The following is a 288,358-nucleotide window of genomic DNA, read 5'->3' on the forward strand; positions in this document are numbered from 1 at the left end:
AGTGTTCTGCACAAGTTGGCGCCTTTGCTGCCATCCTAAAACTCAGGGTAACTGCACTGGGCAGTGTTTGTGAGTTTCAAGAGGAAACATGAGTGTGGCAATTCCTGATACTAATTCCCGAAACCTCTGGTGTTGGCTGCATTATAAACACAAACCCACTGTCAAATTTGCATTTTATCCTGCTAAGTACACTATCACACATGTATACAACACCATTAAAGCAGCAAGAGCCTTTCCAGACACAGGATTGGTAAGAACTTGGCAACCTTTCTCTGTTTTATATGAGTATCATAACTCCACTGCTTTATTTTCCATGTAGACTAGGGTTTCTTATGTCTCTAGATACAGAATGTGAGTGTGTTAAGATATTGGTTTAAATGTGGGTGTGGTTTTATGTTTATGCTACACTCTGTTAGCCAACTTCTGGCTAATTTATTTGTCATCCATAATAAATGGATGCTTCTCTTGGCTGCCCAAAAAATCCCCATGTAACAAAGTGCCTGGTTTGGCTTCTGTAAAGGTTCCCACCTCTCATAAGTGTGTTCTGGGGTCACGCACATGCTCCTAAACACACATTTTATTATCATTTTAATTTTAATTTTCTTTACTGATGTTGTAATGGTTTCGCTCCCTCCATGCCCCCATCCCTAGTATCAGTTATCACTTTTATAGCTTCAAATAATTTCTGGGTAGGGTTTTTTTTGGGGGGGGGGATATATTAAATGGGGATAAGATCAAGTCAAATCATGATATTGAAAGGTCAGCCCCAACTTTTTTTTTTAAGGATTCATTGATTACTTTCCTGTATTTGGAAACCACAGTGACATATCCTTTTAGATTCATAGTTTCTCTATGCCCCTGTCAAATAGTTTAATCAGATTGCTGTGGCGTTGAGACCCAAGCATTCCTGTGCCAAGGTTCCATCAAGGGTGTTGATTCACAAGCCTTCAAATGTGCTGCTTTGATCTATGTTTACAGTTCGGCCCAAGAATCTTAGGAAATATGATTCATCTCTGTTGATTTCAGTGGAGATCTGCCACATTACACCAGCTGTAGATCTGGCTTGGATTATTTCCACTTTATGCATTCTGTCAGAGAGCTTCTCTAATCAGTCAGCTTTTTCTGGGTGTTCCATACAGAGAAGTATCGCAAATAGTCATTCAGATATCACAAATGGGTTATTGCCAACAGATTTTTTTAAAAAAAACAACTTATAGGCTTTTCCATAGAAAGAGTACACCCTTATTCAACTGGGGGAGGGGGATATGGACTGCCATTTTCTTTATTTTGTTTATAAAAGTATTTATATACTCCCATATCATATAATATCAGGGAGGTGTACAGTATTAAAACATAAAACACAATTAAAAATTAAAATGATCATTAAGGTGACTGGCTAATTAAAAATAAAAATTAAACAGCTTGGGGACCAGGGCCAAGAGAGTTCATTGCAGTAATGCAGTCTCTAGGTTACTAGTGCATGGATAACAGGGGCCAAGTGATCCCGATACAGACACAGATACAGCTGGTGTAGGAAACAAAGCTGGTAAGAGACACTGCTAGCTGCAGAGAGGTCATCTGGGCCTCTAATGACAAAGATGTAGGTGTGCCTCCAAGCTACGTACCGTATTTTTCCGTGTATAAGACAATGCTTTTTGCTAAAAATATATATATATATAGGCAAATATTGGGTTCTGTCTTATACACGGTAAATCTAGAGGGGGGGCATGCGATTAATGGCAGCAGCAAGCAGGAGGTTGGCAGCAGTGATTGGGCGGGTGATTGGTGGCTGCAGCAAGGCCTGCTGGCAATTGGCTGTTGGTGACAGCGAGTGGGCTGACCATTGGTGGCTGCGGTGAGGTGTGCAATCAGCAGTGGCTGTGGCAAGTAATCGGCAGTGGCGGGCAGGCAGGTGAGCGATTGGCGGAAGTGACCTCCCCCGCCCAAAAGCTAAACAACTTAATTTCTTAATTTTGGGTTTAAAAAAACCCAGGAGTCGTCTTATACATGGGGGCGTCCTATACGCTGAAAAATACGGTATTTTTATGCCAATAGTGTTGCGTGGATGCTGCAAAAGACTAAAATATCCAAGGGGCATCAGCCCTACCGTAAGTACCAGCCTAGAAACATCCTAAGCAATATGCTTGTCTCTGAAAAATGAAACATACCATTTGAGTTCTGTGGAATAATTCACCACCACTGCACAAATTTTGGAAAAACAGTGGTACCTCGGGTTACATAACTTCAGGTTACATACGCTTCAGGTTACAGACTCCGCTAACCAAGAAATTGTGCTTCAGGTTAAGAACTTTGCTTCAGGATGAGAACAGAAATTGTAATCCGGCGGCGCGGCGGAAGCAGGAGGCCCCATTAGCTAAAGTGGTGCTTCAGGTTAAGAACAGTTTCAGGTTAAGAACGGACCTCCGGAATGAATTAAGTACTTAACCCGAGGTACCACTGTACTTGCATGTGGAAACTAGGAGGTTTCTCATAATGTGCAAGAGAATCTATTGTCATGTATAGAAAGTGGTCCTGAGCTGAAGGCGGAGCCTTCAGCCTGAAGGCAAGGGTTTATTTGAGCTTCACACTTTTAACATAGTTCAAGGACTCTTACAAAAGGGAACAATCTTTGTGAATTCCAACGGGTCATGCAGCTGGTCCAGGACCCTGATCTGAATCATGGAGATCCTAATTTTAAGTGGAGCTGTACTTTATGTAGAATTCTGTGTCAAACCCCACCAGGGCCTTCAGATTTTATTTTAAAGTAGCATTCACTGCAATGTTTTTGGAAGGGAGAAAAAAAAGAAGTGAGGGGTGGAGGGAGAAGATCTGGAGCATATCTGTGGTCTAAAATTAAAGATATTTCAGCATTAGCCTGACAGCAAATCAAAGTTAACTCCGGCTTTCTTACAAATTAGTGCACCAAGCTATGCTGGTTGCAGAGAATAAGGAGCGCAAATGAGCAGCACTTGAATTCCTTTCCAGCAAGCGCTGCTGTCGTATGCCTCACCATCTGTGTCATTGTGGTCCACGCTGTAGGCCCTGATAAGTAAACCGGCTCATATTAATAGCTTGAGAATGACCATGAACTGAGGCGAACACTGCTTTAATTAATGTCGCTCTTCATGTTTGCAGCTGAGATCAATAATAGCCTTGCAAATTGTCTTGAATAATAGGCTGCTCTTTGAACCCTTAGCAAGAAGGTGCCTACGTTTTCCAACACTTTTCCTATTAATGCGGGAACTTGAGCTCCACTGAAGAGCCAGTGCAAATGCAGATAACCTCCAGTCACTTCCACCCCAGCCTTTAGCTCTGGAATCCTGTTACAGAGCATTTTCCTGAGAGTGAAATATGGGGAAGCTGTCATCTTGTCATAGCATGCTCCTTCTCATTATTAACCATTCCGACATTATGTGTCAAGAAATGTCGGGGCTATATTATTATTATTGTTATTATTAAAATAATAGCTTGCAGAGCGGCTCTCTTAATTTAAGACGTTTAACAACATGGCACCCAATCTGAATTCCTCGCCATGCTATCTTAATTGATTGTCGGTGAGCAAGAGGGAGAGTTTATGATGACACTTTATTACCATCACATTTCAACTTCAGTTAAAGGTAGCTGGTATCTGATTAAGTGTGCCAGTCAATAAAGGTCAGGTTTGTTGGCAGACATCAGAATGGACAGGGGACCAGGGATGCAATACATCCAAGGGAGGAGAAGGAAGCTGCTTGCTGTGCTGTTATTCTTTGAAAGAGAACTACCTGAAAATGATTTGTAGATGGTATTTAACTCCTAGCAGATCTGCTAAACTGTATTTGACCGAATCAGACAAGATGCTAGAGATGAGGTTGAGGGTACGTTTTATCACGTGTTTTGGACATGTAAAAGGGTAAAAGAAATGGTATATAATGAATTGAAAAAAATTCATTTTGGACCTTTCGAAAAAAAACCCCAAAAAAGTCCTCTTTGTTGGGGATAATTCAGAGGGAAATTCCCAGGTGTCAAAAAAAGGCTATTTATGTACGCTACTACTGCAGCCCACGTTTTGTTAGCCCAAAAATGGAAACTTAGTGAGGTCCAAACCATAGAAGAATGGCTACTTAAACTGATGGAATACATGCAGCTTGCAGATTTAACATATAGAATAAGAGAACAAGAAGACTGTATGTTTAAAGACGACTGGAAAATGTTTACTGAATATATGGGTGAAAATTGTGTTCATTAAAAAATGCTGGTAGCATTAAGATAAATTCAACAGTGTAAATAAGTTTTGATGGATGTAACAATGGATTACTGAATGGTTTAGCTCATGTAAAATATGCAGGGATATGTGATGTGCGAAATGAACCATGGAAAGAGAAAATTCATTGATATAAGGTTGTTTAAATGAATATTTTGAAATGTAAATTAGAAAATTTAATAAAAATTAGAGAGAGAGAGAGAGAGAACGAAAATTCCTTTTTAAAAAAAATCTTGTTCCAGTGTTAACAGCTAGCTTTTTTGATAGCTTCCCCTGCTGCAAGTGTCATGGCAACCCACACTTGGCAAAGGATAGGCAGAGAAAAGGTTTGCCAAACAAGCCTTTTCTAGCATTCAAGACAGGTGCAGATCACGTGAATACTCCCTACTGCCAACATGTCATGGAATGCCATATAAGTGGGCACAGGAGGCAGACTTCTGCTGGTGCTGAGATCCTGGTGCTCAGTTCTATGCATTGCTGGGCCCCTAGCGGCTTCTTGTACAAAAGATCATTGTTAGGGCCGCACCAAAGTCTTGAAAAATCTTCACTAGCACTCTGAGAATAACGCACCAGGGCTCAGATTTAAAAATAGGCAGGTGTACAACAGGGAACAATGGATGACAATAGATTCTCCGTCAAAACTGAATAGTCCAAGGGTGGCAATTCCAGACAAAACTGCTAGTGTAGAAGCAACCCTTTGAGCCCACAATTTATAAAACATTATGTACAGTTCCGGATAGAGGTGCAGTGTAGGCTATCACCGCACAACCAGGACACTGATTTTTTCATAACTAGCACAAACTCCCTGCAGAGTTGGAGACACATTGCTGGTATCCTCCATGGGGAGGAATCTGTAGAGAAATTCTGTGCTACAGGAGAGCACATCTCTTGGTTGCTTTCTAAAACAGTAAGGAACATCTGTGCCCCTGCGACAAATTTCCCCAGCACCTATTACATGCTTTTTGATTCATGTTTTTGAATTAAGCATCTGTAAAAGCACTTAAAAGAACAAATGATTTCATTCCTGGCTGCTTTCTTCTGCAGAGGGAGGGATGAAAACTTCTCTGATATACACTTGCCTTTCCTGGCTTTCCCTGAAGCATGTTAGCTAACAACACCTGCTCAGGAGGATATTGCTATAGCTCCAGCTCCAGTTCTGCAATAGACACCCATATCCCAAAGACAGACAGATGTATGAGCAACAAACGAGGACAGCTCTTTCCAGGCAAAAGAAAAACAACTTCTACTATGATTACCTTGTAACAGCCCTATGCAGTATTGTGTATGTACACAGAATGGCAGAGGGTGTTGTGGTACCTTTTGGTATTCATTTTAGCATAAATTACAAAGGATGAAAGTCCACCTGACCAAATGAATACAAAATATAATCTATTTATGGTCCACGAAGCACAGGATAAAAAGTTACAGAATGTAAAATGCAGAAGACTCTTAAGAGAGAGGGGAGGGGGAATCAGAAAGCAATCATAGATGGTCTATGGGGAATGGCAAAGTTTAGAAATTTTGCAACTTGTAATTAAAAAATGACAGCCCTCTCAAGAAAACAATCAACAGAGACTCTGAAGATTCATCACTGGAAGGACTGTGTAACCAGAGTTTCTCTAGCCCCATTATAAATATTACATTAAAAAAAAAGGACATGTGACACTGACTTCAGCACCAAGGGCAGTATCTGTTATTTTGGATGAAATAACACTGGACAAAAGAGGGGAGGATGACTTGATTTCAGTCTTAAAATGTATACAAAGCAAAAAAACTGGATCATCTTCACTGAGGCTGGGGTTCATGGCTTTTATTTTTTATAATTTGATTTATTAAAGATATTGTTCCTATCATGCATCTTCTCTTCCTTGATTGGGTCAGATCTGCAGCCCTCACAGTAGTATTTATTAAACCATATTTTGTTTAACCTTGTCTCCTCTTCATTTGATGCAATACATTTTCTGTTAACCTAACCAATTGCATGTCAGATAACACTGCACAACAGCGTGACTGTTCCCTACTCTTGAAGACACTTGAAGAACATGTAACAATTCTTGAATAATAAGTAACAACAGATGCTACAGCATAGAACCATGAAAATCTCAAGAATGAGACAGGTGTAAGTAAGGTTTGTTTCATAAGGATTCAGTGTTGCATGGCTAATTCTGCTTTTTGGAAGTTGAACAAAAGAGAAAATAACATGGTTGTGTCTATCAAGAGCTTCATGTTGCATTACAATAGCCCAGTGAAACATCACAAGCTGCAGAATCAAAATAAATAAAAATACATCATTCAGGGATGAGTCAAATAGTGTATTTTGAAAAATATTTTTTTTAAAAAAATAAAAATCATAATATTAAAATGTTCCTTATAAAAGCTGCAAGTCAGACTGGGTTTCTTCCAAACTATTGTAAACCTAGAGAGTAAATGCTTCCTTATAAAACTGGACCATTTCCTGCAGGATCAAAAGAGCCATTGTAATTTAAGCTTAACCTCCCCCTTTTGGATCTTCCCAGAAATGATGAGAAAATGAAAGACCCGGGGAATCAAGGAAATTACAGACTTGGCAGCTAGCATCCACACCAGGTAAATTGGTGAATAGCATTATTAAAGATACGAATATACAAGTATACTGAAGAAAAAGTCCTACTGAAGTATTAGCATGGCTTCTGCAAAGGTAAGTCCTGTCTCATTAACCTTCTAGAATTCTTCAGGAGTTTCAACAGGCAGTTAGATAGGAATGATTTGATAGACATGGTGTAGTTTTGGCAGTCGAAAGAATTTTACAAAGTCCCTCACCAAAGAGTACTGAGCAGACTTAGCACTCATGGAATAACAAGTAGCAGAGAAAAGGAACAAATGGGTAGTATAATAATAGATGTTGTTGTTGCTATTACTCTATTTATTACTATCCCGGCTCTCCCCCTGACCATCAGTTGCACATTAGATAAGACATGGACAATGCGCCTCTCAGAGCAGCATGGGGACAACCACAAAGGTAAAGCAACACATAAAGCAAAGCATAGAAGGAAGTTCCCATCAACAAGGCAATGACTTTCTATAGAATGTCAATGCACAAACTTGTGGTTGCATCCAGCCAAGTCGGCCTGTTAGCGTAAAGACCTCTGCCTGCTCATGCTCCCTGTGTGGCCCCACTAATTGGTTCTGGGGTCTCCAAAGCCCCCTGGAGCTGATTTGTGGGGCGTGGGGCATGCAGGGAAAGGAGAGGGAGAGGAAGTTTATGATGACTTTGTCAGGTGCAACCGAGAGCTAGATCAAGCTCACACACCAAGCTACTTTGTCAACTTCTTCTAAACGATTCGGAACAAGGCCAGACCTTACAGAACCAAACATGGTAAAAGGTGCTGTTGAGTGGCTTCGAAAGGCAAGGATTTTCTTGTCATTAGCACATTTTATCCGAAGCCATGAGAATATACAAATAATTGACTAGGACCCCTCACTCCCCTCATAGCTTTTTTCCCCCTCTCATTGTGAGGTAACTTGTTTTGCCTCGGCCTGCTTCCCAACTACACCACACTAAACCCCCCTCCCCATTTAGCTAGATTGAAAAATTAATAGAAAAGCACTCACACAGAAAATTGCGCGGCAACAGTATTAAGTCCAACTAATTGATTTGTTAATCCATGCCTCCAGGAACAAAATGGATTTCCCATTTGTCTCCCCAGTTGCGTCCTGCATAGGCAAAAGGCTTTCATTTACAACAAGCACAGGGTGAAAATAAGGTGTGTTGCTCAGGTACTAAGCTTTGGTTAACCTACACAACAGGCAATGCTTAGAATTTCAAAGCTTGCTCTGTGGATGACTAATTTGTTTCATAAGCAGTTTTGCAATTTAGTGTGTGAAAATTTGTTTTAAAACATAGCTTGACTTCTAGCAAACATGAGGGCATGGACTTTACAGCACATGGTATTTCCCCCCCTATATTTTTGGCAGTTCTTATTTTATGTAAGCAGCCTTGTGTCTCATCAGGGGAAGTGGTATGAAAAAATGATTAATGATAATTATGATGAATATAATATGATGGTATAGCTAAAATAAACTAACCCTCAATTTAAAATGTTACACTTTGGAAGCAAATGGGAAATGTTGGTGAGCTAAAAGCAGGATCCAGACATGTGAAGATGCCATTTGTAAAAACCAGCACCTTCTCGTAGGGGCTAAATGAATTATGGCACAAATTATGCCAGGCATTTGGGGAGTCCTCGGATTGTGATGCTAATTCTGGCAAGCTCCCTGCTTGGGAAAAGCTCTTATGCATTCCCACAGAACATGCATGCCAGTGCTGCAAGTCAGACCTGGGCTCTTAAAATCATGGAATCATATAACTGTAGAGTTGGAAGGAAGCCTGAGGGACATCTAGTCCAACCCTCTGCAGTGCAGGAAATGTTTGCCCAACATGGGGCTCAAACCCACGACCCTGAGATTAAGATTCTTATGCTCTACCAACTGAGCTAGCAGCCAGGGTAATATACACCTCATAGAATCAGTGCTTTTTCTGGTGGTACTCAAGGGCACATGGTACTGCCGCCGCCACCACCCCATGTTAAAAATGTGGCACTTACTGTAACAACTTCATGGTGAGTTCTGGCACCTTTTTTTCTCTTAAAAAAGCACTGCATAGAACCATAGAATTGTCTCTAGTTATTGTCATCATCATTAGAGGTGCTTGTCTCTTTCCACAAAAAGTATTGAAGCAACTCATAAAAGTAAAGTGAATAGTAATAATAATATTTGTAACATTTTGTCAAAGCAAAAACGTACGACACTGGGATGAACAGCCAAGAATATCCAAAATGGCCACAAAAACCTCAGTTGTTGCCCAACCACCTGGAAGAATAAATCTCTTTTCAGCTGGTGACAAAAAGATGTCAAACACGGTGCCAGTGCTCAGCCCTGTTCTACTCCAAACTTCTGTTTTTGGGCTTCCCACAAGCTTCTGGTAGGTCACTGCAAGAACCGAGAGTGGCCTAGATGGGCCTTTGTCCTGATCCAGCAGGACTCTTCTGACGTTCTTTTGTTATGCTTCCTTAGGAGAGCATCCCACAGAATGTGGGGCAGCCCCTGAACAGACCCATTCTATCACTGCTGCCCTGTGGAGGAGGGTATGCAGAGAAGGGAGTCAAAAGATGATCTTAGGATCTGGATAGGCTCCTGTGGAGACAGGGAATCCAAGAGGTATTTGTATGCTGAGCCATATGAGGTTTCATAGATTAAAACCAGCATGTTGATTTGGGCTTGGAAACGAATTCTCATTCAGTGCAGCTGAGACAAAAGGGAAGTTATATGTTTGTTTGTTTGTTTGCCCCCCCCCCCCCGTGCTCATCAGTATCTGGCTGCTGAATTCTGCACTAGCTGCAGCTTCCAAACTGTCCTCAATCACATGAAACGCACTGCAGCGATCTAATCCAAAAATAAAAGTTTAGACCAATGAAACCAGGCAATGCCTGTCCAGATAGGGTCATAGTTGAACCAACAGCTGAAGCTGATCGGGAGGGAACAGCTGCAGTCACCTGCGGTTCCTGCGCAATGTTTGCCATCTTGCCAAAGGTTGCAGGCAGCTTTACCTGCAGCAATTGCATGTTGATTGCCCTCTTAGAAGACAAAGTCTTTTCTTGTTAATGATGTGGGACGGTGTAAGATTTGTACAATTCAATTTGGATAGTGGGTTAAACAAATTAAGCTTCAAATTGGGAGTGAGAGCTTGTAGAACCAAATTAAGGAAAGGGGAATACAGTTGGGGGGGGGAGGGGGGGAGTCCAAGAAAGCAGGCAATGAAAGTAAGGTTTTAAATATCTTTTTTTTTCTTTTTTTTTCCTTTTCTTTTTTCTTTGTATTTCTATATCTTTGGAAACTTTAATAAATATGATTTAAAAAAGGGGGGGGGGGGAGAAGACAAAGTCCAGCAACTGGAGGAGCGTGTAGCTACGCTCCAAAGAATTAGAGAGCTGGAGCTCTTCTTGGAAGCAACAGAGCACACCGTCTCCAACAAGGAGGAGACAGGGGACTCCCCTGAGAAGGAGGCTAGTTCACCAACACAGAAGCCAGATATATGGAGAAACGTGACTCAAAGAAGTAGGAGGCCCAGGGTTCGCTCTGATTGTTTAGAAATACACAATCGCTTTGAGGTCCTCTCCCCTAGCATGAAAGACGAAGAGCAGACTCCATTTGAGGATCTCTCCCTCATTACAGTCTATCAGGTATATGAAGACAAGCAGCAAAGTCAGTCCTCAGGGAATGTGCAGGCGACCTTGGAACGGACAGCTCACGGAAGAACCCCGACCAGACCTAAGAGGAGGCATGTAGTGGTGATAGGGGATTCCCTACTGAGGGGAACAGAAGCAGTGATCTGTGGGCCTGACAAGATGTCTCGGGAAGTGTGCTGTCTCCCCGGGGCTAAGATCCAAGATGTAACTGAACGACTGCAAGGAATCATAAAACCCACTGACAAATACCCCCTCCTCTTGGTTCATGTGGGAACCAATGACACTGCAAGCAAAAGCCTCCAGAAGATCAAAAGAGACTACGAGGCTCTGGGCAGGAAATTGAAGCAATTAAATGCACAAATTGTCATCTCATCTGTCCTCCCAGTTGAACGACGTGGCCTAGGGAGAGAGGGAAAAATAGTGGAAGTGAACAGCTGGCTTCGCAAATGGTGTAAACAGGAACGGTTTGGATTCTTAGATCACGGACTGCAGTTTCTTGAAGATGGACTTCTGGCAAGCGATGGGCTGCACCTCACAACGGTTGGGAGAAATGTTTTTGCCAAAAATCTCAGAAACCTCTTCAGAGGGCTTTAAACTGACTAACGTGGGGGAGGGAGACAGTGCTCCTGAAGGTAGGAGTCTATCAGTTGATGAAGATGATCATCCAAATGTCAAAGACCAAATGGAGCAAACAGCACGCAGACCTGCTGGTGGGAGGAAAAAATCCTTAAATAAGAGTCACAGGGGAATGATTAATGGACTTCAATGTCTGTACACTAATGCGCAAAGCATGGGAAATAAACAAGATGAGCTTGAGCTCTTGGTACAGCAAACTAAATATGACATAATAGGCATCACTGAAACCTGGTGGGATAAGTCCCATGATTGGAATGTAATAATGGAGGGATACAATCTATTTCAGAGAAACAGACCAGACAAGAAAGGAGGAGGAGTGGCGTTATATGTCAGGGATGTGTATATCTGTGAAGAGATCCAAGATTTAGAACCTCAAAGCCAAAGTGAGAGCATTTGGGTCAAAATTAAGGGAGAGAAGAATAACAGTGACCTCATTGTGGGAGTTTACTATAGATCCCCAAGCCAAACGGAGGACATAGATGATGCCTTCCTGGAACAGATGGCCAAGCATGCAAAAGGAAGGGAGATAGTAGTAATGGGGGACTTCAATTACCCGGATATTTGTTGGATGTCAAACTCAGCCAAGAGCATCAGGTCAAACAGATTCCTCACTGGCCTTGCAGACAACTTCATTGTCCAGAAAGTGGGAGAAGCAACAAGAGGAACAGCCATTTTAGATCTGGTCCTAACCAATGTTGATGACCTGGTTAGTGGGGTAGAAGTGGAAGGATCATTAGGCGCGAGTGATCATGCTCTTCTGAAGTTTACTATACAGCGGAAAGGAGCAGCCAAGCATACTAGGACTCAATTTCTTGTCTTTAAGAAAGCTGACTTCATAAAACTTAAGGAAGTGCTGGGTGAGATCCCATGGACAGTAATACTAAAAGGAAAGGGAGTTCATGATGGCTGGGAGTTTGTTAAGAGGGAGATAGTAAAAGCACAACTTCAGGCAATACCAATGGGACGGAAACATGGAAGGTGCCTAAAGAAGCCAGGGTGGCTATCTAAAGAACTTTTAACTGAGTTAAGATTAAAAAAGGATGTGTACAAAAAATGGAAAAGGGGGGAAACCACCAAAGAGGAATTCAAACAAATAGCCAGCATGTGTAGACACAAAGTCAGAAAAGCTAAAGCACAGAATGAACTCAGGCTTGCTAGAGAGGTTAAAAGCAACAAAAAAGGCTTTTATGTTCATAGCAAAAGGAAGAACAAAGAAACAGTGGGGTCACTCAGAGGAGAAGATGGTGAAATGCAAACAGGGGACACAGAAAGGGCTGAACTCCTCAATGCCTTCTTTGCCTCAGTCTTCTCCGATAAAGAAAACAATGCCCGACCTGAAGAATTTGGAGCAAATGATTCAGCAGAGGAAACACAGCCCAGAATAACTAAGGAGATAGTGCAAGAATACTTGGCTAGTTTAGATGTATTCAAGTCTCCATGGCCAGATGAACTGCATCCAAGAGTATTAAAAGAACTGGCAGATGTGATCTCAGAACCACTGGCAGTCATCTTTGAGAATTCCTGGAGAACAGGCGAAGTCTCGGCAGACTGGAGGAGGGCAAATGTTGTCCCTATTTTCAAAAAGGGGAAAAGAGAGGACCCAAATAATTACCGCCCAGTCAGTCTGACATCAATACCAGGGAAGATTCTGGAGCAGATCATTAAGCAAACAGTCTGTGAGCACCTAGAAAGGAATGCTGTGATCACCAATAGTCAGCATGGATTTCTGAAAAATAAGTCATGTCAGACTAACCTGATCTCGTTTTTTGACAGAATTACAAACCTGGCAGATGAAGGGAACGCAGTGGATGTAGCCTACCTTGATTTCAGCAAGGCATTTGACAAGGTGCCCCATGATATTCTTGTAAAGAAGCTGGTAAAATGCGGTCTTGACTATGCTACCACTCAGTGGATTTGTAACTGGCTGACTGACCGAACCCAAAGGGTGCTCATCAATGGTTCCTCTTCATCCTGGAGAAGAGTGACTAGTGGGGTGCCACAGGGTTCTGTCTTGGGCCCGGTCTTATTCAACATCTTTATCAACGACTTGGATGATGGACTCAAGGGCATCCTGATCAAATTTGCAGATGACACCAAACTGGGAGGGGTGACTAACACCCCAGAGGACAGGATCACACTTCAAAATGACCTTGACAGATTAGAGAACTGGGCCAAAACAAACAAGATGAATTTTAACAGGGAGAAATGTAAAGTATTGCACTTGGGCAAAAAAAATGAGAGGCACAAATACAAGATGGGGGACACCTGGCTTGAGAGCAGTACATGTGAAAAGGATCTAGGAGTCTTGGTTGACCACAAACTTGACATGCGCCAACAGTGTGACGCGGCAGCTAAAAAAGCCAATGCAATTCTGGGCTGCATCAATAGGAGTATAGCATCTAGATCAAGGGAAATAATAGTGCCACTGTATTCTGCTCTGGTCAGACCTCACCTGGAGTACTGTGTCCAGTTCTGGGCACCACAGTTCAAGAAGGATACTGACAAACTGGAACGTGTCCAGAGGAGGGCAACCAAAATGGTCAAAGGCCTGGAAACGATGCCTTATGAGGAACGGCTAAGGGAGCTGGGCATGTTTAGCCTGGAGAAGAGGAGGTTAAGGGGTGATATGATAGCCATGTTCAAATATATAAAAGGATGTCACATAGAAGAGGGAGAAAGGTTGTTTTCTGCTGCTCCAGAGAAGCAGACACAGAGCAATGGATCCAAACTACAAGAAAGAAGATTCCACCTAAACATTAGGAAGAACTTCCTGACAGTAAGAGCTGTTTGACAGTGGAATTTGGTGCCAAGGAGTGTGGTGGAGTCTCCTTCTTTGGAGGTCTTTAAGCAGAGGCTTGACAACCATATGTCAAGAGTGCTCTGATGGTGTTTCCTGCTTGGCAGGGGGTTGGACTCGATGGCCCTTGTGGTCTCTTCCAACTCTATGATTCTATGATTCTATGAAGGCACTCCATACCTTGGAGCTCATTAGAGCTTCCAGTCACAGTGATGGATCCAGGAAAGGATAGATTATATTAAAGTTGTTGTTGTTGTTGTTGTTGTTGTTGTTGTTGTTGTTGTTGTTGTTGTTCTTCTTCTTCTTCTTCTTCTTCTTCTTCTTCTTCTTCTTCTTCTTCTTCTTCCTTAAAAAAGGAATTTTGATACTCCTTCTCCATTACTACTACATCACTCAGATATTCTTTTTGATTAGACACATTCCTCTTGATTTATTTAGCAAGTCTCTTAGTGACAGATTAATAAAGTTGTAGCAATTGAGAGTCAGGCCTCATGTTACACTCCTTGATGTGCTCAACATATTTCTACTGACACCATTCCAGAAATAAAACATCCAGGCAAAAACTGTTCTAAGACGAACTAGGTTGTACCCACTTGTAGCATGTCGTCACAGCTGCCAGCAAATGACATTTTTTAGTGGGTGGGAAGGAAGTGGAGAGGGAATTGACTTGTTTTTTTAAAAAGTTCTCTCAAGACTTGTTTGCACACCAAACTGATTTGATTTGCAGATCTTCATTACAAACCCAATGTCTACAGAGCTAAGGTCTTGTTTTACTGACAGGGATCAATTTCAATCAGTCTTTGCAAGGAAATTTGCAGGTTTTTTTCAACTGTACAGGCAGGGCATGTTGAACAAATTTATTATTTGCATTACAGTGGTAATCTATATTGTAATGCATAAATTGATTTTGTGGTTGTGGGGCTCTAATGTCACCAGAGAACAGGACAGGCCTGCCTGCTCATTCATTCTTCAGATGCTTTATTCTTTCTTTGCAACTGAGCTACTGAAGAACTTATAAAAGGTTAGCGTGACAACGATTGACATTGTCTACTGTGCTGTCTCATTAAAAACCAGCACGGCAGAATGCGTGCGTTGGAACCTGCATATTTCCTAAGATATTCTAAATGATTTTTTTTACAACTCATTTCTCACTTTTCCAAAATCTAATAGCAATCCAAGGAAGCAAAATAAACAATTTACCTAACATGATTTGCAGTGCCACTTCTTAGTTAATCTCACTGCTTAATGTGCAATGTCTGTTGCTTGTGTTTTAAGATTATTTACTGTTTATCCACTCCTGATTTTGAGGGGGAAGGACCATAACGCAGAGCATCTGCTTTGTATGCAAAGGTCTCAGGGGCTGAAATGTGACTCTGCAAGCCTGTCTGTGTGGCCCCCAGGACTCTCCCTGGGCCACATACCCTCCCTAGCCACCTGCTTATAGCAAATCCCTCAACTGTCCCAATTTAATTGGGACATTCAGTTTTGTGGAGCTGAGCTCTTGTTTGTGATCGTGGCCCCAAAAAACACGCATTTTGGGGCACCATGTTCTCATGTGGGTCTCATGACTCACATGTGAGCTTGGTCCCAAAAGACGCACTTCCTGGTTTTCCTCTGGGGTATGTTGGCTCTGCTTTGCACTTTCCCTGAGTGTTTTTGCCTGACTGGAACATGTCCTTCAACTCTGACAATGCAAGTGTATGTGGAACCAAGACTCTGCCCCCTTTTGCCTCTGGCCCTACCAGAGGGCACATACCTCCTGGAAGGCTATCCAGAAGGCAATGCAGCCCTCAGGTTGAAAAAGGTTTCCAACCCATACTGGAAAGTTAAATCAGCACCTCATATGAATTCTATGTGATCAATATGTATGTCCGTTTACAAAGTAAAAGAGGAGAAGCTCCTCCACAAAGGGTCTTTTGGGCTACAATTTAACACTGGGAAAAAGGAGGGGAAAGGAGGCAGGTGGGAGCTGGGGGTAGAATTTTCCTTTATTTCAGTCACAGAGCGATAATGGGGTTGAGAGGTTAGGCCAAAAGCTTTCCAGAAAAAGGAGGTTTAGAGGAAGGACTGAGAGAAATCACACAAATGCTCTGGGAGATCAGTTTGGGTACGGGGCAGTTTTCCAAAGAGAACAAATGTCTTCTTTTAATACATCATCAATGTTCAGTCTCTAACTTCTCTGCAAGGTAAAGGGGGGGAAATGAGAAGAAAATTGAATTGTTAGTTCTTTCCTCAGATTTTATGTCCATGGCAATAGCAGATCAGTCACTGAAAGGCATCAGATGGAGGGAGAGTTAAGTGTACATTTCATCAATTTCAGTTTGCCACATCCTCAAATCATAGGCTGTAAATCCTACTCCAATTCTGTGTGGGCTTCTGTATGAAATAGACAGCTTGCTTAATTCAGTGGAAAGATAGAGAGACCCAATGTTTAGTCAGGAAGAAAAATGATTTGGGGCAGTACATCTGAAAGGTTGCAAAGTGCCCTACAGAGACTGTCGCTGGAATGTGTTGATCTAAAGAGTTTCCTTTCCATTACCCTCAGCTAATGGGAGAAATGGTTCTTCTCCCAGACCCAGCTTTATTAATATGTGTAAATGAGGCATGATGCATATTTTGACCTGCAAGTAATTATAACACTGTTTAATGTGGGAGCTAAGTCATGGAAACTTTTTGGAAGCTTTACTTATATAGACAGTCCCAAGGAATTTGCCCGATTTTATTTTATTTTTTACTCAGCTGCCCTGGCACCCACAATCCATCGTGACTGTTGTATTTGATCCACATCCATTTCTTCTGAGCATAGTGTTGAAAAATGCCCATAACTGATTCTGAATGGTTATATCCTGTATCATTCAAAGAGGTGTTGACACATCATTATGAAGACTACGCTCCTGAGAAAGTTGACCACTACAGAGATTTTGTCCATTTGCCATGATTGCCAAACTCAGTTAAACTCTCCTGCACACTCAGAGTTCTTGCATGACCCATTGGTGCCCTCCATTCACTTCTGTGATAGCATAGCTGAACATCTGTGTTCCCTTTTTGCACATGGGCCTGGCATTTCTGTGGCTGGGTTCTGTGCTGCAGGGGCTGCATTCTGCCGTAACTTTAGATATTAACATGTTAAAAAGCCATGAGGGATCTTGAACATGATTGCTTATGACAGCCAGCACACACAACAAATACTACAAATGAACAGCTATCATGGAACACCCAGACTGGAAAGCAATAAGATGAACCAAACTGCATATGACATTCAGGACTTAGTAGAGAGACAAAACAATAAGCAGCATGATGGCTCTGGTATCCCATTCTAGCCATACCATAACCCTTGGCATGACTAGGGATGGGGGAGGAATCCAGTTTGGCTTCATTTTAATGTGAACCTACCTAATTCACATTTTCAAAAACACATGAAGTGATGCAGATATGCATCAAAAATCATCATTCTCCAAATTTGGGAGTGCAGCTCTCCAACCAAATTACATGTACAAAAATGTATAAAAAGGTAAAGGTAAAGGTACCCCTGCCCGTCCGGGCCAGTCGTGTCCAACTCTAGGGTTGTGCGCTCATCTCACTCTAGAGGCCGGGAGCCGTCGCCGTCCGCAGACACTTCCGGGTCATGTGGCCAGCGTGACAAAGCTGCTCTGGCGAGCCAGCACCAGCGCAGCACATGGAACGCCGTTTACCTTCCCGCTATAAAGCGGTCCCTATTTATCTACTTGCACCTAGGGGTGCTTTCGAACTGCTAGGTGGGCAGGAGCTGGGACCGAAAGATGGGAGCTCACCCTGCTGCGGGGATTCGAACCGCCGACCATGCGATCAGCAAGTCCTAGGCGCTGAGGTTTTTTTATATATATATATAATATTTATTGGAGTTTACAATAAAAATAAATGTAACAGGCAATATAACAAATATCTTAACATACTTTCACATTTTTTTTGGGACTTCCTCACATCTCCCGCTCCCACTTTCATCGTTATAACTTTTTACCAGCAATTTGTTATCTTATTTGCATTCTTATATCCCTTCTATATATTCATAATCTTATAATTCTCAAAAGGAGTTATGTTTTCTCAATCTCACTTATTTTCTTAAATCAACTAAGTTAGTGGTGCTCAATTTATTTATGATCTAGCATCCTGCTTAGCATTCACTCAAATTGCAATGTTTTTGTAAATAGTTCTTAAATTTCTTCCAATCCTCCTCCATCTTCTCTTCTCCCAGGTCACGAATTCTGCCGGTCATCTCAGCCAGTTCCATGTAGTCTATCAGTTGCATCTGCCATTCTTCCAGTGTGGGTAGATCTTGAGCTTTCCAGTGCTTTGCAAGTAGTATCCTTGCTGCTGTTGTTGCATACCTAAAAAATGTCCGGTCCTTCTTTACCACCCCTTGGCCGACAATACCCAAAAGAAAGGCCTCTGGTTTCTTTGTGAAGGTATACTTAAATACCTTTTTCAATTCATTATAAATCATTTCCCAGAACGCCTTCACTTTAGGGCAGGTCCACCAGAGGTGGAAGAATGTTCCTTCACTCTCTTTACATTTCCAACACTTATTATCAGACAGGTGGTAAATTTTTGCAAGTTTGACTGGGGTCATATACCATCTATATATCATTTTCATTACATTTTCTTTCAAAGCATTACATGCAGTAAAGTTCAATCCAGTACTCCACAACCTTTCCCAGTCCTCAAACATGATATTATAGCCAATGTCCTGTGCCCACCTTATCATAGCCGATTTGACCATTTCATCTTGTGTATTCCATTTTAACAGCAAGTTATACATCCTTGAAAGTACCTTAGTCTTTGGTTCTAACAATTCTGTTTCTAGTTTCGATTTCTCCACCTGGAACCCTAGTTTCTTGTCATTTTTAAAGACTTCTTTAATCTGAGCGTAATGTAACCAGTCTCGCACCTTATCCTTCATTTTCTCCAAACTCTGCAATTTCCAGTTGTCTCCATCTTTTTCTAATATTTCCCAATATTTTGGCCATTTAGCCTCCATATTGGGTCTTTTTCGGGCCTTGGCTTCCAAAGGTGAAAGCCACCTTGGAGTTTTATTTTCCAACAAGTCTTTATATTTTGTCCAGACATTAAAGAGTGATTTTCTGACAATATGGTTCTTAAAGGCCTTATTTGCTTTAACCTTGTCATACCATAAGTATGCATGCCATCCAAAAGCATTGTTAAACCCTTCCAAATCCAACACGTCAGTGTCTTCAAGAAGTAGCCAGTCTTTTAGCCAGCAGAACGCTGCGGCCTCGTAATACAACTTTAAATCTGGCAGGGCAAAGCCCCCTCTTTCTTTCGTATCAGTTAAAATCTTAAACTTAATTCTGGGCTTTTTGCCCTGCCAGATAAATTTAGAAATGTCTCTCTGCCACTTCTGAAAGCACTCCGTTCTGTCCAATACCTGAAGCGTTTGGAACAAAAACAACATCTTTGGCAATACATTCATCTTGATAGCAGCAATTCGGCCTAACAAAGAAAGTTTCAATTTTGACCAACTGTCTAAGTCTCTCTTGATTTCTGCCCAGCATTTTTCATAATTATCCTTAAATAGTCTTAGATTTTTTGCTGTTATGTTTACCCCTAGGTATTTTACTTTTTTAACCACATTAAGTTCTGTCTCTTTCTGAAACCGTTCTGACTCTGTATCTGTCAAGTTTTTCCCCAAAACCTTAGTTTTCTGTTTATTTAATTTAAATCCAGCCACCCGACCAAAATCATTAATCAGTTGTAATACTCTTTTCGTACTAGACTCTGGCTCCTGCAGGGTCAAAACCAGGTCATCTGCAAAAGCTTTTAATTTATATTGTTTCTGACCAACCTGGATTCCTTCCACCAACCGGTCCCCTCTGATCATATTCAATAGCACTTCCAGAACCGAAATGAATAACAAAGGGGAGATAGGGCAACCTTGTCGTGTTCCTTTTTCAATTTTAAACTCCTCTGTAACCACATTATTAACTATCAGTTTAGCTTTCTGCTCTGAATATATCGCCTCAATCCCATTCTCAAAACCCCGTCCCACTCCCATTTCTTTTAAATTTCCCATCATAAATTTCCAGGAGATGTTGTCAAAGGCCTTCTCCGCGTCTATAAAAATTAAAACTGCTTTTGTGTTTATATCTGTTTGCAAAAGTTCCAAAATGTCAATAATGTTCCTTGTATTAGCAAACAAATGTCTACCTGGGAGAAAGCCTGCCTGGTCCTTATGGATTACTTCATTTAAAACTTTTTTAAGTCTACTTGCCAAAATGTCTGCAAATATTTTGTAATCCACATTTAAAAGAGAGATGGGACGATAGTTCTTAAGTTGTGTCTTTTCAGCTTCCGTCTTTGGTATTAATGTGATAAACGCTTCCTTCCACGACTCCGGTGCCCTCTTCCCCTCCAAAATTTCATTGCTGACCTCCATCAAAGGTTGTATCAAGTAGTCTTTTAATGTCTTGTAGTACTTGGAGGTCAGCCCATCTGGCCCTGGAGATTTGCCCAATTGCATGTTCTGAATGGCTTGTTCAATCTCTTGTCGTGTTATTTTGCAATTCAGGATTGTCCTATTTTCTTGTGACAATTTTGATAATCCATTTTTTGCCAAAAATTGTTTAATCTCGGCCTCGTCTTGCGGCCCTTGGGTGTATAGTTTTTTAAAGTATCTCTGGAAACACTTTCTAATGTCCACAGGATTCTGAATGTTTTTTCCTTCAATCTCTAAATTTGTAACCGTGTTTAATCTTTGTCTTCTCTTCAACTGCCAAGCTAGCAGTTTTCCACATTTATTCGCCGACTCAAACGTTTTTTGTTTCATTAATTTGACCTTCCATTCTATTTCCTGATTTATCAGTTTAGAATATTGTGTTTGATAAAGTTTAATTTCTCTCAGAGTTGGCTGTGACTTCGGGTTTAATCTTAACTTCTTCTCTAATTCTTTTATTTTATCCAGGATCTTGTCTTTTTTCTCATTTTGTGTCCTTTTCTTTACGGCATTCTGTTGTATCAAGAATCCCCTCATTACAGCTTTACTTGCGTCCCAGACGATTCTTTTTTCCACCGTAGTATTCATGTTTATCTCAAAATAGTCCTTCAAAGCTTTTTGGGCCTTCTTGGTAATTTCCTGATCTCTAAACAAATTGTCATTCATCTTCCATCTAAAAGAGCCGGTTGGTAGTAGTGTCATATCCATCTTTACTGCATTATGGTCGGAACAGGTCTTTGGGCAGATTTCCACTTTTCTGGCCTTAGGTGCCAGGCCTCTAGATATCCATATTTGGTCGATTCTTGTCCAGGTCAGTTGGGCTTCAGAAAAGAATGTTCCCTCTCTTCCTAGTGGGTTCTTTGTCCTCCAAATGTCAATCAAATCCATATTGTCTGTCATTTCAAAAAAAGTTTTAGGTAGTCTGCCGTCTTTTGTAACATTTTGACTTTGTGACTTGTCCATGTTAGTTGATACGACCCCATTCATGTCTCCCATCATTATGATGTTGTTGTAGTCCAGATAATCCAGCATAGTCTCATGCAACTTCTTGTAGAATTCCGATTTCCCTTCGTTAGGTGCATAAATTCCTAATATCAAAAGTTTCTCTCCTTGGTGTTGTATCTCAATTGCCAAAATTCTTCCATGTTCATCTTTAAATAAGAATTTGGGTGACAGGCTCTCTTTCGCATATATCACCACACCTCTCTTCTTCACTTTGTCCGAAGATATAAATTCCTGGCCCAATCTTTTATTTATTAACACTTTTCTGTGGAGCCTTGTCACATGTGTTTCCTGTAAGCAAATAATGTCCAATTGTTCTTTTTTTAATATATGAAATATTTTCTTCCTTTTTTCCGGAATGTTACAGCCATTTATATTCCAGCTCAACAGTTGCAGAGACATCCTGAATAGATCTGATTATTTTTCAAGGGGTGGTATCTTATTCACAGGATCTTCAGGTTCCACAGGTGCCGGTACTGCCGTTGCTCCAGGCCCAGAAGGTAGTTCAATTCCTTTTTGAAGGTCCTCTCCGTATGTAGACAGAAATTTGTCTCTCTCTTCCGGTGTTCTAATTTTGACCTTCTTCCCTCTAAAGGTAAAGGATATTCCTTGGGGAAATTCCCACCTAAAAGCAATTGCGTTGCTCCTTAATAGTTTGGCAAGTTCAGAATAGGCGGCTCTAAGGTCCAACAGTTGTCTCGGAATATCTTTGTAGATTTCGATTCTTCTGTCCAAAATGTCCAGTGACTTTCCGTAGTGTAGGCCCAGAATCTTGTCCCTTTCCTCCTTTGATCTCAATGTTATCAGGCAGTCTCTGGGCCTCTCCTTTTTTATAAATCTTCCAAGCCTGAAAGCTGACACAATTTGAAAATCCTTTTCCTCTAAATTCCAAAACTTGGAGAATTCTTTGGTTAAAAACTCAGCTAGGTTTCCTTCTTCTGCTTCTTGTAGCGACCTAATCCTTAAATTATTCTCACGATTTCGCAGTTCTATCATAAAAAGATAAATCTGATGTTCCCCTACTTGTTTGGTGAGTGGTCTTACCTCTTGTTCTAAGTTTTCTAATTTTTGTCTGGTATCCTCAGCCAATTTCCGATTTTCTGCTGTGGCCTCCGTCAACTGTCCAATTGCCTGTGTGTTCTGTGCCACTTGTCCAGTTAATTTATTTAGGCATTCTGTATTTTGATCAATCTTAGCTGTTTGCTCATCTGCTTTCTTGTCCAAAGCTTCCAATTTTTCATAAATTTTCTCTAAAATAGAAGCAGATGATCCTGAGGCCATATCTTCCAATTGTAACTGCTCTATTTCTCCCTCTTTTGCCTGTAACAAGGCAACTTCTTCTGCTTCTGAAGGCAGAGTAGGTACAGATGATCTACGTGTCTGTGAGGCTGAGGTTAGAGTTGTCAAAGTTGTTTGTCTAGCTCTTCCTCTTCTTCTTGTGCCACTCATTCCAACGTTATCTATCAGTCAAAGTCACACTGAGTTATTCCCATGGGAATAGAGAGGCCCAGAGACAGCAAGCAGCCGGGAAATCGAAAGTTGTAAAGTCACTGTTTTAAATCTCCAATCCTCTAGAGGGAGCTTAAAATGTCTTTCAGAGTCTGATTTAATGTCCAAGAACCTTCAAATACAAGTATTTAGCAGAGTTGATACTAATAGTCACTTTGTTTCAAACAGTGCTTACTGGTCTCCAAAAGATGTTTCAAATTAGGAGGTCTAAATACCCTCAGATTGTTGCAAGTTCTAATACACAGTAGCCAAGTCTGCAAAACTGACAGCTCAGTCTCTCAAAGAGCTCAGGCAGCTCCGGACCCTGGGTTTCACCTTTCAATTGTAATCCAATGAAAGAAGGATAAGTCAAATGCAAATAATAATTCCAAGTCATAAACTTAAAGTCTTTACTTTATATAGCAGGTTCAGTGGGTGCTTAGATCAATAAAGTTAAAAGTTCTTTTTTCAGCCTCCACTCCTCCAGCTCTTTGCTTTTTAAAGTTCAATGGCAGCGGAAGACGGACTTCCTGTTTCCACGTCTCTCCGCTTTCAGCCAAGTTCAATCTTTTAGTTCAGCATTTAGTCTCAAATTTAAAGTGTTTCAGTCTTTACTCACAAATAGGTTGATGTTTTGTTCCGGATCCAGAATTTGCAGGAAAAGGGATCAGCGCTCACCGGCAGCAGCAGCGCAGCTTCGCTCCGCAGATTGCGAAACGGCTCACAGCGCCGCAACCCCCCTCCACGTTCCGGAGCCCCTTACGGGGTTCCTTTGACGCTAAGAGGGTCGCTTCTGGCGCCCACCGAGCCTCAGGACCACAGGCTCTTACTGTCTGTGGGTTTCCGACGTGGGTCTCCGCTTCGCCGTAACGGACGACCCTTTTCTGCGGAGCCTCCTCCTCGCTAATGGAAGAGGACCGCCATTGCCGTTCGCGCCGCCCCCGGAAGTCCTAGGCGCTGAGGTTTTACCCACAGCGCCACCCGCGTCCCTGTACAAAAATGTATAGTTTAGTGTAATGTGTACATAAAAATGCATATATTAACATACAAAATTCATTACAGCAGTACCTCTGGTTATGAACTTAATTCATTTTGGAGGTCCGTTCTTAACCTGAAACCGGTCTTAACCCGAGGTACCACTTTAGCTAATTGGGCCTCCTGCTGCCGCCGCACAATTTCTGTTCTCATCCTGAGGTAAAGTTCTTAACCCGAGGTACTACCTCTAGGTTGTGGAGTCTGTAACCTGAGGTGTTTGTAACGTGAGGTACCACTGTACAGTCAGAGAAACTGCTTGCAAAAATGTGCATATTCAGTAGAATTGCATACAAAAATGTGTAGGGCTGGGAGAAATGTATACTAAAATGCTGGTCAATTTTCATGAGGATTTAAAATCATATATCACAAACTGATGTGGAAATGCAGAGTACTGAATTTATAACTGGAAAAATGAGTAATGCAGCCTATGGTCATGACATATCTAGGGTTGAATTTAACAGAGTTATTGCAGAATGACTTCCACTTGCACAATAGAAATTCCCTTCCCTTCCCTCCCTTCGGTGCTCTCTGTCACACACCCCCAGATCTGCTCTGGAGGAGTGTAGGAACCGCAGAGCAGATTTGATGGGTGCTGGCTATGCATGGGGAGAAAAGAGGGAAGTGAGGTTTGGCTCATACAATATCACGATACAACCCCTAGTTATGAGTTTGAGTTTCCAGTCCACAAGTCATAGGGAACAATCCAAACGATGCCAGGTTTGTATACACTGACTTTGGGAAATTAAAATTTCAACTTCACATTGGGGGGTGGGGGACCAAACAAGCAAAGCTGCACACTTGCTGGAAGTTTACAAAAAGAAAGACTCATTGTGAATTTGTGAGCCAATAAGCAAAAGTTTGAGTTTTTCATTTTGTTCCATGGACTAGATTTAAAGCATACCATTTAAATTCTTCATAGACATGCTTATTTTTTAGTATATCCCATTGATTTCATTGGGACTTAGTGTCTAGTAAACACACATTGGAATGTGGTCTAAACTTTACAATGAATATAATATTTATTCATATGAATGGCTTTACTTGAATATATCAAACAGACCGCCTGCAGCATTATCAGGATGCATTTGGAGTAAGGATAGATGTGATTTCAGCAGTTTTAACAGCTCCCCCCCCCCCCCCAGTTTACTGGAACTCAGTGAAATAACCTTGAAAAACAAAGCAAGGCTTGAGGGTGAGATTCATAGGATGAGCAAAAGCACAAAATATTCATAAAACTTTTGAAATCAGTTTGAACTGCTTTTCATCTCAGAGCATGATGAAAGGCTGCTTCATTTATTCAATCCAACTTAAAAAAACACACAAACTTTATCACATACAAAATAAGTACACAATTTGTGATAAGTACATAGAAAAGACAATGCAAAACAAAGCTAAATGCCTTAATTCTACGTAGTATTGTGGAATCCTACTTCTTTGTAATCATGCTTAGAAACTCCGATGGAAAGCTAACTACAATACCTAAAACTTAGCGTAGTCGGAAGTTTCCAGAAATTGCCATCTTGATTATACAGTAATTCCTATTATTTTGTACTGCATTACACTCATGTATTATTTTGAACAATGTACTCAAAAAGCAGAGAACTACAAGGAGTTCAGGATATGAGAGCACACAGTAATCTTATCCCTAAGTGCCAGCTTCCACAGCTACTGCTCAGAAGTAATTTTGAATTACTGCCTTTTACTTCACTTCCCATTGGTTTCAACACAGTTGACATGGATAGATGACAGCAAGATTAGATTACTTCCATGTTTTAAAATAAAGCTAAGTAGGATCTGGCTATGCATCTTGCAAATTTAGCAAACGGTGCAGATACCTAATTTTCTAGATAATAGATGAGGAACAGTTGGCCCTTCAGACATTGTTGAGACTCCAGTTCCCATTAGCTCCAGTCAGCAAGGCCAATGATCAGGAATTATGGGAGTTGCAGTCAAGCTGCATGTGTAGCATCACACGTTTCCCATCCCTGTACTAGATGGAACATCTCAAGTGCAAATGATAAGGAACATATGATTTAACAACAGGAAGAATACCACCTTATACATTTTACTTTGCCTACCCAACATCCACCCAAAACAATAGGCAAATTTTGAGGGCTTTTTAATTTCAGAAGGAGATCCACAGATATCTTCCAGACCAAACTGCATGTCTGAAGAAGTGCTGTAGTGCAGGGGTAAGAGCATCTGTCGTACAGACCTATGGTCCCAGGTTCAGTTCCCAGCATCTTTAGGTAGGACTAGGAATGTCCCTGGCTTGAAACCTTGTAGAGCTGTTGGCAGTCAGTGTAGAGAAGAAGAGTTCGGGTTTGATATCCCGCTTTATCACTACCCGAAGGAGTCTCAAAATGGATAACATTCTCCTTTCCCTTCCTCCCCCACAACAAACACTCTGTGAGGTGAGTGGGGCTGAGAGACTTCAGAGAAGTGTGACTAGCCCAAGGTCACCCAGCAGCCGCATGTGGAGGAGCGGGGAAGCAAACCCAGTTCCCCAGATTACGAGACTACCGCTCTTAACCACTACACCACACTGGCTCTACATTGGTGTAGACAGAACTGAACTACCGTATTTTTCGCCCTATAGGATGCACTTTTTCCCCTCCAAAAATGAAGGGGAAATCTGTGTGCGTCCTATGGGGCGAATGCAGGCTTTCGCTGAAGCTTGGAGAGCGAGAGGGGTCGGTGCGCACCGACCCCTCTCGCTCTCCAGGCTTCAGGAAGCTATCAGCAAGCCTGGGGAGCCCGCGGGAGTTCCCGCAGGGCTCCCTAGGCTGCGGATAGCAGCCTGCTGGCCGGAGAGTGGGGCGCGCTGAAGCCGGGGTTGGGGGGGGATAATTTTTTTTCCTTTATTTCCCCCCCCCCCCAAAAAAAACCTAGGTGCGTCCTATGGGCCGGTGCGTCCTATAGGGCGAAAAATACGGTAGATAAACCAATTATCTGACTCAGTATAAAGAAGCTCAAATGTTCATGTGCTGCAGATAGAATGTTAGCCGCTTTGAGACTCCTTAAAGGGAGTGAAAGGCAGGATATCAAATCCAAACTCCTCTTCTTCTTCTTCTAATAACAAGCTGGTATCAGCTTTTAGGACTGTAATGTAAACACTGGAATAGCCACCAATAAGAGTCTCTAAGGCCTCTGTAGAGTTAAAACAGTCTGCAGTTGAGTTTAACTGTACATTAAAAAAAATACTGTGCCTCATAAACACACCAAGATTGTTTCATTTTCAATATGGAATTGTGGAGAGGCTGAGGGTTGAGGCAGAAGCAAAGGGACTTTAAGTATAGGAAAATGATTTATTTTCAAGCTTGAGCAAGAGTTATGGCCCAGGTCACTGTTGATGCTACCAACTATGCCAATAAACTACCTTTTCGATCACAGACATCCTGTTATTTCATTATCCACCAACATCTAGCCCCTGCAGAATAAATCTGGATTCCAGAATAAGATTAGGTTTTGAGTGAAGACACAGGTATTTGAGGTTATCAAATATTTGAAACCAAAGCTCCTAACTTTAGTATATTAAAAAAGTATCCATAACTCTGCCTCCCTTGTTGTCAACAGAAACATGCACTGCTGGATTTAAAATGTTCTTTTTTTTCTTTTTCTTTTTTGAAAGAAAAAGATATGAAGCAAAAGTCACAAAATCAGCGTAAAATCCACTTCTTTCATGATCTGTAAAAGCAACAGGCAGAGAGGGAGGCACTAATGGGTTCACCTATTTACAAGTCCCAGTTATGAATCCATATAAGTACACACACAATTTCCATCCACTGCATGTCGTGAGGAAAATGCAGACTGGGGAAGAGCTGAAATGACTTTTTGGATAAGAAAGAAACCCTAAGGATTTTTTTTCTACTGCAGGTGCAGAGAGAAGAAATAATGGCAATGGGGAGAGGAGTGGAAGGAGGGAACATTCTCAATAATTCACACATCTTTTAAAAATATACTTTGGTTCCCAGAAAGCTCTACTTGAGATATGAAAATCAAAATTGATGGCATACCCTCCAATATGCCTCACTATCGTTTCAGGACTGACAAGGGTTATTCCTTTTGATCGGCCAGTCCTAGTTAGCAATTGTGCCACTGTATTTTGAATCGGCTAGCTGTATGGTTCATTGGAATCTGGTCAATAGTCAGATCTGCTTTAAGAAAAAACTAATGCTAGTTTTTTAATGCTTATTCTCCCCCAATCCTCTGCCAGTATCCCTTTCATCTTCTGTTCCCTTTAGCACAACACATCCAGACTTTTAGGCCTTGCATGCCAGGCCATGATAAAAACAGACTGAATCAAAAGTTCATCACATACCCATCAACTGTTCCTATTTCAGTGGGACATCCTGGAATTACAGAGGTCATCCTGGCTTCTGATTGGATCCCAGGATGTCCCGTTTTGGCTCCTGCAAGAGTGTGGCCCCAAAAGACACCCATTTTGAGGGGCTATGCTCTTGCATGAGCCATCTGGCTCCTGCGAAAGCATGGCCCCGAAACATTTTTTTTTGGGGGGGTGCTCTCATGTGAGTCATGCAACTTGTGCGGGAGCGCAACTCTGAAAGACGCACATCCCTGGATGGCTATGGCATGCACTCTTCCAGGCAGCCTGGCATCATTTTGCCACCAGATTGCTGACTGCTCTGGAACTCTTATTTGACTGAAAAGGATAATAAAACATAATAATAAATAAATGTTCCCAAGATGGTACAAATGCTCCTAAGCGGGCTTTCAAAAGCAGCATACAATGTGGAATTGTGGATTGAAAAGTCAATATCTCACTGGGCATGCTAAAGTAGCTTGCTGGATCCCAGCCACTGCATGTAAGCAAATATTTAGGACTACACGTACTGTACACAGTGAAAGGAATGAAGGCAGAAGGAACGACAGCGGGACAGGGCTATTGCTGCCCTGGTCCTTCTCGTGGGCATCCCACAGGCATCTGGTCAGACCCTGTGGATGCTAGATAAGCACTATAGATGTATGTCAGGAAACTCAGGAAAGTTACATCCATGTAACTTCACTGTAATAAACTAGTGCAGGAAAGCCAAGGCCAAGAATGGAAAGGGAATTTGTCACAGGAGTTTAACATGACTAACACTATCCAGTTTAAAGAGACCTTGTAATGGATTAGGAGACGATCCATTTAGAATCTACAATTGAAGACCTCTAATATTGTTTACCATATTTAGATATTTAGATGTGGACTGCTGTTAGACAGTCATCTTAAAACTATTCCTCATGCTAGCCTTTGGCTTCTCCTCTTCCCAGCTACAATCATTTAGTAAGTGTAATAGCATCTACTCACATTTCTGCCTCTCTCCCTTGTTTCCCCATTGACTCTTCTATTTTTTATATTCTAAAATAATCATGTTTCACAGCTACTTTACCTGTAAGTTACCGGTAACTTTCCTTTCTTGCTTAGTCTGAGTGCATGTAGGTCTGCCCTTCAGCAGATGCCTTATTTGTTATTTATAAGTTTGCAGTTCTCCCCTGGCCACCCCCATTCTTCCTCCCAGAAACTCATAGCGCTGTGTTAGCCACAGAACCACGGCACTTTCGGAAGAGAAACTGCAGCTTGCCCCAAGGCTAAGCAGGAAGCTTCGGAAACCAAACATGGATTTGATTCTGGGCTTCAGATGACTAACTGAACTAGGAATCTTTCTGGCAGTGGTGGGAATACAAGAACAGCTCTGGCTTCCTTTCCCCATGGGGAGAGGCTTGCCTTATCTGTTCTGTACATGACTACAAAAAAAGTAGTCTGTTTCAATAGCTGTTTGCAACCCAGATCGGGAGAAACATGTCTGTGAGAAGACAAACCAAAAAGAAAAGTCTGTCATCGGATTGTGAGCCTTTTTTATAGAGTGATGCACATAAAAACATACTTTGTCTACTCAAGGAGGCAGATAGCAGTAGACGCTGTAACTGTCTGAAACCTGTCTTTCTTGGACCAATAGGCTCATTTTATATTTTGAGAAAGTTGTTGGTGGCGGCAGCGGCGTCCATCTGCCTCAGGAGACAATGGAAGTGTGTGTCTTCAGGGGTAAGGACAAACTGTTGGAGAATGACTGAGCCTGCTGTGTCTGCAGAGACCGATCCAGGAGAGAAATGTTTTATTGCAGGTGGGGCAGGTGAAGGGGTATTTGATTTGCTGCTGCAGAAACCATGGTGTGCTTCTCCTAGTGGCCATTCCTCTTCTGGTCACTGCTGTGGATACATGACCTGCTGTGGGCACTACTTACAAAATGGCTATGGAGCCATGGCATGTCACAAAATTAGAAAGAGTACATTCATTGCCCCTCTCCTTGGACAACCTAAGGCTTACTCTGGGAAGTAAGCTATGTCCTGCTGGTCCCAATTGTGTGATTTCTCTCTCTCCCCCCTCTCCCCCCACAGAGTGCTCTTGCCGCCTAAGAAAAACAGGGAGCCTTCCCAGTAACAAGAAAAAATATATAAAATATGCATAAGGTGACAGAAGAAGAGGAGTTTGGATTTGATATCCCACTTTATCACTACCCAAAGGAGTCTCAAAGCGGCTAACATTCTCCTTTCCCTTCCTCCCCCACAACAAACACTCTGTGAAGTGAGTGGGGCTGAGAGACTTCAGAGAAGTGTGACTGGCCCAAGGTCACCCAGAGCAGCTGCATGTGGAGGAGCGGAGACACGAACCCGGTTTCCCAGATTACGAGACTATCGCTCTTAACCACTACACCACACTGACATCACCCTCTTGCGCATGTGCAATCACCAGACATACAGATCACAGATGCAAATGCTTCTCTCACACAAACTCACACCCCCCCCCTTCACATAGGCACCTCTCCCTGCCTTGCAGGCCATACATTCATGCATATCCCTTCCCCTTCCACTCACATCTCACCTTTGTAGAGCATGCACATATACAAGCACACATACCCTTTCTCACACACCTGCCACTGTCCTCCAAGTGTGTCTCTCACTCTCATACACATGGGCATCAGCCGGATTTTTCTTTCAAGGGGTGTGTGTGGATGTTTCAAAGGGGCAGGCAAGTACGTATAACAGTGAAAGAGTGGCACGAGATAATTTCTCACCCAAAAATGAAAACAATGATGTGTGTACATTTTGCCTCCTATCTCAGGTTATAAAAAATGCTGGAAACTTCAACTCCTTCTTGATATCTCAAGGGAGGGCTGAGAAAGGCCCTGGTCTGAAACCCCAGATTTCATAAACTGGAGTCACTGCTTTGTTTGGCAATGCTAATTGTAGAACTGTTTTACTCACTTTCTTAGTCTGTTGCTCCTTACCGTATTGCGTTTCAGATGAGATAAGCCCACTGTTATATGCTCACAAGAATCTTCTCCCGTGTATAAGCAATCAGCAGCTATCTCCCTTGCTCATCATGCGTATATCCCCCTCCTATCCTGTTTTCCCTTTTAATACCAAGCTCAGCTACTGTTAGATTGCATCATTTCAGCAGGAAGCATGAGGAGACATTTTAAAATGAATATTTCGATCTACTTGTCAAAAGCAATGAATTTCCAAATCTATTTCTTCTATGAATTCCTATGGGGTGGATGGATCTGATTAGGAAGACTAGCCCAAACAGCCTTATGAAGGGAACAAAACGTTTAAAAGATCCCACGCAGCAACAAGAGTGCACGCGGTTAAACAATGCTTTGGTCTAGCTCATTCTAGATGTTGTTTACATTGACAAAAAGCTTTGACTCCACCAACAACCAGCCCAACACTCCTCAGCAACTGAGAAAGGAACCCGTTCCTTCCCACCACTTCTGCCATGGCCCACTTCCTGGTCTTGGGCACTGCAGGAAGGGAGAGCACTTTTAATCCATTTAGCCAAAGCAATCCCTTGCACCAGGATTCCCCCTTTAAAAAATAAATTTAAATTGTATCTGTGCAAGCTGCTTTGCTTTTTCATACAGCCATGGCTATGTGCGCTACTTATGTTCTTCAGTTGACTAGGATTGATGGGAGTCCCACACCTGCCACCTCCCTCCCTGTCATGCCCCGTTCATTTAACCCAGGTGGCTGATGGGACGAGTCTGGCTTGCGACCAGGTTTGTAGTAGCTACTGAGGAGGAGGAATGAGGGCAGAGAAGAATCAAAGGCTGATCAACACATCGCCTCCAGCAGCAATTCCTCACCTACTCAGACAAGTGCCCTAGCTCCACTTTTCCTGTAGTGCCTCAACATGCTGCTTCCTTTCTTTTACTTCTGTCTGGTTGGTAGAAAGGGCGTGTGGTCTCATTCTCTTATGGTATCGTGTTGCAAAAGGAGCCCATGGGCTGCACGATGAAGTCCTGGCCTGCATACTGAGAACATTGGAATGGAGAGGTGTGGCAAGCTGCATAGGACATGGTCATGGAAGCCATGATGAGGTGGAAACCAGAGGATTCACGGACCAGAAGAGCCACGTGACGCAAGTGACTGAATCCAAGAACGCTGGTTTTACCTCTTGGGTGATACCCACCTAAAATTTCTACGTTGAGTACCTGGCTCAGGAATCAATGGCATGGGTTTTTATTTGCATACATAAATATTTTTGCAAACAAAAGTACACAGGAAACAAATTACAAATTCAATTTATACAAGTGTCTTAACTGACAGACTAAGTTTCAGTTAGATCACTTTTGTAAAAAAAAAAAGAGAAGAAGCTTAACATGTGGTATTTACAAATTATATAAATAAATCATTGATTACTCAAAAAAGTTAATCGTCCTAAAAAAGGTCACCTTTACTGGGTGTACTAAAACTGTCCATTTATTGGGAACATCCCAGTTTGCAGTGTAAAACATTTGATTGCATACATTAAAAAGGAGGTTGTATAAAGAAATAAGAAAAGTGTGGGTAAAAGTAAAAAACAAAAACAAAAATATTTATATTTATATATATATATATATATATATATATATATAGGAATACTTGATATTTGAGATTTCAAGGTGTCTTCCACAATGCCTTTCAGAAAACTCTACAAACGTATTCTACAGTATCTGTCTAGTGAAAAAAGTCATTGTAAGAAAGGACAGAGTTACCAAAAGAAACTGATTCATCACGTTGTTCTTACAGCACAGAGGAGACCATTATTTTTTTTTAAAAAATCCCAAAACAGAAGACGGAAAACAGCATGTCAGTGGCCAGCCACAAGCCTTGTACAACATTTAACTTAAAGGCAGCACTTTTGTAACGCACGAACTATACATATCCTTCACTCAAACAGCAATTGAAAGGAACAAAAATACAGGGTGAGGGAGTGGAGTAAGAGAATCAAAGAACTGTAGAGTTGGAAGGGATCCCAAGCGTCATCTAGTCCAACCCCCTGGAATGCAGGAATCACAACGAGATCATACATCAACCTCTGCTTAAAAACCTCCAAGGAAGGAGAGTCCACCACGTCTCGTGGGAGTCTGCTTCACTGTCAAACAGCTCTTGCTGTCAGAAAGTTCTTCCTGATGTTTAGACGGAATCTCCTTTCTTGTAACTTGAAGCCATTGGTTCGGGTCCTACCTTCCGGAGCAGGAGAAAACAAGCTTGCTCCATCTTCCATGTGACAGCCCTTTAGGTGTTTGAAGATGGCTAACTTGAATTATGATTTTTTTTCGCAGTTACTTTCAATAAAATTAATGCTTGCTCCTTTTCTTTTCCATCAATGTCAACAAGAACACCATTAATTACTACACTTACTTTTCCCATCTAACATATATGCCAGACAATCGGTACTGTATGTAATGAATGTACAATAATAAGAGGGGGTGGGAGGAAAACCATACAGATTTTGAAAGTGCCATGATTATTGAGTTCAGCCCCCTGCTCCCGAAATATATCTTAGACCACAGAAAAAGGCTTTAGGGCTCACTGGCTCCTTCACTTGGATCATAAATCTCCCCTTTAGCTGCTTTGGTGAGAATATCCATCCATTTTATTTGCAACTCTTCATCGTCTGCACTGAAATACATAGTCTGTTGGGACTGGCAGAGTTTGAAAACATGTTTTGAGTCAAACTTCTCACCAGAATGCGGAAATTCAACTTCATATCCTGGTAGGGGTATGCTTCGTGGAATCCGTCCATCCTAAACGCACACAAAAGAAAAGCAGGAGTCAAAACCAAAAACTGGCTGGAAATAAAAAGAAAGCAGGTGACAGGTAAACTGGTGAAAAAAATTCAAGAGGATAGCCATTATTTCCCGATTTTTCTAGGATTGAGTAGTACTTGAAGATAAAACATTGTATAAAACACATGCATTTATCAGGATGTATTTTAAAGAAATTATTAGTGAGGGTCATCTTATCATGACGACTGAATTATTGTGTTGTAGACCAGGGCTGGGATGGTTCTGAAACCAAAAAGCCCTGGAATGCTAGTGACACAGAGGTCAAGGAAGAGACTCTCCCCAAACTGTATCAAGAACCAGCTGTGAGGAATCTTCCTCTTTGCAGAAACCTCCTGGGATGTTGAAGAGCTGCCCTGAGGGGATGCCTCCCTCCCCATGTTCTCAGACATCAGTGATTTTTCCTTGTGAAATTCCACAGATCATCGCAGTCTGCATTCAGAATGATGCCTTGCCTGCCCCTAATCACTGAACCACCTACAGTTGTGGTGGCAAGTGGTCTCTATAGACTTCACTATGCAGTGGCCTCTTTGCACTCCTTGGTCTTGAACAGTATTAACTTGTAAACTGCCTTGGGTTTTTAGAAAAAGGGGGGGGGGGAAGAATCTAGAATCTAGTTCATGGTTTTCATTTTGTTTTTTAACAGAACTAAACAAACACAAAAATAGTTGACTCGTGTATTTGTTTTGCCTTGAGGGGTTTTTAAAAGAAAACCACAACAAATGTTACAAAGTTTGGATTCAAGAGTTATGAGGCCCAGATTGCCTTCTCTCAATAACAACCTCTCTAGTGATTCTATGCGCACATTCCACCAGCATTCTGCAAAGAGGCATATTTCAAAGAAAGCAACATTCTCTTCACTTTATTACAAGAGCAGATACTGTTAAGACTGGATTAGCTGACGTGCCCTGCAGTTCCCTCACAAATCCATGTGGGAATGCAGGAATGATAACTGGAGAAGAACCACCACCACTTTGCACCAGGGAGCATTCGTGCACAGAGATGCACCAAGCTGCTGGGCTTTTTAAGGCATCCACTCTGATTCTTTTTTTCATAACAATATTCGCAAATTACTACTATTCGCTCTCACTGGCTCCTGGGGCTACTGTTGATGTGCGTATGTTGACACTGCACACGTAGTGATTTTCAACCCAATTGGGATAGGAAAGCAATTTTTCTACATATTCTGTCAGTCAACATATTGCTCCTCTTTATCATCCCAGTATAAACGCCAGGGAGAGATCTGAAGATTGCTTCTATTACTGTATTAATCCTGTATGTATCTGGTGAATTTGATTTAGTTGTAAGTATGCCCGAGCTGAGGAAATCTACTTGTTTCATGCATTATCAAAACACATTCTCAGCACTTCTGCAAGTGCACAGATCTAATACTGTCAGAACGCTGAGCTTCATAAATCAAATGATGATTTAAAGGCATGCAGTCTTACTGCCTCTGCCTTGTGATTTTTATCTTTGGGGAGGATCAATGCTTTTCAAAGCTCAATAAACCCTTTGAGATCTTCATTTTTTGGTGGGGGGAAATGCATCTCTTAAAAACGGGGGTGGGGGCAGGATAAATAATTATCATAGTTGTACACCTTTTTGATGAAAGCAAAAAGTTCATTTATCATTTTCAAAAGACGAGAATGCTTTCTCTGAATGCCTGCAAGACATTCGGTTGTTGAAAGGAAGCCAAATCCTTCTAGCCAAATCATTTGATCTCAGAGCACACTTTCCCCTGCAAATTAAAATTGGGGGTACTTGCTCTGCTGAAGAAGTGTAAGAGTTATCTGCGCTTACAGTAAAAGGTGCAATGAGCTGCCTCCCTAGAGGGCAGCTAATTCTCCCCAGAGGAAGCTGACTGAAGAAAGGAAAAGGGCAGAGTACTGGATCAGCCGTGGCAGGCAGCCTCAGTGGGATGTACAGTGGATGCACAAAAACCTACAAATTAATCCATTAGTTTCCTGAACCTGTACGGTTCTCACACAGCATGCTCACAAGCCCTGGCACATAGCTTAGGAATAACTGTTCCAGACCATTTCTCAGTATGACTTGTTTAATATATATTTTTAACAGCTATGTAAGATGCTCTGCTTTTTACCTGACTGCCTCCTTGTAGATATAAGACGAGAGGTTCAGCCTTAGGGATGGTGACCCAAACTTTACACCAAGTCTTTCCTTTTTCTTGGAACAGGAGGTGACTGCTGAAAAGGCTGCTTTCTGCTCCCAAAACGCTTTGCTTCTATATATAACAAATAAACCAAGCAGTGTTTATTCATGCGCTTGTGCTGAAGGCATTTACAATTTATTATGCACCTTAATGGTTTATTGGTTTATGTTCAAATATTTGTTCATGAATGGTCCATGGGAGCAGAAGTGTGATTACCAAGGTATTAATCCTTAAGCATACAGAGGTTTAATCATCATTACATATAACCAGGATTAAAAGACTCGCACGTAGGTGCTGAACTGTTTTTAGAGAACGTTAAGCTGAAAACCCCACCTCCACAGTCAAAGTTGAGAACAGCAATTAAGATGATACAGCTACTTTCATACGTAAAGTAGGTTGGAAGGAGAATGAAAATTAATTAGGAAGCTGCTTCAGCACAAGTGAATAGAGTCACAGCGCAGTGCTGCTGCAAGGATAAATAAAATCTCCAGGGTTTTAAAATTATTATTTAGGGAGGGGATTTTTTTTTTTTAAAAATCCACTCCAAATCTGTGAGAACAGCTAAATCCAATGTATATTTATTAAGAAGTAAGACTCATAGTGTTCAGTGGGACTTCCTTCCAGGCAAGTATTCATAGGATTGCTGCTAGGAAGAGCATAACCCTGCTGTTTCAGAGATGCCAGACATCTTTGAAGTCTGTAATGCTGGGATTTCCATACGTCTCCTCTCTCCATAATATATGACTTTCATTAATTTGTGAGCAAACAAAACCTAGTATTGTTAAGACCATGGGCGTGTAAAAGGGTAAAACAGTATTGGGAAATCATTTATAATGAATTGAGAAAAAAAATGTTTAAAAACATTTTCCAAAAAAACCCAGAGTCCTTTCTGTTGGGGATAATTCAGACTGAAATTCCCATGTGTCAAAAAATAGGTGCCGGAGTGGTACCTATTCATCTACTTGAACTTTGACGTGCTTTTGAACTGCTAGGTTGGCAGGAGGAGGGACCAAGATCACCCTATCTCGGGGATTCGAACTGCTGACCTTCTGATCGGCAAGCCCTAGGCTCAGTGGTTTAGACCACAGCGCCACCCGCATCCTGATTCCATTATTACATCCATCAAAACTTATTTACACTGTTGAATTTATCTTAATGCTGCCAGGGTTTTCAAGTGTACACAATTTCCTCCAATATATTCAATAAACATTTTCCAATCTTCTTTAAACGTATTTTATTCTTGTTCTCTTATTCTGTATATTAGGTCCGCAAGCTGCGCATATTCCATTAGTTTAAGTTCCCATTCTTCTTTAGTTGGGACCTCGCTTGTTTGCCATTTTGGGCCTAACAAAACACGGCCTGCATAAATAACCTTTTTTTGACACATGGGAATTTCAGTCTGAATTATCCCCAACAGAAAGGACTCTGGGTTTTTTTGGAAAATGTTTTGGAAAAACATTTTGGAAAAAGTAGATGAATAGGTACTGCTCCGGCGGGAAGGTAAATGGTGTTTCTGTGCGCTTCTCTGGTTCGCCAGAAGCGGCTGAGTCATGCTGACCACATGACCTGGAAAAACAGTCTGTGGACAAACGTCGGCTCCCTCGGCCAGTAAAGCGAGATGAGCGCCACAATCCCAGAGTTGTTCACGACTGGACTTAACTGTCAGGTGTCCTTTACCTTTAATAATGGAATACTGAATGGTTTAGTTAATATGCAGGGATTTATGTTATGCAAAATGAACCATGGAAAGAGAAGAAGGGAAGTTTTGTTATTTTAAGGTTGTTTAAATGAACATTCTAAACTGTAAAACAGAAAATTTAATTAATTAATTAGTGTGTGTGTGTGTGTGTGTGTGTGTGTATGAGACCATCATGACAAAATGCAAGGACACAACTTCGTTTCAATAGGTCTTGCACAGGGATGGTCTTTGTGAGACTGCATCACCTAATAGCAGCATTTGCCTGAGTGTCAGGTGCTGACAACTCTCAATTTGCAGCTTGGCATGCAAACAGAACTGTGAGGAGTTGGATATACTCTGCTCCCCTTAGTAAGATGTACTTTCAAATTTTTTTTAAAGCTTAAACTGTGGCATCTCCTGTGTGAAATTTACAGTCTACAAATCCTTGCATTGGTTATGTGAACAGGCAGGAGACAAGGGTGGGCTGAATGAGCACACTTGAGATGGAAAAATACCTCTGAAGAAAAACCATTAGAAATAATAGCGACGCTATGTTCTGCAAACTGCAAATGGCAAGAGGGTTTGGTGTCCTGCCACTGACTTCACTGGAGTCTTTAGAAAAAAGAAAATCCTATTCTGTGATATGCAAATGGTGGTGGTGGTGAATTAAATCAATAATTTGCCCAGAACCACATATCAAAAAAGCAGAAGAGCCTCTAGGAATGGAAACACTGTACCTATTATGTTTTGTATAACAAATCTCCAGAGAAACTACACATCTGCTAATAGATCGGGGGGAAAGGCAAATCCTTGAAGAGCCACTGAGTTCATGAAATATTAATTTGGGGAAAACACTTGAACCCCTAATCCTAGGAGCATTTCCTTGGATGTAACCCAAAGACGTCCATCCGTTACTTCATAGTACAAGGCAGCAGCCCAGATTAGGCTGCATTCTGTGCTATTCCCTTGTGTGTTTTACCTGAATCTCTAAGACTTAGCACAGAGCTAAATGCCTAACCCTATTAAGGAGATGAGCTTCCTTTCTCCTGAATGTGAACAGTATGCTGCCCTACTTGAGAGAGCAGGTCATATTTCACTGTACTGTATTTTAAGCAGTTGCATGGCTTTTAGGATTATCCAAAAACTTGGATTTGGGGCAACGATTCCCCCATTACAGTTCCTCTGCAACAGCTTTCATCTGCAGTACAAGGAACTGCTTATAGTGTTACGAGGAGCATATTTCCAAGTAGAAGAGTAAGAAAGGTAATTAAAGCCATTTGGTGGGTCCATATATTCTCTGTACCCTAACCCTAACCCCCAGGCAATTCCAGTAAGCAGAAGTGAAGCTGCTGCTGGGAGGGTGGGGCAGTGGGTCTTCCCTCCATGCCAGGTTGCTTTTGGCTGGTGGATTGCCAAGACTTTTATTCTTTCTCCATGGCAGGTTAAGTCATTTGATAGAAGCAAAGGGAGGTCTGATCTGCAGTGAAAGCTATGGATGGGGATTCCTAACAGCAGAGTTTGGAGCGAGGCAAATATAAGTCAGTAGTAGTCAATATAAGGTTATCTCTCACTTGGACTACTGCAATGAGCTCTATGTGGGGCTACCTTTGAAGGTGACCCAGAAACTACAACTAATCCAGAATGCGGCAGCTAGACTGGTGACTGGGAGCAGCCGCTGAGACCACATAACACCGGTCTTGAAAGACCTACATTGGGTCCCAGTACATTTCTGGGCACAATTCAAAGTGTTGTTAAAAGGTAAAGGGACCCATGACCGTTAGGTCCAGTCGCAGATGACTCTGGGGTTGCGGTGCTCATCCCGCTTTACTGGCTGAGGGAGCCGGCGTACAGCTTCCGGGTCATGTGACCAGCATGACTAAGCCGCTTTTGGCGAACCAGAGCAGCGCACGGAAATGCCGTTTACCTTCTTGCCAGAGCAGTACCTATTTATCAATTTGCACTTTGACAGGCTTTCGAACTGCTAGGTTTGCAGGAGCAGGGACTGAGTGACAGGCGCTCACCCTGTTGCAGGGATTCGAACTGCCGACCTTCTGATCGGTAAGCCCTAGCCCTAAATGGCCTCGGTCCAGTATACCTGAAGGAGTGTCTCCACCCCCATCGTTCTACCCGGACACTGAGGTCCAGCTCCGAGGGCCTTCTGGCGGTTCCCTCACTGCGAGAAGCCAAGTTACAGGGAACCAGGCAGAGGGCCTTCTCGGTAGTGGCGTCCGCCATTTGGAATGCTGAGAATGACAACTACCAGACTTTTAGAAGACATCTGAAGGCAGATTCCTGTTTAGGGAAGCTTTTAATGTTTGATGGACTACTGTATTTTAATGTTTTGTTGGAAGCCACCCAGAGTGGCTGGGGAAACCCAGCCAGATGGCTGGGTATAAATAATAATTTATGATGATGATGATGATGATGATGATGGTTAGAGAACACAAGGCACCTCTGGGGTGAAGTCAAGCACCTGTGTTAGCAGCACTGAAGTGACCCCCTCCCACTGGGTGCAAGCCTGGGCAGTGTGTATGGAAGTCCTGAGCTGCCCAGACGACAAGCCCCCTCTCTCAGCCTTGCTGATGTGGTCCAAAGTAAAACAGAGCAATATTTTTGGCACCAGCTTAGCCGCCGGAGTTGCTGGAAGGAGGCATACAACGTGCCAGCCAACTGTCTCAGGGACTCCACAGTATATAAAAGAACTACAATAGAACAGAACAACAGAACAGAAAAAACCTAATATACAGCCACAGCTTTAATTCTGGAGGGAGAAGAAGAAGAAGCACTACAAATTATACAATCAGTGTAGCTGGTACACTCATCAGGTTTACGTTCCTTGCATCTATTAAAACCTTGTGTACCTCCTTGCACTGATAATTTATTCTAAACTTTTGCCGCACAACTTTATATTATCAATGACTTGCATGCTTAGCGTTTACAGTCTTTATCCTTGATGCATGCTGACACACATCCCTCCCTGTGTATGGCCATACAGCTAAAAGTGAAAGGGCAACCGCCACACACAGAACAAGCCTTGGCACTGGTTTAACTGCTTAGCTTGGATCTAAATCTTCAAGTTCCACATCCTAACGCAACACTTCGTCTGCTGTGCCAAACCAATTCTCAATATAGCAGCTGCTATTGCCTTTTTTTTGTTACTATCAGATATCCACACAATCCACATTTTAAAGGAAATGAAGATTTCAGAAGGCAGAATTCTCTAATGTACAAGTGTCAGTACATAATTGCTCTAACATAAAACAATTTCATTATACATCTACAGCTCTGCTCCTGAGAATTGGGCTTCATTCCATAATGTGCAACCCCTCTGTTCATGCTGAAAGCACCAATGGCTGAAAATTACGTGCATGGGGGTGGCTTCTGTGCAGGGAGAGAAAAAGGTGCATATAAAATAAAATTGAAAGGACTGAAAAGACATAATGCAGCAGCAACCATGAAACTGGCCCTCTAGTAGGTCTATGTAATAAATGATGGATTTCTGAATGTTTAAGTATTGTGAGGCAAGACCATGAAATGATTTTAACAATGAAAAGTATGCTTCTGCTGAGTAACTAGTCGTTTTAGGTGTTAATATGACAAAAGATACCTCCGTTGCCATTTTTTTCTTTTGTTCTCCTGCACCTTCATTGCCCAAGACACACAGAGTTGCTGACGGCAGTTGAAAACATTCTTTACACACTCGGTTGTGGCGGCTGTTGTCAGCAAGTGTTTTAAATTCAGAGCATTTTGCACAGATAACCTGGATGAAAAAGCACAGGACTTTATTCTTAAGTCATTATTGGAAACAAAAAAAACCAAAAAAACTGATTTATAATTAGAACCACTTTGGTTCCTGTTCCCAAAAGGAATGATCTTGAGTGATAATAACACAGGAATTTCAGGTATTATGTCCAAGTTATGATTACTTCCCACCTGCTTGGCACTAGAGAATGATTTTGCTATTCCATGCTATTTGTTAAAACTCTACCTACAATGGGGGGGGGGGGGACAAGGCCACCCTATATGGGTTTGCCTTCCTGTTCAGTGTTATAAAAAGCATTTTCAGTTACACTGGATTAAAATTTTATCAGGTTTCCTAGAAGCCCATCTAAATATAAATTTATAAGAACCCCATTAATGAAAGCATACCAATTGGTGCTTCATAAACATGACATCTTGTTTACACCAGCTAAAGTTCTGCATCGTGCAAGGAAGAGGTGGAAATTCAGCACTTCAATCATTTTGGCCACGCTGAACTTGAACAAGTAAGGGCATCAATATTTATTTGTTGGAAATTTTTCCAAACAGCAGAGCAACAATTTAACAAATCATTCTTTTCAAAGCAACAAAAATTCAACAATGCAGGAAACCGTGAGAGAGAAGGTACTTCGACATAAGAATTTACACCAGCAAATTGATGGGTGAATAACGAGCTGCTTTTTCACAGGATTCTTCCGAACATTACTTGAAACAGGAGCAGCAGCAAGGAACAGGAAGCACCCCAGAGAGATATTTCTGTTGTGGGTTTTTTAGAACTATTATTGCTGTAGAGACACGATGACAGTTGTACCAACCATTCTGATACTGCTATTTTAGATGCAGTAACAGCAGTCTATTTTGTGCAGGACCGTGAGTGACTGGAGCACTGATAATACACAAGACAGTACGTCTTGACACACTTAACTGACTCTCATACTGGTAAGGCATTAACTGAAAGCATCTTTTTAGGTAATGGCCTTTCATGTCTGGAAAGCAGGCTTGCAGCTATATCCAAAACATAATGCTTGATAAAACAGAAGATTACAATTAATGCACTGACCTAGCATATGGCTGCAGGATGCAGGGCAAGATTATACCTCAATAATTTTAAAGCATAGAATGCATGAAAAATGTGATACGTATATTATTTGTGAAAGCTCATAATACCCTATTTGACTCCTATAACAAGGGTGGAGCTAAACTTTCCCAAAGCATGTTCTCTTATCAATTAGAACGTCTAGAATGAATTGAAGTTAGTACAGTATTTTTAAATGAGTGAAGGCGAAAGGCTGAAATCAAGTCTAAATATGATTTTGGATAGGAATCTGGCATATCAGCTGAATAACACTTTACCTTGTAAAAAATATATATGTGGATACTGGCAATAAGGGGGTTTCTTCCCCAGGTCATAAAAGTCTCTATATATTCAGCCTATATATGTGCTTGAAAATCAAACCTCATCAGACCTTGTGAATTTTCTGGAGAATCTTCAGGGAGAAATGCAGGATGTCATTCATTAGAGGGGAATATGCCAGGGGTGGAGAATATTCTGGGAGCCATGTCAGTGATGGGCAGGGGCAGAGAGAGAAAAGGTGGAGCACTGGGTGTGACTCCTGCCTTTGTACAGCTGGCTACATGCAGATATCAGATGTTTCTATCTACACATACACATCTCTGCTCTCCATCCAGACAAGCAAGAGGCATCATTGCAGTTTAGGGACCCAATCCAGCCAGGGAAAAGCATCCAAGGGGGTCAAGTGAGCAGGGTGAGCAACGAGGGGTGTGGCCTGTGTACGAGGAATGGCCATAGGGGAGTTCCAAGGCCCAAAAACAGATTAGGCTCCTCGCCCTTGGTATAGGCTAACAAATTGCCTCAGTGAGTTTTGATTAACAAAAGAGAAAGGCAAATCTACCATCTTTTAGCTGCAGTAGTTGGTAATTAGAAACGCATTTAGCTGGCTTATATCTGGGAGGAAGACCATGCAATGTACACTGGTGGCATGGTCTTTTGGAAAAAGTGTATTTCTGAGGTTTGATGGCTCATAACACCACTTTTTTGGGGAGCAATACCATAAAATTATATATCAGTGGCAAGATAATTTAATGAAGAATGTAATGCAACAAAGTTTGTTCAATTATCTGTATTCTATCAAAAGCTATAGCCAAATAACCAGAAAAACGAAGCACAACTGGCTTAGGTTGACATGTAGTAGTTTTCCTTCATTTGAATGTAGCCATGAGTGTTTAGAGAGCCAATCAGGTGTTATGAGCCATCAAACCTCGGAAATACACTTTTCCCAAAAGGTTTCCACAATTTTGGCCACTAGTTAACTCAACATGTTGGGGGTTTCCTATTTAGTAAGATCAGTTTCCTAGCAATTTTCTCTAGAGTACTCTTCCTAAAGAGATGGCCCATAAGTCTCATGAGATCCACGGACTCTATGACTCTTTCCCTTCCATCACCATTGCCCCTGAATTAGTCTCTGCTTCTCTTGGGCACTGCCAGCACCTCAAGCCTATTTGCTTCAATTCTGCACCACTATTGGTAATTCATACTGAAGAGGGATAGCTCAGCGGTTGAGCAAATGGCTTGCACCTATATTCAATTCAATTAATCTAGTCATCAAGGAAGTGTGACATAACGTTTGCTTTGTAATTGCAGGTACTCCTGAGGACAAATAGTATGTAAGAAAATGAAATGCTCATCAGGAGAATGGTGAATTGATAACGTCTCTATTACACAATGAACCAAACAAATAGAAGCAATAAGATGGAGAGGTTTTGATTTCAAAACAAAAGAATGAAAATAAAGATGGTCACCATCCAAAATGAGATATATAAATGGTGTCTGGGGAACTCTCTATTTTAAGAATCTCTGTTGTTCTGCAAATCAAGGGACAGAACAACAGATTCCGAATTATTCAAAGTTGCTTGAGAAGTATTGTGCTCTTTCAATAAGCAAGGCCTGAAAAGAGGAATATGAAATATATGCATTTTCTTTTTCTACAAGCATGCACGTTGCTAATCTTTGAACTGCATATCAAGCAAGTAGGGTTTTTTAATAATAAAAAGGAAAAGGAAAAAGGAAAATATCTATACAGCAAAGCTGGCAACATAGTTCTGATTCAAAATGTATGAGATTTTAAACTCTGTCTGAAATAGGCATGGAAACTGCTGATATTTCAAACATTATCAGCTAAAACTGTTACAAAGCTGTTCATTTTTTTCCTGTCAATAGGTATGTTTCACTCATCCACCCCTGACCTCCACGAATCCGCTACACAGAGATGGGGTGGTCTATGATGAAGTCTTTGCTATAAAAATCTGGAAAATGAGGGTATGCACTTTCTGCGGCATGCATTTTATCTTAAAACCTTTCTAATGGATTCCCAGTTCCATGGCATTCTTTGTAAAGCATGTGTTGCAGCAAATTATACATTAAGATTACTATAACTATTTCTTAACAGTGTGTAGTTCCTAGATGAAAGGAAAGAGGTACTAAAAGAGGCAGATGTTGCAAAACATTTCCTGGCTTCACCTCTTAGGCCATGTCTGCGTCTCACTTCCTAATGCCTGAAGTGTTGCACATACTTTTTTGACTCAGCATTTTGCTGTTTTTTATTTATTTATAATTAAATAAAACAACTCACTGATAAATAAAATAGATTCTTCAAAAGTGGCTCTGAAATTCTTGTTAGATTAATACCAACAAGTCATTCAACGGATATTAGATGTCTTGATAGGTTCAGGTTTACTGAGGTAATTTGAAGGAAACCAAACAGCCTAGTAAACACCAGTGTAATTTAACAAGAGTATCTAGCCTCATTAGCTTGCTTTATATTACTCTACTGAGCTCAGAAAATTCAAACATCCTTCATTTGCACAATTACCAGAATAAGTGTTGGTGCTGACCTTTAAAGCCGTAAACAGACTTAGCCCTGTATACCTGAAGGAGTGCCTCTATCCCCATTGTTTAACCCGAACACTGAGATCTAGCTTCAATGGCCTTCTGGCGGTTCCCTCCCTGTGAGGTGAGGTTACAGGGAACCAGGCAGAGGGTCTTCTCGGTAGTGGCGCCCTGTGGAATGCCCTCTCATCAGATGACAAGTACATAGGTAACTATTATAAGACATCTGAAGGCAGCTCTGTATAGGGAATGTCTTTAATATTTAATGATTTACTATGTTTTATATATGTTGCAAGCTGCCCAGAGTGGTTGGAGCAACCCAGTCAGATGGGTGGGGTAAAAATATTAAAATTATTCAAACTATTGTTGTTGTTATATTAGAATGTAAGTGGTTAAGGAACAAAGCTATCTAAAAGTTGGGGTTGATTATTTATCAATGAGAGGTACATCTGACACTGGCTTTAAATAATGGCAAGTTTTAATCTTTGATGATTCATGTTAAATTAAGCAAAACATGGGCAAAATGGCTGTGACTGGCAAAAATTGAAATCAAATTCCAATGAAATCAATAAACCTTGGATTAAAGTTTCACTGGATTTCAACAGAATTTAATTCGAAGTATCTGTGTTTAAAAAGAAAAAAACTTTTTTCTTATTTAGAAATGGTATGAAATTTGTCCTAAGAGCTCTATCCAAATACTTTTTGATCCTGATTTTCCCATTGTTAAGGAGCATGGCACACCAGAAGATAAAAACGTGGAAAGGGGTAAATCAGTCTACTTATGCAGACAGTCTTGGGAACTGAAGGACAGTATAATACTTGAGAAGATGATATTATTATTATTTTCTTTTTTTGCAGAATTTTATAAAGAAAAACCAGCTTGTTCCAAATGAGTAACAATGCACATACATATAAACAGTAATTTTCACTCCAATACTCACTGCCCCACATTGCTTGCAATGGTGACGTCTTTTTGTAATGGAGTTGAAGCTTTCACTGCAGCTTTTGCAAGCTTGCTTCTCCTTTTCTCTCTTTGATTTGGAGGATTTTCTGCAACACTCAGGCTGGGATGAAAAAATAAAATTTTAATGTTAAACAATGTGACTTTGAACCAGTGAAGGGCAGCTTGAGCCCCACAAGTGTATTATCATTATTATTTTAAAGTTTGGTATGTATAATGTTGTGATTTTAACACACGTGGTTAGCATTTAGAGTGCCAGATATACCTTAACTCAAATTTTGCCAGTTGTTACGGGCCAACTTTCACAGCCAAACAGCTCTAGACATTTGGAATGATGGCTAGACCAGCTATTTTAAAAGCCTCTAACAAGGGGTGAACTAGCACTGTTTAGTTAAGAATTATAGATTTTCTAAGAAGTCTATTATTTGCATGCTCAAGGTCTCTTTACCCTTCCTGATATGTGAGCTGCCTTCTCCCTCAGAAAGTATTTCCTGCTGTGCAAGCAACATGCAAGCAAACTACCTGCAAGGATGTATATTTTGAGCGAGACTTCTTTGTCTGAAGAATTTGAGACAACTACTCAAAAGGAAGAATGCAGGCCTTCCCAGGCAGTTACAGGCAGACATCAGGAGAACTTCAAGCATACAGTGGTACCTTGGGTTAAGTACTTAATTCGTTCCGGAGGTCCGTACTTAACCTGAAACTGTTCTTAACCTGAAGCACCACTTTAGCTAATGGGGCCTCCTGCTGCTGCCTTGCCGCCGGAACACGATTTCTGTTCTCATCCTGAAACAAAGTTCTTAACCCGAGGTACTATTTCTGGGTTAGTGGAGTCTGTAACCTGAAGCGTATGTAACCTGAAGTGTATGTAACTCGAGGTACCACTGTACTGGAAAGCCAACAACTGGTCATGGTTTCAGAATGGCTATAAATCATAATCTGTTAGGATGAAACCAATTACGATCCTGCATTTGGACATAACATTCAGGAATTCCTTCTTTCCTGGTTTGTTTACCTGCTCTCACTGGGAAGGAGCAAAGTGGAAACAGCTAGGCTGCATGTGCAGCCAAGAACCTTAGTCTGCCAAGTATGTATGCATGAGCAGTAAAGATTTTAATCATTCAATCCCATCGCTATAAGCAAAGCAGCAACTGCAACACTACCCAGTTCAGGACCAAGCATATGGTTCATTTCAGAGAAGTTGTTTAATTTATATTAGCATTCATTTCTTGCTCCAAAGAGCACAAAGATCGTTTTTTAAAGGTAGAGGTATGGCCTGTAATTAAACTTTATGGAGTGCGTTATAGGTTTGCTAACAGTCTTCCATGCACTGCCTTTTCTGCTCACATTACAAACCACACACTCAGAGGCTGCTTCAATATGTAAAGAAGCTCTCAATTACTATAGCAACTAACAAATACAAGTGTCCGGAATATTAACTACCGAAGACATTTATTTCAGGTGTACACAAAAGCTTTAGAAATAAGTAAATTAAAGGGCCATTCCACACCAAGCTAGCATTGTGTTGCCGATCATACCGGCTCAGACTACAACACCACCACCACCAATTTGCACCTTTGCTGTCACTGCGGCCTGTGATTTGCCTCAGCCTTAGCGCTAGGGATTTCCACCAAGCTGTACTTTATCAGGTGCAACATCTATTAGGTAAAGATAAAGGGACCCCTGACCATTAGGCCCAGTTGCAGACGACTCTGGGGTTGCGGCGCTCATCTCGCTTTACTGGCCGAGGGAGCTGGCGTACAGCTTCTGGGTCATGTGGCCAGCATGACTAAGCCACTTCTGGCGAACCAGAGCAGAGCACGGAAATGCTCTTTACCTTCCCGCCGGAGTGGTACCTGTTTATCTACTTGCACTTTGATGTGCTTTCGAACTGCTAGGTTGGCAGGAGCAGGGACTGAGCAACGGGAGCTCACCCCGTTGCGGGGATTCGAACCGCCGACCTTCTGATCGGCAAGCCCTAGGCTCTGTGGTTTAACCCACAGTGCCACCCACGTCCCTTTTAACATCTATTAGTGAGCCCTGCAAATAACACTGAGCGAAAGAAATGCCTTGCTAGCTCCTACATTCCCCAACAACCCTGTATGCAGTGAACGGGTCTCAGCCCTCCTGAACCACCAAAAGGATCCGACAGAAAGGAATTGGGCAATGTCGTCAGAACCCAATTCAGCTCCCCCCAGGATATTTCAGTGGTGGTGGTGGAGCACTTCCCATCCATCACCAAAAAGAGTCTTGTTGCATGGTAACTTCAGGGAAGTGGAAAAATAAAGGATGCAAGGGTTATCGATCCCAGTGCCTTGGAACTCTTGGGATATGAGTATTGCCTCCCCTGAATCCTCCTGCCTTGTGGATGTGCACTGGTGCCTTTAGGAAATGGTACAGTGGTACCTTGGGTTAAGTACTTAATTCGTTCCGGAGGTCCTTTCTTAACCTGAAACTGTTCTTACCCTGAAGCACCACTTTAGCTAATGGGGCCTTCTGCTGCCGCCGCGCCGCCGGAGCAAGATTTCTGTTCTCATCTGAAGCAAAGTTCTTAACGTGAAGCACTATTTCTGGGTTAGCGGAGTCTGTAACCTGAAGCGTATGTAACCTGAAGTGTATGTAACCTGAGGTACCACTGTACATGTGCAACCTGCATTGAGTGCACTTTGGGGTTCTGCGTAGGTTAAGAGTTTATTCCCACAGCCCCACTACTTTTCTACAAGAAAACATAAGAATAGCCTGCTTGATCAGGTCAATGGCCCCTGTGGTCCTGCATCCAGTACCCACAGTGGCCAACCAGATGACGATAACAACAACAACAATTTATTATTATTTGTACCCCACCCATCTGGCTGGGTTTCCCCAGCCACTCTGGGCGGCTTCCAACAAAGATTTAAAAATACATTAAAATGTCACACATTAAAAACTTCCCTAAAGAATAATAATTTATTTCCCACAGGTGCCTGTGGGAAACCAGCAAGCAGGACCTGAGCACAAGAGTCCTCTCTCCTCCTGTGATTTCCAGCAACAGGTATTCAGAAGCATTGCTGCCTCCAACTGCAACAGCAGAGCGTAGCCATCAATATCCCTCTCCTCCATGGATTTGTCTGAGTCTCCAAGCTGGTGAGCATCACGGCCTTCTGGGGGAGTGAGTTCCATAGACCCCTTTCCAGCACAGCAGAATCCCTAGTGTTCTGCCTTCAGCATTTACATGCCGGCATGGAAACTCACTCAACAGGCAAACAGGCACGATTTCACAATGATGGGCGTGAAACTCACGGAATGCTCAGTTACTCAACTCCGTGTAATGCTACATGCTTTGCAGTTTACTTCCATTTATATTTTAGAGAGTGACCGTATGATGTAAATAACACAACCTATATAAAAATGGCAGTGAGGACATGGTCATTCCTCAATGAGAATTCTGAAAAGAATACCAACCAGCAAATAAAAAAAAGCAACAGAAACTTCTGTGTATTTGGGATGCAAAACCACTATGCAGTATTTACTAATGTATTTTACATCATTTGAATACCGTACCCCACAATTTTAACTATCTGATATAGCTTTCTTAATTAATACTGGCCATATCGCAATGTCTTAAGCATTCCTTTAGGAAGCTGGACAGAATAAAGAAGGCAGCTTCTAGTTTGCTGCCTATCACCACCACCAAGTGGTTCAGCTGTATAAAGACTTAAAGAGAGAGAAAAGAGGCTGTGCTTAACACAGGAGCTCTTGGATGGCACAATCCAGCTAGCCGTTGACAGGTGCTTTTCAAACGCTAGGAGAAAGATTCACACACAAATGTATAAATATGAACCTTGATTTCAACTTTTACTGCGAGCTTTAAGTGGCATTCCTATTAAACAGAGAAGCCATTTGGCTTTTTATTAAAAAGTAGCATGTCTACTGTAAGCAAAATACACAATTTATTTTTTAAAACAACAACAACGATTTAAATAGGTAACACAATTGAGATTAAGTACAGAAATGTCATAATGCAAAATATATAAAGCTGCTATCTTCTTTAATGTTTTTTATAGTTCAAAAAACCTAATAGATGCTTATAATACTATTGTACATTAATATAAAAAGTAACCATAACCACTGTTCACAGCAAGACCCAAAGAATTCCCTACGGCAAAAAGCTCCCCATGGCATTTATGCATTTCCTCCTCTCCCATACCAGAGCAAGCAGCCAAGCCCTGGCAAACATCAGATGTAACAGCGATTTACCATCGCCGCCAGCTGCCATTCAAGAGCTGCTGGGATTGCTGTGACTATTTAGAGCAGTTCTAACAAATCCCAACCAAGAAATTAAGTTGCCGTATCCCTACAGTTGTCCTCCAAGCCTTTTATGAAAATGCCAGGCAGTTGCGCAGCATCTCAAATTGCTGAATGGCAAACAGAGTATGCTGTTTCCCAGCCCAATTTTTTTATATATATGGGTAGCATAGAGAAGTTCTAAGCAGGTGTTTAAAGGTTGAAACAGAAGGCACCTGCTGATGCTCTATTAGCAGAGCATTTCACAGGACTGGATCAACAATACTAAAGGCTCGGTTTCTTGTTGTCAGATGATCACCGCCCCAACTTGGGGGAACGACCAATGATGCTTCTGCAGATGATCTCAATGACTGAGTTAGGTTATAAGGGTTTAGGCAATCCAGGACCCAGGTTTTTCAGGGCTCTGTTAAGTAATGCAAGGATCTAGAACCTGGTTTGGTACTAGATGGACAGCAAGTGCAGATTTTCTAGCATGTTGGGTTTACTGAAGGGCCGGGGACTATGTCTCCAGGTGTTGCTAGACTACAACTCCCATTAGCCATGCTGACTGAGGATAATAGGAGATAGAGTTCTGGAGGGTACCCACAATGACTACCCCTTCCATTGAGTTACATAGCATAATGGTCTTGTGGACTCTGGCAGGGGACCCCCCCCCCCCCCATTTCAGCCACAAGATCTCTTTTTTCAAAATCTCATAGGAAATCATTCTGGCAGCACACATTGCAGATAACCCACACACTTTATTATGGGTGGTATTTAACTCAGTTTCACTCAGGGTAGACCACTGAAATTAGTGGGCCTAACTTAGTCAAATGGCCTGAATGAATCCCCGGAGTGCACGCTTGTTTACAACAAGACATTTTGAGCTTGAGAATACTATGGTGTGACTGAAACTGTAAGAAGGGCTGCAATACTTAATCAGTGAATATACCTAATTACCGTTTGAGTGACAAAAAATGTGCCCTTCATTTAAGCAGGCAGCAGATTTTTAAAATGGAAAGTGGTTTAAATGCAAGTGTTTCAAAAAAACTGTAGGTGACAGGCACTATCTCAGAAAGGGGACTCCGCCTCCTGCTCTCTCTCAAAGGATGCCTTTTCTAAGATGATGCCTGCTGGGACATATGAGTGTGACATCGGAAGAACAAGAGGGATACAGTGGTACCTCGGGTTACATACGCTTCAGGTTACAGACTCTGCTAACCCAGAAATAGTGCTTCAGGTTAAGAACTTTGCTTCAGGATGAGAACAGAAATCGTGCTCCAGCAGCGTGGCAGCAGCAGGAGGCCCCATTAGCTAAAGTGGTGCTTCAGGTTAAGAACAGTTTCAGGTTAAGAACGGACCTCCAGAACGAATTAAGTACTTAACCTGAGGTACCACTGTATGTCGCCCCCCCCAGCATTACTATTCATATGCAAATTTACACAGATGTAATCAACCAATCTTACTAGACTGAAACTCATCTGATTAATTGGCTACAATTTCTTTCATCAGGTGAAAGCCCTAATTATAAAGAATGCCAAGTACAGCACGCTGAATTAAAGCAGTTTAGCCTAGAGCGGCAGCTTTTCATGTAAGAAGCACCATCTGATACCTTAACTGGTGAACATCCAAACCAGACCTAAGACTCTAGTTTCCTAATAAAAGACATCTGTGGCATATTATGGATGTGAGCCACGATTTGCAGTGCTTACATTGAAAACCATCATTAGGAGGGAAATTACTGTGCCTTTCCCAGCTGCCGAAAGTAAAGCGTTTCTGCTGATAATTCAAAGACTTCTAGTGAAACACAGAACGGACGAGCTTATCTTTCTAGTCTTCAGCTCAGACTTAAGGAAACATATATGTCAAGTAACAATGGCTTATTTTGTACTGGCTTCAGGAGTCCTACTCGCTCGTAAATAGAAGACAATGATTTCTTTTCCAACAGTATTCAAAGGAAGCTAATTCAGTCTGCATATGGACTTCAGAAGTGAGGTAAGTGTTGAAAGATTTACATTAGAAAAGGTCAGGAGTAATTTTCACTAATAGTGAAAAGGCACAGTTCAAGTAAATAAAATTTGAATAGAGAATATAGGCTAATGCATGACCATGTCTGGAACGGGCCTGTTCTCCCCCTCTCTCCCCTCTCATTAAAACAAAACATTTGAACATTTGATTTAATGTGGCATCCTCCTCACAATCGCTTACCCCTCCAGATGTGCTGCTACCATCTGTTCCTGGCATGGATTCCACAGAACTGGTGCTCGCTATCTGTTGTGGGAAAGCCATCAGAAAGCACATGAATACTAATAAAACACCTAGCTCTTTAATAGCTCAATACTATGAGCTCTTGCACTCGTCAAGGAGTGTTTGGGAAGGGTCACTATGACTGCTGTTACACCGTTCTTGTGGTTGCGAGGTGACCCAGAGGTGCAATGAAGGTCTGCACTGTTACATGGACACCAGACCGTAATGGTATATGACACCACTGATGAAAGAGCTGTTGTGAAATATACACAGAACAGCTAAAGACAATGGGCGGCGACACAAAATACCTGAGAGGCATTTCATCCACTATGGATACAGTTCTACCCAACATTGTAATTTGACATTGTGGAATAATAAATGAGGCATCAGAATAGACCTTCTCTGTCTAATGTACACAGGATATCAGTAGTTATACTTTATTATAATCTATCTACCTTTTGTCCAGGGTGTTCCCATTTCAGCATTTCCCAGCAAAGCACCTGCATGTTAGGACTGCTCAAGGACCCAATGAACTTCATATCTGAGTGGCGATTTGAACCTGGATTCAAAAGGCTCATACAAACATAGCATAGGCTATACCCACTGGCTCTTTTTGTGCACACCAACATATATCTGCCCATGATATGATAACATTTTGTTCTAATAGAACATAAAATCTTCATATTTAAAATTCTTGAAAGCTAGCAACACTGGAAGGGGTGTCACTCTGCACATCAACGGGTACAGTGTCCAACAAGTTAGAAATCCCCAAAGGGGCTCATCCACATAACTGTTGTGGGTGGTAATACTGGCTTCCAAGAGCAGTTTAGTACTGGGGGTGTACTATCATCACCCTGACCAAAATGCTGAGAGAAGCTTGAGATGGAGAATAAAATCCAGGAGACATCCAAAGGAGAACTGCTGTAGTAATGGGTGACTTTAATTACCCTCATACAGACAGGCTATATGCTCCAAACATAACAAACTGGTAACATCTATTTCTAGATATCCTAAATGATGATGTTCTATGGGAATCAACTAGAGGGGTAGAACTCAGAACCTGGTGTGAGATATAAGTACTGTTGATCCAACTGGGAACAGTGATCCATAATACTATCAAATTTAACATATATGTAAGCGGACAATTGCCCAGAAAGTTCTACACAGTCACATTTGATTTCAAAAGAGAAAAGCTCCCCAGAATGAAGGAACTGGTAAAAAGGAAGCTAAGAGGCAAAGTAAAGAGGACCCAATTTCTCCAGAATGCTTGGGGGTTTTCAAAACCACAATGAAAGCTCGACTAGAATGTATACTACAGTTCAAGAAATGTACCACCAGGGCCAAGAGGATGTCATCATGGTTAGCAAGCAGAGAAAAGGAAGCTCTTAGAGGCTATTAGAGACCATTTTCTTGAGAAAATTGCAGCTTTGTTGAAAGGAAAGGGAGAGGAATTCAAGGAGCACATTGTTAAAAACATAAAGACCACCAACAAAAAACTCTTTAAATACATGAATAGCAGGAGACCAGCTCGGAAAGCAGCTGGATCTTTGAATGACATGGGTATCAAAAGACTGTTAAAGGATAGAAGAGAAAGTTCAGAGAAGCTGAATGAATTATTATGCCTGCCTTCACAGAAGATGTGGGATAAATCCCTGTGTTTGAACTTTCTTAGAGATGGATTATGAGAATAGCAGTGATAAGTGACTACGTTCTAGGTCTTATGGGCAAATTGAAAACTGACAAAACACTGGGTCCAGATGAGAGTTCTTAAAGAGTTCAAATGTGAAATTGTTGATCTTCTAAGAAAAATATGTAACATGTGCCTACTATCAATCCCCATACCTGAGGAGTGGAAAGTAGCCAACTTAACATGAATGTCTTTTAAAGGGATCCAGCAAATTACAGACCAGCTTACTTATTCCTGGAAAACTGGTGAAAAGCTTTATTAAAGGTAGAACTCCCAAGCATATAGAAGAACAAGTTTCAGCAAAGGTAGGTCCTGTCTCACTAACCTTTCTTAGTACTTTGAGAGTGCCAACAAGTATATAGATAAAAGTACATCATCAAATATTCCTGAGTAAGTTTACCAGTCGCAGAATAAGAGGAGAGGTCCTCTTAAGAATCAGTAACTGGGTAAGAAACAGGATGCAGAGAGAAGGAATAAATGGATAGTTCTAATGGATGGAAGCAGAAAGTGGAGTCCACCAAGCAAGAGAGCCAACCTTGCATAATCAATCAAACACACAGCACACACATGCTATTTGAATGGTAATGCCCATCTACTTTAGGTGGGGGGCCCCTCAAATATTTTATGGGGGGCGTGAAAGGACCTTGACCCGTAGGAGTTGATTCCTATGCCACCAAGGATTGGTACTAGAACCTGTGCTTTTAAGCATGTTCATAAAGTGAGTAATGTAACTCAATATAAGCAAGTGTCAAGAGATAGAGAAAATTGCCTCCCTTTGTCCAGTTCCCCAATGGAAAGTCCCAGGAGTGAAGCTCCACTTATGGGAACTCTGGATCAAAACCACAGGCTACAAATTAAAAACAAAAAAAAATTGCAAGTTTAAGTGCAATATATATGACAGCAAAGACCCACAGGAATAATGATCACTAAATGCTTACTGATGAATCTGGGAGATGCTCATCTTCTTGAGAAAAAGAGCTGTTATAAGCTCTAAACGTTTCACTGTTCTGTTTATGTTTTTCAATTGTTGCTTGAATGACCTGCAATAAAATTCCAAGAAATGCAGTAAGTAAAAGTAAGCTGCAAAATCTTATTTAGAACACAAAACCAAAAACCTTTTTAAAAACAAAACAAAACAAAACTGTTTGCTGATGTCATTACCTAAGAGTGTTGTTTCTACAAGATGAAGAATTTCCAAGTATGACTTACAAAAGTAGAGCCTCAAATTAAGAATGTATTCTGTAAAAACTGAAAGGTCACTTCAGTTAACTAACTATAAGGAACAAAAGCACTACCAGAATTATATAAATGTAATGGGAAAGGAAAGGGTCTTCTGCTAAAACACCAATAAGATTTCAATGTAGAAGTCATCAGTTCCTCACCCCGAAGCAATATTTTCCATTACTGTAATAGAGTACATGTGAGGCTGCCTTTGAAGACGCAGTTATTGTAAAATACTATTGTGGAAATGCTAACTGGGACTCTGCATTAGGAATCCATCTTGCTTGTTCTGAAGCATCTGCATTGGCTATTTGTCTACGTTCAGGCTCACATTAAAGTGATTATGCTCACTTTTAAAGTTATTTCTTCATGGCTTGGGACATATGTGACCATTTTCTTAAGGCACATGAGTGCCTTAAGATAATTCTCAGAGACTTTGGATACCCATCACAAATACAGGGCTGTATCCGACCAAGCTGCGTAATGCCTTCTGCTTGCATAACGGGACTTCCTCTCCCTCTACTCCCTCACCAATCTGCTGTGGAGGGTTGGAGGAAACCCCAGGATAGATCTGGGTGGAGTGCAGCGTCACATGGGGCAGAGAGGCTGTTCTGTTATTCAGGCATAAGTCCCTGCACTGATAGGATGGCTTTGCTAGATACAACCCTTGGTGGAGTATGATTAGGGAGTAGCCTTTTCTGTTACAGTCCTAGTTATGGAATACCATCGGGAGGTTCACATTTGCCTACTCTGACATCATCTTAGCACCAAAGTCTTTTTTTACTGTCTCAGGCATGTTAAAGGCATGCTTTCATCTCCAGTGTCTGGTTTTTTTATAATGCTTTTTTTAAAAAAAACTTTTGCTAGCTTTATTGTTATTTTACTAAGCTTTACTTATCTTTGTATAGCTGTATTTTATTGTTTTATTGTAAGTTGCTCAGGGAAAGGTGTCTTTTTGGCAGGGTGGGGTATAACAGCTTGGAAATAATGAAATGGAGGAAAAAGTTCCTATATGCAGCTTAATGTACTTAGCAAAGAAGAACACCGAAAATGAAATGGGATGGCATAAAGGCTAAGTAAAATATGCTTATATTGACCTGGATCCATTCTTTCTTCTCTTCTTCTGTCCTATAAAATGCAGAAAAGACATACATGTTGTATACATGTAGCATATTCAGTAGCTGTTTTAATATCTGCAGTCTTATAAGCAGATAATAGTCTTATTCATCTCTACAGTAAATTCATGTTTTGTTGCTGGAATCTGATATGCCACCTATTCTAAACTCGGCAGCATATAATTGAAAACTACCCTTTGCTTCCCCTTTACCTTATTTATGATTCAAAACAATAGAATTTACTAGAATGAATTATTTTACCAATTGCTTCCACAGCCTAACATTCCTTGCTCAAAACATGCAGAATGAATGAACAAAATTCTGTACCTAGCTTGTAGCTCCAATGATCTCTTCTTTCCTGTTATTGAGAATGTATGAGCCACGTTTTGCTTGCTGATTTCCTGGACCTAGGAAACCAAGTATATTTTGCTATACTTTAAAATATAATTTTCCAAACACTTTTAAGATTACCAAACAAACCTCTACTCTCTCTAAACAGCAGCAACTATTAATAATAATGAACTGTTTGTTTAAAAATAACATCTAGTGTCTACTTTTTAATGACAATGCTTTCAGAGGCATTATTTACACAAGGGTTTTTCTGAGATACAAACAAGGTTTGCCAGCTGTAAGGTGCAGAAGCAGTTGGTGGAAGAGACTTGAACTCTAACCTAGATTGTATCTGCGACTTGTCTAGGCACGGAGAAATGTATGGGTCCACATCCACTATGTTTTAAGCTCAGCGGCTTTCAAGTGGCACTGATGGTACTGCAATGCCAAAGGAGAAACTGACTGTGGCTTTGTTGTTGTTATTGTTTGCACAGTCCCCCTGTTGAAGTCTGCAATACTGCATACTCATTTCCTGCAGTTCCATCTTCAATATCAGCATGTCATGTTCCGCCTTCCATGTTGCCTGTGTTTTACTTTGCTTATGCATTTGGGGATGGCCGAAGTGCTTGTTTCTCAACAAGTGACAAATCCTGAATCACAGAATCATAGAGTTGGAAGGGAACCTGAGGATCAACTAGTCCAATCTTCTGCAATGCAGGACTAAGCAGCTGTCCCTTATGGGGATTGAACCTGCAACCTTGGCATTATCGGCAGCACGCTACAACCAACTCAGTAAGCACTGTTACAAAAGTATATTATAAATGCAAACAAGCAAGATACAAACCTGCAATCCTGCAATATCGATCTTTTCTCGCACACTGAATTTCTGGCCTATTAATCTCAGTTTGGGCACACAGTACAACACCATGCTGTTAAACTGCAATTGATGGAAAATTCTTGTTATGGTATGTGGAAATCACTTTAATATTCAGCCACATCCTTCATTATAAAATCAGTAAGCATAGCCACACCCTTAATTGCAAAATCAGTTGTTATAGTTCATTTCTCCAATAAAGGTTAAAATTTCTAGCACTGTGGTGTGTGAAATTTATCCGGAATTCATTTTTATAGCAACAGCTCATGGGGGGATTGAGGAAAGCTTGATTTTGACTGTGAATCATCTACCTTCTATGAATTGTGATTTTTTATTATTATTATTATTATTATTATTATTATTAAATTTCTTGGTCGCTTCATCTTGCCCAGGGCAACCCAAAGCAACTTACAACCAAACAGACAAACAAACAACACCCCACAATAAATACATTAAAAGCAAAAGGAAAAAGAAACACATTAAAAACATCCTGGCCATGTACAAAAGGCCACAGATCTAGTTAAAGACCAAAGGCCTGGTTACAGAGTGGGGGAAATTGCCTGGCAATAACTATGAGTGAAATTCAATGCCACTGCCAGACAGAATGACACCCCCCACCGCCCTCTTCTCCACACACACTATATTGGTTGTTCTCCTACTCACCCACCCCAGAGCCAATTTCCGGGGAGGGGAAATACCCCTTGTACAAGCAGACGTCCTCATGCAGGGCTTGTGACAACAGGAGTCAGCTGAATCCTGCCCTATACCTGCAATGTACAATATACCTGTGCAAAACCAACCCACAACATGCTGGAAAGATGCCAGAGTGTTTTCCAGCAGATATTTCAGCAGTATTCTCTGCAGAACTATAAAAATAAGAAAAGCCTTCTATGTCACATGTGGACTCACACAGAGAGAAACTATGTGTGGATATTATATTCAGAGAGCCATGTCAGAAGATCAACATCTAATGGCTGGCCGGGCCTGACCTCAGATTTCCAAAGTGCTGCTCCTGTTTTTTGCACAAAATGGTTGACACTGTCCATAGGAGCCTGTGATTGTTAATGATAATTTAAAAGATTATACTTAAGTCTGGTGGAAATGGGTTTGTCAGGTTAATGTCTGTGGACTATTTAATATTCAGCAGCACTCTGGGGTAAACTAATAAAAGTGCCAATTACACAAAACCCAAAGCATCATCAAATACTGGTATGACAACAGAAAGAACATTTTCTTTAAAACAGAACAGAACCTGCTTTTGTGAAAGGAAAATACATGTGCAATACAGAGCAGACTCCACCAGCCAGACCTGACCAATCAGATCAAAGGAGACTTTGTGTCTACAAAGTAGGTGAACACTTTACTCCTGAGAAATGAAGTAACTCACCAGAAATAGATACCTATCCTGAGCGGTGCCATTCTTTGCTGACAGTTTCTGAATATGCCCTTCTTTAATCAATTCATTGGCTGGATTAACTATATCCTCTTCTCCTCCAAGGCGCTCATACACTTCTAACAGCTTGTGCATCTTTTCCTACAAGCACAAAAAGGAAATGCCAACTCAGCTAACAGCTAGTCTTTGTCTATTGCTTTACGATACACACACTAGAAGAAAAAAAATAATTCAATTAATTAACAGGGGAAATGCTACCTACTGAAGAATTACTAAATATTGGTATTAAAAAATAAAAAACAATGAACCAACAAAAAAATACATGAAAGAAGAAATAAACAGTGCAAGTCCATGGTTTTTCACAGCCTTAAAAAAGCAACCATGAAAACAGAATGCACTCTAGCAACATAAAGCATTTAATCCTCTCTATTTTAATCATCTCTTGGTACTTCATTGCAGAATCCCAAATAGCTCTTCTGTCAAAGTAGTCAGGAAATTGATTCCCAAGATCATAAAGAAGATAAAATTCTAGCCCTCATAACAGCAGTAATAGGAGCTGGAAACTAGAGAAAGACACTTTCACGGGGATCTGATGCCCACATACGAATTTTAGCAAGCAGGAGCTGCCTTATATGTATCACAAAGGTCTGTACACCAATTTTCAGTGCAGCCATTAATTTTTTCCTGACAACCAAATTCTTCTCAGGGTAGACCCATTGGCATTGGAGGACGTGAGGTAGTAATGTTTATTGATTCCAACAGATCTATTATGAGTACAACGAGTACAGTGGTACCTCAGGTTAAGTACTTAATTCGTTCCGGAGGTCCTTTCTTAACCTGAAACTATTCTTAACCTGAAGCACCACTTTAGCTAATGGGGCTTCCTGCTGCTGCTGCACGGCCTTATCCTGAAGCAAAGTTCTTAACCTGAAGCACTATTTCTGGGTTAGTGGAGTCTGTAACCTGAAGCGTATGTAACCTGAAGCGTATGTAACCCGAGGTACCACTGTATGTTGTTGTTGTGGTTAATCCCCCACCCCATTTTCCCTGACATAGTTCAAGGTGGCTTACAAGAACATTAAAAACCACTAAAAACAATAATTAAAAAACAATTAAACATTGATAGGATTAAGACTACACACACTTCAGCTTCCTCAGCAACTGTTCCCCATGCCTTGCTATATGTGTGTGTTGCAAGCTGCATGGTTTCTTCATTATTGCCAGCCTTTGATCCCATCCACTTGGCACTCGGAGCACTGGCAAGATAAGAGACCCTTTGAATGCAAATGTTCCCTACTCCTGTGCAAGAATAATGGTGTCTCAATAAGGAAGATGAAAACACCTCTAACTTGTGAATCTGAGAAAGAGAAGAAGCCACAACTACTTCCTGTAAAGTACGCCCAGAGTGAGAAACAAGTGGGTTCATTTAAAAACACTGCCTATAATTATTTCTTACAAAAACAGAAATGTTGCTGGGAGGTAAATTAGACAAGTAAATATGTAACATCTAAAACAAATATTGCATTTTCTTTAAAATGTTTTCAAGAGAAGGCAGGATGATTTTATTAAATAAACACATACACAATGCTTGGATCTTATAGAAATTGTCTCAGTATTGTGTATACGCGCGCGCGTGCACACACACAGAGTTTTATGGATTTTCAGTGTTTCAACACGATTACAAAGAAGTATTGCTAATCTTTGTAAATGTTCTTATTGCAGTTAGTGCATACATTGCCATTTTGGAAACCAGACTAAGCCTGCCTTTCAGAGTTTTACTAACTGAGATGTCATCTGCTCAACCACATGAACTTAGAGAAGCTCTGCAGGTATTGAAACCAGAAACTTCTGTAGGCAAAGCATATGCTCTGCTGCTTATTCCATCATTGTTACATTTCCTATAGTATTTTCACTTATAAACAACTGTCTTTATATATGTCTTCTTAATGACAGAAGCATGGTCTTTAATCTGGGTTTGGCTTATTTTTCACTTGGCAGAGCGGGAATATACCTTAGGAACATGTTCACTTGCCACACTATAAATAAGCTCATTGTGAGCCATGCATTCATTTGCCCAATGACGAGAATACCTCCTGCCCCCAAAATAGTATTAGGGTCACAGGCAATTGCAATTTCACACAACACCTATCTCATATATGTTCATATTCATATATGGGTAAAAAAGGTAAATATATGGACCTGATCTCTGCCATATATAGGGTTAAACCCCCTAACTGGCCTGTTTCATTTGCAAGAACAATGGCTGAATATTTAAAACTTATGAACATTTTTAGAATACACAGGAAAGAAACTACAACAAAAGATGAGTTTTTGAAAATGGCTACATAAATTAGTATCAGTCACAAGAGAGAAAATGCCGGGGGGGACGGACCTCATATACATAAATAATAGATAATAACTATAGAAAGGCACTAATTTATACTTCAGTTTGATCTAGAAAGTTTGAATAAGTATGAAAAACCAACATTAAGTCTTCATGGAGTAATGAGAAAACCACTGGTTCAAATAGGAAGCTCAGTTAATGGCTCAGGTGATGATTCAGTTACACAATTTCTACTCACCATCTTTCGGATGGCTGCGTTTGAATGGTTTGCCGCAGTAGAAATGAGCTCCAGTGATTCTGCAATAAAGCAGCAGCAGTTACACATTCTCGAGATCATTATCAGTTAATAGTGCAGTTTTTTATTTCCCTGATGTGTACAGCATTTCTGCAAAAATGCGGCTGCACATAAATGACAGGTTTGTAAGGACAAATCCATTGAATCATATTCCTGTGCTTGTGAGGGTCAAGTGTGTATGCAAGAGTATTAACATAGGACACATTTATAATATCTGAAATAAGTAGCACAGCAACTTGTGTGCATTCAGATTTACATGCTTGGCAAAAGAATTAAAAAAGTAAATAAAAAGGGGAATGAGGGAGGGTGTTCCAGGAAAAATGACTTTGGCAATCCTACCTGCCATTGAACCCAATGTGTTTTGACTATATGTGAATTTGGTTTTATGTGTGATACCCAGAATGTAACTCCCGCGTAAGTCGAGAGTCCCCTGTATACAGTGCGCAACAGTAAATTACCCAGTAAATTACCAAGAGAGGAAAGCATGCAATATATGAAGAGTTATTTTGCTTAGGCACAGCCCTATTTCTACAACTTCCTGTGCAGGAACAGGAATTTCTTTTCCTTAATTTATGGTTGGTGTTAATGTAGGTTCTTAATGTTCAAGCCCAGCCTCAAACACCTCTCTGAAGGTGTTTCACATCTGGAACATAATTTGTGCCTTTTCTGGTTGTGTGCTTCCAAGGCACATATTCATTATATAGAAGGAAGCTGTCTTTAGCAAATGCTTCTCTTCAGTTGCCCAGAATCCGCATAAGGCACTGCAAGTCCCCTTTTGTCTGTACTTTTCTTTGTGGAAGGAAACCTGCAGGGGAACTGATATCACATTAGACTTTCAGCCAGTTAAGCATACAAAGCAGATCAAGCAAGACTGAGCGTATGGCAAGCTATTAGGAGGAAGGCTTGCTTCTCTGTCCCAGCACATGCTGAGTGTGGGTGGGAGGATTGCATGAACTGGCCTGGATACTTTTGAACAGGAAGAATCCTACATCCAACTCATAGCACCTAGGGGGGAAATGGCCAAAGATATGTTCTTTACATGTAACACATAGAATAATGTATTAGGGCATTTAAAAGATATAGATCAGCAGATGGGGAACCTATCTATTTCTGTCCCTGTGTAAAGTTGAAATCCTACCCAATCGGAAATTCAATTTCTCTCTCAAAAAAGTTGGCTGGCAAACAGTTGAAATGTCAGGAAACATTATGCGCCATCATGACACTTCAGCCAACTGATGTCAGAAGCTTCACTACCACAGAATAAGTTGATTGGAACTATCATTATCATGCAATAGGTATGTATCAGGTGCTGTGCACTAAGTAAAAAAGAAATGTCATGTTTGGTTTAACAGGTCCACAATAGAAATCCATCAGTCAAAGAGTGTTGTTGTCAGATTCTGACAAAAGAGGAAAAGGTTTAATTTTGAAAAGCTATAACATGATGCATATTTATGCCCCCACACAGAATATGATGCCGAACCATGTGGATGAAAACTGTACATACTTTCAGCATCTTTTCGGTCTAGTGACTCTTCAGGAAGTTTTTTAAGGTAATCCTTTAGGAGAAGCTCATAGCGTGGAATTCTCTGTACAGGTTCCAGCATGTGATGCTGTAAAGTCAAGTTTCCACATATTTCTTCTTTCTGTAATTGAAGGAAAGCAGGCTGATTTTCTGAACATTTTTTTATTTTTATTTTGCCATATCCATATACTTAAACCATTTAATGATGTAGGACTGTAGAAAGATGTTCATATGCTTAATTAGTCAGTTTTTTAAATTATCATAAAGATGCTGGTGGTCATGGCAAGGTAAATACAGAATCAAGCAAAGTGTTTCAGATGTACAAATTATCATCATAATAAAAAGGGGAAGGAGAGGAAAGGACATTTAGTTACTATGTCATGCTGGATCCAGGCCCAAAGGCATCTCTTACTGATACCTTGGGTTTCAACCTAGGCTCAGTCCAGTACAGCAGTACATCTCCATATCTACTACCCAATTCATGTTCCTTTCCTGTAACAGTATTATTTATTTCATTATTTCTCAGTGGTATATTCATCACAAAACAAACAAGTACGAAGTGTCGTATACAGAATAGACCCAATGGAAGGAAGTCAACATCAAGCTCTTCTGATCATTCCACCAGTGCAAGTATTTCACCTTACTGGGCAGAACCTTACTGTCTCCTCCCACCATGCACTGTTCTGGGAGTTCTCGGGACCACCCTACCACCACCACCAGTCACTTTAGGGGGGCATCCAGGGGGAGGAGAGGGAAGGAGGCTCACTGTGCAGGAAGAAATCCTTGCACAGGGCTTCTGCTGCTGACTGGGACTCAATAGACAAATCCTGCCCATTGAAATTAATGGACCTAAGTTACACATGTCTATTAATTTAAACTAGTCTGCTCTAAGTAAAACTAACATTGGATTCAACTCAAAGTCTGCAAGTTAATTATGATGGAATACATTGATCAATATAATGACTATGCATGAAGAGAAAAACAGGTTTATCTTAAACTATGGATTATTGCAAGCCAGCAAATGTTGATGGTTCCCAGTTAGAAGGTTGTAGAAGCTTTGTTTCTCCTCTGGTCCTACTACTGTAGGCTTAGCTTACAGTACTCATGCTTAGCTTAGCGTTATTTCTGAATCCAGGATCGTGGTTTATTTTGCTCTGGACAAACCATGACCTGAAACCAAGGTCTTACTGTTCACGGCTTGTCTAGAAGAAATAAACCATGATCTCAGGTTCAGACATAACACTAAGTCAAGCCATAAAAAGTGGCTTCTTCAAGGAAGTTATTTTCCTTTTAAGCCTGGCTTCAATTCAGAGTTTATAATAATAAATTTCATATGCCCATTTAATGGTTTATATTTATTACAATACTCTGTGTAAAACCAATGAGCTGGCCAGAGATCTAGCTGGCACAATCACATGTCACTGAAATCAACCCTGCCTTCCCTAAAAGGTTTTCTTGGCTACAGAGCTACACAGGCAGACCTATCCAGTATATGATACCATAAGTGTGCGGAATGGAACTTTTTCTGGTTTCACTCCCTCGCATGTGTAATGTCAACAAGGCATGGACTGTGATAAGTACAAATGATTTATACCTGTATGTTTTGAATAACAGCTTTAAAAGGAACAGATCTCTGCATCCATGTGTTCACCATGTCCATTGCTCTGTCAAAATTCTTTACATATTCTCCATACATCTTCAGAAATGGAGCAAGTTTTTGGACGATGTCTCCGAGCCTTGGGTTTGTATTCCTGTAGACAGAAGAAATAACAAGACAAATTTAAAGAAAAACACGGAAATGAAATATGACATCAGCTGGCAACTACAATTACACATCCTATGTTTGAATGCAGTCTGATATAATTGATCTTCATAAATTACAAGTATAGTTAAAATGATGTGGATGGGGGGAAATTCTACTTACTCACTTGCATCAAAATTAAACACACGAGTCTGAAAACAACACTTCAATTCTTTTGTAAACAAGTGCTTCTATTATTACACCAGTTGGAATTCAAAATGGCAAGTTTTGTAAAAGTCCATATTTGAATTATCTCGCATCAAGTTGTGTGGCAGTAAAGCTGCTAGCACGTTTGCCAAGCTAAGCAGGGCACAGTATCTTTTCAAACTGGATGAGGGATCGTGTGTTAAGATTCCTGCTTTGCAGGGGGTTGGACTAGATGGCCCCGGGGTGCCTTCCAACTCTACAATTTTACAGGCAAACACCAGTTGGAGTCTCCACAGCAGTGGTGTATGGGGGGAGCAGCAAAAATGCCCTGTTGCCAAGCTGCAGCTCCTCCGATCTGTTGCCAAGCTGCAGGATCCTCCCCATTTTGTTGGGGTTCCATTTTGGGGGGGGGGACTTTTAGCGGGAACAGGAAACATTTAGCAGAACAGCAAAAAGTCTGTCTTACGTTACAGAGATCAGGAGAAAATACAGGCCAGGTGCTCTTAGGCAAAAGCAAAGGGAAACGAGCCCGCGATTGACAGCGATTGACTGCAACCTCCCGGGGATCCCAATCGACCTGTTGGACATCCCTGCCTTACAGGAACTCGACCAAAACTTTTTAACAATCTAAATATATGTTTTTCAATAAGCGAAGTATACAATGTCTTTTTAAAGGACATGTCAAAGGGGCCTGAGAGCAGGCCTCACTGCATTTTTGGTTGCGGATGTGAATTAGTCACAAAAAACTAAACAGATAGCTATCTCCACGTATGAATTCTTATTAGGGAATACTTTTACCAAAGACATTTGTGTGCTTATGGTGCAATTCTATTTCCCAGCCAAGGCTTTGACCCAAGGCTTTGTATGCTAGATTTGGAAATGGAGCTTTCACAAAGATGGGCTTCCCTGAGGCTAGCTCCAAGCATGCAGTTCAGATGCAAGCATGGAACAGTGCCTAACACTGAAAACAATGAGAAAGAGCATTGTTCCTGCACCAGCTGCTGATCCCTGCCTCTGAAAAGACAGAGGAAAGCAAAACAAGATAGAAGCTTGTGCTAATGTGGGCGAGGCTTAGTAGGTGCCATAGTTTCAGATGCAACAGGGGTTTCAAAGCCAGTGAAACCACATGGTGGAACTATTTCAGGAGGGCCATCTCCTGAACTTTATTCTGTAAAGTTCATGGAACACTCAGGAGTGTTAAGATGTGACATACAGATACATACCAATAACAGTGCATTATATTTTGTTGTGCTAGCATGTTACAGAAGCGGACGTTTTTAGTTTCTAGGAAATTCTTAACATAGAAACATTTGTTTGTAGTCCTTCATTTACCCACCACTCATCTGTAATCCTTGTTTTGAGCTCAGGCAGAAGAAACTGTTCGTGGAAGCGATAGATGGAAGAAATATTTGAAAAGATTCCTGTTACCACATCAGGTGGAATCCCCGCCTCAAACAATTTAGTGCAAAAAACCTGCACCAAAACACACACACAACATCAGAACCAAAAGTATATTATTTATACTAATTTAAGCAGCTGGATGTTGACAGATAACGGATATAGATTTTTGAATTTCTCCCCAAGATGTATTCAAGAGACATGTCTAGCTTGTTAGAAGGACTCCTCAACATTCTTCAGATACAGTTGACTCCTCAACTGTATCTGAAGAAGTGTGCTTGCACACGAAAGCTCATACCAAGAACTAACTTAGTTGGTCTTTAAGGTGCTACTGGAAGGAATTTTTTTGTTTCCTCAACTAAAGACATCCATATATATTTCCAATAAATCTGCCACCCGCTTATTTCAAAGCCATTTGTTATGTTAGCCATTTAGAGTGAAAGCTAACTAAAGAAAAACCATGGATTTAACATATAAAGGTGCTTTACAAATATTTTCAAGTATCATTCTTAATTAACATTTGGCTAGACAAAAAAACTAGTGAAAGAAAAAAAGAGGCTAAATGGAAAGGTTTCTTTACAATGTGTTCCAATTATATATTTTTCTACTTCCGCACAAGACATTGCACAATTGGCTAAAAGACAACAGACATCTGACTCAGCTATTACAGATAAATTTGACTTTTGAGGAAGTTAATTGTCGAAAATAACTACCATCAGCTATACAGACATACTTGTTCAAAATGAACTGATCTAGTAGAGAAAAATTAAGTTTTCTTACAAATTTTTAGCAAGACTAATTCCCCATATAGAAGTAGACTTACCTGATCCAGAAGATGAAGCCTTTTAACATAAGCTTCTTCCGTATGAAGAAGTTCACTTGCAATGTTAAACAGCTTCTGTGGCTCTGAACACTGCAGACAACATGAAAAAGGCAATGTGAATTTTCAGTCAAGATTACAAATGCTGAGGAAGTAATTGTTTTCATACTATGTTCTTGCAGCTGATGAAGTGCACACTACCATAAAAAGTCTTCCATTTTACTGAGCTGATGAAGTATACATTTGGATGGTTCATGAATCTCTTCATGGATGGTGTATGTTTCACTGTTTCTCTAAAATCAATTTAGTACAGAGCAACCTCTTACAGTATAGTTACAACCATCTAATTTGCATATTTCACTCATTGTCATCAAATGTGAACTATGGAACCCTCTCACAAGGCATCCTTTAGTAAAATTTTGTACGATATGGAGCAAAAAGAGGGAAGAAATCAAAGTATGCCTTTCCTGTGGTTCACTAGTGGCAATCACCTCCTCAGAAAATGCCCAAATTCAACTTACGGCCTTAAAACATTGCTGCTGCTGCTTCATTTTAAAACAAACAAACAAACCAAAAAAACCCAAGAAATGAAAAGGGAAAAGCAAACATGTTTAGGGGCATAGTAAAACAGATTTTCTTACTGATTTTTGATCTTGCATAGTCAATAGCTAATCAAATGCTTTTATGAGGAACAAAAAAGTTAAAAGGTGTTTATGGATTGCTGTTGTTGTTACCATGTCTCTCTAGCCCTGAAATCCCTTCTCACTAGGAAAAAAGAAGCTATAGTCCATGCATGGGGGCAAACAAAAAAAGACAAAACCACTCTCACTTTTTAAAAAAAATAAGGCTCCAAATTACTGGTTTCAGAAAACTAGATTAAAATACCTATGCAATGCTGGTTTTTCAAAACTTCCTTATTGACTTCTGATCTGAGCAAATCTGATGACAAAACTCTAACAGATGGCTTTGGAACAAGACCCAAAAAACTTTTCAGTTTAAGGCACCCTGCACCTCCTAAGCTCTGCATCACATGCCAAGTTTATTTGTTACCAAGGCTGATGGGAACAGCAAAGCATCACACTTGATTAGAGCAAGGATATGAAGCAGCTTAAGTTCTCAGCCCAGAACTTCATCTCCGGATTTCAGGGTTTATGCAGACACATTCACAACTATTATTCTATTCTGCTTCCTCCTCAGGATATAACACTGCTCACCAGCAAGAAGAGAAGAGGGCAAAGGAAGTGAAGACCGAGTAAGTGAACTGAGACAATCCCGCTCTTTACACCCTGATAGCTAATAAAATACGATAACCTGGTCAGCTGAAGTGTTCATCACATGGCAACTGTCTTTCATCTCCAAAAACAATAGGCTTCAATGAATAGAAAATCTTCACTTGATTAGGTTATTTATCTCCATACAAGATATGCCTGGGCCTCTCTCATTCCTACGATTTAGCACTAATATAGAATATTTCCGTATCTCTTCTTTCCACTTTTTTATTACCAGTCCAGTTAACCAATTAAAATAGTATGGCAGTTGTGCTTGAACATGGGCACACACTTGCAAAATCGCTAAAATCAATCACTTTCATGTCATTTCTTCTTTTAGAAGTATCCAGGCTGAGATCTCCCATATACAACGTCAGCAATGTCAGTCAGAGAGACATTATCAAAGCTAATAAGCTCCTTCTTGTCAGTTTTCATTGGACAAAAGACAGAGAAGACACACAATTATTCAGTCATGTGTGTTCAGGTTTCTAATAAATGCTCAATGACATTGATGCCTTACAGCATAAAATAAGACTCCATAAAAGAGTGATGTGGAATGAGGCATTTCTTACTTTCAGGAACACTATCTTTACAAGTTAAGAAGGTTAATCAGTATTTTCATTTCAGTATTTTACACACAAATGTGCCCATTAGTTGTTTATTACTGCCCATTTTCTCACGGGGGGGGGGGGGTCTAAATAGAATGCACAGCAAAGTATCAGTCTGCCAAAATTAGAGTAAATTAAGAATAATGCCATTAAATTGGATAATTATTTGGATTTTTTAATATATCAATAATTTATTTCTCTTCATCTTTCCATTATAGAAACAGTGGATAACCTAAGGAAAAACAATTTGATGTGATCAAGTGTATTTCAGCACCGAATTTCTCAAGTATCTGTTTTTCTGTATTCCATTATGAATTGACCTTATCATTGCCTCTTGACTAATGTGTAGATAAGAACTCAGTAATCCACCAGTATTCACATTTCCTAGAATTATGGGGTCATCCAATCTAATCCTCTGCATTGCAGGAATCTCAAGTAGATCATACAGGACAGATGACCATCTGCAACAATTCTTTCAGGTTAAAAAAAACTTAACATGTGTATTTTGAGAGAAAATACAATTTAAAATATGTATTCTTTTAAAGTTGTGATTTAAAAATAATAATCACAGATTAAGGCAGAAATAGGAGACTTATGGGTAAAGACATGCTAAAGTGACATGGAATGGCATCTCTACCCCAGCATCAACACTCAAACTAAGCTGAGTGAAAAAGAGCAGTGATCATGGCAAAAGAATGGAGAACCTATCATTCTGTGAAATAATCTGGATGCTGTGCTCAAATGGTTTTTCATGCCCAAGGTACCAAGTTCAATGACTCACACTGAAGGATCTCAGGTAATAGGCTGGGAAATACCTCTCTTCAGAGACCTTGGACAGCAGTAAAAATAACTGGCATCAGGTTAAAGGTAAAGGGACCCCTGACCATTAGATCCAGTCGTGACTGACTCTGGGGTTGCGGTGCTCATCTTGCTTTATTGGCCAAGGGAGCCGGCCTACACCTACTGGGTCATGTGGCCAGCATGACTAAGCTGCTTCTGGTGAACCAGAGCAGTGCACGGAAACGCTGTTTACCTTCCTGCCAGAGTGGTACCTATTTATCTACTTGCACTTTGACGTGCTTTCAAACTACTAGGTGGGCAGGAGCTGGGACCGAGCAACGGGAGCTCACCCCGTTGCGGAGATTCGAACCGCCGACCTTCTGATCGGCAAGTCCTAGGCTCTGTGGTTTAACCTACAGCGCCACCCGCATCCCACATCAGGTTAGACCACTGGTTTTCAACTGGTGTGTTCAGGCCCATTATTGGCTCATGACTTGATAAGAGCATAAGAAGAACCCTGGTGGGTCTCTCCAGGGCTAATTATAATTATAACTATAATTATACTCCACCCATCTGGCTGGGTTGCCCCAGGCTCTCCGGGCAGCTTCCAACACATATAAAAACATAATAAAATAATAGTAGCAATCTGATCCAATATAAAAAGTCACAATAACTTTAAAATCAACAACTTATATCAAACAAAGCAACATTCAACAATCCATCAGAATCTAATAGTAAACAGTAAAATTAAACTTCAGCAAATAATAATTAAACAGTTTACACTTATCAACCACAATAAAGAATTGCCGATCTAAAATAAATAAAAATAACAGCAAATCACAATGCATAAAATACCACAAAACATACAAAACCATGTAAAAATAACAAATTGAGAAACAAGGACGCACAACTTATAAAACGTTTAAAAAATATCCCTGAACTTTGCTCTTCTGCTGCTGCTGTTCTCAAAGTCATGGTCTGGGAAAGGCTTCCAGGGCTGGAGGGTGGAGCAAGGCAGGTGGGAACGCCATTGCCTGATGAAGAACAGAAAGTCTCCCTCTCCTCACCTAGTCCAACATCCTATACTCCCAGTGGCTTGCCAAATATCTCTGAAAAGCCCAGAAACAGGACCTGAGAACAACAGCCCCACCACCACCACCAGCAGCAACTGGTATTCAGAGACAAGCCGCCTCTGATAGTGGAAGCAGAACATAGTAGCCATTAATGGCTAGTAGCCATTAAGAGCCTTATCCTCCACAAAGGATGGGTTGCAACAGCAGCAGTACCACATACAAATATATGGAGCAGAAATTAATGAGCAGGCTTCCAAACACATGTTTGGATTAAAGGAGGATCTGAGTCTAATAGACTGAAGACTGCTGGATTAGACAGATCAATGACCTGCCTTCATATAATGAAGCTCTTGCCAATTATCATCACAGTAGTCAGCTACTGTTGCAATGACTACAGAGAAAAGGTTTATTTTGAACAGAGTGCAATATAAAAGGAACACTGAAAAATGCTATTGAAAAATAATTGTTATGCAAACTACAAAAAGACACTAGTTTAGGAGATGAAGAGGTGCAATAGAGCAAATGAAAACCTGGATTAGTGTTTTCAAGAGGTTTCTACTCATAATTATAAAGAGTAGCTCAGTCCTTTGAAGAGGCCTCATCAAACTTGCAACAATGTACCTCTCTACATTACAAATGCCTACATCACACCAGGAAGTGCCCAGAAAACAGCACACGTCAATGTGATCAAGAATCCTTATCCTGGTTTTAAAAAGAGTAAAGAAAATTGAAATTGGGGTGGGAGTGGAAGCAGCCTCTCAAGTGCTCCACTTAAGACTCTTCTTGTGACATTGCTGGTCCTCCTTTATTCCCCAAAGCTAGTTATATTAATTACTTCAACTGTGTCATTTCTGGTTAAGTGATGTCAACAACATTCTGGAGTCCCCAGAGCAAGACAGGCTATCAGACACATTTGTTCAGGAACTTACCACATTTCCTGTCCAGAGCTTTAGTGCAGAAAGCAGCTGCTGTGCAATGAATGCAATGCAATGTTTTGCCTATCAATATTAATCCTTTCACCGAGGCTTACATGGATCAGGGGTACTGAATTAATAGCATACACAACATGATGGTGATGATAATACCTGCATGCAGAATTGCCCAAAATCCAAGTGCACTTTTTTTTTTTAACAAAACAGGGAAACAGAAACTAGGTTAACACAGGGTTTACTTTCCTCATTTAGCTAATTTTAGGGCATGCCATACCACTGCAGAAGAACACAGGCAATTCACGTGCTGTTGGAATGTACTGGGCCCCAGGGTATTGTCTGAAGGCAAATGTAACTGCCACCCTGTTGGAGCTGAGCAGGTCTGCTTCTAGCCAGTATCTAGGTGGGCTACTTTGGATTCCGTGAAAGTAGAAAGGAAAGAGGGGAAATGTAATGAAGTAAAATTAATAATTTCCCATTTTTAGTTTGAATGAAATCTGCCTTTAACATTACAATTCTAGTTCTCCAAACAGTAATACAGTGGTACCTCGGGTTAAGTACTTAATTCGTTCTGGAGGTCCGTTCTTAACCTGAAACTGTTCTTAACCTGAAGCACCACTTTAGCTAATGGGACCTCCTGCTGCTGCCACGCCGCCGGAGCACGATTTCTGTTCTCATCCTGAAGCAAAGTTCTTAACCTGAGGTAATATTTCTGGGTTAGCAGAGTCTGTAACCTGAAGCGCATGTAACCTGAAGCGTATGTAACCCGAGGTACCACTGTACTCCTAGCATTTACCCCACAACAGCAGGAAGTGAATGAGTCCTGCATACCTAAGGCCCATGGTCCTCCCTCCCCTGTCTATTTCTAGACCCCCTTGTGGAGCGTGCTCTACAGAATGCTGAGGAAGAAGGTGAACGGGGATGGGAGGGATGGAACGATATGGGTTACAAAGAAGGAGAAATGTCAGCAGATTAAAAAAGGAAAAAAGTCAAATTGTATGAGTTGTGAATCCCTGCTTCAGAGAAAGCCTCACTGTACTTTGCATCTTCAGGTCTATAGAAGAAGGCATTTAAACAGGGATGCCATGGATATTTTTAAAAAATAACACATCACATCTGCATAATATACAAGCAAAACATAGCCCAGTATCATGCAATGTTGGAGGAAGAGTCAAGCATATATGAGATGCTGCTATAATTGAACATGGGGAAATTTAACTTCCAACTAAATGAAAGCCATTCAAAAAATTTGGTCAAACTAATTTAAAATACCTTCCATATATATTGCCAATTTAAAGGTTCAGGTTAAAAATATTCTAAGCTTTATGTTGCAGTTGTAAAGTTATTTATTTCCCATTTTTATTCAGTGGGAAAGGTCAAAAGGCCCCACATATAACATTATTTGTTAAAATAATGCATTATATTAATATGTATATTAATAAAATATATTATTCAATTAAGATGTTTATTAATAAAATGCATTGATTATATGATGCATCTCATATAAGTATGGCCATCTAGGTATGCATAGTTAAATAAAATAGGAAAAACTGATCCTAAGGATTGATGAGTACTTAAAGATCAATCAGCTATGGTCGTAATTAAATCTGAACTCCCACTATATAGATATTACTAGCTCCATATCTATAAATTAATTTTTTTTGCCATGACATATTTTATTATATTGGAGACTGTGTTCGTTCATCATGCTATATTCTAGAGCAAAGCACACACACTGAGAGACTGAATTCTTCAGAATATACTTCCAGGTTTTGCCTTAATGTTGGCCATTACTCTACCATTAATGGTTGCAATGACACCAAAATCAATGTTTCTTGCCCTTTCTTCTGACTTGACTCATATTAATACACTGATTAGTCTCAGACATATGGATAAAAAAACAAACTATTTCAGAGCCTAAGCCCAAGTGAGTCAATTGCAGTACTTACTATATCTCTGATGGGGGAAAGGTAGCAAACTATGTCTTTATGGCTATTTGAACTCATGTTGTTGTTGTTTAGTCGTTTAGTCGTGTCCGACTCTTCGTGACCCCATAATGTTACTTATGATTCTATTAATGCTATGCTTCCTAACAAAACTGTAAACTGCTTTAGAAGTTCTGCCTAAATATGGTATATACATCTTTTAAATCACCCCATCACTAGAAGCTGTGCAAGTACCCATGCTTAATGATTCATTTCATCCTCTCATTTTCTAACTCATGACATTTCCTCCTAGATCTTCTGTGTAGACCCAAATCCTTCAAGATCTATTGATAGAAAGCTGTATATAAATGGGTTAAATAAATCAAGATATCCCCATGGTGGCCACTGGCTTAATGCTAGTTTGGAGTCAATCTGGATTTTGAATGACATCTTGAAAATAATCAAGAGCCTTGTAGTATCTTTATTGTTGCGACTAAAGACTATTAATACAGTCATCCCTATGGCCCATGTTGCAGATGTACATGATAAGCTTCAGGGCAAAAGGAAGCCACATAAATTTATTATTGTTGATTGAAAACAGTATTCTAGGTTTTGGGGCAGCTGAGCAATCATTGACTTATCAATATGGTGAGATGAGTATTTCATAGAATTGTAGCTTCGGAAGAGATCCCAATGGACATCCAGTCCAACTCCCGTGCATTGCAGGAATCACAACTAAAGCATACATGACAGATGGGCATCCAACCTCTACTTTAAAACCTCCAAGAAAGGAGAGTCCACTACCTCCCGAGGGAGACCGTTCCACTGTTGAACAGCTCTTACAGCATGGTTTCTCAACTCTGGGAACAGGTCATCAGAAGAAAAGCCCTGCAGAATTAGGATAAGGGCTATGCAGTCCAGCATCCTGCTCTCACAGTGCCCAATCAGATGCATATGGGAAGCAGGACATGAGTGTAACAGCACTTCCCCCAGTTGTGGTTTCTGGCACTGCTAGCAGCTCCAGGAATCAGTGTATAAGGAGTATCTTCTATAATAATATTTCCGAAGTCTGTGCATGTAAAAATTTGTCTATGTGAAAATCTTTACTTCTTAATCACATCAGTGACACAGACAGGAGTTAAAAGGGAAAGTGAATCTCTGAATAGAGACACATACCCATTCTCCAAAAAAGAGCAGTAATAAACCGGTGCTTAATGGAGAGTGAAAAGAAATTGTGGTATCAGCTTGCTTTGTCTGCCCTTTCCTCTGCCCTTTGCATGTCTGGAAGTTTTGAATATCAACCATGAAGCTGCTGGCCTATATGCTGCAGATTTCAAAATGACAACAGCAGTCACATTTCAGTCTAACAGGCAGATTTAAAAGGCCAACAACAGGCTTCCGGTTCCACTCTGCCTTATTGGAGGCAGCCCCCACGATAGCGAGAGATGGTTGGTGAAGGAGAAACAAGGATGACTGAGGGTAATTATCCCTGCAAATTCCTCCCAGGGATAGGGATGGGGAACAGGCTTCACACAGAGTTTGTCTCCGGACCCGGCTCTCGCTCCGATATGGAATGCGGGGGGCAGGGAGGTGCTGAGTGCAAAAGCGCTTCACCTGCTGAAAACCCTCCAATGCCGCCATTAAGAAGCAGAGGTTCTCCTATTAATTGGAGCTTAATTCTCCTATTAATTAGACTAAAGTACAGGTGCATGCTAGAAGAGATGAGATCACAAACTGTGGAAGAAATCAGCTACAAGATTTTAAGCTTTAAACTTGAGATAAGTTCAAAAGACATGGTGCAAAAGACAGTGGGGAGGAGGGGAGCCTATGGTTTCTTTCTTTAAAGTTTTCTTCTTTAAATTTATGATTTGGCAACCCTCCTCTGAATTAGTTCAAATTATATTTGTACAAGCAAGAATGGAAGGAATTGGAATATATTTCCAACAATAACAATAAATCAGCAGTAACTAATACATCAATTCATTACAGTTGACCATCTTTAACAACAGTTAACAAATTACAAAACATCACTTTGAGTTAGTCAACTTTTCATATTTAACTTCACCTCTTTCTTAGCAAATCAGAAGGAAAAGACCAAGTGAGAAGAAAATAAAACAAGGAGGAAGAAGGGGAAAGAAAAGAAAAAGAAAGAAAGAAAGAAAATTAATTAAAAAAGAATTTAAAGAAAAAATAAACACATTTGACTTCCGATTAGACTCATTGTATTATTATTTCTATTGTTCTTTCACACACAGTTCCAAATTACTGTATTACTTTCTCTATTTTTATCAGATACCAAAAACATTATGTTTCTTATTTTACAAGAATCATTCTAGTTCTGCCAGGAGATGTTTATTATTACAATAGTTTTCCAGATATTCTTTTTAAAAAATTCCATTCTTTCTGTACCTTCTATTGGATTATAAATATGGAATATAACATCAAACAGAGATGTGTGTAAAAGAAAGGAAAAAGGGAGGAAAGCTCTATTTTTCAAAAGGTTTATGATGGAAACTTACGAGTTGACTCTTCCTCACCCTTTATTATTTATGAAGTGAACTGAATAACGCTAAGAAGACTTGGAATTTAATTTAATTGGAAGTATAATTGCTCATATATCTTCAGTTAGAAGGAAGGATGAAAGGAGTCTGAACTGCCAAAGGAACTGATAATATTATTTACTGAGTCATCTGCAGTTCTATAGACTGCTCTTCTTCCCAGGCTGAGAGGAAAAAAGGTGACAACAGGTTACCGTATTTACTGGGACAGAGTGACTTTTGCAGCTGTCAAAGTTGCAAAACAACAAAGTACGGGACGGAGCGATGGAGAAATTTCTGGAACATCAATGGGATATCAGTTCCGCCCAAGGAATGATGAATAACAGCAACAACCGGGGGAAAGACATAACATCTTACAGGAACAGGAAGAAATACCATGGACAGAATAACTGCCACACAAAGGAAGAACAAGGATATAGCTTGAGTTCTTCACTTGTAGTTTTATAAATCATTTAATGGATCAACACAAATAGAAGTTATTAATATTGCAGTTGTTGTATAAGGGATTATTTTTTTGACCTGAAGGAAACTGAAATTAGTAAGATTTTGGAACGCAGAAATAATAATAAAAAAATCAAACCATCAAATCTAGCACGCGGGGCGGGGGCACTTTATCTAAATTACAGTGGTACCTCGGGTTAAGTACTTAATTGGTTCCAGAGGTCCGTTCTTAACCTGAAACTGTACTTAACCTGAAGCACCACTTTAGCTAATGGGGCCTCCTGCTGCTGCTGCGCCGCTGGAGCACGATTTCTGTTCTCATCCTGAAGCAAAGTTCTTAACCTGAAGCACTATTTCTGGGTTAGCAGAGTCTGTAACCTGAAGCGTATGTAACCTGAGGTACCACTGTATATATTTTGGTATTTGAACGATGGCATTAATAAGTGTATTTTAAGTTGGTATTGTTATCATGAGGCTATTATTGGACTGTAATTGAAAACTAATTATTGAAAACTAACAATTGAAAAAAAATTATTATATAAAAAAGTAAAAGGCCAACATCAACACCTCCCAGAAAACAATAACAACCCAAGGGGAAGTTGGAGACCTCAGAAAGAAAGAAGGCTGGGTCTGAAACTCAGACTGACTACATATCTACCATAGACTAGGACTGAAGAAAAGAGAAAAATAAGAAAGACAAGGGAGCTCACTCTTCAGCAACAAAACAACGCTTTGCATAGAAGTGACAGGCGTCTGACTGGAGGCCTTAGAGAGCCACTGCCAAGCAGTACTCAGTTACTGGGGGGCAAGTGTCACGGAATATCTGACTCAAAATCATGCAGTTTCGCATGCTCAGCAAATTCTGAAGATCATTCTTCCCCACTGCATCCTGTTATCAGACCAATACAAAATATAATATTTACCTTATTAATGTCCACACATTCCAGTTTTGGCACCTCCGCTGTCTCTTGCTCCTCACTGCTTCCCTCATCTATGTCACTGTCTTCATCCTGAGCAGAGTCTCTTTTCTGCTCTCCAGCGGAAAACCTGGCACCCTTTTTGTCCGTCTCCACCTCCGCCGAGTTCCCGGTCACATTGACCTTTTTCTGCTCCGCACCGTCTTCATTCAGGAAAGTCTCTCCTGCCACACTACAAGAAGGGCTGTCAATCCCACTGTCCCTATTGGGAATTTTACCATTACTGTTCAGCTCCACAGATGAGTCCTTAGGTGCAAGCTCTTCCATGGGGGCTTTGCTGACCTGCACATCAGCACAATCTTCAGCGCTTGTGCCGTCATCTATATTTAGTTCTTTAATTTTCATTATGTCTGTGTTAGACAGTTCAGTGCTACACAACATGCCAGGTTCGTTGTCATCAAGCTCTTTATTTTCATTGGTAGAAGATGCAGTGGAACCTACTGCATCACAGATGCTTGGGCAACACTGTTTGGAAGAGTCTGTCTCAGGTTCCATTTTAAAAGCTAAGTTGAACTGGTTTCTTTGAACAGCATGGATGGGCCTCCTGCAAATGAAGATAAAGACAAAGGCCCTGGGTCGCTGGCATCACATACAAATCCACTTTGAAGCTAGTGCCCTTGGTTTAACCTCTTTCAGACCAGAGGCTACGTCTAACTTCAGATTGAGTGAGGTGGCCTGCCTCAAGTGGCAAATCCTGGGTCTGTTGTTAAAAAGCCAGCCAACTGTCAAGCATTGCTTACCACTACCAAGTATGTCAGCTGAACTTTCTGCTTCCTGCCCTCAAATGCTTTTGGCTGTCTCTGTCAGCTTCTTCTTTTCATTTATTTAAAACTACAACCGGGCACAGAAATTTCTTTAAAATATCTTTGAAATATAACAGGTGGCTGCCATAAATATTCATATTATATTAAACCATAATAAAATTCAGTTTTTAAAGGAAATAAAACCCACAAATTCATCCTATTAAAAATTTACGGGAACCATATTGAGGAAGTCATGGCCTTCAGCAAAGTCACTCCTAAATAATGAATAAATCATTTACGGTTTGCTAAAAGACTAGCCAGATATATTTATCTTCATAACAGACTGCAACATCCCAAGAGAATGAAATTATAAAAGTAATTTATAGCATACTTACTCAACATTTTTAACACCAAAAAACAGTTCTCGGTTCTCTGACAAGTTAACTAGTTTTAAAATCAATCATGTCTAGAGAAAATCCGTCCAACCTAAATAAATCACTTGTTGTCCAAGCACACCTATGCCAGGACTGAATCGTGTCTCTTAGTCTATGGTTATGTATTTATCCTTTTGGAATCTGGGCTGGCAGCCCAACATCATTTTTGCTGTAACCCTCTGTTGTCAAAAATGTGTCATCACTGAGTGATTTACTTGTAAACCATCATCAATTATCAGACACATTTCAAAACTCTCCACTAGGTTTTAGATGGACTTGGCTTAATTGCTGTTGGTATTAAAATAGACACACCATTTAATGTATTTCACATTTGTGAGTTGTTATACTTTCATTCTGCATTGTTACAACGTATTTTCCCCTCCAGTTGTTTAAAGAAGAGAGGAGGATAGCAAAAGTAACCAAAAGTACTTACCTAATACTTTCGAATTTTTCAATGAGTCTGTTAATGTCTGGTGAGGTCTGTGTTGTTTCTTCTTCAGGCACTGGGCTTCTTGTTGACTTGGGATCTGCTGGCAAAGGCCTAGATGGTGCTGGAGGAATCTTCTCGTGCCCGGCAGGCTGGAGATGAACAGGTTTTGGAGGTACTGAAAACAAACAGAGTGAGAGAGAGGAATGGTCCGTCTTTCAGCAACCAAGCCAATTGCTCCACCTCTACAAAGCTGAAAAGTCCACTGCTTTATTATAGTAACACCAATGTAGCGCCAGGCTGTTTTTATATATAAGAACAATTTGTTTTAAGCCAAGACTCACTGGGCTTCTCTTTTGCATTTTGGTAGATCTTTCAAAGACTGACAGAACGTAACCACTTCCTTGTTGCTAAACAGGATGCATAGCACACATAGACACTGCATTTTGCAAAAGCTCTACCACAACCCCCAGTCTTGAAATGAGCATTTTCGGTAGTCGTGATCCAGAACTTTGAGTTCTTTTGGATTAAAGCACTGAACAAAACTGATAAGAGTTAATAGAGATTTTTAAAGATCTTCTGTCATGCTTATTCTTCTGGAAATTCAGAAAGCAAATCAAGAATTGTCCGTATTCCTTTCTTTTTCCTTCCCCCACCTCTTTAAGGTATAAGCTGCAGAAATTTCCTTCCTCTTTTGCTGCTGCACTAAACATGCTACTGTAAGAAAGCACTTACCAAGTACTGCTTTCTACTCTTTTGGTGGGGGTGGGAAAGAGCATTAGTCCTACTGCAGCAGTCTTTTGGAAAATGCAGCAAGCCATGCGAGGTCCTCATATTGTTCACAAGTAAATAGTAGTTTTTCAAGCATGCAAGCGGTAACCCATAGCAACAGGGTTCATGTCATCTCACTGTTCCATACAGCCAGAAGCAACTTAACTTAACCGGCCTTTAAACTAGATACTGTAAAAAAAGGGCAATTAACTCCAGTTGTTCACATCCTTCATCAGTTGCTGGCAAAATATGCTCAGGTTCAGACTGCTTAATGAGGAAAAGGGTGAAGTTTAAAATTTCGAACCTCTCTCTAAAGCGTGTTGGGTTCAACATTAAAAAAATGCACTGTATTTTTGTATAATATCATCAACATATATGGCATTTTATAAAGAAACATATGCAAAACAGACAGGAATTTAAATAAAATGTTTAACCGAGTGGGAAACAACAAAGTAAAACATAAAATGTTGTCAGCTTCCTCTTAACTTGAAGCAGGTGAAGGGTGCGGCGGGGGGCGGGGATGGGACAAAAGTGGCTAAAATGGGGGGGGGGGTAAGGTTTGGAAAACTATTACGATTTAACACTTACTGGCACTGTAAGTGCTAAGGTATGAATATATCACCTGCAATGGACAAAGCAAAGTAAGGTATAAAAATTGATGTCCAGGAGGAACATTTTGCATTGCAATTTGTCAGATAACCCATTAAAATATATGTTGGAACACTGATTTCTGCCTTAGAGGAGTTCATTAAAGAACATCAGCTTACAAGACATCATTTTGGGGTTAGAATCCATCAAGGGGTCTGGTTTCCAGGTTCAGAGGGAGATGGTTATTAGTCCCAAATAAGCATGATCCCAGGTATGGGCCAAAAATGGCAACCCCTGGGCAGAAGGTGGTCACATGATAGGCAAGAGGTAAAGTTCCAATTTTTTTTCAGCAGAGACACATCATTAATTCAACCTCTATTCTAAGAAAGAACATGCCAGACCTGGAGACGGTGAAAGAAATGTGTGGTTGTGAGTGGATGGAAGGGGTTCCAGGCTGTATCCTGTTAAAGGATATAATTTGATTATTAATGCTCCAACCCATCTTTTTCTATATATACAGGCATAGAAAACAATTTAATACATCTTACAGATTGTGAGATTTAGACTGCATACACGCTATACCTTCAAAGCACATTCCTTCCCTCAAACAATTCTGGGCACTGCAGTTTATCCCTCACTGCCTTGCAATTCTTAGCAAACCCTTAACAAACTACAGTGCTCAGAATTCTTTGAAGGGGAAAGATGTGTTTTGAATATGCTATAAAGGTATACTGTGTACGCAGTCATACATTTTTCATACAACAGATCCCAGAGAAATCTCTTTGGAATGAACATGTTTTTTTAATATATATTTATTACCCTTAGACTGGATTTCAACTGCTAACACGTTATTTCAATTAAATTTAGTATGCTATACTTTTTTCGTTCAGAAGCAGCCATTCTTCATGCTTGTCCTGGCCCACCTGCCATGTGCAAATGTCCCTATCCCTGCATTTTTTTAATGGAAGAGAATGGCAGCAAATTAGTCTATCATACAGAACATGCCTTCGAGGTGAACAATGGGCCAATGGTGCACTGCAGAGATGGCAATAAAAATCAAGTGAAACCCAAACAGTACCTTTCTGTTCCATTGATAGCAACCCAGTTGAAGTAATGAACCTCTGTGCCACTGCAATGTGCTTCAGATCAAAACTTACACCACTTATGCTATTTTCTGAATTGCCTTGTGAAGTTCAGCCCTCACTATTATTACTATAATTATTATTAAAATTTTTACTGCCCTTCATCCAAGGATCACAGGGAGGTTCACAATATAACACCACAAAAATACCAACACAGTAACAAACAAAAGCAATATCCCACCTAGTTATAGCAATCCATACATGGAAGCCCTCTAGCTCATATAGCCTCTCAGAAGGCCTGATAGGGTGGCCATACATCGTTCAACATATTTTTAAAAATAACACCAATAAATTACAAACCTTGGGGTTTTGGCAGAGGATGCTTTTTGGCCAAATGGCATTTGGTTTTGGGCTTTCTTCCAGGTTGAAGAGTGCACTGAATGGGATCCACACGCTGCAACTCACTACATGTTTCCAGAACTGTCCTTGAGTCAATGTGACATTTGACTTGAAAAGAAGAATGAGGGCAACCTGGAATAAAGAAATGAATTTGTATTTACTTCCTCCTTTTGCTAATGAGTAAGCAGAAGACTCTTGTCACGTGAACTGATCTAATGATTGACACATCTACTTCAAAGTCATCAGTTTAAATCCATCCATCCCTACTGTCATCATGCAAAGGATGGCTGATGACAGAAAGATAACAGCTTTCATGAACAATTTTTCAAGAAGAGTATTACATAATCTGCATTGAGGTTCTTCTACAATCAAGTAGTGTATACATTTTAGAAATAAACAAATAATCCAAATCAGGGCTGTGGAAACTGTGACCCGGAAGGCGTGATGTTGGATTGCAATTCCCATCAGCCCTAGTCAGCATGACCAATTGTCAGGGATGATGGGAGTTGTAGTCCGGCAATGTCTGGAGGGCTACAGATTCCTTGCCCTTGTTCTAAATTTATTAAAATATTCTAACCTTGAATGACTGTGGGGATACCCATATAATTGTAAAAACATTTTGTGTGATGACAGGGGCCATGTCAGCCCCGACCTCTGATGTCCATGTGCTGAAAAATTCAAAATATTATATAACACACTAGCAGGCATTAGTAATAGCTACCAGTTAGGTATTATCAGGAGCTGATTGGTCATTTAACCAACTGAGTTGGTGTGTTTGCTCATTCAAAGTACCAGAAGGAAAAGAAAAACACCATTATGAATATATGCGCCATCAGTGTTGCATTTCAGAAGTTCTGAGGATCTGCCCTCTTCCTCAACCTAGTATGGTTAATGTTCATGAGCAACTCAAAAAGTAATGCTATCCATATTTTTACTTCAATTTCGAGAAAACTGAAAACAAACCCATATGGCCCCTTAAAATGACCAGGTTGAAAATAACACTACAGCTCTATGTGGTCTGTCTGCTGATCTCAAAGAGTCAATACTAGTGATAAGTGGTCAACCAATGACGACAAAAAAACCAGAATCATAGAGTTGGAAGGCACACCAAGGGTGATCTAGTCCAATTCCCTGCATTGTAGGAATCTCCACTAAAGTATCCATGAAACTAATACCCTGGTTCATGCAAGCAGTGTAATGTCACACAAACAAACAAACATAGATGTTCACACACACCCTTCTGTGAACTCTGAAACCACAACTTGCAAAGTTCCCATTCACAAAAAAGTAACTGCAATGCACCATGTGAATTCATGACTTAGATATTACAGTGGTCATTACTTAACATCATTTATCTCTCTGCCTCTGTCTCTCTGTCTCTCTCTCTCATTCTCAAGGGTTACACACTTGTTAGTCAAAGACTAAAAAGAATCGCACTTGCATATCCAGGTTGAAATGCAGGTAGAAGGTGAGGAAGAGAGGAGACCAAAGGAGCTGTGTGTCCACTCCTGGCTTCATGAGTGCAGCCACAGCACACAGCACCTGCCAGATGAAAGAGTGGGGGAGAGAAGGGCCTTGGAACTGGGTCTGTGTGGTCACTCAGCAGAGCTGCAGGCTGAGTGGAAGGGTTTGAGCAACCATCCCTGGACTGCTTGTTCTCAAGACTGAATCATTACAGGTTGTTTGTGAAATAGTGGTTCAATAGAGGTAAAATCATTCTTTCATCCTTCTACTTTTAAAAGCATTATTTATTTCTAATACTTGCTTTGGCAATGCATCCATATATCACAAACTGATAAAAGCGGCATTTTCTGGGATGGTGCAAGCTAACAGCTCAGTTGTTTTAAATGGACCTCATCAATCCACATCAGCTAACAGTCTTTCTCAGAGAATGCAAAGAACACGGTTCAGTGAACTCCTAGTTGATGATTAAAAAGCCACTTCCTTATCAAAAGCCACCACCTACGTCATAAGTGAAAACAAGAAACAAGCAGTGCTTTTAAAAAAGAAAAACCCAACATCATGCAATACAAGCAAGCTACACAGTACACTCTTCCACTAACCCCCCCCCCCAAAAAAAAACACCTTATGGTGACATTATATTAATATTAACTGCACTAGAAATATAGGCGCAGTACAGAAATAAAAATTCCCAATCCTGTCCACAGGTTCACAAGCTAAAATGCATGAGACAAATAGCAGGAGCACAGCAATAACAAAATTATTGCACCTTCTCTTCTGGGCTGCCTATGGGACAAGTATAGCACAAACCCTAAAAGTGGCAGACAAATCTGGAAGGACCCTGAGGGGAAGGGAAGCAGAGGTCTCTCATGTAGAGAGACTAGGAGAGGAGAGGAAAGTTCCCATGTGACAGCTGGAAAAACCTGCCTTTTCTGGAAGGGATTAAGAGTTAGTTTTGTACAAAGAGAAATACTGTATATGCATCTGTTGCAATGTTTCTAAACTTCACATATACTGCTGTTGATTTCCCCCTCTATTAAGTTGTAGGAGTTTGTTGTTAAGAAAGGTGTATTAGCCTGAACCTGAAAAAAACATGGAATAATTCATGCTGTTTTACTGGGTTTGTGGAGTTTATTGTTGGGGTGCTGGTGCAAATAATTTTACATTACTGCTTACTTAGTATGTTTTCATTATGTATTATATATTATCTACTATTATTTTTTACTATGTATTGCTTATTATTTTGACTTGTATTTACATTACTGTTTTAATTTTTCTGTATTATACAGCTGTTATATTAAGTATTGGCATACGTTGTTTATCATGTTCATATATTGTTTATCATGTTCTATGTTGCAAACTGCCCTATGGCGTTTTGGCAAATAATTGTTTGGGGGTGGGGTGGGGACACAAGTTCACTTAAATCATTCAGCTAAAATAACAAGAATCAGTCAGTGAAGACAATGATACACTTTGATCACCACCAGAACTTTAGACAAACACAAAAGTAAATCATCTTGATGGCTTTGGTATTTCAATCATGAAGCTTATTGGAAGGATTGGTAAGGTTTTTATTCAAATCTCAATAAGAGAATTTCTACTCTGAAATAAATGCCAATACAATCTTGTTTGCTTAAATGTTCTCTTTTATTTTATTTCAGCACAAAAGGTCATTGGATCCAAGTTTACAATCAATTTAGTTAAATTAATGTTTAAAAACATATATTTAAGAGTTCATGCACTATTATTCTGAAATGTATTGGGAGTATAACAGCAGTTAATAAATATTTGTATAGCAATTCATCCATCATGCCAAGACTGAGTGCCGCCATAATAATAATAATAATAATAATAATAATAATAATAATAATTTATTATTTATACCCCCAGCCACTCTGGGCGGCTTCCAACAAAATATTAAAATACAGTAGTTCGTCAAATATTAAAAGCTTCCCTAAACAGGGCTGCCTTCAGATGTCTTCTAAAAGTCTGGGAGTTGTTGTTCTCTTTGACATCTGGTGGGAGGATGTTCCATAGGGCAGGTTAAATTCCAGTCCTGAATTAAGAGTTCAAAAGGGATATGCAATATAGCCCTACTATTATGCTAGTAAAAACAGTGAAAATCAGTTCAAAAATAAGACAATTAAACATGTACATAAATATATACATGTATATTTTGAAGGGATGGAGGAAGAATTTGCAGAACCTTATTCCAAAGCCTTATTCAATCTAGGAAAATCATGATTCAGACTGGATCATGAGTCCACTTTTGTCCTGTGGATACCATTACAAGGTGGTATGAGGGCTGCAGCACTGCCTTTGTCCATTCCTCACTGCTTTTACAAAGCTCCAGGAGTCACCCAGTCGCTCACAGCCTTGTGTGGTTAATGTGCTGGGCTCCTTGCTGCTGTGTGCATTGAAAGGAATTGAGCAAGTTCCTGGGAGCGACGGCACCTGATGATATTCTGTTGCTCTCAGAAGAAGCTGTATTAGGGAAAACATGGCTGCCTCCATGTAAAAACTGAGGGCTGTCATTCTTTTTACCTTGTAAAGATCCCTCTGAGAGCCAGCGTGGTGCAGTGGACCTGGGAGACCGGGGTTCATATCCCCACTTGGCCATGAAGCTCACTGGGTGACCTTGGGCCAATCACTCACTGCCTCGCAGCCTAAGATGCCTCATAGGGCTGTTGTAAGGATAAAATGGGGAGCAGGAGAACTATGTATGCTATCTTGAGCTTCCTGGAGAAAGAGGCGGACAGAAATGAAATTAAATGCTTGGTGCCACCTGTGCTGATAAGGTACTATCCCATCTAATCAGCCCATTCAACAATATTATCTAGTTCATATCATATGCTATCTAGCCACGGGAACCAACAGCCACAGTTAAGACAAACTGGCCTTATAGAAGACATGTAACTATGTCGCACAATAGCAAGTAACTCCTCACTTACAAACACTATGTAGCCTGGCCTGAGCTATTAAAATGTCCCCTATTGGGGATGTTGCTCTTTAATTCAGCTAACTTGGACACTCACACTTAGACCACACACCTGAAAACAAGAAGCAAGAGTGAATCTGTCAATGGGAACCAAATCATCTTAGGGATTAATATTTTGTTTCCAAATGAAGAAACTCTTTAGGACTGGTTAGATTTTTAAATTAAAACTTTTTTTTTTTTAGCAATTCCAGTTCAAACAAGGTAACTATAAACAGTCAATTAATAAAGCAATAGAAGTTAACCACTTAGTTCAGTGAGGCCCCATCTGCACTATACATTGAAAACACTATCAAACCACTTTAAACAGTCATTGCTTCTTCCAAAAAATCCTGGGAAATGTAGTTTGTTAAGTGTGTTCTGCAGATTCTTAGGAAACCCCTATTCCATTCACGGAACTTCCATTCCTAAAGTTCCCTAGAAAGAGGGACTGACTGTTAAAAACCCTCTGAGACCGATAGCTCTGTGAGGAAACATGGGTTTCAAAAATATGCATCACCCACCATTGTGCTATCATATAGCTGCTCCTACACTATTGCCAGTAACATATTCAACTTTCAGCATATGTTGTTAGGGCAGATCACATAGTTACATTTTACAGTACTCTAGCGATGACTGCAACTTCAAGGCTTTAAAAATGTGTATAATAAATGTAAATTTAAATATAGTTGTTGCAAGTGCTTGTCCACATTACATATCCCACTGAAGGAATTAGCAGAAGCAGAAAATGATAACTGCCAAGAGTTGTTCACAGTAAATTTTCTAACAAAAAATTTGTTGCATAGAGCAACCACTGCTTGATAATCTTCAATTGCAATCCTTTACACACCTGGGAGTAAGTCCCATTGAAGTCAAAGAGGTTTTCTGCTGCGTAGGCATGTACAGGATTGTGCCATTATTGATTTACTTCAAATAGGTGTTTGTCTGCCCTTCACTGCAAAGCAACATCATGGCAGACGCCATAATCACTGAAGCAACACATGTATTAAAATATTCTTCATAGCCAGGAAATGACACATAAATAACAACAGACACTAAAGGAAAAGCAACTAAATGGCTGGACAAAAAGGCATGTCCTCAGCTACTGCCTAAAAATCATAAGAGGAGGTGAAAGCCGTATCTCAAGACAGAAGGGATTTGGGTTGTCACAAAGAGAGTCTTAGCAAGCTGAATCACCACCAGGTCTCTCCTCCCCCACAGATGGGCAGGTCGATATGGAAGAAGGTCAGGGTGTTTTCAAGTACTTGCAGCACTTACTAAGTACACCGTGAGCACCCAGATATCAAGAAGACTGTGGGGTGGAGGAAGGGGTGGTCAATAAAAGCATTCCAGTACAATCTGTAGTTGCACCTTTAATGGTGAAAGCAAACCAGCAAGCAATACTTACATGCGCTTCAGTTGTTTCCAGATATAAAATGCATGCTCCACTGTGAACTTTCACTTCACCCGCTCCCAAAGAGACATCTCGTTTCTACTTCTGCTTTGCTCTATGCACTACCTTTGCATTTAACAGGAACTGAGCTTTTGTAAAAACACATGAACTGCAGTTGTCATAGCAAAGACTGATAAAAATCAACCCGCTTTGTATCCCTGAAGAACTTTGCTTAATAAATAAAAGGATGCTATTTCATGTTAAGGAGAAGCAAATGCTGTTTAAAAACCATTTGTTTTAAAACAAAACATGGCTTACACAATACACTAAAGTAGAAAACTAATATTTTTGTAAGGAAACTTTCAACTTTCGAGATCAGCTAGACAGAGAAAATAGGAGGCTCAAGAGAAGCACCACTGTTGCTTAGTGAGATAGGATAATTATAGACCAAGCAAGAAGTCTTTTGGTATGCATCAGTATCATAATACCTTTCATAAAAGCACCAATGTTTTAATCTCAGCTATTGACAGAGCAAAATTATCCTTACTGATAAAAAAGTTGACCTAGTTTAAGATGTATAAAGGGAAAGTACAGTGGTACCTTATAGGACACGGGTGGCGCTGTGGGCTAAACCACAGAGCCTAGGACTTGCCGATCAGAAGGTCAGTGGTTCGAATCCCCGTGGCAGGGTGAGCTCCCATTGCTCAGTCCCTGCTCCTGCCAACCTAGCAGTTCAAAAGCACGTCAAAGTGCAAGTAGATAAATAGGTACCGCTCCGGCGGGAAGGTAAACGGCATTTCCGTGCGCTGCTCTGGTTCACCAGAAGCGGCTTAGTCATGCTGGCCATATGACCTGGAAGCTGTACCTCGGCCAATAAAGCGAGATGAGCACCACAACCCCAGAGTCGGCCACGACTGGACCTAATGGTCAGGGGTCCCTTTACCTTTACCTTTACAGTGGTACCTTGGTTTGCAACCAGATTACCACCACATCAAACCCTGAAGTGCGTGTCCCTTTTTGGGGATTACAACCCATTTTTAGGGGATTACAACCTTTTTTCTTCTTCTTTTTTTTTGGGAGGCCCCACTGGCGAAAGCGCGCCTTGGGTTACAATCTGTTTTGGTTTACAACCGGACCTCCAGAATGGATTGTAAGCATGCCCAGACTCACGAAGATTAAGTGAGAGAAGAATTTACTAGAATGTATCAATAAAATGTTCCCATTAAACAAGAAAACAGAAACAAGTACTGTGTATTTCAAGTAGTAAAACCCATCATACACCTTGATACAATTTGTGTGTGTATATGAAAAGAAACAATTAAAACTACTGTGCTTTAAAACGACTGTGTTTTTGGACACTTATTTCCAGGAACTTTGGGGACACTGTTCTGCTCTCTGCAGTAGAATGTCAGTATGCTTACATTTATTAAAAATATAACTTTGCAAGGGATTGTAACTGATGAGATTTTGTAGGTGTATTTTGGAATGGCAAAGAAAAATGTTTGATGACTGTGACTGGTGTCCTTCTTCCAACAGAAACTAAACCCAGCTAAGAATTGCACCCCTGAAATCTTCTCCCTACTCAGACCAGTGTGGTGATTATAAACATATAATTTTATATCCTGAAGATACATTGTTTCTCTGTATGTTATTACTACCTAAGCAATCTGATCCCAGTCTTCATTTTAATGTGGAGGAATAATCTGCTCGTAGTATGAATGTATTTTGTTATTCAGGCCTAAATTTCTTCTCTTCATAATCATCTGTGCCATTGAGAAATCTAGCAGCTGCTCTGGCCTTCCATACTGAGTTTACATACCACACTTCTGACTGCAGAAATCCATTGTTGTGATTTTAAGTATGTTGTTCAGAGCACAAAAACAGCTCAAAATAAATGAGGTCTGCAGTTAATTAGACAGTTGATTTTTGCATGAAGGTGCATCAAAGCTCCAGAACTATCAAGCCAAAGTACAATGTAACTATCAAACATAATCATTTGACAAAGGCATCCAAGGTACCTCTAATATCAACACTGTACATTCATCACCATATTTGGAAGGCTGCTGTGACTAAGGGTTTACTAAAGGGAAGGAGTTGGATTGGAATATAGAGGAAAAACATACATCCTTTGGCAGAAACTATCTGACTTTGTCTCTAAAGACTAATTATGCGTCTTGAAACGAAAACCACTGGCATGGTAATATTCCATGAATACAAAGAAATTACTTAGAGAAAAAGCAAGTACATTTCCTATTCACTGAGTAAACTGGGTGAGAACAAAAGAAGACCAGAAGATAACATAACTGGGGCAAACAGCTTCTCTTTGTGTACCCGGAAAAGGAAACATGAAAACAAAAAACCATAATACTCAAAAGAGATCAAATTAAAAACAAATCCACCATTTACCTAAAGTGTCCAAAGTTCTGTTAGTTTATATTAGATGACAATCTGATTCCAAATGTATTTATTAGGAGCCTTTTGGCACTTTAAAGAATAACAGATTTATTGTGGTACCAACATATGCCTACTTTATCAGATGCTTGAAGTAGAAAGATGATGGAGAATTTCATTCTGTTTGTTCTTTAATGCCAAACTACCTAATTTGCACTTATTGTGCTTTTCCAAATGTGGGGAAGAAAGCAACAATAAAAGCTCTATGTATTTCAATATAATGAGGCAAAACCAGAGCCATGAAGTTATACTCAATTAGCAATACTCCAGAGACTTGGGGAAGGGCAATCTCTCAGTGGTACACCATTTCTTTTGCATGTAGCATGTAGAAGATCCCAGGATCAATCTCTGAAATCTGCAAGCAGGGCGGTAAATGCCTCATGTCTGAAACCATGGATGAGTGTAGACCAGAGGTAGTCAACCTTTTTATACCTACCGCCCACTGATGCATCTTTCTTGATGGTAAAATTTCCTTACCGCCAACCAGTGCTCGATGGAAGGAGGATTCAGCTTGTGCTGTAGAACCCCCTACCACCCACCCAGAATCCTGAAACGCCCACTAGTGGGCTACAGGGACCAGGTTGACAACCCCTGGTGTAGACAATACGAAGTTAGATAGGCCAATAATTCATAGAATCATAGAATTGCAGAATTAGAAGGGATACCAATGGTAATCTAGTCAAGGCCCCTATTAAAGCAGGAATCTTTTGCCCAATGTGGGGCTCTAATTATTATTATTCATTTATTTATTTATACCCTGCCCATCTGCCTGGGTTTCCCCAGCCACTCTGGGTGGCTTCCAACAAAAGATTAAAAATACATTAAAACATCAGTCATTAAAAACTTCCATAAACAGGGCTGCCTTCAGATGTTTTCTAAATGTCAGATAGTTGTTTATTTCTTTGACATCTGATTGGAGGGCGTTCCTCAGGGCGGGCACCACTACCGAGAAGGCCCTCTGCCTGGTTCCCTGTAACTTTGCTTCTCACAGTGAGAGAACCGCCAGAAGGCCCTTGGTGCTGGACCTCAGTGTCCAGGTTGAACAAAGTGAGTGGAGACGCTCCTTCAGGTATACTGGGCCGAGGCCCATGCTCTGCCAACTGAGCTATCCCAGCTCAATATAAGGCAGCTTTCTATGTCTATTTTCCACAAATACATGTGCATTCCAAGTGGCTTATAGAAAATAAACAGTCTATAACAACAATACAGTCTGAGAATAGGGAACTCTGGGCTTCCGGTTCCTGTCCTGCGTCATGGTGATGGTGATGGTGATGGTGATGGCTCTCTCAACATCAGAGAGAGGCACAGGCTGAAAAAAGGGGATGGAAGGGGTTAAACCATCCCCTATAATCCTCTCAGGGTACAGAAGGTACTGGCGACCCACCATCACCTCAATGGCTCGCCCCCACATGGATCAGCGCAGGGACGGGTGGAGGCACTAGGTGCTAAGCACTTCGCACTGATGCGAAACCCCTCCAAATTGCCATTGGATACTGTGATGTTCCTATGGACCCACTGAAGTTCCTATAGAAATTATAAACTTGGTTAAGCAGTGCCCACAAATTACACAGCAAGCTAGAACCAAGCCACATGTGTCATCTTTTACAAGGTGATGGTTCATGACTCATACCATCTTATGACCACAGTTAATGAGCTCACTGCAGAGAATGACAAGATTTAAGAAGGAGGTAAAGTAAATCCAACACACATAACTAAAGCCTTGGCAGTCAGGATTTTCCCCCCTTCAAATGAGAACTCATCCAACCTGCATGGAAAAGAAACGAAATTACTTACATTCAGGTTGGTGAGAAAGAGCCAAATCCTCTATACGCAAAAGAGAGTACAGTGGTGCCTCGCAAGACGAAATTAATTCGTTCCGCGAGTTTTGTCGTCTAGCGAATTTTTCATCTTGCGAAGCACGGTGTCGGAAAAGTTTTGGAAAAGCTTCAAAAATCGCCAAAAACCTCAAAAAAGGCTACCACACCGCGTTCTATGAGTTGCTCCTCGAAGTCAAGTCGCAACTGTATTAACGGTGTTAAGAAAAAGGAAACAAACTTGCAAAAAACGCAAGACGAAAACGCAAGCCCATAGGGAAATTCGTCTTGCGAAGCAGCTCAAAAACCGCAAAACCCTTTCGTCTAGCGAGTTTTTCGTCTTGCGAGGCATTCGTCTTGCGGGGCACCACTGTATACAAGTTACTGAAAAGAGGAGTGAACTACAACGTCTAGACATTTTGTGTCACAGCACCAAGACATTTTAGATCAGATTTACACAAAAGTTTAGGGATTAGCTGCAGATTCAGAATGCTAGCTTACATTTTGAGCTAACTATGCTTGCTAACAGTATACCATAAGACAGGGATGGAAAGCCTTTTTGTGTCCACAAGCACATTTACAAACTAAAAAAGCTGCCATGGGTACCCCACACCCACACCCCACAACCTATTCTATTAGCTACAATAGAATTTTTCATTCAAGCCAAATTTCAGTATTGGGAGGGACCCTGTATTAGCAAAATCATCAGGTTATTTTTGCTCACTAGATTTTTGTTGCATTTCATTCTTTCAACTGCAAAATAGCTATCTGGAATTTGTGGTCTGTTAATGCTGAGTCTAAGTGACAACTGGCAAATCTACTTTGTGATGTATTTTAATATATTTTAATCTTTGATTTATTGTCTCATTGTGAACTGACCTGCCATTATTGATTTGGGAAAGTATAAAATGTTTTACAGTATTATTATTACTGTCACCCCTTTTCAGTTGTTCAGTAGTACTCAATGTGCTCAAAGTAACATGAAGAAGAATATGGGACCGTCACACATTCATGCTTTTGTACAGCTGCAAACCTATGAAAACACACAGTGTTCCCAATTATGTGGAAACAAGCACGACATGTAGACAGGCTGCAGAAACGCAAGCAAATGTGTGCATTGCTAGGCGGACTGCTGCAGAGATGCTTCCTCCACTGATCATGAATCACACTGCCAGAACACATGAAAAGGCCTCATGTGGCATCACTAGGCCCATTCCAGGCAAAGGGAAATATGGATACATCAGTTATCTTTCAGTTGCTTACACGTTCTTCTGGGAAATATGTAGGGCTGCTCCACTTGCTACATATATCCAGTGAAGAGTATATCTAAATGATGAGTTTTCTGTGCTAAAAGGATGGTACAAATATCTTGTTCTATTCATCTAGTTCCTCAACAAAGGGATGTGCATGCCCCACCACCACTATGATGGTGCCAATGCAGACAAGAAACAAGTCAGCAGAGAATAGTGTACATATGCCCAAGACTGTCAGCGCTCCAACAACAAAACAACGAACAGATTCAAAACAACTAAAACAGCTCTAACAAATCTAATATAACAAAGGCGGCAGCAAAACAACATCATGTAAATAGCAACTGAGCAATATTTGCCTCCAACATCAGCGAAGCATCAATCTGACAAAGGCATCTTTCCAAGGCGAGCAGAGAATGGCACGTCTGTGCTATGTAATTCAGTTAAACATACATAGCCTAAATAATTCACAGATTCAAAAGCAGCTCTTGCAAGACACACCAAGAGCTGTAGTTTACTAAAAAGCCTTCCTAGATAGCTTCCTAGATGTCTCCTGAGAAATCTCTATGTGGGACAAGAAGCTACAGTTAGAACTGGATATGGAACAACTGATTGGTTCAAAATTGGGAAAGAAGTACGGCAAGGCTGTATACTGTCTCCCTGCTTCTTTAACTTATATGCAGAATTCATCATGCGAAAGGCTGGGCTGGATGAATCCCAAGCTGGAATTAAGATCGCCGGAAGAAATATCAACAACCTCAGATATGCAGATGACACAACCTTGATGGCAGAAAGTGAGGAGGAATTAAAGAACTTTTTAATGAGGGTGAAAGAGGAGAGCGCAAAATATGGTCTGAAGCTCAACATCAAAAAACGAAGATCATGGCCACTGGTCCCATCACCTCCTGGCAAATAGAAGGGGAAGAAATGGAGGCAGTGAGAGATTTTACTTTCTTGGGCTCCATGATCACTGCAGATGGTGACAGCAGTCACAAAATTAAAAGACGCCTGCTTCTTGGGAGAAAAGCAATGACAAACCTAGACAGCATCTTAAAAAGTAGAGACATCACCTTGCCAACAAAGGTCCGTATAGTTAAAGCCATGGTTTTCCCAGTAGTGATGTACGGAAGTGAGAGCTGGACCATAAAGAAGGCTGATCGCCGAAGAATCGATGCTTTTGAATTATGGCGCTGGAGGAGACTCTTGAGAGTCCCATGGACTGCAAGAAGATCAAACCTATCCATTCTTAAGGAAATCAGCCCTGAGTGCTCACTGGAAGGACAGATCGTGAAGCTGAGGCTCCAATACTTTGGCCACCTCATGAGAAGAGAAGACTCCCTGGAAAAGACCCTGATGTTGGGAACGATTGAGAGCACAAGGAGAAGGGGACGACAGAGGACGAGATGGTTGGACAGTGTTCTCAAAGCTACGAACATGAGTTTGACCAAACTGCAGGGGGCAGTGGAAGACAGGAGTGCCTGGCGTGCTCTGGTCCATGGAGTCACGAAGAGTCGGACACGACTAAACAACAACAACAAGATAGCTCCTGTAAAATCTGAAGAGGTTGGGTTTACAGTGGTACCTCGCAAGACGAATGCCTCGAAAGACAAAAAACTCGCTAGACGAAAGGGTTTTTTGTTTTTTGAGCTGCTTCGCAAGACGATTTTCCCTATGGACTTGCTTCGCAAGACAGAAACGTCTTGCAAGTTTGTTTCCTTTTTCTTAACACCGTTAATACAGTTGCGACTTGACTTCGAGGAGCAACTCATAGAACGCGGTGTGGTAGCCTTTTTTGAGGTTTTTAAAGACTTTGGTGATTTTTGAAGCTTTTCCAAAACTTTCCCGACACCGTGCTTCGCAAGACGAAAAAAATCGCAAGACGACAAAACTCGCGGAACGAATTAATTTCGTCTTGCGAGGCACCACTGTACCTAAATAGCTGACCTGAGCCAAAACTGATGTTCACATGGATGTTCAGCAAAGCTCTCTCTCACCCTGCAAAAATGGCCCACCTTCTAGCTGAAGCAACTGCATGATATTCCCATGACTTTGAGCACTGTGAAAGACAATTAACTCCCCCCTCCTTACAGTGCATCATGGGAAATGCAGCATGCCCAGTTGCCTCAGTAATGGTGAGATGTCTTGCCTTGCTCCTTTCCTTTCCTTTCCTTTCCTTTCCTTTCCTTTCCTTTCCCCATACAATGGGAGATGTTTTCACCTTTTGGCACACAGGCAGAGGTGAGGTGAAAGTGCTTGCTGTGGGAGAGGGAAGGAAGAAGGCGAATGAGCACCACTCTCAGTCTTCCTGTGCTACACTGCAAAGGTGGGTTCATAGCCCCTCTTGGCAATGGAATATGTTGAGCAATTTGGTTCAGCCATTCAGGAAAATATTCTTCTCCTTTACAATGGGGGCAATGCAGCTTCATATGCCCTCAGTAATAACAGTATATAGCTAAACAGGATTTGCTACTATAGCAATGTGATGTCCTCTTGGTCATTTCTGAGATCCTTGATTGATTTGGTGAGGGGAAGAAAAATGGTTCTGGAGAAACATAATCTCTGTTAAGAAAAGTATCTGAATCTATTATTGACCATTATTTAGTCTTTAAAATGAATTCTCTGACATTTCTACTGATTACCTGACACAGAATCTCATTGCAAACCACTGCACTAATGAGGATCAAAGCTTCAACTCCATCCACATATGCACCTAAAGTGTTTTCTAACTAGCAGGAAAGCATGTCTACTTTGCTTGCTGTCCAAGTATGGGAAGGTATAATTTACAAACAAAGCACTAGCTGAGAAAGATGCTTTGCTACCTCTGCAATAAATATAGTAAGTTAGAGAATGTCATCTGGATTCTGTATAACCTGAGGATTTGTGCTAGCACGTTGCATTTCTAGCATTAAAAACAATTCATTGGGAAGAGGCCTGAGAAATCTCTTCTCAAATTATTGAGATATTCAAGCAATTACAGATGGGGTTCCTCAGCTTTCCACACAACTGAAGTAGCTTTTAGCAAATGTGCCATAGCCAAATCTGAAGTATGAAATAGTGCCATTCTAGCATACACTACATATGTAGTTCCCTGGGTCCTGAAATACAGTCACAATTAGGTAGCAACACTAAGCACTAAAGGGGCAGCAAGGAGTGAAGAGTCAACTTTATGCTGCTGCTCCATCAGTAATTCAAACTTATACTGGATCTTCCATCAATAAGTCAAAGCTGGAGGTCTGGATTCTGTTGAAGTACTGTCGAAGCACTACATAAAAGTATTGGTAGGATCTCTTGTGTGCAATCTGAGCAGTACAAACTTGACCTGAAATGTTTGTATGAATGAGCTTTGTATAGGAACATGGGTGTTTACTATGACTGATTGCTCTGATAGCAATCTAACAGTCATATATTTGTGCAAAGGCAACACCAGCTGAATTCATGCCTAAACACTTATAACCAATTCATTAGTTTTAGCACCTACGTATTTTGAACTTGCTGGGGATGCAGGTGGCACTGTGGTCTAAACCACTGAGCCTAGGCCTTGCCGATCAGAAGGTCAGCGTTTCGAATCCCTGTGACGGGGTGAGCTCCCATTGCTCGGTCCCAGCTCCTGCCAACCTAGCAGTTCGAAAGCACATCAAAGTGCAAGTAGATAAATAGGTACCACTCCGGTGGGAAGGTAAATGGCGTTTCTGTGCACTGCTCTGGTTCTCCAGAAGCGGCTTAGTCCTGCTGGCCACATGACCCAGAAAAACTGTCTTTGAGGACAAACGTCGGCTCCCTCGGCCAGTAAAGCGAGATGGGCGCTGCAACCCCAGAGTCGTTTGTGACTGGACTTAACTGTCAGGGGTCCTTTACCTTTACCTTTTTTATTTTGAACTTTGAGCCAAAATGTGTTGTTGTATGAGCAGAAGGCGCTTTAATTCAAGCAAGGGGGTTTGCCCAGCTACATATCATTCTTCTACAGAGGATCTCCCAACCCTCAGAAATGAATTTCCAAGGAGCGTAAAGGTCTGCAAAGGGGAGAGAGAGTCAGAAATGCTTGATTATGTGAACAGAATTCTATTCTGATCATGGGGTAGAAATTAGGGCTCTGTTTTGGTGTTTAAGAAATCCCTAGCATTATTTTTTTTTTTTTTAAATTGTAAATACGTTTAAAGTTTTGCTAGGATCAGAAAGGAAGATTAGTAGCTGCTGAGGGTCAAAACCATGGGTAGGCAAACTAAGGCCCGGGGGCCAAATCCGGCCCAATCGCCTTCTCAATCCAGCCTGCAGACGGTCTGGGAATCAGCGTGTTTTTATATGAGTAGAATTTGTCCTTTTATTTAAAATCCATCTCTGGGTTATTTGTGGGGCCTGCCTGGTGTTTTTACATGAGTAGAATGTGTGCTTTTATTTAAAATGCATCTCTGGCTTATTTGTGGGGCATAGGAATTCGTTTGTTTTTTCTCCAAATATAGTCCGGCTCCCCACAAAGTCTGAGAGACAGTGGACCAACCCTCTGCTGAAAAAGTTTGCTGACCCCTGGTCAAAACTCTGTCTCTGCAATTTGCATGTCCTCCCTCCTAATAGGAAAGTATGGTAATAAACTCACTGTCACTTCCATAACAAACAAATTCAGTTGCAGATGCAGCTTTTTAAAATTTTCTTTTTACTCCTCTAGGGAATTAAACCAAGCTGTAAGACTTCTCCAGAAGAATGGCACATCTAGAAACATTTCTGACACCCCAATTTTAAATAGTCATCCAAGCCATCTGTCTATGATGGCATAGCATCTCTGGTGCAAAACTATCAAACCTCACGCTTTATATTCTTAATGGCTCAATCATGCAGCTGTTATTATAACTTTCTCCTAAGCTGTCCCCAGAAAACCTGTGCTGTTCTCAGAAGTCCAGAGATATGTTAGGCTATCAGGGATGCCTAACCTATCAATATGCCTTTATTAGCACATATAACTTCTTCTTTTTTGTCTCTACGCCAAATGGTTTTTTGAAATGGAGCAAATGTGTACGGTTGAATTCGTTCATAATAAAATAAAATAAAACAAAACCCAATACACATATTTATAGACACAAAAGCACATTCTAAAAGAATGCTCTAATTCCATTGCAGGAAGCCATGCTGAATGGAAACAGGGAATGCAGAGAAGGAAAGGTCAAGCTTCAAGGATACAGAGTAGAAACCATCGGGGGCAGTGGAACCACCTCTGGAGGGATCTGATACTTTGAGCACAGGGATCCAGAAGGCAAACCACAGAAACTAACAGGAGTATTTTGAGGAAGGCTGCCCAAGCATAGCATTTCAGCATCTGCGCTCATGTTGGCAGGATCCCTTTCTAATGAAGTTATTTTACATTACGTGTGTTTATTCATCTCAATAGAGACACCACCATCATTCTCAGCATATACAAAATCAGGAATAGCTCTGTTTGTGAATGCTGACGTGATTTTGTTTCCCGATAAAATGTGCAGTTGTAATAATAGAACAATTAGAATATACAAAGGAGGGGAAATGAATGAACTGGGTAGATTACATGAAGATTTGTAGAGAACTATACAGCTTAATATTCAATAATGAGTTTGTAAGCATTATGCCAAGGACAGAATAGTGTTCTCACATTACGCGTTGCCATTACTTTTATCTGTTTAAAAAGGCATGTGTAAAGGTTTCCACAGCATAGTAAGAAAACGTGAAATGGAAACCATGTTGTCATGGTGATTCTCCAATCATTATGTACTTCACATTTTTAAGGTAGGTTTTTATTGCCGTAACGCAAGTCGACCACACATTGTCCCAGTTTCACAAAATGAAATACTATTAACAGATAAAACAGGTATAAAACACCCATCAGGGAACCAGTTAGTGTCAGTTCATGCTTTCAAACAAACAAAGGTATATATTTTTTTAAAATAAGACTGCTGACACATCACTTTGTGATGCAGATAGACTAACAGGAAATAAAATGTATTTTAAATATGATGAAAATTCAACATATGAAATTGTATGAATTTCACCCTTTGCATTTTTTGCATTTAATAAAAATGTTAAAAGTGTTTGAAGAAAATATTCGTAATTTCTAGATGACCTTTTTAAAAAAAATAATAAAGTCAACCCAGGTCATTAAAGCAGGAAGAGCAGCAAAAAGATGTATAGCATCAAATGTCATTTTGTGCACACAAAATCTGAGATGACAAACACAACTAAATATATCTTGGGGGGGGGGGGACATTAAAAGACAAATTTGTAACATGAGAACCTATTAAGACACCATTTTCTAAACAAATCTTGGATATACATTAAAGAGTATACAAGAAAAATGAGATTTGCAGTTGATCGCAGCATGAGAGCTTACCCGCAATTCACCAGCATAGCACATCCAGCCATCTGCCCATTTTTTCCTTGAACTGGATTCAGGGAATTGCCCTGTTGATTTCACAGAACGATCATTCCGATAACACCTACCCACAAAGTTAATCAATTAATCAATTAATGAAGATTGCTTTTCCATAGCAAGCGATGTGCTGACAACTAGGTCACAGGAAGGTTGCCTCTCGGTTCCTTCATTAGGGTCCCCCTTTTCAAAAACAAACAGTCCACCCAAAATGCTGCTTATTCTGATATTTATTCAGGAGCTGGAGGAATACACTGAGCCCTTCACAATGCCAGCTTGCATGATGAAAGAGCAAAAGTAGTTTTCAGGCTGCAGAATGCCTTAAAAGGGTTACCATGGAAATAAATGTGGAAAGGGGAGGGGGCTTCTCTGATGACAAATGCTGCTTCTGAACAGAGACAAGCTTTGAAGGGAGGCTGAATGGGGGCTGCGAAAGAGGGGAAGAAAATGCATTTTACTATTACTACTAGGATCAGACCTGCATTTGATTTAGATTTCAATTGTTTCACTATGAAGCTGAATTTATTTATTTTTAAATGCATATAGAGTTGCCATAGAAACACAGGAGGAAGGTCCTTAAAGCAGCTGCTGATCTCTAGTGCCATCAAGAACTAGGACACCTGAAAAGTGCTTTATTTGCATTTCCACAGAGAAGTCTTTGTGCCAGCCAGTTATAACATTTTGATGAAAATATCAGTGTTGGTAGAGAGAGAACTTGTTGCAGAGTTAGATAGGAAGAACTGAGATGAATTAAAATTGAGAATATGTTTTAGTATTTGAAATGCTACAAATGTGTTCTTGGAGTGCTCTTTTCTGAAGGAGAATTCAGTGAACACTGTTCAGTTAACAGTCCACACATGGAACAAAAAGTAGAATACTTGGCATCATCAGTCAAGATGGAGCAAGTCAGTGTTTCCATTAAAAGACAACTCAAACTATTCATGTTAGATTGAAAACTTTGCATTGAAGATCTTCATGCGCACATCACTTTCTTTCTACAACTTGGTTATTGGGCTTTGCACACACTGACTACACAGGGGTGGGATAGAGAGACGCACGCACAACGAGGTCTAAGCCTGTCTTCAAAATGAGTCTACAAAAGTTACTAGCCTACAAAATATTTTACAAGTCTGCAGGGGACTAGGAGAAGAGTTCTGACCCTCATCCAGCAGCTCACTTTATTTCCGTGCTGGGCACAGAGTCCAGTTTGGTTTCCATGCTGGGCACAGATGAGTGGCATAGCGCTGTGTCTCTTTTACAACAGCCCATACCCTTGCCTTGTCATGTAATCACCTGTCACCGATATCACCAATGGCTACGAGGTGAGAGCTTGAATTCAAAACTTCGCCTGAAATCTATAGATGGATTAAAAAATTCATATAACACCTCTGAATATTTTTAAATTAAAAGATCATATTATAATAAACACCCTACCTAAAAAAGCATTTATACCATCATCTCGAAAATATTTGCTTTCATGAACTGTGAGCTTGTAAGAGAAAGGAAGTTCTGAGAAAGAATCCTATCTGGGTGTATCTGCAGTCTATAGCGAAGGGATGGAAGGCACCATATAGAGAAACCACCCTTCTTTATTTAGGTTTTTGAATCTTTTAAACATATGAAGCAGTCTTATACCAAGTTAGTCTAACTTCATTCATTACATTTATATTGGAATTCCCAGCAATATTTGACCTTTCAAAGGAAAAGCTCAGATGCTACATCCCCCAATAAATGTCCCTGGAAAGTTCCACCCTGTGGCTTTACTCCAGATTAAAGGGGAAACTGCATGTGTTTGGCTGACATGCTTGACAAAATACTTCTAAACGCTACCACTTATGCATGGGGTGCTACCGTAGGGAAAAGTTTTTGTGCTGTACATATCAAAATGCAAAAAACAACCACCCTAAAAACTTCCCCATATTACCCTCTTTCAAAGATCTGTCAAAAAAGCAGGCTTTGTGCCATACAAATCTAAAACCATTCTAGGTGGCGCAGGTGCCTCTAAGAGGCCTACTGCCCTACACAATCCTGTGGGGAAAACCTTTCCCATATTCTCTGACAACACTTATATAAGACTGTCATATCAATAACACCCTATGGGACTGAACTGAAGATTGATTATGTCACTAAAAGGGTACTGGAATCAGTGCCATTAATACCTAAAGCTGTGACACAAAAGCACACAGTGGCAGATATTAAGGGTAGACAGCTTTTCAGAGAGTTTCAGATGGCACTGAAGGACTGTCATTTGGGGTTCTAGTATTTGGTAGTGGACTACAGTCTGATCTTGCAGACTTCTGAAAGATGGAATTCCAACAGCATGCCAGAGAAGATTTCATGGCTGTTGCAACAGCATTATTTTGGTGAGACTGTCCCAGGATGACAAACTCTGTCCTCTTCTGTATCCTACAACCCCAAAATAGCCAGTGTAGCTTTGAAATCAGTTTGAGAAGCTTGTTTTAAATTAGCAGCATTGCTCTGTTACATCGGAGGCAGATGAGGCAGTGCAAGTCCTGAGCTGGTGGTGGGCTGGATGAGAGATAACATGGTGAGGCTGAATCCAGGAAAAATTGAGGTATTGTGAGTGGCTGGGTGGTTTCCAGGTCCAGGAATCTGGAAGAATTGTTGTTCCTGGATCCATCTTTGCTGTAGGAGACAGAAATGGCTACCATAGTTTAAAGAACGCTTTCTGTGCTTCTGCTAGTGTGGCAGGTAGGGCCATTCCTGGACATAACCTCAAGATTAGACTGCTGTAATGTGCTCTGTGTGGGGCTGCCCTTAAGATTGGTCTGGAAGCTGAAGTTATTGCAGAAAGTGGCAGCTTGGCTGCTGAGTGGAGCCTCCTACCAAAGCCATGCAACATCACTTTTAAAAGAATTGCACATTAATAAATAAACTAACTTCAGCATGTTAAAGGATGTGCAGTTGTCAACACAATGTGCAATGGAAAAGAAAAAAAGAGGCATTGCAGCTCCATTTCTCTCGCAGTCCTTAGGAAAGGAATTGGCCAGATGAAGAGCTGCTTTGGAATTAGTCCGTTTCAGCACTCTACTGAATTGTATTAGTCAAGGAGAAGGAGCTAGTATTACAAATTTGGATAGGACTTATAGTAAGCCAAAACTATTTGCAAATTTCAGCAGGGTAAAGAAATGCCTCAGTTTTTCTAATCAATTTTTTTAAAAAAAATTCCCTGCAGTTAGAGCTTTCAATTACATTGCCCAGACTTGCTCTTGGTATCAGTGGGTTTCACTTGCCCCTTGTTTGCACATAGCTCAAAGCCAAACCATGGCTTAGCACGAATGGGCAAACATGTAGGCTCCTGGAGAGGAAAGCACAGTCGCTGTGATCAAGCCTTTGTGAAAGCTCACAGTTTCTCTGCAAAGAGCTAACTCACAGGTGACACGCTAAGCCAAACCACATCTTAACTCAGCACAGCGCAAGAGCGAAATGACTAGGGGAAAGGAAAGCAGCCATGAAATCTTCTCTGGGAGGCTGCCCGTTGACTTGTTAGCTCAAAGCCATGGTTTGGCTCAGTGTTATGTGTGAACCAGGCCTGTGTGGTTATTGCATGCCAAAATCTTTTTGGCTGAATTGTGATGTTATCCTGCTCACTGTATGATCCCAGATTGGGAGTAATCCAGCAGTGAAAAGGGAAGACTGGGGAAACCAATGGCACCAAGCAACACTGGAGAAGGGTGAATATCCAGACAAAGTGATTTTCTGGAAGTATTTCTACCCTGCTAACACAGCTATTCTTAACCTACAAATTGAGAATATTTGGCACAGCAAGGTTCTCTTCCCAAAACATGTTACAAAGCTAACAGTGCTTGACTGGGGCTATACCTCGACATCACTGAGCGATGGATGAAGTAGCTCCAATTTTCCTGCATAAACTATCATCTCCACACCATTTTAAAGCACTGTATCTAGAGAATTTAGATATGATGAACTAAGATGAATTATCTACACAAAAGATAATGAGCTGTGTTTTGAATATTACACCTCATTAATTGTACAGCTACATATTTACTTAAAACCAGTGGAGTTTCAGAGCTATAAAGAACACTGAAGCTGTGCAGACCCTGTTCAGAAATGTGGCGTGTGTAGTGAGCAGACATACCAGAAGACAAGGTCTACATTAAGTGGAGCTCTAAATAACAGTTTGTGTGCGTCAATACATTTAAAGAATCGTGGGTCTAAAATTAACCTTGCATGAAACCAAGACTAGGTCATGTGATGTCTCACTTTGAAACACACTTTCAACACACCTTATTTTTCTGTGCAGTCTTAATATAACAGCTCTGCATTCTATCAGTATTAAGATCAAAAGAATCTCACTCACAAAGCAGAAATGCCGACTGATTGGAAGAGAGAATCAAAGATCCCAGCACAGCCTCTCACTTCTGTGCGGTAATATATATAAAGCGAGAAAGAATGTCTGAGACAGAAAGAGATCACAAGTGAGCAGCCTTTATAGGGTGACTGATTGTCAAAACTAATTCAGAACCACGTACACACTGACATCAATACATCCCCCCCCCCCCATGAGTTAACCTACCAAAAGTTGGATCCTCAACTATTTTCTTTTAAATCTGGAGGAGGACCTTCCAATTAGATAAAATGGTTTGCTTCTAACAGCACATTGTATCTCAGAGACACATTTATATCGAGAAAGTCTACATAAATTTTTTAAAAAATCTTTATTGAGTCATGTTTCATTGAGATCTATCAGTGTTCAAGAAAGGTATCATATTATGGTGCATCTTATAAATTTCCTAATTCCACAAAATACACATCATGGGTGTGTGTCAAAACTGGTAGTAAAACTGAACATTCCAAATTCAATCCAACATCAAAGGAGACAAAGGGGGGGGGGAGCCAAACAAAATGTTAAAACCAATGGTCTTGCTTCACTTTGTTCACCCTACAGGCTACAATGCATTGCTGGCAACTGAGCAAAACAATATACTTCAGTAAAATTATGGGTCAGTTTAGATGTGATGCTTGCTGCATGCAAGAGTAGGAAAAATTCCTTTGTTAGATGAACCACTCAACCATCAACACATTTAGGAAGTTATTATTATCCTGTGTACTATTTGCCTTTAAGTGATCTCAAGCCCATGAGGTCATGCTGCTGTACATGGTGTTGGTCTAATTAAGTAGGCTTGAGTCCATGAAAGCTTATGCCATAACACATTTGTTTAGTCTTTAAGGCGCCACAAGACTCTGTTTTATCTCAGCTTATGAATCTTTTAAATGTGATGACAGTGGCATGGAGCTCTTATGCAGGAAAAGGCTTTCTGCAGACCCTACACCTGAAGTAGGGAACCTCTGAGGGCATCAAGCTAATTTAAGGGGTGCAAGGCTGGCCACATGACACACAACTTTGTCCACTCTGCCCTTCAGCATCTGTTGCTTGAGGTGGCTCCTTGCATGTAGAATACACTCTCCTGGTAAGCTTGCCTGGCACCTGCCATAACTACACATCAAGGAACACCTGTCTCTGTTAGAAAGTTGTGCCTGTAAACTGTCAAGTGGATGAAGTTGGATAATCTAAAGCTGAAACAGAGGTGATGCCCTTTAGACAAAGTTGCCCTTGAAATTGACTCAGAAGTTGCTGCTGGTGGAAATGCTGCTGATTTATTCCTGGCACATACAAAGAGGCAAAAACATGTTCCACCAGTTGCGCAGCTACAGTCTTGCTGCCTGTTCACTTCCAGGCTTCATTGAAGCTTCTCATTGTCACAACTTGCTTCTTCTGGAATGAAGCCTTGCTCTATCAGTGTTCTGCACAATGGGTCCTGCTCAGAGTTCTTTTACTGCATGAAACTAGAACATTATCCACAGGAAATAAGGCTCATGGCCCTGAAGCTTTAGAACAAGCTCCCTGGAAAAAATAAAACTTGCTCTTCCTTCATCACCTTCTAGAGGTGAATAAAACCAATTTGTTTCAGATAGGATTTGATTGGCATTTCACTGTTTTTGTTGTTGTTGCTTTGCTTTCTATTGGTGTTACTGATTTTATAACACTGGCTTTGTGTGAGCCATGTTGAATGATGGAAGTGAGCACCAACTTCACTTATCCATGCTCTGTTAACTTCCAGGCTGGGATACTAAGATGTGCTTTAGTGGGGCTGCTTTCAAATACAATCTAGAAGCAGCAGTGAGCTCACAACACTTCTAAACAGGGATGCTTCGGGCATTTAGAAGCCCTGCTTCAGAGTGGGGAATTAAGACAAAATAATCCATTGGCTCTTTTCCCAGACTTGCAATTCTAGGATCACAGCATTTAGTGCTGTGCCAAAAATCTGCCTTCGTATTTCCAGAAAGTTGTCTTCCACTGCAAAATAGGCCTCCGTTTTTGCTGCTTCGTTCTCGGGGCACTTTTGAATTTCTTGAGAATTCCAGTGGGTACAACATTTTGATCTTAACATATCGTTAAGAAGTTGTCAAGGGTGGTGTATGAATTTCTCTTTCTAGTAAACATTTTCCCAGCACTATGCAGCCTCCCTGGCTGCTCATGCTGAGGAAGTACTTAATTATGTCCTCTCCTGTGCTTTAATTAAAGTGTGGGCACCCAGGGTAGCCATACTGTGCAGGCTACTGGCAAGACGATTTGTAGAATGAATGAATGAATGAATGAATGAAAGCTAGCTAAAAGCAGGACCTGACAACTCCTCCATTTAAATTTTTCCTCTGCCAGAAACACAATAGGATGCAAACCATATTCTCTTCAGGATATTATGGGGGAAATAATACAGGCACTCTTTATACAGTAAGGATTACAGAGAGCATGTATATGAAGCATTTTGTATACTCTGTGATCTCTACAAATAATGGTTGCTAAAAATAAAAAAGAACCCAACATTAAAGTGCCAATGAAAGGAGCATTGTACATTAAACTTTAAAATGTTTTCTTTAGAAAGTCCACTTAGTATTGGGTGAATGAACTGCAAGAAAGTAGGATAAGTAGAGTTTGAAACATGAAAGCAGGAAAAGGAGGATAGGCACGTTTTGTGCAAATCCGCTAGAGATCAGACTGAGCTGCCTGGTTTGCTATGTAATTTATGAACACTTCAAGCATGAGGTTAAGGGGGGGGGCAGGGAGAGAACTTTCATCAATCTTTGATGAGCCAGGAAAATGGGACAAGGAAAATTCAAGGCAATAACCTCTTTTTACAAGAAGAAAAAAATGACGACACCATCCTTTACATGCCTTTATTTACCCCAAAACATTTTCAGTTCTATAGGATGATTGTGACAAATTGTGTGTTTCTGGAAGGAAAGGGGGCTTTGCAATATGGATTTCTTAACACTGCTACTGCGGCTCTAAAAGAGCTTGGAACAGGAGCACAAAACTGTTTATAAATCATAGGGGCCTGCTAAATTTTCAGTGGCCTGCATGGAAATAAATACCAGGACTGCTGTGTCTATGACAAGGTCCCACAGTTACAATAAATCTTTAGCTGAAAAAGTTATGCTAGATAACATTTCATTGTTGAACAAACCACTAGAGGGCAACATGCTTCCGTATGTATGTAACTGGTCGATGCAACAGCTAGATGTCTAAAACACACCAATTATTTTTTTCGAAGTTCCAATTTTAGTTCAACCCAAAAGAAGTATATTAAGGTTGTGAAAAAGCACAAAGTAAAAAGTTCTTCAGCACATTACATAAATTCATTACCAGTACATGTTGCAACAGCGACAAGCACCAAAGCTTGAAAATAAGTATCATAACTGAATCAATTTAGGTGACTACTGCCACAAACGCTACAAGAGCACCATCCATATTCAGATGGTTCCAGCAACATACTGGTTGTGGAGGTATTCAATAGGACTAGACAAGGGAAGGGCCAGAGCTCAGTAGGACAGCATCTGCTTTGCATGCAAAAGGTCCTGGATCCAATCCAGGTAGAGGCATGGCTAGGGGGGCAGGGCACACTGGGCGCCACACCGCGGGGGGGGGGGGCGGCACTTACCACGGGGCCTGCAGGCTCCGCAATGCCCAAAATAGCAGTGTGGGGCTTGCATCTGCCCACTGCCTCTCCCTCAGCTGCTTGACAGCTGAGGGGGAGACAGAGAGCGGACTCCTAGGAGGCTCTGCGCAATGCGCCCTGCCCTGGCTCACCCCGCCCATGGGTAGCTTGTCCTGCCCCCGAGTGCAGAGCACGCACACTACCCTGGGCACCCAAGCGGCTAGCTACGGACGCTGTCTCCAGGTGGGACTAGGGAAGATTCCCTGTCTGCAATCTTGGAGAGCCATTGCCAGTCAGTGCAGGCAATTCTGAGCTAGATGGAACAATGGCAGGACTCAGTAAAAGGCAGATTCCTATGCTCCTATGCTCAATGTCAGAAGAGAAAAGGCAAAGCCCAGCATGACAAAACTCATATACCATGCAACATGAGGGATGCTACTGCTTGACTGAAAAGTCTTGAAAGAGGTAAGCTAGCAACTTGGCTTGCTCCATCTGCCTCGGTTGGCAGTGCTAGTAACTTCATGTTCTTCCTCCCAGATGCAACTCATTCATTACCAATTATAAGAAAGATATCCGAGCAATGTTCAGCTTCCATCATTAAGCCTTCCAATTAAACAGCAGTAAACACGTAACAGATTCTCTTTTTCTAAATTAGTGGCATACAGTGAAAGATCAAAATGCGAAACATCTGCATTTTGTAACACACATGTTTAAAATTGCAAAGGCAACGTGGAAAATGTATGGGGCGGAGGAATCCAATTGTCAGCGGAAATTTATTAATTTTTTTCAACCTTAATCATCAAGTGTCATCTGGTGGATTGATGCAGAATTGCATTACAGAAATCATTTTTGGCAGCAAAGTTCTATTATTGACCAGGCATAGTCCCGAACCTTTAAAATTGATAGGAATGTCACCAATAAATTTATTGGGATAGTTTTCACCTATAGCCTGATAGATCTAAGTCTAACCCCAAACAATTTTAATGTTACTGCTAAATTGTGTGTTTAATTGCAGTGATAGATTTTGCACGAAATAGGAAGGAGACATGCAATTGCTCAGACTGCTCTTGGGCTCTTAATTACAGTTAAGAGCAAATCTACCTGCACTGATTGTTAGACAACTCCATATACCGAAGATGCCCAAGGCAGATTTTTTTGTGGTAGAAGAAAATGCATTTTAAGGGATACATTAATCCAGAATACTAGCTGAATAAAGACAATGTCATGTGGCAGCATGCAAAAAAATCTGAAAAAACTATACCACTATAAATGGTAAATGAACATTCCTTGGACTGAATTCTATGCATAAACTATATGGATGGAAACAGAGTATAGATTCTTAAAATCCTACATTTGGTAGTAATGAGCTATTAACTTGTTTGTAATTCTAATTTGTATCTGGTATTATATTGTCAATGTCCACTTTGGACACTGAAATTTCTGGTTGATACACATACAGTCTAGCTATCCTTTTCACTGAGGTGCTAGTATGTGAAACAAGGGTGGTCTCCAAAACCGTTTAGCCCCACAAAAGTATAGCCACAAATTAAATTAAGTGCATATAAATATTAAATTGGGATAATTGAATCAATGTTCCCTAACAACATATAGCAGTAAAGACTGGATATCCCACATCAATGAAAAAGTAGTAATTCTCACCATTTGAAACAAGTATTTGACAGAAACCAACAAGAATTTATTAAGGGAGCCATATGGAAGGCATTGAAGTAGATGTTGCAGAAGAAGACAACTTCATGGGCTAAAGCCGTCTACTTTCAAAATTTCCAGGCACTATTATGACATATGGATTGTGCAATGTCCTTCTTTATGAAGATGGCAAATATCTAAAGATGGTGTAAGTCATTTTGTTTGGTATTCATAGGACTCAGCCATACAGCTACAAATAAAATGTTTTAAATGTGTTGTAAAGTGCAATATACAAATGCTACACTCGATGGCGAAAGTGAGCTATGCAAAATTCAATATATTTTTCAAAACTTTTTTTAAAAAGCATTTTCACAGCATTTTTTTATATATGTGTAGATTCCACCACAACCAAGGAAATTATGTGAAACTACTTCAGAAAATTTATTTGCATACTAGTTGCCTCTTCACTCTATGGGCTACTTTGCACATTTATTTGCATACTAGTTGCCTCTTCACTCTATGGGCTACTTTGCACATTAAGCAATGGGAAACTTGTGTTCTCTATTAAGTATCAAGAGTATAAGCAACTGGGAAAAGTCCAGCGTCATGGTAAGTGAAATACAACTATTTGTTGGATTCAGACATTGCATTTGTACATGTTAATTTCAAACTTTAATAGCTAAAATATAAATTATAAAGTCTCCCTATGACATCTTTGAAAAGTTTTAACAGATAGAGACCATGCCCCAAATGTCACTTCAGCGGGGAGTTTTTGGAAAGCCATTGTTGTACATTATGTTTCAAGTTTAACTTTATTTTTAAAAACCATAAGCCGCTTTTGTGTGTCCACAGATAGAAAACCAAGGAAGAAATAATTCATAAAATTGAAATCAACAACAAGTTGTTATATGAAAACAAATATCTTACTGTTATTTACTATTCAGAAATTCAAGGGTTCTTGGTGATTGTTCAGTTGCTTGACAGAGGGAGGGGTTCAACTAACAAGTCCTGTTGGCAGAAGTCCACACAATGATTTCCACTAGGGTAACAGGGCTTCCCCGCTGTCCTCCCCCTGCAGGCCTCCCAAGATTGGCTGGGGGGGGGGTGTCGGGAAAACCTCAGAACAGCATGCAGAGGTAGGACAGGGGGTATTGTTCCATCCACCATCCCGAAATGCTTGAGCTGATGAAACGACTGCCATAGCACAATCTCGAATTCCTCCCCCAAATTTTCTTCTCAGGTTCAGCCTCCGTCAAACGATAAATCATGACTGCTCACTAAATCAAAGTTCCCACCGAACCTATGAGCACTATTAGTTTGGTTGTTACCACGTGCGCCACAATTATCACAGACTATTGGTTGAAGCCTATGGTTATCACTGGTGATGAGCAACACAAATACCCATGTCCCAAGCAGTTTTTGAACTTATTCTCAAAATGTTTTTATTTCTCCTGCCCCGTAAAACAAAGGCTGAGCCCTTTAAGAGAGAGGGATACTAGTGTAATGCCACTCCATCCTTCTCTATCTGCCATAGCCAGTTAATCAGGAGCATTTCCTTTCTTCAGACGTGACACCAACTGAACCAAAAGTTGTTTGCAAACCTAAGCTGTTTGTGATCCAACCCTGTCGTTTTCAACATAGGCTTAACTGTAGTGGATTTCTCAAAATGGCTGCAATTAGGAATACAGTGGTACCTCGGGTTACAGACGCTTCAGGTTACAGACTCTGCTAACCCAGAAATAGTACCTCAGGTTAAGAACTTTGCTAATAGGTTGAGAACAGAAATCGCGTTGCAGCAGCGGGAAGCCCCATTAGCTAAAGTGGTACCTCAGGTTAAGAACAGTTTCAGGTTAAGAACGGACCTCTAAAACGAATTAAGTTCTTAACCCGAGATACCACTGTACAGAAAATAGTGCTTCTGAACTCATCTCAAGTCAGTGGTTTTTAAATGGCAATTTCAGGGAAGCCTTGGTGCCTCAGAAGCTTAGCAGTAACACCTGATAATCTTCCCAGAAGAAATGATCCCCCTTCCCCCGCAATTCCCTCACATCCGTACAGTTATTAAATGACCAACGCTAACTAATTTTAGAACCAGTGAGGTATAGCTGAAAACGTGTTGGATTAGCACAAGGAATCCCTGGGTTCAAATTCCCTCTCAGCCACAATGCTCACCTAAGGCCACCCATTCCAACTCTGAGCCATATCCCCCTCACACAGCTGGCGTGAGGAGAGCCATCCTGAGCTCTTGGAGGAAGGACAGCGTCATCCTGAGCTCTTGGAGGAAGGACAGGATCGTCTATCAATACCAGTCTTTCCTTTGTTAAGATGCAGCTGAAATATGTAAGAAGATGCAGTACTGAGAGTGCTCTCAGGCACACTGTCAGGTCATGTAATACAATACTGAGGCCTGGCCCATGTGAACAGAGTGTGTGTCCTAAATCTGCAGCAACATGCATGGGTTTCCTGGCAGGGGAGCCACTAAAAAGAGGTTGAAAGTCACCTGCCTTGCTGTACCTAGTCCATAGAGACCCAACCAGCACAGATCATCTAATATTTCCTGACCGCTAATATCAGCTAAGGTGGCATGACCCAGAAGTTCTCAAGGTGTTCAAATGCGGTCTCTTAAGGCTGCCACCTTCCGTTGTGGCAGGGGAGGAATATAAGATGAAAAGAAGCCCTCCATTCTCCCATAACCAGCTTTAAAAGAAGCAGTTCCAGTATGAGCTAGAGACTTTAGAAGCAGTGTTTAAGGATCAACACACATGCCAGCAGTTTAAAGAAGATTTGTATAGACATTCACCACCATAATACAAATCTCTTCTCAGCTGACATGAGAAATGCATGGTCTTCAAGCAAGGTTTTTTCTTTTTTGTTTAAAGGAAGGCTGATTAATACAAGATGAAATCTAGACAGCACATTTTAAAAGAAGAACTGCTTCTCTGTTCTCAATCTCTACGTGCTTTCTTTTTTTTTTAATGTCTTAATTCTCTTCTAGGATTTCCTTGGCTGTCACAGTGCCTAGGGCAATGTTCGCCAGCCCTGGAGTAAGTCAAACTGGCAGTGTGGAAAACAAATATCCCTAACAAAATTAACAATTCGGAATTTCCTGCAGAGCACCAGCTGGCAGAAGATGATTATTGAAGAGGACAGGCACGGGTTTTTTTTCCCCCATCTAGCAGGCTGACCTAACCACTGCAGGAGCCAAAGCAAACCTCACTACCACCTGGGCTCCCTGAAAGACTGCAGCAAAAAGGACTAGCAAGTGCAGAGGGGTTTAGGGTTTCAAAACTGAGCCTGATGTAATAGCAGCACTGCAAAGCGGTAAAGTAAAACAGGAATTCTTTTATCCCTTTAGCACACATCCATTACAACCCCCTCCTCAAGCCCTCTTCCCACCACAATCTTACCAGCCAGAGTCCTTTGGATCAGCTGTCGCAAAGAAAAAGCATGCTATCTGCAATCCGGGTTGAAGGAATACATGTCACAGCTGCAGCTCTCCAGGAACAGCCTCTTGTGAACAAAAACTAAGTTACATTTCCATGCTGTCGAACATCAGTTCTTCCAGACTCGGCACTGTTATTCATTAGCAAAACTGCATTCTCTTATTAACTTAGCTCTGTGGAACAGGGAACCCATGATCTTCTCTCAAAATGAGGATTTTGTTGTTGTTGTTCATTTGTTTGAAGTTCTCAACTGACTTTTTTTCCAAGTGGAACAGTGGGGTGTGTAGCCTGATAGAAAGCACAACTCTTTATCACTTCCTCTTTAAAAAAAGCACCCTACTATGCCCTCTAAACTGTAAGGTCCATATCAAGCCTATAATTAAAGAACAAGTGGAAAAAAGAACTGAAAAACAGGCTGTACTACTCTGTTTTTCCTAATGGTACCACTGTGTTGGTTGAAGAAAAAATGTTAACTCTTCTGTGTCCTTTGTAAAAGCATAGCAACACAAAGCTTCTAAAAATCAAGGCCAAGACAAGTTTTTCAGAAGAACCACAAAAGTGGTCTTTAACATCACTTAAGTTCTAAATTTAAGGTCTAAACCACTGAGCCTAGGGCTTGCCCATCGGAGGGTTGGTAGTCCGAATCCCCGCAACAGGGTGAGCTGCCGTTGCTCGGTCCCAGCTCCTGCCAACCTAACAGTTTGAAAGCACGTCAAAGTGCAAGTAGATAAACAAGTACCGCTCTGGTGGGAAGGTAAACGGCGTTTCCGTGCACTGCTCTGGTTTTGCCAAAAGCAGCTTAGTCATGCTGGCCACATGACCCAGAAAAACTGTCTGCGGACAAATGTCGGCTCCCTCGGCCATTAAAGCGAGATGAGCACCACAACCCCAAAGTCATTCACGACTGAACTTAACTGTCAGGGGTTCTTTACCTTTACCTTTAAGTTCTAAAGGACTTTAAGTATTCATATTGAGCGCTTTAAGAAATGCCATCAGTCAACTACACTCTTTTACATGACTCCCACACCACTTTACCTTTGTATAAGCTTTTGCACCATATCACCATTTATTAATTTTTTAAAGGAGAATTTAAATGGCACTTCTGAAAGAAAGAAGTTTCCAAATGAGCACAATGAAGTTTTCCTTTTCATAGACAAGAACAAGAAGCCCCCATGAGCACAGAACTCTATATCGTGGCTAGCGTTTCAAACTAGTTCTGTACGCTTGGATTCAAAGTGTACAACTTCACAAAAGCGTACTCTACTCTCTGTCTCTATCTCTCTAATGAATTACACTTGTCAAAGCTGATAGACCTGTTCAAATCGTTTGTTGCCAGTATCTCCTTGCTGCACAATCACATTTTCCCAAAATATGAACCCAATGCTTTAGGCACAGAGAACTCTCCTCTAGAAAATTTAACCTGTGCATTGAAAAACAATACAGTACTGCGAAACTGAATGCAAATTTATTGTTATTAAACAAGATCTTGAAAGACTACAATGGTCTTATCAACTGCACTCCATATCTCATTTTAAGTTATCTTAAGAACAAACAGAATGAACTTTTGTCTGGAGCTACACAGACAGTCTTGTCAGCTACGTTAGCACAGTCAAATATCCATCTCACCATCTTTAACCACAAAATGATTTGGGCTAACCTGCCAACTCTCCCATGGTGGAAGAAAGGCAAGGGAAACCCTGGATCAGGTAAAGTCGAGGGCAATGTTCCCAAACTTTTTCCCATGAACCACTTGAACTGTAATTCCATAGAATTCACATCATGATACAATACAATACAAAAAATAAAAGAAGAAACGAAAAAGGAATTAAAATCAATATCAATATTAAGTGTGATGGATGTGTCCTCTCCCATCTGCAATCACAAATCCACAGACATGCCACATGGACCACTTGAATGAAGTTGACAGATCACAGTTTGAGAACTCCTGTTCTAGGATACTCTATCCCACCTCCCTCAACTGATTAGCATAGTGATACAAATATCACTTTCCCATTCTTCCTTAGCCAGGCACAGGTTTCAGTACTACTGAGGTAGATTGGCAAGACCTCATGTTCCTTCATTTTACAAACATGCCCTATGTCTATAATTACTTTTATTTCTATCAATCTTGTTCTTAATTGTGTGCATTACTCTCAACAAATTTATTTTAGCATCCCAGTGCTGAATTATTGCAACAGAGAGATCAAAGGGGATCTATGCCAGGTTAATATGCTGCTGTATTAAGACACCCTTTCACTGTTTCTCAATCCATTTAACAAGCACATCATGGAAAGTATTGTCTATTCCAATAGTTCAGGCAAGGTTTTATCTCTCTCTGTCCTCTGCTAATCTATTTAAGTGTGACCTCTCCTTGCTGTCTGGCCCAGCAAAACAAGCTGAGCAAGATATGGGACAGGGAGGGAGGGAGGGAGGGAGAGAAAGCAGAATGAACAATTAGCACTATAGGAAAACTCCTTTCATACCCAGCATGGTAAAACAATGAAAGAACAGCATAACTCTGTGACTATTTTGCTTAAACCAATGGGAGTGCATATTGTTTTCCTGCCTTTAAGAATAATATTAACAAATATTATTAGCTAATAATCTTAACAAAATATAAATCTGAGTGAGGCACTATGTGTCAATGTACTTGAAAAAAAGAAAAAAAACGTTTACTATACCAATTTCACCATATTTATTATTATGTACATAACAGTCTAAATATGAGTTAGGCTCCTGGAATTTTCAGAATTCTACACCAATGCTATATCCAGAATTAATTATTTAGAAGCTGTTGCATGGTCACTTATTGGAGCAAGATTTGTACCTTTAAAAAATACTAACTCATTACAGTACAGTGCAATACTGTGCATTTTTGCTCAGAAGTAAGTCCCGCTAACTTCAATGTGATCTACCTCCAATTCAAGGGGAACTGTTCTTACTCTAATTGTCTTACTTGTCTGTAAAGATCTGGAAGCCCTTTTGGGGGGGGAGGGCTGAATATTAAGAGGTGCAGAATTCCAAATGCCATTGTTGTTTTCCTGAATATTTTTACAGCTGTTCTCATTCCTCATATGGTTTCCTAGTTCCCAAGTTTCCAGTTTTGTACAGCGCCTTTAAAATACAGTGTGGTTTTCAGTAACAATTTCAACATCTCTCTTCATGAAAACAAAATTGGAAAGTTAGAGGACTGAAGTAATGTTCAAGAAAAAATATTAAATCTAAAAGCATTAAATAACAAAATACACCCATATTTTAATGTACGTCCCCCCCCCCCCGCATGAGTCCCTAGTAAGTTTAAGTTACTTTGCTAGCCACATCTCAAAATAAAAACAATTTTGTATACTTTCTGCTGGCATATTCTGGACTACAGATAGAACAGGTGGCTTGGTCCATCATAGTCATGCTATACTATTATCCATCAATCGTGTGTTAGCTGGGTCCTGATGACTGATTTAAGTAACAGCAAGTAAGTGGAGTCATGTAACACGACGAGGCACGTTTGTTTAGAGTTACTGCTGCTCACATGATGAACTTCATCAACTGATTTGGCATGGTGTATGGCCACCATATGAAGAATTCCTACGTTCTAAACTTGGAAGTTGCAACAACGTAGCCAAGAATGAACAATAAGACCCTGATCTCCAAAGTAACAGTAATACCTTTTATGATACGAAGATTTGCATAAACTTTCAGTGGGATGCATTAACATAACACAAATATATATATGTATTAGCACCCATCCTATTTTTATGATGGTAAGTTGTTTTAAGATGTTTTTCATATTGTGTTTTAATGCTGTAGCCTGCCCTGGAACCTTAGGGAAATAAATAAATGAGCAAGCAAGCAAGCATCGCAGGATTATAGAAGGAGGGTTGCTTCTTTGTTCCATCTTTGTTCATGGAGGCAGTTTCCATGGCAAAGAGCACCTATCACCAGCTATGGCTGGTGTGCCAACTGCACTCTTTCCTGGGAAGGGATAATTTGGCCACTGTGACATGTGTTGGTAACCTCAGGTTTAGACTGCTATAATGTGCTATATTTGGGGCTTCCCTTATGGCTGGTCCAGAAGTTGCAGCTGGCACAGAATGCCATGGCCCAGTGGTAAGTGGTACACTTTATTGGGTGCACATCATACTAGTGCTAAGGGATCTGCATTGGCTGCCTACTAACCACTGAACTAGTTGTAAGACCCCCACTACTTATATGTAAATCTCTAAACAACTCTGGGGCAGATTACCTGAAAGACCATCTTTTGCCTCCATTGCCAGGTAAGGGCAAGAAAGTGTAAAGCAACAAGTAAGCATAACAACAACAACAGCTAGCTTCAAAGTACAGATTGCTGAACACATTATAATTCAGTCTTTGTCTCCATTACAAGTAGAAGCTCTGGTTTTAAAAATTGTGCTTACTTCTGTTCGAAACAAGAATCAAATGGTTTCCATAGCAGCCTGAAAATAAGACTAAAACATGGCTTGATTGCTAATGCTCCATGGGAAACCTTAATCTAAGCCATCAATTACTTTTCAATAGTAAGAAATTTGTCACAAGCCAATTTGCAGAACTGAAACAGAAGAGTTTTCCTCTGAATGCCTACAGGAAGCCCACAAGCAAGACATACCGGTAAGTGAAAAAGTCCTCTACCTTTGTACGCTCTCTGCGTGCTAGATGACAAGCAGGTCTCCTCATTGACATCTGCAGATACACACCCTCTAGAGGGAAAGCTTAGCTTGCCAAATTGAACTATGATTTTACTACACCTTCAGAATCTTCTCTAAAGCTGAAGCAGCAGCTATGGTCAGTGTTGACCACAGCTGTGTGTTACAGTATGTTGGCACTGGCTAATAACGCAGATATACTACACAACCACAATTAACACAAACCATGGTTGCAAACCAATTACAATCATCAACTTGCCAGGGGTCTTCAGAGTGCCTTCATTTCACAGGCTCCACCTTCTGATCCCAAATTCTGCTGCAATGGTCAGTACATTTCTGTAGTCCTTACAGCATACAGAAAGATTCAAGAATAGTGATAGTGATGAACCCCTATACTGTAGTCTGGTGAGGTTTACCACTTAAGACTTTCTGTGATCAGGACACTCTTTGGGGAAGTTGAAAGCACCAGATTGACTCTGCCAGCATGCCTTCACACTACCGCCCTGCCTTGTCCAGATAAGTGGCAGGAACATCAGTGTTAGGAGGATGATTTCGCAGCTCATTTTTTTCACAAAGGCTAACTGGCCAGAACTGGCTAGCCTTCTTTTACATGTAACTAGGATTAAAGCTATGGTGTTCCCAGTAGTGATGTATGGAAGTGAGAGCTGGACCATAAAGAAGGCTGATAGTTGAAGAATGGATGCTTTTGAATTATGGTGCTGGAGAAAACTCTTGTGAGTCCATGGACCGCAAGAAGATCAAACCTATCCATTCTTAAGGAAATCAGCCCTGAGTGCTCACTGGAAGGACAGATCCTGAATCTGAGGCTCCAATACTTGGGCCATCTCATGAGAAGAGAAGACTCCCTGGAAAAGACCCTGATGTTGGGAAAGATTGAGGGCACAAGGAGAAGGGGACGACAGAGGACAAGATGGTTGGACAGTGTTCTCGAAGCTACTAACATGAGTTTGACCAAACTGCTGGAGGCAATGGAAGACAGGAGTGCCTGGCGTGCTCTGGTCCATGGGGTCACGAAGAGTCGGACACAACTAAATGACTAAACAACAACAAAGGATCTAAGAGACCAGGATTCAAATCCCCACTTAGCCATGAAGCTCACTGTGGGTGACCTTGGGCTAGTCACTCACTCTCAGCCTAACTACCTCACAGAGCTGATGCAAGGCTGACTAGGCATGCCACCTGGAGCTCCTTGGAATAAACATGGGGTATAAACACAATAAATACATAATAAACTGCAACTGCAGAGTCAGTAGTCAAAAAGGTAAAACTAGAATCAAGTTTAGTTGTGTATTTTTAAAATGTTTTGTTTATTGTTCATGACTACTTTTATGCTGTAGTTATATTTATTTTTCATGTTGTAAGTTGCCTTGAGCATGGTTTGAACTGTGGAAAGGCAGCATACAAGTAAAATAAAATTCTGTAAGTAGGTAGATATGGAGAGGCATGGGAACAGGGTTATTTAGGGGATATTTTGTGCTGTCTTAATGGCTGTGTGTGTGTGTGTGTGTGTGAGATTGAGATATACAGTGGTACCTCGGGTTAAGTACTTAATTCGTTCCGGAGGTGTGTACTTAACCTGATACTGTTCTTAACCTGAAGCACCACTTTAGCTAATGGGGCCTCCTGCTGCCGGAGCACAATTTCTGTTCTCATCCTGAAGCAAAGTTCTTAACCTGAAGCACTATTTCTGGGTTAGCGGAGTCTGTAACCTGAAGCATATGTAACCTGAAGCGTATGTAACCCGAGGTACTACTGTATAGCTATATCAACATAGCTACATAGATATATAATATTTTTTCTTACAGGGTTGGCAACTTATAGATTCTGAGGCTTGTGCTTGTATCATCATGACATGGCACACAGGTCCAAAACATAACGGAGGATGCAAATCCAGTATTTCTGGGTGGGCACTGTGGACTTTGAAACAGGTTGGCCCTCTTTCAAAGTAATTAATTAGATCTTTTAAGATTTACAAGCAGAGCAGAGCTCGGAAGCAGGTCTGACATTTTTAACAATGCCTGAAGAATTACTTTGCTGATTTACTTTCTGGTTCAAGATGCTTTCCCTCTGTACCCAAAAGCCAGCTCTTAGACCTAAGAAGGTTAGGATGTAAGAGTGTGAATCAACATTTAGTCTGAGATGCACCACTGATCCCAGCTTCACTGTTCTTCCAATCTGCAGAGGAAGAGGATTAGTGATGAAAAACCATTGCAAATGAGTTGTAAGACTGCAGAACAGGTGTTTACTGCCAGGGTGCCTTACATTACAGTGTTCATCCTTTTGAGCCCATGAATGAATGTAAGTGCCTTAACGCTCTTAAACTGAAGGGGGGTGTTTTAGAATCTTTATAAAAAGGTAAAGGGAGCCCTGACCATTAGGTCCAGTCGTGACCGACTATGGGGTTGCAGCGCTCATCTCGCTTTACTGGCCGAGGAAGCTGGCATACAGCTTCCGGGTCATGTGGCCAGCATGACAAAAGCCGCTTCTGGTGAACCAGAGCAGCGCACGGAAACGCCGTTTACCTTCCCGCCGGAGCGGTACCTGTTTATCTACTTGCACTTTGACGCACTTTCGAACTGCTAGGTTGGCAGGAGCAGGGACCAAGCAACAGGAGCTCACCCCGTTGCGGGGATTCGAACCACCAACCTTCTGATCTGCAAATCCTAGGCTCTGTGGTTTAACCCACAGCGCCACCCGCGTCCCAGAATCTTTATACATGTATCCAAAATAATAATAATGCAATTTGCTGTTGAAAGTTTCGAGATACAACCACTTGTTCAGACGGCTAGCTTAATAGTTTTTAATCTTTAGGCTGCTTTTTTCTGCATCAGACAGACACCATCCATTCAGCAAGTAAAGATTCAAATAGTGCCATGAAACTGCAGTTGCATCACATCCCAGAGGTCACTATAAGCCATTCATGATTCAGCTTTGCAATATGTATGAAAGGCTCTGAGACAGCAGAATCACAAGCATTTTATTCATTCATGCCTCAGTCAGACTTAAAAATACTTTTTTCTGTAACTGAACAGTCATCCATCTAAACGGAAGCTATCAAAGGAATATCTAATACATCACAGTCCAATAAAGTGTTTTAAAAGGAAAATAAAATATGGCCTGAAAGTATCAAGTTATTCATGTTCACATTAAAGAAAAATCATGAGGCCCTAAAATATTTAACAATACTTTACTACAATAGAGCTCCCTTTAGCCAGCTTTAGGTTACTCTTCCAATTCCTTGAAGACTGTGTCATCAAACGAAATGCTTTTTCCTACCCGTAAAAGATCTGAAGCAGAGCAGAATGTTTTTCCATTCATTCCTTACATACAGAAATGTTAAATGGATCTTCAAAACTCTTAACTCACTGTGTAATCCACTGTATTGTATTGTATTGTACGGTATTGTTTAGAGGTTTGTGTTGGACAGGGCTGTTGCTGTTCTTGATATTATTTTTGTATCTTTATTTAATGTGTAGATAGACTATTGGTTGTTTACTTCTGAGTGCTCTATTATGTTTGCAATTATGTATTATTTCATGTAAGCCAGCTTGAGCACGGTCTGAACTATGGAAAGGCGGCATGCAAATAAAGCTATGTATGAAAGTATTTATGTACTCAGAAGTCATTCCTATTGAGTTCAATATTACTTACTTCCAGGGAAGTGTATACAGGTGGCAACCATTTTGCGTGCACCCAACTGACACACAATTGCCAAAATGCACATTGTTTTCAGCCCCAGAAGGGAGCAGAATGGGAGGGGGGGCGGAAGGTGCTTATTCCAACTATTGAACCATGCAATGTCCCAGGATGCAACCCCTGTGCAAATGGGGATTTGCCTATATATTAGACCACTCAAAATTATTCTACAAATAAAATTCTGCAGGCTTTTATCCTGTCATATCTCCAGTCTACTTTTCACAATAAACCAACTCTTGTTTATCTTTTGTCCAAAAGTAAGGAATGAATTGTTGTCTACATTCCACAGCGTGGCACTACGATCTTTGATAGAATAGCTATTGTCTAATGACTGCATGAGGTTCCCCTCAGCGATTTGAGAGCTTACAATCACTGTTTTAGTGCTCATATTTTGCCCAAAGATTTTCCTTTTGATTAGCACAAAGAATGTGGAGCAGTTCTGCAGGCAAGTGATGGGCTAAATTCCGAAGGCAATTTCTCTTTCAGATGATTTTTGACTATTATATGATGGCTAACTGATTCAAAAGCTTTAAGCAAGGACATCTCTCAGAGTGGATGCGCATATTTGTGAGAAGGTAGCAGAAGCACTGGTTAACTGAGATGTGACAAATATTGATGAAATAAAATATCATCTCTAAATATTAAATGAGCATACAGTCGTACCTCAGAAGTCGAATGCCTTGTGAGTCGAATGTTTTGGCTCCTGAACGCTGCAAACCTGGAAGTGAGTGTTCCGGTCTGCGAAAGTTCTTTGGAACCCGGACATCCGAAACGGCTTCTGTGGCTTCCGATTGGCTGCAGCAGCTTTCTGCAGCCAATTGGAAGCCGTGCCTTGGTTTCCGAACATTTTGGAAGTTAAATGGACTTCTGGAACAGATTCAGTTTGACTTCCAAGGTACTACTGTATTTAAGGAATGCAAAAGGAGTCCTGCTGAAGTAATCTGGTCAAGCATTCTGCTCTCACAATGGCCAGCCAGATGCCTATGAGAAGACCACAAGTGGGATATGAGTGCAGCTCTCCCTCCCTTCCTGATTCTCAAGAACTGCAATTCAGAGGTGTACCTCCTTCAGCACTGGAGGCAGAACATTGATTCTACCTTATTCTCCATGAACTTTCTCCATGAAATTTCATAAAATTTCCTTTTAAAGCTATCCAGGTCAGGGCCCATCACAATATATTGTGTGCTGTGTGAAATAGTACTTCCTTTTTCTGACCTGAACCTGCCATTTATGTGCACAATACTGCCATCTGACAACTTGGCAGTTACCATAAAAGAGATGTTGTGTATATAGGCACCAAGTCACACAGAATCCAAGCTTATTTATAATTCCGAACTGGTGTAATTGAGACTATTACATCAAACCCACACAGAGGGTACCTACTTGCATGAGATTTTTATTTTTTAACCCCATTGAACTCAATAAAAATTACTTCTGAGCAGGCATACGTAGGATTGCACTGTGAACATTTCACAAATTCACAATGCACTACTAAAAAAAAGGCCTATAGGAAAAGCCAGTGGAGATATCCCTGATTATTTCAATGCTTTTGAGAATGACAAAAAAACCATTGTTTAGCATCACATGGAATCTGTGCTGTCTGACAGAAGCCAATAGAACTCAATAGCATCTGCCCGAGTTGTCATAGGCAGGAAGACTATCTTGTATGCATTTGTGTTTCTAATGCTTTTTCAAATAAACCTGAACGCAAAAGTATATTCCCTCTATCCCCCTTTTCCAAGATCTCAGGAGGGGGGTGCCTTGCCAAGCCCTATTAACACATCTATACACTGTGTAAAATGCAGTGCCACAACTTTAACAAAGCATGCCATTCGCATCTAAGGGCTCATCCAGACTTGTGCTTGTCCCATGCCTAGAAAGCATAGGTCTGAGCAGTTTTCCACTTGCCCCACGCTTCTTCCCCAAGAAACAAATGTCAATCTGGAGAAAACCTGATTGACGTTTGCTCCAATTCAGTGGTAAAGATCAGGTTTCCTTGGGGGAAAGCGGCAGGGCAAGGGCAAGTCTGGATGAGACCTGAGGGAGTCTAGGGAAGCCATCCTTACTTCTTTTCCAATGCGTGTGTGCATGCTTTGGCGCATGTATGTGGTTCATTTGAGAGTGTGCACAAATATTTAACCAAACTCACCAGCGACATATGACCAGTGCAATATGACCCTCCTTTTTCTTCTTCTTTATCTATTTTCTTTTAATTCTTATTTTTTTAAAAAAAAATGCTTGATATTTGATGTTTATTTCTGTATGCTCTCTTTTCTTTGTTCTTTCAAGTTTTAATAAAAGAATTTTTTAAAGGAGGTAAATGTCAGCCACCCCTGACCTACACTCTGTCGTGCTTCTTTACTGCTAACCTCTGACACAGAGTGATTTGAGAGCAGAGAAGCGGCAGCCAAAAGGGTAGGGGGAGGTTAACCTTTCCTCTACTTGGCTATTTTCCTCCTGCAATTTCCTAAGTTCCTTTTCCCCCAGTTGAGGTAGTGAACGCATGTCTGATCATTCTGGCTAGTAGAAAGGGAACTGCAGGAAGGAGCTCTCAGGAAAAAGTAGCAGGTAGAGATCAAGTTAGGCACCCAGCCAGTCTGCTGCTACTACCTGGCACAGCCATACCATTCCAGTCACCACTAGATGCAGCTACGTGTGGTAGTTTTGGCTTCAGGTCTGCATTCACCAATGTAAATATACATCAGTGTCTTGCTTAGGTAGGAAAGGGACTGTAAACAAGCAAACAAAAAACCCCACTAGAATGTTATTTTCAAACAACACTCTGACCACGAATCAAGAGAGTGGGGTGGAGAAGAAGAAGAAAATGAGTTATCTCTTCTTTATATGACCATGGTGTAGCATTTTAAGCATTTTCCCCATCAGGTAAAATAACTTTTAAAAAAATATGGAAGTATTTTCATAATGGAAAACACTGTGAGCAACTATAAGCATCAATGTACACAAATGAGCGGAATGTTAGTTTCCACATTAAAACTAAATGTGATGCAATGAAAACAAAATCAGTAGTTAAACATGACTGTTGATCAAAAATCCAGTTTAACTAACAAAGTGACAGAAAACTGAACTAGGTGTTAACACTTTTTAAAAGATTATTAATGTGGCTTTTGACAAGCGGTTTGCAGCACAATCCACTGTAAAGCAACTTGAACAGAGCACAGTAAATACCCATCTTCTTAGTCCAGGCATGCAGTAATTATGTAAAATGTTCTTTTTGTTTAAAAATCCAGATACTTTCGTGTCATGCGACTGGCCTATTATCTTCACTGGAGAACCTTAAACTGGCTCTGCTCCAGCAACAGTCATGTGCAACACGGCGTGGTATACTGCATGTTCTCATCAGTATTGCTAAATGGATGGAAATGCACATAAAGCAAGAGTGTGGATATAGATCACATTAAAGCACACACAACGACACCTGACCTGTACATGCAGTTCCTAACCTAGCAGGGCAATCCACACACAAAACCTGGTTTCTATGTGCTGCTCTCTCTTGTGGGATTAGGGCAAGTATCTATGGCAAGAATGAGGAACCTGTAGCCCTCCAGTTGTCAGACTCCAACTCCCATCAGTCCCAGCCAGGATGGCCAATGGTCAGGGATTATGGGAGCTGTAGTTCAGGAGCATCTGGAGGGGTATCTGTTCAAGCCTTTAGTGTTTTGGCACCTACCCATTGGAATCCCCCCTCCTTGAATATTACACAGGTGCCATGTCTGCTGTCTTTTTGCAGAACTTCCTCTTTAAACAAGGCTACTGCGTTGAGATCTTCCACAGTCTGCAGCTGTGTTGGAATTATTTTAAAGATTTATTATTATTATTATTACTATTATTATTATTATTTTATCATTTGCTTTTTCCTGCTCTGGGCTCATTTGGGAAGAAGGGTGCAGTCTTAGACGCTCAGGCACATAAGCTGGGTGCCAAATGGTTACAGTCACCACAACAGCATGTCTGTTTGCCAGATGGTTGGACTAGAAGACCCTTGGGGTCACTTCCATTGCTGCAATTCTATGTTTCTATGATCTCAACTGCTCTGCTTGACTGTAGCTTGCTCTTACAATGATTTACTTGTCCCAGTATGCAAGAAGGAGAAACACACACAGTGCAAATGGAAATGGTATTGGTATTAACTATGGACTAAGGCAGAGGTTTTTAAATTTTGGTCTGTGAGTTCCATTTGGTTGGCCTGTGGAAAAGCTGCAGCACACTCAAAGTATATCTGTACTCCCCCTGCACTTACTTTCCTTGATGTGATGATGCCTAGCAAAGGGTCCACGATTCACACAGCAGCACAGAAGCACAAGAAGTGCATCTTTTGTTGCGCGTGAGTCTGCTGGCTCGATGGAGCTGTCAGCTGCCAATCTGGCACCCAGGAATCTCTACCTAGTTGCAATTGGACCAGCACCAGTAGCAAAATGCACCAGGCACCTGGGGAATTTCAAGCACTGGAAGGGTGGGATACAAATTTAACAAAAGTTGTTCCCCATCCCTGAGTTATGGCAAGCTGGCTTAGCTTTAGATCCCAGCCCCAGCTTTCAGCATGCAAGAGAACAGTTTTGAACTCGATCCTAATCAGCTACTCTGAAGTAAATGTTGTTGAAATCAATGAACCTCACATTTGAGTTCTGAGTTAATGGTGCCAGCATTTATAAATAATTTACCAAACAGTCTTGTTCAGACTACAGTCTTATTTTCTATAAGCTTTACAAGTTGATAAAGGGCTGTAATGTGACTATTGAGGCCGGTATATTTAAGTTGCTTATGTCATCTAGACCTTTATCAGGTGAACTAGCTCAAATCAAGTTTGCAACAACCAAGCTATTTAAGGTGATGCCATTTTCATTAATCTATTAATATTACAAAACTTTACTTCCAAAGATTTGTAACTAGCTTTTAAAATGTGCACTGTAAATGGGAACTGGGCCTTTACTGTAGCAGCTGTTCTTGTGATTACATTATTACTTCTTTTAGCCATTATACATGGAAGATGGAAGATAGCTGTAAAACTGAATTCCTATTATGCATACAAAGTTAGCATTTGTTTGCCAGGAATATTGTGCAGCTGCAGTTTAAGATATAAGGTACATCCCTACATTCCATTGAAAACAGAGTCTCACATTTCATCAGTTTCAAAAGAAAACGTTTCCATCCTTTACAGTCATGGGAAATATGTTAAAACAGAGTTGTCAGACAAAAGAAGCCAAACAGCAAAGTTAGTAACAGTGCAAGATTTTCACATTTATAATTCTGAAATGCTGATCAGGGGTTTTAGACATTGCAGGTTTGCTCATAACATCCCAAAAATTAGCCCCCAAGATGTTATATTTTGCCAAAAGAGGGACTTGAACTGTGCTTACATTATGATTCCTGGAAACCAACTGTTTCCTATAGTGTATTTTATCATTGTGTATTTTATTGCCTTTTTAGGAATTACACCAAAGTGGAGCAGCATGCCTGCTACACGGACAAATGAACAGAATACAATGCAATACAAAAGACTGCAAAAAAAAAAAAAAAATTAGAAGCCTAAACTATAGTATGAATGGTTTGTTGAGCAAGGAACAATTGCCCTATAGGTTCTGCATATGTTCTTAAAGAACACAGGGACAAGTTGTCCGTGGCTTTGAAGTTCAAAAACATCAGCAGCTATTCCCTAAAAAACAATGGGGAGCTGGTATAAACTGGAACGCTAGTATAATATGGTGCTAGTATGTAACCCTGTCAGGAGATGGCCACCACATTCTGCACAAAATGAACCTCTCAAACAGTCATGAAAGATGTAAGTCTTTAAACTGTAAGTCCCACTTTAAGGTTGCAAAGGTGGTCTACACAGCTGACTTGTAAAGGAGAGGCTGCAGCCTTTTTAGCAGGTGGAATGGGGAAAAGCCCATCTGGCCATTGTAAAACCAGCATTCAAGCACTGCAGTTAATGTAGAAATGCCTCAGTGCTGTGACCCTGAATGATCTAAGAAAGCCAAAAGTTCATAACCAGAATTCAAATCCCATAAGTCGTAACTTAAGCTTTTCAACTTCAATCATCTCGGCTGCATCCTGCCTCCAACAAAACTGTACACTAGGTAACCCAGAAGTTGCTAACTTTTATTCCACGAGCACAGTGGTGCCCTTAAGGTCAGGTCTTCCGCTGGAACCCATGAAGTCTCTGCCATCATCACCCTCCCCACATGAAAATCATTGCTCACTCACTGCTCCCTTGGTCATGAAATGGTGAAGGTGGTTACCTTTTTCTCCCTTGCAAAGTATAGATAGCTGAATACCAAAGTTGGAAGAGGGACACTCTTTCCCACATTCTGACTATGTACACATTAGCTCAAAACACAGTGGGGGACATCCACACACACACACACACACACACACACACCATGAATTTCAAGTGCATTAGCACTTGCTGTACACACCAGAGAGGGAGCAGGGGTGTCTTCACCCAATGATGTTTCCACTGCCCATTACCTGCAACTCCCCCCCCAAAAAAAAACCTATTCAAAAAAGCTGTTATCTGTGCATGTACAACAGCTGTCTGAACTGTACACGTTGCATTTTCAAATTGAATGGAAGGTAGCTTAAAGGAATACAGTGCTACCTCTGGTTACGAACACTTCTGGTTATGAACACTTCGGGTTACAAACTCCGCTAACCCAGAAGTGGCTGCTCCCAATTGCGAACTTTGCCTCAGGATGTGAATGGAAATCGTGCATCAGAGGCGCGCACACAGCGGGAGGCCCCATTAGCAAAAGCGCACCTCAGTATAAGAACGGTTTCAGCTTAAGAACGGACCTCCGGAACAAATTAAGTTTGTAACCAGAGGTACCACTGTACATCAAACAAAAGTACTTATCAAGACTCTACAGGATACATATGGATTGTGGCAAATGTCATGTGTATTCAGCTTCTAACACCAGTGGTGGGGCACATGGAAGCCGAGCAGTGATGGGTACTCAGCCCCTCTTTCTTTGTGGATTTCATGGCTCAGAGTAATTCTACTGAATCTGACTTTTACCCAGATACCAGACATATTTCAAATGGCGTGGGGTGTGAGCTGATGCAGGGGAAAGCAAAGAAAAGGGAATAGAAGAAATATTGTCCACAGCACTTGCTCAAAAATCAATTTGTGACCCTCAGCCCTAAACAGGTTGGAAACTCCTGAGGTAACCTGTAGCAGTACCTGTAGAAAAAACGAAGGAGGGATAGAGTAGGTATCAGGTGCCAATAAACATTATGTCTGTCCTCTCACCTACTGGCCTTAATTACACGTCGAACAGAATGGGGAGACAAGATGGAATCACAATGGAACCCCAAATGCAATGACCAAGAGAGTGGCAAGGCAGGAGGGCCTCCTCCATTGGCCTGCCTGGGATGAAGTGCCAGTTGGCTCCTCTGTTCCATGTTGATGACTGAAAAAAGCAACACAGATCCAAGTTGGGTTTTGTTTTTTTTACTTTCTAAGCCTACCGTAAATCAGGATTGGGTAACCTGAGACCCAAATGCAGACTTATAGGCCTCTTTCTCTAGACCCTGCTTCAATGGATGCCTGAAGAGATGTGTATTCCTGTGTGTGTGTGTGTGTGTGTGTAGCCCCTTGACTTCTGCATGGCTGGGATGTAATCTACTATATAAACACTAGAGTTCCATGTGTTGTTCTGCCCCTTTTTGCCTCAGGCCCTACCCATCAGTGGCATAAGAACATAAGAGGAGTCCCAATGGATCAGACCACCAGGGTCCATCTAGTCCAGCAACTTGTTCTCAGTGGCCAACCAGATGCCTTATGTAAAGCCCATAAGCAATTTCCCCACTTGTGCTCCCCAGTTACTGGTGTTCAGAGGCATAGCACATCCCAACCCAAACTGCAGGAAGTACACAGCCATCACAGCTAGTGGCTGTAGATAGCCTGCCTTCCATTAATTTGTCTAAAACCCTTTTAAATCCATCAAGTTTGGTGGCCTTTACTATATCTTGTGGTAGTTAATTTCATAGTTTTATTATGTGGTGTATGAAGAAGTACTTCCTTTTGTATTTCCTGATTCTTCCAACGTTCACCTTTATTGGATGACACTAAGTTCTAGTGTTATCGTAGAAGGAGGGGAGGACTTCTCTTTATCTACTTTCTCCACATGATACATAATTTTATAGCTCTATCATGTCCCCCTCCCTTACTCACTTTTTTTTCGATATTAAAAAAGCCCCATAGGTTGTTCCCAAAATACAAGGCTGTCCCAACCATCTTGGATCTTATACAGGGAACCATCAGCTGTTCTACATCATCCTCAAACCTTAAAAAAGCCCATTACATTACATTACAAGTGCAGACCTATATAGAGGCTGGGACAGGCCCCAATGACTGTGAACTGGCCACCTCTTTTCTTTTTGAAAGTGGTAGAGATATGCTGGACATTGAACTTCAACATGCATTTCAGAAATAGAAACTGCGGGAAATATGAGGTTTGCATGAACAGTTTCAAATGTTCTATAAATGTGTCTCATACAGTTTTCTTCGCTCTTTTTTAAATATGCTAGATACCTTAGTAAGCCAGTGGTTGTGAACAGGAAAAGTTAAAATAGCATTACATTCACTGCAATACCTCAAACAGGTTTCTAAAAGGGCAACAAATATATGCTATACACACACACACTAGGGGAGGAACAGCAGGTGCAAATCTGGGGCTTTGCATAGCCGAAACACCCCCAAGCTGGCTGTGCGGCTGTCCTTGTGTGTTTTATGTTAATAGTTGTTTTCATTGCTGTTGTTGTTGTTTTAATAATATCTTTTATGCACATAGAAACTAGCAAGCACCCTTAAGAGAGGAAATGGGTTCAATTTCTACCTTAGCAATTCTAAGAGAATAACAGGTCCAAGCCTTTAAAGGTAACCCTAACCTCACAGGTCTGGTGAAATCTTTAGAACCAGCTTCAAGCACTCCTGGGATGTCTCAAGATGCAATATGCACTTGGTATACATTCCCACTGAACAAAAATTGAACGCAGCAGCTGTTCCAGTCTGCCAAATCTACCACACAATGATCCTGGCAGGCTAGATCAGCAGTCAGTTGTTAACTTGGACTTGTACCCAGGCCCTCAACGAAGAAGCTGGTTTTATGTAAGGGGAAAGAAAGAAAATAGCAGCAGCACCCAAGATGTTTGGAACTATTCACAGCACTGCAGTCTCTGTCCCAGAAAGCAAACAGATGATAGACAATTAATGAAGTGATAGAAAAGAAAGAAGGTGAACTTTTCATTGAATAAGTATACAGAGTTTCTTTTACTGAGCTTAGCTTTGGTTACTCATGTCTTATAATACAGTGGTGCCCCGCAAGACGAATGCCTCGCAAGACGAAAAACTCGCTAGACGAAAGAGTTTTCCGTTTTTTGAGTCGTTCCGCAAGACGAATTTCCCTATGGGCTTGCTTCGCAAGACGAAACGTCTTGCAAGTTCTTGCGAGTTTGTTTCCTTTTTCTTAAAGCCGCTAAGCCGTTAATAGCCGCTAAGCCGCTAATAGCCGTGCTTCGCAAGACGAAAAAACCGCAAGACGAAGAGACTCGCGGAACGGATTAATTTCGTCTTGCGAGGCACCACTGTATGTACTATTCTGGTTGTCCCACCTCAAACTGGACATTTATTATATTTATAACCCACCCTTTAAGCCTTCAGTCTTCAACCTCAGGCATAGGGCTGGGAAAGATCCAGCTGAAACCAACCACTGAAGGAATCAATGAATTATACAGACCAATGGTATAAAACAACTTCCTATGTTTTCTGTATCGAAAAGGCTTTCAGAGTGGCTAACCAATTAAAATAATCCATTAAAACAATGAACTTCCTAACAAAAAAACAGAACATTAAACAATCAGGGGCTAGACATTAAAAGCCAGAGCCATAAGCTAGATATTGAACATCTTCACTGTTAGGAAGCATTTGGGGCTTTTTAGCTAAAACAAAGGTAGAGATACTGTATTATAAACGCTGTGGAGAGACTGCACAGTCCATTGGCTCGGTTGAGACACCAGCAGCTGCCTTTGGCTCTCCTTCAGCTGTCACCTACTAGCAACCATTTCATCATCTCCATCAGATAAGCTGAGAGACCAACTCCTTTTGGCTCCTCCTCTCCCAGAACTGTTTCCTTCCCAGCTGGTTATAAGGACTCTGCAACTGGTGCCTGATTTTGCTTTCCCCTTCTCCCTCTTCATTGTTTTCTCCTTTTATGCCTCTCTCTCTTTTAAATTGTGACTCTGAAAACGGGGGCTGTCTTGTTTTTATTCACCTGGAAGCTGCTCTGGAAGCCCTTTCTGTTGAGGAACAGAGTCAGAATGATTTAAATAAATGAATCACCCAATGGAACTGAGAGGCAGCAGGTTCAACACAGACAAAGCCAAAAGGTAGCACTTATTTACACAATGGATCTGGCTTAATGAAATCTGCCACCGCAAAGTGCTGTGACAGACACTAGCTTAAATTCATTTATCAAAAGGGAGTAAACCACTCAATGGAGAGTAGCTCCATGTTCAAAACCAGTATACCTGACAGTCAAGTGCTAATGCAAAAAGGGGTTGGCACTTGCCATCATGCGCTACACTGAGAACTTTCCAAGTATCTGTGGCAAGCTGCTACTGGAAGGACAACTACAAGACTAGTCTTAACCAACATTGAATTCTTAACCATCAGGAAGGGGTCTCCCAGTATTCTTGTTTGAAAAACATCACGAACAAACTAACCACAGGTACAATCATCATTAAGATGCACATCAATCCAATCCTTTCTAATCACACCAAGAAAGGAGGTCATGCGCCAAACTATATAAACCCCTGTCCTCTCCCTTTCTTCAACCTTCCACATTTTTCAGCAAGGTGTTTCCCTCCAAGGCAGAGCCAGAACAAACCATTTGGCGTCTACTGAGTGAAATGTGGGCCGCCGGATTTATTAGCAGGCAATCCAGGCTGGTTTCAAGGAAAACGCAGGTCTGGGCAGTCGGCTGATATTAACACTTCCAGCGAAACCTTGCATGTTGGAAGTTTTAAAAAAGAAAACCCATTCACTCCAGCACATTCCGCCGCCAGACAGCCAGCTCCCCCCTCGGTCAAACCTTGAGGAAAGTCTTGAAGGAGGGGGGCAGACAGAGAACAATGCAGGACTCTGGCTTCCGTGCAGTGAGTGAGATTTGGCAGTCCCAAGTCAACTTGCACGGAAAGTTTTTCCCGAGGCGCAGGGAGATGAGAAGCACATGCAAGCAGGGAGCCCTGGAAAAGGGGTAAGAGAGAGAGAGATTTAGCAACTCGCTCCCCGAGTAGCAAAAGCTGCCACCCCAAGCTCACCTTCTGGCTCCATCTCCGTTTTCAGCCCCTCAGGAGACGCGCCTCCGCAGCTTTGGACGGGCCCTGAGGCGCACGGCTGGGCTGCACAACGGCGAAGGAGGCGCCCTCAGAAGGGGACGCGGGGAGCTGCTCGCCGTCTCTCCCGCGCGCGCTTTCTTTCCGGCGCCTGCATCTCGCCCTGTGGCACCGGCCGGGAGGAGGAGGAGGAGGGCGGCGGCGGCGGCGCGCGCCTCCCGACAGGGCTGCCCGCCACCGCGGTCCCCACGGCTCTCGCCGCCGCCGCGAGCCAGGCTCGTGCGCTGCCCCGGTTGGGGGCCGGCCGACGAAGGCGTGCGGCCCGGCGGGGAGGAACGTGCCCAGCCTGCCAAGGCGCCAGGTGCAGCCGCAGCACAGAGGCTGGCGGGAGCGGGGAAGGGGGTGGGCGCCTTTTGGGTTCAGGTTTCTTCCACTCCCCGCTCGCATCCCACAGCCGGGAAGAGCGAGAAGCCTCTGCTGGCCTCGCTAAAAGTCGGGGGGATTGTGGGTAAAAAGAAGGCCTGAGCTGGGAGAGGACGGGGGCCCCAACCTTGAGAAAAGTTTTGCCTTTGGTCTTTTGTTGGAGGGCAAAGAATAGCCCCTCCGAAGCCTGTTGCAGCAAAAGCAACAAGGGGCTTGTGGTAAGACTCTGTTCTTCTTTTAAGATAAAACAAGAAATATTCCTCAGTCTTCTGCGAAGATGCCTGCCTATGAGAGGTGAAGAAAAGTGATAACACCTGGCAAATATTTGAGTAATGGGTGCCCTGGGCAGGGCCAGACCAATCATTATTTTATATTGTTTACTTATTTACAGTTCCGGAGCCCTGTTCGCATCCAGAAGCGAACAAAACCCGCGGGTCGCAATTTGCTGCTGCTGCGCCTGCACGTGACGTCATTTTGACCGCTTGCACATGCGCGAGCGGCGAAACCCGGAAGTAATGCACTCCATTACTTCCAGGTTGCCGCAACGCGCAACCTGAAAATACTTATCCCGAAGCTACTTCAACCCGAGGTATGACTGTATTCAAATGTGCTCATCATTGTCTGCACAATCCCAGAAGACGAAGCACTAAAACAATGCACATTAGTTCATTTAAATCCAGCTTAATATGTAAACAGTCAATGCCCTAACAACATAAATACATCAGCTGAGTAAGGGGCACCACTCGAATAAGCAGCATTGACTGAAGATTGAACTGGCCGTCACTTTCTGTAGGGTTGCCATATTTCAAACAGTGAAAATCTGGGCAGAAAAGTTATTGAGCTATTTTAATCGAACAACAGCACTGCTGGCATGGGCTGCCATACATCTGATTTTTCCTGGACATTTTATCGATTTCTGCCCGGACACTGCTGCCGACGTATGGGCAACCCTACCTGCTGAAATGAGGAGGCATCAGCCCAGGAGGTGCCCCATGACATCTCTGTGCCTTGGTGATGGTGCTGATGGGTACTAGATGCACCCTGAAAAGTATTTCCCACTACCACTTTAAGTTCCTAGCTTTCAGTCACAGTATGTTAAGGTATGTGCATACAACTGGCAGCAATGAAACTGCTAGCACATTTGCAAAGCCAAGCAGTGTCCGGTATGGTTTCAAATTGGATGGGAGATTGTATGTTGTGATGCTTGCATTGCAGTGGATTAGACTAGACTCAGCTATACAGCTGAAAATAAAACATTTTAAGTGGGTTTTAAGTGCAATATACAATGTGACACTAGATGGAGACGGTGAGCTTTATAGAAAATTCAACGTATTTTTAAAAAAGCATTTTCGGAACTTTTTTTATATGTGTGTAGATTCCACCAGGATGACCCTCAGGGTCCCTTCCAACTACAATTCTATTATTCGAACATGGATTTAAGTATGCTCCCCTAAAATAGTCCTGGCCATCACTTTGCTTCCTCAAATTGTCTTGCTCTGGCATCCTAGTGTATATCTGTACACTGGTACCTCGGGTTACATACGCTTCAGGTTACATACGCTTCAGGTTACTGACTCCGCTAACCCAGAAATAGTACCTCGGGTTAAGAACTTTGCTTGAAGATGAGAAAAGAAATTGTGCTTCAGGTTAAGAACAGTTTCAGGTTAAGAACAGACCTCCAGAATGAATTAAGTACTTAACCCGAGGTACTACTATACTAGAAAAGAAAGAGGGATATCTGATCCTAAGCAACGGGGTCACATCCGCACCATACATTTAAAGCACATGACTCCCTGCAAAGAATCCTGGGAACTGTAGTGCAGTGTTCTGGGAACTGTGGCTCTGTGAGAGGTAAACACAGTCCCCAGGATTCTTTGGGGGTAGCCAAGTGCTTTAAACGTACCGGTTGGATGTGGCCCATAGCACTTGACCTCACACTTGTATCCCCTTTGACTCCCTTGTCATCCAAGCGTTCCGCCACCTCCCTCGCCAGCCTCTTGCTGCCTACTAATATAATTAAAATGGGTTTTTTATGCTTATCTTTTTTGTTTTTAGCAATGCACTCCTAGAATTATTCTTATGCATTCCTTCTTGTCTGCTTGCATTCCTTTTGCCAGTTTGTCTTCTCTTTTGTTTTCATTTGGACAAAACTTCCATTTTCTAAAGGGTGCCTTCTTGCCTCTAATAGTCTCAGGATGATAATGGAGAAACTTGTAGCAATTAATTAGATTAAAATTATGTGCCAGATTACAGAGAGACATGTTGGGTCGGATAAACACACGTGTTTGTTTGTTTGTTTGTTTGTTTGTTTGTTTGTTTGTTTGTTTAAAGCTTTTTTTTTACCCTGCTTCTTCAGCCAAAAAGGGTTGCAGTTCAGGTTACAAGGCATAGGTTGTTACAAGCATAACAACAAAAGGGGGGGGGAGTCCTTTGAGGGAGCAGATAGTCAAGAGGCAGAGCTGGAGGACTAAAGGTGACAAGAAAGTGTGGTTTGGGTCATAAGAGTAGTAAGATGGTGTGGGGAGGACCCGAGCTTTGAAGGTAAGGACAAGGGATTTGTGCTGGATCCAGGAGTGGACAGAAAGCTAGTGTTGGGATTTAAGGTTGGGTATCATGGGAACAGAGCAACAAGGAAGGTGCATTATTTTGCCATGATATCTGCTGTTTTTTATGAGCAAATGCTTATACGGTGCTATTTTTCAAGAAAAAGAGGTGCTGGAACTCATTATGAACACCATCCTTGGTTTTTTTTACAGTGGCAATGGGCACCCACCTGAGAGGTGGCAGAACTGAGTTCCGGCAAGTTCCGGCGGGGGGGGCGGAAGCCCTGTGCTTATACATATGGGAATGACATAACAGCTTTGTAGGATCAGGCCAAAAGTGTATTTCCTGTGTTTGGTTTCTTGGAGAGGAGGAGGGGATGCTTATCAGTGTGGCAATACCATTAATTCTGGAAAGCCAGTGTGGAATTAAAACAAGGCTTATGTATCTCATTGATGAAAGAACAGGGTTGGTGATCTTTCAGTGCTTGTGGTTTCCTTTAAGCTGCCACAGGAAACACTACAAAACCTGGGGAGGAGGGGGAGGAGTTCAGCTCCAGTGCTCCTTAACTAATGTGGTTTGAATTTTATTTGCCTCCCAAGGCAAAATGTAAGGCTCATCTATTACTCATTGCTGCCATCTAATATTCTGCAGTAGAGTTGACATTACACATCACATCAGAAAAGAGAACCTGCCAGAATGACTAAAAATTTAGGTTATACTTAATAAATCGTAGTCTCTGGCAGCTAATGAAAATGCAAATAATCACGGAGAGGCAGTGTTATTACTATAGGAAAAAAGGACTTAAGCATTCATATACAACACCAACTATATATTTTATTAGTAAGCAGTGTCAAAATACCCTTTGAAAACTACACTTCATGGTACTTCCTGTGTATTAGGATTCCACATCTGTCATGTTGACCATTCTTTGGAGTACATTTCATGCAGGTAGGCGTTACAAGTTTCTCTTATGATTTTCCACTTCTTCAGCAATGATTTGACAAACACCTCAGTCCTAATCATGTTTTGTTAAGTGAGACATTTCCTGGTACTTCCCATCTTGCAATTAGAGCTGGAGATAATAGAATCTGTGGTATGTGATACTTGATTTGAGGTTATCATTGTAAACACAGTATTTCCAGTAAATGAGGATAGCTGCTTTAGTTCAGATTTTATTTTTCAGTCTCCGGTGCAAAATGAAATATTTTAACGTGGAGCTTCTCTTCATTGTCTCCTTATACCACAAGAGCAGCAACACACAAAGGGTAAGGAGGATCGGTTCAACTTGAATTTATATAATCATTCATTTTTGCTGACCATAATGCATTGATATTGATCCACAAGGAAAACATTTTGTGCACAGTTCTGTTCTTCCTGGTGGTGTGCTTTTCACATTACTGAAGATTCCCAAAATATGCTCATGATAAATAAATCTATACATATAAATTCCTCTGCATTTTATGAGTCATCAGAGACTATAAACCACAACATCTGAAAGTAGATAGTTTCTCCTGACACAATTTTCATTTAAGAGATATGTGTTTCATTCACTGCTGTATGAGGTAATCCTTAGGGTGACCCTCATGTGCTTTTGCCATCATATGATACTCTACTGAATGTACAAAGTGCTTCCTTTGTGCAACAGCTCCCTAGTTATAAAAGGCAGGATTTTAAATTAGAGCCCACTTCCTTAAACAAGAATTTTTCTCATGAAGATGAATTAAAATTGTTGTACCCTGAATATTTATGAACTTTGCTACTGAAGTTCTTTGGACTGAGATCCTATCACATGTAAACAAACAGCAAAGCAGTGAATTACAATTATGCCACAAATGGGAAGCACAGTTACACTTACATCAAACTCTATGATGTTATTCTGGATGCAGAAAACTGAAATGTATACTAAGAAATGGCTTTTAGAGTGCAAGTTTATAATAACTCATTGTCAAGCAGTTTATAGCTCAGGAAACAGATATGGCTGGGGCTAGAGGAATAGGCTGGAAAAAATACTACAGCAACTGCTTGCTATTAAGACTTCCTGGGTAAGAAGGAGATAAACACAGGTCCCCTGGATCAGGCAACACACACAGTTCTCTGCCCACAAAGCTGTCCTATTCATTTAAATGCAGAGAGATGGTTCACATGTCCACAATTCACACATACGTTTCGGCTACCTTTATTGGAATTCATGGAGCAGCTCATCTGTGCACAAGCTCCAAGGGTACATGAGCACATGCAACTATATCAGTCGGGTGCACTTATATGAACTGCTGCCACAGTTCAAACATAACAGAAAGATAACAGGACAGTTAAGGCTCTGTTGCTGTGTCTGATCCAATAGATGGCTTATTCTGATTCAGTCCCATTCAATGCAGTGGGATTTCAGCCTAATAGGGATGTTTGTCCTTAGCACAAGTATTATGTCTTTACTTCAAACAGCAAGTGGCAACGTCTCAAAATTACCTAAACATTTTTATCTGTAAAGCACTCAAATGCTCTGGTTTGTTTGTAAACTATTACTGTTTTGTTTTTATTTTGTTTTCAGGAAACAGCTGACTTGAGCAGGCTTTTTGTGTTAATAATGTTGTTCTTTGCCATAAGTTAATACTTCTGATGATGCCCTTCACAAATAGCCCATTTCAAGGAACTTGCTCGTGGCTCTTCTTGTGTATGCAACCGATTGTGTGTGTGTGTGTGTGTGTAAGGGTGTATACAATACTCAAAGAGAATAAAAGCTCCAAGCACTCTTTAAATCTCACAATGACTTCCTGAGGTAAATTAGGCAGAGAAAGCAGTCAATTAGCCTTAGGTCACATGGCAGGCTTCATATTTAAATTCAATAGTCTAGTCACTTCACCACACACTGTGGTCACACTGACATTGCTGCTGTTACTGCAAAACTCATTGCTGGATAGCAGGTTTTCAACCTTTTTGAGTCCACAGCTCCCTTGACCAACTACATTCTTTCTGCAGCATCCCTGTGAAGCTCAGGAGCCTAGTTGTGTCACCCCTTGCCTGCAGAGCTGCTTTTCAAACACAGTCCCTTGTAGAGTGTTCCCTCAGCCTCTTTTCTCTCCTCTGGGCAGCCGCAGCTACCACCCCTGGTCTCTGAGCTGCCCCCCTTGCCCAAAGAGAGGTGCCTCCTCACACTGCCCCACAGGGGCCTGGGAAGCACCCCCTGGCCAACCCCAGAGGCACCACTTGCCTGCAGAGCTTGTAGCTGGGGCTGCTGCAACAAACAGCTATGCAAGCCTTTGGGAGACAGAGACATGAGAGGGCATCAGAGGAGGGAGGGAAGGAAAGAGGGACAGAGACCAGTGTTGCCCGCGGCACCCCTGACCATCATTCAAGGCACCCCAGGGTGCCACAGCACACTAGTTGAAAACCACTGCTGTATAGTATCAGGCTTGGACCCATTAGGAGACCAGCAGGGGGAGTACTTTTCTTCCTTACTGGAGCACTCACAGCCAGGCTAGTGGCATACATTAGTAAGATTTCTATCACTGGAATATGAAAGGGGTGTTGCCTTTAGACATTATTCCTTAAGAGCTTTGGGGTGTGCACCCATATATTTTTTACTGATTATTTCAACGAAGGAAGAAGGGAGTGGTGGTATGGGAAACAACAAGACAAATAAATAAGGACAAGGAAGAGGCACAGAGGCAAAAAGCCAACATGACGACCACAACAAAAGTGGTCAAGAAACCAAAAAAGATAGATTTTTCCCACAGAGAAGAAGACCTGTGCCAAGTTGACCAGAGCAGGACAGATCAGGATGACCAAGGGCCGGATGACTCCTCTTTCTCCTTGTTTGTGCACCACACAAGCAGCCCCTCACTCCCATGGATCTTTCTGCAAAAGGTGGCCAGCAAAGCTCCAGTGGAGACAGAGTCACGAGACAGTGACAGGCACAGGCAGAAGAAAAAGGCTGGAATGAATCCTGCAGAGGAGGAAGTTCCTCTTCCTCCATTATTGCTGCTGCTGGAGCCAATCACCAGAGACAGATGCAGGCAGAAGCTGCAGATCTGTTCCAGCCTTTTTATTTTTCCTGCAACCCTCTGCTTCCCTTAATCCCCCCTCCCCCTTAAACAAAGGGGGGGGTCTGCCTGAGCATTAGAGTGTGGCTGACACACCTCATGTGCACATCTATGCTTCAGAGTAATGTATGACAGTACAATAAAGAACATACAGGGTGTGCTTTTCAGGGCTCCAGAAGGCCTCAGACAAGTGCTGTCCAGGCCTCCCCAGAGGAGGGGAACTTTCCCTGCTACTCTGAGCAGCTTACAGTCTTGCTGGCAAGTTATGCATATGTTGGTGGGGTGTGAGATTGCTCCCTACCTCTAGAATTCTCTCTCTTTAGAGGCATGCATGGATAAATTGTTGTTGTCCTCCACTACTCACCTCTCCAGCAACCACCAGGAAAGTTATCTTCCTCTGATGTTAATATATGGGCAGATGGATACAGGACAATGCATTCTCAAAGATATCCTACTTTCTCAAAAATGGCATGAGAGACCTCTTTGTCATGAAAATACTCTTGTTGACTGCACTTCTGTTGTTAACAAACCACTTTGACATTTATTTGTTTAAGCACACCTGGAGAACGCCAACCATTCTTGTATATGCAGTCCTTCTTGTCTCCGCCACCCTCTTATTTACCATCAAAGCAAATATTTGATCATCTATCACATCTGCTGCCTCTGCTCTTCAGAGCAACAGTGGTGAGCCAAGCAATTGGCTGCTTCAAGGCCAAAGGCAGGTGGTCACACAAATATAATTTAGATTAGAGTGATGACCAATATAGATGGCAGCTGGTGATGCCTTCCTGCTGAACTACTGAGATCAAGAGGAGAAAAATACAGATGAGGTCTCCTCATCCTTGCCATTACGCACAGCACTAGCTCACACATATGATGCTATAATTTCATGCTGATAACCATCCCTCATCGCTGAAATAACAGTAATAACAGTACAACCCTAAGCATTCTGACTGAGCCTCTCGGGCTTGCCAATCAGAAGGTTGGTGGTTCAAATCCCCGTGACAGGGTGCTCTGTCCCAGCTCCTGCCAACCTAGCAGTTTGAAAGCACACCAGTGTGAATAGATAAATAGGTACCGCTGCAGCGGGAAGGTATATGGCATTTCTGTGCGCTCTGGTTTCTGTCACGGTGTTCTATTGCACCAGAAGCGGTTTAGTCATGCTGGCCACATGACCTGGAAAGCTGTCTGTGGACAAACGCCGTCTCCCTCGGCCTGAAAGCAAGATGAGCGCCACAACCCCATAGTCGCCTTTGACTGAACTTAACCATCCAGGGGTCCTTTAGTTTTAGCTTTTTTACACTCTAGTAAAAATGTTTAGGTTTCAGTGTAAACATCTTTTTTTAAAAAACTGTGGTCAGTAGCTAGTTTTTCTGGATGGCTACTATGGGAGGACAGAGTTCATAGAGTTGCATAGAGTTCTGTTAGCATAGTTGCCAACTTCTTTTCTTTAACTCTAGGTAACAGGGAAGGAAGCCAAGCTTCTCATATGGTCAGATTTGGCCTAGGACCTCCAGTTGATGATCCCTCCCTTAAATATTGTATACAAGGAATAAAGGATTTATGAGGTGAGCCCACACTGTAGCAATGAAGAACTTTTTACAGGCCTTCTGTTTGTTTGCTGTATCGGATTAAAATATTCAAATAAAATAATAAAATTTTGGCAGATGAAGCAAAGTTCCTTTGTAGGCTTACCACCGGAAAGCAGAAACTTTGTAGTCCAGCTCTAGTTCATCAGCTGATTTTCTACACCCAGGAGGCAAGCAGCACACACGCATAATATCCAGAGATTTTATATAATTTAAGAAAGGCATAAATGATGCCAGATACAGTATTTGTTAGCTTGCCAATATTTATAGCAACTCAAAGAAGCAGGGTAACTACTGTAGGCCACAGAAAATACATACAGTGGTACTTCGGGTTAAGTACTTAATTCGTTCCGTAGGTCCATTCTTAACTTGAAACTGTTCTTAACCTGAAGCACCACTTTATCTAATGGGCCTCCTGCTGCAGCCGCACCGCTGGAGCACGATTTCTGTTCTCATCCTGAAGCAAAGTTCTTAACCCGAGGTACTATTTCTGGGTTAGCGGACTCTGTAACCTGAAGCGTATGTAACCTGAAGCGTAGGTAACCTGAGGTACCACTCTACTTTCTTCCTTGGATTGTACACTCTAAATACAGTGGGGAATAATATCCAATATCACCTAAATGGATTTCTGCTTATGCAACAAGACTTCTCCTCCTTCTCTTCCCCCAAGCACCTTCCCAAGACACACACACAAACACACACCAGTCTCTTTCAGAGGGTCCTCTGTTCTCCAGAGAATTCCGCTGGCTAACACCTAGTGAACGTTACACAAAAGCAAGTTTAAATTGAAAACAACACATGAAAAGCTGCGGCCCAGAACTTCAATAATACATTGTGTAACCAACATATATTTGTTTAGATGCATGCAAGGGTCCATGCTTGGAAAAAATGCCTCACCCTTTAAAAACCAAAATCCCAGGTATTAACAGTTTAAGAAAGATGTGTATCTCAGAAGATTGCATGGTCCTATTGAAAAAAACCATACACAAATAACAACTTTTTTTTTTTTTTTTTTTTGCAAAGGAAACATTTCTTCTGAGACACAGTGAAGGATGAGGGTGCAGTGAGGAGTCAAGTGCCCCAAATAGAAGGGAATTTAATACAGCTGCTTGACATCTCCATCTACTTGCATTGATTGTTATAAGACAATTTTGTGCAGTACTACCATCTAGTGGTCCCTTTGTAGCATGTCTTCTAATTATTTTTAATTCTTTAATTCATTGCATAGGAATGTTTCCTTGAATTCGTCGCTAGTATTAAAAAGTACCTAGCAGTTTCTGCATGGAAGAGAGCCATCCACAGTTAAGTAGCTGTTCGCCACCTTCTTTCCAATAGTAATCCTGTGCCATTAAACCATAGCAGCAGGAGGCCGTAACCTAACCAGGGCACTTTTCTCAATACAGGTAGGACTGCAGTGGAGAAAAATGACAAACCAGGTCCTGAAGTCCTGCTAAGTAAAAGTGTTATTTCTTACTTGCATAGCAACATCAGCACTCAAGGTATTGTGGGCTGCTGAGCTCAGTTGTTGCATTTTGGCCCTTCTGTGTCTCCTTCCTTGGTTCTGAATGATCCCCCTTATTTGCAACTAAAATCTGTATTGTGCCTGCTTCCGGGTTGTACCACACTATTGGCTGGCACATAATTCAGATATTATTTTTGTTCTTTGCCCCCTGATACAGAGAGGTGTGTTCCTTGATAACCTTGCTTCCATGGCAAGTGTTCTGTGTTGTCCTCAACTCTCGGTCCTGTTCTGCTCCCTCCAGCCACATGGTGCTACTGTTGATGTTCTAGTGAGCCAGTGTGGTGTAGTGGTTAAGAGTGGTGGACTCGTAATCTGGTGAACCGGGTTCGCGTCCCCGCTCCTCCACATGCAGCTGCTGGGTGACCTTGGGCTAGTCACACTTCTCTGAAGTCTCTCAGCCCCACTCACCTCACAGAGGTGTTTGTTGTGGGGGAGGAAGGGAAAGGAGAATGTTAGCCACTTTGAGACTCCTTTGGGTAGTGATAAAGCGGGATTTCGAATCCAAACTCTTCTGTTCTGTTGGGTTCTGTGTGTTCCTACCCAGGAGTTAAGATCTGTGGGTGAAGTCCCTTCTTACTCAGGGACTTGTGAGCAACTGTTCTCAGCTGCAGCACTTCTGCCCTCTTGTCACCTCTGTTGATAATTAGACACCAGATCCAAGTGTGGCTCATTACTCAAGCTTTTGATGCCTAACTTTGAGATATCACTGCCATACAACTTAAAAGTTGGGTATATGGAGTTCATGTATTTTCCCCTGTTTTTATTGTATGTGGTCATTTCATCAGTAGCTACTCTGAGATCTTTAGAATAAATACATTTAGAAACAGAAGAAAGGATCCCCCTGCTAAATGCTACATCATAACAATCCTGAATTCAAGGGCCAAATATTCGTCATCCATGTACTCAGTATGCTTTGTAAAAGACAGAGTAAAGCAGAGAAAAGTTTAAAAAGTAAAGGTAAAGGGACCCCTGACCATTAGGTCCAGTCGTGACTGACTCTGGGGTTGTGGCGCTCATCTTGCTTTATTGGCCGAGGGAGCCGGCGTACAGTTTCCGGGTCATGTGGCCAGCATGACTAAGCTGCTTCTGGCGAACCAGAGCAGCACACGGAAACGCCGTTTACCTTCCTGCCGGAGCGGTACCTATTTATCTACTTGCACTTTGACGTGCTTTCGAACTGCTAGGTTGGCAGGAGCAGGGACTGAGCAACGGGAGCTCACCCAGTCGGGGGGATTCGAACCGCCAACCTTCTGATCGGCAAGCCCTAGGCTCTGAGGTTTAACCCACAGCGCCACCCACACCCCTAAAGCAGAGAAAAGTTACTTGAGAATAATTGTCCAAGGGCAGTGAGCAGAAAAGCGCACCTCCTGGTAGTCTATTTACAATTGCATTCAGATCCCCAACCTGCACTAGATGTTAGGCAAGCACAAACGTTGACTGGCTTTAGGTGCTTGCTGAAGAACTGGGCTGCAATCTGACTTCTGAGTAGACATGGTGAATATTGTAGTGTTTTCTAAACATTCGCTGCTGTAATTACCTAGCTCACAGTATTTTAATTTTGTTACTGTGGATTTTCTGGTGGGGTGGGTGTGTTCTTGTACAGCATGGTTCTTATTTAATTGTTGTAAACCACCTGGAGTTTTCCATGAAGAAGGATATATAAATATTTTTTAAAAAAATGAAATAAAAATAGTCCCAAGTTTGATAGGAGCAGCTCTACTTCTCCTTTTCATCTGCAGGTGTGGCAGTGGATGTGCTGGACTCTTGTCTTGCCTCAGTAATGTACTGGATGAGAGGGAACAAACTGAATCCAGGTAAGATTGAGGTACTATTAGTAGGTGGTTCCCTAGACTGGATGGGTGGCAGGTTGCCTGCTCTTGAGGGGTTCCACTCACTCTGAAGGAGTGGGTACATAGCTCAAGGTTACTTCTGTATCCTCTGCTGTTGCTTGAGGCTCACTCAGGTGGCTTCGGTGGCGCAGAGTGCCTTCCATCAGTTTCCATCAGTGCCTGGAGGCGGTTGGAGGATGGATGGCGGCTAATGGATTGAAGTTGAATCCTGACAAGACAGAAGTATTGTTTTTGGGGGACAGGGGGCGGGCTGGTGTGGAGGACTCCCTGGTCCTGAATAGGGTAACTGTGCCCCTGAAGGACCAGGTGCGCAGCCTGGGAGTCATTTTGGACTCACAGCTGTCCATGGAGGCGCAGGTCAATTCTGTATCCAGGGCAGCTGTCTACCAACTCCACCTGGTACGCAGGCTGAGACCCTACCTGCCCGCGGACTGTCTCGCCAGAGTGGTGCATGCTCTGGTTATCTCCCGCTTGGACTACTGCAATGCGCTCTACGTGGGGCTACCTTTGAAGGTGACCCGGAAACTACAATTAATCCAGAATGCGGCAGCTAGACTGGTGACTGGGGGCAGCCGCCGAGACCACATAACACCGGTCTTGAAAGACCTACATTGGCTCCCAGTACGTTTCCGAGCACAATTCAAAGTGTTGTTGTTGACCTTTAAAGCCCTAAACGGCCTCGGCCCAGTATACCTGAAGGAGCGTCTCCACCCCCATCGTTCTGCCCGGACGCTGAGGTCCAGCGCCGAGGGCCTTCTGGCGGTTCCCTCATTGCGAGAAGCAAAGCTACAGGGAACCAGGCAGAGGGCCTTCTCGGTAGTGACGCCCGCCCTGTGGAACGCCCTCCCATCAGATGTCAAAGCAATAAATAACTACCTGACATTTAGAAGGCATCTTAAGGCAGCCCTGTTCAGGGAAGCTTTTAATCTGTGATATTTTACTGTATTTTTTGTTTCTATGGAAGCCGCCCAGAGTGGCTGGGGAAACCCAGCCAGATGGGCGGGGTACAAATAATAAATTACTATTATTATTATTATTATTATTATTATTATTATTATTATTTCAGCTGGTGGCTCAGCTACACCCCTATCTGGACAGGTATAGCTTAACTTCTGTCATCCATGCTCTGGTAACCTCTAGGTTAGATTACAGCAACATGTTATACACTGGGCATCCTCTGAAGATGATTCAGAAACTTTAGCTGGTGCAGAATTCAGTGGCTAGGTTGTTCATCAGGGCAAGGCGGTATGAGCATATTACAGGGATCCTGGCCCAACTGCACTGGCTTTCAATTAGTTTCCAGGCTCAATTCAAAGTGAGGTTTTGACCTATAAAGCCTTAAATGGTTTAGGACCACAATTCCTCAAGGACCATCTCTTCCCATATGAACCGACTTGGACCCTCCACTGTGAGAGGTCTGGAGGGTGGCAACATGAGAACGGGCCTTTTCTGTGGTGGCTTCCCACTTGTAGATTTCTCTCCACAGAGAGGTTCACCAGGCACCTTCATTACATATCTTTAGGTGCCAGGTGAAAATGTTTTTCTTTAACCAGGACTTTGGCTGATCAACATTCTATGCCCTTTTAAATGTGTTTGTGGGATGGGGGTTATTGTTTTTTTCTTGTTTTATTATGTATTTTGGGTTCTATGTTGTGAACCACCCCCTGATCTTCAGATGAAGGGCAGTATACAAAATCAATCAATCAATCAATAATCATCATCATAGTCCTTTTATTCCCACTTACTAAAATGTAAGTCTAGGGTGGGAAACAATGGTGTGAGCTTCACTACTAAACTTTGTTTTACTAAGCTGCTTTTTATTCTTATATTATTTTGTTGTTGCTTTGTTTTTGAACTGCCTTTGTACTTTTTGAAATGAGAAGTAGTATATACTTGGTTTTAACAAATAGTCAATCAACAGGGAATTTAATTTTTTAACATCCATACCCAATACTGTATCAAATAGAGGAAGGTGACTCCCATGTTTATGGCCCCCTGTATAAAATGAAAAACATGTACGGTGATTCATTCACAGAGAGACTCGCTCCACTTTTCACCTAAAAATATCTTAGAAAAAGCAAGCCAGATGTGATATCTGAGTAGGAAGCAAACAAGATACACAGGAAGGAAAACCTAGAGGAGAAAGAGGCTCCAGGTATCACATTCCCTGTATAGATAGCCCTGCTGTCATTGGTTGTGATAAATAGCAGTTGCAGAAAGAGGAGCTGTCAGGAAGTGGTTCTGTCAAACTGCCCAGAATAGCCAATAAATTTGCAGAAGGTGATAATGACACTTGTCTAGGCTAACAGGAATAAACTGCTAGCAATGCCTGAATTGTTGCAAATGCTAGTGCTGGTAGGTTTATGACACAAGGACATTGAGGGATAATAATGCACTCTGTGCAGTATGGAGGACATACATGCGCATGCAAAATTATTTTTGAAGATTTAGTTGTGAAGGTTTTGTTTTCCTGTTTATGAGTTTTATACAACCTGAGGTGCCTTTTTCTTTTGAGGAGAGAAAAACACAATTAATCTCTTTCATGAATAAGCATATCTGTCAATATAATTTAAAAACAAAATAAATAACCTTGGGTGAAGATGTCTTACAACCATATTATGTTTATCGCATTTTGTATTTACTACTGACAGTGGCTCTGGCTTGGTTCTTTTCCAGCTCTGCAACCTGGGGTCTTCTGACTTTCAGCGACGGGACACATTCCTCCTGGGGAACTAGAAGCCATGTGGACCACATGTCAACAGTGAGCAGGAACCAAAGGCAAAGGTGAGCAGGGAGGCAGCTCTTACTATTGTACAGCAGGCTACAGTCCAGCTAGCCGTGTCTTCTTCTACCCAGGCAAACAAGAGGCATTAGCTTAGTTCAAGGGCCAGGTAAAAGCATTGGATAGGGAATAGAGCAGCACCAGGAAGGCGAGTGGTCTGAGAGGTACACGACATGGCTAGCCCTGAGGGCCAGAGGGGCCTGCTCAGGCTCCATCCAGCCCCAGGCCTGAGGTTCTCCCACTACTGCTTTAGCTGGAGATGACAGGAAGTGAACCCAACACCATTGCAATGCAAGGTATGTGCTCTGTCTCCAAGCCATGGACTCTCAACCTGCAGCCCAGCTGAAACAATTGTTTTATGTGGCTTCAGGGCTTTTTAGATGGAGCTCACCAGAACTCAGTTCCGGTACTTTTCAGGTGGGCACCATTGCCATTCAAGGGAGTTCATGGTGAGTTCCAGCACCTTTTCCTTAAAAAAAGCAGCACTGGATAGCTTAATTTTTGCAAGCCAGACTCCAAAGCCGCAGACCCTATTTTTAGAAAGCCCACCCCACAATCTGCAATATCTCCAAATTTATGATCTTCTTTACAGTATATGGTTGTTGTGAGAACTGCAGATAGCAAAATGTGAAGCACTCTACAATGCCAGATAAAATACCCTAGTAATAGGGATTTATGTGGAATTAGAAGTAAAAGAAAATGGAGTGCCAAGATTTCAGATGGAAACAAGAGCAGGGGGAAATCACTTTCAAATCGTGTGGCAGTTTTAAAACATCCCAAAGGATGAATCTTTGTCTGTCAGTCCATTTTGCCCCTGCCTTTTAACACATTTTTTAAGTCTATCTCCACTGGACCACCACATTTGGCATTGGAAAGGATTATGGTGGTGGTCTGATTCTAGTGCTGTATAGCCCAATTCCGCCATATTTACTTGAAAATAAGGATCACTGTCTTAACCGCAGATTGCTAGTTCCGTTATCTGTGTTGGACGGGTTGAGAACTATCCTTCAAGGACAATGTAGTCACAGCATATCTAAGAAAAGACAATAAACAAGACAGTGTGGCTGCAAAACATGGCGTCATACTGCCTATTTTTACTCCACTTATCTCATGAAGCTTCAAAGCAGCTTATAATAAATAATACAGTGAAAATGTTTCTGACATAAATGAACGCACAAAGGTGGCTGTCTTCCACTTGATGTGTTTTCTTTCTCCTTTTTATTGGTTTCCTCTTTCAGCGACAAGGTATTTGGTTTGCCGCTCTGCAGAACTGCCCTCTCACCTGTCTATCAGTCACTTCAGACAGAAATGGTGTTCCATATTTGGAGATATTTGAAAATGAGTGTTGGAAGGGAGGCCGAGACCCTCTGCATTCTTTGCCAGCTTCAGATTGTTCCCCACCCTCCACACTAAGAAGTTCTAATATTAACTGTGCATCTAATTTAATATCATCTATGCCTAATATTATGTGCAAATGTACTAGGGAAATAGTACGGGGCTGGTTGCAGATTGTAGATACAAAGCAATGAAGGTTGCCCAGTATGTTGAAAGGATGTGCTTAACTAGAACTTTGTGGCACAGCCCAACCTATGGCTTTTATCACTTTTGTGATGTCATGGTAGCTGGGTGCATTGTTTCTGGGTAGAAATGGTGCCCATGAGTGCTGGTTCCTTTATATCTAGGCACTGTTGCACTTACTGCCAAAATGAATTCACTTTTTACATCCTCCTAGGCAAGAGAATGCATCACTGCTGCCATCTCCCTTTCAGAGTCAGGAACGTGGGCTACAGAAAATCCATATTCTTCCACAATGTGGCATGCCAGGAAGGCAAATAATTCCAGCATTCCCTGAAGTTAACAAAACAGTGATGGAATTCAGCAGCTCAACAGATCAGTCACCTAGTTCTTTTAAACTCAGTCTTGCTCTCATAAGAAATGTCTACACTATAATTCGATTATTTTTTATGTCTGTGAAGAGCGTCACTATAGGCAGGCAACAAGCACTCAGCATTAAATTGTTGATTGTTCATGACAGGTGGGAGTAAGCGTTAGGTTAATAGAAGGTTCCTTGTCCTGAGATTAAGCAGAGCAACATCTGTCAGGCGGAAGTTCTACCCTTTGCAAGCTTGTAAGCCCTTGTTGAACAACAATAATCAGACCTGCATCTAAAATCAAACCCTTAATAGTGTTATTACTGATGACACCCTTCCTTTTGCTTCATGTAAACCTGAAACACCCAATTCAACATAAGAAAGGGAAAGAGAAAATGTGTGCCAAGATAAATAGGTATTGTTTTTGATGTGGACTAAATGTTTCTCCTAATGTACTATTTTATTAACAGCTACATTGATTTAGATTTGCTATCACGGCTGCTGGAATAAATCCGTACAACTTTTCTGTTCCATATCCAAAAGCAGAAAGGCTTGTTTTTTTATACAAGTTATATTGGATCAACAATAAAGATCTGTTATCAAGAAGCTTGGTTCAGCCGATACTTTCTATACGCTCCCAAACTATGTGTGTGGTTTGCTTTTGCTCTGAGTAATGAGAGTTTCATTGTGGTAGCAGGGGCATCTCAGAAGTGCAAGCCACCGATAATCCAAACATGTGCCACCCACAGACAGGAGACTCTGCTTACCTAGTTGATTCCTGGAACCAATTACCATATCTCATGCAAGTATTGCCTATCATTTGGCCATGAATAATCTCGGTTGAATGAATGGATACCAGCCAACAAGCATATCCTGCTTTGAGTAAACAAAATTTGACATGTTCTGAAGAGTTTCAACAGGTGTGGCTACTGCTGGCTCTCCAGAGCAAGTACACCAATATTGGTTCTCTGTTCGATCATTGCTGAGCAAGGTATTTGAAGGAAATGCCGCTCTGTCGGTAGCATGCAATCATCTTCATTAAAGATCCGAAGAGCAGCATGAGCCCACTTCAAGAATCATTGGTGTGCACAGAGCTAGCCCTATGATGAGGCAGAGTAAGCCAGCTGCCTCAGGCGGCAGATGATGAGGTGCGGGGAGTGGCCGGAGCTGTGAGTGCCATGTGGCCTGTGTTGTACCCCCTATGCTAGCCTGCTGCCCTCAAGTGCAGTGGAAAACACTGGCCTTTCACCAGTACTGGAATAAAGCTCAACTGTCAGTCCAATTGGTTTCTGTATGTGCCTTGCGGGGGCACCATCTTGTCCTTCGCTTCAGGCCTCAAAATGTCTTGTGCCAGTCCTGGATGTACATCTAAAAGCAGGAATGGAAGCCATTCTAAGTCTTGTTAATTTCAATGGGAGTGTTATACACACACGTTTCAAACTCTCCCATTGAAATAAAAGGGATTCAAAAGTGATTAACTTTGACTGACTCATGCCTGCATGTGTCAGGACTTCGTACATTAATACTGTTAATAGGTCTAGAAATACTTCAGCAAACAAAAGTGGTGCGATTCAAAAACAAACCAGCCAGAAACTCTTCTTTCTCCTTTATTGATACTGCCAATATGACTACCTTTACACAGGTAGATTGCTTTCCTACACAACATGCACTCTTTTTGGATTAATTTGGAATTAATTTGTTTTTGTCTTCTACACCTCCTAAAATTATCAAATTAACACAAGAGCTGTACCTTAATCAGTTTCACGTCTTCCTTTTAAGCAATTATATTAGCTTCCTTTCCCCCCAAGTCTGTGTAAAGGTTACTTGGCAAGAGTACATGCATATGACAATGAAACGAAGACCAATCCACCACTAAAAGATAATGCACGTAAAAACATAATACAGTACTTTGACATTTCAAATAAATACCCACATAGAGATGTAATTTTAAAATGTAATCATACCACTTATGAATCAATACTGTAACCAAAAAAAAGATGAAAATATATGTCCCCACCTCTAGGAATAATAAAGTTTCTTCCAGCAAACAGAAATCTTTTCCCCACGTCATTTATTATTACAATTTCTACTCTTTTTTTCTTTTCTTTTCTTTTTAAAGGAAGGTGGTTTCTCCTCCCCTGAAAAGTACCAAATTTGATCATTCAAAGTTACCCTCAACAAATAGCACCAGTAGGTCCATCTTTGTTGATGCACATCTCAGTTTCTGTTTCCTGAAATCACCATGGATTAGATACAACATGCAAGAGAAAAAAATATTAAATGCATTGTTCTTCTTCTTCTTCTTCTCCTCCACATTTGCAAACAATACTATGGTTAACTGATCCACCACCATACAAAGCTACCAGAACACCAATATTCCCAAAACAACCTCTGTACTGCAACCACAAATGTGTTAATACATCTTGCTTCTTATTTTGTTCAATAAAGTTCGTTTGGTTCGCAAAGTATATTTTGGGGTGTTTCTTTTCTTCTTCTTCTTCGTCTTTTAATAGTTGTCTGCTTGTTCTTTTCTTCTATGCCCCTGAATTTGCATGATGAAGTATCATTGACTAACAGAATTTTTTACAATTTGCGCATATATCATCTCTATAGTAGGTCTACCCATTAAAAAAAAAATGTGCGGCAGGGGAGTTTGCTTTGCACTTATTGCTCCACATCGTGACTAGGTTCCAAAGCCGTGGTTCCTTTCTTTTCGAACAGACTAAGCTAGCCTAGGCTTCTCCCTTTAAAATTATGAAAGGCACTACTGGCAACAATTAAATCACAAAAAGGCGCTGAAATAGAACACCCTAGCACTGACAACTTTAGAATTTGTCTTTCTAAAATGTACCACAATTTGGCACAATAAAACAAAGTAGTAACAAAAACAATTCCAATTTGGAATTTAAGTGGTATAATAGTTGTATAAAATTCTGTTAACCAATCATACACCATTAAGATTTTCCTAAAACCCAGACATTCTGGAATTTATAGGTAACACTAATATTTCTTTTCAAGTGCCTATAACTGTTTTAACCAGAGCAAAGTCAAGTTTTCTTCTTGTTACATTGAACTATTCCTAAGAATAATAATACAATATGAAAAAACCCCAGAATTTGAATACCCTGGATTTCTCAATTAACATGGCAGTTAAAAATCAGTAATTTAAAACAGATAAAGCTTAACATTTTGTAAGAAGGAAAGAAAGAAAAAAGCTGCTGGTGCACAGCACATATACAGTTTAGCAGAACTCCTGGCTTGTGTTGGAAGTTCTTTTCTAAACACAGCGTAGAGCAAAACAATATCGTATAAAACTCTGCCACATGCGGATGGGAAAACAGCAAGCACAAGTCCAAAATGGAGAGAGACTATGCGCATAAGTCACTGGATTTTCCCCACCCCCCTTTTCATATAAACTCTTCTACAAAAAAAGAATAAAAAGACGTTAAAGTAAATAGCAAAATATTAAAAGTGCACAGGTTTAAACAATCAGACCATTGTTGGTTGTTGTTGTTGTTTTACATGAATGCTCTATAATGACAGTTACAAAATAATAATAATAATAATAATAATAATACCCATGTGAACCTTTCTAATAGGCCATAATAAGCTACCATGGCAATTATCAGATGATGAAGGAGGTTTCTTCAGCATTTGTAAGTTTTCTTCCTGCAGCAGCACTTAAAAGGATAAAGCTTTGTTTGTTTGTATCCAGACATAATATGCCAAAAAGAAAAAAAAGATGGTTGAAAGCGAGGGGGGAGAATACCCAACAATGCATGTTGCATATTAAAAATTATGTGGTTTTTGCCTTTTTTTGGGGAGGAGGGAAAGAGAGGTTCATGGTCAATGGTTTCCATTCTTTGTGCAACAGGCTACCGCCACTTCTAACCACAACGACACAGGCTAAGATACGAAGTTGCACAGTTGCAATAGGCTTCTCCGGGAGCTACTCTACAGCTGGAAAGTGGAAAGTGGGGGGAAAGAAAAAGAACACAAAAAAACATTAGAAATGAAAAAAAGAAAAGAAAAAACCCTGGTCATTATTCTTCAACTCAAGAACGGAAAACTTCAAATACACACAGGGGTGTGCTGCAAGAGCTCCATCGCACGTTAGTCAGCTGAGGGGAACCTGTTAGTCTTCTAAGGTAAAGCAGTCGATGCAGCTCACGTGTGCTTTTCAAGCATCTGGAACAATGCTCTGACGCACACTGTTAGCAAAAGCTGTGCAGGAAGAAAAGTTCCTTACAAGTCCTGAATCAATATGCTACTCAAGCGGTAAGTAGGCAGCGGTGAGTACGCGAGGGAACTTATCAATGAAGCATAGCGCAGCCCCTCCGGAAACATGCAGCTCAGTCAGTGTATCATGCCAGCCAATGAACAGAACAGGAAGTCATCCAGGAGAAAAGTCCTGCTTTGTAGAGGTAGGTGATGGCTTAGTATGTTTTCCATGCTGTATCCCAACTCAACAAGAGCAAAAAATGAAAGCATTTTTAAAAAACAAAAAACCGAGACACCGATTTAGCAGGAGTTAGTCTGAGGAAGCCTGTCCCAAACATCTTTTATCAAAGCTTACACACAAGAAGAAGAAAATCACCTGGGGGTTATTCAGAGTTTCTCTTCCTAGCAAGTTTAAAACCAATCCGGGCACAGGAAACTGACAAATGTCAGAGTGCATCTGGGCTGCTTCGGAACGCAAGCTAGGCACAGCGACTCTGAACACTCCAGACGTAAAAGGGTGCAAAGCCTTTGTGGTCGTAAAACAGCCATAGAGATCACCATGGAAATTGTTAGTAAGCCAGCTGAAAACTGTAAATATGCTGTCTTGAGCAATATGAACAGACACTGATAGACACTGTCACCATCTCACAAACACTGAGACTTCCCTATTTCATTCCAGTGAACTTGAAAACTTGCCAATGCTATCGATTCCATAAAACTTCCTTTTCTCCCCCCCACCCCCACCTGAGTATTCTTGTGTTACAAGCACCACCAGAGAAAAGGATATATTTAGAAAGGTTATTATCAGCTCCCCATCAATGCGAAAGCAATAGCAACCACTGCTACTAATGGAGCAAAATAGTTCCATATTCTAAATGCCTAGTTATGTCCAAGGCATTTTGTTTCAAAAGGGGTGGGTTCAAAAGGCCTTTTGGATTATTGTGCATCGAAGAGGAGAAAAGCAGGATTGAACATTTGCTAAACGGTGTTCTGCTTCTAAAAATATCAAAGCCTGCTATTAAAGCTCAAAATCAGGAGAATAGGCTGTGTTTTCTGCAAATGTAGTAATAAAGTGAGGTGTATGAGGCATGCTGTTCTGACACCAATTTTTTTTTTAATATTGTGTTTGCTGATTCTTCAGCAATACATTAAAACTGGATCATTCAGAATTGTTTATACATCGGCAGATGTAATGTCAATTGTGTGATTTCTAGCTGCCGGATTCTCTGTTTAATTTTTTTTTTCTCCTTGCAATTTTTTTGCAATTTGTTTTTGTTCCTAATCTCTTGAGGGGTCCAAGCACCACTCTGCTTCCTTCTGCCAGGAAAACAGAGAACACTCCCCTTATTACATTACAGTAACACTTCTATATCTCCTAACTACTTTATAGGCAGAGCGGCAATACAGAGGAAGCAAGCTGCTAATCATCTAAAAAGAATAATGTAAGATGAGGCAGTAACAACACCAAGATTACTGTTATTATTAGCATGGCTTTGGGAGGAGGGGAATATTACTAGGGTCAGCGGGCGCAGCTGTGCTGTCCTGCATTACTTCTTAGTAGTATTCTAAGCATACAAAGTTATTTGAAAAGAGTACAAAATGAACAGGGCTTTACATTAAAATAAAGTTTGAGGCTAGGCACTTTTGAATTGTTTTGTTTCTTTTTCTTTACAAAAATGTGCCTTGTTGTGCTCCTTAAATTTATCACAATTTAAAAAGCATCATTCCCCACTCCCAGTCTTGTATCATTACAATTTCTATAGGCACCAATTATGAAGTACACTTTTTTAAAAAACAAATATTATCAAACTTATTGAAATTAAGTGGCCAAAAAGGCCCCTTAAAAGTTCAATAATGGACAAATCATCTTTTTTATAGATGAATATGCATTTACTAACCTACTTCATAATTATGTAAAAACAAGAATAAACTGGTTATGTTTTTATTTCCTGTGCCTAGAATGTAGAGCCCTGTGAAATGTGTGCTTGCATTAAAAATGCAATTTTATTTCATCTTTTTTTTCTTTTTTGCTTGAACAAAAGACAGAGCTCTGTAATACTATCCTATTAAGCCTTAATACTGACAGTTAAGGAGAAATGCATTGCAACTTGACAATACTAGAACACACTCCTATTAATTCTGTACACGTATACGGTGCAGATATAGTAATAATGAGCATGACCTTACGTGCTTTAAAATCTCCTTGATTGAAACAGAAGAGAGTTAAGCACTTGCTTAACTTTCTCAATGAAAATCAAGGAGATTTAAAGTTAGACTAACTTTGGCCCAATATGCAATGCACCTTCTTCCTGGCAAATTACACTGCCAGAAGCAACAACAACATGATACTACAGAAATCTTTGTAGTATATGGTATTGTCCCACAACATAACTGTTCTGAAACATTGAGATCCTAATTTTGCTTTCTTTTAGTGTAAAGTTGCGTTCCAGAATCTCCTCTCTCTCTCTCTCTTTTTTAATTGTGCAATTTTCAACAGGTTAACCCTCTGAAGCGAAGCAAGGAAGGAAACCCAGGAATTTCAGAAGGCATCCTTCCTACTAGGTTGTCCTAGCTCTTAACAGCTTATAAGAAAGCTTTTTTTGGCTTTTGCTAAGTGGTAATAATGAAAGCAACTACCTGCTACAGCAGATTTAATTTAGATTCGTTTCTGGTTCAAAACACAGATTTCTTTACACCCAACATTACACATCTGATTTTTAAGCACTGCATTTCACCACTTTGCAGGCGTATTAAACAAGGAGATGGCTCTTGCCAATGAAATTATCTCCATTGTTTGAAAAACCGCCTAGAACCCAGGGGAAAGGATCACATCTGCGCTAGACAAGCTACAGTTAGTAACGCCAGGCGTCGTACACCTGGCCTGCACCTTTAACACTTACCGATAAACAGCAAAACCAAAGTCGCTCCTTCTGGAAACAGCCAAGTGCTTTTCCATCATTAGCTTGTTAACAGCATCCCCCCTCCCCATGCTTGTGAATCAGTTACAGTTAAGACCACTATAATACAACCTGTATTACATGGTTTAACAACATACTAGTACAAAGCCACGCACCACCGCAACATTAATATAGTGGGGATTTATGCTGACATTCCAAAAGCACAAACATCAGATGCATATTTACGGCCTCTCTCTCTCTCTCTCTTTCTCTCTTTTTGCCTTCTTAATCGCAATAGATCTTATACTTCTCGCTGCAAAACACCTGGTTATTAAGCACAGATCCTTCGGATCTGTCTCCGCATGACCGTATGTGACTTACACTGGGGTTACTACTCTTGGCTTTGGAAGCAGATTTTGTGCGCACCCTTTTGGACTGCTCATGGTCCAGCTCAAGATGCTCAAGGCGCTGGGTCAAAGCCAGCTTTTGCTGGATGGCCATACGGAGCAAGGAGTTCAGCGTCTTCTTTTCGTCTTCGGCCGCGGCAAGCTGGCGCTGCATTTCGTCCAGCTGCGTGACGTACTCGTCACACCTGCAATGAGAAAGAACTTTTAAAGCAGCACGGCTTTTTTGCTACCAGCATCCAAGAGTTGGTTCACGTATTAACTTTCAGACACATTATTTGGACTCACAAAGGACAGGCTACTCATACAGATAGCAGGCACTTACATGTCAAGAGAGCATACTGATCTCAGCTGCAGCAGCTTCTAGGGACTCTGAAGGGGCAAAATAGATCTTTCAGCTTGGGAAGGTTGCTATAACTGAGATCCACGAGTTCCTGGCTTACATGTTTGACCGATTATGGAAGTATATGGCTTTCATGACTTACAGAAGTAATCGAGATTAATCAGTTCCAAGACTGTTGTGTCCCAAAGGCTATGAGATGCAAGGTTTTCATAGAGAGACCAAGATTTTGATGTTGACATGTGCTTTTAGCAAGTGAACCCCCAAACACACACAGTAATTTGAGGAGTTACATATCCTTCAGTCAATAGGTAATATTACCAAGTCGGCATCTGTTGACTCTGTATATGGTTAGGCACCTCATATAAATCTCCAGCATTGCTAATATAAAAGAATACAATCTTTCCCTTCTCTTCTGCTCTCTGCTTCACAAAGGCCTGAGTGTTGTTTTTTCTTAAGGCTGGAGACAGAACTGAATAAAGTATGTGATTTTACATTTTCAGCAATGGGGAATGATAGAATCAGAGTTGCAGAGCTGAAAGGGACCCTGAGGAACATCTAGTCCAACCCCCTGCGATGCAAGAATATGCAGCTGTCTCATATGGGGATCGAACCTGCAACCTTGTTGTTATCAGCACCATGCTCTAACCAACTGAGCTTTCCGGTTTTTGCTTCTTAGCTCCAGTAGTCCTGGGTGCATTCTGCAATCTGTCTTTCACCTAGCAAGACTCCTAATCCTGTTCCATTTTAAGATGGCTTTAACTGCAGGCTTTGGGGGCAACAAGATCATGCCTAAATTCTTCTACACCCTGGCCCTGTTTTGCTTGACATAACATCTGAATAGTTCTGGAGAACATGGAAGTTTGCTCACACATTTGTGACATTTTCATTGTTTCAAAAACAAAAAACTCCTTGGGGTTTTATTTATTTATTTCATGCTAGTAAACTACCGTATTTTTCGCACCATAGGACGCACCGGACAATAGGACGCACTTTGTTTTAGAGGGGGGAGAACAAGAAAAAAATATTTTTCCCCTCTCTGCCCAGCGCCCCTTCAGTGAAGCAGCAGGAGGCGCTGCACAGAGAGGGGGATAACTTTCCCCCTCTTGTTTTCCCGCTCTAAAACAAGGTGCCGTTTAAGGTGCTTTCAGGCGGCTACCTTGGAAGCCTGGAGAGCGAGAGGGGTCGGTGTGCACTGACCCCTCTCGCTCTCCAGGCTTCAGGTTCCTTTCGACCTGCTCTTTGGGGCTGGCGGGAGGAGGCCCACCACCAGCCCCAAAGAGCAGGTCAGGGAGCAGCGGAAAGGCGCAGCGGAGAGGCTCCTGCCATAGCCGCGCGTCACCTCTCCAGCCGGGAGAGGGTCGCGGGGCTATGGCTTCTTTAGCCCCGCGCGCGCTCTCCCGGCTGCAGAGGTGACGCGGGGCTGTAGAGGCTCCTGCCATAGCCGCGCGTCACCTCTCCAGCCGGGAGAGGGTCGCAGGGGGCTGCTTTAGCCCCGCGCGCGCACTCTCCCGGCTGGAGAGGTGACATGGGGCTGTAGAGGTTCCTGCCATAGCCGCGCGTCACCTCTCCAGCCGGGAGAGGGTCGCGGGGCTATGGCATCTTCGCTCCACAGGACGCACACACATTTCCCCTTCATTTTTGAAGGGGAAAAAGTGCGTCCTATAGAGCGAAAAATACGGTAGGTTAAGTGCTGGCCATAATTTAATGCAATTCAGAAACTTCTTCATTCAGACAAAAGATATATTATGAAGATCCAGATACTAAGGCAATTCCACTCTGAATGTTACTACACACCTTATAATTCCACTATTGAAATGTGTTTGTAATTTTATCAGTAACCTAAGCTGTAGTTCAAGGCTCATACTGGTGTCTGTTACACAGGAGCAGAAGAAGCTGCCTTATACTGAGTCAGACCTTTGGTCCATCTAGCTCAGTATTGTCTACACTGACTGGCAGCTGCTCTCCAGAACTTCAGGCAAGAGCCTCGCCCAGCCCTATCTGGAGATGCCAGGGATTGAAACTGGGACCTTCTGCTTACAAGACAAATGCTCAACCACTGAGCGCCCTTCCCCTCAGAGCCTAGGCATGCATTCAGAACTATTGCGATATTTTTAAACCACAGCTATACTGTAGCTCTGCATTGCTCATCCTCATATGTTAGTTCAGGACACCATAATTTCAATTTATTGCTTTTTCCTTGCTGGAAGGCATCCCTAATACGTTTTATGTAAGCATAAAGGCAGCTCTAACATAACAGCTAGGAAACAGCTTCAAAAAAGAGATGCTGTGCCTTCTGGTGCTGGATAAAGACCTTACAGATTGCTGTGCATGACTTCCAGTGCTTTTTAAGTTAGGTATCCCATGTGCACACATGACTGCCATTGTTGGACCTTCTTGCTTTTATGTGGTAAAAAAGACACAAATTCAACTGCTGCGATTCTCTCTGTGTGTGTTGCAGGCTGAGCAAGTGTAACATTTTTGAAGGCCTTACTTTTGTGTAAATTCAGAAAAAATGTGTATTTAGCAGCACGATCTTATGCACGTAAACTTGGATGTCATTGTGTTCAATGGGACTTACTCTCTAGTATAGATTTGCATCCTTAGTGTGCAATATAATTTCTCTCTCTCTCTCTTACACACACACACACACACACACAGAGAATTCATTGGCCATGTTGAGATGTGACTCTTGCCATAATAAACCACAGAGTAGGCAGATCACCTTGTGCACAAGCTAAGTGCTTATGCATTCAGCTCAAGCCCTCCCTGCTTCACTCTTCCCTTCCTTGAGTGAGGAAAACAAACCATGGAGCAGTTGGCTTCATGTGGTATTCAAACCAGCTCTGACAGTTTGCTTCTACCAAACCATCCATGACTGGGAAGCTACTTTTTTGTGGGGAAAACAATCCATGAGTGCTGCTTTGGATATAAAGCTAAGCTACCAGCTCTGTGGTTTGTTACTCTGCTCAAGGAGTGAAGGAGCACAAGCTAATTCATCTGACTATGGTTCATGGTGCTACCACCAAACACGGCCATTGAGGAAGCTTGTATCAGTACATTTCCCAGGGTACATTGGTACTGTAGCAAGTTCCATTTGTTCCCCCCGTTACCAACTTCTGCTGACGTTTCAATGTATTTTACCTGGTAGCAAACATGGCCCTCAGAGAAGAGAAGGTAGCAGCATCTTCTTTTAAAGCCTTCAGCTCATTACGCAGCTTCATCATGGTCTCTGTAACCATGGCCTTTTCATTTTCATACTTGCTTTTCAAGTTGGCCAGAGCAACTTCTGCTGTCTTAAAAGTTTACAGAAAACAGCAAAAGAAAATAGTCACAGTTAATGGGATTATAGAGAATTAAGAAACGGAGAACATCCAAGAACATCAGAGTTCCACACCTGTTTGGAACCTTTACCAGGATCTGAACACAGAATCGCCAATGAGTACCTACCTTAGTGTATTGTGCATGTGTGAAGAGACTATTAAAAATATTATATACATGGAGGGAGGCATATCACCATTTGTCTAATGAATCCCTTTTGTTGACAACGTAAGCTGTGTAAAATTACAGGACCGCTTACCTGTTTGTTAGCCTTTAGGACAGTCCTCAGAGTTGCTATCTGCTCCCTCTTGGTGCTTAGCAGAGATTTCAGCTTCAGGATTTCCTCCATTAGAGCCTCTTTGTCTTTGTCTACTACCGGCCCGAGTTCCTGGGTGGTCACCCGCTGCCGAGACAGCTCTGTCGTTCTGTCAACCGCTTGTTGCAGATGCTTGATCTGGTCGCGGATTATGGCAATCAGGTTGTAAATGTTCATGGGCTCCTTCCGGGGATCAGATACTGGGGACGGGAGAGACGACACTGGCGAAGGACTGCTGTCCCCACTCCCACTTTCTGATTTTCCTAAGTCAATGGACAACAAGCCTTTAGAGAGAAGGATGGGCGATTTGCGGCCTTTGCCCTCTGGACTGGTACGGCCTCCTTTACCCTCTTTGTAGTAATCCAGCATGACCCGGTTTGGAGTTTCATTGTTGCACATGCAGACATGATGGTACAAGTTGGCTAACTCCTCGCTGAAGGAGACCAGCTCATCCTGAGCTACGCTGAGGCTTCCCTGTGTTTCTCCAGCAACATCACTTACTTTCTTGAGTTCCTTCTCCAGTCTAACCACCTGCTCTCTATCTTGCCTGCTAGATTTTTCCAACGAAGTAATCTTTTCGGTCAGAGCTTGAGATTCAGTCTCATACCTGCTCTTCTCCTCTTCGTATTTGGATTCACACTCTTCATATTTGGCTTTTAGGCCTTTGAGCTCATCTTTTAAGTCACTAATCTCTGCCACAGCCACTTTGTACTTGCATTCCAGAATCTCTGGGCCATTGATGTCAACCTCATAATAATCTCCATCTTCGTGGCTATCTCGCTCCTTTTCATTGTCAAGAGCTGACTGGCGCTCCTTGCTGACCTGGAGCTTTTTCATGGCACTGAGGTTCTCGGTGAGCCTGACTACCTTCTCATTCTGCTCAGACAGAGCCCCTCGGGTGTTCTCCAGCTGCTTTTGGAACTCTTGGAGTGTAGACAACAAATTCATTTTTTCTCTTTCCATCTACAATGAATAAAAAGCAATGTTTACCCTTTCTGAAAGTGCATCTACTATAACATCTGCCATAAAGGATACATGGCTCATTCTTTGCGTATATAAAATTCCTGGGTTCAACTTCCAGCACCTCCAGTACTAGTTACAAACAGGCAGTTGTACAAGATGATCCTTAGGGTCCCTTCCAACCCTACAATTCTATTATCCTGTGTACACACAACCCCTTTACCCTTCCTTCATGGTGTGAGCAACCAAACCAGGAAGTCTTCAATTAACAGCAGTACCATGGGTACCAGCTTCAAAACAAGCTATGATATTGAGACTACTGGTAATAATAATAATATCAAGAACCACTTTGTTCATAAATGGCTTTTGATAAATACTTAATTTTCAGATATATAGGGCCAGATTCAACTAAATAGCTGCACTGTGCGAAGTTTCACTAGTACAACGGTGCTTCCCCCCTCTTCATTCCCCTGTACACACCCCAATCAGGTCAGTGTAACCCCCAGTACAGTGCCTAGAAGAGGAGAAAGCATTCCATCAGGCGATAAGAAATGCCTGCGCTGACAGAACAATCAAATTCCAGCCACAGTTAGCAAGGATTTACCTGCATAAGCTGCTGTTTCAGCTTCTGGATTTCAGATATATTCAACTCACTCAAGAGATCAGACACAAGACTAGGCGCTGGAGGGAAGCTCTCGCTTTTCTTCGGCGTTGATGCCTTATTATTGCCATTGTTGATTTTACTCAGGCAGTTCTGCTCAAAGCCGTTCACAATCTCATCATTATTGGGCTCTGTGGTCTCATCGCTGAACTTCAGCCCATCCAGAGAGAAGTTCAAATGGCTCGTGTACATGGAATCATTGATGTTCATATAATGAGACAGCTCCTTCCGAAGGTTGTTCTTCTGCTCTCGTTCCGTCTTCAGGGTCTCCAAGGCCTCCTCAAGCTGGCGCTCAGATATCTCCTTTAACCTTATGGCATCTTCCAGCTGGCTGTTGAGGAACTCGGTAACTTCTTCAAGCCTCTTGATTTCATGTTTCAGCCCTTCAAATTCCACCTAGGACACAGAAAGTATCACTAAAATGCCTGACATCAAAAACGGGGGGAGGCGAAGCAGGAAACGCTCACCGTTGCTTACTAGTAGGAAGAGGGGGACACGAGGGGGGGGGATCAGCACGATGCAGCAAATGCACCGGCAGAGCCAATGTGGCCACCTTGCCTCTCTCCCTCTTGCTGGGCAGCGCAAATCCTGCTGTCGGAGGGTTAGGTAAGCACTGCTGCCCCCAAACTTCATCTGCTATTAGTCATGGGGTTCAGAGGGCTGAAATCTGAGGCATCAGAGAAGAGCTACAAGCTTTCCACAAGCACAACTGAATCTGAGCCCCCCCCCTCCCCGCCCAGAGAACAAGATATGGCAATTTCAATACCCACCTGGTTCTGCTTCAGGACTGAAACTTGCTTCTGAAGGCAGATGTTCTCCTCCTCGAGCTCAGTGTAATCTTGCAGCAAACGGGCTTCTCGGAATTTGTACTCCTTTATGTCGTCTCGCAAGCGGCCCCTCTGGAGTTCCACATTCTGATTTATCTGAATAATAATAATTGACTACATTTTGCTTCTGCCACAAAAACTTACAGTCTCAAAGACTGTAATCAATCATCAGATGTTTCACAAAATAACCATGCGTCTTCCTCATTCCCCTGCCCAGAAAAGGAAGCACCATAAAGGGTATAAGCCCCTAAGGGGTAGAAATTGATTTTTTTTTTTAAAAAAAGGAGCATCTTTTCAACAGGCCATATGCTTCAAGTGCTAATTTAAAAACTGTATGTCCGCATTTAGCAATTTCTTTAAAGTGGCCATTAAACATTCTAAAAGGCTGCTATAAAGAGGAGACAACAGGACCTCGTAGAATCAGGATGGATGCTAACTAGTGCTTTTAAAAGCAAGCATGGCTTGTTCTTTATTTATTAAAGAGAACAAAATTGACCAGAGAAAATGTGGAGTCGCTTTCTCTTGAGGTTTAAAATGTGGAGTAAAGGAGCATCTGTCAGATACAATTTAAGTACAGAGAAGAAAGCCAATGGACCTGTGACACTCCTATGAATCCATGACTTATGTAAATTGTTTGTTAAATGTTCTCACCAATTTAGGAGGGTGGGGGGTGGGGAGAAGAGGCAAAAATGAAAGCTGTGGACCACAAGTCTTCAACTGGTGAGTTGCAACATACCAAGATTGCAGTCCTAAAATATTACCTCCATTCCCCGTCTGCCCCCTGCATCATATTCTGTACGTGTGTGTGTTTTGACAGCCTTGGTAAGTAACATAGCACAATTGTTAAAATGATACTTGTAAGAAAGGAAGGGTTACAAAGAAATCATGTTTGTGGTAATAGCGTAATCTGACCTAAAGCCCTTTGTTGTTTAGGACAGAAGCCGAATAACGTGAGCAACAAATCCAATAAAGCTAACAATAGCTGTCACTCAGGCTGGGATTAAACCATGCAAGTCAGTCATACTGGTCCCACAGGAGAAGAAAATAAAGCAGCACAATCTGCACAGCTGGGGGCTGACCACATAGTCATATATTAAGGGTGGATCAGTTTGTTTCTGTTCTGTTATCAATGTGCTCGATCACAGGCCTGTTCCCTCCTCGCTCCGCGGATTTTAAAAAAATCACATTTAAACAGTACTCGGTTTTAATACATCTTATGCATGCTACCCCTAAAATACACATTTTTAAATGGCATTTCCATGCATCTTCCCTGGGTATGTGCATTTTTGTTTGCAGGTTTTGAAACTACACTGTAAATTTCAGAGAAGTATGAGATATGACTGATGGCTGCATTCTGATCGACATTTAAGTCCACGACTGGCAAATCAGGTCAGAGCGCTTTCAAATGCAAAACAAACAAATTTCTTCACTGCGCCTACAACAGATACAGTCAACGAAAAGAGCACAACCCATGTTTCGGAGCTATGTAACAACATACAGAGCCTCATTCAAGGCGTACCTGGAAGAGATCTAAAATTTAAGGTAGAGAAAGACTGAAAATGAGAATTCCACACTTTAACCTCTATGGGGCAACCTCTTTAGTCCAAGAGACGCATTCCTACCCAGTGGGCTGGTCCAAAAGTGAAGGCTACACAGGTGACCATGGTTAGCTAAAAGCAGCCTCACTGGCCAAAAGCAAAGGGCTGGAAGGGCTGAAATAAGGCTGCAGGCCAGACATTCCCCACTGCTGACCAAGGGCTATGATGTAGCTCTAGCACAGCTGTAGATGCTTTGTACATTGCCTGGCATCACTTTGCAGTTAAAAAGAGGAGGAGGAGGAGGAGGCGGCGGCGGCCAGGAAAAAGTGTTCACACCATCCAGCTGGGTATGAGGAGTCCTGGGAGACAACAGTGCTCAATGGGGAACGTTGAGCAGAGCAGCCAGCAAGAATGTAGAAGGCTGTGCAAAACCACAGTGCACACATCACTCAAAGCCAGAATGGCCACAGACCAGCAAATCTGAAGTAAAATCAAAGAACGGCACTCAGCTCTAGTGGATCCCTGTCCCAAAATACTAGCACTTCTTTTTTTATTGTCCTTTTTTTTTGTAATAAACTTTTGACAATCCATATGTTTACAAGTTTCTTATAATAAACTTTTTTTTTTTACAATCTATATCCATTCAAAAGAAATTACAGGTTTGCACCTAACGACCTAAATCCCTACTCTTGGTTTGCCTAATAAAGGTATTGCCCTGATATCGTTACCGAAACCTTTCTCACGAGAAAGCCCAGCTACCTTTACGTTTTACAATTTGATTATCTGTTTGCTTTTAAATTGCGCATTAAAAATTTGTTGTTCTCTAAGCAAATCGCATCATATTAACTTTACTTGTTTTAGTTTAATAATTGTTTCCGTGCTTGCTTATCTCGGGAAAAGGCGCTCTCCTTTATTCCTGATGTGAGTAAAAACTTTCCATGGAAGTGGAGTCTGGGAGGCAGTGGCAGCGAAAGAGATGGGGTAGATTTCATTGCTGCTGGGTGGTTGAGAAGTTCCACATATCCCTTCCACTGCTTATCAGTCATCTAGTAGGGTAACGCCCTTGGGACTGTGGGAAGAAGACTTGCAGCAACGAGATTGTTTTTGTTCAGGAGGGCTTGGAGAAAGGGTTAAGAAATAGTGAAACCAGTCTCCATGTGGTGTGTCTAGTAATGGAAGAAGGAAGAACAGCTGGCTTGCATATCAGAAAGGCCAGAGGCAGCTGAATGTCTCTGAGGAGGCCGCAGTTTGTGTTCCCTGCCCCCATTTCTGCTGCCTGTTACTGGTATGAGAACTAGTGACCCAGTGAGACTGTGCCAGCCTTCAGCTGTCTCAAAGGTGTTCACTGAAGAGATTGGAAGAACCTGTTGCTACATTGATATTACTTATTAAGTAATATTACTTATAAGAGCTTTTCTCAGCAAACATCAGAAATTAAAAATATCGTGTTTTCCTACACAGCTGCCGTTTTATTTCTACACATTTTTACAGCTGTTTAATCACTCCCTCTCCTGCTTTTCTGCTCTCTGGTTTATTTAAAGTTTTCCATTACAACTAAGCCTAAAAGCTTAGTAAATGTTTTCAATCCAAACAGAGGTTCATACCTCTAAGAATATACGTGATTTTAGATAACATTTCTGGAAGACTCAAAATAAAACTACACATCTCTTTTTCCTCCGTGAATATATCAAACTGTAAATTTCCTGTTGCAATTGTTCCAGGAAAGACTATTTTGCATAGATGGATCACAATTTTAAAACATCCAGATATTTCTGGAGTGAGGAAGGGAATTAACATAAATGTTTTCGCCATCTTGGAAATGGTGCCCTGTGTAATTTACTGCATGCCAAGAAACTTTAAAGGGGCAAATTAAGTGAGCCAAGACCTTGTCGAAATTTCCAAGTACAAGGTACATTATTGGCAAAGTGTTTCTGCTTACCTAAGACACATGACACACTATGTAAAAGATGCATATAACATGTTAAGTAGGAAGAAGTGCACTAACACACACACACACACACACACACACACACACACATTTCAGGCAAGGATTGTTGTAATTGTGCTGCTGAATTTCCATTCATTTACATCTGGTTGTGTTACTGGGTAAGGAATTGCATTCTCACTATACTCAACGTTTTGGTGACATAAATGAAATCAAGACTTACCACTCCAAGAAATATACCTTAAATCCACCCATAGAAAGCTAACTGCACATTTATTGCAATTCCCAGCTAGCAACTAAATCTCAAGCCTTGATGGCAAGTTAAAGCACAAGGCAATTTATTCGGAACAGAGGGAGCTGCTCATGGACATTACTTTTCAAAAACAGAGTCATTATAGATTGCTTTGGTAAGACAAATAAATGGATTCCAAACTGACATTTCCCAAGATAAGAAAAGCCAAATGATTTCAAACCAGTAATTCAAAAAAATAAAATAAAAAATCTTTACTTATTTCACTGTGCTGTTTGGTCTTCATTTAGATTCTAAATTTAGAATTTGGGCCACTTCTTGGGCAACGAATGTCACAAACTCTTGAGTGACCAGATCTGCCTGTCCCTTTTGGAGTCAGATGGAGCACAGCGTTCATCTTACAGCACCGGCAATGTTGCATGTTGCTACCAATCTTGCTTTCAGGCTTTCAGAGCCTACCAGCTGCCATGTCTCATTAATGTCCTGTGTGCAAAAAGTCCAGAAATCGATTTTATCTCATACAAGGGGTGGGGGGGAGTAGTTTGGAGCCGAGACCAACAAATAGTTCACCACCGCCACCCAGATAACGTTTCAAAGTCAAAACAGTGGAAAAGGTATTAAAAGATCTTTTGCAGCAGAGAGTGTTTGGCAGGAATTAATGCACCAAAGAGGGGAAGTGGGTAAAATTTGAAAACGTCTCCCAAACACTGCACTAAAACAATAACGAAATAAAGGGAAAGGGTCTCTTTGAGATAAGACACATCTTAACATGGTGTTACATTGGCAACTAGCTATTTGTGCATGTGACTGCTAGTTATACATTTTAGATTTATGAATGAACATTAAGAGATGATTAGGAATTTGGGGCATCGTATCGCTCAACCAGAAGTCAAACCTTTATCATCATTGCAAGTGAACATTTGCAAAACCCTTTGGCTTACCTTGAGCTAAGTGAAAGCAGTGGCCAGCCCCAAGCCCTGGCATAGTCTCTTTCCTTGCCAGTGAAGCAAAGCAGGATCCTGACACTCTGTTTTTCATTGCTGCCAAGGGGAAGACCCTACAGCTGGGTCTGGGATCATCTGCTATCTACTTCCTGCGCCCAAAATTAAGTTGCTAGGCCTTGGGGAAGGGAAGGCGATTGTGACTTGCAAGATCAAGGATTCCATTTCAAATCCTGCTTGCAACAATTCAGCGCTTAAATGCTTGTGACACTTCCAGGATGATGTGCTTCTTCCCTAACATAGGATCTCACAGAGTGGGGGCAACCTAACATATGGGGATGTAAAGTTACAAAAAAAATTAGCAATCTTTGACAGAATATTTGGCTGTTCTAGTCCTTTCCCAAGTTTTTCTGCCTGCCTCAATCATGGGACAACCATGAGGCACACCTATTGGGATCTGAGTCAATGTTAAGCCATCAAGCAGCCACCCTGTCTTTAGTGACAAACAAAGCATACAGACAGTAGTGACATCAGTATGGCTCAATGAGCATGTCATGTTGTTACGGCAAGTTGAAATTGGTTCTCTTTTAGAAAGGAAACAAACTTCTAGCTGCCACCCAACCTAATTGGCAGTGGTTGCAGGAAGCGGAGGCCCTGCCAACACTGTTGGATACGGTGGCTGGATCTAGCATCTTCCTTTAGCTCTCTGCTCCTCTTCACTGCAAGACGAGATTGAACAGGAGAAGGAGCTGGAAAAAGGGCTTGGTGGACTGCCTAGGGCTGTGTCACATGCCTGCCTAACCCATATTGTGACAGATGTGTGCAGCAACACAATAAAGCAGGAGGAGTGAGCCTGTGGTCCTCTAGAGATTCCTGGACTACAATTCCCATTATCCCTATTGGCCATGCTGGCTAGAGCTGGTGGGAGCCCAGTAACGTAGGGGGGCAGCAGGTCCCCCCACTTTTGCAAGAAGCAAAGAGCGGTGGACCATTGCCTGAAAAACAAAAAAATATAACAAAAGCAAGAATGCCACAAACAACAAGGCATGACAAAGGGAATTTCAAAGATGGGACATAACTGTTCTATGGTGTAGAAAGGTAAGAACATAAAGGCAGAGGAAGGTTGAGACTGCAGTGTGGTGCTCCAATAGTTAACTAATTCTGCCCTCTCATGCCCTTGATTTTGCCCAGCTCAGGTGTCAGCTCACTAGAAGTTTTGTAGATAAGAGAAATGGATATTGTTCCACAGAACTGGATGATATAATCACCCAGTTCTCACACTAATGTGATTTTTGAATTCGGTTAAAGCAGCAGGGCTAACAGAACCTTTTCATTTTTGACATATCTGCAAAATAGGTATTTCGTTTGGCTGTTTTCTTTTTAAACTAAGCAAGAAAGAAATCTTTCATCAGCAAAGGCCTTGCAGGAATAACACCCACAAAAATATTGCTGAGGGATGGCATCTATTGGTCATCCATTGACTGTGGTTTCAGATAAACCTTGCCAATTTAGTGGCCCATCTTTTTTACAATGAGCAGTTGGGGGTGGGCATCATATGTGTAGCCTAAAGTAGTCATAAAATGATAATAACTGAGTCCAGAACTGTAACCCAGGGGTAGGAGGAGGCGAGGCTTTCCTTGACATTTATTCGTACTATTTTCGTAAGACAACATCCCAGAATCTTTTATTCCTTCAGAGGCAGGTCTTTGTGGGAAGCCTATGCTGATTAATTGGGAGAGAAAGGAAATCCCTTGGAAAAATATACCCTGAGACTGTTTAATGTCTGTCCAAATTACCATCTCTCCCCATTTGTTTCTCCAAATTGTACAGCAGCTGAAAGGCATCATTTGTGGGGAAATTGAACAGGTTTCTTCATAACAAATGTTACATTTTTATTTAATGGAAGCAAGGATATTTTCTAGTGTCTTTTCCTTCCTTCCCTCCCCACCCTCCCAGGAAAATAATGCTACGCAGAAATGGCAGGACAAATAACGGTAGTAATATGCCAGCTTTCCAAATATACTTTTAATTTTAGGTTTACTGTCTGCATAGGAATATATTCAGATATTTAGGTTAACTGTCTGCATAGGAATATATTCAGATTCGAGTGATGGATGCATTGATCATTTGTGGCGAGGATTAGTCAAGCTTATGCCTGATCCTTGGATCCCATATCCAGAATGAAGGGGGGAGGAATGCCTCCAAATTTAGGAGTCTCAGCTGTGGCTGCAACTGTGGTGAGCAATCTAAACGATGTCAACACCACTAATATGAATTAAAACTGGCAGGGTCTATCATGTTTGTGAGACTACTTCTGGGTCATTTGGAAAAACAAAAACAAAGGAGAGTCAATAGAAAACTGAATGTAGTTACGGCACTGAAGAAGAGGAGATGCAGTTAGTTATTCTAGTCCAGCCTTCTCCATCTGGTGCCCTCCAGGTAGTTAGGACTGCAACTCTTGCCAGCATTTGCAAGCTGTCAGAACTTTTAGTGTGCTAGTAGCAACCGGTACTTTGGAACTCCCCACGCAGTGCATTGTGCGCACTTGTCATGCCTATCTGTGACATTATTCTCAGTCTGAAGTGTGGGCATGACTGGGCCTCACACACTCCCCTTCTTTTTTAACTGAAGGAAGTGGGAAAGGTCGTCACATGCACTGCAATGCAATATCTGAAGAAAGGCCTCTAAAACACTGTGATTTAACAGTTCCAGTTAACTTGTGTACAAATAAAGAACACACCTTGAGCCATGGTGCTCATGCATAGACAGGCTAAGTTTCTAGCAAGATCCTGAATTCTGAAGAGAGAGAAAAGTCACCAATATCTCCTTGTTGAAAAAGTAGAATAAAATCCTATTTCTTTAAGCATGCCCATCTTACAGAATCTTTTTGTGAAAAGCAGGGCAGGAAAAGGATGTTTGGGATTCATAAACTCAGCTGTGCGAATAAATATTTAAATATCTGCTACATTTATGAAGTTGTTTGAGGCAAAACCTTTGTAAAACTGCTGAGTGTCTGGTTTTTTTAATTGATTTATTTTTTATGCACAGTTGCATTTTGGAAAGCAGAGTTTTATAAAATAATAGTAGAATATTCTGTTGTACCCCAGTCATGGTAGTAAATCATGAAGTGCTTTAGAGAACAAAAAAGGAGGATGGAAAGGGTAAAGTTAGGAGAATGTGTAAATAAAACTACTAAAACTGTGATGTACTTAGTGTTGAGATTAACTGAGCCATGACTTTAAAGGAGAAAAATCTTTAGAAATGTATTACTAGCCTAGGGTGCCACCTTCAAAAACAAGAGGAACTTGTGTGTTTGGGCAGGGGAATGTGGCCTTCCAGATGATGTTGTACTCCTGCTCCCTTTGACCCTAGCCAACAAGGGCAAAGGTCAGGGATTATGGGAGCTGTAGTACAACAGCACCTGGAAGGTGAAAGTTCCCCATCCCTGGTCTAGTAAATTCTAGATTTAGGTTCATCTACTTCATGAATCTGCAGGGATAATTCAATATGAGACCGGGACAAAATTAATAAGGACAACCTTGCTGAGGTGGGAAGCAGTTTGCTTTACATTTTGACAAGCTTCTTCTACAGCGAACCTTTTCAGGATCTGGAATTCAGGACTTTAAAATTAATTCAATAAGTAAAACTACTAGAAATGTTATTAACATCATTATGTGAAGTATTGTTGTGTGTCAAGTACTATTAAACATATTGGAGCACCTACACTCAGATGTTTGCTGTTTCTCATTTGCTTCAGATATTCTGTACCCTGAAATCTGTTCCTCACCCCCACACTAACAAACACTATTTTGAAACAGCCTAATTGTGGCTCTTTTGGGGTGGGTATACAGCTTATTCTTTAGCAGACTAAAGGTCAAAATAAAAGATGGAAAAATCAAAGTTGGAAAGAGAATTGTTAGACCCTAAAGTTAAGAATTTGTCAAGAATGTATATCTTGCTGTTGAAATGGAATACTCAAGATGAAATGGTGAAATCTGCTATGATTAAATGGGCACAAGATGTTGGACATAATATTATGATGGCTGACTGGGAACAGTTATGGACCACTGGTATGAAGTTTACGGCATGCAATGCCTTAAAATAGAATTTAATGAAAATGATTTACAGGTGGTACATAACACCAGTCAAGCTTGCAAAAATCTATCATTTGCCCGATAATAAATGTTGGAAATGTAATGAAACTGAAGGTACATTCTTTCACCTTTGGTGGACATGCCCAAAGATTAAGGCATTCTGGGAGATGATCTATAACGAAATGAAAAATGTATATAAATATACCTTTCTGAAGAAACCAGAGGCCTTTCTCCTGGGCATGGTCGGCCAATTGGTGCCAAAGAAAGATAGAACTTTCTTTATGTACGCTACAACAGCAGCAAGAACACTCATTGCGAAATGCTGGAAGACACAAGATCTACCTACCAGGGAAGAATGGCAGATGAAGTTGATGGACTATATGGAACTGGCGGAAATGACTGGCAGAAGTCGAGACCAGGGAGAAGAGTCGGTGGAAGAAGATTGGAAAAAATTTAAAGTATACTTACAGAAACATTGTAAAATTAATGAGTGTTAGAAGGATGCGGGAATGAATTAACATGATTTTAGTAGAAATGCAACAAAGAATTAAGTAAAAGTTGATTGACATTGGGTTAAATTGAAAAAAATTAAGGTTAATTCGTTAAAACTATAGAATCAAAATTGAGAAAGATGGGAAGAACTTGCTGAAATAGTGAATTGAACTAGAATACAAAAAAAGGGAGGTGTGAGGAGGTCGATGAAATAAGTTAAGGAAAGGTAAAGATATGGAATATTGGATGTGTTTTTTAGTTTCCTTTTTCTCTGTTTTGTTTTGTTATACTATTGTATGGTTTTTATATGTTTTATGTGTTTTGTTATTGTTTTTTTGTCACTTTATTGTTATTTCTTCTTTTCTTCTGTAATTCTTAAACTTTTAATAAATATCTTTTTTTTTTAAAAAAGGTCAAAATAAAAGTCAAGGTATGCTACAGCTAAAAACACACAGAGCCCCCCCCCCCAAATCAGGATGTGGCTTTAATTAATGGTTTAATTGTTTAATTAAAATGGTTTAATTAATAATGACATAATGGTTTAATTAAAAGTTAAGTGATCTTCAGTCATGCATAGTACGAGTTCTCAAATAATAGAGTACAGTCAGGATAAAGAACTTCAATACACTTGGGGAATCAATTTATTCATTTAGTATATAAAATCAAAACATTAAATTGTGTCTGCCCTGATAAAACCAAAATTTCCTGAAAACGTTGTACACTTCAAAATCAGGCTGTATCTCCAGATTTCTGTTAGATGCCAAGACTTTCTACACTGTCACCTTTAAAAGATACGTTCTGCTTTATAATATCTTTCTTTCAAGTATATCAATGCACAACATCAATAAAGCAAATCAGGAACAGATGCCTCCTTAAATAATATGCAAACCAAACCAAGCACATTTCCATGACAATTCATCATCTTTGGAATGCTTTTTTCCCATTATGGGCTCTCAAAAGGGCTACAAGTGATAAATGATAGATTCTCATTGAGTGAAATAGAAAATTCTTATAATTATTGTAGAGGGGGAGCAAAAGAAAGAAAAACTGTCAGTTTAAAATCAGCTTTGATAAAGATAAAAGGTGAGAAACCCAACAGCTGCCATCTGCTACAGCCCACAGTATGCTGAGGGAGCACCCAGCAGTGGGGCTGGAGTCCCACCATTCTCTACATCTGAATTTTCCTGCAACGAACAAAAGAAAATGCAGGGGCTCTGCCTATTTATCCTGCAGTTCTTCGTGGTGCCTTAAAGTCAAAGCATTTGAGGGGGGAAAGCAAAGAAGAGACCATATGCTGATCTTCCTAATTTGGTCACTATGAAGGGTAAGGGCGACAAGTCCCGCAGACCCAATTTGTTATGGTGAGTTCCTTGGGGACACAAAGCTTCTATCTAATCTGTGTTTTATGAATATCTTTGATAAGCATACATTGGCAGTAGAGGGCAGCGAGGGAGGGGAGGGGGCTGCCTTCTAGACAAAATTTGAACACTGTACCAGTGCTGCCAGGCAAATTTAGTTGAAATGCACCTATAACTTTGCTGTGCAATATATCTATGATCTAAATGCTTTGAAGATTGTGCACTAAACCTTTTCTTAAGGAAGGAGGGAAGGTATGGCATGCCATCAGTTTTGTCAAAGAGGCACAGCCAAAGAATGCATTTTTTAAACAAATATTTATTGGCAAAATTATAACAATACCAATAACAAAACAATAGCAATAATAAAGCAACTAGTATCTCCCACTACACTAAATACCATTGGCAACCATTGGGGTTTCATTCCTGGCCCCTTCCCCGCAGGTTGGCAGAACGCATATAAGAGTGCCCTGCCCGGTTATGCCCCCCCCCCCCGTTCTGTCCTTTTAGTGGTGTGCTTAGTAACGTTTTCAAGTTATTTCCGGGTCCAGCATCATGCATGTGTGTGCAATTGCACATCATTTGAATGTGTGTTTAATCAGTTGTTACCTGTAGTTGGTCCCCAAGCCTGTCTGCCATTTGAGGGACGGGCGAATAAATTTCTCAAATAAAATATGAATGCCTGTTTATTAAGAGGGTAATAACAGAGTGTAACATGATACCATAATGTGTAAAACAACCACAAAGGATTTAAATCCAAAGGCAATTTCATGGAATAACTGCATTACAGGATTATAATTTAGAAAATCTAATCACCTAGTGAGAGAGCCCCACTCCACAAACAAGGAGGGTGGGGAGCTCTAGCTGATGAAGCTTCTTAGCCCCAGTGACAAAGTGTCAAGTCAAGGCAACAAGAGAGCTAAATCACTGAGCAATTTTGGCAGCAGGGAGAGAAGGCCTTCCCTTTGTGACCTAAGAAATCCCGAGCACCCAAGAAACATTCCCCACCAGATATGCAGGTGGAAATTTAACAGAGATGTTGAGGCTATCTGTACTATGTTGAGCTGTACTTCATAGAATGTCACATACACAACTATCTGCCTGCTGCACTACCGGACCCATCCAGTAGGGTGGATTTAGGTCCATTTTGCTTCCTGGGAATGCACCTCTTCGCACACACAATAGTGTTACATGATCCCTGTCTTTCTTCTCCCTGACCAATTTTCTCGTTTTGCTACCACCCCCACCCCACATTTAGCTCGGCTGCTGTTGCTAAAGCCTGAGTGCCCTTTCAGATGACTTTATTTATTTTAGTGGGCATTTAATGAAGTACTATCATCTCCTGCCACATCACAAACACATTCCAGACATGCAATATATCTGCCTTGCATAATCTCATTCCCACCTACTTCTTTTTCATGTTCACTAAGAGCCAATTCACAGGACAAGTAGTTTTCAAGGGATGTACTTAACCTATTATAAACCCCTTCGTCGCATGAAACAAGACATACGAGCTGCTTAGGCAAAGCAGGGTTCCAATTTAGCTACACTTCAAAATCACCTGGTAACCCTGATTTCAAAACCTAGTTCAACTGAAACCCTGGTTGCTCAGCTGTGGTTAACCTTTCCACCTACGTAACCTTTCCACCTATGTTCACTTCTCCAACATGGGACCCTTCAGATGTTGCTGGATTACAGCTCTCATCATCCTTGACCACTGATCAGGCTTGCTGGGGGTGATGGAATTTGTAGTCCAAAAAAACCTGGAAGGAACCCATTTAGGGACGCTGAGTGAAGGCAAGGTGACAGACATAGGAAAGAAGAGCAAGATACTGGATCCTGTTCACACTGATTATGTAATAATGGGTGCTTCAACTGTACATGCCCTAACATACTTGAGTAAAGCTTGCAATTGCTTATGTTGAAAATGTGATTCATCTAAGCTTTATATTACGTAGGTATTTAAGCAGCACAATTAGTAGGGGTTTTCGCTAGATATGGACAAATCCTGGGACAAAGAGGCAGGTTGTATTTTGAAGAGCCAAACTGAACTGAACACTGTGCTCGGTGCACACTCCGAATAACTATGCTCCTGTTTCTGCAAATCCGGAGTAGAGTCCCTAAGATGGTTGGATGGTGCCTTGTACGCCTCCTTCTAGCCAAGCTGGTTGCCAGATGTTTTGCTCTGCTTTCCTTTGGACCACATCAGAAAGGCCAAGAGGAGGGTCTTGTTGTCTGGGCAGCCCAGGGCCATAATACACACAGCCAGGGCTTGCACTCCAGGGAGGTTACTTCAGTGCTGCTAACGCAGCAGTTTGACTTCACCCCCGGAGGTGCACTCCATTGTCTATCGAGACCAACAGATGCCAGCAAGTTTCTGCTTTGTATGAATCCTGTCAGCACAAGTCACCAATGCCTATTATGAAAAGCAATGGGGTTTAAATTCTAATATTTATGTTGGATATGAGTTGTGAAATTCATTGTGCTTATGCATGTTGAATTTATTTTATTTATAACTCACCTTTCTCCCAGTTCAAGAACCAAGGCAGCTCACAGAATAAGTACAACTAAAAGCACACAATGAATATAAACAATCAGTTAAATAAGTAACTAATTAAAAACAGCACTGAACATACTTAATACCATTTAAAAGCTACCTTCCCATGGAAGTGAGTTCCACAGTCTAGGAGCAGTCACTAAGTAGGCCCTCGGTGCCAATAATGCATGTCAAAGTTAAATTTAAAAGATATTCTGCAGAGATCTGTGAACCATTGACTTCTGCAAAATTCTAGGTATATTTGAGGGTCAACCCCTTGATTCGGGGTACAGAGCCCGAAAAGCATAGAGTGGTTTACTGCAAATCTAACAGCATCTTAAATGTCAGTTCCTCCCCATTCTAACGGAACTGTATGTGACCAAAATTGTGCATGGGGCTTAATGAATTTTTCATATTTAGCTTCAGGGCTGTCCCACACCCTTCCATTTGGTAGTCTACCCTCTCCTTTGTTCTTACATTGCACGTGCACTTTCACGACAGCTTCCTGAATTATTTTCCTCTCTTTTTGTGTTAGCTGCCAAATACCTCTTGCACCATGCTACAGCATTTATTATCTTGTTCACTTCTATTCTTGCTTGCTCTTTTAAAAAAAAAACACCAATAACAAAACAATAGAGTCCGTTTTCTTTCAATAGCATCTTTGGAACAGGGAGTGAGAGCAATCCTGTCAACTCTGCACATATGATTCATTTGCATCTTATACCTCATCTTGCTGTGCTGCAATTACAACAAGTCTGGGCTTTTATTCTGAACTATCAGGGGAGTGAGTCAGATTTGTTCATGTCCTTTCAGTCATGTTTTTCAGCTTGGACAACACTCTGGTAACATTAACAAAGCAGGGACAATATCCTTTTTTTATAATGCATACATACCTATCACTCATTTAATAGGCCAGTATACATGAACCAACTATCCCACTATGCAGACTCTTCCTTAAGAATACCCACATTAATACATGTAAAGAGGCTTCTTTTAAAACAAGAACTACCATATTTTTCCGTCTATAAGATGCCCCCATGTATAAGATCCCCCCTATTTTGGGGGACTCCGATTTAAGAAAATGGAGGGAGATGTATCTGTGTATAAAGCGCCCCCAAATTTTTGACATTCTTTTTTAAGGAAAAAGCCTAGTCTTATACATGGAAAAATGCGGTATTTGTAAGGCAAGTTCTTCTGCTTAGAACATATGACTTAGGCTTGGCTCATAGTGCAAGCTTTAGAAACCCCCTAGCTGGGAAAGTAAGTTTTGTCCTGTCCTTAAACACACACACACAAACACACACACACACACACACACACACAAAAACCCACTAGTATAACAGTTTCTGAGAGACGAGAGGATAACAACACACAAAGGACTAATCAGCATTTTAGCTATAAATCCCATTGGGGAATAGAAGTGTGCCCCTGACTTTAGGAATACTCTGCCCTCAGTAATGATGTTAAGGCAGGTGCTTATGGGAACTTGGAGATATGGAACAATTAGGCTACTGTGTATATAGAAAAGAGCACCAGACAGAGCCAATGTAGGCAGATGGGGCCTAACAACAAGCTTAGCTGGCTACTATGGTGACAGAGCTGGCACCTAAAAATAAACACTTGCTGAAAATAACACTGGTTGAATGGGGGAGATAAAAGAGCCAGTGGGGGAGAAATCCTATATACAGTCAGACAAATCTGGATGAATAGACTGGGACCCAAGATTTCTTCATTCTCTTTCCCCCAGCCATACATTTCTTGTGTTCCATTTGTATTTTTTAAAGGTGAAATTAAAGGCTGTAAGCTCTCAGGGTGCGGGGAACCCTGCTGGGAATTTTGCAGTTTTTAAAGGGGAAAATATTTAACTCCACCTTATATGAGAGAGCACAATCCTCTCCCCATGTACATCTGAAGACTGCTCATGAACATCTGAAGGGCAAACGTAGGGAGAGGGAGCAAGAGGAGCAAGAGCTAAGCAAGAGCAAGGGAGCAAGAGCTAAGCACAAAGGACAGTGATGCTTCCCCATACATGGGGGGGGGGGGAGAGACAGGTGGACGACATGACCACTGGCTGCAGGACTGTGGAGGATAATTTGTGCCATAAACTCTGGGTTAAAATTGCTGCATGACAACAGGAAGCAAGTGGACTTGGGGAGCGGGAGCAGAGAAACGGCTTGAAAGAGCTTGTTTGTTTGTCCTGCAAAGCAATGCAGGGTTCAAAACGGCCAATCCTGAGCATTTAAAATACAAAGGAAACCTTAACCAAAGGAAACCACAACCAGCACAACTCTTCCTGCTAGTCTTCACATGTCATGGGAACAGACTAATGGCAGATGACCAACATCTGAAGTCTTCTAATGTGTTCAAACTGGCTGCTGCAGTCAAACAAGAATCATAGGAATCCCAGCTTGAAGAAGGAAGACAGTCTAGAAAGCTCGTTCATGCTACAGTGGCACAAAATTAAAGACTAGGAAGGAGAACACTCAGCTTTGGATTAATTCCCCAGTACACGCACTATTCATTCATTCTGCCTACCTTCTTTCACTCACCCCTAAAGTTCTTTATCTGGGAGAAGGGAAAGGGCTGGTCTGCTCTCTGTAAATAACCAAATGGATTTTTATAGCTTTAGGTGAATTTATAGCTCCGGGACAGTTTTATTGAATAAAAGCCTGATTGCTAATGTAAACCATGATTGAAAAGTGTGTGGGGGGGGAGGGCTGTACTGAAATCATTATAATCAGAAAACTCCATTTTGAAGATTAACATGTGGTTTATTTATGCTGCTCAGCCTAGCCAAGATGAGCCATAATGCAGACAGAAAGTACCAAAGCAACTTTCTTCAAAGGCAGCCTCAGAAAAATTGCCACTTTTATGGTTTTTAAAAAGAAATGGAAATTGCTTGTACCTTCCCAATACCACTGAATGAACTGAGGTATTGGGTCTTTGAACTGTGTTTCTTCTAAAGATGATTTGGTCACAGATTAGGAGAGGCTGGTGAGCTTATTTGACTTGTATAAAGTATTTGGTTTTTCACTCCATTCTAAAAAATGGAACAGCTCAGATTGGGGGGGGGGGGTGTCTACACACACACCTACAAAACCACATGGCTCACCTCAGAGATCAACAATCTTGTGTTGTGTTTGTTACATGTGCCCATTGGAATATAGGAATCTGCCTTATAAAGAGCCGGATCATTCCTTAATCTAGTACAGTATTTTTAACACTGAGTGGCAGAGGCGCTCGAGGGCTTCAGACAGGAGTCCTTTCCCAACCCTTTCAGGAGCTGAAACTGGGGTCTTTGAATGCAAACCATGAGTCTGTCACTATACGATGGACCTTTCCCAAAAGATGACATGGGGAAATTAGTGGTACATAGTAGTCTCAAGAGAATCTCCAGGAGGCTGAGGCTGAGCTAGCTCATGGCAACACCACACTCATGTTGTATCAACAAGCCTTAACAAGAACAAACTAGAAAACTGGCTAAACAGTTTTCCAAGAAAACTTCAGTGATTTCTTTTAGATAGTATGTCTCAAAAGATCATAATGCCTTAAGAAATAGGCAGATTGTTTCTGTGCGCAGGAGTAAGAATCTGTTTCAATCTTTACAATGGTTTGAAGATGCATACACAAAACAGGTAGCTGTCTTAAAAATGCATTCACACACACACACACACACACACACACAAACACTTTAGCACATGCCATGTCACAGAACATGTGCAACTCAACCAGGAATGACTGTGCCCTAGTATTTAGGGCCCTGCAACTGTGACAAAAAAGCACTGAAGCAACCATGCCCAAGGTCTAAGGTTTACAGTGGCTGAGTTGTGATGTGCACAGTTGTGAGTTCTGCCTCTGGATACTGGGAGAAGGCTCTTTTTTCCTCTGCTCCAAAGGAATCTGATTAGCTGCTGTAGGCAACGTGAAACTGAACTAAATAGACAGATCTTTGGTCTGATCCAGAAGAGCTATTCTTATGGCTAAGTTACCAGCTTAGCAACTGTCAGTCATAGAAAAGCGTTCTGACATGTTAAAGGAAGGGAAGCAATGATCAAATGCTGCTCTCTGATTGATGTTGGTTTAGTGGTTCCTTTTAACTCGGGTTCCTCTTGCCCAGACTTGTATTGCTCTGAAACCGAACAGAGCAGTCCTAGCTCTGGCTGGGGAACCATGGCCAGAGGACCATAATAGGCAAACACTGGCTCCACCATCGAATCCTAAGCCTTGACACCTGCATTGGTCAAGGGAGGTGCTGGATGTGATGGGGAGCAGATTTCTGGGTATTTTCTGCTAAATCAGTACCAGGCTGGCATAGCAGAGGCCCAGGCCCCTGTCTGGCAACTGGATCAGCTTGGAATCAGGCAAATCTATAGACAGCCCTGCTCCACCTCATTTTGAGATTCCATGCCAACTTCTGCAAGCAGGCACACTTCCAGCAGTTATGCTTATGCTACCATGCCTTCTACCATGAATTACGATGCTGCTAAACCCTAAGCCCCTCCAGCGGTTAAGGATCAGGGCCTTAGTCTCCTTACTCTGCAAAATGGACCATCAAGCTTCTTCCTGAAAGACTGCACTTCAGTGCTACAGCAAACAGGTTGATTTCCCCACCATCTGCTTACTAAACTCTTTAACTTTTTCACAAAAAGGCTCCACAAAGCAGGAAAAGTGGCTTTTCCTGTTAGAATTTGACAAAAAGGCAAAAGCAAATACTATTGCAGTACAGAATCATGAGGCAGCAGGGAACAATTAAGGCAAAATGAAAGAAGCCCAGAGTGGCTGGGGCAACCAAGTCAGATGAGTGGGGTACAAAAAAATAAATAATAACAGCCCCGTGGTTTTCCACAGATCTGAGGGCAATGAAACAATCGTTGAGACGGCTAGAGCGCCGGTGGCGGATGACCCATTCTGAAGCTGACCGGACACAGGTTAGAGCTCAATGTCGAGCCTACCAAGTGGCGGTAGCGACGGCGAAGAAGATGTGAGGAGGTGTGAGGAGGTCGTGGAAATAAGGGAATGAAAGTTAAGATATTGAAATTGTTCTGTGTTTTAAATGGTTTGCGTCTTGTTTTGTTAATCTTATGTTTTGTTTTGTTTTGTTTTTTCTTTTTCTTTTTTGTTTTTTCTGTTTTAATGTGTTTAAATGGTTGGAAAATCAATAAATATTATTTTTTAAAAAAAAAAGATTTTGCAAAGTTTTTTGCAGATAAAGTCGCTCAGACTCGGGAAGAGGTAGACGCCACCATGGGAGCAGGGCCGGGGTGGGAGAGTGCTAGAGTCCTGTCTAGTCAAATTGCGTGGGATCAATTCCAATCTGTTACCTCCAAGGATGTGGACAGGCTGCTTGGACGAGTGAAACCAACCACCTGTCTCCTTGATCCCTGCCCATCCTGGCTTATAAAAGCTAGCCGGGAAGGGCTGGGCGATGGGCTTCGTGGGGTGGTGAATGCTTCCCTCCGTGAGGGAGCCTTCCCAGACCCGCTGAAAGAGGCGGTTATTAAACCGCTTCTTAAAAAACCATCTTTAGATGCGGCCACGATGGCCAACTATCGCCCAGTCTCAAATCTTCCATTCTTGGGCAAGGTGATTGAGCGAGTGGTTGCTGAACAACTCCAGGCACGCCTGGAAGAAGCGGACGATTTGGATCCCTTCCAGTCGGGATTCAGGCCTCATCACGGGACTGAAACTGCCTTGGTCGCACTGGTTGATGATCTCCGGCGGGCTAGGGACAAAGGTGAGAGCTGTGGCTAACAGATTGAGATTGAATCCTGACAAGACAGAAGTACTGTTTCTGGGGGACAGGAGGCAGGCAGGTGTGGAGGATTCCCTGGTCCTGAATGGGGTAACTGTCCCCTGAAGGACCAGGTGCACAGACTGGGAGTCATTTTGGACTCACAACTGTCCATGGAGGCACAGGTTAAATCCGTCTCCAGGGCAGCTGTGTACCAGCTCCATCTGGTACGCAGGCTGAGACCCTATCTGCCTGCGGACTGCCTCGCCAGAGTGGTGCATGCTCTGGTTATCTCCCGCTTGGACTACTGCAATGTGCTCTACGTGGGGCTACCTTTGAAGGTGACCCGGAAACTACAACTAATCCAGAACGCAGCAGCCAGATGGTGACTGGGAGCGGCCGCCGAGACCATATAACACCGGTCTTGAAAGACCTACATTAGCTCCCAGTACGTTTCCAAGCACAATTCAAAGTGTTGGTGCTGACCTTTAAAGCCCTAAACGGCCTCGGTCCAGTATACCTAAAGGAGCGTCTCCACCCCCATCGTTCTACCCGGACACTGAGGTCCAGCACTGAGGGCCTTCTGGCAGTTCCCTCACTGCGAGAAGCCAAGTTACAGGGAACCAGGCAGAGGGCCTTCTCGGTAGTGGCGCCCTCCCTGTGGAACGCCCTCCCACCAGATGTCAAAGAGAACAACAACTACCAGACTTTTAGAAGACATCTGAAGGCAGCCCTGTTTAGGGAAGCTTTTAATATTTGATGTATCACAGTATTTTAATATTCTTTTGGAAGCCGCCCAGAGTGGCTGGGGAAACCCAGCCAGATGGGCGGGGTATAAATAATAAATTATTATTATTATTATAATTACTACTACTATTATTACTGAGCCATTCTGTCTGCCTCCAATCGTATTCTAGGTGTATCACATTTGCTTGAACATTATCTTCTGAAGGAATGGGAGGTTTTCGCCATAGCGTTATCAAAGAAATGAGGCACAGCCTAGACTTATACATTATTATTTTTTGTTTTAAAAAATGGGTGGGGGGGCACTATATATTTGCATACATATGTGTCCAAGACTGGGGCAACACATCTATACTGACTGGTAGCAAGAGTCATCTCCAACCCTACCTCAGAATGCCAGGGACTGAACCTAGGACTTTTCTGTATGCAAAGCATACCACCGAGAGCAGAGCTCCCTTCCCCAATCTTCCTTCATTTCCCCCCTCCACACTTCTGGGGTATTCCAGCCAGTGAATCAGAAACTACTCTATCGGATCTTACTCATTCCTGCCATGGAGAGACTTCTGTTCTGCATTACACAGATATCTCATCTGCAGCCTGTCCTCATATGCAGTGCTGATGAAGACAGCTTCACGCAGTGTCAACAGCTCCCTAAAGATCAGCCCCACTTGTTTTCAGCACTTTTTGCCGCACAATCTCATACAAAGAAAAAGCTTCAAATAAAACTTGCATTCCCTGCTAAGGTGCTTCTTCTCGGTTTCTCTCAACTAAAACAACCAAGATTAAACCGCTCAATATGTTGCAGGAGGAGGATGAAGCTTATGAAATCTGTAACTTCAAGCAGATATATACAAAGTTTAAAATAACCTGATACTTTTGTTTCACACTGTTTCCAAGAGATGGAAACTGAAGCAGTCAACTTTACAGATGATACACAGCTTTTTGTGGAGGGGGGGAACCAACATGTTCCCATTTCTACATTTAATGCCTCATTTCACCAGAAGAAAATAAGACGGGGAGGGGCATAAGAGAAATGAAAAATCGACCAAACATAATTTATGTTTGTAAAACATGTTAAAGAAGTAAAATCTATTTGTAGTCATAGTTTTAGCAATCTATATCTATATACACACACAGAGAGAATCAGAGCCAGATATCTGCAAATAAACATTTACTTAACAAAACTTTAGAGTTTGATACAACATGTAATCCATAGCCCTATCAAAAGAGCTTATTCCTATTTAATGTGGCTAATGCTTCCTCAATATGGCGAACAGCATAACGTTCAGAGAGGACACAAGAACAAAGTGGCAATTAGGAATCACCAAAAACAAAAAGAGTGGGAAGGTGTAAAGGAATATCTAAAGAAATGCTGTCCTCAGATAAAATCCTTGATATGTTTAAATTAAAATTTGAAAAATAAAATAATAGTTAGATAAGATACATGATGTAATAAAGAAGAAACAGGAATAACAAGACAGTGGATGAGAGAGAGAGAGAATAAAAGAAGCTGTAATGAGGTGGTGGGAAGTCACTGGGGAAGATATGGGATTATTGTATGTATTTTGACTTATATTATATATATGGAAAATAATGGAATATGTATATGAATAAGTAACTGAAAAATCAATATAAATTAATTATAAATTAATATATAAGTTAATAATAAAAAAGAACAAAGGTGCTGTAGGTCACAGCTCCCACCTCTAGGATACTGCCTAGCCAACTATGTTCTCTAGAGGGGTTCACAGCAGGCTAACCTCAAAAACAACATATGAAGCTCATAAATAAAACAGAACAAAAAAACCCCAATAATCCAACATCCTTTCATATTAAAGATAAATTAAGTTTTGTTGTTGCTCCTCCAGGCATGCAAGATGGTCATCTAATTACTACTTTTAGCTTACTGCTACTTGTATGCAGGTTTTAGGAAACCTTAAAACAATTTGTTTTAATGTGACATGGTTTTAACATTTAGATTTTAACTAGGGGCTGCCGCCCCTACTTGCTCTGCTCTCCAACCAGACCTACCCCTTTGCTATCTGCCCTTCCGTCACATCTCACCAAATCCCCTCTTTTCACACCACACCCACCCCATTGCAGATCCCCTCTTGCCCCAACCCCTTTTAAAAAAGAAAGGAGGCACTTCACAGAGCAACTTAAACAGTTCACTTGGGCCACCTGCCAACTGTGCTTCTGGCTTGGCCACTTGCCTGCTGTACCTCACACTGCAGTTGCAAACTGCAATGTGTCAACAGCCTTACGTTTTTATGTATATGGACAGATATAGTTTGAGGAGCAACTTCGTGGGCCCTGCTGAACTGAATGGAAGATAGAGAAATGCCTTTGAAAGTCCCCAGTATGCCTAATTTAAGAAGAGTCTATCAGAAACATAAATAGGCATGGCTTTCCAAGGGAATATAACAAGACAGCCTCAGAGCTTTTGAACTTCAGGCATTATTGGCCAATAACTCTCACCTCTCTCAGTTCCTGAGCAACAGAATTCAAGCGTTCATTTTCAGACTGGGTGTTGGCAAGGACATTCCTCAGCTGCTTTAGCTCTGTCTGCAGTTCCATGACTTTCTTCATGTAGTACTCTTCCTTTGTGGCGGACTCTTGAATCAAGGTTTCTTCCCTGCTCTCTCCATCTGCTGCTACTTTCTTGTGGTTAGTGTGAGCCTGACCAAAAGCCTGGGGGGAAATCAGAAAGATCTTTAATGAATAATTTTAGCAACATGAATGTTTATTGTGCATTGAGTATACCCTGGTTAAGAAGCTAAAGAGTACATCAGTCTCCCCAAATCTGTTAATGGGCAGAAACAAAAATACTTGCTGTATTTCACACATTATGGGGTATTTGAGTTGTAACCAGTGAAGCCGTCCCTTTTCCTTTCCACTCCCCTCCTCATGCACCCCTGCATGCCCCAACTCTTCTCCAGATGGTTGGTGAACCCCAAAACAGATTGGGGAAGCATGCAGAGAGAAAAGAAGAGGTCTTCTTGCACAGGTAGGAATCCTTGCAGTAATGGGACAACCTGGTTGGATATAACATTGTGCTCTTTTCCTTTTCTAACATGATTATCTCTTTGTTGTGAGGTGAGGATTTGTATTTGTGCTAAAGAGAACTCCCATTTTTCAAAATGGCAACCTTGTAAGTCAAGTACGTAATTGTTTAAAACAATCAAGTGTGAACACTTGTGAAATCATCACAACATCCCTGTCAGTTGGATCACTATAATTTCCATTTTACAGATCTGAGGATGTGGCACAGAAATGCTCTAAGGGTCATGTACCAAAACCATAAATTGAGTGGAGATTTCTGCATAAGGATATATGCAGAATCTACATGCATATATATCCTGGTCTGAACAGCCCTATTTCCTTCAATAACATTAAAATATAGGAGTTGGTGTCATTTCAGAACAAGCCACAATGCTGCTTTCTGAGGTAATTTCCTCGGGCTCTCTCGTCCATCATTTCCCTCTATTTCAGGCAGCCCAGCACTTACCGTATTTTTTGCTCTATAAGACTCACTTTTTCCCTCCTAAAAAGTAAGGGGAAATGTGTATGCGTCTTATGGAGCGAATGCAGGCTGCGCAGCTATCCCAGAAGCCAGAACAGCAAGAGGGATCGCTGCTTTGGCTGCGCAGCGATCTCTCTTGCTGTTCTGGCTTATGAGATTCAGAATTTTTTTTTTCTTGTTTTCCTCCTCCAAAAACTAGGTGCGTCTTGTGGTCTGGTGCGTCTTATAGAGCGAAAAATACGGGTATTTTGAACTAGAAGCTTCCCTAGATTACCTTAATAAACTTCAAATAAATTGGCTCAATTGCTCTGAAGAACACCAATCAAAAGGCTAACATGAAAAACATTGGGCTGTGATACATGGGTGGCCACCATGCCACCAGAAACCTAAAGTACACATTGAAGTATACTGGCCACACATAAAGCACATAGTTGGTGATCAAAGAATCCTATGATTAATATGCAAAACAGTTCTTACAATTCTACTTGCTCAAAGAGTCCTGCCCCATTACCAACAGCAATTATTTTTGCTATAGATGTATAATGATTAGGAACTCTTATTGTTAAACCAAATCTATACATACTGTTCACATGTACTACTGTAAATTTGTTGGGATTTTTTTTTTCTTTTACAACTTCATTGCTAACAAGCTATTTTTCTCCCCATGACCAAGTTGGAATCTGCTCCAAGATGTGTTTCAATTTACCTCTTTGTGTGTTATCAGACACCTGCAATTAGTTCTCCAGAGAGCTCAAATAATTTTAATATACAGGACTTCCGGGTTGGCGCCATCGCCGAATGGCGGACTCCCTCCGAGCTCCGGAGGGAGCCTGCTCGGCAGGGGCTGGGTCCTACCGCACCGGCGATGCGGGGACCCTTAAAAACCACGGCCACGAGGGCCGTGGACATGGAGACTCGGCTGGCACCGTCAGCGCCCTCCCGACTCGTGAAGGAGCCTTTTTAAAGGCTACGGATCGGGTGCCGGGGAGAAGCGTGGTGCTTTGAGTCCTCTGCTATCCCTGCCGAGCGCAGCCGCATGCCATCCGGCGGAGAGCGCTGACTTCTTCCATTGAAAATTCGGACTTTTTAACAACAACCCGTGAGTAATTTGGAAACTGGGTTTAAAAGGAGGAAAAAAAAGAATTTCCTTTCGATTTGGACACGAGCGGGGGGGGATCCAAAAAGGAAGTCAGTCCCCCCCCCTATTGTAAACCTTCTAAGACAAGGACGGGGAAACCAAGGTCCAAAAAGATTTGTATTGTTGATAAAAACTAAGAATTCCACGATGGGAAATTATAAGAACTGTGCTGGAGGACGAATTGAGGGAGAAGAAACGTAACCCCCCCCCCCTGGGAACCGGGGTGATTGAAGAGAGAGCCTGGTGAAAAGAGTCGGAGATTTTGACAGCTGTCAAAGTAGCTGTCAAAGTCGGAAAGCAGAGAGGATTTTATTATGAGAACTTTGCTGGCTAAATTTGTTACAATTTGCTACAACTTTTTAAAACTTGGATACAAAATGGCGAAAACATGGATAACAATCGGACTTTTGGACTAGAGAAAACAAAGTTACAACAATCCCCCTAGAGGAGTTTCGGGACATTACAAAGATGGTCGTAAGTGGAAAAATACCATTGGAATTTTATAGAACTGGTTATCTTCTGGGAAAGCTGCAAAACGGAAATAATATTTTGTCTACAGGGTGTACAGCTAAAGGAGACAATAGAATTTTCTATTGAAGAAAGGAAGGGACTGAACGCAAGTTTTTGTTCCTGAATAATAATAATCCCTGCAGACTTACTAAGCTTCTGAATTAGAACGTTTCAGCAGCGGAACAAGAGGAAACTGGACTACAATTTGGAAAGAACAATGGGGGGAGCTTTATTAAAGATCTGAAGCTAAGTGTTTTAAATAATAATTATGAAAGGAAAAAAAACAAAAAAACAAAAAAAACCAGCAAGGAGTTGGGGGAAAATAGGCGATTTATGGATTGTAAGAATCCCAGGCGGATAACATGGTTTGGTGGTCAGGGGGAAATTAAACCGGGGACAGAGGGGGAGAACTAAAATCCAAAGGCTTGTCAATTTCTTTTTTTGAACTGGTTTTGTTTCATCTATTATATCTTTTATTTCTTATTTCTGATATTTCTATTATGTGGGGTGTCTTTATTATTAAAAAAAAGGGAAATTGTGGAATAAAAATGGGGTGGGCCCTGGGAAAGAAATTTTTGGCTTTTTATCAAGGGTATTGATGAGGAGTGTAGAAATTTTAAATTCGAACAATGGTCTAAACAAATTAAGTTTTTAATCAGAATTGAGAGCTTGTGGAGCCAACAATATGAAACAGGAATATGATAGGGGTGGGGGAAGGGGGGAGTCCCAGAAAGTGGATATATGAAAATAAGGTTCTGAATGTATCTTAACTTTTTACTTTCTGTATTTTTGAAAATTTTAATAAACATTATTTAAAAAAAAAAAAAAACAAATAATTTTAATATACAGTGGTACCTCTGGTTACGTACTTAATTCGTTCCAGAGGTCCGTTCTTAACCTTAAACTGTTCTTAACCTGAAGCACCACTTTAGCTAATGGGGCCTCCCGTTGCTGCCGCGCCGCTGCTGCACGATTTCTGTTCTCATCCTGAAGCAAAGTTCTTAACCCGAGGTAATATTTCTGGGTTAGTGGAGTCTGTAACCTGAAGCGTATGTAACCTGAAGCGTCTGTAACCCAAGGTACCACTGTATTTATAAAGGCAAATTGTCCTACCATTTTAAGGAGCCATATTCTCGTCGCGATCCACCTGACAGATGGACTGATGTGTAAGAGCTGAAATGAATGCTGTCTTTGAACTACAATATGTCTTTGCAACTACTGGCTTCCAAGATAGATTTGAGTCTTTTGAGTGACTTGGTATTTTCAACATGCCAGTTTTTTCTTTCATTTCATATAAAGATTGCTGGTACGAATGCTGCATTTTCAACCTGGTCAAGGGCAACCCAGGATCTCTCCTCCTCCTCCAAACACTGCTCCCTGTTTAATGATCTATCAAGTTTTCCATGGCCATTTATGTCCTAGCCGTTCAGACCCTATCTGTCATCACAGGAGGAAATGCAAGAAGTAGGCCTCAGAATTTAATTACTTCAGCATATTAGATAGGAAGCATTCGCTGATACGGTAATTATTGAACAAACAGGACTAAAGCATATGACTGAACATGTCTGTGCCATCTTGTATGCAAGCCACCCACTCATTGCTCCTATCAGATTGAATCTGATTTCAGATAAGCAAATTAGAGAAACCAGAGACAAATACTCATTGAGGAAATTCTGGCCAGGTTCACACATCAGTCCTTAGGGAAATTAAAAAGCGTCACATTTCAGACAGAAAGTAACATGCCATCTGTGCATGTTACTGTAAAATGAGTTTCAACAGCACACAGCAGCTTAGAATGACTGAGATCTCTACATATGTTAGGGTGTTAGCAAACCAATATAACTGAAATAAGAATCTACAAAAAAGTGTAGCAAAGTTTACAAAAACTTATAATCCCCCCTTAACACGCAAATCAATTTCTAATATCAAAATCAATCACATTGTAAATTGTTATCTGTATCGAGACTTCTTTTACCTGTTTCTGAGTCATTATGTACTCTGTCTGCTTCAATCTTCAATTTGTGTTCCAGGTCACTCTGCATAAAGCTATGTTTCCTATTCACCCTTATGGGTAATCTAAAATCTGTGTAACTTTTCCTCCGTTCATCAGAAGCAAATAAAATTTCCAGGCACAGGAACATTCCCAAAGTGGACGAAGCTTGCAAATTTTCAGCTTTTGTTGAGGAAGCTAAAGTACTTCTTGAACAAGTCCTTGATATATACGGTAAGTAAAAGGTAAAGGGACCCCTGACCATTAGGTCCAGTCGTGACCAACTCTGGGGTTGCAGGGCTCATCTTGCTTTACTGGCCGAGGGAGCCGGTGTACAGCTTCTGGGTCATGTGGCCAGCATGACTAAGCTGCTTCTGGCGAACCAGAGCAGCGCACGGAAACGCCTTTCCCTTCCCGCCAGAGCGGAACCTATTTATCTACTTGCACTTTGACGTGCTTTTGAACTGCTAGGCGTCCTTATACGGTAAGTACTTTGCCATAAAATACTTTTAAAATGACAATATTTTTCGCTTAGTACAACACACACCCGTCTGGGACATGGGTGGCGCTGTGGGTTAAACCACAGAGCCTAGGACTTGCCGATCAAAGGTCAGCGGTTTGAATCCCCGCAACGGGGTCAGTTCCCATTGCTGGGTCCCTGCTCCTGCCCACCTAGCAGTTCGAAAGCATGTCAAAGTGCAAGTAGATAAATAGGTATCACTCCGGTGGGAAGGTAAACGGCATTTCCGTGCGCTGCTCTGGTTCGCCAGAAGCGGCTTAGTCATGCTGGCCACATGACCCAGAAGCTGTACGCCGGCTCCCTCGGCCAATAAAGCGGGATGAGCGCCGCAACCCCAGAGTCGGTCATGACTGGACCTAATGGTCAGGGGTCCCTTTACCTTACAACACACACACACACTTAAGTGTATGGATGTACACATGCAAATACTATGCACCTTCCTATTATTGAGGTATATGAGTTAAAACTCACTATGAGACACACACTCACACACAATTTGCATTTGTTATTACACAACTGGCTGTTTTTATTTTTAAGGTCTTTACAGCATGCCTTTTCCTGGGTGTTGGGCCTCTTCAAATTCATGAAATGCTAGCTATATTTGGGGGAGGAGGGAGAGACTGCTTCCAAATCCAACGCATTTTATGAAAAGGTCTGGTTTTGTTATAAATATACAATATAAAGGATTTCTGCCTCTCACAGTGGCACCTGGGGTCTCAGTTCTTAAGATATCATGCTGGCTGAACCTTTGCCTTTCCTTTTAAGCTCATAAATCAGATGCTTATCATAAGGACTTTCTTTTCTCATTCCTATCGACCCATTTGAACTTGTAAAGAATTGTTGCCATGGCAGTTTACACTCTCAGACCTTTCAGCAAGGCATTCTTCCTTTCAAATACATTTGCTGTACAGCCACCTCAACATTTCTCCTTGCAATTAAAGAAACAAGGCAAAAACAAAACAAAAAACCCCAACCGTTAAATTTTTATTGACATTTCTGAACGTTTGAATAAAGTGCAAGATTGATCTCAGGTTACACAGTCGATATTTTCCCCATGAAGCTATTATGGATTTTGACACCTCTTGTTTCCTGTGCCACAAAGGTAACTGTTCATCACAATAATATGATTCTGTTAAATTGCACATGCAAGAGCACACAACAAGTTGCACATGTAGATTTATGTCATTTTTTAAAAGGTCTGCGCTGCCGCACACAGGGCAGGTGTAAACAAAACATTCCCATTGCTCTGAAACTCCTAACTTGTGAGCTTGCGTACCAAAAGCTTCACAAGGCCAATGGCCACAGATGCATATCTTTCGTTCAGACCAAATGCCTTCCCACATGCTCAGGTTTTTTTATAGCTAGAATGAAGTTAACCATCAATTCTTTCTTTTATTATTTTATTTTACAAAAGTTATGCGCTGCTTACTAGAACAGAAGCCCTCTAATCACTTTCCATTATGCTGTTTGTACTCTGCAGGGGTCTTCCAGAAATCACTGCATACCAAAAGTCTGCCTCCCCTAAGGCCTCTTTACACATTACGCGCATGTAGAAGACAAGCAGGGTGAAAATGGCTGTGGGGTCATGTATTTGGCTTCACCCCCAAAGTAGCACTGCCTTGCTCCTGCCCCCACTGCCACTATTACTATGTTAAGCATTAACTTCTGCAGCCTTCCCTGCGGGTTGTGACTTCTCCCTTGATTTTAAAGGGCTGATTGCTAAGGGAGACACCATGCCCATACACAGCCCATAGCCCCTTTCACCTTGCTTGGCCTCAGCGTGAAAATTAATGCTTGAAAAAGGCTCTAGTCATACACACATTATGCCCTGTTTCGATCTTCTGCATCTCAACAGTGAACTGTGTGCCCATCAGTTCTACCATGTGGATCTGCAGAACAGAAGGAAAGCACATTCTGGGCTAAGCCAGGGGAACAAGGTTTTCCAGTAGTTGCACCCCCTGCCTCCCAGGAAGAACATTGCAGCAAGGGAAGACTACCCTTTCCCTATCCATCAGCCAGGAAGAAAAGACCTGCAGCAGAACGTTTGCAGCCTTCTCCCCCATGTCAAAAGAACACTCAGCTTTAGTTACAAGCTCCCCTTGCACTGTAGAGTTGAAGAGAGGCACACTCTGACCCCATCTGTTGACCAGGAAAAGAAGGGCTGTTGAGCTATATGGGTTTGGGGGGGGGTGTATTATTATAGATACAGTGAAAAGCACTTTGAGGATCATCTGGATTAAAGGATGGGATATAAATCTTCCAAATAAATAATACACTATATATATATGTGGGCCAAACTGGATGTTACCTGAAAGGTGTAAGCACAGCCAAATCACATCCCTTTCCTGCCACTCCTGATTACATCAGGTAAAGCTGATGCACAATACGTCAGAATTTCCCCATCTTAGGGCAGAGAAGTGCTGACTGCGCCGATGTTCACATCATGCGTCTCTTTAACTAATGTCACCAGGAGGCAAAGAGCAGCCACACCTTTTAAGTCTGAAGCTGACTTACTTTTATTCATGCAGTCAGGCAACAACGCCTCTGACATAAAGCAGACACGACGTTGCAATTATACAGAAGGACTTTCTGCGCTCAACATTTTCTGAACGTTTCCCTCTAAGCTGCTCGTTCCTCACCCCCCCAAAAAAATCCAGAATAATTTTAAAAGTTCTCTAAAATGGCTGAGAGCACTAAATGAAGGGCAAAAGGCTAGCCTCGCCATGTCTGCATTCTTTATTTATTTGTATTTCATTGTATCTTAAAAAGATACAGCATCTTAAAAAGCAGAGACATCACCTTGCCAGCAAAGGTCCGTATAGTAAAAGCTATGGTTTTCCCAGTAGTGATGTATGGAAGTAAGAGCTGGACCATAAAGAAGGCTGATCGCCGAAGAATTGATGCTTTTGAATTATGGTGCTGGAGGAGACTCTTGAGAGTCCCATGGACCGCAAGAAGATCAAACCTCTCCATTCTTAAGGAAATCAGCCCTGAGTGCTCACTGGAAGGACAGATCCTGAAGCTGAGGTTCCAATACTTTGGCCACCTCATGAGAAGAGAAGACTCCCCGGAAAAGACCCTGATGTTGGGAAAGATTGAGGGCACAAGAAAAAGGGGACGACAGAGGACAAGATGGTTGGACAGTGTTCTCGAAGCTACAAACATGAGCCTGACCAAACTGCGGGAGGCGGTGGAAGACAGGAGTGCCTGGCGTGCTCTGGTCCATGGGGTCACAAAGAGTCGGACATGACTAAACGACTCAACAACAACAACAACAACAATTTCATTATATTTATGTGCCACTTGATTGTAAAAAACAAACAAACCACAAAACTCTAAGTGGTTACACAGTGCATGTGCAGCACAGTTCATAAAATGGCATCACCACAGCATGAGCTTCATAGAATGTGAGGCCATATACCTACCCTTGATCCATCACTGCCATTCTGAAGCTCCTTATGGCAAGCTAATGAAGAACACACCTGGGAAATGTACCTGTACAGTGGTACCGCTGGTTAAGAACTTAATTCATTCTGGAGGTCCGTTCTTAACCTGAAACTGTTCTTAACCTGAGGCACCACTTTAGCTAATAGGGCCTCCCGCTGCTGCCGCGCCACCACTGCACAATTTCTGTTCTCATCCTGGGGCTAATTTCTTAACCCGAGGTACTACTTCCGGGTTAGCAGAGTCTGTAACCCGAAGTGTTTGTAACTCAAGGTACCACTGTACTTCACTATACAGACCAACTGCCTACACAACTTCAGGTTGGAACCAGTTTGAAACAGAAACATGATGTAGGATTACGGAGAAAATGCCAACCATGAGAAGAGACAGAGGGAATGAGAAGAAAGAATGGAAGGCAGCATGGTAGAAAATAAATTGGAGGTAGAGACAAAAGAATAGAGAACAGAAACAAGTGTTCTCTGAATTTCTCGTACTGAGTGTATCTCAAATGTCCTATCTAGTCCTACTTGGAGCTTCAAGAGGCAGGATGTATACAAGGAACCTATTTCCAATGCTCCTGGCACAAATATATTATAATGTTAACATTACTTTCTGGTTCAACTTTATTAATGTTTTATATACAAAGTATTGAAGGGGTGGGGTGTGGGAAATGGGATTCCCAGGTTTTCTGATTGTACAGTACAATGCATTGGAAAAGAAGAGGCCATATCATTAGGTCACTTGGGCTTGCTGTGCTTTTCTGGCAATGCTCCAGACCCAAATACAGCCAGCCCCAGACGGTCAGACTGCGGCTGAATTTAATCCCCAGAGTTTGTTGCAGTGCGGACATCTGTCTGCAAGCAACTTCCCCGAAGCCATTGAATGTGCACACATGGGCCACTAGCCATCCATCAACGAGTAATTGCTTTTGGTCCCAGCTGACTAAAGGCAAACGGATCTGGCTCGAAAGAACAGTCAGTCTCCTGAGCCATCCCGTTCCACTTATTAGTGCAATAATTAGAGGCCAAAGAACTCAAGACACATCCATTTTATTCAAAGAATCCATAAAGAAATAACGCCGCCTTTCATTGTAGTTAGCACAGGGTGATCTTCCGCCACTGTTGCACAGAGGGTGCTGGGGGAGATGGAGACAGACATACACATACACATTTTGTTTTACAATGAATGCACAGAGCTGCAGTAATTCCTCCCTGCCCCCTTACACACGTGGAGACCCTAGGAGACAGATGGTCTGGTACACTCTTTCCAGGCCCCTCCATCTCCCTAAACTATCTCTGACAGTACTTGTGACTGCACTGACTTAAAATTTGCAGGCTACGTTATGCATAAATGACAGAATACTTAGGCTTTGCGTGAGATGTATTGGCAGCGCTTTCTCTCTTGCTGGCATACATGATCCTGATCCGATTTGTCAGGATACTGCCCTTTGCCAAAATGTATACAATGTACCTATAAATGAATAGCAAGCAGAAGAATCCCATACTAGTTCCCTCCGTCACCCGCCCTCTCTCCAGAGCAATTTTTCTTGTTCTAAGCAGCTACACTGACACCAAAACCAGGCATTTTGAGCCAATGCTTGATGGCAGACATGTCACCTGACCAGATCACACCTGGAAGGCTTCACAGAATTCTGGCACGGCATATTTCCAACATTCCCCTCGCTCCCCCCCCCCCGAAACAATTACTTCCTAATGGCTGAACAATAGATATACTGTTAAGGCAAAGGGTGCACTGAGCACCTCTGAGGCTAGAAAGCCTTTATTTGCCAATGCAATCCCGCAGACCGCACGTGACCTGCCTTGCCCTGCAAACAGATTTGCCAGCAAATGGGTCAGGCTGTCCTGCATAATTCATAGCAGCCTCCACATGATTTGTTAAGGTTAATAAACCAGACAACTCAAGCCAAGCAGGCCTGCAGGGTTACAGGGCAAGAGTCCCGAAATTATTCAGCGTTACTATCCTGCAGCACAACTAACCCCTCCCCTCTCAAAAATAAAAATAAAAATAAACAGCCGCTGCCCTAGGAACAGTGACAAAAAGACATAAACCTAGCCCCTTCTCACCACAAACTCAGTTGAGTATCACCCTTAGTCTTTAACCCTTTGTTCTTGGTAAAAATACAAGCTTTCAGGCTTGCCATTGCAATGCAGTTTAATTGGTTAAAATACAAATCTCAAGCCTATAAGAAAATATAAATTGTAATCTTGACAAGATCGGGATTTGAGTGAATCCCAGAAATAGATTAAAAATACAAAGGTCATTCCCCCAGCCCAAATCCAGATCCGAAATTAATTTGAGTTCAGATTCATGTCTTCAGTTTGGGATTATTATAACAGGTTTTTTTAAAAAAATTGTTCCGCTCCCTCTCCTCTCCCCCTTCTTATGTACCCCCCCAAATAATTAAGTAATTAGGAAGCAGTTACCCCAAGAGAATAATAATTCTAGCCAATTCTGACTTTACATATTTGTTTCCAGCGAGTGTGATTCTTTGAAACCTTGCTGTAACCCTCTCAAAAGAACAGAAGGATTGAGGTTCATGTATAAAGAGGATGATATAGCTATGGGGTCAAACACTGGTCAGCAGCATGGCGATGACACGAATCTCTATAAACTGAAGATTAATCTGGGGATGGCACAGTAACATCCAGAAGAAGAATCATCTCATGCTGTTAAATCAGGCTTTAGTGTACGCCCTGCATATGCATATTCTAATCACTCGTTACCTCCAGCTGAAAACTCATATCCAAACATTCCTCCTCAGCAAAAATTATCAGAATAGGGCGGTGTTGGTTTTCTTAAAAAAAAGTACAGTGGTGCCCCGCAAGACGAATGCCTCGCAAGACAGAAAACTCGCTAGACGAAAGGGTTTTCCATTTTTTGAGCTGCTTCGCAAGACGAATTTCCCTATGGGCTTGCTTCGCAAGACGAAAAACGAAAACGTCTTGCAAGTTTGTTTCCTTTTTCTTAACACCGTTAATACAGTTGCGACTTGACTTCGAGGAGCAACTCATAGAACGCGGTGTGGTAGCCTTTTTTGAGGTTTTTGAAGACTTTGGTGATTTTTGAAGCTTTTCCAAAACTTCTTTTAAACTTTTAAAACTTTTTTGGGGGGGGTTTGGATTTTGGGTTGGGGTGTTTGGAATTCAAGGACTTGGTGTTGGGGAGGGGTTTGCAAGAATCTGGAAGCTTGTGTGTGTTTTTTCTGCATTTTTATGATTTTCTGTGACCATTGGGCCACTCTGCTTTTTTTAAAAAAAAATCTGGATTTGAATTTCTGTGTGGTGGGTGGCTGGGGGAACAGTTGAGGAGGGGTTTGCAAGAATCTGGAAGCTTGTGTGGTTTTTCTCTGCATTTTTATGATTTTCTGTGACCATTGGGCCACTCTGCTGTTTTTAAAAAAAAATTCTGGATTTGAATTTCTGTGTGGTGGGTGGCTGGGGGAACAGTTGAGGAGGGGTTTGCAAGAATCCGGAAGCTTGTGTGGTTTTTCTCTGCATTTTTATGATTTTCTGTGACCATTGGGCCACTCTGCTGTTTTTTAAAAAAAATTCTGGATTTGAATTTCTGTGTGGTGGGTGGCTGGGGGAACAGTTGAGGAGGGGGTTCTTCAGCAAGAAGCAAAGAGTGGAAGAGGAACCTTCTTTGAGTTGTCTCCCAGAGTCTTAGAAAATGTACTGTACACTTTGTTGATTTTTAAATGTTTTTCTGTCATGTTTAGAAACTTAATTTATTGTTCCTTCAATTTTTGAAATGCTCTTTACAGTATGTGTGACTTTAAAGAGCACTTAATAAACTCTTGTTGTACCAAATTTGGCTTTGTTTGGACTTTTTTTGACCATAGGAACACATTAATTGAATTTCAATGCATTCCTATGGGATTTCGTGCTTCGCAAGACGAAAAATTCGCTAGACGAAAAAACTCACGGAACGAATTAATTTCGTCTTGCGAGGCACCACTGTAAGTTCATTTAAAGTTGTTGTTTTTTCTGATTACAAAATGGTACAAGGATGAAGCAGCAATCATGCTTACTCAAAGAAAGACCCTACTGTGCTAAATGTGGCGTCTTCATCTCAAAAAAAGGTGTGCACGGGATTAAACTCAATGAGGATTACCTCTGCACACATGTGTATACAATTCCTGAAATGCTGAGCATTAGTCAAGTCTTGTGTGCTGGCTGTTGTGCTCAAGTCCTGTTTAGGGGTTTCCCATAGGCATCTAGTTGGCCACTGTGACAACAGGAAGCTGGACTAGACGAGACACTGGCCTGATCCATCAGGTTTTTCTCGTGTTTACAAAAGTATGTGAAATGTCTCTCTCTCTTTTTTTTTCAAGTAACATTTTTTACAGATCAGTTTCATTTGTTGAGACATTAGGAAGAAAAGGGGGAAAGAGGTGGAGGGGGGAAAGGTGAGTGGGGTTGAGGCTGGGTGGCGATGTTTCTATTTTACTTAATATATGTGGGGTTTTGTGTCAGAGGACTATTGTATTTTATTATTTTATTGGAAGCCGTCCAGAGTGGCTGGGGAAACCCAGCCAGATGGGCGGGGTATAAATATTATTATTATTATTATTATTATTATTATTATTATTATTATTTGTAGTTCCAGGATGCAGTACTGCTTGAGGAGGGCATGGAGCAAGACTGGTGAGGGTGTAGCCTGAGAAGGGGCGGAGCTAGAGGAAGAGTCCTGAGGATTAACTAGAGAGATCTGGAAGACTGCATTTGGCCTGAGGTTTCTCACTCCAGATTATACCAGCTAGAGGATGATCAATATCACATGCCAATTATTCAATATCAGGGCTATCAGCTCATCAACAAAAAACATCTACATTAGGGCCTTTTTATACCTGTCAGACAGGTATGTTCATCAGAGTGCAGCTCTCAAAGTGTGCACTTGGTCTTGAATCCAAGTTTGCTGCTGTATTATGTGTCAAAAAGCCCTTAGGATTCCACCTACATGACTGAAGAATCTGTATTTGAATATGCTAGTGTATTAGGTGCCACAGGCATTGTGCTCAGGTGGCTTGTTTTCCCTTTATGTGCAAAGACCTGCTGGCTTATGCAGAAACAGTAAAACTTTGTATTCAATGAGAGAAGGTGCTGGTTTCACAGGAAAAGCTTGGAGAAAACCCGCCTGCTTTTCTTTCTCTCTTTTTTGTGATCTCCTGTAAAGCATGTGGATTTAAGTGTAGGCTTAGATACACCTTCAGACAGCATGCGAACAGGGAATACCTGAAGTAAATCCACATAAAATGCCCAGGGGGGAAGCCTGGAAGGTGATCCAGGAATTAAGGATGAGGATGCTGTCTATATCCCCAGCAGCTGAACCCAATGCCACTAGTAATCTAAGCAGTGCCAAAATAACACCATGTATGCACTTAAGAGCCTAATAAAACATTTTGTTCTCTACCCTACTTCTTCCCAATTTGCAGAGCCAAGCACTTTTCCTCCCACACCTAGAGAGAGAGAAAGAGAGAGTCTTCCATGAGGCATGCTTTAGGCAACTGAAGAAGATCTAGGCTGCCAATGAACACCGCAGACTCTGCATCCAAAGCAAATGCTCTATGACTTTGCTGCGGCCCTCCCCCAACTCCCTCAAGAGGCTATCGCAAACACCACTTCTGTTTGTCTGCAAATTTGCCATTTTAACACAATGCATTTGTATGAACCACCCCAAACTGCCCCACCTGATGGAGGCTGCACCATCCAAAATATCTGCTGCACTGACTTTTGCTGCACTGAAAAGCAACAGCGCTATCCTATGTCACCCTCCTTCCCTGTGTGTGTCATCCTAAGGAAGATAAAGGGGTGTGTGTGTGTGTGTGTGTGTGTGTGTGTAGAGGAGGAGGAGGGGGTAAAAAGAGCTCAACATGTTATCACAATCCACAGTGGCAGTGAAATGATGTAACCTTTATCACACTGCAGGCCTCCTGGAATCAGAGCTCTCCTCACAGCAGGCTCCAATTAAACACTTCTGCTGGAAGTGTGAGAAGGGGCATCACTAATAGCCCATGGAGCGCTCTGCTGGGCGGTAGGGAGGGGGCGAGATGTCTGTCTAGCAACTTTTTCCTAGAAAGCAAAAAAGAGGGAAAGCATTCATACTTGGGAGCCACGTCCCTCCCCACACCACCACCACTTCTAAAGCAGAGGGTCTACATTCGCTTCCACATCTCCAAGGCACTGCCAGTTTCAATCCAAGTCCCACAAATACATTGCTGTGTCCCCCAGTCTCACCCATTCCTCCAGCTGAGACACCCAGTGACATGTGGCTCTGAAATGTCAAGCAGAACAAGGCCGTCCTTTAATAAATGCCACACTGCCCTTTTCTCTGAAGTGAAAGGCTGATAGATGAAGCTAATTGTACTCAACAGATGAACCAACATTGAGACATTAATTGCTGCTTTCGCCAATTCACAAGGCGCGTTTCAAGGCAGGCTGGATTCTCCCCATTACATTTACATTACCATGTACAGCATCCCCCCTTGACAATAATGCTGTGTTTGGAAGCTAACGGGCATGGACACGTGATTACGATAAATGCCGCTAAAAGGCATTTATTGTAATTCAGTCAAGGAAAGAAGCGCCCCAAGAGAAAGTGCTGGTGCAGAAAGCGGGACGAAGCATTAAAAATAAAGCAGTCTTATTGAGAGGAGCTCCCCATTGCCCTTGTTAAGTGACTAGGCCTTGAGCGAACGTCTTCTTTAAGGGTGAAGAATAAGAAAGGAATCCAGCAATCCAGAAACATGACCCTTATAAGCTGGATTCAGAAATGGGCACTAAGGAATATTAGCACATTAAACTGTCCCTGCTGAGCCTCAGTTTCATTTTCGTCTTCTAGAATCCAAACAAGATCAGAGGGCGGGGGGAAGCCATGGTCTTGCACTCTGCTCCATTTTCCAAAGGACTATATTAGATGTGCATGTATAAGAAACTTCACAAATTCTAGGTGACCAGAATGAAAAGAGAAGATCTTTGGGTTGTGAAAGGCAGTAAGAATTCAGCCACAGCCAATATTTTCAAGGTTTTTGTTTTGTTTTTTAAAGAGCCCCCAACCCAACCCTTGAACATTTACCAGACCACTTCTGAAAAAGGCAGTAAAGCTGGTCTAAAAGTTAAAAACAACCACAAAGAGGCAACCCTCAAAAAACAAGCCATGTCACAGCTAGTTTGACCTGTGAGGGGCGCAGGTGTCATTGTGGGTTAAACCACAGAGCCTAGGGCTTGCCAATCAGAAGGTCGGCGGTTCAAATCCCAGTGACGGGGTGAACTCCCGTTGCTTGGTCCCTGCTCCTGCCAACCTAGCAGTTCAAAAGCACACAGTGCAAGTAGATAGGTAAATAGGTACCGCTCTGGCAGGAAGGTGAATGGCATTTCTGTGCGCTGCTCTGGTTCGCCAGAAGCAGCTTAGTCATGCTGGCTACATGACCCAGAAGCTGTATGCGGACAAACACCGACTCCCTCAGCCAGTAAAGCAAGATGAGCATCGCAACCCCAGAGTTGTCCGCGACTGGACCTAATGGTCAGGGGTCCCTTTACCTTTACGCTTCAAAGGTACAACTATAGAGAATTCCTAAGCACCACAGCAAATGCCCCAAATCAACATACCGTATTTTTCGCTCCATTGGACGCACCGGACCATAGGAGGGGGAGAACAGGGGAACAAATTTTTTTCTTGTTCTCCCCCTCTAAAACAAGGTGCGTTCAAGGTACATTCACCAGAGCTTGTGGGGCTGGGGGTGGGGGGAAGTGCTGCTTTCCCCCACCGCCAGCCTCAAAGATCCCTGAAGCCTTTGGAGCGCAGCACCCCGCTGCCCTGGAGAGGCTGTGCACGCAGCCGTCCCCAAGCTAGAGCAGCGAGACGGAACCCTCCGTCTCGCTGTTCTGGTTTGGGAACAGCCTTGCTAGCTTCTGCAGGACAGCGGGGTGAAGGCACCCCGCTGCCCTGCAGAGGTTTGCGCGCAGCCGTCCCCAAGCTAGAGCAGCAAGACGGAGCGCTCCGCAGTGCTCTGTCTTCCTGTTCTGGCTTTGGGCTTAGCGGCGCAGCCTGCATTCGCTCTATAGGACGCACACACATTTCCCCTTAATTTTTGGAGGGGGAAATGTGCGTCCTATAGAACGAAAAATACGGTAGCTCCTTTGGCATACAGAAAACTGCCTTGACCTCAGGATGATCTGCTGCTGGCAAATGGTTTCCTACACTAGAACAACTTGCACATGGGAGTAACGTAAACCAGCTTCCACGTGATAGCAAAGTATAACCTGTGTCCATCATCACGCAAAGTAATATATGTCCTTACCCTCCCTTCCTCTAACCAACCCTGTAATTATTAAATGTAGTTCTGCAGTTCTGGTTGGATTATTGAACAGTCATTTGAGCAAGTGTTTGAATTTTGAAATCTGAGTTCCCTCAACTGACAGTGCTCCAATCATTGCTTTTGAGACCAAAGGCCTTCTCTCAGTGCCCATCTCCAGTATGCATTTAAAGCTTTAGCATATCACTTTTAAAAGTCATGGCTTCCCCAAAAGAACCCAGGGAACTGTGGTTTGTTAAGGGTTCTGAAACTCCTGTTCCCCTCACAGAGAGACAACTTCCAGAGTGGTTTAACAAACAAGCCCTCTTCTGGGAACTGTAGCTTTTTGAGGGAAATGGGGGTGGGTCCTAAGCACTCTCAGCATCCTGAACAAACTGCAGTTCCCAGGACCATATAAAGTGGTATGATACTGCTTTAAGTGTCTGGCGTAGATGGGGCCTCAGTGATGGCACCCAAGTTACAGAATTCCCTGTCACCATCCTTATTGGTTTTTTTAGAAAGTTTTTGTTGTTGCTGTTCAAACTGGTTGGAATCATCTTCTGGTGTGTTGTCAGTTTTAGTTATTGAGATGGTTTCCCCAATACCAATGTGATTCTCTTCATTCTTTTGACTGGGTGGTCTTATTTCTCTTGCAAACTAGTCAGGCAAATTTGCTAGAGGGTAGCCTTAAGCTGGAGTACATTCAGGGGTCAGCAAACTTTTTCAGCAGGGGGCCGGTCCACTGTCCCTCAGACCTTGTGGGGGGCCGGAGTATATTGGGGGGGGGGGAATGAATGAATTCCTATGTCCCACAAATAACCCTGAGATGCATTTTAAATAAAAGCACACATTCTACTCATGTAAAAACATGCTGATTCCTGGACCGTCCGTGGGCCGGATTGAGAAGGCAATTGGGCCGGATCCGGCCCCCGGGCCTTAGTTTGCCTACCCATGATCTATGCTATATTAAATGTACTACTTATTGCAAGGAGCTCAACCTAGTGTGCATGGTCCTCTCCCTCCTCATTTAATCCCCACAACAAATCCTGTGAGGTAGGTTAAGCTTAGAGGCCATGGTTAGTCCAATGTCACCCAGTGAGTTTCATAGCAAAGTGGGGATTCGAACCCTGGTTTCCCAGGTCCTAGTACTACACACTAACCACTACACCACACTGGATGTCTAGTCTCACAGGTGTTAAGTCTTTTAAGGTGCCAGTGGGTATTTTGCTGTTTTTTCAGGCACATACAGATTGCTTGCATGGAGCTGTCCCCAAAAAAAGTTAGTGCAAGCTTCGATGTTAGGCCTCACTTCTGTGTTTGAAACGTTTTACAAACACTGCATAAATCAGCCACATTCCCCAAAGTGAGAAATTATGTGATCCTACGATTAACTACATGGCATCAAGAGCCAAGGGACATTAGTCACAGCAAGGAGGGTGCTTCATTTGTCAGCATTTATTTTTTCCTCTTTGAACAAAGTGAACTCTTTTGACCAGGAAACAGGAAATCAAACACTGTTTGCCCCACTGGAGTGGCAATTTGGTTTTGTTACACACAGTTGAGGCTGTAATCGTTATTCACAGCCTTGGAAATGAGATCCTTGTCACACACATGCCAAGTGAGCCCTCCATGCCAAAACACACTTGGGCATTTAGCGTGGCATCTTTTCAGCTCCTCTTTTTCCCGTTGCAAGCCATGTGCCTCCTTACGCCCTGCTCTCAGGAGGCCAGAAGAGGCAGGAGAGAGGTTGAAGGGAAGGAAATCATCTTGATGGCCCTTTGACAGGACTGACTGGCTGCCCACAACCACATTACTCACAATGAAAAAAATGCTATCCTGGGGAGCTCAAAGATTGCTTGGGAGTAAACTGCTAAACCAACAGCTGCTTGAGCTGTTTTTAAGTGGCTTAAAAACAGACTGGCAGCCAGAGATCTTCAGAGAACATAGCAAAATAGTTGCAGAGGAGGAGAAAAATTAAAGGTTCCCCAAATAATTTTGCTGACTGTAATTAGAATTTTTTGGTTCTTTCAGAAGCAGGGGCAGCGGAATTAAAGGGATGGTAAAGGCTGCACTGAATAGCAATTTTGAAGTTTTTTGGGAAATGTTAATAATAATAATTTATTACTTATACCCCCACCCATCTGACTGATAATGTCCTGTCCCACCCCCCACAAGTCTGTTTTTCTGAACCATCATAATGTGCCAGCAAACTAAGCAATACACTCTGTACTTAAGCCCCTCCCCAGCTCCACAACCCCCTTGGATATCACCTGCCCCCCCCAGCCCAGCTCTCTTCTGTACTGGGTATGGGTGTCAATCCCAAACTGACACTGCTCCAGCCATGTTCTCTTGCACCTCTGCTCTCTGCATTTTTGTCTATTCACTCTTCTCTCTTCCCACCCCACATCCCTAATGCTGGCCTGTGACAGTTCTCTTTCTCAGTTCTCCTTCTGTCCCTCCTCTGTCTTCTTCCTTTTTCGGTCTTCCCAAGCTGCCTGTCAGCTCTTCCTTCAGCTACTCTCCCCTACCTGGCTTCAGCCTGTGACCTCTTTGATCCGTTTCCCTGACTGTTCTGATCCTGCAAATGCTTTCTTACTTCTTCCCATCCAGCCTCCCCCTTCTGGAGCTACCCAAGGCATTTTGCCAGCTTCCATTTCATGCCACAGGCAGGCTCCAGGTGCCACAGACATCCTATACTGGTGCCAAGCTGACTGGGAGGCTGAGAAACATGACTAAAAAGCAATCCATTTAAATGCTACTAATATCTAGAGCATCTGTGTGAAGGAACTTGCAGCCTGCATTACAAAGCCTTCCTGATGGTGATGTCACTGGTCAACGGCGAGTCAAGGTCATTCCAAACAAAACAAAACAAAATGGATAATTCTCTCTGGAGATATATTTGGTCAGAGGTCTCCAAGGAATAAGCAGTGCCAACATTTAGTTACAAAATGGAAAACAGGAAGGAGTAGTTTCTTTCATATGTCCTGATTTTTGCCCAGCAGAACTCCTTTAGATTATTTTTTTTCAACCATGAAAGCAGAAGGAAATCATAGGATCATATGACATTACTTAATAGCAGATGGCTATTTTTAAGCTGTCATGTCAAAAATGCTTTTTGCAGGGGAAAACCAAGGAAATCATTCTGAACACCAGTTGCTAGAAACTGGAGGAGAACAAAATGCTGTCAGGTCCTGCTTGCAAGTTTCGCATAGGTATCTGGTTGGCCACTATGAGAACAGGGTGCTGGAGTCAGACTAGATAGGCCTTTGGTTATTCTGTTCTGACGCAGATTGTCTCTTCATCCAAGTAGGTTCAGAAACCCATGTCTGTTACTGCAAGTCTCATGCATCCCTCTCATGCTTGATGTCCTGGTTGGTCCCATTACTAGCGCATGTGATGTCCCCCTTGAAGCAGCTGAGGTCAGAATCCTGGCTCTCGGGCGAGGCAAGAAAAAGTCACATAAGTAGGCCCCCAAAGGGGTCTTTATCAGCCTTGCTTCTCCAAAAGGAAATTGCTCGTGCTCCAAACACAGAGCCTTTGGAAATATTTATGAAAATGCAGACATCCCAGATTTCCTCAGATGATCTCTGTGCTTTGTGCAATAACCACACACAAAATCGCAAGTCAAAAAGATTTATTAATGATATGGAACAACAATAGGAAGGGTTAAGGGGAAATACAGAACAATGTTGGACAGGAAAAGAGAAATGTCAGCAGTTTTATGCCTAACAGGAGAATGCAGAGGCATCTTTCCAGCATTAACGTATATCGGTACACTCTCTGTACCCTCTTCTACAGCTGGCCAAGTTCTTTCCCTTTTCTTTAAAGAACTACCTTTGAAAATCCTATTGGCTGCCTCCACAGATTCTTATTCTGTTGAGTCCCATACAACTGATGTTGGTCTATCTGTACAGTATTGTAGAGGACAGATAAGGATGTTCTGCCTTGCCTTTCATATGCAGCCAGGAAAAAGGTTGAGCAATCTTAACTACGGAGGGCTATATGTACTAGATATTAATGTATTATATTATTAATGATAATATATTAAGATATCTATTAAGATGTTAATTAAGATTTATTAAGATGTTAATTAAGATATTAATTAAGATATTTATATCTTAATATTAATTAAGATATAAATTAAGATATTAATGATGGAGACATAAAAAGGGAACCTGGAGCACAGTAAAAGGCAAGGTAAGGGGGGTGGGGGAGAGAAGCATCAAACCTGAAGTCCAGCAGGTGAAACCGCACAATAACCTGAACTGAAATTCTAACCTCCCAATCACATTTAAATGTTTCAGTGTCTCAACATTTCAGCTCTTTCTAATATCATTGTGCCAGTGGGAACTGCCATATTTTGGTACCTGTCCAAAAACAACAGCGAGTGGCCTGCACTGTGTTAAAAATAGAATCAAGTTCCTGTTTTCCAGACTTAGCTTTACAGTTAGCTGAAGAAGAGGGATCCATTTTGCAGGCTAAACCAGGCTTTGAAACAAGGCAATGGCACAACGCAACTATCAAAGGTGATGCTAATTATTTTTTAAAAAGCTACATCTGCTGAACAAGAGGTCTGTCATGCTCTTAGAACAGAGACTAATGATTCAGGTCAGAAAGCCTGGTATGCAATTTTGAAGTTATTACAGTTCAGCAAAACTATTCACCTGCTGTGGAGAAGATGCCCTGCTGCTATTACCCTTCTAATTGCTTGGGAGTTGGAATTTTTACAGGACAAGGCTGATATTCAGCAGTGTAGGGTTTTTTCTCTCTTTCAAAAGATCAGTTTGTATATTAAAAAGGAATGTTTTTACCATCAGTCCCAACAGCTTCTTACATTGAACAGATGCCCACCCTGGTATAAACTTCTGTAGATGTTTGATAAAGAGGCAGTTCTCAGATCACCATTGCATTTAAGAAACAAGATCTATGAGCTTCCTGTGAGGCCTTAGCATAAGAAGTCGCAATAAACGCAGCTTCTCTTTCACTGCCCTAATTTGATGCCATTTTGCTTCTGTAAACACAAAAGTGCTTTTTGCCAGGGTTTGAAGGCAGTGCTGATGCAACAGTGAAGTCATCTTCTATGAATAATGCCTAAACTGTGCTCTCTCTGCACACAGGAAAATGGTAATCAAAGCTGCTACATAGTTTTCAATGAGCACAATGGACAGATTTTGCTCAGAGGAAGCTTCAACTGCAGAGCAAAATATCAGACAATGTAGCAGCATGGCACAACTTGAATTAACCTCAATATATTAAAGTGTATTGCTTTACTTATTCTTGCTACGAAACGGCGAAGCTGCTCAAAAAAAAAAGGAAATACAATCTTTCATATGTGAGCTGAAAATATTGAACATTGGGTCAAGCGGTTAACACAGCAAAAATGAAGGAAACTCTTGACATAGCTGAGCAGCACAGAGCAGGAAGCAGGATAAGGCAGCTATGTGCCCAAATTTCCCACAGGGTCTGGCCCTCATGCTCCCAATATATTTTTGTCCATGCCAGAAAGGATCAGAAACAGCCATCAACTCATTACATCTAGGATCATCTTCACAACTGGAAGATTTCAAACAACTTAAGGTTCCCACAAATTCGTAAATGCAATTCCACTGAGGGAATGTCTTCAGCAGGGAAGGCACTTTCCAGAAACGGTTGAAGAAAATTTTGTTCCAATAGGCTTTCCCAGCTGAATAAATGGGTCCTTGCCATGAGTATCTGCTTTTTATATTGATTTGAGTTTTACGTGTATCTGATTTTGTTGTGTTTTTAATTTTTTTTTTTGCTATTTTAATTGTACATTGCCTTGAGATGGTTGTGTAGAAGTTGATTAATAAATTATTAATAAATTAATCATAATGTTTTCTTATTATTGTCATCATCCTCATCATCGTTAAGAAAAGCTAATTTGTGCTGGATTATGTTTCCAGTGTACTTCATTCTAGAGTGGCCACTTATCCCTTGCCTGTGTACAAAATACAGTCAGAAGCTGTGGCAGAGCATACAACAAAAGCAAGGCAGCTGCAGTCTTGGCTACACTGGGATATGCAGAGAAACCATATGGTCCAGGTAGCAATGACCTTACGTCCTGTTGTATGACATTGGCCAGTCCCAATACATCTGCCACAGTTATGTGTTATATGCAATTACCCAGCACATGCTCGGTCAGTTTCCTGGAAGGTATATGGTCATAAAAGAGTCACACAATTTATGTGACACTGACAACCTTCAGTAACAATGAACTGATTAAGATACTTGGAGACTCAAAGCTTTACTGATAGAATATCCAAATTATAAAGACATACACAAAAACCTGATATAAGGCCACTGAAAAACAGACCAATATAGAAATCAAATCAGACCTGCCCCACAGAATTAGGATTTTAGACAGTGTATAAATAATTGTTTAGGATTATCACTCACTGGGGTGGTAGGGTGGAATCAGTTACAAAAACATAAATGGAAAATGGACCAAGGGAAACAGTCCAAGTTTTAAAAGCCTTATCTAAACCCGATTATTGTTTTTTTCTGTGGTGAAGGTGGCTAAAAATAAACTCCTTATTGCAGTCAGCTGTGAGTAAATATTGTTTTATTGCCTACTTTGGAAGTCGTTCCCTACAGGAAGCCATCACGTCAAACAACATGAGCAGAGCTTAAAATCAGATTTAGCAGCATTTGCAGGCATGCTCTCCAAGATAATGGAGCTAAGGTATCAAATCCTCATGTTCCACAAGCCTAGAGGAGGAATTATGCACCTTTGCTAGTGTGTATGACTTTCAATTCTATTATTTGCTGGACAGCATTAAGTACTACATGTAATGTTGCATTCATTCCAGATACAATGGATATTGTTCCCTATCTTTCTGTAGCATGCATGGGTATTAGCCATCTATAGTAAGATTCTAAAATTTTCTGCATTTGTGCAACACTAACACAATGCTTTCATTTCAATGGTGTACTTAAAAGGGCTCCCTAATTTTAATCAGACTACAACCTACTACAGATAAAACATTGGATCCTTATAAATGATGCTTTGCAAAACAGAAACTAGTTTGGGGCACACTTATTCCCCTCCCCTCCACTTTATTTATTCCCTCTTTGGAACAATTCCCCTCTGTTTTACGTGTACTGATGCAAAGTTGCAAAAGGCAAACGAGGATCCCTTCTGACCACAGCTTGCAAAATCACTTCAAACCATTGTTTCAATCACTGGCTTATAAGGGGGGATAAACCATGGTTTGCATTACCCCTCATTTGTGTCACTCTTCAAGTATAATATGAACCATAACTAGCACCAGGAATGGTGCTCACTTTCAAAAGGGTGGCTTCAGATCTCCTTTGTTTCTCTTTTTAAAAAACCATTTATTTTCCATTATTGCAGGCAGGCAGCACTAAAGCAGAGCTATACCGTTCTAGGGAAATAAAAGAAAGTTAAACAATGTCCATGCTCATTAGTTTGCTTCTGTACTTCTTGCTCAGCAGTATTAGCCCATGTTTTTATAAACAGTTGTAAATCAAAAGCTACCTTTTTTGCCTAAGCTACTTAACAACATGCTGCCCTACTGCAACCGTGACCTAAATCTGATGCATAGTTGTTGGCACGCCAGCCTTTCAAGTCCGTTCTTCAGAATGGGCTGCAGAGCATATTGGTGAGAGATTGCTAATGTATTATCTCCAGCTACAAGCAGTTCAACTAGGTTTTTGTCACAGATGGCAGCAACTAATTGAAAACTTCTTATAATTAAATTTACCCAGGACCCCCAGCATTCAGCCAAGGACCTCATTGCCTGCTGGTCTGCACATCTAATAAAAAGCCTGTGTCTATTTTGTTTTAATTGACTATAGGAGCACTAGACCGATTACACACACACACAAACACAGCCCGGGGGTTATTGATTCCAACACACCTCCTGCCACCTTCTCAGAAAGCATTTTATTTTCCAGTTAGGCCAGACAGTAAGTGTTATCAAGATATAGCTGCAACTCGTGAATGCTAAAAATTTAGACTGAAAGACAGCTTGATATCATCTATATCTGAATGCTGAGTGTCCATTCATAATCCAGACGGCAGAGAGTTTCTGTGTCAGTATTATTATTACTGGTACAGCCATAAAGACAGCTCCCTGTAAACTACATTCTGCAACTTGGAAGCCGATCTCAGAGATGCATCCCATCCACCATCCTTCTCCCCTTTTCATGGGCGTAGTTGTGGGGGCGTCAAGGGGACAGCTGCCCCCCCTGAATCAAGTAAATAAACAGAAATACTTAACCAACTGACCAATAGTATCACAGATCTCTCGGTTCTGCCCACCCCCCTCATACACATAAAGCCTGCCTCCCCCCTAAAATAAATCCTGGCTATGCCCATGCCCCTTTTCCATAGTAATTCCACCTCGCTTCCCAGCATTAACCGTATTTTGCTTTGTAGTAGCAAAGCTGAGCCAATGTTCTCCCTTGTCTGTAGGAGAGTAGTGCGTGTTGTTGAAATATTCCCCTCTCAATTAAAATTTGTTCTGGCTGTGCTCCACCAAACTGGCAGCTGATTTGGCACAAGTGTGTGTATGTGTGTGTTGCTGTTTTTTTTTTTTAAAACCAGGACTTCTTGTATCTGGAAAGAGATCACAATAAATCAAAGACCGTGCATTGAAAAGGATGCTATCACAATTTCCAATCTGATTTGGCTACATAACAATATCACAAAGTCTGTTGAGACTAAGCAACGCTCCCTGGATCTGCATTACAAGTACTCTGTAAGCTGATCCTTTCATAGCACCTTCACATTGCCAGTGGGGCACTTTTCCAAGTGTCCCTCCATTTCTGCTCAGTACAATGATCTCATTTGTGTATACCTAGGTTAGCCAACATGGCGGCCTGCAGGTTTTGCACTACAACTCCCCACAGCCTCAGTCAGCATGGTCAGGGGTTAGGGATGATGGGAAATGTAGTACAACAACTGGAGGGTACTACATTAACTACCCTTGATGAATGCTCAGCAGTTTGGAAAGGCTGTTTCTGCTGCCAACTGGAGCCCATCCTAAAACAGTTCTGGCTCAAACATTAGCAACATTAACGCTGCAATCCTTGAATGGCAGAGGCCTTCAGACTTGCATTAGGAACAGTAGTCCAGTGGCCTTCTTTTGGAACCTGTTAAAATGCATCCAAATACAATATTATTAGCCTCGATTGAGATTAGCTGCTTGTGTGCCGTATCCATTAGAACAAATCAAAGTGCACAGAAATTGTACACTAGCAGCTTTATTTTTAACCAACAAGGTGGCCATTCATTTACTGACCAATCCTTAATATAACCGCTCTCCCATTTACCACTGCATGTGCCATTAGGAAAAATAAGTAGGTTGGCAGGCCAACTTAGGGTTGACCAAGACCCCACCACCACCACCACCATTATCACTCATCCACAGGTAAGAGGGAGTGGATTCCAGCAGGCTGACCAAGAGGGGTGGGCAGATGAGCTTTGAGCCAGATGGCAAGGATTCGTGGGGTGGTATTCAACTAAGCTTTGCTCAGAGCAAACCTGAAATTCCTGGACCTAATTTAGTCACAGTCATTAGTTTCAGTGAGTCTACTCTGAGTAAAACTTACCTAAATACCACCCAAGGACACTATCCACAGCAAACGCTACAAGTCGTCAACCTTTACAACGAGATAAATGAACCCCTAGGTTAAAATTAGATGTGATGAGGCATGTATTACACAGAAGCTCACATCTATGTCACCCAAGAAGATAAGTTTATTATTCTAAATAGCAAGTTAATCATTGTGTAGAATCTCCCCTCCCCCAAGTTTGAAAACAAGAGACAAATGAGATATTTCTCTTGTGATAGTGGAGTCTTTTGATTGCCTATGCAATTCTTCCTTGAGTGTGTGTGTGTGTGTGCGCGCGCGCGCGCGCGTGTGTGTGTGTGTTGAGAATTCTACCACAAGTTACTGAAGACCACTGTTGGACTACTGGATTGGTCACTGTCCGAAACAATAAGCTCTTTTTAGAAAACCAGGGATTCATCCTCTTAATGTGGCATGAGAGAGGGATTTAAGCTTAATTTAGCACCATTTAGAAAAGATTACCCCTTAATTGCAACAGAAGCTGGCAGGCAGCAGCAACAATGAAGAGCTATTATCCAGTGAATCTTTGTGTGCTGGCTAAACTACAGAGCCAGGAAAGAAGAGTAACCAAGTGAACTATATCCATAAAGCCTCTCTTGCTATCAGAACTTGAATTTCTCATTCAGCATGGAGTCCTTGTCCACAAGGCAAGGAGACGCACACCACAGGGAGGAAAATAAACTTGGATTCTTTAGGAACAGCTGCTGGCTGTTTTGCATATACATCCCCATTTCACTTGAGGCACAAACCACTCATTCATCAGCATGCAAATCAAGGGGAAAGTGGGGGGAGGGGAGAGAGAGAGAGAGAGAGAGAGAGAGAGAGAGAGAGAGAGAGAGAGACTAGAAGTTGTCAAATTGTACAGGCAACAACTCCCAGGCTGCTGGAGGCTTGAGGTGTAAGAGAAAAGAAAGCAAAACAAAGCAGATGCCTTACTGGAACTAAACATAGCAGGATTTTCACTCAGTAAAAGCAAGGGATAGCAGACAATGGATTTCCACATACCGCAGTGGCAAATGCTGTCATCAAACAGAAAAATACCTGATTTGAATCAAATCTCTGTTCTAGGGCCTTGTAAAGACGGAAATGAAACGGAAGCTGTGGCTTCTAATTCGTAGCTGCGCTTGAATTTTAACATGGCCCCTTTAGCAGTGTGTGTCATTTTGGGGCATGCTCAGCAGCACTTGGGGGCCACCCGTAAGCAGCAAGACATTGTTATCAGGCCAAAACACCACTTCTACACAAACCTTCAAAATTAGAGACATGAAACAACATTGATCTTTGGCAACATGTATGCACACACACACACATGAGCAAAGTCTCTTAAGCTAAAGGAACAGCTATATACAAAAAATCACTTCTGCAGAGAGCAAAGGTCCCAATCATTTATCGCATTTGTATGCCATCTTTTTCTCCAAGGAGTTCAAGATGGTGTACACGGTTCCCCCTCCTCCTCATATAACCCCCACAACAACCCTGTGGGGTAGATTATGCTGACAGGCAGTGACTGGCCCAACATCATCCAGTGGAGCTTCATGGCACAGTGAGAGTTTGAACCCTGGTCACCTGGGCCCTAGTCCAACACTCCTAAACCACACTGGCAGCTATGTCCCCCCGCCCATTAAGTGGCCTACTGGCAAGTCAAACTCTTGAACCCAGTTCACTGGGAGTATATCAAGGATAAATTCTCATTTTGCATCAGATAAGTGGCTAGCTGAAAGTTCTTCTCACATGCTGGCTTTTCTCATTACGAGATCCACCCTTGCAACTATAGCAACACTCATCTGTGTGAACCAGAGTTGTCACGGAGCAAGATCTGCCACATCACCACAGCCAGTGCCCACTAGTAACACAGAGAAGGGGCAGAAAAAAAATCACTAGGGCAAGGCCGTCGCTCAGTGGTAGAGCGATACATATTCCGTGTACAGAAGCCCCAGGAGGTTCCATTCCGTCATTTCAGTAGCAAAGCTGGCAATGTACAGTGGTACCTCGGGTTAAGAACTTAATTCGTTCTGGAGATCCGTTCTTAACCTGAAACTGTTCTTAACCTGAGGTACCTCTTTACCTAATGGGGCCTCCCGCTGCTGCTGCATGATTTGTGTTCTCATCCTGAGGTAAAGTTCTTAACCTGAGGTACTATTTCTGGGTTAGCGGAGTCTGTAACCTGAAGCGTCTGTACCCTGAAGTGTCTGTAACCCAAGGTACCACTGTATTTGCCTCAGAAGAGACACACAACATTGAGTGAGATGATCTGGTAGATCCAATGGGGAAAAGGGCAGCTTCCTGAGTATACATCTGAACTTAACTTGTTCTCTATATAGTGTGGGAAGAAAACACCCTTCAGGCCAGCATGTGTGTCTTTTGAAGGCAAACCATAAAAGATTCTGCAGCACTTTTAAGTCAAGACCCATTGTTCCTCAAGTGTAAGGAAGAACAAAACGAAGTCACTTTTTTCCATGCAAAGTGTAACAATAGAAATACATTTATACACCGCCCCCCCTTCAAAGGCTCTAGGGGTGGCAAATCACAATGGGGAACAAATCACAGCTGTAGATCCCCAAAAGGCAACAGAAAAATATAAAATGGAGACTGAAAGCAGACAACTAGGAAAAATTCTATTATGTGGAAACATTGCTTTGTGCCTGCAGAAGAGTGGAACTCTGCATTCAGAGATGGAATTTGAGGGGGGAAAGCTATAGGTACCACAAGAGTTATTACAGTAATCGCAGATACAATGACAGCCCGTTTTTTTCAGTGCACTGTGCACCAATAACATCTTGGAATGGTGTCGAGAAGGGAAAGCTTTTCATTTGCAATAAACACATTTCTGTTTCACCTCACAAGCGAAGACATTGCCTCACAACATTGCCTCCCTTCCAACTATTCCCATCAATTTGCAGATCGTGTCTTTAAAGCCACAGAAGCAGCGGAGCATTTCTGCAACAGCCTCAGAATGACGCCATAAAAATGACGTACAATTTCAATTATTACTATCCTGGGCGGTCCAGTGTTATCACGACAGTTCGCAATGTGCGTACAGGAAGGCCAAGCTACCTTACAACAACGGGAAGGCTTCAGAATTTTGATTGCTGCTAACAAAGAGAGAGTCTTCGTTAAACAGACAAACAATTAGCTTTGGGCCTCTTCAGGCAAGCTTCGCCACCAAATGGAAAGCTCTCTAACTCCTTTCAGCAGTGCTATAATGCAGTGGGGGGAGGGAAATCACCCAAACACTGGATTGCCTCCATGCCTTTGAGTGAATGGAAGCTTTCAGTGCTTACTGAAGTGCAAGGCCCGTATCTGACAAACAAAAGCTAACATTATGTACAGTACCCACAAAAGCAATGACAAAACTAAGACAGCGTGGCTCCACTCAGCAAGTCTTGAAGCCAGAGGCAAAAGGGAATGAGAGTGAGCCGCCACAGGCAGTGGCTGACCCCCATTGCAAGAAGGAACAATGGAAACAGAATGTGGAAAAGGGCATTCCTTTATGAAGTACACTTAAAATACAATGCAAGACTTAACAGTATCCCATGACTTCATGTGGCTGGGGTGGGGGAGGGATGCATATGACCGAAATGGTGTGAAACAAGAGGGATAAAGAACTACTCTACAGCAAAATAAGCAGATGAAGCTGAAGGGTCAATGCATCCTCTCCATCCTTGCAATTTCAGAAACGCCAAGAACCCCATATTCTATTATGACAGCTTTGTCAGAGACATACTAGAGGACAAGGAGATTCTACAACACAGACTCCAGCTGCAGTCCAGCACACTGGCAGGAAAAAAAAGAAAGAAAAGGAACAAATACTTTGCCACGTTTCTGCAAGTCACAACAATGGGAAGGTCAGAGGCAACACCAGACCAATTTTTATGCTAACAGACTTACTGCCAGTGTTAAAAAGAAAAAGAAAAATGAAGCCACATTTTGTTCAGATCAGTTATAATCCATTTGTATCTCAAGAGCATCTGGCCATGCAAGGTTAAACAAAGCAAAAACAATTGCAAAAAGAACTACCCTAGATGCTTGTGCAAATACAAAGCAACCAGTACACAATTTGTTTCATGTGTGGGTTTCTCACTGGGCCAATTAAGCACACTCTGAAACAGGCTTTGTTTTATAGCCACCCACCTGCATACCTGTTACAAGAAGTGCGGGGAGCGGGTGGCGCTGTGGTCCAAACCACTGAGCGTCTTGGGCTTGCTGATCGGAAGGTCAGCAGTTCAAATCCACGCAATGGGGTGAGCTCCCGTTGCTCTGTCCCAGCTCCTGCCAACCTAGCAGTTCGAAAGCATACCAGTGCAAGTAGATAAATAGGTACTGCTGTTGTGGTAAGGTAAGCAGTGTTTCCGTGTGCTCTGGCTTCCATCACGGTGTCCTGTTACGCCAGAAGCGGTTTAGTCATGCTGGCCACATGACCCGGAAAGCTGTCTGCGGACAAATGCTGGCTCCAACGGCCTGAGAGCGAGATGAGCGCGACACCCCATAGTCGCCTTTGACTGGACTTAACCATCCAGAGGGGTCCTTTACCTTTTGACATTTTACAAGAAGTGGCTCCAAGAAAGCAAACTGGAGGAGAGTGGACTACTCATGTACTGCAAATGACTTGTATCTGTATGTATGGACAAGCAGTCTAGTAAAATTGGTTGCAGGCTAGTATCCAACCCAATCCAAATAACTTTATTGTACTAGCCACTGGCCATGACAAATCTGAATCAAAAAGAAATACAAGTAAAAGGGGTGTGGCGCCACACACAATGGTCTCTATTTAGATCTCTGCGTCTCCCTTGCAGGCTAGTATCTTTTCTAGCCGAACTTGCAAGACTGCTATAGAATATTTTGCAAGACGATTAAATGTTGTACAATTCTTCCATTTCACTACAAATCTCACATAACAGACAATTTAGGATTTGTCAACCTGCCAGTTAGGAATAGCAGGGAAATGTGGTGTTTATATGTATGTAGTTGCAGATTCTAACGATTTTCTGTTGGTCAATGGCTGTAGGCTAGTTTCACAACTTTCAGAAGCACCAACAGTGGCCACACACACGACCTTTCATCACCCTCAGAGTTTCATAGCAACCCACAAATCCTGTCCACAGACAACCCTTTTGGAGATCCTTGTGAACATTTCAAGATGATTAATTGTTGCTGACGTGAACATATGGACAAGACCAAACACTGTTCAGAATAATAAGAATGGCCAGGAGGAATATTCCCATAAAACTATCTTTTATAGTTTTTCCTCAAATAAATAAGAGACAATCCAAGTTCAGAGAAGCATTTCATAACATGTAAAGCATCAACTCTATTACTTAGTAAAATTACAGAATCATAGAACTGTAGGGACCCTCAGTGAAAAGCAAAACCCACAAATCAGCATTTTTCCATGTTTAAACTTATACTCCTCAACATACTTATGAGTAGTAATGTAAGGGTTTCAATTACAGGTGTCAAGTGCAAGTAGAATTTAAGGTAGCACAATAATTCTGTCTTCCTTTTCTGCTCTTATATCCCCCTCTCGCTTCTCTTGTTTGCCTTCTAGACCTCCTAAGGCCTTCTAGACCTCCTAAAGTCAGCAACCTTTTTCAGCAGGGGGCCGGTCCACTGTCCCTCAGACCTTGTGAGGGGCTGGACTATATTTTGAAGAGAGAAAAAAGCACGAATTCCTATGCCCCACAAATAACCCAGAGGCGCATTTTAAATAAAAGGAAACATTCAACTCACGTAAAAACACGCTGATTCCCGGACCGTCCAGGGGCTGGATTTAGAAGGTGATTGCCCCGGGGCCTTAGTTTGCCTACGCATGTCCTAAGGGATGCCACACCTCCTCAAAATCCATCTCTTTCATGAAGCCTTTAACACAAGACCCCCTAGTTCCCACACCCTCTGATAACACACCCTGCGGCAAAGCTTAAACTAACTTCCCTGTTTCCTCCTCTCTCCCCCACACTGAATTTTAGATGATATGTTCCTAAGGACAGGGACCTGCCTTCTATTACTTCACTGATGGCACCAAACAGCAATGCAAATATGGAAACACATCAGGTGTGCAAAAAGCAGCTCACCTGTGGCCAGAGAGAATCATCTCCAGATTTCTATATGCAAGGAAAGATGGCTGTTCTTCTTTCTGCTAGGCCACATGTTAAATGCAGGAATGCAAATATCTGAAGCCTGTAGACTAAGGCTGCACTCCTAAGCATATACGGAAGCAAATTCTAATTCAGCGGGGCGTACTCCCAGGTAAGCAGGATTTGGACGGCAGCCTAATTTACAAGGCTGCCTTACAATGAATGGAAACACTTTCCCTGCAGGCAGATTCAGCTCTTCTATCTCCTACCATTATCACATACTCCCCAGCTATTTTTATTCAGCTAATTACGTGTGGGAAGATACAAAGAATGTATACAGCTAACTATGTTTGGGTTAACACAAGCAGCTGGAAAGCTTATTAGCACAATTACATTATTGTCTAAATTCCATGTGGCAGATTGCTTCATCACCCAAAGATTACACAGTTACATATTCCCCCCCCCCCTTAAATAGGAGAGCAATGTAAGAACAGCTATGGACTCTCCCTCTTAGCATCAGCCCACTGGAATGGGAGTTACATCCCTAGGCCAAACTAGACTTGCTACAGCAGGGGTCAGCAAACATTTTCAGCAGGGGGCCAGTCCACTGTCCCTCAAACCTTGTGGGAGGCCAGACTATTATTTTTGGGGGGGGGGGGAAATGCCACACAAATAACCCAAAGATGCATTTTAAATAAAAGGACACATTCTACTCATGTAAAAACACGCTTTTTAGGATTTAGAAGGTGATTGGGCCAGATCCGGCCCCCGGGCCTTAGTTTACCTACCCATGTGCTACAGGGAATCTGTGATGTTACAAGGAATTGTTGATCTCTCTCTCTCTCTCTCTCTCTCTCTCTCTCTCTCTCTCTCTCTCTCATTAGCAGCCTCACTTAGCTTTGTACCTTTAAGTTTTCTCCACTTAGAGCCAACACATTTAGTTCGGATTGAGAAAGGGGTGGGGGAGGCTCAAATATTTGCACTTCTCCGGTCTTCAAACCAACAACTTGGATCTCCTAATTAGTAGTACAAACACAATTCACAGGAGATCCTGATCATGGATCTCTTGCATAATGTCTAGCTTGGTCATCAATGGCAGTGAAATATCCCAAGCCCAATGATAGCATCAATGATAGCTGCTTTGCCCCTCTGAAAAACAGGGGGAAACAGCATTTTTTTAATGGTAAGCAAAAGTGTAAGTGCAGTGACTGAATGTTCCCATGCAGACACAGGAAACTGCATTAAAAAACATACATTCTGCATTCTTCTGAACCTTCAATATATTATCTTTGTTCCATTCTGCTCTCAATAGTAAGAAGTATTCAATTATTACTTTAAAATTAACTGAAAGTCACCAGTAGGTTGATTCCCCTTGAAATTTGGATAAAAACTGCCAAATACTATTTGCTTTTACACTGCCCCTCTCCAAAGGGATTTTATTCTTATGCATCCTCCCCCAAAGGCTACAAAAAAACGCTAATTTACAGCCCTATGAAATGTAATTATGCAGGGGGTGGTGGTTTCAAAATACAAAGTAACTCTCTTACATACAAACTGTTATGGTTTGCATTATCATTCCCCCAGCCCCACCCACACATAATGTGCTAAAGACAAAAGAAAATTCAATGCGAATCCACATCTAACGGGTGAGCTCACAATCCTAGGAATTTTGCCAAAACAGCAACAAAACAACAATCCCAAACAAATAAGCAGTTATTTCCCCAGCTGTAACATTCCCAGTAATTTGTATAATCATGTGCCCCAGCAGCATCCCATAGAATTTAAAGTGACATCCTCTTCCAGTTGTGTGTCACAGGGACAGATGCTTTTAAAATGATTAGGTTTCATGTTGTGCTCAAAAGAGATTTCTTAATGTAGTTCACATCAAGGTCACATTAAATTAGCTAAGCCCATCCACTCAGGGTTTAATTGCCTGCACTGTTCCTCAGATGCAAAGCGGGTATGGGGGAGGAATTTCCACACACCACAGCTGATCTAATAGACTTTGGTTTAGGGAATTAGGGAGCACAGTTTATGCAATTCTTGATTCATGTTCTGCTCTGAACAAGGGCTCTCACAACTGCCAAGCACACACGCCTCTCCTTGCGTATTCCATCACTCTAAATATTATAATCTCTGAACAAAGCTCAGTGAACAGGCTGAAATCTCAGATTAAACCCCAGAACTGAGCCGTGCATGCACCAAAATCACTTTCCTCTAATTTGCACTCTTGCAAATTTAATGAGGGGAAAGAACATCCTTTGCACAGTCATTGATTTCATAGCAAAAGTATGTTAACACTGATAGAGAACATTAGAATCTAGCCCTCTGTTCCCAGTGAACTGGGCATGTGTCCTAGTTTATATGAATCAAGGCACTTCCTTGCTTAAGAATGTAGTTACCAAGAGCGACAATTCGGAGGAGGCCACATTAAGTGTTTCTGCCCAGCTGATACACACAGTATTGCCCAATCTGATGCTCTGGAACAGAGTCAGCTGCCTTATAACAGGTCAGACAATGGCCTGGTTTGGACAATCACATCTTGACTTAATAAGCCAAGATAGGAACCACAGCTTTGTGCCATCACATGCAACCCCTTCTCTGTGTGTCATGCAGTAATTAAACCAACAATTCTCCAATTAACTGCAGCTTTTCATTTGTCTGAACTAGGAAATTATGGTTAACAGATTCAGAACAAGCCAGAATCTTAAAACCATCAGCCTGGCCTGTTCCAAACCTGCTAACCGTATTTTCCTGATTCAGACAAAATGGGAAACCATGGCTAATTGGAGACTTCTGGATATAATGACTAACTCCCGCAAAGAGAGGACAGAAGGAGATATGTGTGTATGGGTAACAAAGCTCATTTATATCTCAGACTGGAAAGCTTGGGTGCAATTGTCCAAACTCAGGCATAGTTGTCTATCTAGGCCAGTGCTGTCTACCTTGCTTAGCAGTCATATTTCCAATCAACCCCTACTTCCTAATTGGAGATGCCAGTGGCTGAACCTTGGAATTCTTGAATGCAAACTCTGAGCTCCAGCTATGAGCTATGGTCTCAACCCCAGAAACATAACATTTACAGAAAGGAACTATTACATCTCTAGTGTGGTTGTTGAATGACTGCCTACTGAAATACAAACTGCACTCCTTTGATAAGTCAGTAAAACAACCTCTGAAGCAAGTGATACCTTTCAGGATCATGTATTACCAATATGTAGTTCCTAACATGAAGCTTATTGAGTTGAGGACCAGGCAATGCCTAAGAGTATAAACTCTGAAACAGGCAATCTGCTGGTCAGACCTCATCGCAGCCATGAGCTCTGCCTCAGTCCCATATCTGCAATATGGGAATGGTAACACTCCCCCACCTTGGAAGACGTGCACAATTTAAATGCAAATAAACAGCAGCTCCTAGGACATAGGGACTCTCACGGCCTTCTTTGCCTCCAGGATTCTAAACTGCATGGGCCATTTCTGATCCCTGATGTCCCTTGTGTTGCTTGGGAAACATACCAGAGATGTACCGGTACTTCAAGGAAAAGAATATATGGATTATCAAACTGATTTGGGGCTGCTAGGTTTTGGTTTTGGTTTGTTCCTCTCTTGTGGCCTGTCCAGAATTCCTTGTTTGCGTTTGGACTGATCCTTGGAGCTCTTTATATGCAAAACTACTCTCTATGCGCAGCTATGAGAAACTTGTAAGTCTTGCCATGCCACTAAGGCCCTGTTATCATACCCATGCAATTGTTTCCAGGCCTTATTCTGAGATTGAGCTGGAACTTAATGGGGCAATTTTTACTAAGGAAAAAAAACCCTCGGCTGTTTTTTGTTTTTTAACTTTAATAAATTAATTATTAGAATTAAAATATATACAAAAAAATCACGTACAGCTTGTTACAATAAAAACATCACAGAACCAGTCCTTCCTTTAAAAGCGCTACCTAATAGAGAATAACATTCCCAAAGGTTGATTGTGGCCAGCTGCTGATGCTGTAGGTTCACCCTATCTGTACTTAAAAGCAGTCATAAAAACAGGGATCACAAGATAATAAAATAATAAGCCTAATAAGCATAGAAAGCATAAAAAGAATGACTGGCATAAAATAAATTACATAGTGGTTCATATCTGTACCAAACATACCAAATATTCATGACTGTTGCCAAATAAACTCATATTTAGTGTGAATTTGACAACCATGAGATTGTTTGGTTCCCAAGCAGAAGCAAAGTTGGATGGGTCTGCAACACCCCTGGCAGCACGTATTTTTTGAGTCAGTTTTCAGAAATGGCAATGAACACAAATTTTTAAAACTATAGATCCATAGATAACAAGATGCGTCTTTCCACCCTGAGAGATCACAAGATGAACAGCAACAACAGATATAGAATTAATTGTTGAAAAGTAAGACTTCACTGGCAGCAACAAAAAGGTATAAGATACATGGCTTAGCATCTAGGGTGACCTGCATGCCAACAATAATACCAATTTCCATTACAACCTGCTTCTAGAACTTGTGTACATAGTTACATCCCTACGACATATGCCAATATGTTCCTCACCCCTTACAATCCCGCCAGCATAAGGGGGCTGCTTAATTAAGTAACCCCATTTTAAGGCTTAAGAATGCCCTGTTTGATCTAATATTATTATTATTAAAAGTTCTCTTCCACCCTTCCACCCAAAGAGGTTCAGGGTGGCAAACACCAAAATGCTGAAGCAATACAATGAAAAATAAAATAATATTTAAAACGTCCAAAAATATCTGCATACCATATCGCTGTGGATTATGGTTAAGTTCTCTTTCGCTAGCATATTGTAATTGTATAAAAACAACAGATTCAGATTAAATTCAGGACATTGTATTGATTTGGAAGCCCTTTAGTTGGACTAAAAGTCTTTAAAATGCCCCTTACAAAGATTGTAGTCTTAACAAACACTCCATTGGAACTGCACAAGTTCTGATCTGAGTTTTGCAGAAATCCCTTGGATACAATCTGGGGGTGGGGGAGTTCCACATGTTCCCTTTGGTTTGAGATTTATTTAAACCAGCTGTGTGTATGAACCAGAAGTTCCTATTTCCTGCCCATAAAACATTGCTAAATGATTCGAAATGCAGAGGGGAAACATGGGGGGGGGGGGCGACAAACCAGCTTCTGCTTTAACAGCAGACTAAAGCTGATCCTGAAAAATAAAGCAGCATTTTGTGAAAAACAGATGAAAGCATGATCTTGCTTAGTGAATGCAAAAAAGTGTGCTCTAGCATACTACTGGGGCAGAATACTGCATTTGCCAAAATCTATCCATCCAAGTCATTAGATTTCAGAGTCTGTGCTCCCATTAAGTCTCTTGATTTTGTGAGTAATTGGAGCACAATGCCTTTTTTCCTTCTTCTTTTGAATTCTGTGGGAGGTGAGAGCCACACTGCCTGCACTGATGTTCCCATCTATACCAAAGGTTTAGCCAGAGTTCACACTCAGCTTTGAAACATTAGTCCTATCCCAGTTTCCACTGCTTACAAACTGCACTATTGCAAGCTAACCCCTTGTTAACATCAGAGGCGGCTGACCATTTTTCAGGTTCAAAGGGCCACACTGAGGGCTTGTCAATCCCCCAAGAGCCACATGCTAGACTTCCTCTTTCCTGAGCATCTAATGGCACCTATATTTCCTGAAATTCTAAGGCCTTCTTGCAGTATGGCTGTTCTGTAGGGATGGAACAGTGTAGCAGGTCTAGAAAATCACCCCTAGACTGGGGTTGGGAGTCTTACATCTGCGGGATGGGTGGGTGGGTGGGTGGTTGTGCAGGTTCTCTATTCCCAATGTCTCAGCTTGTGCTCACATTCTTCCTTTCCAAATATGTTCAGTCCTTCACCGCCACGCTAACCCTAAGACTGCAAATTCTTTCAGGCACAGGCTTGTCAGTTGCTGCCACTGCCAGTTACGTAACAGTGGTTAATTATTATTATATAGCCTCCAAGTTAATTAAGTTTCTTTGTTGAGCCCAAGGGCATAAAAACAACAACATGTTAAAACAAAACCATTGTTAAAGCATACATGTATCAGTCAACAATATATTAAGGCATTTCATAGCTGCCAGAGGATATAACACCACAGTGCAAGTAACATCTACTATTGTTTGCCAAGAGCCACTCCAGCATCAGCAAAGGGCCATGTAGTTCAATGCACAGCATCTGTCTTGTATGCAGAAGATCTCGGGTTTAATCTCCAGGTAGGGAAGGCAGGGGATGCGGGTGGCGCTGTGGGTTAAACCACAGAGCCTAGGGCTTGCTGATCAGAAGGTCGTCGGTTTGAATCTCCGCGATGGGATGAGCTCCCGTTGCTCGGTCTCTGCTCCTGCCAACCTAGCAGTTTGAAAGCACGTCAAACTACAAGTAGATAAATAGGTACCGCTCCGGCAGGAAGGTAAACGGCGTTTCCGTGCGCTGCTCTGGTTCGCCAGAAGCAGCTCAGTCATGCTGGCCACATGACCCGGAAGCTGTACGCCGGCTCCCTTGGCCAGTAAAGCGAGATGAGCGTCGCAATCCCAGAGTCGGTCATGACTGGACCTAATGGTCAGGGGTCCCTTTACCTTTACCTAGGGAAGGCAGAGACCCCTGCCTGAAATCCTGGAGAACTGCTGCCAGTCAGAGTAGACAGAACTGAGCTAAGAGTCTGACTCCGTATAAGGCAGCTTCCTATGTTCCAATCTACTGGTTCAAACAGTTTGCATAATCCACCAGGAACACACAAGCAGAAAATGGGAGTATGGCTGCAATCCTGAACTTACTGACTAGGGAGCAAGTCTCAGGGAACTCAGTAAACAAGCACAGGTACATTATGCCTGCAAGTATTCTGCAGCCAGATCTCCACAAAGGCAGGGAACCTCTCCTCAGTCCAAGGGCTGCATTCCTTTATAGGCAACACCTCAAGAGCGGCCAGAGCAGAGGATGTGATTCTCACCTTTTGTACAGGAAGCTACATTCCAGCCATAGAAAAGCGGAAGGTGCACACACATCTTTGTAACCTCCGTTGAGGCAAGCAAGAGGCATTGTCAAAGTTGAAGGACACATTCCACCCAGCAAAGCAATGAAAATCGCTTGGAAGGGTGGCGAGCATAGTCTGGGGAGAATCCTAAAGCCTATAGAGGGATTGTTCCACCCCTGCCTCAGATTATACAACCATTTTTTAAAATAAAAATTCACTTCAGCTAAGTGAACTTGCTTATTCTAGTTATTCAGAAAACTGCAGTAAATATATAAAAGTCGTACTTTGGTTGTCAAATGCCCTGGAACTCAGACGTTTTGGCTCCCAAACGCCGCAAGCCTGGAAGTGATTGCTCCGGTTTGCGAATGTTCTTTCGGAACCCGAACATCTGACGGGGATTCCGCGGCTTCTGATTGGCTGCAAGAGCTTCCTGCAGCCAATCAGAGGCCACAATTTGGTTTGCAAACGTTATGGAAGTCGAACGGACTTCAGGAAAAGATTCAGTTTGACTTCCAAGGTACGACTGTTCTTGTTTATACCAATGCAACATGAAGGTAAAGGAAGGGCTCGTTTAATACAGCATATACACGATTACATGGAAACTTTCCCCTAGAACACTTGCCCAGCCATTATCTAACAATGCATTTTATTTTATTTTATATTTTTAAACATTCCCCCCCCCCCCGATAAAGAATTATAATCTCATACAGCAAGCTACCACAACTAGCATGGGCGTATTGATTTAATTATGCCCCAAGGAAACGTAGACATATTATTCTCCTCTGCCCCACTTTCCTACTAGCAAAGTTCAAATTCAATGAATCAGCCTATGGCCAAAAAAAAAATCTGCAATAAATAAATAAAAACAAAATAGCCGGCAGGAATAATGTCCTGGGGGTGGGGTGGAATTCTCCTCCCACATCAGCCTGTTTATTTCTTGCAAGATCGGCAGTTTCTCGCTACCAAGGATCAATTCAGAGTCTTAATTCTTTCTTTTTTGTTCTTCGCTGTGAGAATTACTTAGATGCCAAAGTTTATTTGTGTCCCTTCCTTGTGTTAAAGTTTTCATAGATCATATTCCAAATCCATGCTATATTCTTCCCTGTTGCTCAGCTACCGACTCTGAACAAATACATCTCTGCATTCTGCCAGAAGTGGAGAGGCAGGGAAAAACAGAGAGAGACAGAGAGCCCAGACAAATGCCTGGAGAATGAATCACCCACTGGAAGTCGCCTTATGCCCCTGCAGTGTAACCGATTAGTCATAACCTCACATACAGTAGAATGGGAACAGAAAATGGTGAAGCTATTCACTGCACCCCGCCCCCAGCTGCTCCTTGCCGCCCACTGCTCAGAAGGAGGCTATTTTCACATCACATGGCTTCAGCTCACAAAAATGTCAGCCTTCAAATACAGGCTTTCAGGGAAATTCAGCTATTGTGCGATACGCCTGAAAGCAAAGGTTGGCACTGGCCTGGGTGCCAATCTGCACCCAGGACAAGGTTTTAAGGCTTTGTGTACTGATCAGGTAAATGATGAGTAAATAGCGAGTGAATAGATACGCTTTAAAGAGCAAATGGAAGCTCACCACAGCTGGTGCTTGATGTATTTCGGAGATGAGTTCCCTCCACAGGCTGGGGGCCAACATGGACATGGAGAAGGCTGTCCTCCAAGCTGCCAGAAAACGAACTCTGCAAGCCGTGGCACAACTAATGCGGTCTTCCCCTGAAAATCTTACACGTACAGGAAGGTCTATATGGGAGAAAGTGTTATTTCAGATAATCTACACCTGGGGTGGATGGCCTTTCGCATGGTGGTCCCCAGCCTATGAAATAAACTTTCCACTGAAAGACAGTATACTGCAATGAGCTTCTAATTGCTCTTCAAAACATAATCTAATTATTTAAATTTTCCATGGCCTCCAAATCCAATTGAATGATTCCCAGTTACTTTACAGTAATTGTGATAGGTTGCTTTTACTGGATCGTATTAATTGCATATTCCATTTTTTGTTTCGCATTGGATTGCTTTATTGTAATGTCTAGCACCTTGGTATAAATGCATTCAATAAATATTAAAGGCATAGTCATTTTAAGACACAAAGGTGTTTCAGACAACACAGTTTTCCAGTCTCCAGTTCGGTGGGTCACCTCAAAAAACGAGCAGAGGGTCTAGGGCAAGTTGTGCAGATGCTGGTGAGAGTATCCCAACACATTGGGGATGGGTAAAAAGTTGGGTCTTAAAGCTCAGTTTCAGGTCATCTGCAAAATTATTTGGGGCTTCTTGATATTTCTTCTTGGTTTTGCTCAGGTTGCAATAACAATTCTCCTCCAAGAAACCATTCTGCTTCTTGGCAACTCTCCATCATCCAGTCCAGGCTTTGAGCAACTGACCCCACTGTATGTAGAGTAAAAGGGCAAGGTGGATGGGGGCAAAGAAAGGCCACAAACATTCTTTTACACATTTAACTGCAGAATCCTATATACTCAGAAGATAAGTCTAACTGAATTCAATACAGCTTAGCTCCAGATAAGTGGGTATAGGATTGCAGCCTAAGAGAATGCTACCTGTGCATAAATAAAAGAAAATGTCCACAATATGCAGGCTAACTGGTTCTTCTAGACATCCTGCACAAGAAAAACTGGAATACGTGAAGCAAATCAGCTCCTTCTATTGTAAACAAAGTTTTTAGAAAATAAAAACTTATCAGTTTGCCTCAGCCCCTCTATTGTTCTTTATTATTGGGGGGGAGGGGGACACAGAAATATTTTTATTTGTTTGCGCAGCCAAAATGAGGCAGGCACTTCATACAGAAGAGGAGACTGACAGATCCAGCCCACAGGTTTGCTCAGGAGAATTAGATTGTGCCCTAAATGGAATAAACAACAGCTTTTCAAGAGCTTAAACAAACAAAATCCCTGGTGGATTGGGCCCTATGCCACATTCAGCATGTGCTTGCAATAAAATACAACCCTGCCTTACAATTTTAAAGATTTTCAAAAACAGTTTGCAAATAAATTCTAGGAACAAACTAAGATTAACTTGATTCACATAAAATACAATCCAGTGGAACATCAGCAACAGAAAAACAGCGCCAGCATTAAATAAGATCTAAAACAGAACCAACAAATTTACTGTTGGTTAAAAAAGATAAAAGTTGGGCCAGGGAGGGAGGGGACAACTATTGGCATGGCACCAAACACTCCAGTCTAGGCACTAATGCCTAACACAGCATGAGGCAATTGGTGCTAGATACAACATTGCAAATTGAGGTGCCACCACCAGCTAGTCCCCTTCCACAGTCACCATCCACCACTTAAGACCCTTTGGACATGATCTCAGCTTAAGGGGAGCTATCTGGATTTCCTGCCCAATACATGAACCAAGACTTTGGCTTTTAGTAAACGATTGAGCTAGTCTAGAATCATTCTCCTTAAAAGGGGTTGCTTTCTACACCGGAGGTATTTGATCTCGCGTGCTTGTTACACAGCAGAGCATTAAAAAACAAATTTGTACTTTCCTTAACTTAAGAAAGCTTTTTATCACATAATTTTGCTGAACATGAAGTTCTTTGCTATGCGGCCAGCTGGAATGAAAAGGGCTTAGTCTCTCCCCACTGCGCCCCCACACTAAAATCAGCAAGACCTAAAAATATTTAGCCACGATGAGCTCTTTATCCTCGCCCTTTCCCAATAACCACCTCAAATGTAAAGAGGAATGTGGGTTTTGAATTAGCAATAGGTCATTTCTGCAAAAGCTTTAAAAGGCTCTAGCCTCATCTTTTAAGCCAACCACTCAATCTCATATATATATGTATGTCTTACTATTGCATATCCCTTGTATTATAGAAATAAATAATTCAAAGTATTATCAGGTCTGTGAGCGCTAAGGAATCAAATCATGAGGATTACATCCACTGGCCTCACCATTGGCTGATCAGAAAGCAGTTCCAAACAGGAGGAACCAGTTTCAGTTTCAGTTTTCAGCAAGCTATAAATCTTGCAGACATCACTTAATGCACATCAAAGCACTAGGCAAAGGAGATAACCTCTTTTGAAGTCGGGGATTGTAAGCCTTTGCTGCCCCCAGTCCCCACCAAATGAATTGTCAAGACTGCAGATGATTAGGCTCTGCATACAATCCCTCTTTCAAGTCAAAGTTGACTCTTGCAAAACCTCAGAGAAGTAACCCTGATTTGTCTGTAACTATCTCACATTGGACTGGATGCATTTTCCCCTCCAACCAAAAGCAAAGGTTAAATGGTGCAGCTAAATCCTGGATTTACTTGGTTGCTCTTAGTGTTACAGTCATACCTCAGGTTACAGACGCTTCGGATTGTGCGATTTTGGGTTGCGCAAACAAGTTACTTCCAGGTTTCGGCGCTTGCGCAGAAGTGCTAAATCGTGCTTTGCACATGCGCAGAAGGGCTGAATCGCAACCCACGCATGCGCTGATGCAGCGCTGTGGGTTGCGAACGCGCTTCCCGCACGGATCATGTTCGCGACCCGAGAGTCCACTGTACTAACTTTCATGGTTGTACCAAAAAGGCACAAGTTAAAGAGGGGAGTACCACATATCACTAAGCGCAGAATGAGGTTCCACTCATGCAACTAAACTTTCCCCCCCCCACACACACACTGTGTGGCCCTAAACTTGTTCTGGAGGTTCCTCCAACCAGCCAGAGAAGACTTAGGGTTGCATGAGTGGACCTCACACCATGCATGCAACAACTTAGTAGAATCCCACCCAAAGAATCAAGAACAGAAGAGGCTAGGACAAATGTTCACTTATCAAGAAAAATAGCACTTGGGTCTCGCAGAACCTCTCCAGTGCTCCCAACTCCACTGCCAGCCCTAACTGCTCCCCCCCCCCCCCAAAATACATCTTCTTTCTTCCTTGCTCTCTGCCAATGTAGTTCAACATTTATTGCAAATGCCTACTTGTTATCCTGTTTTGCAATTTACATTCACAGAAAATGGGTTGGGGGCATTTCAAGCACAGAATTTGGATCTGGCTATCCAACAAATCAATATGGCAAATGAGTCAAATCTTATTAGATAGCAAATCCACACCTGACATTTTTCCTGCAAATGTTACGTTTTGTTTCACACAATATTTGCACTGCTGCTAATTATAAGATGAGGTAAGCAAAGAATTCCTGAATCTAAAGCAGAATCCCTTTAAGGGAGAAAAATGAGAAACCACATCAATTGAAGAATACATTTCCACAAGTAAGTGAGACATTCTTTGTGTGGAAATAGAGGCAGTCTTTCTACAAAGATCAGATGAGGATAAGCACAGAATCACCTTATCTCATGAAGGGCTCTGGAAGTAAGGTGATTCACCTAAAAGCTAGTTGGGAGCATTTCACACTTTATCATTCCTCCATGGAAGTGATGGACGTCATTTACAGATCTTCATGCACTGTAGAAAGCTTCTGCACCAAACATGTTTTTGCATGCAAACCTAGCCCAGCACGCACATGGCAAAACAGATGGTCTGTGCTGTCAAAAGTCTCTAAGATAGGGTATAGATTCCGTTAAACCTAATGTCGGGAATGTGCACATGGATCTAGTTAAGCCACAAGCTGCAGAAACTTTTTACCCTGCACAAAGAGAACAACGTGATGACTGTACAAGTTCTAGCTACATACTTTCTTCCTCAAGAGGAAACAATACACATTTTCACAGGATGTTTCCGTCTCTACTAATAACTGGATGAGGGCACATAAAATTTCAGGATGTAAAGCAGAGGCAAATAGAGTGTCAAAGAAAGAAAGAGAAATTACATTACAGTGGAACCCCAGGTTACGTACCGTCCTACTTACGAACGCTTCGGGTAACGAGCTCCGCTAACCCGTAAGTATATGCTCCTGGTTGTGAACTTTGCTCCGGGATGCGAGCGGAGGTCGCACAGCGGCAGCGGGAGGCCCCATTAGTGAAAGCGTGCCTCATGTTAAGAACGGTTTCAGGTTAAGAACGGACCTCTGGAACGAATTAAATTTGTAACCGGAGGTACCACTGTACAGACCTACCTTTCAACCACAAAATAACATGAGGACAAGGAATAGAGGAGGAATTTGATTAAGTACACATTTAAAGCCAAATCTATCAAATTCCCTCTTTCTGAAACACAGCTATCCTTCTATACTCAGTCATATTTTGTGATGAAGTTCTCCAACCAAGGTTTACAAAAATGCATATATTAATTTAAAGAACATGTGATGTTATTTAACATCTACATGAAACTGCTGGTTGGGATCATCTGAAGTCTTTGAGTACATAGTCAACAATATGCTGATGATGCACAGCTCTGCTTCTCCTTTACGTCTACAGGAGTGGCAGTGGATGAGCTGGACCAATGTCTTGCTTTGGTAATGAAATGGATGTGTGTCAATATACTGAAGCTCAATCCAGATGAAACTGAGACACTGTTAGTGCCTGGTTCCCTAGACCAGATGGATGAGTGGTGGCCTGTTCTTGATGTGATACACTACTTCTGAAAGAGCAGATACATGGGAGGACTTCTGGATCCATCACTGTTGCTTGAGTCTTAAGTGGCATGGCAGGCTTTTCATCGACTCTGGCTCCTTTCTGGACAAGGATAGCCTAGCTTCTGTTGTCAACACTCTGGTAACCTCTAGGTTAAATTACTGAAATGAGTTATATGTGGGGCTGCCTTTGAAGATTGTTTGTAAACTACAGTTGGCCCAGAATTCAGTGGCCAGGTTGTTCACTGAGACAAGATAGTCAGAGCACAAAACACCAATCTTGGCCAGATTGCACTGGCTACCAATGAGTTTCTGAGCCCAATTCAACGTACTGGTTTTAACTATAAAGTCTTATGCAGCTCAGGAGCCCAAGACTTCAAAGACCTCCTCACCAACCCTGACCAGAATCTAGGCTGTTCTCCGTGTGCCCCCTCCATACGAGGGAGGGAGGGAGACAACACAAGAACGAGTATTTTCAGTCTCTCCACTTGTGGAATGCTCTCCCCACAGAGGCTCACCTGGTACCATTCTTACATACTTTTAGGCATCACGCAAACATACTTTGTTTCCCAGCAGGCCTTTGGCTTTTAACTATCCATGGCGTCTTTTAGTGGGTGGGATGTTTCAATCCTGCCTTCTAAAAATATGGATGTATTTTAAATTTTTCTGTTTTATTTGATTTGGCTTTTAACCTAAATGTCATTTGATTATTGTTGCAAGTGGCTTTGAGTTGCTTTTGTAAAAAAGGGCAACTAATAATTTAAATAAATAAATGAAGAGAACTGATTTTAAGACTGGAAAAATGAGAAATGGAGGCAACCAGAATGGACAGATCCTTCCATCCCTAGTAAGGTCAATGATCATTTCAGCATAAGCATTATTATGCAAGTGGATGAGAACAACAAAGTGTTGCAGCGTGGAGTGTTTCCGTTCACTGTGCAGTCAGCCAGGCCCTCATCTACAATTCTCCATTCCTCCTCTCACTGGGTTTTCTGTTTTTCCTCCCTCAACATTCAGTCAGCATACTATAGTCACTGACTGTTGGAGTTGGGATGGGGATTCCCATCCTAAGTTTTCTTCTTTAAAAATTTAGTACTTCTCCAAGCCTGCTGATACGCCCCCGTCTTGTGCGTGGGTGGTACTTTCTTGGCCACATAAGCAATGACACTCATGCTGCAGCATAATAAATAGATGGAATAACAAAACTAACATGGATGTCTTCACAAAAGGTCTGCTTCATTTTGTTTAATGACCCTGTACTTCTTTTTAAAATGTACTTGGCTGCCAAAGTCTGAAGAACCTGATTTGTATGACAATCTCAAATTAGCAGAGTTATTGGATCTGACAATCTCCATAAATGGTCTGCTTGTTTCTACAAAAAGTGCTGAGATGACTGGCTGCAGGACCCACTTTTTCTTTTTAAAAAAGAAGGGATACTCCTAATTATATTGGCTCCATCCTACAGAATTTCCACAGCCACCAATTTTCATTGTAGGGTACTGATGCCTTCAGAGGTCTGGTTCTCACATAATACTAAACCAAACCGTGGCTTAGAATAAACAAGCAACCATGCCGGCTTCTGGAGGAGACTGTGACTGTGTTTTGCTCCTCCTCCAGAGATTCTGCTGTTGTGCTGTGCTGAACTAAGCATGGTTTGGTTTATAGCCTGAACCTAGGTTCGCGGTTTAGCACTCTCCAAAACAACCGCAAGCTTGTCCATTGTTTTACACTCATGGAGTGTTAGAGTTAAACCATGAGCTTGGGTTCAGATGCTAAGCCAAACCATGACTTAGTGCAGCATCAGAACCACAAGGGAGGAGCCAAGTGTCTGATCTTCTCTCCAATAGGCTGCATGTTTGTGGTAAGCCATGGTTTCACTTAGCATTGTGTGCAAATGACAACAGAGTGATCAGATTTCACTGTATCACCACCATGCATCACATCACCATGCCATGTGTTGTGAGGACAGCCTAAATACTGTCATTCAGGTTGAGTTTGGAAACCAAAGTGAATAAGGTTCTCTACCTCATACCCTCAGCAACTTCTGTGGTGGAATATTTGCAACTTCAACAGCCAACATTCCTGTGGAGCAACCTGAATACACAGCACAGAACTGTAGCTTATCAATCCCCACTATGATCAGGCAAACTTACTTCTGTGTAAAGATATAAAGGTATAAGACTAAAAATCTTCTATGTAAACTTACACACACAAAAAAGGTTCGGGGGTGGGGGGCATGGCCATTAAATAGGTTTCCTCCCACCCACCCCAAAAGCCTATTCAGCACACATCTGTTAAAGATTTAGTCAATCTCTAATGAGATCCAGATTCCTCCATAACATCATAAAGGTCTAAAGAACTATAATTTTCCCTATATCAGCCCATAGACAATCAGTCCAATACTGTGTACTGTATATACTTCAGGTTTTTAAAAATGCTGCACAAACAAAAACTGAATTCTGTCAATCATGCAAATTGAGAGCATGTGCTTATAATTTGCTTATTTTTGGGTAACATATTCCAGTTCTAGTAGTCAGATGAAAGGGCAAAGAGCTAAGAAAGGGATGCTGTATTCCTATGCTTTGATCACTGAAATCCCTCTTCCCCTCCTCCTATCAAGCCACAAAAAGTCCTCACATCTGTGCTCATGTTAATGGATGCAGATGCTCCATTAGCACAAGGTACAGAAGAGAAGGGGTGGAGAACAGAGAGCAAAGAGAGATTAAACTGTTTTGACACATACAAACACATTCCCTGTATAATAACCTTCCCCATGATTCCATATTAGCATTTCCAGACATACCCACAAGTCCACGGACATGCATTTCCAGCAATGTAAAAATATTTGAAAACATGTACAGCTTTAAATGCGTCCTGAAAGACACTCTGCTTTAATTAATGTGGACAATATTAAGCACATTGCTATAAATCAGGTTTCATTACGAAACTGCATCAGCACAGGGATTTGCAGTATCTAATTAAATCAACACTAATTTTGCTCTCTTAAGGAGACATTTAAGCTGGCCCTGCATTGCTGCCCTCACTACTGCCAGATTTCAGGGAATCTTTGGTATGGGGCCACATGACCACAACCATAGAGCGGGGTTGTTGTTTTTCTGCTGCCACATCAGCAGGCGCATTGCACGTTAGGGTAAATCAAGACTGTAGGTGGCCACCACCGACGGGGGTTCAGCATTGCTCCCATTCAAAATCAGCACTGTCTGTCCGCCACTAAAATGCATTTAGTGGCAGCATGAATAGTTCAAGTTGGTGAGAAGAGTTTCAAAGTTTCTACGGCTCTCAGCTGGTACCAGTGTTAGAAACTCAGATATATAAGCTAAACACCAAATGGCACTTTAAAACTGGGTCACAGTCACCACAATTGAATGTGTAGGTACCTTTCTTTTGCAATGAAATATGATGTTGTTATTGTTGTTGCCATTCATTTCATTTCTATACCAATACAGTCATACCTCGGGTTGAATGTGCTTCAGGTTGAGCGCTTTCAGGTTGCGCTCCGCGGCGACCCGGAAGTAACGGAGCGCATGCGCAGACGCTTAAAATGACGTCACATGCATGCGTGGAAGTGGCAAAACATGACCCGCGCACGCACCGACGCGCCATCACATCTTACGTTCTATTCAGGATGCAAACGGGGCTCCAGAATGGATCCCATTCACATCCCGAGGTACCACTGTATATCAAAGTGGTTGACAACATATTAAAACATCAAATAAAACAATTCAGAAGAAACGAATTCAGGCTTCAAGGAAAATATTTCAGAACCTTCTCTAAGGGACATTTTGATTTTCCCATATTTCTTTACCTACTTAATTTACTGAGCTGTCCCATAGCAGAAGTACTCTAGGAAGCCAGTGTGGTGTAGTGGTTACAGTATCAGACTAGAGCCTGGAAGATCAGGGTTCAAATCCCCATTCACGAACCTCACATGGGCCAGTCACAGCCTCCTAACCTACCTCAGAGGGTTGCTGTAGAGATTAAATGAGAAGGGGGAGAACCATGTACTCCTTGGATGAAAAGGTGGGATAAAAAATGTAATAAATAAGCCCTTCTGCTTACCTTCTCAAGAAAGCTGGAGGAGCCAGCCAGATAGAAATGTCAGTCGCTAACTTGGCATCCAGAGATCTCCATGTGGTCGCCATTGGCACAGGGCCCGACTGATACCTAGCAACTTACTGCAAGCATGTCGTGCCAGAGCAAAAAGGTCTGTTCTCGGAATCCCTCAAATACACCCCTTCTAGTTAGCCACTTCCAAACCACATCCAAGAGATAAGTCTCCCCCTTCCTGATTCACCACTCCACACAACTGAGATGACAAAGAAAACAGTCAGAATTTGTGTATCATGCCATCCCAATATGAATCTTTGCAGTCTTTCCCCTAATCTTTCCTATCATGTTGTTGAGTGGAACAGAGAAAAATGAAGCTACTTTTATTCCTCAGCCCCAACCACAGTGTCCCCAACAGGATGGGAGGAAGAACTACATTTGGTCGCACAAAAAATGTCAAAGCACAACTAAAAAGTTAAACAACTGATGTCCCGGAGTTGAAAACCTAGCACCTAATAAAACAACACACAAAACACTATAACCCATAGGCACTCACTCTTCCATTACAGTTTGCGATTACAGAAATGAACTGAGAACAGTGGAGAGGCAAGGAGCTGCACGAGAGGCCTTAACTGCTTCTGTGAAACAGACGTTTGGTAAAAAGCATGTATTATATAACTAGAAGCATACAATGGGCCAGCACTAGAAAAACAATATTTCAGATTCTTAGGGGCCAGGCTTGCACAGAGCCAAACAGTATTTCAAGATTGTAGGCTGATTCTCGAAGTGCCCAAGCAATCAAGATAGCAGGCTTTCTGACGCCTTCTGAATTTACTCAGTGATCTCTGATCAGTTTATGCTGGCACATGCAATAGGCCTAATAATAATTCTTCAAATATTAACGTTACAACCTCTGAGCAAAGAAAACTATCTAATGAACTCTTAACTGAGCCATTTAAGATTCTGATTCGTTTCTGCACGAATGTCAAGCAATATCGTTATTCATGCTTCCAAAACATCAAAACTCTACATCAGCCAGTTGACGTGGGCAGAAATAATTTAATTCCCTCCAGGTCTGGCAGAGGCCTATCCTAGGTTCCCTCCCATTAAATGGCAGAAGGAGACAGGGGATCTTCACCAACAAGGCAGGCACGAGAGATCCCTGCAAAGGGGGGAAGGAGAGAAAACGACGGTCTCTGGTGGACAGATGTCACCCGAGCCCAAGAGTATTAATCTCATAGTATCCTCTGCCCGGCACATTTCACGGCAGTGCAAGAAGATACGGCAGATGTCACAGGAAGGACACGGTGCATTAGAGAGGCGCAGACATTGCCGAGCTGCCCCTTTAAGGGGGCTGCAAGGCGTGACGCCAGCAAAGGGGGAGGGCCAAAGGCTCTGGATCGGCTTCGTTCTGTGACACTGCATCGCGGGGGCCGGGGAGAGAGAGAAGGCTGGTGCGCCTCCCGCGAGCTGGGCGAATCCGAAAGGCGAGGCTGCCTTGCGCGGAGAGCTGCGCCCCCGCAGACCTTCCCAAGCCAGGGGGAGGGTTTGCAAGGCGCTGCACTCGCCACGAGCCCGGCACGCACTGGCGAGCCAGGCCCAGCTGGCCTTTGCGATCGTGGGATCGGGGCTGCTCGGGAAGCCTTCACGCCTAGGCGCGCGCGCGCGCTCCCCATAACACACCACCGCCCCCTGAAAACGTTAATCTACAGAATGCACACGTCTCCACAAGCAAGCAGGCAGGCCGGGGAGCCTGGTGCGCTGGAGTCTCGATTGTGAACTAACCATTAGCCCATGCTGCCCGCCTGCCTGTCTGCTATATTTATTCCTGCCCCTTCCCGCAAAAAGCAGCCGGCGTTCAGCACAGTCCCCCTCTCCCCGGCATCGCGCACCGCCTCCTCGCGCCCGCTAAAGCCCATTAGATCCGCCGCCGCCGCAGCAGCTGTTGCTACCGCACGCCCGCCGCAAAATGAAGAAAGCGCCGCCCTCACCTCCTTCAGCTGCTCCATCTCGGTGCGGATGGTCTCGTACTCCAGCTCCAGCTCCTCATACTGCTGCTTGAGCTGCTGCTTCTCCTCCAGCACCGCCAGCCCGTACTCGGCAGCCTGGATCTTCTCGCGGGTGGTTTCGCCCAGCTCCTGGAAGAGCCGCTTGATCTCAGTGCGGAGCCACTCGGGCCCCGACTCCATCACCAGCTTGGCGTAGTCCTCTTCTTCGACGGCCAGAGACATCTTGGCGGGGGCGAGGCTGCTCAGAGTGCGGGGGGCTGGTGCGGCTCCAGACGGGAGTGAGGAGAAGGGAGGAAATGCGGCAGAGCGCGAGAGCAGCAGGATGGATCCGGCGGCGGCGGCGGCGGCGGCAGCAACGCCGCCCCGCTCGCTCCCTGCAGCCTTTAAGACCAGGCGACCCCCCGAGCTGCCATACCCCTCTCTCCTCCAGCGCCCCTAGCCCTGGCTGCCATGAAATGGGCAGACTCCTTGCGCCCCTGGTCCCCGCACCAGTGAACCGGCGGCTCCTTTACACCATGATTCCTGCGCCCTCCTCCTCCTGCTGCTGCTGCTGCTGCTGCTGCTCGTCTAGCTTAGGGAATGTGGGGAAACCGCAGTGAAATCATTCAAAAGGAACGGCCAGTCAGTCGCCCCGAGGCATTGTAGGGCTTGTAGTCCCGGCTCCACCGAGGCCGAACCGGTCGCTGCGCCCCGAAGACTACGAGTCCCACAATGCATAGGGAGGAGAGCCCCAGATGGAAGCCTGGCCCTGCCCTCTTGAAGGAATTCTTGGAGAAGGGGAAGAACCTGGCAGCGAGCGCTGTTGTTCGTCATCGGCTGCGATGGAAGCCGCTTGAGCGCTGCCCCCTGCAGGCCGTGCCCAGAACTGCCTGGCGTTTGGGCTACAGTATATTGCTGGCGGATGGCCTCTTGTCTTGCAGCAAATACATACTCTGTTCTGTTTAGACATCCTTCCTTCCTTCCTTCCCCACAGTGGCTACCGGCATTGTTCATGGCACAATAACACTGAAATCCTACGGGCGTTGCCCGTGGGCTTTTTGCCTAGCCTGGTTGCAGAGCATAGCTGGGCCAGAGCTAGGCGGCAGGGCCAGAGCTGCCCACAAATGAGGCAGGGTGAAGCAGTTGTCTCAGGCAACTGTAACACAAGAGGCAGCTTCCCGCATACCCAGAGAAGCTTGGCAAGAGGGAAACCCGGTGAGAGGAAGGTATTCTGGCGTTCCGCTTTGCCGCTGCTCTCCCACTGCCCCTAGGGACAGAGAGGCCAGTGCCAAAGCTGTCTGGAACACCCTCTCTCACTGAGTTTCCATTCTGGATGCCCTGGTGGAGTTTGTCCCCTGGCAAGGCTTTGCAAGCACTTTTCCTTTAAGCATTTGCAAAGGCTCATGACCCCCAACACACCATTTCAGGGGTGGCAGTGGGATTTTTGCTTCAGATGCAAAAATGCCTCACTCCACCCCTGGGCAGGGCTGAAGCCTGGATTTAATTGGGGCCTGATCAAGGTGCCTCCTGGACTCCCCTCCCCAGCCACACCATGATATCCTGCCTTCCTTCCCCCACCCCCAGTTTATCATGCAGCTGGGACAGGACAGGCTTCCCCTTTTCAACATTTTTGCTGGGGAGGCAGAGCTCAGCTTGGCATTGTGAAGTGATGCAAACGATCCCATGAGGTGGCAGCAGCTTGCGGCCTTCATTTACCCAAGAATGCCTCTGGGTTCTGCTACATCAGGCCAAATGGAAGTAAAAGTCATTATCACATTGATATCCCACTACACGGGGGGGGGGGGGGGCAGAGGCATTCTGAGGAAATGGAGGTGGCAGGGGCTATCAGACTTTCCCACAGCTCCATAATGTTGGCTTGTGCACCACCACCCCTCTACTTTAGTAAAAAGAAGAAAAAGCAATGTCAGTGACTCCAGCAATCTACTCTTGCAGAGGACTCTGGGGTTGCAGCGCTCATCTCGCTTTACTGGCCGAGGGAGCTGACGTTTGTCTGCAGACAGCTTCCGGGTCATGTGGCCAGCATGACTAAGCTGCTTCTGGCGAAACCAGAGCAGTGCATGGAAACGCCATTTACCTTCCCGCTGGAGTGGTACCTATTTATCTACTTGCACTTTGACGTGCTTTCGAACTGCTAGGTTGACAAGAGCTGGGACCGAACAACAGGAGCTTACCCCATCACGGGGATTCGAACCGCCGACCTTCCAACTGGCAAGCCCTAGACTTGGTGGTTTACACTTAAGACCTTTCAATTTACCCAGGACTTTTTTGAATGGAAAAAAAGTTGTTATCTGCTAATGACGTTTTGGTCATAGTATATTATTATTATACTTGCTTGGGGGGGGGGGCGTTGTACACCACATTGATATGGAGTGGCTTATAGGTTTTTAATATACCGTAAATAAATACATAAACTTTTCTATCACAAAACTGGTGCTGATGTCAGATCTGTGGGAGTAAAGTTATTTGTCAGTTGTATCCCAAATTCCCTCCAAGAAGCTTGGAGTAGCAGCATTACAACTCCACAAAAACTTTGTGAGAGGGGTCAGGCTGAGTGAGAAAGCTCTAGGCAACCCAGTGGGCCTCACAGAGGAACAGAGCTTTTAATCAGAGTTTCCCACAAAACCCTATATTCTGCTCACTGCCTTTCCAAGTGCTACTTGGCATGCATTGTATTCTTAGACTTTCAAATATTGCTTGACAAAGTCCCTCACCATGGGATAAGAGGACAGGTCTTCATAAGAGGATTGGTAACTTGTTAAAGAACAGGAAGCAGGGAGTAGGAACATAGGAACTATTCTGCCAGTGGAGGAACATAAGAAGTAAGGTCCCCTGATGACGCTTTTTAACTTGTTCATAAATGTTCTAGAGTTAGGGGTCAGTGGTAAGGAGGCTAGGTTTGCTTACAACACCAGGATCGTGAAACCGCTAAAAAGATTATGAAGAAGTCCAACAGGATCTATGGAATTCTTTCCCACGAGGCAGCGATGGCCACCAGTATAAAATTAGATAAATTCCTACTGTCAAAGGCAGAATGCTTCTCAATACCAGTTACTGGAAACCACAATAGGGGAAAGTGCTGTTGAACTCAGTTCCTGCCTTCCCATGGGCATATGGTTGGCCACTGGACTACATACATACATACATACATACATACATTTGTATGCAGCCTTTCCACAGTTCAAACCATGATCAAAACAGCTTACAGCATAAAAAAATTTGCAAAACTACAACATAACAAAAGTAGATGGGCAACTGGTCAGATTTGTTGGGGCTATTCTAATGTTCTTACCTCTCCAAACTGGATGAATGGGCATTAAGCTGGCAAAATAGTTTACTGAAGCAAATGCAACTCACCATTTTTCTTCTCATCAGAAATAATGGGCAGTAAACAGAAAAGTGCCAACCAAAACAAAAGAAAATAAAAAAAAACAATTATCCATTCTGAACACACCTGAAAATTAGATCACTCATCATTTGCCCCACCTACTGCCAGGGGCTTTATAAAATGCTTTAATCATCCTCCTTTCAATTATTTTAATCCTCTTTGGCACATATAAAACATCGCCCTTTTAATAAAAGGACTCATCAGTGGAAGTTTATCAGCAGAATCAGCGCAAGTTTATCACGTGGAACCCTGGCTAATTTTTTTATTATGGATTTTTATGCAAACTCAGTAATTCACATGGTGCATATAGCGAGGCTGGATTTATCATGTGAAAAAAAGTGGAGGCAACACCCTCCTTTGCTGCTTTGTTATAAAACTTGCCTGAAAGCAAAATATTAATGGTTTGACGTAATCCGTTCTGAAGGAGCTCATGAACGTTTGCTTTCTTTCTCTTCAGCCCTCATTCTTCTTTGTTAATTGGCTCAAACATGAAAATTCTCACATGTCCTTGAACACTCTACCATGTATTCAGTTCAGTATTCCATCTGTTCATGTTAGGTCCACGTGCCCAGGAATGAATTATACTCTTAATGGCTTTCATTTTAACGTCTCATAGAATTCACTGGAAGCCATCAAGAACCCACCTAAGAATTCTAAGGTGCCAAAAGACAAAAGATCAACAGAAGAGCTACCTCTGCAAGTTGGTACCCTCACCACCAGCAGCCAGTGCCTATCTGCTGCATCTTCTGCTTCCTTCCCGTTTCCTTGAATCGTCTCAATTCTAATCTGTAGTTTAAACTCTTCATTTCCCACAGACTCAGTGAAGCTACATTGTGGGAGAGAGAGAGAGAGAAAGAACATTACTGTCATGGGGGACACTTTCAAGTTTCGTGAGCAGTCTGGGACCTAGCCTACTTTCCCTGCAGTAAATATGCTGCAGAGATTACAGCTGCAGTTTTATACCCCAAAGCGGGCTTTATTAAAGCATAAATTTATAACAAATCTTGCACTTTATGATTAGAAGTTGAAACACCATGGTTGAAAATTGTTGTGTTGATAGGCAACCGTAAAGGTGATCCCCTAACTCTGCCTCTAACTGAAAACAAATAGCTTAAAGGCGCCTGTGTAAATTGCAGCATGGTAACTCTCGAGCTGATGAGTCAAGTAGGAAATATACTAAGGTGTAAAGGAAAAGGTAAAGGGACCCCTGACCATTAGGTCCAGTCGTGGCCGACTCTGGGGTTGTGGTGCTCATCTCTCTTTATTGGCTGAGGGAGCTGGCATACAGCTTCCGGGTCATGTGGCCAGCATGACTAAGCCGCTTCTGGCGAACCAGAGCAGTGCACGGAAACGCTGTTTACCTTCCTGCTCGAGCGGTACCTATTTATCTACTTGCACTTTGAAGTGCTTTTGAACTGCTAGGTTGGCAGGAGCAGGGACCGAGCAACAGGAGCTCACCCTGTTGCAGGGATTCGAACCGCCAACCTTCTGATCAGCAAGTCCTAGGCTCTGTGGTTTAACCCACAGCGCGACCCGCATCCCATACTAAGGTGTAGTAAGTCACAACTGTGGAAAGCAAAGGAATGCTTCAGGCACCTCCCTCTAGCCACTTCAATCTCTGTGGTAAGAGGTGGGTTCTGCCCCTTCTCACCTGCCCTACATTGAAGCTGATTATCTCATAGCTGTCAACTTACAGATTTGAAAATAAGGGACCAGCAGCCTTGAAAATAAGGGACCACCAGCCAAAATAAGGGACCTGCAGCCTCACCTGTTCCAGGCACTCCAGTCTTCCTGTCCTCCTGCAGTCTGGTCAAACTCATGCTGGTAGCTTCGAGAACACTGTCCAACCAACTTTGTAACCAGAGGTTCAACTGAATAGAATCTGAATCACATGCACCACAAGGCCTATGCAGCCTCAACTTAATATGGCTCCCGGCCTGGCTTTGCACTGCAAAGTTTGCAGCAGCACGTGCAACAAAATGGTGTCCAGCATTCAAAAACCCCCTCAGCTTGCATTAACTAGCCACACACAAGGCATGCAAGCTCCACCCCCCAGTCGTTCTTAGACTTCTTATTGGGTGAGCAACACAGCCAAGCAACACAGTTGGAGCCTCCCTCCTCCCTGGCCGGCAGGGAGGGAGGGAGAAGAGCTGCTTCCTTTGAAATTTAAGGGACATTTAAGGGACATCCATCAATATGGGACAGCAGCGGGACATGGCGCTGGAATAAGGGACTGTCCCTTCAAATAAGGGACACTTGACAGCTATGTTATCTTGTCCCATAGAATTCACTGGAAGCCATCAAGTACACAGCTAGCCACAGCTGCATTTCCCTGCTGGGTACAGCTTCTTGGTGGTACAACAAAACACTCTGAGCTGACTGTCATCTTTGTTTCCGGACAGCGCTGGCCCCCGGCCTCTTAAGTGAGATGGGCGCACAACCCTAGAGTCGGACATGACTGGCCCGTACGGGCAGGGGTACCTTTACCTTTTTATCATGTACCATCGCTGTTGCCTGTCACTCAATGAAGAGTTGTGTCAGTAGCCTTGGCACAAATTAAGGCTTACTTGCACCAAAACAGGGGCATATACGCCTGCAACTCTGGAAACAACATCATGTTTTTCCATGTTGCTCTGGCACAGCCGTGGGTACATTGCATTCTGACTCCTGACTTGTGCATTCATGCAGGGACAAGCCAGGCAATAAATCTCCCCTTCGGGTTGCATCCAAACAAGGGCTTTGAAAGAGCGAGCAGTGCTGTGGTTTAAACCAAATTCCCAGTTCCAGCAAAGCACTGAAGAGGCATCCATTTACTAACATTCCTAAATTTGGTGGAGACAATCATGTTTTGATCTATTTTTTTCTCTCCTTTAATGTTCTTCCCTCTGTCTCACAGCCTCTACTCCAGCCTCTATTCATTTAGTTCAGAAAGAACCACAGCTTTATTTGAAAAGGCTGGGGAAGAAAATGTTTCACAGCATCCTCCACCCATTCAGTACATGCACACAAAGAACTTCCGAGTATTCTCAGAAGCTGCATTAAGCTAATTAACATAAGAAGCTCTGCCATGTGACAGAAGAAAAGTAATGACATTCATTGCTCTGGGCATCAAAAGCCCCACGTTTTGTTACACCGGCAGATGTCAATTTTTTGATTGTGCCTTTCTGAAAATAGCCCTTGTTTACAGGCTGCTGAGTATAATAACTTTTAAGTTTGCCTCTTCCTCCCTGCTCCATGCCTATTCCAACATGCATTTAGCAGGTAAAAGGCCTGCAAGGCAGGGAGCAGGCCTTCCAGGACTCATAGCCCAAGATGTTCTCTGAAATGCAAGATATTGCTTCTGTTTTCTCCAATAATTCAGATGTTCAGACTTTAATGTGAACAATTTCTCCATTGTTCTAGATTCAGGTAGGTAGCCATGTTGGTCTGACGTTGGTCTGAAGAAGTGTGCAAAGTTTGTAACAAGAACAAACTTAGTTGGTCTCTAAGGTGCTACTGGACATTTTTTTATATATATAAAAATTTCTCCATTATTTTTTAACCAAAATCCAAAGTCCTATGAAGAGAGGCCTTTCCAGAAAATTTGCAGAATGTTTTGGAATGCAGTACATCAATGATTTCCTATGAACCCTGTAAACAGCGTAGGCACACTGAATGCCCACTGATGTGCAACCAGTCAAGCAAGTAAGCAAGAAACTTTTATGCAGAGTGTTGGAACACTAAGCAGTATGGTACAGTGGTACCTCGGGTTAAGTACTTAATTTGTTCTGGAGGTCCGTACTTAACCTGAAACTGTTCTTAACCTGAAGCACCACTTTAGCTAATGGGGCCTCCTGCTGCTGTCGCGCCGCCAGAGCCCGATTTCTGTTCTCACCCTGAAGCAAAGTTCTTAACCTGAAGCACTATTTCTGGGTTAGCGGAGTCTATAACCTGAAGCGTATGTAACCTGAGGTACCACTGTATTATACTTCAGAAAGCTATAGAACCATTCATACATCGGAGCCAGCCAACCTCCAAAGAACAGAGATGAATTTCCATATGTGAACAAAATGGTTTTTTGCTGTGGATGATCAGTGAATCTGTGTGTTTTCACATATGCATTTGCCTTCCAAAATCTCTTTTGATAGCACTATCATCCCAAAACATGACAGACAATGTTCAGCAGCAAGCAGGAGCCTCTATTTCACAGGCACATCTGGTTGCTTTTCAGAAATGGCAGATTGCCAAGGACAGAGCTCGTGCGAGAGGATGAGGCTATGTGATTAGCATAATAAAAGCTTTTAATGACAGTTATGTCCAGACTGGCATGAGTCCAGAACCACCACACCTGCATCAAGGCATAATTATCTTAACACTGCTTTTGGGAATTCTGTCTCCGCTAGGCAGGAAATGGCTGGCCTCTGCAATCCGCCCACTTTTCCCTTTTAACCTACTGACTACATTATGGAAGTCATGATGAGAGACACAATCATGCTTAGCATCATTTCTATTGTGTATTTCAAATACAGTGGTACAGTACCTCGGGTTACAGACGCTTCAGCTTACAGACTCCGCTAACCCAGAAATAGTACCTCGGGTTAAGAACTTTGCTTCAGGGTGAGAACAGAAATCGCGTGGCAGCAGGAGGAGGCCCCATTAGCTAAAGCGGTACCTCATGTTAAGAACAGTTTCAGGTTAAGAATGGATGTCCAGAATGAATTAAGTTATTAACCCGAGGTACCACTGTATTCAGAGTTTGTGTGCATTATATCATCAGGCCTTCCAACAGCCTTTGATGGTAGAACTATTTTTGCATTGCATATGATGAAGGCAGAGGAAGATAATAACTAAATGTGGCTTGCCTAAAGATGTTCAGTTAGCTTGTTGCAATGGTAGGATTTTGGGGGTGTGGAAGGCCCCCACTAGATTGCCACTGTTATGTACTGAGTTGAATAGGATCCAAAATGCAGCAGTCTGATTGGTCCTAGAACAATAGGATCCAAAATGCAGCAGTCTGATTGGTCTTCGAACAATGCAGCAATATGATTGGTCCGCAGGAGCCACCCAATCCAGCTCCAGGTGGAAGTGAATCCACAACCTGATTGGCCTACAGGAGAATCCTGAATTAGCCAATCACATGCAGCCCATTGTGTAAATAATGTATGTAAAGCAGATATTGTGGGGGAACTTCCATTCCTCCTCACCACTATGAGCTGAATAAAGAGCATGAAATCCACTCTTGACTCCGAGTATATTTCAGCCACCTTTTGTAAGGCAAGATAAACGACAGGTCAGGCAAAATACAGGATAGGTTAGGAAGGCCCTGCAAACCCCCTCTCTCCTGCTCTTTGATTCAGAGTCTCTGTCTTCAACCCACCTGCCTCTGCCCACACAAAAACTCTCCCCCCCCCCCAGGTTATGCAAACTGCCTCTCTCACTGTTCACCCCACTCCTGCTGCCACCAAAATGTTCCCCCCAAAAGCCCAACAACTTTGGCTGATCTCCTTAAAAAAGGCTGATCACGTTTTTCTAGGGATGGGTGGCAACCCTACATTTCACACTCTTAGCCTGCAAAGCTCCACCCACTTACCTGCGAGTAAGCACAACTGAACTCAATGGGGGTTACTTTTGAGTAGATTCATATAGAATTGCACTGAGTGGGAATTATTTTAACCCTAACCTCCTAGTCCTAGTGCAACATTCTAATCAATGCCCCACACTGGCTCCTAATATAAAAAGCCATTTGTTAAAATTTCATTGTACTGGTGGTACTATTTATATTACAATGTTACATTGTAACATTATAATTTTATGTGTGATAATCTTGTATTAATGTTGTCTATGAATGCCATAAATAAACAGAGCAATTTGCTTCCCTCAGCTGAACACCATGTATTAAATGTGGTATGTAAATACAGATATAACAATATGTACTAGAAATGGGATGTGTTTCTAAAAAAAAGAAAAAAGCAGAAATAGCAGCAGACAGAGAATTAAGTTATTTTAATCCAAAATCCGAGCAGACTGGTTTGACTGAATTTCAAGAAAGTAGCTCTAAATGGGGAGGGGAGGGGGGCTGCCTATCTTTCGCTGACAGCTTTGTCTTGGCTCATTGCAGAGGGGAGAGACACAGGGGGGAAGATGAGCAGAGCCCAAATTCTGGGATGTCTGGCATACCATCTGCCAGTGTGTATTGCAAACTGGATACTGGGTGTGCTCACTCAGCAAGAAACTGCAAATCCAGGCAAGGCAGGAATGGAATGGTTGCGTGTAGGAGGAGGGAAATATTTAATCTTCAGCTGTTCACCTAGAGCTACACACAGCCCCTTTGTTTAAAGCCTGCTAAGGCACCACTCAGGGACTGGTAATTATCCTTCCTTCCAAATCCCGCTCCTAATCTTCATTTATGTATTTATTTTCTTCCCTTGCATTGGTTACTTTGTATTGCCTCTGACTTTTAGCGGAGAGAGAAACTGTACGAGATTATTTATTTCTGAAAATTCATGCTCTCTAAGAATTATTTTGAAAAGCTTCAAATTCAGATTTGAACTAATATCTGGATACTAGCATCACAGCTGAATTTGGGAACTGTAGCATGTGATGTGTGCTGACTCCAAAGACCTAGTTTTTGCAGCACCCTTCACAAACTACAGTTCCCAGGATTCATCATAGCTATTAAAGTGGTGTCAGAGTGCTTTAAATGTATGGTCTATATTCCAAGTCCTCATGAGGTTACTGATACACATTTGGTCATCACACACCACAGGGGATTAATCATTCCTGGGTGGCAGTGCAAGCCTAACCATGCCTATTCAGAAGTCAGTTCTATTGCATTCAGTGGGGTTTACTTAGATTGCAGCTTGCAGAAACCTTGCATTGCAATGGACCTTCCTGGCTGACATTATTTGGTGCCTGTGAACCTGTATGGTGCTTGGAGGAGGTGTGAAACAGATTCTGTCTTGGTTTTGCTCCAGCTGTTTAAAGGGAGACTGTTTCCTACTGCTAGCTTTCTTGATCAGATTAAGGCAGAATTAGTAGAGGTCATCCTATTAATTAGAAAGGTTCTTTTGCTAAACAATGCACACCTAGTCTGATTTCATTCTTTTGAGCTCCTAGGAACCAGAACTGTACGTGGTATTCCAAGTGTGGTAACAAAATAGATCGGTATAAAGCTACATCTAATCTGACATTTACTTATTCAAAATTACTTTCAAATTATGTTTACTTTTTAAAAAGAAAATTCCAAGGTGGTGTACTCTATTGCCATGGACTGGTTGGATGCAGAAAAATAGTGGGAGGAACTAGCTGGAGAACCATCAAGGGAAGGAGGCTCAGAGCCTACGGAATGGTGGTGGGACAATGATGAGTGGTTAGAGGGAGAAGACTGGGAAGAGGTGATGTCACGAGCTGTGGAGGTAACAAGGCTTAGTGAGCTGGGAGAGTCTGTGGCAGAGAGAAGTCCAGAATTGGAAGCAGAAGCAAAAGCAGGAGGATGGAAGGAGGGAGGCCAAGAGGCAGAGATGAGTCAGACTGGTGCAGAGTCACGGGTGTCTCCCCCTCCTGCTGCGACAAGCTCCCCCTCCCATCTCCCAGAACCAGAAGAGGGCTGAAATGGACAAACTGTATGCAGGTGCAGTCTCTGATTGCTTGGGAAATGCCCTGGAGAGGAGGTGACTTAGACAGCTGTGGAGAGGCAGGGACTTTCAGCAACTGATTTCATAGAGGAAGACCCACAGGGAATGAGTTCATTAGGCCTGAAACTTAACCCAGTCTGTGGAGGTCCTGGTTTTGCTAATGAAGAGTTACTTCAGACTTGGAACTGAGGGTGATTTGCTGACCAGCATGCTCTGTGACTCCTTTCAATGTAAAAATATATATATATATACAGTAAGACTACATTAAAACTGTCAGAACATGAGATCATCGCAGCTGCAGACAGCCAGCTTGTTGACATCACATGATGGGGCTGACTGTGGGAAACAAGGTTACAGTCAGTTCACAGGGCAGTTCACCGGAATTTGCTCAGAGTGTAATTTGAGACCTTCCTCTTGTGTATGTACCGGAAGTCTTTCCCACTTGTTTGCTGAAGTTTGAAGTGTATGGACATGTTTTCTGTAGTGCTAAAAAGTCAGAAATAAAAAGATGTAAATAGAAGTTTCTGACTATCTCCTTTCCCTGCCAGGGGAGCAGGAGGGAGGGGGTGTGCATCTCCCACGCTGGGAGGTGTCACCTATTGAGACCTAGCCTGGATCCTGCGGGGATTGCAGCCAGGGAGGTCACCGTAGACCAAGCCGGGAGCCTGGGAGAGTTGCCAGCCTCTCCTGAGGGGGCTTGTTTTACAACAAAAACAAGACAACAATATCCAAATACAGAAAAATATCTACAGCTGAGTATCAGTGGCCAGAAAATGCATGGGTGAATAAATGCATTTTTAACAGACAATGAAAGCATCTAACTTTCAGTGCCCTGCTGTATTTCAGATATTAGCACATATTTTTAACTCCTTTCCAAAAATGGTCCAGTGTTCTATCTCATGGACTTCAAACTGATAACATTCCCTAACAAGTTTAAAGTTAGAAGGAATTAAGAGTGGATTAAACCTGGGACCTCTTGTATGTAAAGCATGAGCTCTACCACTGGGCCCCAGACCTTCCACCTTGCCTTTATTACCATCCTCACCACCATCATAATCTTATTTATTCAGTCACCAATAATTACTAGGTGCTGCACACAATTTGTTTTACAAAGTCTATTCCTTGCCCACAGGCTCACAATATAAACTTGACAGACACAATAGGGCAGGGAGGGAAGGAAGGAAGGGAAAGGAAAGCATGCTATTGTTATTTTTAAAATTATAAATAATAAGCATAATTGTTCCTCAGAAGCCATGGGAGATTTTATTCAGCAGCTGATGCAGAGGGAGAAATGTACAGCAGAAAATTTCATAGGCTTAAGGCTCCCAGCTGGAGGATTTCAAGAAAAGACGTAGTTATTTTCATTGGGAGAGTACATTGTGTCAGGATATTTCTGTTCCACCTTAAAAGGGAGCAGGATGTTTGTGTCACAGCCTGCGTATTTCCTGTTCACAGGATGTTTCTGTTGTGTCTATGCTTTCGTTCTCTCTCTGTGTCTGAGACACTGAAGCAGGCAGTCATGTTTTCTCTTTGTTCTGACCAACGCTGAATAAAGTTGTAAATATGCTCTCCTGAGTGCATCTTTCGCTATGTGAATTCTGCTGATAGAGCGTGCATCAGCTCTGGAATGTGGCAAGCTATTTCCTGGAGCTCGTGTCGCTAATTGCTGATACTGTATCTACGGGAGATCGATGGGTCGCAACGGAGACGACGTGGAGTCATGATGGACTTTGTCTCCCTGGCAGTATCCCAACAACAGGTTATGGGCCCAGGTTCAAGGCACTTACAGGAGAGTAAGACTGCGAGAGAGATATGTGAGGGAAAAGCGAAAGTGAGGCTTTTCGTTGCCACGGCAGAGTCTCTTTGAACTCTGGCCGGCTAATTGGCCTGGGAGTCGAGCCAAGCAGAACTCAAGATTTATGAGCTGCCGAGATAAGAAGTCTCTGAAGTGAATAAAGCTCACGGCTCAAGTAAAACCCTGGAATGGAGTTTTTACAAGCTTCTGAAGCTGCTCAGTGCCCAAAGTTAAATGGGCACAATTATGAGACCTGGGCTGTGTGGTGTGAGAGTTTGTTGCGACAGTTTGGAGTGTGGCATACTGTGTGTGAAGCCCCTCCAGTTCCTCTGACAGATAGATGGAGGGCCCAAGATTCAAAGGCCATAGACGTAATTGTCTTATCCGTCTCTCTGGAGGAAATTGCTACACTAGCTGGCAATGCGACAGCACGTCAGATGTGGAATGCTTTGAAAGTAGCCCATCTGCCAATCATCCCAGCCCAGGGTTTGACTGCGTCGGAGGTCCTGGCTGTTTCCCAGAATGCGAGTGAATGCAGGGATGCTGAGGGCACCGGTTGTAAGCTGCAGGGGGAGCTGACTGTGATGTCATCCCAGGCAGCATTCCAGCCTCCAGGGGGAGCCAAGGAGTCAGCAGCTGAGAGCTCTGTTTCTCATGGGAGCCAAGGTCATCCTCACAGATACCGGAAGGCCAGAAGTAAATAGAGACAGTTGCCTGCAGATGGCCCGAAGCAGAAGGGGGGTGAAGAGCCCACGCCAGTGGAAAACAAGGCTTTGTTTGCTGGCATAGCTTCACCAAAGGCTAAAGGCAAGTCTGATGGCCAGGAGCAGGGGGCCAAGCAGCAAAAGCCCACGCCGGTGGAAAACAAGGTTTTGCTTGCTGCAAAAGCTGCTCCAAAGGCCAAGGCCAGATTTATTGTAGATTCTGGATGCACCCGCCATCTGGCAAAAGATAAGCATCTGTTTATCTCCTTCAAACCTCAAGATGGAGAGATCCACCTGGCTGATTGAAAGACGTTGCGAATTGCAGGAGAAGTGACTGTGAAACTGGCGAGTCTGCACACTACCATCAAAGATGTACTTTATGTTCCAGGTGCTGCGGACAATTTGCTCAGTGTCCCACAGCTGACTGGGCGTGGTTTTGAGATTTCCTTCAAGAGGAGCGTCTGTGTCATCAGGAAAGGCAAAGAGGACATTTTGCATGCAAAGTTTATAGATGGTTTGTTCTGTATAACTTATGATGACAATGGTGCTGTTGTGTCTAATGTTGATTCTTGTTGTGTTGCACAAACTAACAAAGTTCTTCATGCAGGATGCATTCACGAGGCACATCGAAGATTTTGTCACATGTCTTGGCAGGCGCTGGCCAAGATGCCTGGATTGGTTCAGGGTTTGAACATCAAACCCTGTAAGTTTCACATGAAATGTGTATCTTGTGCAGAAAACAAGGTGAAGGTTGCTCCAAAAGGCAAGGAGTCTAGCAGGCAGGCTTCCAAACCCTACCAGCTAGTCCACGCAGACCTGGTTGGTCCACTTGCGCCCTCTTTGGGTGGAGCAAGGTACTTCATGGTTCTAATTGATTCTTTTTCCAGGTACATTCATGTGTTTATGCTCGAGCAGAAATCGCAAGCGTTTCCTAGGTTCAAGGCATTCTGTGCTTGGTTGGAGAATGTTCACAGTAAACGTATCGGCTGTCTCTTTACTAATCGGGGCGGGGAATTCACTTCTCAGCAGTTTGAAGCTTTCCTGACTGAGAAGGGAATCCAGCATGACTTGTCAACGCCTAGATCGCCATGGATGAATGGACTTGCTGAGCGAGCAAACCAAACTTTGCTTCAAGGCCTAAAAACCTTGTTGCATGATGCCAATCTCCCTGAGAAGTATTGGGGGGAGGCTCTGTCCACTTTTGTTTACACTTATAATCGCAGATTGTCATCACCTATTGGTTGTACTCCCTATGAGAAGATGTTTGGTAAGCAACCTTACGTCAAGCACATGAGAATCTTTGGTTCTGACATGTGGGTACACACCCCACAGAGCAACAAGCTTGGGAAGCGTGGGGCACATGGTTTGTTCATGGGGTACGAAAAAGGTGCATACAGGGTATGGATGACTGATTCTAAGTCCATTAAGTTCGCAAAGAGTGTTAAGTACAATCCTAAGTGGGGGGGAAATGTGGGAATTTTCCAGAGTTACCCAGAGGAAGATGAAGATGATGTGAAAAAAGCAGATAATGTTGAGGAAGCTGAGGAAGCTGAGGATGATGGTGATGATCAGAGTTCGGATTCCAGCTCAGTGGGCGGCGCTGCTGCTGATGTCAGCGACAGTGATGACACAGCAGACTATAAGAGCGCAAAGGCCTCAGTCAGACCATCTGATGCGTCTGACAATGAACTGGAAGAACCACTGTTCACCATTGGTCACTTTTCTCCTAAGAAGGAGGAGATGAGTCCAGAAGACTTGCGTCTAGTACGCAGATCTGAAAGGGCAAACCTCCAAAGAGATTTGCTGATGAGTTTGCTAAGACGGCAACTGCTGTTCTTAGTAGCTCAGAGAAGGTGTGGGAACCTTCAAGCTTCAAAGAGGTTCAGGAGTTAACCTCTAAAGATGCTGAGCCTTGGCTTAATGCCATGAAGGCTGAAGTTGATTCCTTGAATAGGAACCAAACTTGGGAACTGGTACCGGTAGTCCCAGGAATGAGACTGGTTGGCAGCAAATGGGTCTTGAAGGCCAAGACAGACCAGAATGGCAAGGTTGTCAGACACAAAGCCAGATTGGTTGCCAGAGGTTTTTCACAGGTACCAGGACAGGATTACCACGAGACCTACTCACCCACCGTCAAGTATGAGAGCATTTGGCTAATGCTCAAGTTTGCTGCAGAGGAGAAACTGCATGTTTCCCATCATGACATTAATACAGTTTTTTTGTACGGGGTTTTGGGGGAGGAGCTGTAAGCACTAACCTGCTTAGCAGACATGCTAACAATCCTACTGTTCAGGACTGGAAAGCTCTGAAGCGCATAGCCCGCTATTTGAAAGGGACTTTGCACTACAGGCTGAGGTTCACCAGTCAGAAGACTGGAGGTCTTGAAATCTTTGCAGATGCTAGTTTTGGAAGTGACACCACGGATGGTACAAGCACTTCTGGAGTATGCTACATGTACAACCACTGTCTGTTTGACTGGCTGTGCAAGAAGCAAACGACAGTAAGCCTAAGTTCCTGTGAAGCAGAACTCAATGCTCTGTCATTTTCACTCATGGATTGTGAATGGTTGATGCAACTGTTTAAGGACATCAGAGTTTCTGTGAAATGTCCTATACAAGTGTATCAAGACAATAGATCCTGTTTGGCTTTGCTGAACTCAGAGAGTTGCAAGCAAAGAACCAAGTACTTGCAGATTAAGTTACATCGTGCAAGAGAGTGTATTCAGAAAGGACTTATTCAGGTGTCCTACATGGAAGGTAATGAAATTCCTGCTGATCTGTTGTCTAAGGTTGTTAACAGAGAACAACTTAAGGTTTATGTACAGAGGTTGCAATTGGGTTGAACCACAGGTACTACAGGTTACACGGAAAGGGGGAGGATGTTAGGATATTTCCGTTCCACCTTAAAAGGGAGCAGGATGTTTGTGTCACAGCCTGCGTATTTCCTGTTCACAGGATGTTTCTGTTGTGTCTATGCTTTCGTTCTCTCTCTGTGTCTGAGACACTGAAGCAGGCAGTCATGCTTTCTCTTTGTTCTGACCAACGCTGAATAAAGTTGTAAATATGCTCTCCTGAGTGCATCTTTCGCTATGTGAATTCTGCTGATAGAGCGTGCATCAGCTCTGGAATGTGGCAAGCTATTTCCTGGAGCTCGTGTCGCTAATTGCTGATACTGTATCTACGGGAGATCGATGGGTCGCAACGGAGACGACGTGGAGTCATGATGGACTTTGTCTCCCTGGCAGTATCCCAACACATTGTTCCTAATGGCTGTCTGATGTATTTTCCTGTAGTATTTTACGTGCCATTGACAGCTCAAAACTCACCAGCAAATAGTTGCAGATTTCAAGGGCTCCTTTCTGAGTGAAAGGAACGCTTTCAAAAATCACCTGGAGATAGACAGCGCATGAGAGTGAAAAAGGAAAATGGAAGAGAAATGAAAAAGTTGTTAACAGCAGGACTGAGTTTTTCTTGCGCTCATTAGTTTTATTCAGACTGTAGAGTCTACTGCTGTGTATGTGAAGCAAATATATATAGCCTACGTTATCTTTGGAATCCTTTTGTCTCCAGTAGTGTTCTCTTCCTGCCTACAATTTTTCAAATGGTTCTTTTCCTTTTGTCCGCTACTGTTTCCAGAATCACTCCCTTCTGCGCTCGCATTAATCATCCCTTGGTTCTTACCAGCAACATCCACTTAACTGTAACTAGAGCTCCCTTCATGTGTGAATTGTGTGCATCACATGCAGAACCCAACATGATCCAGGTCGAAACTTGCACAGAAAGCTGCTGTGTGGAGAGGTCTACGCACACAGACCTTCCTCTGGAAAGTTCTAAACCTTGGGTCTGGTCTGAAAAGTCAGGCAGACACCAGGCAGACTTTCTTGACCCATTATGCCCCTTCCTGGGATTGACACTTGAAGTGGGCCGAGAATGTGATATGAAAAGAGTTACTCTTAAAGTATTCATTTTTAAGTTCTACGGCCAACTCAACTCTGGGATTTTGAATTATTTTAATAATCACCTTCTTCTTCTTCCCACTAACAAGAATATTCCTGTCCACACACACACAGACACAGCTTTCAAAAATGGGAGAAGATGTGAACTTCTGCACAGGAGACATATAGTGAGAGAATGCTCAGCACCCAAATCATTTTTTAAATCTTAAAACACAACAACAACAAAATAAATCATATTAACAGTGGGATATAGTGTAGGTGCCTGCCCCTTCTACTATTCAACAATTTTAACTGTGTTTCTAGGCAGAAGCTGAATTAGCAGGAGAGTATACAACTGACAAAAATTACATTTAAAAAAACTGGCATGGGAAACAAAATCCCTCAAAGAAAAGAACTAAAATAAAATGTTCGCAAAATGATCCTGGAATGAAGGTTTGGACTAGTATCACTGACCACTAATTACGACACAAATTGTATGATTTAAGTTCCCATTATATAAATAACTACATACTGCACATTGCAATTAGATGTTCATTGCACACATGTGTGTACTGACACACACACACACACACACCCCCCTCTACCCCACAACTTTCCATGCAATGTCTGTGATGTCCTGTTTGAAGGAAATAGCTCATTATTTCAGGTAGAAAATATTGCAAAGTATTGTGTGTGTGTGTTTTTAAGGGCTATTGATTTAACAAAAGCACAACACTGAGACAATGTGGATTGGACATGTTAAGTTGTGGGTGAACAAATCAGATGACACAGCGATTCTTCAAACAGCTCTTGTTTATTCACAGGCCAGAACAGAACTGAACCGAAGGGTTCAGCCGGCCTGCTTATATAGAGCTCCAGTACAACGCAACTGTAACAACTTTCTGTAACTATCCAATCACTGAACGTCACTTTCAATCCCTTATTTGCATATGTGGACCTGAGTGAAAACTATCTACAGTATCCCCCTGCTGGCCCAGGGTGAGAACCTCAGTACATAACAGGACACAAGACTGAAAACATTTTTTTTAAGGTACATGGTTGTTAATGCGCAACTAGAGTGTCATTTTGTAAACAGGTGGGATATAAATGTACAAAACAAATACTAAACTGGCAAACAAATACACATTTCTTAAATGTTAAAAAAGAGATGTGTATAGATATGCCATGAGTAAGAAGCAATTCCTTTTTACTTAAAAGGTAAGAATATTGCTCGGTAGCAAATGAGTAGAACACATTCCACAGTGCTCATACAAAAACTACACACACACACACACACACACACACACACAAATCCAGTTCTCTGTTTCATTCTCCCTGTTTGCCATTACCAAATCGCCACAAGCTGCTGTCCTTCAGATTTATGGCATTCCCAGAAAGAGTATTTCTGCCTGGAAGTGCAGAATATGCTCTCTGCTAATGCCAGCAAACTATATGGAAATTATGGTCCATTGTACTACACAAAAGACACTCACAGTCAAGGTGATGATTACCATTAAGTGAAAACATGCATGTTGTGCTGGTAAGAGCAGAAAAACCAGCCAGCTCTCGTATATTACTTAAAAACACATCTATGATGCACAATGCTCTTTGCATGACTGAACCTATTCTGGGATGGGGTGCAGCTTCAAGATATACCTTTATAATGACAGCCCAAGATTTGAATTTTGCAATATGTCCACATATGCCCAGACTGATTCAAAATCTATCAGTTTTTGTTAAGTGAGGTTTAGAATGTAAAGATGCAGGAACTGCCTTAGTAGATCAGGTCGAACTCCAGCAGGGACAGCCGTACCATTAGGCAAAGCAAGATGGCCACCTCAAGCATCCCCCTTTGGGTGTCATGAAAGGAGAGCAAGTTGTTAGTTGTTGCATCTTTTTTATGACTGCTAGTGCCTCTAGGGGACTTGGGTACTATCCACATTGACTTGTGAGGGAAGGTGCTATTCAGTGGCGGAGCCAGGTGGTCGTGCACCCGGAGCAGTGCATATAAGGGCGGGGCGATCCTCCCAGGGGGCAGATCGCCCTGCTCCCTGGGAGGATCGTTGCATCAGCAATCCATGGAGGGCAATGTCATCACCCCCGCTTAGGCATGACACCCGGGGCGAAGCATCCCCCATCCCTATGCCACTGGTGCTATTTGCTGCTCTGCCTCTGGCAGCAAAATGTCCTGGGCCACTACTACTAAGGTCTGCCGCGTCCCGCATCCTGTTATCAACAGCAACAGGTCAGATGCCTCTGAGAAGCTGAGAGGAAGGGATGCTTGTACTCAGCACCTGGTTATACTCTACATTCATGTTTAATCTTTCTCTTCTTTTTAAACCTTCCCTCTTTTTTCAGAGATGACAACTCCCATAATCCCTGACCACTGGCCATGCTAGCTTGGGCTGATAGGAGTTTTTGAGACTGGATGGGCCCCATACCGCTTCTTAAATAGTATGGAAAAATATAAGGAGAATTTTAAGAAAATGATTAAAAAGTGTTTCAGTGGAAACTTTCATCAGGGACTCAATAATGTAATTTGAGTGTTTCTGCAAAGTTTTGTCTGTTGTGGGGCAACTAGAGTAGGAGGACTCACAAAAATTCACCTTTGCGGCTTGCACAACAGCGTTTTCTGTTAGAACAGAGGCATCACTGGATAAAACCCATTTTATTTTTATTTTTTTAAAAAGGAGGAAGAGTGTGTTGTTGTACAGCTATAGCCACACGTTTCATTCCTAGAATAAACAGTGTAAAATATTCCAGGCTTTGAAGAAAATGCATAATTTGATTACTATCGCTTTCAAGATCTTTTATAAAGTGCAATGCAAATATATAATCTCTTCATCTAGTCATTATCTGGTAAACTTTCTTTTTGCTTCATGTTAGTCCAAGGAATATGCAGCTACTTACATTTGGGCCTGACAAGTTTTGACTCTGCTGATTAATGCTAATTATGGAATTTAGTAAAAGCAGGTAAAGGCATGCTAACAGTATGTATCAGTATCTTGGCAGGATTATGGGTGCATAAATAATATGAATTAAATAAGGTAACGTCACTGCTATATATTCCCAGAGTCTTGTGGCACTTTGAAGACTAATTTCAGCAACCACAAACCACATCAGATGCTTGACAGTAAAAGGATAATATACTGAACAGATTTCATATATATATATATATATATATATATATATGTGTGTGTGTATATGTAACTATCAAAAAGGAAATTCATAATCAAATAATTATTATATATTGTTATGATCCCTATGTGGTATCTAATGACATGATTTTTCATCACTGTAAGAATCATTTTATGAACAATGCATCCTGCAAACTTTGAGGGCAACTTAGTGGATGGCTTCAAAACACTCTAAATGCAGTAGTACTCCTTTCAGGTTCTTTGCAGTTTACTGTTCTCTGGAATATGAAAAAATGACAAGCACTCAAGAAGCTTCTCTGAAATGAGACAGGATGCCAGCAGGCTGTCAGGAATTGCACCGAAGCCCTGACCTGATACGCTCTTGCCCTGCATTTGTTGAAGCTTAATCAAAAACAGAGATGGATGCAAATCACATCTGAATCAGATGCTGACAGGTTGGAATTTAAAGTTTAAACTAAACTAACAAAGCCATACAGAATTTGGAAGGAACCAAAGAAAAAGTACTTTGCATGTGGCAGAACGGTCAACAGAGCAAACATGCACTCTACAAGCTGTGCGGTTAGTAGTACAGTGGTACCTCGGGTTACAAACACTTCGGGTTGCAGACTCTGCTAATCTGGAAGTAGTACCTCGGGTAAAGAACTTTACCTCAGGATGAGAACAGAAATCGCGTGGTGGCAGCGGGAGGCCCCATTAGCTAAAGTGGTACCTCAGGTTAAGACTGATTTCAGGTTAAGAACGGACCTCTGGAACGAATTAAGTTCGTAACCAGAGGTACCGCTGTACTGGAAAAAAGAGGTTAAAGATCATGCCTATTTTTCCATATCTGAGGACTCATCCAGACTTCTGCTTGCCTTGCTGCTTTCTCCCAGGGAAACCCAAGCCTTACCACTGAATCGGAGCAAATGTAATTGGGTTTTCTGCAGATTGGCACTTGCTCCAAATCAGTGCTAAAGAGTGGGTTGTCATGGGGAAAACAGTGGGACCAACAGAAAACCACTCAGACCCATGCCTAGAAAACACGAGACAAGCAGAAAACCATTCAGACACATGCTTTCTAGGCAGGGGAAAGCAGAAGTGTGGATGAGCCCTGAGTCACCCACACCATACATTTGAAGCACATGCCTGCTCTGCAAAGAATCCTGGGAACTGTAGTTTTTAAAGGTTGCCTTGAATTGCAATTCTTAAGTGGTGAACTACAATTCCCAGGATTCTTTAGGGAAGGGAACCATGTCCTTTAAATATAGGCAGCAGCTGCAGAAATAATGGGTCATCAGCCAGTTTTTGCAAGCACATGAGACTGAAGATTCTAGAATAGGAAAAGAAAGTGGAGTTCTAAAAAGGGGACCAAAAATGGAAGGTAAGCAAGTGGTTTCAGAGACAACAGTTCCGAATGCAGGTGGGAGTTCCCCATGATTTCCTTAGAAAAAAACACATTACTTCATCCTTTTCTTAAAGTCTTCCCTTCTGTTCCAATCCTCTCTGCTTGTAATCTGCCTGCTGTTCACCCCTTGCTTACTCCTCTTTCTTCTGTACTCTGTGCCCTTTTCTGCACAGAGAAGGCATTAAAAAATAGTCCAAAGAGCTGCCAACGAAATAAAGAGCTTTAACTTACAGTCACAGACGCAGAAAGCAAAATGCAGGTTTCTTCTCCTGCAATACCAAAATCCATTAGTAGCACAGGTGTGCATACACCCTTTTTATGATGAACTTCAAAATAGAAGCTCTTTTACACTCATCCTACGAAACAGATCATTCCACTTCTAAAAACAGACTGTAGAATAGTCTAGGAACAAGCAGATGCTCTTGAATTCCTTTGTTACCGTTCTGTGTCGAGTTGACAGCCAGGGCACTCCTATGGCATAGTGAGGCAATTTCAGGCCTTGTGGCTGGTACAGACAATGCTGAACTGAATAATTATTCAGTGACACTATTCAGTAACAGAAAGTGACAGAGAAGTTATTGGATGCATTATAGGTTGTTATTTTTTTATTATACCTCTGTGTGTTTGCTCAAAAAGCCTCCGCAGATGGAAATATATCCAACAAAGGGAAGTCTATCAGCAGCAATTTAAGGATCCGTATGAAGCATTTGGGAGTCAGCTGGGGGAAATTAACTCACTGAGAGAAGAGAATCTCTCTTCTGAAATGTTATTGTAACCTTTATTCTTTTTTTCTACACTTGACTTTTCAGCATAAAGCAGCATATTTTATTTTCATCTGCCTCCCCCCCCCCCCGCCCCCAATCTGTAACAAGCAAGTTTTTAAATCGGTGTTTATAATCCCTGTCCTCCTACTTGGTCTCTTTCCTGAGGAAATCCCAGAGGCCAGCTCCTAAAGAGTTTTTGTTAATAGGTAATCTGGGTGTTTGGCATATGTCCACTGCCCCATATAAGTATTGTCCCTTGGACGGACAATGTGCCTCCTTAAGCCTTTAAGAGCTTAGACAAATGCTTTCGTGTTGATGCTTTGTCTCCCCAAAAGGTCACCCCACACCCACGGGGCACAAGACTGATTGCTTCTTGCTGTGATGGAGTCTTTTTACAGGAGAAAATCAAACCTTAACACATGTAACAAATTCTACCACCCAGTCTGAAAATTCATAGCCTGCCAAATCCTGCAGTCCTTATATTTAATTGAGGGGCTCAGTTCTATAGCAGTGCAGCCTCTTACCATGAGTGGGTGGGTAGAAAACCACTTCCATCCACTCACTCCCAGCTGCATACAGTAATCGTAACATGCATGGGCAAACGTAATTACAGGACCTAAGTTAGTTATGACCATGAATTTCAGTGGGTCAGGTATGACTAACATTGGAAATAGCCCAAAGGCTAATAGTATGCAAAAGCTGTATCCCTTTTGCTGTGGTTTGTGATGACTGTAGCTGCTGCTTATGAAGCTCTGTTTTACTGGATTTCTAGCAGTGATGTAATTGTTCTTACTAGGGGAGTTCTCTTTGACTAACGTCAATAGCACACATGAGTGACTAATAGATTGTTCGTGAGGATTTGAAATTTCCCACAATCAGCCCAGTGCAAGCCAGTGCATGTTTAGACAGAAATAAATCCCTTTATCCTCAACGGGACCTTACTCCCAGGTGTGTGCTTAGGGTTGCAGCCCAGCAGCCCAAACTTATAAATACTCAGAGATAAATCCCACTTAACAAAATGGGACTTATACCCTGGTAAGTGGGTATAGGATTACAGCTGCAATGACCCAAAGTGACGTGAAAAAAATGGCTAGATCTTGAGAATCACAGTTAGTCAAGCTTTTCTCACCTATCGAACGTAAGGGCATTTGGAAGTGGTATATGGTACTATTTGCCACATTAATATGGATAACTTTTAGGAAGGCAAACCTTATTACGTCCATTATGCTAACAGAACTGAAAAATCCATTACCAGCAAAATCCTCACAAATGTGGATTTTATGTAGTCCTTCCATTAGTTACCAGTAAATTTCAGTGTGGCTATTGTCACACTGCTTTATATTGAAATACTGTAGGGCAAAGCACACCACTGTGGATCTATGTATGTAGTGTGTGTTGGTTTCTACTTCTAAGTGGTTGTGGTGGTGGTTATGGGAAGACTGTTTTTCCTGCTTGTATCCCATCTCCCTTTGACCAAACTGCAGAAGGCAGTGGAAGACAGGAGTGCCGGGCGTGCTCTGGTCCATGGGGTCACGAAGAGTCGGACATGACTAAACGACTAAACAACAACAATCCCATCTCCCCTTTTCAGGAATATACTTACAAGGAATCCTGATGGTGTGCCTCTAAGGAGAAGATGTGGCATGAGCTCCTTAGCATGAATGCTTCATCAGGGAAATTACTCCAGGCTCACCAGTAAGAGGAGCCAGCATGCTTCCCAAGCCCTGCAGGTATGTCACTTTAGATTAGAAGATGGATTGAGAAAAGAGATATTTTTAATACAGTCTGGGGAGTTTTGTGCCAACTCTGAAATACTGCATTGGAGTGCATAATTTAATTGTGTAACAAGCAAAGCCGCATGATTTTAAGCCTGGTTCCTTTAAAGGCCAGATTCCTCTTGGCTCGTCAGCTGAAATCTGATCAAATGATCATTGACCTTTCTGCAGACCTTCCAATGCACTGATGCAGAAACAGAAGAGTAGTTTGGAGTCACATATGCTTAGGTAAATAGATGTGCACCAACATGCATGATTTCCACATGGAATTCATGTCATCTTTCAAGGCTGCTGTGTTGTGAGTCTGAATTGCATGTTGTAAATTCAGATATAAGAATACCTGGATTCTTTTTAATTTCAGATTCTTTTATATTTCTCTTGCACAAAGGAAGCCCTGTGTGACTTTAAAAAAACCCCCAATATATTCTATGGCATCGGATGAAGTTATTTTAATAGCATTTGGTGATGAATTTCATCATGCAGTTTAAACAGTGTTAGAAACTAAAATATGAAAGCAAGAAGCTTAATGGCACCTTAAACCTAGGTTATGGGTGCAACAACGGAATGTCTTTTTTATAACAAGAATACAAAGCAGAAAATGAACAAACTGCAGCTAAAATATGTTCATTTTTCACATGGTTTAGTCTAGTCCTTCCCCTGCCCACCCCCCTAATATTCATAAGAGGGTCTCTTCTCCAGTCTTCAGAGAGTAGCTGTAAGTGGGGAGGCAGGAAAAGGTCCTCCTTTCCTTCCACTCTACAGTTTTAATCTGAAATCTTAGGCACAGTACTGCACCCAGAGCTCAGAATGTGCTCACACTAATGAAATTTGCTGTCGTAAAATGTGCCTAGAACAATGGGAGTTTCGAACACTGAGTTTAAGTGGCTTAAACGTTCAGGGACAAGGAAATTTAAAGGTCCTCATCAATGAAGCCTTTTCTAGTTCGATAGATGAGGAATTGAGGCTGAGAGATAAAGATAGTGGCAACATTTTGTGAACTGTGGACTTTGAAGAACAGCAAAGCAGGCTGAAATTGCATGGAGTAAGTGGACTTTTTTGGGTTGGGGTGTTCAAGACTCAGAATGAACATTTACCGGTACATTTGATTTTCAGACACATGCAGAAGTAAATCTGGATCTTTCTTCTTCTGCCCAGAAAGGGAATTGTAGCTTTGGATTATTACTGTACTTTTGTTTTGTCATGCCACATGCCCTGAGATTATTTCCATTTGTAAATTTAAAAAAAGTTTCACAGCTTATGTACAAATTATAACAAGCATATAGAGGGTTTCCTAAATCTTGTCAGTGATGTATTCTGTAACTGAGCCAAGCCATCATCTCTGTGGATGAAATATTATACAGTTATAATTCCTTCCTTCTGCCTTTCCACATGCTCTTGATTTGGCTCCTTGACATTAGGTAATTAATATATCAGTAATAATGTAGGCTCCCTGAGGAGTCTTATATCCACAAAGGGTTGGACCAGTTCTGGCACTGAGAGAGCAGAATGGAGTAGCAGCATACAAATGAATTAAACTCCAACAAGATGTGTGTTTCTCACCACAGCTATCTGCCCCAAAGTCTGATTGCCATATTGCAGTATTATCTTTATCGTTATCACATTTATATCCCACTTTTCCTCCAAGTCTCTCCCCCTCCCCATTTTATCCGTATGACAACCTTGTGAGGTAATTAGCCTGAGAGACAATGACTGGCCCAAGGCCACCCAGTGATCTTCATGGCAGAGTCAATATTTTAACCTGGGCCTCCCAGATCCCTAATCCTTAGTCCAGCAATCTAACCACTGCATCACATTGGCTTCCACATACTTAAAATATATATGTATACATACCGTAACTTAGGCTTCAGTTCTGTAAATGATTACCTTAGGACTCAACAGGACTTACTTCTGAGTATACACGTAAAGGATTGCAGTAGGATGGCACTATTAACTAGTTTCAGGTGTCTTAAACTGAGCCAATCAAGGACAACTTCATGACATGCAAAAGTGATCAAACTGGATGACTGGATTCTATAGGTAAGGATGGATCAAGGTGAAAAAGCAACTCTTTGAAGGCTGTTGCAGTTCCCATCCATCTTGACACCTGCTGGCCGAACGCCACCAGAAACAGGACTGAAAAGATTCTTGCAAGATGAGGCTTTGAAAAGTGATCTAAGGCATGAACACAATGAATCCTAGGCATTGTGAACTGAAAAAAAAGAAAAGAAAATTGAAAGCAGTGTGAAGTAGCCCTTGGACCAATGTAAGAAGAACAGCAGCTATTATGTTCAAATTACATTAAGTTTTCTCTTCTGTGTAACAATAAGGAACACCCTGTGAAAATATTTGAAGTGCATTATATTGAAAATTCTAATGCAATAACACAGCTATGCTTTTATAAGAGAAGTTATAAAAGAGAAGTTAGGACCTACTTTCGAAGGAAAGCTAATAAATTCACCACCAATTTCTTTTTCTTTTTTAAAAAAAACTAATTTAAAAACAAACAAACCTGAGAGATAAATAGCGAGTAGAATCCAATGGCTGTTACTCAGGGGCTATTGCTGTGCTGACTGAAGGCACTTTGCAGCAGGATGGGGGGGGCGGTTTTTCATGATTCTTCTCAATGTAGCCTTCTGCCCTCCCACTCCCTCCCCTTCCCCAAATCTGCTCCAGCGGGTTGGAGGATCCTCTAGTGCAGAGTTTTTAAGGGTGGAGGCATTGAAGAGGAATGACAAACACAGCCTTTCTCCCTGTTCCACACAGGTAGACGCCTTCAAACAGTACAGCAACATTCATTGGATGCCATCCCCGTTTTTCAGAATATAGGAGAAGATCCTTACTTTATTTTAATTTTATTTCAAGATACCAGGATATCTACTGCAGAGAAAAAGCAGACTGGAGAAATTTTGAGCAGAAAAAAAAATGGCCCTAAGAGAGAAGGGATGAAACAGCTCCTCCCTGCTATCACTCTCCTTAAATTTGTAGCCTTCTCCAGGCCAAATTAGATGTGATAACAGAGTTGCATTCATGTGTCCCTAATCTCTCACTCCCAAATAGCAGCTGGGAGTGGGGGCATGAGCTGAATCAGAAGCGTGGTCTGAGGTAAAGGTGTTAACCCCCCTCCCTGCCCCTGCCCCATTTTCCTAATGAAAATCTCACACCAAGAGCCACTATTTGCCCTGGTGTCTTGTTTTGTTTTTTAAAAACCCAAATAAACTACCTGTGTAGATTTATAGGCAAACAGCGGTCTCAGGTGGCAATTTTCATAAGAGAAAAGTCTAAAAGACACACATCTCTGTGCTGTGATCCAAATCCAGATTTAGCCCTCCTCCGTTTTCTATTTGGAGGGGGGGTGGATATAAAAGGGGGATGATTCATTCACACATCTCGGCTATCATTTGCAGTTTTGCCCTCTGAGAATGCTTTTGGTTAGTTTAAAAAAAACACCTGCCAGGTAAAAGTTACATGGAGAGTTTAGCATTATATAAAAGAAACACTGTTCAACATATTCCTCGTTATAAAAAGATTATATGCAGCACTAGGCCACAAGGTGGTGATAATTCTTCACAAAATACCTCAGTCCTTCAGGAAGTGGAATACAGTCAGACAGCCAAAGAGGCCTTCTTCTTTTTCTTTTATGCGGTGTCTTTTATAAGCTTGTAGCATCAGATGTAGCTTTCACTGCAGCCACAGGGAAGAAATTACACTTCTTTTTCCTGAAGATATTTAATTGATGCTACTCTCAGGTTACCAGATATTTTTCAATGAATCCAGGGACACTTTTCAACTTCCTACTAAATAGATGGATTTTGTCAGGGGGCTGATTTGCAAATCCAGGGACTGTCCCCGGGAAACGGGGACGTCTGGTAACCTTATCTACTCCTCAATATCTACATTGAGGTTTATTAGAGGGGCAAGTTGGCATAATGTTCTGAAAACATAATAAATGAAATGGTGGGAAGAGGTCCATGTATCTTGCCCCAACTCCTCAGAGAAATGATGGGATGAAAATGCCATTAATGATGATGATGACGACGATGACACAGAATCCTGCTTTAGAACATGGGTAGAGAACCTGCTTCCCAATGTTGTTGGACCACAGTCCACCCCTCATTCCTTGACAGGGGCTGATGGGAATTGGAGTCCAACTAAATCTGGAGGGCTACAGGTTACTTCATCCCTGCTTTAGGAGAACTTTTTCATTCCTTCACCAACCTGGTCCTCCAGGTGAGGATTACACTTCCCATTACCATGGGCCAACAGTCATTCTGGTTGAGGCAGATGAGAGTTGTTGTCCGGAGGGCACCAGGTAAATCCTCTAAATTCTCACTGCATGAATGTTCACGAACTGTCCCAAAGCTGCCTGCCACCCATGAATGGCTCAGTATGTGGGGTACTCAACATAAAGGTTACTGGCTCAATTGTAATGCTCTTACATGTGAAGAATGCCTTTGAGAATATCACTCCAGCAACAGAGGCAGATTTAGGGGAGCACAACCAGTTTGGGCGTGCTGCAGAGGGATCCACAACTGTTATGTAGAATGGAAAGGGGGCAAATTTTGGCATCACAAAGGGCACCACTGAATTTTGAGACCCTAAGGCAGAGTTTGATGAATTAAAGGAACGAAGCAGAAAGTTGTCTCTAAAAACGCTCTATTGAACTGTCAAACATACAAAAAAATCTTAAAAATTAATTTGCAAAAAGGTCAATATGCAAAATAAAAGACATTGTTATTGTTCTGGTCTGTCCACAGGAGCCTGGTTCCTGCAGATGACGTTTTGCTGCCTTTCCAACAAATCCTCTGGAATAAGGAACTGATTTTGCTTCCCATTCCATAAGAGCGCCTATGACACTGGGATTTTGCAAAACTCCTGTTCCTAGGTAAATGAAATAATATTGGGTTGGGATGTCCCCCCTCTTTTATGATTTTATTGTCTAAATTATGACAGTAAATGCTGAATGAATGATTGAATAACAACTTCATTGTTGCCTTTAGCCAGTACATTTTTCTGGGGGTACTCAAAGGTATGCAGTACCAGCACCTTTTTAATGTTAAAAGTGTGGCACTTACTGTAACAACTTCATGGCGATTACCAGCACCACTTTTTCTATATAAAAAGCACTGCCTTTAGCTATTCTATTTTTGCCTTACCAGTCTCTGTTCTTCTTTTTAGCTAGTCTCCTTTTCCTGTTTGGGTTCTTTCCTGCCATCTGTCTTCACTTTAGCAGTGTTGGTGTAAGTATAATAAATATTCATATTTCTTTTATGCCTTAAAATATTTTGCTATCCTGTCCCTGATTCAATATAACATTTGGGCAATTCTCGTTTTATGTGACAAAGTCTCTACTTGATAGCCTTAACTTTCTGAATCCAACAGCCCATTACTGAATCTGAGTACCAGAAGTCTGGTGCCGCAGGGCTGGTAAAATGGAGCACTGAGAATACCTGCAGCTATGCAGCCGCGAGCAAGAGATTGTCAGTGGTGATGGGGGGGTGATTAGTGGCTGCGGCAAGGCCTGCTGGTGATTGGCTGCTGCTGCGGCAATTGGGTGTGCTATTGGCTGGTGCTGGCGGTGAACGGGCAGACAATTATTGACTTGGGCAAGGTGTGCGATTGGCAGTGGCAGTCATCAGGCGGGTGAGAGATTGTTGGCAATCCCCCTCCCCAAAAGAAGCTCAACAACTCTGGGCTCAACAACTCTCATCTCCCCCCATTTTCTTAATTTGGGGTCCCCCAAAATAGGGGTCTTATACACAGGGCGTGTTATACACAGAAAATATGGTATAACCGTCTTATCTTTAAAGTATTTTTAATGAGTAACTGCATGCAAAGATATAAAATATAACATAAAAAAGAGAAAAAACATAAAACAAAACTATGAAAAATGGAAGAAATAAAGGTGAGATTTTCTCCAATTTTCCAAACTACAATACTACTAAATTATGTAAATTTGTTATCCAACTGATTTTCCTTAATGTGTCAGGCATACATACGATATAGTACGGTAAAGGGACCCCTGACCATTAGGTCCAGTTGTGACCGACTCTGGGGTTGCGGCGCTCATCTCACTTTATTGCCCAAGGGAGCCGGTGTACAGCTTCCGGGTCATGTGGCCAGCATGACTAAGCCGCTTCTGGTGAACCAGAGCAGCACACGGAGATGCCGTTTACCTTCCCACCGGAGGTAAACTTGCACTTTGACGTGATTTCGAACTGCTAGGTTGGCAAGAGCAGGGACTGAGCAACGGGAGCTCACCCCATTGTGGGGATTCGAACCGCCGACCTTCTGATCGGCAAGTCCTAGGCTCTGTGGTTTAACCCACAGCGCCACCCGCATCCCTACATACGATACAGTACATACAGTACTGTTAATAACTTAGGCATACACTGAGTTTTTGGTAACCACATCACTAAAGTTTGAAGCCTGTATAGAATGCTTGAAATGGGGCATGCTGCATTGAACACCTTGCAGAATAAAACAAAGAGTATTTCGGTGATGGAATGACTGGATATTAAAAAGAGGTTGAAAAGGTCATTTAATATTAACATTAAACGAAGTATTGAATTTTTCTCTTCCAGGTGTATCTATGCTGTCTTCAAGCCACCCCGTGTATTTACAAGCCACTGAGTGTTCACCCATGGTATGTCAGCCGTATATGGGCAGCAGCAGAAGCGAGGTAAGAATGAGAGAGGAAGCTGGCAGGAAGAGGAAGAGCAGAGAGAGCTACTGACTAACATCAGGCCTCTGGTAGAAGCAGCTGGGTCTAAGAGGCTGTGGTGTGTGTATGTTTTTCAGTTTTACAAGCCAAGGATCAAAAGAAAAGCAGAATGGTAAGCAGCTGATAACAAATGTCCCCCAATCTCCCAATCCCCTCTTCTTCCATGCTTGGTGTGTATGTTAGGATTTTAACTATCCAAGCTGCTCCAGCGAATGGTACTATGGTACTATGATCATGTGAGTGTCTGAGAGAGTGTGAGAAAGGAAGTCTGTCTTATCTTTTCTTTCTGAGTACTGTTGGAAGTTGGTTTCACTTCTGTATGTGTCGCAGTTCTGTACTGGTGTTCAGAGAACACAGACATACTGATGGAGTCTCTGTATATAAGACTGTAAATAAAGTAGTTTAGAACCAGCCAGCAAGGAGGAGCTGCACCTGATAGATCTGAGAGAGTCACAAAGGGACTGCTACCCAGGAGGTACTCTCGGAAGTTTGCTAACGTAGCTGTTGCATATAAAGCTGTGGCTAGCAGCTCAAACCAGGTTTCAGACACTGAGGTCTTGAGTGAGGTACAAGGTTTGTCTACACCTGAAGGTTGCAAGAGTCAGCACTGTTTCCTCAGACCAAGGTAGAACACGAGCTCTAGTCCCATGGAAGAAAGGTAACCAGAAGTTTGAATCCGTCAATCCAGTTGCAGGTAGTTCCAAAGGTGGAACTGGTACAACAGGGGTATACTATGTGTATGACAACTGGTTGTTTATGTACCTTGATGCCTCACTAGTTTGCAGCTACAGTTACCCTAAAAATGGGGGAGTATGTTAGGATTTTTATCTATCCAAGCTGTTCCAGTGAAAGGTACTATGGTACTATGATTTGCGTACATCATGTGAGTGTCTGGGAGAGCGTGATAAAGGAAGTCTGTCTTAACTTTTACTTGTGAGTACTGTTGGAAGTACTCTGATGTTGGGAAAGATGGAGGGCACAAGGAGAAGGGGATGACAGAGTACAAGATGGTTGGATAGTGTTCTCGAAGCTACCAGCATGAGTTTGACTAAACTGCGGGAGGCAGTGGAAGACAGAAGTGCCTGGCGTGCTCTGGTCCATGGGGTCACGAAGAGTCGGACACGACTAAACGACTAAACCACAACAACAACACTGTTGGAAGTTGGTTTCACTTCTGTATGTGTCGCAGTTCTGGACTGGTGTTCAGAGAGCACAGATGTACTGATGGAGTCTCTGTATATAAGACTGTAAATAAAGTAGTTTTGTGAACTACTAATGAGTCTTTCTTCTGCTATGATATACCAGAAGACTGGCGTGCTCTTTTCAGGAGAGTAGGGTCGCTTATTACCGTTCTCTCTGGACGGATGGAGATTTACAGCCAGAGAGGACCACCAGAGAGACGCTTCAAAGACTTGGGAAGTTGGCAGCCTTCCCAGGGCGTTTTTCCAACAATGTATGTGTGTAGCTGTGTTTTTGAGGTCTCATCTGCCTGTTTCTCTGTTGACACTGTCATACAAAACCAGGCAGGATTCTTCCACCTGTCTCAATGTGAGATAAGCAAAACAAACCCACCCTAGTCATGTGCCAAAAGCGATAAGCACACTATGGGACCATAGAAATGAACAGAGGTCAAAAGGTAGGGCAGCCTTTGCCAACCTAGTGTCCTAATGGGTGTTGTAGTTCCAAGCTTCTGGGGGGGGGGCATCAGTCTGGCAAAGAGTGCCCTAGAGATATGGTGGGCACTTATGGTGATGGTTTCCCACCAGTTGATGAAGATACAAGTATTCATGAGGATTTTCCCAAGCAGATTTTTTGGACCAGCTCTATTGGTATTCCTGAGTATCAGTGGTTTTATCTGTTCTAAATATCTGATTGTTTTATTGCATTGATTGTACAATGAAAGGTGGTTTATAAATATTTTAGGCAAAGAAAGTAAAATGGACAAATTCCCTGTAATTTGACTGAGAACTCGGCTACATTGCCAAAGAAAAAGCACTTTATATGTGGTGTATAAGCATTATAACACAGTGATACCAGATGGCACTGTGGAGTTCTGTTTTTGCCAGCCCAATTTCTCATACAAAGTATGCACCGTGTTTAACATCTTTGATGTGTCTAGATCCAGCCTGGGTTCCTTCTGGAGGGAGGGCAGGGTAGAAATTTCGCAAGTAAATACTGGTATGGAGCAAAAAACCCCAAATTTGTGGATAAATGCCCTTGTGGTAAAGATGTCTGCTATCTGTAACCCTGACTATTTTATTGAAAGGCGTCTCCCAATTAAGGGCAGATTGCATAAACTTGACACACATGATAGATAATTGGCCAGAGTTGCTACCTGCTGTTTTGAAGTTGCAAACCACAGAATGTTGTAAACACTGAAGCCTTTGAAGTAATTGTGTTTGTCACAGAGAATGAGACTCAGCATGGAGCAATATGCTGGACTAGAATGCAGTACCCAATTCTGACATCAAATTGTCCTGGGCTGGCCCACCTATGAGGCAAGATGAGGCAACAGCAAGATCTACAGGGGCAGCAGATCAAAACGTAGATCTCACCCTTTCTTCCCTGGCAGGGTGTGTAGGTGTGTGTCATTTTGTGGTTCTACTTAGGTGCCAAAATGTCTCAGGCCGGCCCTGGTCCTGAATATTCTGCTGATGCTGAGGGAGAGACAAGGAAGGACTCTTATTAATGTTGCCTGATATGAAATGCAGCGGCGTAGCGTGGGTTGTCAGCAGCTGGGGCAAGGCAAGTAATTTGCGCCCCCTAACCCGGGGCAAGGCAAGTAATTTGCGCCCCCTAACCCCTAACCTGCCGCCGCTGCCAGCTTCTTCTTGCTGCTGCCTGGTCTGGTCTGGTGAGGTTCTCTCCCGCGCTCAGCGCTGCGCTGGGCGGCCGCTGCACTGTCCCTCCCCCAGATATAGTCCCTCGCTCTCTCTCCGCACCGCACGCCTGGCACCCACCCCCTCCACAGTGGGCGGCGACCCAGCAGCTCGGATCGGATTCGCACAGCCAGCACTGCAGTGAGAGAGAGAGAGTGAGCCAGGTAGGGGCAGAGAGCTGCGAGTGCGAGTGCGCCCCCCCCCCAGATGTTGCGGCTGGTGCGGCCGGCCCCCCCTGCACCCCCCACGCTACGCCACTGATGAAATGCAGCCTCAAAAGGCTCCCAACTTCCTCCTGGCTTCAGGAGGAGAACAGGTTGTGCTCTAAATACAATCTTCTCTACCAGCTGCATAGAAAAGCATTCTCAAACAAACTTTTAAACAATTATGTAAATATCTGATCTGAGATTGATTTTAGACAGATGGGAAATATCTTCTAGTGTCTGCATTTCCAGACAACAGAAGGATCAGAATTAGCCTTGCACAAACCCCTAAACTCCAGTTCAGTTCATTTAAAAATGTCTCAGATGTGGCCTTTAGCTTCTGAGTACAATTTTTTGGAGGAAGTCACATTTTCTTGTGCAAGATCACTCTGAATGTGAGCAGGAACGGGTTGTTGCAATGTGTCAACACATTATGAAACCTCAAGGTTTAAATACAATTAGCATGAGCCATTAGCGTATAGCTTTTGCAATTAGTAATGAACCCAATGAGTAACAATCAAACCTTATAGGATGTTTTGTAGCAGGAGGGAGGAGCATAGCTAAACTAACTAGAAAGTCTTGTTCCTGAGAATACAGAGAGGTGTTGTCTTCCATGAATTTTGTTATCCTTCTTTGTTACTATTTCAGCAAAGTGCTAATTTTGCTGTGGTTAGCTGAGAACACACTGCTTGAAACCAAGAATATTTTGCTGGTAAGTGATTTGTTTGGTGTTCTGTCTAACCTGATCAAAGTTTTAGAATTTTACTGTCTGGCTGTATGTAGTAAACCTTACTTGGCTGGTGATTTTTGTGTTATATATGAAATATGATTTCTCATTGTGTGGTTAAGAAAGGTTTCAAATCCATCTGTTCTGGTTTCTAATTAATGGATAGTTCACAACCACTATAAGATAGCAGTTCACATTTAACTGAACTTTAAATCTGTTTAATGCTAAATGCTCTCAAGCAAGAGACTATGGGAATTGTAGTTCTGGGAGAAATAGGGGAATGATCTTTAGCACTCTACTACCTACAACTAAACCTCTTTCAGCTAGTTTAAACATGTAATGTAGATTTACCATAAATCAACAGTTCAATGAGTACTTCAAAGGAAAAGATGAGAAGTTTCGTCCAGGTTACCTCTGCATCTGACACCATACGGTCTGATTCCACACTTATCATGACACATTTCTTGGTATCTCTGAGAATTTTTACAAATCTTCTCTTCTTCCTCTTCCTCTGCTCTTCCTTCAGCTCTTGCCTGCCCTACACCTTAAGGTGCCAATGGGAGTTACAACATTATTATAAGAAGTTTTATTGATTTTCAGTGTATAAACACAATTACAAAGAGCCCCCCATCCCAACTAACATTAAAACAAATAAGGTGGCTCCTAAAAATATACACCTCAGGTATTGAAAGCCAGGGTAAAGGGGTGTGTCTCCATCATCCTCTGTATAATGAAGACATCCAGCTGTCTCTCTCCTTTTAATCTAATTCAGTTCAAGTGGTAAATGTGCTAAAGAGATGTCTGGTGCCAGGGACTGGATTAGGGCTCATAAACTGAAGCTCAATTTATTAGATGGCTAGGCAGAGGTATTGTTGTTAGTTGGCTTTATGGGAGTGACTATAGCTCATGACAGAGCACAGGCAGAAGGTCTTAGGCTCAGTTCCTAGCATCTCTAGTTAAAAGGATGAGGTGTGTTGCTGAAGTACATTTCCCACGAATCCTTGCCTTTGGCCATGTTGGCTGGGGCTGATGGGAGTTCATTGACATCAGTGAGAGGGGCACAGGTTCCCCAGTCAGGCCAGACAGATGAACAAATAGTCTAAGACAACTTCCTGTATTACTGATCAATGAGGTGGGGTTTCCTCTTCTGGACGGTGTTGTATTTCCCCTTAAAAATCAAGTTTGCAATTGGGAAGGACTGTTTGATCTCTCCATTACCTGGGAAGTCCAGGTGGTATCTGTGGCATGAAGAGCTAGCATCGTTTGCAGGGCACACATGGTTACAGCAGTCAGAATCCCTCCTCCTCCTATTCCTTAAGTCACCAACAGAGAGAGCAACTTTTAAACAGTTTAAAACAAGGATGGGTGACCCCTGTTGCTCTGGAAGTTGTTGGACTCCTATTTTCCCCTGGGAGTTGGGAGTCTAGCAACACTGGAAAGGCTACAGCAGGCTTCCTCAACCTCAGCCCTCCAGATGTTTCTGGCCTACAACTCCCATGATCCCTAGCTAGCAGGACGAGTGGTCAGTGATGATGGGAATTGTAGTCTCAAAACATCTGGAGGGCCAAGGTTGAGGAAGCCTGGGCTACAGGTACACTGCTCCTGGCTTAAAGGAGGAAGCAGCAAAATTAGAGGCAGCTGCCACTACATGGTAAATGCCGGATCCCTTCCTAAAAACCCCACAAATTCATCCCCTAGCCCTCACAATTTGGGAGAGGGAAGTCAAAATGACACTCCCACATAAGGCAAACCATTTTTAAAAAGAAATGCTCAATGGAACCCATGTTGTAAATGGGTCTGTCTTTTTGAAAACTACGCTGCAATTGGTGCCAGAATACAGCCACAGGAGTAGTAAACAGCGTTTCCGTGCACTCTGGCTTCCACCACAGTGTTGCATTGCTCCAGAAGTGGTTTAGTCATGCTGACCACATGACTTTCTGTGGACAGCAAGATGAGCACCACATCCCTTAGTCGCCTTTGACTGGACTTAACCATCCAGGGGTCCTTTACCTTACCTTACAGGAGTAGTGACTGGAACTGCCCAGTCAAAACATGCCTCCTCAGCTTTACTGGCTTTCTATGTTTCTGGACACAATTCAAAGAGCTGATTATAATATTTAAAGTCATGCACAGCCTGGGGCCTGGGACTACAAGGACCCACAAACCAGTCTCCTGGATGTTAAGATTTGCATCCATAGCTCTTCTCTGGATACCCCACCTGTGAAAGCTTAGGCTTAAGTTACAGTTCTCATGAGTTTTTTGAGGAAGTCATGTGCTTTAGATGAATGCTGTGGACCAGATTTTTTCTTTTAAGATGTTTTCCATTTGTTTCACTGCTGAATTCCAGCAAGTTCTGGCTGGGAAAAAGCCCTGATAATGGGCCTAGTGTTTGTGGTGTTTTCTTTTTGTTTGAAAATTGGTTTAGAAATTTCAGTTTAAAAGTTGGCCCATTTGAATTTGAACGCATGAAACTGCTGAAGCTTCTTCCTCTCTAGGCCCATTATCAGGGCTTTTCCCCAGACAAAACTCGCTGGAATTCAGTTCTGGCACCTCTCAGGTAGGCACCATTGCTATTCTAAGAGAACGAGGATGGTGTTCATGGTGACTTCTGGCACCTCTTTCTCTGGAAAAATAGCATTGCCCACTATACTTTCTCTTGGGAGCACATCTCTGATAACCACTCTTCCCAATTTCCCCATATGATCTGGACATGAATGTGTGGTAGCAGTAGAGTCAGAAGATATATTTGCATGCCATCTCCTAAGGCACTGAAAACAGGAAATAAACTCAGTATCATTGTAACAGCTAATAACTGGGTACCTCCCAGCCTTTCACTGTAAAAGAGACATGCAATAACGTGCTGCCCTTATGTGTCATTTTATCCAGTTCTCAACATTTGGCGTGTTAGGAAGACTAGATGCAAACAAAAGCACAATCTCCATTTGCATTTCCTCCTTTGGGCTTTTGTGTCTTAGAAGGGATATAAAGCTATTATTGGCTGGCTGTACATGAAGTGGTGTGCATTAATGCTAATCCAATGTCTGGGAGCTCCTAGAGTTGCTATCTCAGTGGTTCTGTAATGTAATGAGATTTTCTTCACTTAAATTTGAATCGATACTCCTGATATTGTCAGCTGACTGGTTTCCTGAGGCTCAGACCTCAAGAGTCTCGGGCACTAAATAGCAGTGGGGACTTGTTCTCAGGAAGAAAATGGTCAGTGCCCCATGACCACTAGCAGACTGTGGCCAGTCTTGCAGAGCCTGAACCCACTCCTTCTCTCCTCTTCCCCCACACTATCAGTATTCACTTTCCGTTGTCTGTCTTCTTGCTTAGAGTCTGCGTCACTGTGGTGTGACTCCATGCCCATAACACCAGAAAAAAGAACATATTTTCCCCAAACAATTCCCATTGAAAATGGCTTTCTGGAAAGGCAAGGACACTTACCAACTCTTCCTTGTGACTGGCAACACCTAGCCAGTTATTTGCATACAATCAGCCTCAAGCACGGTAACTGCTGGTTCCCATGAGCCAGTTTTAGATTGCCACTGAAAGCAACAGGGATGGCAGTGGAGAGCACTCAGAGCCAGGCCAGCAGCAGTTGCTAGATAGCTTCAGTCTCTCTCCCCCACCCCCACCCCGCTCTCATGCCCTACGCTCCCAATGAGAGCAAAATCACAACAGTCTTGCCCACTCAGATCATGGTGAACTGAAACTGCACCAGCTGCTGTGAGTCAGGTGGTTGCCGACAGCAGCTGATCTCAGATTACTCGACACAGAGTTATGATTTGTCACACACCCAACTCAGGATGCACAGTGACATCCTGCATGAGATACACACCCAGGTATCCCTGCTCTAACAAATAATTATTCCTTGGCCATTCACAGTTCTCTCTTTTCTTTCAGGAAGTTCATCTCTGAAATAGGAAGACCAACCGAATAGCACTTAGAGTGACCAAAGAGACAATTATACATAGTAACATCACAGGTTAGTTGATTATTTTTCTTCTATGCCTATGTCGTTTTCTCTTGGTAGTAGTTTTGCTATAAGTACATGGCTGTTATTTTACTTCCATGTGTGGAATTTAAGGCTCATTGATTGGATTCAGATAAATAGTTCCCGACAATAACATTTTTTCAGGCACTGTAGAGCGGGGATTGAAAGGCAGGAGGTTGTGTGAAGCAGGTGTATGTTGGATTCACAGCCAATACTTGCTGAAGAAACTGTAGCCTAGCATGTCTAACAAGCCACAGAAACCTTAATGCACTGAGCCTCTTCAGTCTGTGACCATTTGATTCCCAATACATAGTCAAAAGTCAGTAGAAAAGAAAGTCTGAATCTGCCTACTACCAAATTGATAAGGCACCAGAAGTTTGAACAAAGAGAAATGTAGAAAGAAATTATTCAAAATGTTCTAAGTCAGACTTTACCAACCTGGAGCCTTCCAGACGGTGTTGGACTACAATGCCCATCAGCCCCAGCCAGCACAGCCTGATGGGGTATGTAGGCAACAATATCTGGAGAGCACCAGGTTGGCAGAGGCTGGTCTGAGTCTTTAATATAATTCAATATAACGTTGAGCCAAAAATATATGTTTTTTTATTGTCCACTTTGTGCCTTTGATGAAATAGGCTTTTGGCTATGAAAGGTTAGCAATACACATGTTGCTTCAGTGATAAGCAGTGTCCTCTTTCTGGAGTTCTGTTTTTAAAATAATGCAGTGTAGGCAGAGATTATTTTTCAGTATCTACTTCTATAAGAGCTATAAGCCTAAATTAACTATTATTAAACTTTAAACTATTTTTAATTAAGCTATTATCGCTAACTAAATTAATGATAATGCTTAGATATTACAACTAATTACTAGGAACACAGGAAGCTGACATATTCTGAGTCAGGCCATCGGTCCCACTGGATCAGTACTGTCTACAGCAGGCTTCCTCAAACTCGGCCCTCCAGATGTTTTGAGACTACAGTTCCCATCATCCCTGACCACTGGTCCTGCTAGCTAGGAATCATGGGAGTTGTAGGCCAAAAACATCTGGAAGGCCGAGTTTGAGGAAGCCTGGTCTACAGTGACTGGCAGTGACATCCCCGGATTTCAGGCAGAGGACATTTCCAGCCCTTCTAGGAGATGCCAAGGATTGAAACTGGCACCTTGTGCGTGTAAAACTGTGACTCTACCACTGAGCCACTTACTTTTCATGTAAATAAGATAATGCAATTCCCTGTCCCTTTCTCAGTGGAATTGCAATACTTGATACGCTGCTTCAACCGATATCACCTAACCACTTGATCTGCTGTGCATCAACTTCATTGATGATGTATTTGTTAGACAAATATATTATAATTACTATTCATGCATTTCAAGCTTAATTGTGTCTTGTTAGCAATGTATCATAGAAGCCAAGGCACACCCAGGCTTCTCCCCCCGCCCTTTCTCATGGTATGTTGCCTATAGCAGCATTCTTTCAAACCTGTAGGATTCCTATGTAGAAATCAAGAAATATTATAAAATACAAGTGCAGAGAACTGATGTTGCAGGTATATATAGTTCTCACAGCTATTTGGGCCTTTTTTGTTTCATTGGGTTGGAAACAAGCAAGTAGATTCCAGTGGCTTAGGAAAAGCGTAATGATTAAAATGAATTCCATTTCTGAGGCTCAACGCAATTCACAGCCACTCATCCAAGCATGAAGCTATTTCATTGGCTCCTCTACTTCACTGCAGGCCACTTGTCAGATCAAGCTATTTTTTAATATATATAAAAAGAGGCTCGTCTGGAGTCTATTTTCATTACTTCAGTAAAGAGCTGTGAGGCTCAGAAATGAAGGAAATGAAGGACAGTCCTATAGAATAAGAAATATCCCTTCAAATGTGAGACAGTTGATCACTCTAGGGCCAACAGTCAGGCTGTGTTCCAGTGAGGGAAAATAACCCCCAAATTATCTGAACAAACTGAATGATGTGGATTCCCAGGTGGTACCAGCATCACTGAAATGGTACATTACAATTGAGGACAGTTTGTAAGCTTGTTGTCATTACATGGTTTTGATTTGTGTTGTTGTTACCCTGCTTGTTGACCGTTTCTAAAGTCACTGCCGCACGGATTCTAAGCATTGACAACAGGGAACCAGCCTCTAGCCATTTGTTTGTCTGCTGAAAACATTTCTGTCTCCATCATTCAGAACTAATCTTTCAAGGCAGCTAACAAGAAGAATGGCAAAATATGGAACAGAGTAAAATATTGAAACAATGCATGATAAACTATTGAAAGAAAACCATACAACGCTATGCTAGAAAACTAAAAATAATAATACTGAAGGAAGAGGTAGTTCATAATTAATTAAATTGGGGGGGGGGTCAATTGTTGGACTCCAACTCCCATCAGCCTACTGACCAGAAGACAGGGATGATGGAAGTTGTAGCCCAACAGCATCTGAAGTCCCATAGGATCCGCACCTATTAAAAGCATGAGAGCAGAATGTTTTATTTAGCCGGTGCCTAAATGCTAGCAGATTAGGGAGATCATTCTGAAACCTGACCATGATCACAAAAAGAAGCCCTGACTTTACTCACTACCTGCACCATTTCTGCGAGTCGGGGGAGCTGGAGCAGAGCCATAGCTGTCAACATTTCCTTTTTTTTAAAGGAAAATTCCCTTATTCCAAATAGGATTCCTCGCAAGAAAAGGGAAAAGTTGACAGCTATGAGCAGAGCATCTGAGAATTATCTCAACTCGTGGGCAGATTTATAAAGGAATAAGCAGTCCTTCAGATACCCTGGTTCCAAGCTCTTTAGGGCTTAAAAGGCCAAAACCAGTATCCCCAATTGCCCCCAGAAACAAACTGGAAGGGAGTGAAGCTATTTTAATACCGATGAAGTGTTCTGACCAGTTGGTTTTGACTAATTTTCTGGTGGCTACCATATGTTGAAATGAAGTTTCTGAGTAGTCTTCAGCTCATTGCAGGCTCTTCAGCACTTCTTCTACCTCACCTGATGATGGCATCCCATATTGATGGCATCACATGCCAAATCCCTGAGCGACCTTTCTGAGTTGTTGCATGTTGCATGAGATGCAGTATAGAGCTCTATGGGACCTCCTGGCCCTAAAGCCGTGGGGAAAACATTATCCAGCATTATCTTCTGAAACCAATCAGTCGGGTAGGGACAGAAATGCCACAGTATGATGCCCCCAAATCCCAACATAGATAATGTAGATGAACACCATGGTCAATGGCAAAGAGTGCCACTGAAAGCTCCAGGATAAGTCATGTGACCAGAATGCCACTATAATGTCCTGTTTGTGACTTAGCATTGCTATAGCTGACAATAAAACCTGTTCCTCAGAAATATGCTCTCATTACAAGTCATGTGACTGCTTCATGTGTTTCTCTTGTATCATTCAGTGCAATCTTAGGTACTCATAAATGTCTCAATGTGTTACCAGGATTTCAAAGGCGAAATTGGTACCGGGTGTGTGTGTTTCCAAAAGGTTGTGCTGTCCTGGATTTTAGGCAAGCCAATTGGAAAACCTTAACAACTTTCGGGGTGTCCTGGTTTTTACTTTTTGAAATATGGCAACCCTACAATGTGTTAACTGGGCTTACTCCCTGTTAAGCATGCTTGGAATTGCAGCCTTACTGCAGTACATAAAATGTCATGTCACATGACTCATGCGTGAAGCAGTTCTTTCTCAAGGAACTCTCAGGTTTTCTTATTTGCTTTCCCCTCCTTATTTTTTAACGGTTGTTAACACTTTCTGCCTGAACAGATTTGAAATGGATTATGAAAGATCTGAAGGACTTAAGCAGATTTACAATCTCTTTCTCCATCTCTTTTAAACAGACACAACAATGAGTAACTCAAATTCTGCTGATTTACTTCATACAGGAGGAAAACAAGGTAATGAAAAGACGGGGAGACTAAGCCCGGGGGCACATTATTGGCTTAAAAGACAACTGGGCAACCAAGTATAATATATTTTTGTGTGCTTGGCTGTACTAAAGCAACATTTTTCAGAAGGCAGACATCCATGTGTTTTGTTTCAGCTTATTCTTCTGTAATATTTTGAGTCATACCCATAAAATAGTTTGATACCAAAGTCTGCATGCTCACATCCTGATTTAGGGCTTGGATTGGGATATGTGAATTGGTGAGATCTCTCTTTCAGTTTTAACAGTACCACTGTCTGTAATTTAGCCTTTCCTAATTAAGGTAAATTTTATTTTTATGGAAATTACTCTATGATTAGATTATTCTTATTCTAATTATTAGTATTCACCTTCTATAGAATTGTCTCAAGGCAATGTACAATAAAAACACTATCCGCTTATACTGAACACTCATTTTAAAATGGGTAGCTATGGCTGTCAGTACTAACACCGAGGGCCTTCTTGGTAGTGGCACCCGCACTGTGGAATGTCCTTCCATCAGATGTCAAGGAAATAAACAACTATCTGACTTTTAGAAGACACCTGAAGGCAGCCCTGTTTAGGGAAGTTTTTAATGTTTGATGTTTTATCACTTTATTATTATAATTATTATTATTATTATTATTATTTTGTTGGGAGCTGCCCAGAGTGGCTAGGGAAACCCAGCCAGATGGGCTGCATATGTATAAACAAACAAACAAACAAATTATTATTATTATTATTATTATTATTATTATTATTACTACTACTACAGTATGTAAGGCTAACTCTGTTTAGATATGTAAATTATACATGAATAGATATGTAAATAATCTAATACATGTTTAGATATGTAAATAATACATGTAAATAATACTGATGGCTTTACCATCAGTAGTACATCAAGAAAATCTTCGATGTTTTTCCTCGTATACTTTGAACAGGTGGGAAACCAAAACGAGGCAAGAAATTAAAACCGCAAAAAGAAAGTGAGGGTGAAAGTTCTTCTGAGGAGCTTAGAACAGAGAGTCCATCACAAGGTAACTCCAAAAGATTGTATGATTCTTTGTCTGTGTGCAGGGAGAACAGATCTTCACTTGGGAGCTAGCACTTGCAAATCAATATTCAGATAAACCCAGCAGCCAAGTTCAGACTAGTGCTGAGCTGAAACAGGGTGGACCTTTGCAAACCTTTCTCTCATCCACTCATTCTGCACAAAACCTGCAGAATGCCCCCTCTGAGATATGGCTGGCACTGAGGAACTCTTGGCATCAGCTGTAGACCCATCTACAGTATTTCATCTATTTCCGCCCTGGGGTTTTGTTTTGTTTTGTTTTTGAGAGAATGGGTGGGATATGAATTCAATAAATCAGTAATAATAAATGCACAGGACTTTGTAATGCCTTGTCAAGTTTTGTTGTTGCCTTTCACTATGTTAGTATTTGTTTGTAGATGCTGTGTCAAATTATTAAAGAAATGATAACCTGCCTTTCAATTGAAAAGGGCACAAAAAGAAAAATTAAAACACAAAAACAAACTATAACAGGAGTTTCTATATTTTGACAGCAACATAAGCTGGAAAGTTTTACCTTAACCATACTTTTATCTGTCCTATATTTGTGCACTATTTTAGATTCACCCAGAGAAGTCGTTCCATATGGTGAATCAGGTAAGTTGACTAAAATCCTGAGCAGCACAGTTTTTGGGTTTGAGAGGCCCTTGGGTAATACCCCACACTCTGCATCTGTGAGTGGACCAACTGCTTCCTCCTTCATGTTGCTGCTGCTGTTCACTTCACCAGGGACGTCTTTACCATTGGGCGTAGTGGTGCAGCAACCAGGGTGCCAAGCTGTGGAGGGCGCCTGGCGGAGAGTCCAGGGAGGGGAGAGCGGGGAGGTAAGCGAGGTGGAGCTGGGGCTTGGTGCCTGCGCACTTACAGCGCCCTGTTTGGACCCTGTTCCGCTCTGCAGCACCAGGTACGAAGAGTGAGGCAGAGGGCAGGGAGAAGGCGTGGGAAAAGCCGCCTCAAAGAGCTGTGTGAGAACTTACAGTGGTACAGTTTTGTAATTTAGGCTCAAGGCTCAATGATCTTGCAGCAACAGCCCCGAAATCTGCCCCGAAGTCCTGCCTTGTAACCTCTCCACCCCCCCTTGCCACTGTGTGTGTGTGTGTGTGTGTGCTTCACTGCTTTAATCTGGAAACGGTGTTGTTTTTTCCTGTCAGCTGGAGATTGTCTATTGTGATTGGTCCTTTTTCAACTGGCTGCATCAGTGGCTGTTACTGATTGGTTGTAACAGCTTTTGTTGTTGTTCTGTATTTTTTTCGGCGCTTTGGCTGACAAAAGCTGTTTTTGGTGCTGCGTGCTAGTTTCAGCGAAGGTATTATTTGTCATTTATTAACGATCTGCCCCTCCTTTAAAAAAGCGCAGAGGCTCCCTAGAAAAAGCTCACTAAATACTGGGAGGCCCCCTAAAAAAAGCTTAACAACTTTGGGGAACCCCCCTAAAAAAACCAAATTTGGGGGCGCTGGGCGGATCTTTGCACCAAGGTGCTGTATATGCTAAAGATGGCTTTGGACCTTTTCTTCTCTTTCTTTGCTCCTGGGCCAAATTGACATGCCTCTCTCTCCTGGGAGAGACACATGTATCGGTAAACCCTATTTGCTGCCACAAAATGTATGAATTCTTCCTTAAACAAAAGGCTCCACATGGAAAGAAATGGGTTATATCGAGCTTGAACAAAGCAGCTAGAATTTTCTAGCTTTGGGATGTTTCAAGACAAGTCTTCATTGCTCCCTCTAGTGGTAGCTTCACTCAACGGCTTCTGTGCATGGGTTTTATTGTTGTGAACCACCTGACCTTAGGATGAAGGGTGGCATACAAATTTAATAAAATAAGTAAAAATAAATAAAACAATACTGTTATTTGGGTTGATGAGTTGTAGTCAGAAAAGCATGGTGAGCAAGGCAAGGAGCTGTTACAATGCATAGAGGTTTATTTTTGGCCAGGTAGGAAGAATCTTCATATATATGCATTCCCTGGTATTGTAATGTGGTTTGTTTCTGGTTTGTTTTGCAAAAGGAGATGCTTGTTTGCTTTGGTCCCCTCCAGACGACCTATTTATTGAACAATCATTCTGATTTGTTTCCACAAAGATAGATTAGGTAATGTCAGCTGTTTGTTGAGCATTCACTCTGATTTGTTTGCAGGGAGATTTATACATCATTGTATTAAGTAATTATCCCATGTTTTCCAATGCATTTCCCCATCACTTTAATTCTAGCAAAAAAATTAATCCATTTTTGGGTGGGGAGGAGGAGGAGGAAGAGGCAGGCTTGTTGCACAAGATTGCCAGATTAACTTTAATTGCACACCCTGAATTTGTCACTATGTGACTGAATCCCACCTCAAAATCGTGAAAGTCTGAAAGCACCTTTTATATCAGTCTGTGTTATTTTTCAGAAGTTGTGCGCAGAGACGGGGAACCTGCAACTGGTAAATATAAATTGCAGATTATGTTGTTCTTTTCTATATAACCCCTTTTAAGTCTTTTAATGCCTTTTAAGTCTCATACAAGTACCATGTTATCTGCCTGGGCTATGAAAGCTTCAACATTGCATGATCTGCCATATCATACAAACTTATAAGCATAGAATGGTCCAACCCTATGCAGGAATGCAGGAATCTCAACCAAAAACACCCATGACAGATGACCATCCAACCTCTGCTTAAAAACATCCAAGGAAGGAGAATGTTTGCTTTTACTTACAAAGTGTTCTAAGATATTTTGTGAAATAGATTTGTATTTTAAAGCATTTTGGGCCACTCAATGGCGGATTTCCTAAAACAAAACAAAAACAAAACAAAAAACAGAGCATATTGATCCAGTTTTCAAACTAGTCCTTGCTTGTGACCACAGGTGCAGCTCAGTGTTTGGCTTCCTACGCCCCCCTCAATATTGTGGGGGCTGAGCCCCCTGTTAAACAATATAGAGTCTCAGCCCATAGGAGTTGGTGCCTATGCTGGGTGGGCAGGAGACAGGCAGAACTGGTCAGGCGGAAGACCCCCCAGGCCACAGGGCCTGCAACAGTTGACCCTATTCCCTGCTCCCAGGAATAGCCTTTTAAGAAATGCTGCCTTTGATGACTACCTCCACTGTGGGAGGCAGTGAAACTGAATTGCTGGGAATCACAGGTGGGGAGGTTGCTTTTATGCTCAGGTGTGCTTGCAAGCCTCCCTTAGGCATCTGGCTGGCCAGTGTGAGAACAGAGTGTTGGATAGGATGGGCCTTATTTTGTCCTTAGGTATTGCAAAATGCCCTGAGGTCCATTGACCAATGCACCAAATAGAAAAATAGCAACAACAATAATAAAGAATAGAATTCAGTGGCTAATATGATGTGGCTCAGCTTCAGTTTGTGTACCTGGGATTGACTTTTACTTTAACTGAAATTTCATTTCCCATAGCGTATGAAAATGTTCCCTGCCATCCACCTCACCACCCAAGATGGTGGCTACCAGGCATACGAAAAGATGGTAAGAGTTTTTCTGACCCTCAGACTCAGGCTGTGGGCACATTACCATTTACTCTGGCTCCAATGCACTCCCGCCCCTGAGTACACATGACATTAGCCAGAATCCATATGTATGTTGTGGTTTCTTGAGTAATGCTGCTGTTTCCCTCAGACATGTGTTTCCATCCTATTTGAAGATGTAAGCCATGGTTAAGCTGAGACGTGTGTTTCAGACATCCATTGTGTATGCACAACTCTGTTGAATAGGACTTGGCAGAGAGGATGCAGGCACAGAGAAACAAATTGGGTCATAGCACGTACAGCACTTTAGAATGCAACTTGAAATGCACGAGGGGAAAAGCCTAGCTGTGTTTTCAAGCAATTAACATGCACATGCCCTTAACTGCAAAACCTGCTCAGTGTGAACCAGAAGTTCTCCCATGTGCAGCTACCTGATAAAAATGCCAGAATTCATTCCTAGAATTGTGAATAAACAGTGTAGTGGTGGTTTAATTATGGATGTTTAAATTCTAATGCTTGTGTAATTGGTTTACACACTTGCAAACAGCTTCAAAGACCATTTTGTCATTAAATAGTATACAGTGGTACCTCGGGCTAAGTACTTAATTCGTTCCGGAGGTCTGTTCTTAACCTGAAACTGTTCTTAACCTGAAGCACCACTTTAGCTAATGGGGCCTCCTGCTGCTGCCGCGCTGCTGGAGCACAATTTCTGTTCTTATACTGAAGCAAAGTTCTTAACCAGAGGTACTATTTCTGGGTTAGCGGAGTCTGTAACCTGAAGCGTATGTAACCTGAAGCGTATGTAACCCGAGGTACCACTGTATAAGTAAATAAATACTGCATGTGAGCACATGTAGGACAGAGTGCCTTTTCCACAACATTGCATAATCATAGGCTTCCCGTCTTGGACTTCCATAAATAAAGTTCCTAGTAATTAAGCAGTAAACTCACTTAAAGTCTTCACAATTAATTGCTGATTCTTGGCGTTTTTAGCTGTGTGGGAATAAAGCATAGTTCCATATTTTAAATAATGTATATGGCTAAGAAGGTTGCTGACTTAAGTTCTTCACTTGAGTTGATGCCTCTGGAAAGCATACATAAATTATATATATGTACAGTGCAGTTAGTGAAAGTACTGGCTGTTGGTCTAAAGTATGTGAGTAATCATCCCCTTACCCCACCCTCCACAAACATATGTATTCCAAAAGGACATGACCTTCACTAGTACAGGAAAAATTTAAATTGCAGCCAATAGGGGCATTGAGTTTGATTTTATGATATCCTTTAAGAATGTAAGACCCCTCTCTTCTCTCTCATTTCAGATGAATTCTTCCATTTTGTCATTCTTTGTTTTGCCATTGGAACCTTGTTGGTTTGCTATTACAGATATAAAGGTACATCAAAACTGGAATGCACTGCTTTCATTTGGGTAACACAGAACATAATGTAATTCAAACATATATATGTATATTTTTAGACTGGACAGTTTCCCTTGGTATTGGTTTGATGACCTTCGCAGGCTTAGAAACAACTGGAATATATTTCGGTCTAGGTAAGTGTTTCACATGTACCACTTGAGACAGCAAAATAAGCTGCTTCGTGTATTTATACCTAGGTATAAACTTTAAAACTTTAAAATATACCAACATTCATTTGATGTTTATATTACAGTTTGAGCTGTAGTGGAGCTATTAGCGTGTCCAGTTTTCTTTGCTTCTTTGCATATAACCATTTGTCTTTCATTTCCCTAACAGTGCACCGCATTAGAAGTATCCTGGAAAGTTTCATCCCCCTGCTTCAGAGCGTCAGAACGCCTGGTAATACCTACTGCCCTCTTCATGTGTCTTTATATACCCCTGTGGAATCATTTGGGTACAGCACATAGATAATAGTTGTAGTTTTGCCATTTTTTAATGGAAAAACTCTATTCATCCCAGGAAAAAAGGGCTCAGGATTAGGAGATTGCGTGTCAGCTCCGAAGATTGTCATGACTCCAGGTTTTGAGGGGAGACCCATGTAAACTTTCCTGAGGGCCCTTAGAGACAGAGTACTAAAAGCACAGACTTCTTCGTGCTTTTAACCAGCAGGCTTGTGCCTATTGGGACTGCTGCCTCTAAAATCCCTGCTTCTTTCAAACTTCTAAATTAAATGCTCATGAAAGTGACATCGAAGTGCTATCTTTTCTGACCCACAGACCAATGTGTGGTATTTTGAAATAATCGTACTGACGAGTTTCTCTCTCTCCCTTTGTCATTGTGTAGGTTTGAAAAAGATTAACTAAATCGGAGGTGTCAACAGAGCTGGGTGGATCCTGTTAATATTGACAAGATGTTTACAAGACTATTATGGCCAATGTAAAATAATATGTTAACTATACAAATGTGAAATTTCCTCAGTTGGAGAAAAGAATCAGCCTTACAGTGAATCCTTTGCTTCCTTGGTGTATGTTGAGAGATATATGTAAAAGTTGCCAGCCTTTTCGCATTCATTGGGTCTGTAGCTGTATGCTGCAACC

The 288,358-nt window shown here is 42.0% G+C and overlaps 4 protein-coding genes across 14 annotated transcripts in view; 2 read left to right on the plus strand and 2 right to left on the minus strand.

The window, feature by feature from the left end:
- Positions 1-32,419: 32,419 nt before the first annotated feature.
- Positions 32,420-133,715, minus strand: FGD3 (FYVE, RhoGEF and PH domain containing 3). Of its 2 annotated transcripts, XM_080996742.1 has the most exons (19): positions 133,472-133,715; positions 82,921-83,091; positions 80,126-80,297; positions 78,462-79,059; positions 67,960-68,049; positions 67,075-67,211; positions 65,385-65,541; positions 63,773-63,911; positions 62,212-62,270; positions 59,624-59,770; positions 58,207-58,299; positions 57,360-57,439; positions 57,015-57,045; positions 55,635-55,736; positions 52,971-53,033; positions 46,480-46,602; positions 41,480-41,632; positions 36,126-36,266; positions 32,420-33,985 (listed from the first exon to the last, which is right to left on the minus strand). In XM_080996742.1, exons 1-19 carry the CDS (start codon positions 133,482-133,484, stop codon positions 33,761-33,763), a joined length of 2,694 nt encoding a protein of 897 aa, XP_080852868.1. In that variant the 5' UTR covers positions 133,485-133,715; the 3' UTR covers positions 32,420-33,760. The 2 variants fall into 2 exon arrangements, with proteins under 2 accessions (XP_080852868.1, XP_080852869.1); XM_080996743.1 differs by lacking the exons at positions 82,921-83,091; positions 133,472-133,715 and adding an exon at positions 80,464-81,327.
- LOC308472187 (uncharacterized protein) lies at positions 133,281-150,710 on the plus strand. 2 transcript variants are annotated; one of them, XM_080996846.1, is made up of 4 exons: positions 133,281-133,407; positions 145,341-145,415; positions 148,128-148,235; positions 149,966-150,710. In XM_080996846.1, exons 1-4 carry the CDS (start codon positions 133,283-133,285, stop codon positions 150,276-150,278), a joined length of 621 nt encoding a protein of 206 aa, XP_080852972.1. In that variant the 5' UTR covers positions 133,281-133,282; the 3' UTR covers positions 150,279-150,710. The 2 variants fall into 2 exon arrangements, 1 of the variants encoding a protein (XP_080852972.1); XR_013983323.1 differs by lacking the exons at positions 133,281-133,407; positions 145,341-145,415; positions 148,128-148,235; positions 149,966-150,710 and adding exons at positions 134,337-134,498; positions 137,637-137,718; positions 141,951-142,058; positions 143,103-143,213.
- Positions 150,711-151,698: 988 nt separating this feature from the next.
- On the minus strand, positions 151,699-239,022 carry BICD2 (BICD cargo adaptor 2). Of its 4 annotated transcripts, none has more exons than XM_080996770.1 (8): positions 238,341-239,020; positions 186,156-186,368; positions 163,995-164,147; positions 163,168-163,620; positions 161,547-162,566; positions 161,111-161,262; positions 157,649-157,814; positions 151,699-154,064 (listed from the first exon to the last, which is right to left on the minus strand). In XM_080996770.1, the coding sequence occupies exons 1-8, from the start codon at positions 238,578-238,580 to the stop codon at positions 154,059-154,061; spliced, it is 2,403 nt and encodes an 800-aa protein (XP_080852896.1). In that variant the 5' UTR covers positions 238,581-239,020; the 3' UTR covers positions 151,699-154,058. The 4 variants fall into 4 exon arrangements, with proteins under 4 accessions (XP_080852896.1, XP_080852895.1, XP_080852894.1 ...); XM_080996769.1 differs by having other exon boundaries at positions 157,604-157,814; XM_080996768.1 differs by having other exon boundaries at positions 151,699-157,814; positions 238,341-239,022.
- Positions 239,023-269,451: 30,429 nt separating this feature from the next.
- Positions 269,452-288,358, plus strand: part of TMEM40 (transmembrane protein 40) — a 20,277-nt gene continuing 1,370 nt past the window's right edge. Inside the window, exons 1-12 of one of the 6 annotated variants that reach the window (XM_080996855.1) lie at positions 269,452-269,703; positions 273,322-273,385; positions 277,304-277,385; positions 281,247-281,303; positions 282,256-282,351; positions 282,945-282,980; positions 284,772-284,804; positions 285,776-285,844; positions 287,166-287,237; positions 287,321-287,395; positions 287,598-287,660; positions 288,105-288,358. The exon at positions 288,105-288,358 is cut by the window's right edge and continues 1,370 nt beyond it. In XM_080996855.1, the coding sequence (XP_080852981.1) occupies positions 281,255-281,303; positions 282,256-282,351; positions 282,945-282,980; positions 284,772-284,804; positions 285,776-285,844; positions 287,166-287,237; positions 287,321-287,395; positions 287,598-287,660; positions 288,105-288,124 (513 nt within the window). In that variant the 5' untranslated portion in view covers positions 269,452-269,703; positions 273,322-273,385; positions 277,304-277,385; positions 281,247-281,254 and the 3' untranslated portion in view covers positions 288,125-288,358. Of the gene's footprint in view, positions 269,704-270,158; positions 270,250-273,226; positions 273,386-277,303; positions 277,386-281,246; positions 281,304-282,255; positions 282,352-282,944; positions 282,981-284,771; positions 284,805-285,775; positions 285,845-287,165; positions 287,238-287,320; positions 287,396-287,597; positions 287,661-288,104 lie in introns of those variants that run through there. The other 5 variants (XM_080996856.1, XM_080996858.1, XM_080996859.1 and 2 more) reach the window with 5 other exon arrangements.

The sequence above is a fragment of the Podarcis pityusensis genome (assembly GCF_964106645.2).
Source record: "Podarcis pityusensis genome assembly, chromosome: 2".
Classification (NCBI taxonomy): Eukaryota; Metazoa; Chordata; class Lepidosauria; order Squamata; family Lacertidae; genus Podarcis; species Podarcis pityusensis.

Coding starts and splice junctions, on each gene's coding strand:
- FGD3 (XM_080996742.1), bottom strand. Junction 79,060..80,125: donor GAAAAATTCGAAAGTATTAG/GTAAGTACTTTT, acceptor CTTCATTTGCAG/GAGGCCCATCCATGCTGTTC. Junction 67,212..67,959: donor GGCTTCATCTTCTGGATCAG/GTAAGTCTACTT, acceptor GTTTTGGTGCAG/GTTTTTTGCACTAAATTGTT.
- LOC308472187 (XM_080996846.1), top strand. CDS start 133,283: ATGCAGGACTCTGGCTTCCGTGCAGTGAGTGAGATTTGGCAGTCCCAA. Junction 133,408..145,340: donor CAGGGAGCCCTGGAAAAGGG/GTAAGAGAGAGA, acceptor TTTCATCTGCAG/GTGTGGCAGTGGATGTGCTG. Junction 145,416..148,127: donor AGGGAACAAACTGAATCCAG/GTAAGATTGAGG, acceptor GTTCTTTTCCAG/CTCTGCAACCTGGGGTCTTC.
- BICD2 (XM_080996768.1), bottom strand. CDS start 238,580: ATGTCTCTGGCCGTCGAAGAAGAGGACTACGCCAAGCTGGTGATGGAG. Junction 164,148..186,155: donor TTGCTCAGGAACTGAGAGAG/GTGAGAGTTATT, acceptor ATTATTATTCAG/ATAAATCAGAATGTGGAACT. Junction 163,621..163,994: donor CAGTCCTGAAGCAGAACCAG/GTGGGTATTGAA, acceptor TCTGTGTCCTAG/GTGGAATTTGAAGGGCTGAA.